This window comes from Microcaecilia unicolor, chromosome 8, assembly GCF_901765095.1.
Source record: "Microcaecilia unicolor chromosome 8, aMicUni1.1, whole genome shotgun sequence".
Lineage (NCBI taxonomy): Eukaryota > Metazoa > Chordata > Amphibia > Gymnophiona > Siphonopidae > Microcaecilia > Microcaecilia unicolor.
In genome coordinates, this window is record NC_044038.1 from 197,562,765 (window position 1) to 197,831,742 (window position 268,978).

A 268,978-nucleotide genomic window follows, 5' to 3' on the forward strand; every position below is an offset into this window, starting at 1 on the left:
GGGTCATCTGGTCATTTAGGGCACTTTTTGGGGCCTTATTCGTGAAAAAACAGGGTCCAGGAAAAGTGCCCTAAATTCTAGCTACAAACGCATCCATTATCGGCGAAAGGCGCCCATCTCTGTTCGGGTGATAACCACGCCCCAGTTCCGCCTTCACCACGCCTCCGACACGCCCCCGTCCACTTTGTCCGCATCCGCGACGGAGTGCAGTTGAAAGCGTCCAAAGTTCGGCTTTCGATTATACCGCTTTATTTGTTTTTGTGAGAAAAACGCCCATCTCCCGATTTAGGTCGGAACTTGGGCGTTTTTCTCGTTCGATTATAAGCTGGATAGTAACATACATAGTAGATGACGGCAGAAAAAGACCTGCACGGTCCATCCAGTCTGCCCAACAAGACAACTCATGTGTGCTACTTTTGTGTATACCCTACTTTGATTTGTACCTGTGCTCTTCAGGGCACAGACCGTATTAGTCTGCCCAGCACTAGCCCCGCCTCCCACCACCGGCTCTGGCACAGACCGTATAAGTCTGCCCAGCGCTATCCCTGCCTCCCAACCTCCAGTCCCGCCTCCCACCACTGACTCTGGCACAGACCGTATAAGTCTGCCCCGCACTATCCCCGCCTCCCAACCTCCAGCCCCGCCTCCCACTACCGGCTCTGCTATCCAATCTCGGTTAAGCTCCTGAGGATCCTTTCCTTCTGAACAGGATTCCTTTATGTTTATCCCACGCATGTTTGAATTCCGTTACCGTTTTCCTCTCCACCACCTCCCGCAGGAGGGCATTCCAAGCATCCACCACTCTCTCCGTGAAGAAATACTTCCTGACATTTTTCTTGAGTCTGCCCCCCTTCAATCTCATTTCATGTCCTCTCGTTCTACCGCCTTCGTATCTCCTGAAAAGGTTCGTTTGCGGATTAATACCTTTCAAATATTTGAACGTCTGTATCATATCACCCCTGTTTCTCCTTTCCTCCAGGGTATACATGTTCAGGTCAGCAAGTCTCTCCTCATACGTCTTGTTATGCAAATCCCATACCATTCTCGTAGCTTTTCTTTGCACCGCTTCGATTCTTTTTACATCCTTAGCAAGATACGGCCTCCAAAACTGAACACAATACTCTAGATGGGGCCTCACCAACGACTTATACAGAGGCATCAACACCCCCTTTCTTCTGCTGGTCACACCTCTCTCTATACAGCCCAACAACCTTCTAGATACAGCCACCACCTTGTCACACTGTTTCGTCACCTTCAAATCCTCAGATACTATCACCCCAAGGTCCCTCTCCCCGTCTGAACCTATCAGACTCTCGCCACCTAACACATTCTTTGAGAGGAAGCCAGTGTAGCTTTTCTCTTAGGGGTTTGGCACTTTTGTATTTTGTTTTTCCATATATAAGTCTGGCTGCAGTGTTTTGGGCTGTTTGAAGTTTTTTGATGATTTGTTCTTTACAGCTAGCAAGAAGTCCATTGTAGTAGTCTAATAGAGGCATATTTTCAAAGCAATTTGGGAGGCTAAGTTTCATAGGTTTCTATGGAACTTTGGGAGGCTAAGTGCTTTGAAAATGAGCCTCATAATGACTTAGTACTATTGATTGTACTAGATTACGAAAGATTCCCCTAGGGAAGAAAGATTTTATTCTTTTGAGTTTCCACATTGAGTGGAACATCTTCCTTGTTGTATTCTTCACATGGCTTTTAAGCGTGAGATTCCGATCAATGGTTACTCCAAGAATTTTCAGGGTGTTTGAAATGGGAAGGGTAAAGTTTGGTGTGGATAAAGTGGTGAAGTTATTTGCATTATATTGTGATGTAAGTACAAGACATTGATTAACTTGTAAATTGATTTTAAATAATAAAAGCTGTGGTCAATTAGGGAGGCTAACAAACTGGACAACACAATAATAATGGGTGATTTCAATTACCCTGATATTGACTGGGTAAATGTAACATCAGTGCATGCTAGTGTCACCTAATAAAGTGAGAGTGATATCCTGGAATGTTTCTGGGGTCACTTCACCCATTAAGCGCAGTAAGATATTAGCCCAATTGAACTGCCATAGTGCGGATATCACATGCTTGCAGGAGACTAAGTTGACAGACTCAGAGCACCAGAAGTTGAGATGGGGATGGGTGGGAGACGTATCTTGTTTTTCTTCTTCCCATAGTTGAGCAGGAGTAGCAATACTGATAAGAAAATCTTTACTGTGCAGCATAAAGCAGATTCTTAAAGATGACAATGGTCGATATCTTATGCATAAAATTACTCTTCTGACTACGGTTTTTTACTTACTTGTGATATATGCCCCTAATTGATATGAGCATCATTTAAAAAAAAAACAAAAAACAATTGTTCAGTTGGTGATGCGAGATCCTTCAGTACCATTACTCTTGGTGGGAGATTACAACCAAGTCATGGACCTGCTGATGGACCGGTCTGTGAAGTCTGGACGAGCTACACCCCGGTTGGACCGGGGAGTACCCTATTTGTGTGCAGCATTAGACTTAATTGATGCTTGGAGGCTCTTGCACCCCACGGAGCGGGACTACATGTATGTATCTAAGGCCCATGGGACACTTTCACGCATTGATCACATATGACCTAGAGATGGGAATAACTAGTGAGGTAATTAAATGCGCCGATGACACAAAATTATTCAGGGTCGTCAAGTCGCAGGAGGAATGTGAACGATTACAGGAGGACCTTGCGAGACTGGGAGAATGGGCGTGCAAGTGGCAGATGAAGTTCAATGTTGACAAGTGCAAAGTGATGCATGTGGGTAAGAGGAACCCGAATTATAGCTGACGTCTTGCAAGGTTCCGCGTTAGGAGTTACGGATCAAGAAAGGGATCTGGGTGTCGTCGTCAGATGATACGCTGAACCTTCTGCTCAGTGTGCTGCTGCGGCTAGGAAAGCGAATAGAATGTTGGGTGTTATTAGGAAGGTATGGAGTCCAGGTGTGCGGATGTTATAATGCCGTTGTATCGCTCCATGGTGCGACCGCACCTGGAGTATTGTGTTCAGTACTGGTCTCCGTATCTCAAAAAGATATAGTAGAATTGGAAAAGGTACAGCGAAGGGCGACGAAAATGATAGTGGGAATGGGATGACTTTCCTATGAAGAGAGGCTGAGAAGGCTAGGGCTTTTCAGCTTGGAGAAGAGATGACTGAGGGGAGATTATGATAGAAGTGTATAAATAATGAGTGGAATGGATCGGGTGGATGTGAAGCGGACTGTTCACAGCTATCCAAAAATACTAGGACTAGAGGGCATGAGTTGAAGCTACAGTGTGGTAAATTTAAAACGAATCGGAGAAAAATTTTTCTTCACCCAACGTGTAATTAGACTCTGGAATTTGTTGCCGGAGAACGTGGTACGGGCGGTTAGCTTGACGGAGTTTAAAAAGGGGTTAGATAGATTCCTAAAGGACAAGTCCATAGACCGCTATTAAATGGACTTGGAAAAATTCCGCAGTTTTAGGTATAACTTGTCTGGAATGTTTTTACGTTTGGGGAGCGTGCCAGGTGCCCTTGACCTGGATTGGCCACTGTCGGTGACAGGATGCTGGGCTAGATGGACCTTTGGTCTTTCCCAGTATGGCACTACTTATGTACTTATGTACTTATTACTCTCTTCCTCAGTTTTTTCTTCTGTTTGTAATACGGAGATCGATCCTATAATGGTTAGGGACCATGCTATGCTCTGGGTAGAAATGGAGGTGCGGATGAGAGGTCGAGGGGGAGCCTATTGGTGATTTCCTGCTTACTTGTATGAGGATAAGCATTTTTGTCAGTATTTGCAACAAAAGTGGGAAGTGTATTTGAGCTTTAACTCACAACATGTTTATACCCCGATTCTTTTCTGGAAGACTGCCAAATCAGTTCTCCGGGGAGATATCATCACTTATGTGGCAGCTCGCACTCAAAGAATCGCACAGGGAATCAAGCACTTAGAAAGAAAACATGCAATAGCGAGACATGCCTATGCTAAAAATCCAACTTCTTCGTAGAAAGAAGCTTTGTTAGTTACACAAGTGGCTCTGAATGCATTTATTCATGAGCAGACAAAGCAAATGTTATTTTATAAGAAGTTTCGGTATTATAAATTTGGGAACAGGTCAGGTAAACTGTTGGCTCAAATCACTAAGCAATGGATGGGTTCTCATTACATTTCTGCTCTGTGAGACCAACAGGGAAAATTGCACATATCCGCAGGCTCAATTGTCAGTATCTTTGAGAGTTATTTTCAGAAATTTTATATGAGTGGAGAGCGATCTGAGGGCCCAGATGTCCTTGACTATCTAGTCGATTCGGGTATACTGCAGTTGACAGTAGAATCTCAGGGGGAACTGAATGCTCCTATAACATCTAAGAGCATCAACGGCAATTAAAGCCACTAAAAATCATACTGCCCCAGGTTCGGATGAGTATACCCCAGAAGTTTACAAAATTTTACAGGTGGAATTGTGTGGTCCTCTTCTTGACTATTATTCTGAAGTGGTAGACCAGGGCTTTCTACCTCCTTATGCTAATGAGACTCTAAAACTGGGCAAACCCAGAGATAGCCCGGATTTGTATCTACCCATTTCCCTTCTTAATGTCGATGTAAAACCTCTTGCTCAGATAATGGAGGATAGGTTATCAGTACATCTGCCTTATATAATTTGTACTGCTCAAACAGGATTTGTTTGAGGCTGCCAGTCAGTGTTGAACGTACGGAAAGTCTTACTGGCTATGGCGCAAGCCCAGTATGCCCAACTGCCCAGTATGCTTGTTAACTTAGAAACTGAAAAAGCGCTTGACAAGGTAGACTGGAGGTATATATGTAGCACTCTTACATATGTTGGTATTGATGGTTGGTATTTAAAGGCACCCTGTACTTTATATACTTCTCCTAAGGCTTCTGTCATGGTGAATGGTCTAAAGTCATCTAGTTTCCCGATCGAAAGGGGCATGAGACAGGGTTGTCCCCTGTCCCCACTTCTCTTCTTATTATACTTAGAGCCTTTTCTACACATGATCGTAAGAGAGCCAGATATATGGAGGGTGACTATAGGTGACCATGAAGTGCGTGTTTTGGCCTTTACAGATGATCTTCGTTTGGTGCTCTCTAATCCACGAGACTCCTTGTGCTGTCTACATAGTTTAGTAAATGAATTATCCTATTATTCAGGATTCAAGCTGAATTTACATAAATCTATTGCTTTACTGGTGCAAGCTTCAGTACGGGACACATGGGATGGGGAATTTCCTCTGAGTTGGGCAGATAAACACTTAAATATTTAGGTATTATGATTCCTAGTGACCTATTTACACTATTTGAGTTAAATTTTCTTTTTTTTTTTTATTATTTTATTTATTCATTTTATATTACATTTATGTCCAATACATAAATGGGAAAGAAAAGAGAAAATATCAATTAAAACAAACATTAAGGAAAAATATCATCTTTGTTAGTCCACATTATTGGCCACAATTGGGGGATCCAAGATCAGGAAAACAATCTCAAAGAAAATAAGAAAAACACAGAATGGTTAATCTTACAATTAATATTTTCTGAGGGAGGAAGGTTAAGTTACAGTGGTAACTTAAAGGAAGTTGCTGCAGAGGGTTCTTCATCTGTTCTTTTAACTCCACAAACTCTTAGAATTTCCTGGGTTCAACAAATAAGTAATCAGGAAATAAAACACTTACAAGGGAATCGCTCTAGGAAGGTCCCACCTAGGGCAATGATTCTTGGCTTAAAAGCCAAGAGTTCACACCTCCTAGTCTGTGATTCCCTTGATATGTCAGGAAATATATTTATCTTTGAACCCAAAAAAACTATCAGCCATATGTCGGAAATACAATTTCAAAACATTGTTCCTATCTAAATCAAAGGCATAAGTCACTAATAATATAACTCTATATACAGGGTATTTTAGGAAAATTTGTCTTTCTCAAGTTATTTTTCCTTAATTGGTTCTCCAGAAGTTCCAATTCTTTACAAGAAACATAATTGTCCTTTATTGCCATATTAACTGATTTTCGTAGAGAAACCATTTCTGAAATCAAAGTCTTTATTTTTTTATTAATTTATTTATTTATAATTTCACATAATTACAAGATACACTTGTTAAAGAAAACTCGGAATTGAAATATCAAACAAAAGAAATTACAATAATATTTCTCATATCAATAGAAACAATATTTTCCTATCTTAGACCACAAAGACTTTAGGGGGAAGTCAAAGAAATTGAGGAGAACAAAAACAAATTATTTTTCTTATTTAGGCAATAGGACCTAGACCGCCCCACAGGTAGTCAATACTTCATTATTTCCCTTAGTCCAAGAGGTCATTTGACAATCTTCTTTGATCCAATAAAGCTTTTCAATTGTTCAGGTTCATAGAAAATGTACTTATTATCCAAGTATTTGATTAGACATTTACATGGATAGGCTAGCAAAAAGCTAGCTCCCAAAGCTTTAACTTCATCTCTCAATAATAGAAACTCTCTTCTTTTTTCCTGAGTAAATCTAGTGACATCTGGGTAGATCCACAAGCGAGATCCCAAAAAAGTTTTTTGAGCATTTTTGAAATATAGTTTCATAATAGAATTAAGGTCTTGCTCAAAGACCAGAGAAACTATCAAAGTTGAACGAGTATAAATTTCAGGCAATGAATTTTCAAGAAAAGCTGTTAAATTTTGTAATCCATCCTCTTGCATTCCCTGTGCTTCTGATTTTCTCCTTTGTTCCTCCATTTTCATCTGTGGAATTGGAAGATAATATATTTTATTTATAGGAGGAATCATCTCGGGGGAACAATTGAGAACCTCAGTAAGATATTTCTTAAATAGTTCTAAACCACTCAGTTCAACCATTTTTGGGAAATTTAATACTCTCAGGTTAAGTCTCCTATTATAATTCTCCAGCTGATTTATTTACTATGAATAAAGGTTTTATCCTTTATCAAGGAGACAGTTGTATTTTTTATAGAAGAAATCTCTTGTTGAAAAATATCATTCTGTTTAATAGTATCTTGTTTAATTTTTTCAAGAGAGTCTTGCAAAGAATCTACTTTAGTCACTAGAGAAGCTGTATCAGCTGCTGCCTTTAGAACTGTTTGATTCAAAGTTTTTAGCATTGCCCATATGGCCTCGAGGGTTACCTCCGTGCGAGCTTCCTGCTCTTGTTGTTGAAAACCTCTCCCGCTCGCTGCCTCCGCAGTGCCAACCACCGAATAATCCTCAACGTCAACTTCGGACGTTGTTGGAGATTCCACCGCGTCTCGGTAGTTCGCGGGACACGGAGGTGGGGAAATATCCGGTGAGGATAGAGTGATGGTATCCTGTTCCAGGGAAGCCGTCGCTCCTCCGACCCCTTCCACCGCGGAACTCCTCACCGCTGTCACCCGTGGCGTGCTTGTGGTGAAAGCGTCGAGGGTCGACTGGACCGATCGAGTGGTCGTCGCTGCGGGTGGTAAGCTCTTGACCACCCCTTTCCTTTTAGTATGGGGCATTTTAGTTGAAGAAATCTTGTTTTAAATCAGAAAATGGAGAAAGGTCCAGGGAGACTCGACGAACGCTCTCAAGCTGCGTCCGCCATCTTGAAACTCCCCCCCTCAGAGACCCAAAGTTTTTATTTTTTATCTTGGACTTCCACTTTGTTAGATAAGTATTGATATAATCACATATTTATTTCTAAAAAATTTTTGACATCTGAAGAAAAGAGTTATTCACACTCTGCAGCACTTCCCATAGTGCGTCCATTGTGACATTGTTTGGCTTCACCAGGTCCAATTTCTCCACAGAAACTGCTCCAGATATCTTCGGGGGGAAGAGCTCACTCTCCAATCCCCCAGTTGGTTTATTATCCGGAGTCAATGCTGCGCCAGGACCTCCTCGGATCGCGTGAAAATCCTAACCCACTTCGGGCGTTTCCACTGTCGACCTCCATAGCGAAGCGTTACGGTTTCCGGGTCTTGGAGAGGTCATGCCAACAGGGGGACTCAAAGTCACTCCCTCTCCACTGAGATTCGGCAATAAAGCCTTTCTGTACCCCTAAGCAGGAACCGATATCCCCGACGTTATGACCCCGAATCTCTCCAAAGTAGACTGAGAAGTGGTGGGAACCCCAGCCGTGTTCGAGGAGGATAACACCACGGCTTTGCCTTTCTTCTTCCCCATTCTCTGGGGAGCGCGCCTACTTCTTCAGGTATTCTGGTGTAAAACGGGAACTCAACTAACTTACATCCTCCCTCGATGCCATCTTGGATCCTCCAGTTTGGGACACTCTTTGTCTGGTTTCTCCTCAGAGGCCTGTCTGATATGGGTAACCCTTCAGCATAGCCCTCTGAGTCATTGAAACACAGAAGCCCCTCCACCACTTACAAGGTGGTGTCCCTTCGGAGGGGTATTTGAGTTAAATTTTCAACCCCTTTATGTAATGTATCTCCACGGAGAGGTGAGCCCTTGAACACGATGAAGGAAACCCTCACCGGGCTGTCGGCCAAAACCCTGAGTCCTCTCTGTGCCTCCCGCCGTTCCCCAGGAGTTGAGCCCCTGAGTTTGGGCGGCCAGCAACAGAGAGAACAAAGTCCAGCACAAAGTCCACAGGGTTAGACCAAACAGCAGGTCACAGCAAACCAGGGCTAGGCAACAGGTCAACACCAGGCAGCGGTCACTAGAAGGTCCAGGAACAGGCAGGGGTCAGTACCAGGCAGCGGTCAAAAGCAGGTCCAGAAACAGGCAGAGGACAGTACCTGGCAGCGGTCAAAAGCAGGTCCAGGAACAGGCAAAGGTCAGAACCAGGTATCCGTCAGAAGTAGATCCAAAGCACTGCTACTAGTCAGCGAAACGAGTAGAAGCCGAAGCATTGATAGACTGAGGGCAGAGCCTTAAATAGGAAGGAATCAGGCTCAACCAGGCACAGCTGAAAACAAGATGGCAGCCCCCATCAGGAACACCTGTGACCAAATAAGGGCTTCCTTCCTGCAGCTGCCACCTCCAAGATGGCTGCCCTGGCCTAACAGCCCTCTCCAAGATGGCCGCCAAACCCTGGAATAACCTGAATCCAAGATGGCCACCAGTGCCCAGCTCAGAATAGCCAGGAAACGTGACAGTATCCTCCCCTAAAGGCCTCCCTCTCTACTCCGGGCCTGGTTTAGAAGGATAGCGGGCATGGAAATCACGGAGCAGCTTGGGAGCGTGAATCTGACTAGCAGGTTCCCAGGAATTATCCTCAGGTCCGTAGTTTTTCCATGCCAAGAGATAGTAGAGACGTCCCTTCCTCACCTTGGAATCCAGGATGTCTTGAACTTCGAACTCTGGCTCTGAGGACACGTCCAGTACAGGGCCCACCTTGGGCCGAGGATGCCACCTAGACGAGACAAAAGGTTTGAGTAAAGAAACATGAAATGCATTGTGTATCTTGAAACGAGATGGCAGCCGGAGTCTATAGATAACTGCCCCCAGATGCTCCGCAACGGCAAAAGGCCCAATGAATCTGGGTGCGAATTTGAAGGATGGCAGTCGGAGCTTGAGATTCTGAGTATTGAGCCAAACCCGTTGACCTGGTGCCAGCTGAGGAGCGGATCGCCTCTTGCGATCGGCGAACCTCCGATAAGTCTCCGCGGCCCGATGAAGGTGGAATTGGACGTCCTTCCATACTGTGCGGAGATCGGTCAAGGTTCTGTAGAGCTGAGGTGGAGCAGATGCCCCTGGTGCTGGTGGCATAGGAAGGGGCAACCGTGGATGCCATCCATATGCTGCGAAGAACGGAGAGGTGTGCGCTGCTGAATGGAGACTATTGTTATACGCAAACTCTGCCCAGGGTAATATGGAAACCCAATCGTCCTGTCGCGCATTAACATGCATCCGGAGGTATAGCTTCAGTGTTTGATTTGTACGTTCTACCATTTCATTGGTCTCCGGATGATAGGCTGAGGAGAAATGGGTGATGATACCGAAGCTGGAACACAGGGCCTTCCAGAATCGAGATGCAAATTGAGGACCTCGGTCGCTGATGATGCGGATAGGCAGCCCATGCAGGCGAAAGATATGGAGAATGAACTGCTGGGCAAGAGCTGCCGCTGATGGAAGTCCCTTCAGGGTAACGAAGTGGGCCATGCGAGAAAAACGGTCGATCACCACCCAGATGACGGTACACCCCTGGGAAGGTGGTAACTCTGTAATAAAATCCATTGACAGTTCCTGCCAGGGAGCTTGAGGCACTGGCAATGGTTGAAGCAACCCCCAGGGCTTCCCCATAGGTCTCTTGTATTGAGCGCAAGTGGGACAGGTGGTGACATACTGCCGGACATCCTGGGCCATGCGGGGCCAGCGATAATAGCGAGATATAAGATGCAAAGTCTATGATATCCTTGATGTCCAGCGATTATAGAAGCATGTCCCCATTTCAGTATCTTCTTGCGGAACCGAGGGGCCATTGAGATCCTGGATTTCCCCGGAGTCGTGAGCGTAGTCGCAACAATGCAAGCTGGGTCAAGCATGGGCTGACACTCCTCGGTTTCTTCTGGTGTGTCAAAGGCTCGAGACAAGGCATCCGCCTGGACGTTTTTCTCTGTAGGGCGAAAGCTGAGGCGGAAATTGAAGCGAGTGAAAAACAAGGACCATCGGGCTTGTCGAGGATTAAGTCTCTTAGCATCCTGCAGGTAAAGTAGGTTCTTATGGTCCGTGATGACGGAAATCGGATGCACTGCTCCCTCCAAGAGGTATCGCCATTCCTCCAAGGCCAACTTGAGGGCTAACAGTTCCCGATCTCCCACAGTATAATTCCGTTCGGCCGCTGTGAATTTCCTAGAAAAGAAGAAGCAGGGATGCCGCTTCCCCGCCTCCGAGGTCTGTGACAGGATGGCCCCCGCTCCTACCGCCGAGGCGTCCACCTCTAAAACAAAGGGTCGCTGGGGATCAGGACCATGAAGAACCGGCGCGGAAAGGAAAGCCTTCTTGAGAAGTTCGAAAGCTTCGATGGCTTGCGGAGACCAATCCCGAACATTAGCGCCTTTCTTGGTTAAGGCGGTAAGGGGAGCGGCTATTACAGAGTATCGGTGTATAAACTGTCTGTAGTAGTTAGCGAACCCTAGGAACCGTTGGAGCGCTCGCAATCCCTGTGGTTGTGGCCAATCTTGAATAGCTTGCACCTTTCCAGGGTCCATCTGTAATCCAGTTGCTGAAAGGATATAGCCCAGAAAAGGGAGGCTGCGTTGATGGAATGCGCATTTCTCGAGCTTCACAAAGAGGTGATGGTCCCGCAGTCATTGAAGCACCGTGCGGACATGCTTCACATGTTCCGGAAATGAGGAAGAAAAAACGAGAATATCATCCAGGTATACGATGACCGATGAGTATAGAAGATCCTGGAAAATGGAGTTCAAAAAATCTTGGAAGACGGCTGGGGCGTTACAAAGGCCGAATGGCATGACCAAATATTCAAAATGCCCTTCATAAGTATTGAAGGCCATCTTCCATTCGTCCCCCGGCCTAATCCGCATTAGATTGTAAGCACCCCGTAAATCCAATTTAGAAAAAATGGTGGCCCCTTGGATTCGGTCAAAAAGCTCCGGGATGAGAGGCAAGGGGTATCTATTCTTGACGGTGATGGCATTCAACCCCCTATAATCGATGCATGGCCATAATGACCCATCTTTCTTGGCCACAAAAAAGAACCCCACGCCAGCTGGCGAGGAAGAGGGTCGGATGAAGCCCTTCGCCAGGTTATCCCGGACATACTGCCGCATAGCATCTGACTCTCCGCGAGAGAGTGTGTATAATTGTCCCCGAGGTGGGATCTGTCCCGACACTAAGTTGATGGCGCAATCAAATGGTCGATGAGGCGGAAGGATATCTGCTTCCTGGGCATCGAAGATGTCCTAGAACATTTGATGCTCAGTAGGAAGCCCAGGGCACTGGGCCCTTACCTTCCCGGTGGCCGCCTCCACTTTAGAACTGGGTGGAACCACGATCTCCATGTGACTCGCCCCTAATCTCATCTGTAGGGGTTTTGTGATTTGGGTAATGGCATAGGGCAATGCCATGCCTTGGACTGAAGTCACCTGCAACGGTGATACACAGGTCATACAGGAACTCCCCAACCCAGGCAGGAGGTCCGCAGCGATGAAGTTGCCCCCTGCCCCAGAATCAATCAAGGCAGACGTGGATACTACCGCATCCTGAAATTGCAGGGTCAGGGGAACCACCACCAGCTTCTCCGCTGGCGGGGACTCTGATTCTGGCTTAGAAGATACATGACCCAGGGCCACCTGCCTCAGTGGTCCTGGGCCTGGTCATTTCCTGACTTGTTAGGACAGTGGCCTACCATATGGCCGGACTCTCCACAGTAGAAACAGAGTCGGTTTCTATGCCGAAACATTTGCTCCCTTTCGGTCAGCCGAGACTGGCCCAATACCATGGGTTCCTCCGATCTCTCTGCTGGAACTTCCGGGGCTGGTCTCGGAGTTTGACAGTCCTGCGGGGTGGAGGAGTGTCTGAGTCCAGGGCGCTGTTCCGCCCACTCCCGAGCTCGCTCTTGGAACCGGACGTCTACCCTAGTGCACAAGGAGATTACGGCATCTAGGGACGTGGGTACTTCTCGTCCGGCTAGTTCGTCCTTGATGCGGCTATTCAATCCTTGCCAAAATATGGTGGTCAGCGCCTCCTGGTTCCAGCCCAGCTCGGCTGCAAGGAATCGGATGGCGTACACTCCCACGGAGTCTGTACCCTGCTGCACGCACAGCAGCTCTCCGGCTACAGAGGAAGGTCTTCCGGGCACATCAAATACCATTCGGAATTGGCGTAAAAACTCACTGAAATTAAACAAAACTGGATCCCTCTGTTCCCACAGGGGGGTAGCCCAGGCTAAGGCTGGTCCAGACAAAAGAGTCATCATGTACGTAACTTTGGCTTGATCTGAAGGGAAGGCTCGTGGCTGCAGGTCAAACAACATCTGGCATTGGTTAATGAATCCGCGACAGGCGGCGGGAGTACCATCAAAACATGGCAGGTCCGGAAGGCAGAACCCGGCGGACGGGCCCGCCGGATCTGGAGGAGCAGAAGCGTTGGACCGGGTGGTCTGGATTGTCTGAACCTGAGCACAGACGCTCTGTAGGGCGGTGGTCAACTGATTCAGCTGACCCTGGTGCTGCTGTACAATCCGAGCTAGTTCGGTAAGGTCGGGTTTGTCCGATGAGCTCATGGCTTCGGCTTTCTGTAATGTATCTCCACGGAGAGGTGAGCCCTTGAACACGATGAAGGAAACCCTCACCGGGCTGTCGGCCAAAACCCTGAGTCCTCTCTGTGCCTCCCGCCGTTCCCCAGGAGTTGAGCCCCTGAGTTTGGGCGGCCAGCAACAGAGAGAACAAAGTCCAGCACAAAGTCCACAGGGTTAGACCAAACAGCAGGTCACAGCAAACCAGGGCTAGGCAACAGGTCAACACCAGGCAGCGGTCACTAGAAGGTCCAGGAACAGGCAGGGGTCAGTACCAGGCAGCGGTCAAAAGCAGGTCCAGAAACAGGCAGAGGACAGTACCAGGCAGCGGTCAAAAGCAGGTCCAGGAACAGGCAAAGGTCAGAACCAGGTATCCGTCAGAAGTAGATCCAAAGCACTGCTACTAGTCAGCGAACCGAGTAGAAGCCGAAGCATTGATAGACTGAGGGCAGAGCCTTAAATAGGAAGGAATCAGGCTCAACCAGGCACAGCTGAAAACAAGATGGCAGCCCCCATCAGGAACACCTGCGACCAAATAAGGGCTTCCTTCCTGCAGCTGCCACCTCCAAGATGGCTGCCCTGGCCTAACAGCCCTCTCCAAGATGGCCGCCGAACCCTGGAATAACCTGAATCCAAGATGGCCACCAGTGCCCAGCTCAGAACAGCCAGGAAACGTGACACTTTATGACTCCACCAAGAGCACACTACGTGTCTGGCAAACTTATCCTCTCTCACTGATGGGAAAAGTAACTCTGTACAATATGATCATCCTTCCCCGCTGGATGTATGTCTGCCAGATGTTGTCTATACTAGTCACTAAAGTTCAGGAAAAAGCTTTGCCAGACATCTTAACCTTTATTTATGGAATGGTAAGAGGGCTTGAATGTCGCTCAATAGAGCATATTTACCTAAGGATCAGGGAGGTTTGCACCTGTTGTCGATTAGACTGTTCTCCCTAGCGTGTAATATGAGACACAGCAAAGATTTGTATTGTGGAGTGTCTCATTTCTCATTTATTCCTGTGGCGACCAGTCTCTCATGCCCCTATCATTTCAGCTTTGTTTTGCACTCCAGCCCGCAGCAATTAGGCCCTTTTGTACACATTTACCCCATCTTTCTGCCTTTAATGGCGACATGGCAGTGGGTATTACGTACCCCTGGCTAGTCTCATATAGCATCTCCTTTTTTGGCTATACGGGGTAATAGTAACTTCATCCCCGGCATGTCTGGCACACAGTTTTGACTGTGGTGCCAAAAGAGGGTGAACTATTTGTTCCATGTGGTGGAGGAGTCTGGCAGGATGCAACCATATAAGGTATTGTGCAAGGAATATCATTTGGGTTCTCTAGATGTTTTTTTATACCTACAGTTGCAACATTATATTAATTCTTTGCCAAGATTCTTCCTGACAGTGGAAACACATGAAACATTAGCAGAGGCTTTTAGTCTTGAGGCCCAGCAACATATGCCTCTTTGAGTTCATCACAAATACCTTCTGGAACTTCTTCCTGCATATGATATGACTGGTCTGGCACACCATTGGACAGAGGACCTACAGGTCATGTTTATGCCCTCTCATCTTCTCAAGAGCCTGAACCTTTATCGTTCTTTAACCAAGAATGTTTTACACTGGGAGCAATATTATAAATTGGTGATGCGACTGTACATTCCCCCTCTTTGGGCATATATGGCCTAGCTAGCATTGTCTGATTGCTACCCAAAATGTCATCAACAAAGAGCTATGCTGGGTCACATGTTCTGGGGGAGCCCAGTAATTCAATCATTTTGGCGTGTTATAGGGATGCATGTTAGCATGCTATAGGGATGCATGTTAGCATGCTTTGGAAGTCTCACTGGAAACCTCGACCATTGTCTATTTTTGCAGTGTTTGTTGTTGTCAGACCACTACCAAAAGGATATACAGGATTTTTGTATCAAACAGTTCTTTTGGGCCTCAAAGCAGACCCACCGTCCCACTCTCAATGGTGTTCTTTGATGACTATACAACTTTCTATGGAGTGCTGTGATGTTTCAGACATGTACTCTACTTTGGGTCACACATTCTATGGCATATGGGAGCATTTTTGGCCATCATTGACTCCCACAGCTCGCAGTCGAATTATGAACTACTGATCTTATGCATTTACGGTAAATTGAGGGTCATTGGGCCTGGGGAGGGTGTGGGATTGGGTTTTTTTTTTAGGGATATGAAGGAGGTGAGTTCTATCTTATTGGTTCTGAGGGTTGACACTAAAAATTGTAATTCAGACTTTGTTGTATATTGTTTATGCCTCTAATAAACAGAGTTTAAAAAAAAGATGTGAAAGAGAGAGTAGGGTTAAATGGTCAGTATTCTCAATGGATAAGGGTAGATAGTGGGGTTCCCCAGGGGTCTGTGCTGGGACCACTGTTTTTAAACATATTTATAAATGATCTGGAGATGGGAATAACTAGTGAAGTAATTAAATTTGCTGATGACACAAAGTTATTCAATGTTCTTAAATCGCAAGAGGATTGTGAAAATTGCAGATGACATTTAATGTGAGCAAGTGCAATATGATGCATGTGAGAAAGAGGAACCCAAACTATAGTTATGTTATGCAAGGTTCCACATTAGGAGTCACTACCCAGGAAAAGGATCTAGGTGTCATCATTGACGATCCTTTGGAACCTGCTGCTCAATGTACAGTGGCATCTAAGAAAGCAAATAGAATGTTAGGAATCATTAGGAAAGGAATGGAAAACAAAACTGAGAATGTTATAATGCCTTTATATTGCTCCATGGTGTGACCACACCTAGAATACTGTGTGCAGTTCTGGTCGCTGCATCTCAAAAAATATACAGTGGAATTAGAAAAGGTACAGAGAAGGGTGACGAAAATAATAAAGGGGATGGGACGACTTCCTTATGAGGAAAGGCTAAAGCAGCTAGGTCTCTTCTCTAAACTGGAAAAGAGACAGCTGAGGGGAGATATGATAGAGGTTTATAAAATACCAAGATCCCCTTTAACTAAGGTGCTTTCACATTTTTAGTATGCGCTAAAATTGGGCGCGCACTAAACGTTAGAGACGCCAATGCATTCCTATGGGCATCTCTAACGTTTAGTGTGCCCCAAGTTTAGTGCGCGCTAAAAACATGAGCGCACCTTAGTAAAAGACCCCCTGAGCTGAGGTAGATGTGAATTGATGTTTACACTTTCCAAAAATACTAGGACTAGGGGCACACAAAGAAGCTACTAAATATTACATTTAAAATGAATTGGAGAAAATATTTCTTCACTCAATAAGTAATTAAACTCTGGAATTCATTGCCAGAGAATGTGGTAAAAGCAGGTAGCTTAGCAGGGTTTAAAAAAGGTTTGGCTAATTTCCTAAAAGAAAAGTCCATTAGCCATTGTTAAGATGGACTTGGGAAAATCCACTGCATATTCTAGGATAGCTAGCATAAAATCTGTTTTGCTGTTCTGGAATCTTGCCAGGTACTTGTGACCTGGTTTGGCCAGTGTTGGAAACAGGATACTGGGCTTGATGGACCTTCAGTCTGTCCCAGTATGGCAACGCTTTTGTTCTTATGATCTTAAAATGTTGCCAATTTGGATTGAACTGTGTAGTGTGTATTCTTGGAATGGATAGTGAGTTGGCAAATGGGAATTGCGAATGCAAATGTTAATTTTAATTATCAATCCAGTTCCACTACCCTGCAACTGTCAAGTTCCTAGATTGATTTTAAATAGTTTAGACCAGTGGTTCCCAAACCTGGTCCTGGAGGCACCCCAGCTGGTCAGGTTTTCAGGATACCCACAATGAGTATTCATGAGAGAGATTTGCATGCACTGCCTCCACTGCATGCAAATCTATCTCATGAATATTCATTGTGGATATCCTGGAAACCTGACCAGCTGGGGTGCCTCCAGGACCAGGTTTGGGAACCACTGGTTTAGACACAGGGGGTCAGGTTTTTTTTTTTTTTTTGCAAAAGGTCAAAGGTAAATTCTGCAGCAATTGTGGAACACATTTGCACAGATTTCCATATATATTTGTATATTAAATAATGCCAATTTGTATTTACTTATTCAGGTACAAAAATGTCAAAATGACTTAATTTTGATACTGTATTTTGTATATATGTGTGTGGGGGTGGGGTTTTAGTGACTGGTACTGGAAAGGTAGGAGAGGGAATCTGGGTTTGGGACAGGAAAAGGATGGGGAGATTCAGAAGAGGAAGGTGAAAGAAGGCCCTCAGGAGGAGTGATACGGGCATAACAGTGGAATGGTGGGAGGATCTGAACCATTTTATGCCCTGCACAGTACTGCCAACTAGGGAGTTTGGAGGGGGTGGGAGCAGAGCCCAAGGCTGGTTTGTTTCTCTTCTCAACCAAAAAGATGTTTCCATGCCTCAAAAGAAGGAATGAGGAGCAGTGGGAAAGGAACGCTTTGAATTAGAAAGGGGGATTTAGGATCCGGAGAAGGAGGGTGGCTCCACTTTCCCACAATCATCCTCATGATGCCTATCCTCTCACTTTCACCTGAATCCACTCTAACCCAAATTTCCAAGTTTATTTAGCACTTAATATCCCACATATTGTATACTACATCTGAGTGACTTACAAATCTAATGCATTAGAGAGATTGGTAAAGGGGAGGTGCAAATAGTAGAGGGGGGATATATTATTATTATTAACATTTGTATAGCGCTACCAGACGCACGCAGCGCTGAACATCCAACATAGAGAGACAGTCCCTGCTCAGAAGAGCTTACAATCTAAAAAATAATACAGACAGACAAGACAATTAAGGACAAGGGACGTACTGGGTGAGAAGGAACAAGGGGAGGGCAAAATGAGTAGTGGCTAGGAGCCAAAAGCAGTTGTGAAAAGGTGGGTTTTTAGCATATATGAACTACTATAAATGATAGGAAAGAAGGGGTAGCAGATGGCTGTAGATAAGTTACAGGAGGGTGGGGTACCCCAAATACAGTGGGATTAACAATTTGTGGAAAAGGCATCTTTAAAGAGAAAAGTTTTAAAGTCAGTTTTAAATTTCTTTAGAGAGATTTGTGATCTGAGTTGGAGGGGTAAAGCATTCCACAGGGTAGGGCCGACATCATATCTGATTTGTTGAAAGGAGGGAATGGCTAGAAGATGTTGTTGAGATGAGTGAAGAACCTGCAATGAAGAATATGGTGTCAGAAGATATGCCAAGAAAAAGGGGGACCCAGTAATAGTTGTTTTGAACATCAGCAGTAGAATCTTGTAGGTTATTTTTAATTGGAATTGATAACCAGTGGGCAGCTTTATGTAGGGGTGTGACATGATCAAATTTTTTTGTTCCAATGATCACTTTAATGGAAGTATTTTTTGATCAGTTGAATATGATGTATATCCTTCTGTCGTAAGCCTTTGTATAGCGAGTTACAGTAATCTCTTTGTGACAGGACAAGAGAATGTACTAGAATCTGAAGAGCAGTAAGGTGTAGAAGTGCCTGAATCAAGTGGATCAGGTGCAGCTTATAAAAGCAGCACTGAATCAGTGTCAAAATTTGAAGTTGGAAATTAAGAACATGCGCATTGTCTCTCTCTCTCTCTCTCTCTCTCACACACACACACACATACACACACATTGAAAGAGATAACAATTTGAGAATTAAACATTTTCTGACAAGAACAACATTTTTAAATAAAAGATATAAATTACAATTCTGAATTTAAATTGGAAGAGAGTTTCAGACAGAGAGCCCTATAAGAAAATAATAGTTTCCATGATCCTTTTGAAATGAGTTGCTTTAAAAAAATGAAAGATTAACATGTAATTTCAACAATGCCATTGGACCATCAAACTTGATTGAAAGTACACCGAGGACAAAAGCTTATCAGAGCTTATCCATTGAAAATGTTAAAAACAAAGCAAGAAATTTTAAAACCAACCTTTGCCTGTAAGGGGAGCCAATGGAGTTTCCTGAGGAGTGTTGTAACTTTGTCCATTTAAAAATCTAGAAAGAGCAACAGGAGCCATCACATTTGAGCTGTGTTCTCTTCTCCTGAAGTTCAGGTCCAGAGTACCATGATGACATGGTTAAAAGCTCAACTCTCTAACCAGGGTGCAAGGGAGCAGTACTGCTGGACTGGGATTGTCAGCCAGTGGGGAGGAAGAGAGATGGGTGGGTGGATGTTGGTGCTGCTTGACCAGGCTCCCTGTCTCCTTCAGTAGGTCTGCAGCATGAATCCAAAAGTGCAGCTGCGGACTCTTGAGTACAGAGGCGCTAAGCTGTGGGTTGGCATATGTAGATAGAGATGGCCTAGCTGACTATTTAAACCCTGTGTAACCATACTATCTTTTTACTGGCCTAATGAAGGGAGTCTATTTAAAATGTTCAGTGTCAGAGGCCACCAAGTACTCAGGGAAACTTTATGTGATGAAGGAGTTAGTCACAGATGTGTTAAGCTGTGCAATAAAAAAGCCTCACATACAGTGGGTTTGGTGAGCCTTATTTTTACATAAGTAAGCTTAGAACCTGGTTTATCTGGGGTTGGCCTCACTGGTCCCTTCTTCCTGGCTGAACTTTTCCATTGTCAGGGGAAGATAGCAGTCCAGTAACTGTGAACAGGATCACTAGCAGCACTCAGTCCTTGTAGTAATGTGATCTGCTTCATAGTTCTGATGCTCATTAAAGTCTGTAAATCATGGAGTACTAAAGCATTTGCCCTAGAAGTTCGCTAACCAGTCAAGTTCACTCCTGTAATGGTATTAAGTACAGACTTTTGTTTGAAGGATCCTGTAAATAACCTCCCTCCTTCCTGGCCCTTCTGGGGGTTAGTGAAAGTGATTATCACATGCTCTGGTTACTTTTCCCAGCTGTGATCAGCACTCTGTACTTTTACCATCTGTCCTGTCAAAAGACAGAATTACCCTTTATATTCCAAATTAAAGCCAGGGTGCAATTCGGTAGTTAGGAGCTTGTAGAGGACATGCACAGACAGACTGTATTCTGTGTATTCCCCACAGCATGAACACACAGCCACTTTCCGCAGCTGGGCCTCCTTTGTCTGGATGTTTCTGGTCTGCCCTTTACTGTAGTTCTCCAGGATTCGATTTCAGTACAACTTTAGACTCCTTTCCTATTTAATAGGTCGCTGCAAAGTAGCTTTTCCATGCAAATGTATTTTCTAAGAAATATTGGTATTTTGAAATACTCTCCATTGTTTCAGAGTTAAGGCCCCCTTTTACAAAGCTGCACTAGCCACTGTCGGTACAATAATGCTGACACAGCCCATTCACTTTGAATGGGCTGTGTCAGCATTGCCACGCGGCATCCACTAGCGCAGCTTTGTTAAAAGGGGGGGGGGGGGGGGCTAAGTTTCTTCCATAAAAAGACATCATAAAAATGCCACCCAGCAGCAATTTGTGTTCTTGGGCAACTCACTTAACCCTCTACTGCCTCAGGTACAAACTTAGGGCTCCTTTTACAAAGCCACTCTAGTGATTCTTGCACCGCAAATGCAAGGAAGCCCTTAGGAATTGGATGGGCTTTGTTGCATTTGCAGCACCAGAATCACTAGTGTGGGCTTTGTAAAAGGAACCCTGTTAGACTGTAAGAACTCCAGGGTCAGAGAAATATCTACTGTGACTGAATGTAACTCACCTTGAACTACTATTGAAAAAAAAAATCCCTTCCCCTATCTATTCCTCTCCCCCCCCCCCCCCCCCCCCCAAAAAAAAAGAACATCTTATGGAAAATGATAAAAAGGTAGAGACTAGGATGGTGGAAATAGTTCAGCAGCTCATTCCAAATCAGATGTTGTATGAATAACCAAATGGCTGTATGCTAAGTGCTTTCACTTTCCTGTGCTCGCTTTCAGGGGCTGCTCTCTTCATTTACCCAGGGCACTACAATGCTTTCCCATAGACGCAGTCCTCAGCCTGGGAGGCGGTAGTTGCCCATTGTCTGCCCCCTCAATAGCAAATGCTAGAATGTACACACAAGCTGCGGGTCCTGATTGGTTGCTGGGCTGGCTGCATTGATTTGCAATGATCTGCTCTGCAGGCCGTGATTGGACCAGCCGGACACTGTTGCAGGACTCCGGGCTGCATAAGTTTGTGCTGTAGCCTGTAACTTTGTCAGGAATGCAGTAACTTCTACGGGAGCTCTTTTAAGGGGAGCTGCGCGCATACACACAGTAGCAAGAATGAAGCTGTGCGGGACTTTTCTTGGTTGGTAAAATCTTTATCGAATTAAAATGTTATCACTGTTTATTTTTCTGTAGCACTTTCTGAGCTTTGGTACAAGTTGTGCTTTTAACTGATCTTCAGCCTAAATTTATCAGAAGTATCTAAACTCAAAGGGTTTTCCCTACTCAGTATCTATGGGGGAAAATTAAGTGAATCATAAAATTAATCACCAATTTTCTGTTACTGAGGTACTGGATTTCTGCGTTATAAACGAGGTGCATTTTAGTGCCGATGGAGGAGAGATTGAAAGGCCACCTTCTGTAGCCTTAATAATAGTAGGGACATATCTACCTTTAAAATACTTATCAAACTTTCACGCTGTGGGATGTGTGTAATTTAAGCTATTAAGCAACTCAGTGATGTTCTCGTATGATAAATGTTCATAAAATTACAGGCAGAAAAAGATGAAGAATATATTTGGGGATATAGATATTTAAAAATGGATGTGCAGAGCAAGGGTTGGTTTATTCAAGCTTCTTGATTCTAAATGGTGTTAGAAGTAGAGTTTGCTGTTACAGCATTTCCAGGAAATGAGGATTTCTGGCCAAGGGAAATAATTGAATTCATATATACTGTGTGTGCTCCTTAAAATCTACGCTGCTCACTGTTACTCCCTAAATAGCCCGTTCTTCAATGTCCATAAACAAACAGAGGAGCAGTTCAACCTATTTAAACTCGGTTATATTCTATCGATAACTCAAACCAATTGGCTAAGTGATGTAAAAAACAAAGTTGCAATACTTTACAATGGCACGTTTTAAAACATTTTTAGCCAAAAGACAGATGCATGCCAGTTTGAAAGTTTGATATAACTTTGATAAGGATGCTAGAATCTATTTATGTAGTCTATGGTTCACAGTTTTAAAGGAGAACTTTTTCTGATGTTCAGACAAAGAAGTTTTGTCTCTTCAGGGAGTGGGAGCTGCTCCAGAGACAGTAAGAGAACATTAAGACAATGTTAGCCTGAAGGCTTATTAAAAGTTTTTTTTTTGTTTGCTCCATCTGCCAGGGGTCTGTATTAGGCCGGTTTACCCTTGCCCTTCAGCTGTTCCATATACAATATTAATGCTAGCTATTTCCATTCAGTATATACAACGGCACTAATTGTAGTCTCCAGCATTAAGGCAGCCCATCTGCATAGGACCTTTCAGATCCAAACAAGACAAATTTCACCCCCAGCTGGTTATCGGAGAAATGCTGCCCAATTAGGAATGCAAAAAGTTGAGTCCTCCTTATGCAGTTTGAGGGAGTTTCTCCTCAACCCCTAAACTGACTGAGCCCAGTCATTAACAGAATTATAGCATTTTTTAGTCACTGTAATGATTTTCTCAGCCTTACATTTAATTAATTTTATGGTACAAAAAGAACTCTTGGCATAAATATTTAGTTTCAAGGCCTAATCTTCAGTTTTACAGTCATATTCGTAAGACAAAAATCTACTGAATAGACAATTAGTCAAACTTTAATGTTATTTATCAAGTTTATTTTCAATCTTTTTGTGCTATTCAAGGCGTTTCCTCCAGATCTATATATACTTTTCCAATAGCTTTACATACTGTAGATAACTGTCAACCAATGATTGGGCATTTTAATTATAAAATATTTTGTTAATAACATTATAAAACACTGTACATGGGTCATATGATAGAGCATACCCCTATATTTTATACGTTATATGGAAATAGTCTTTAAAATATAGACAGAATTAAGTAACTTATATTTAAAATTTAAGGTACACAACAAATATATATTTTGGAAAGTAACTTTCTATCGTTAAATCTAATTTTTTCCGTCCCACAGCAAACACTGAAATTGAATTATTTCTTGCTATATTGCATCTTGCAGGGAAAGGTTAATTATGAAGCAGTAAGATGTATTTAGTATATTGTGCAAATGACTTTAAACAGAGTGCAACAATCTTTATTTTAAGTTCAGTAAAGAATTCATAAAGTGTGCGTGAGTTGGATAAGTGTAGGAAGCCTGTCTGTCAGTGGAGGCATTTTAGTATTTCAGGGAGAGAACAGACCGGAGATCTGGTTGAGGACAGAAGGAGCTGTCCGCTGCTGTGGTGCTGACCCCATCACTTGCCTCTTTTCTACATCTGTGCAGAGAAGTAAAAGCACAAAACAAACACATGAATTTTCTTTTATTACAGCAGGAACTATATAGAATGAAATGCATGTTTATAATATTGTGATGTAATAAATTCTAATGTTTATCTCTCTTAACAGTTCAATATAAACTATGAATGAGGATAATTCTTGGTTAAGTCTTCTGTTGTCTTTTTGGACACCTTAGGCTATTTGGGCTTGAGTATATAATGGTAAAAAGATTGCAGGACACCGCTTGCTGTTAAAAACAGGCAGCAGAGAACAAAAAAAAAGAAAGAAAAGAACTCAAGTGGAGTAGACACAGTGATAAGTTTCTCTGTTCTGTCGTTATTTCCTCCCTACTACTATTACCTATGTGAATTAAACAGCTTCCCAGTATATGTGCAGTGTATTGTGAAGAGAAAAAAAAAGCTGAATCAGCATACACTACAACTGATTCTATCTTGAATAGAGGACAATGGAGGTGCATGGTAGAACTGTGCCTGCTGCCCAGCGATAAGCGTTTAATAGAATTTCTGAAAGCAAAAGGTTTAGGGTGTAAAATATCCCTGTACACACAGGGTGACCAAAGAAGATAGAAAATGGCTTTTCATGGGTATTCTCAGATGAGTATGTCCTCTTTTACTGATGGTTACAAGCTAACAAAAGAAGCAAAGCCTTCAGGCATACATTAAAAAGGCTACAGTAAAATGTTAAATGTTTAGCCATAATGATTCTTTTAGAAAAAAAAAATATTAATCGAACTCGAAATGGCTGCAACATATTTTACAAAATATATCCTGCTTGAATTATATTTTCGAAGTTTTTTCCACGTTACCACATCTGGTATACAGAGTATATTTGCAGTAGATACAAAAAAAAAATAAATAAAGAATCTTACAGAAATAGCAAAGTACATTATAAACTGTTTACATCAACTTTCTGCAGGTTTCTTGAAATTACCACACAAAAGGGAAACATTTAAGACAGCTGATATTATTATTCATGCAAAATGTGGATAGCAAGAAACCATTATATAGAACCGACATATCTAAACTTTTTCTACTAGAATATAATTCTGAAGTTTATTTGGTTTGTTCCTCCACTTTACAACGATTCAACTGCTAGGGCCTGATAACTCTGTATAATAACACAAAAAGTTGCTAATCTCTTTGAGGCTATAGAAAAGCTCTTCTAGATATATTTCCTATTTTTAGAGCTTTTGTGCTAAACACGTGTGAGGTGTGAAATATTTAATAGAATACTTAAATTCAGTTGTGAGCAGTGGCTTGCCAGAACCAATTAACGTAGGCAGGCAATAGATCAGACCATAAATCTCAGTGAATATGCACTTCTCCAAGAAAATGTTTACTTGGCAAAAATACTCCAACTGTGAAATATTTATAAGGAAGGCTAAAGATTTTTTTGTGGACAAAAGAAAATATGTCTCTTAGTAGAACACAAATATGGTAATACACTTTTGTGGGGGATAAAAATCATTATTCTATTTTTTTTTGTCTGTACAACTTGCCTATACCCTTGTTCTTCTGAATTAGTAACGTTTTCTGAATTTCTTTTCTGTTTTATAGACTCTCTAATGACAGGCACCTGAATATGTAGATCATTTAATATACAATGCCTCCAGTTTCATGCGGGTAGTAAATCTCCTGCCCGTTCTTTACAATGATAGGTCATCTTCCCAACCACCAATAAATATTGTAAAGTACTTTCGCTGTAGCTATGCTAACCCAGGGCATCTGTCATTCCCCTGTTGTTGCCATTAGAAATTATTGGACTGTACCATAAGAAAAAAAGGCATGGGGGGATTAGAATGACAGTTGTTACAGTCATAGCCCTTTGTGTCCTTCCCATGAAAAAAAACCCTTCAAGATCCTGCATATTAATTATTAAGCAGCTTGGCCACATCAAGCGCTCTTCTGTTGGCTGAGGCAGGAGCAGGAGGGTGAATAGGCTCGAAGAGCCTTCCCACTCTTTTACACAGGAAGTAAGCAGTCCCATCTTTTTTTTTGATGCTATACTGTAAATTTATTTCACCTCAGAGAGTAAACAGATATATTGCAACCCCAAGGGTTCATGGGTAGTGTATTTACAAAAGGGTAGGAGCATCAAGGCCCCCTCAGTGCCATTTCTATTAATGAGAGCAGTCATTAAGTAAATGAGACATTGCCTTCAGCAGGCTGAAGAGTTCACACGCTGTAAGGAGAAGAAGATATTTAATTGCAACCAAGCACACGGCTTTCTATGCTAGTGACTAGAGTGAGGGAAGGGAGCTGCCCTTCTCTTGCTCTTCTTTCCATCCGCCACCCCTATGTAAATTTCACGATTGCTTTCCGTGATGTCATTTTGAAAAGGGGCAGACAAACGCTGTGGAGAAAGGTAAGGCAGTATTGTGTTGTTTCGCTGACAAAGGCAGATAATGTCTGTTCCCCCCCCCCCCCCCCCCCCGGATCAGTAAAGATGGGAAAGGTTCATGGAACAGATGAAAGCTTTCTGCTCTGGAAGGCAGGGGGTTTTGAACTGGGCATCTGACGTATTTTTGAAATTCTTCCTGGTTCATCTTTCTTCTTGTGCCTGCAGTTGTGGGCATTTTATGCATCTAAGAGAAAAAGCTACTTAGTGATAATGCATTGTTTTCAGCCGGGAAACTTTCTGAATATTGCCGCAAGTGGAGGATTGGTATAGCAGATATTGTGCTGTTTGGACACTCACGTTCGGTGGATATTAGTCATTGGCATCCCTGTTTGTTGTCATTGTTTTTTTTTATTAGAAGGAAGCAAGACTGACAGCTCATTTCCTTGGATTATCTGTTCTATATTTCTCAGCCAAAGGTACAGGACTGGGATGTGATGGGCAACATTGAAGGCTTGGATATCTCTTTAATATTTTTCTTCTAGTGGCGTTGAAGAAGTTAAGGCATGCTAAGCGTTGTGTCTTGTTGTGATGCTGTATGTCACACTGGGCGCCCATATTTGTAAGTGAGGACATTTTTTGAAAATGGAAAACGTATATGAAAAACAAAATCAAATACAAATTGAGGTTTATTTCATAGTTACTATACAGACTAAGGAAACAAATCTCGGGAAGTATTATTTTCACTGTTTAACAGAACAAGAAAACATGAGAAAACAAACCTCAGTTAAGTATATATTTACCAAAATAACTTGCTAAAGTAAAATCCTTTCAGACTTAACTGCTTACCGTTCTTTTCACCGACCATTTTGTCCAAATCACTTTGTAGAATAATGAGACTTACTGTAGAATGAAACCCATTCACTGAATGTACAGTCAGCAGAAAAAAGTTAAATGTGTCCGACTGTCCTGGCCTTTGAATCATCGCTGTGTGTGTTCAATCAAATTCATTCTTACCCCAAAAAAATATTAGAGGAAAGAGGTTTCCACTGACACACATGAAGGGAGATCTACCTGGACTAAATCTTTTTATTCAAGTGACTTTGTTGAGGCAAGTAAAGTTACTGTAAATATATTTAGAGAGTATGCTGGTCACAAACACTTTTTAAAGTTCTGGGGTATATTTTAAAAAGTGAATGTTGTTTTTTTTTTTATCATGTTGATGTCATGAATGCTTTCCCAGTTTGGGCAGTTTTTTTTTACTTTATTTTAAGCTAGTGTGAACGGCTGAAGGTTTTTCTGTTTGGCACTACAGTGGTGGATGACTTGAGAATGATATAATCTAAGGGTGGTAGTCCCATCACAGCCATTTTTGAGTCCATTCCTCACTATGTTCATCTGTGTACCCATAGAAAGCCTCTTTAGGGAAGGCTTCCACCCTGCTTCCAGCGGCTCATCTGCTCCCATTATCAGCTTCTTCCATATGGTCACTTTAATTAATGGCAAACAAAGCGGGGGCTGGGAGAAATTAAAGCTTATGGATGGTTTGTCTATTACGCTGTCATAGAAACCAGAAGTAGAGGTTAGCCTTCTCTAGACCCTTGTACAATGCTTGTTGTTGGTGAGATTGGTGTAGTACAGGAAGGACGCCGGGCCCAAGTGAGATACTTATCTGTTTTGTCTCTGGTTTTTACAGAGTTTGAGTTTTCGGTACAATGCAATGTCTTCCTGAGGCCATTTAAACTTTTTTTTAAGTTGGTTGATGTAAAACGTGACAAGGGTGAAAGTAATTACTCATTTGAGAGCTTTTTCTGAGTTTTCCTGTTACCAGCTGTAAGCAGAACTGAAGCACGGAAAGATTTTCGGAAAAGATTCAAATGCTTTTGGTGTGGTTTTAAGCACTGGCTCACAAGTTTTCAGGACCTGAACACTTTGCATAAAACAATACAAGCCCGACCCAAGAGTGCAGTGTTTCCCAAGTCCGGTATTGTATCCCCTTGCCAGTCAGGTTTTCAGAATCTCCACAATGAATATGCCTGATAGAGATTTACAAATAATGAAAGCAGTGTATGCAAATCTCTTTCAGGCATATTCATTGTGAATATCCTGAAAACTGACTAGCAAGGGGGGGGGGGGGGTACTCCAGGGCCGGATTTGGAAAACACTACGGGAGTGGAGGAGTAGCCTGTTAGTGTTGTGGGCTGAGAACCTGGGTAACTGGGCTGGATTCCCATTGTAACTCCCTGTGACCCTGGGCATGTCAGTTAACCCTCCATTGCATTAGGTAAAAAGCTTAGATTATGAGCCCACTAAGGACAGAAAAAGTACCTGCGTAAAGAAAGGCAGTATATCAAATCCATGACCCAAGGGTCTTAATTATGAAACAGTTTGTAAACAAGCAAGGAAAGTTGTTGTAAAAGTCCTTAAAAAGTAGAAAGATAAGTTGCTTCCTTTAACTTTTTCCATTTCTAAGGCATGCTATCTTCAATATTTTGATATGCTTTTTCTGTCTGGAGAAATGTTGCAAAAACAAGGAGCTATAAAAAAGGATTTTAAATATTCTTTTTTATTGTTATCTGTCGAATGCTCAACAGACTGTCTTTTTGTGTATGGTGTACAGCGCTGCGTATGCCTTGTAGCGCTATAGAAATGATAAATAGTAGTAATAGTAGTAGTAGAATAGATTTTAGAGTATCCACTGGCTGTTTATGCTGCTGGAAATTCTGCCTGAGTTTTCTCACAGAACATTTTTCGATTATTACTCTTAAGGTCTATTAAGGTGCCTTTCAAATGTAGTCACCCTGCTCCATTAACCTTAATAATAACTGCAGAGCAGACCTGGTAGGGATAGGAGTGGAGTCTGTGTGCGGTCTGACAAGTGCATCATTTCCGTTGCAGCTGGTACTACGGTGGCCTTGAGCCCAAGGGGAGAAGAATCATCAGGACAAAGCAGCTTCCCTTTCTTCTGTGATTGTTAGAGATTTTTGCCATTGCTAGCAATTTTCTATAAGGTTCTGATTTTTTTTTCTATAGCAGCACCAAAATGCAACAAATTAATCTAAATCCTTACAGGGACAGTGACGAGGAAAACATTCATTTCTTGTACTGAGAAGCGACTGACTTGTACAGTTTCTTGGAAAGTCTCTACACAGTAGTTCCTCTGAGCTCTTCCCTATTGGCTGAGTAGCAGAAATCGGAATGACATGAGGTTTGGACCAGTTTAATCTTTAAAGGGAGAAAAGGTACTGGCGAGGAGAGAGAAGCAGGACAGCAAAGCTTACAATAAGCAAAGAGAAATAAACATGAATACAAACAAAGCGCTGATTTTAAACATTGGAAAGTGAAAACGGGCTCTCCCAGGAAAAAAAACCCACAAGGGCCCTGAAAAACGCTAAGCTAGTCCCCTTCTCTCTCAGCTGCAGAGTGGAAAGTGAACCGTTTCACCATACTCAGAATAGAAAGTGACCCGGTTCTATTTTTCTTCCTCCATTTCCCCCTATCTCACGTCCATCGAGTTTTCTGTTTACTGTCAGGTTGCTAATGTCTCTGCTTTCTCCCCTTCTGCTGGTGCTAGACCATGCCACATGCACAACTTTGTAAAAAATGTTTAGGGAGGAAGAGTGCTCCTCCTGTGCTAAAGTACAAATCCAGCCAGAAAACATCCTGCTCTGGAAATCAAGAGACTTCCCTCTGTCACTGAACCTGTTATGAGAGACAAGTGATCTTAGCTGTCAGTGCCTCAGCCACTTCTAATTTATTAATTTAAAAGACTTCTATTCCACACAATATACTCATAAATATAGTAACATAGTAACATAGTAGATGACGGCAGAAAAAGACCTGCACGGTCCATCCAGTCTGCCCAACAAGATAAACTCATATGTGTATACCTTACCTTGATTTGTACCTGCCTTTTTCAGGGCACAGACCGTACAAGTCTGCCCAGCAGTATTTCCCGCCTCCCAACCACCAGTCCCACCTCCCATCTCCGGCAAAATAATAACATGCAGAGAATAAAGACCATCATAATAAAATAGAATGTAAAACAAGTAATCATTCCTGGAGATCATCACATACCACAACAATGCCTTTTGTCACTGACTCTGAGTTATCTTGCACTGGTCCTATTGGGAGTAATGATATATATTTTTTTCCCTGTGAAAGCCCTCCACATACCATTGTTGTGGTATGTGGAGGAGTAGCCTAGTGGTTAGTGCAGTGGACTTTGATCCTGGAAACTGAGTTTGATTCCCACTACAGCTCCTTGTGACTCTGGGCAAGTCACTTAACCCTCCATTGCCCCTGGTACAAAATAAGTACCTGAATATATGTAAACTGCTTTGAATGTAGTTGCAAAAAACCTCAGAAAGGCAGTATATCAAGTCCCATTTCCCTTTCCTTATTTGAAATTCTTCATGGAATGTTGCTATTATTTGAGATTCTACATGGGATGTTGCTATTCCACTAGCAACTTTCCATGTAGAAGCCTGTCCTTGCAGATCAGCAATCCGGCTGCGCAGGCTTCTGTTTCTGTGAGTCTGACGTCCTGCAGAAACAGAAGCCTGCGCGGCCGCATTGCTGATCTGCAAGGGCAGGCTTCTATATGGAATGTTGCTAGTGGAGTAGTCTAGTGGTTAGTGCAGTGGACTTTGATCCTGGGAAACATTTTTTGTTTCCCACTGCATCTCCTTGTGACTCTGGGCAAGTCACTTAACCCTCCATTGTCTCTGGTACAAAATAAGTACCTGAATATATGTAAACCGCTTTGAATGTAGTTGCAAAAACCTCAGAAAGGCTGTATATCAAGTCCCATTTCCCCTTCCCCTCCCCTATACCCTATGGGTTACACTTGTAAAAGTACCTATGGTGCCATGAGGGTGCATTTTCATATGCAACCTGTGTGTTGCATATTCTGGAGCAGAGTTTGTACACAACATGCAGAGTCATGGTTTACATGACTAATTTCTAAAATATGTGCATATATGCACTTTATGTACTAACATTAATGCCTACTACTGTATGGGGATTCAATCAAACCATAATTACTGCCATAGATGCCTCGTGTGTCTTCATAAAAGAGCCTAAAAGTAGGCACCTTCTTGACCTTTAGACCTAGGTGACCTATTTTAAAATCATCACTCCCATGTCTTTGCCTCGTCTGAGAAAATACTTTGGTTTGAACTAGACCCAGACTTCTTTCTTGGTCAACAAAAGCAATTAGGTCAAAATTTAGTGAAGCCTAAGCAGGCCGGAGAGGCCATTCCTCTCCTTGTGCAGCCAAACACCCTTCTAGCTTTTGCTATTGCCTTTTCTACCTGTTTGGCTACCTTAAGATCATCACTCAAATACTGTTTCTCTTTTGTGCACAAAAGTACTTCTCCCATGTTTTTGCATGTTTCTACAGCCCAAATGCTTTATCCTGCATTTTTTTAAACATTAAATCTTAGCTGCCAAATTCTGGACCATTCTTCAATTTTTGCTAGGTTCCTCTTTGATACCTATTGGTATCATCTGCAAAGAGGCAAACCTTACCAGACAACCCTTCAGCAATATTGCTTACAAAAGTGTTAAAAAGAACCAAATCTTGCAGCACACCACTAACAGCATCCCCTTCCTCAGAGTGAGCTTCATTTATCCACTACCCACTCAGCCAGTTTCTATCTTGGCTTTCCATGCTTGCTTTGGATATTCCTGGTTTTCTTATTTTTCTACATGGAGTAGCTGACACTGGTTTCCTAATGAGTTTGAAAGGTGTTAATTTTCATGGCTGCTGTAATGAGGGTGAGGTTATGGGGGAGGGGAGTGTTGGTTTGTACTAGCAGGACCAGGTGACTTTAGATCAGATTGCTGAAAGGATCTATTATGATAGAGAATGAGACAGCTGGGACAGGAGCCCAGAGAGCAAACTGAATGATGACATGAGAACTGTAAACTCTGGGTCAGGACATCAGGGTTGCAATGCATATTTCAGCTGCCAGGTCATTAGCAGTTTGTGCTGGAGTGATAGCAGATTATCACATAGATCTCTGGCACAGCTTCATGGTTCTATTTCACTCTATTGTTAAATATTATTATTATTATTATTATTATTTATGGTGCACCTGCTGTTGCCAGGTGAGTTATAAAAAGCAAGACAGCATTTGATGGTGGAATTTATCTCAGGCAAATCCCACTTCTACAAGTTAAAATCAAGTGACTTGAGTTTCACTTACCCAGCGTATTTAAACTGCATTTGCTTTAGGGTAAATTTTGGCTCAAAATAAAGTGTAGGTACACTATGCTGGAAATCAGATTTTACACTGACTGCTAAGTGTTATTCTTATACAGTGACTTTTTATAGATTGTTCAAGGATATTGTCCAAGCTGTTTAAACCTCGTTTGCTTTCACAGTGTCCCTGAGGGTCTGCTAGTGTTCTTTGAATTTGCCAGGAAACTCCATATGTCACTGTTTGTATTTACCAGCAGAGCAAGCACCAGGCTGGTCTGGCATTAGAGATACCTTAACCTGTATCTGTATCAGGGTGTTTGTAAATGTCTCCTGCTCTTTCACAAATTCTGCTGCATAGTTGTAGGGAGCTGAAGTGCTATTCAACCCCATTGTAGGCAGATGCAAGCTTGCTGGAACTTTCTGGAGGTCATGTGTCTTGATAATGTTATACTTCATAGGCATAAGTGTCTCAATCAGACATGGAGATGTTTGTTTTGCTGCTTCTGGTTCACATTGTGTGATATTTTATTTTATAAAAGAAAAACATCCTGGCAACATTCATAAATGTGTGAGTTAGAAAACCAGTTCACAGGTCATTGTCCTAGATTTAAGAAAGTGGAAGCTAGCCACTATATATTTTTGCTCCTGAGAAGCATGACGAGCCATAATACTTTCTGAGGAGAATTTCTGTTTTATTTATTTATTAGGATTTATTTATCGCCTTTTCGAAGGAATTCACTCAAGGCGGTGTACAGTAGGAATAGATCAAGCATGAGCAATAGGCATTTACAGCAGTTAAAATATTCAAATAACAATACAAAGTATAGCATAGTATACTACTTACAATGTCAGCACAATATGTAATACAACATTATAATTGATAGTGAAGGGTAAAGCAAAGATGGAACATATAGATAGGTAAGAGAGTTGGAAGAGTTAGAAAGTAAGATGACCGATTTAAAGAAAGTTGCACACGAGGTCAGAGAGATGGTTAAGTATTATCTCAGGTAGGGTAGGAGTGTGCAGCTCGAGTCACTCCTTGTGAATGAGACTAACACTTTAGTTACTTCTTCTATTAAAAGCCTGGTTGAACAGCCAAGCATCACCTGCTTCCTGAAATAGAGATAGTCTTGTGTTAAGCGGATCCTTTCAGGCAGCACATTCCAGAGTGTGTGGGCTACTCCGGAGAAGGCACGCTTGCGGGTATCACTTCGTGTAATTAAATATATATATATATATATATATATATATATATATATACAGAGAGAGACTCATTTGAGCCAGTTCATGAACTGGTGACATATAATTAACCATGTGAAAAACATGGGTTTTGTACGTTGACACCTGTGACTTTTAACGTGTGACCCTGAGTCTTATTTATGGTGCCATCTTTTTCTACTCTAAAAACTGCTTGATCTGAACCTTTGTTTATATACTTAATGATATACTTGATGGCTTTTACTGAGTTGCAGAAGTCTACGTTCAGATGGGCCTTGAATATCCGAGAAAGCTGTGGACAATATGGTACAACCCCATCAATTTCTACATCGTGTACTATTCCATTAACTTTCATATGTATTTTAGCAGAATAGCCACCATCAACTATGCCTCATTGTTGGTAGAAAGGATAGCTATCTTGTGCCATTTGAGTTTCAAGATAAAAGTTCTTTGGATACTTTTTTGAACATGTTCCTTCTTGCATGCATATGGATTGCGGATTGAGATAGCCACATGGGCCATGTATCATGCTTTTCATTATTATATCAAACAGGACAGGGTCTTTATCTTTATCAGGTTTTTCAGCACTGATGATGTCATCAATTTCATTTGGATGTATTTTCTCTTTTAGCCAAAGGAGGATATGAACATAGTTTTGCCATTCAATGAAGTATATCCAGCATCTACTGGCTTCAAATATATTTTGCTTTGTAAGGAGATGCAACAACTTAATTACTTTTTGTCTGAAAACTCATGCAATTATGTCATTCCAGTGTGCAGATGTTTGCCCAGGCAGAAGCTTCTGTTGAATTTTGGTCCATTTGGGATTGCACGTAAATGTAAGAAATAGGTCAGGTCATCCATAATACCAAACATATACCATAGTATCTTGTGTATATTCATGCATATAATGGGGACTACCAGTAAACATTGAAGGTAAAATTACCATTCTTCCATGGGAATTTGCATTAATGTTTCCATCATGAGTTATGGAATCACGTAAGTGAATGTATTCATCATCTCAAAGTTTCTTCCGGTTGAGTCAAATAAAAAGTACTCATTCATTTTCAATTTTTGCATACATGTCAACCAGAAACTGATGAATCAACTGTCAGCACTTTAAAATATAGTTTTCTTGTCCCTCTCTAATCATTAGATGATAAGCATAGAATTCTAGTGCCATTACCTTTTTTATATTATCAGGCTGACCAGTCTGTGTATTTACTTTTGATATTCCAAAATGATACCCACTAAATGATTTTAGTGGTTCTGGAAGAGCATTTAGTAAAGGGAGCCTTACTTTTACCTCCTGAGCAACACACATCAGTGGGTTCTGCCTTCAATTTTAGTACACAACATAATCTTCAGACAATGCTCATTTTGCCAATGCTCAATTGAGAAGACTGGATTACTGCAATGCATTGTACATTGGCATGTCTGCATCAAGTATAAGAGCATTGCAAGTAATCCAGAATGCGGCTGCTCGAAGTTTAGTGGGACTATCAAAGTTCTCTCATATTTCTCCAGTGCTTAAGCAGTTGTACTGGTTACCAGTGCAACAAAGAATACACTTTAAGATACTGATGATTGTATACCAGACGTTGTATGCTGCTGCACCATATTATTTGAAATGAGCTTTGTCCATCTACCAGCCAAGACGGGTATTAAGATCAGAAATTGCCATGCGTCTGTCAACAGATGAGGTAGTGCATTTACAATATGCTGACAGAAGGGTTCTGCATTTGTGTCAGCGGGAATTTCATTATGGAACGCTCTCCCTGTACAGTTTCGCCTTTGTTGAAGACAAAGCTTTTTTGTGGCTGCGTTTTTGAACTGTTTTTCTGATGTTGTAGGGACTTTGTTGTAGTGTGTTCTGCTATGTATTGTTTTGTGCTATAATGTGCAATGGATTATGAATGTTTTATAGGAAACCACCTAGTTTTAGGTGGTCTATAAAGTTTTAAAATAAATAAATAAATTTGTTCATTGAGTTGTAAGAAAAAGCTGCTCCTTGTAAATTGGACTTCGTTAATAGTTTTTTAGTGGCTTCTCTTTTATAATTACTTTCTAAACGTTGAGCATTTTGCTGTCCGGTCTCTTGGGCTCTGATAGCAGCTTGTGCTTGTCTTTGGTACTGAAGTCGTATTTCATTTTCTTGTTGGTTTTCAATACTCCTTATTTGAACTTGCCTTTCCCATTAGTGCACGAGTTACCTTTGATTTTCAACTGGCGTTTCATCAACTCTTAGTTTAGCCTGCCTTATTCGCTGATCTGCAAGCCATATTTCATTTTCCATTGTAGTTTAAACCGCCCTGGATAGAAAACAAACTATTTAGTATCTGGATCCATGACTGGCTTTAAATATATTCTACTTTAAGTGAGTCTTAAATATTGACAGTGTTGAGGGGTATGTGAAAATGGCTGAGTGGGGGTGTACTGCTGAGAGTGAGTGTGAATGGGTATGTTAGAATGGATGAGTGTGAGTGAGGGTGAGGTGTGCTACTGAGGAGTTATGCTGTTGAGGGGAAGTGTGAGAATGGCTATGTGTGAATGGGGGTGTGGTACTGAGAGGGGTGAGAATGTGCGAGTGAGGTGTGCTACTAAGGGGGTGTGAGAATGGGTGAGTGGGGGTGTACTGCTGAGGGATGAGTGTGAGAATGAATGAGTATGAATAGGGGTGTACTGGTGAAGAGTGGGGGTTTCTGCTGAGAGGTGTGTGAGAAGGGTGAGTGTGAGTGGGGGTGTTTTGCTGAGGGGTATGTGAGAATGGATGAATGTGAGTGGGATGTGCTATTCTGTGGTGTGTGAGTGGGGGTGTACTGCTGATGGGGTGAGTGTGCATGGAGGTGTGCTACTCTGGAGTGTGTGAGAATGGTGTCAGTGGAGGTGTGGTACTGAGGGGTGAGTGTGTCAGGTGTGTGATTGGGGTTGTTTTGCTGAGAGGTGTGTGAGAATAATTGAGTGTGAGTGGGGGTGTGTGAGAATGGATACGTGTGACTGGGGTGTTTTGCTGAGGGGTGTGTGAGAAAGAGTGACATTGAGTTTAACACTCCCTTAAATCAGAAAATGTGGCGACTCGATCTCTACCTAGCAGTAACTTTTCTTTTCCGATCAATTTTTTTTGGTTGATTTTTTTTGATTAGTTGTTTCTTTCAATCTAGCAAGTGCCTGTGGTTTGGCTTTCACTATTTTCCTGTCAAAACTCAGCCTTCTTTTCAAGGGCATATTGAAATTCAGTTTCCCGCCCTTTTTGAGGAGTGTTCCCCTGGCGAGGTAGTGAATTCATGCACACACACACTTCCCAGTCTGACCCCAATACTTTCTCCCTACCCTGTTCCCATCAGTCTCTGAACCTCCCTTGTACTGAAATTGGTAGAGAAGAGGGTATTAGAGAATGAGAGAGGGATAACTGCACAGCTGCTGTCCGTGTTTCTCCCCAGCAGTCTCTGAGCCCTCACCCTGTCCCAAGTAGTTTGTCGCTTAGCAACAGCAAGAAAGAACTTTCCGACCTGCAGCCTATTAATTTAATGGATAGAGGTATTGCTCCCCCTCCTCTAAGTGCCCCCATGATCCGAATCACTTCAAACTACACAATAACCTTGGCAACAATGAGTAGAGTCTACATGATGGGTTTAGTGGCAGTAGCTCTTTGGGGGCCGGAGGAGTTTGGTCATGGTCCATGGACAAACAAACAAACACATGCGTGTGCTTTATATATATAGATAGATAGATAGATAGATAGATAGATAGTAGTGCTGGGGAAGGGGAGATGAACTGTCTATTTCAGATGCAGCAAAATGACCTAGAGAGAATGATGTTTGCTGCAGAATAATGTTAAAGCGTCAATACTGCTGCTTCTGCTCTTGTCCTGAGTACTCAGTAATAGAAGATAGGTCAATACTTAGCTATGCATGTAGCTTGGGTTACGATTTTATGCAAAAGCAATGTAAGACTTTTTTTTTTAAGGATCTTTCATTTAACTAGAGTTAAAAGTACACACTGTTATGGTCAGCCTCTGACTACCATGCTGGATTTATATTTATTAGATATTTTTATATACTACCTTTCTGTGGTACAGCCAAAGTGATTTACATATGACATGCATGCCGCTGAATTCCACTGCAGTGGTTTTACTTAATATTTTCCCTTCAGTGATTTATTTTGAATTTGATTGCATTACAGTTATTATTGGTACTTTCTCTGTCCTTAGTGGGCTCACAATCTAAGTTTTGTAGCTGGGGTAAGTGGAGGATTAAGTGACTTGTTCAGGATCACAAGGAGCTGCAGTGGGAAATGAACCCAGTTCTTATCCTTCTGTATTGACCATTTGGCTACTCCTCCAGACTAGTAACATAGTAAATGATGGCAGATAAAGACCTGCATGGTCCATCCAGTTTGCCCAACAGTCACATTCATTATCAAATTGTTATTGAATCGACAATCCAATAGTATTATTACATTTTATTTGCTAAGTTCCACTTTATGATGTCTTTCCCCTCCCCACTGAGATATACAGGACCCGCACTCATAGCATACAATATGAATATGGTATAATAAATACACATACTTGATTCTGATCCATCCTTGCCATTTTCAGGGCTCAGACCAGAAAAAAGTCTGCCCTGCACCAGAGGCGTAGCAAGGTGGGGCCACGGGAGCATGGGCCCCTGCAGATTTAGCCCTGGCCCCCTGCTTTCACCCCCCCCCCGCCGTCAACCTTCCCCCACCACATTCGCCCCCCTCTTGCCATCGTCAACCATCCCCTGCCACCGCCGTCAGGTACCTTTGCTGGTGGGGATCCCCAACCCCCTCCAGCCGAAGTCCTCTTTAGCGCCGGTCTCCTGCGCATTGCTGATCTGGATTCTATTTCTGTGAGTCCTGACTTCCGATGTCAGGACTCACAAAAACAGAATCCAGATCAGCGAACACGCCAGACTTGGAGACCGGTGCTGAAGGGGACTTCAGCTGGTGGGGGTTGGGGACCCCCGCCAGCAAAGGTAACTGGCGGTGGTGGGGGAGAATTGGCGGCGGTGGGAGGGGGGTTGAAAGGGATGGGGGTGGGGCAGTGGTGCCGGGGGGGGGGGGAGGGTGGTGGTCAATAGTGGCAGGGGGCGGCTAAAATGTGCTCCCTCACTCGGGCTCTGGACCCCACTCCCACCGAAGTCTGGCTATGCCCCTGCCCTGTACTGGCCCTACTTCTCAACTTGCCCTCGAAGCATTCTCCAGCCCATCCTGATCTGTCTTTGCCATCTACAGCACACAGACTGTAGAAGCATATGTGACATTGAATTCAGTACTGGACCTGCCATCTATGCACCACTTCTGCCTATCATAACTCTTAGCTGTTGATCTGTTAAGTTTTGTTTTGATATTATCCTCTTTCTATTTAAGGGCCTTTTGGGTGTATCCCACACATTTTTGAATTCCATCACTGTTTTTGTCTCCACCACCTCCACTGGGAGGGCATTCCAGGCATCCACTATCCTCTCCATGAAAAAGGATTTCCTAAGTGCTCCATGGAGTCCAGTATCCTGTCTCCCACAGTGGCCAGTTTGAGTCACAAGTTTTCATCAGATCACACTTTCATACCACACACTCCCAGAAGTAAGTGGGAACAACTCACTGGTTGATATTCCAAATGATTTAATGGGCTGCTGACCAGTTAAATTGTTTGTTTGGGGTTATCCACTAATTTTCTATGGCACTTAACCGGTTATCCCCGCTGAAAATTAGCAGTGAGTACCTACACGAAAACCGACTGTTTTGTGGAGGTTCCAGGGGTGGTCAGCAGTTGGCCGGTTAAGTGCTGATACCCAACAGACAGGACTTAACAAGGATCTGGGTTTTCTAGCCCATTATAAACCATAAAGTTGTATTTCTCTGTTTATCACTCTCCTCTCACTTACCCACACCCATCCTGTTAGACTATCAATGAAATGAAATGCTTTGATGTACCCATGTATACCTCCTACCCACCCCCACCTTGCTAGACTGTCATTAAAATGCTTTGATGCTTCACTTATATATACTACCAACTAACACATTTGCTTATTTCCGATCTGACGAAGAAGGGCAACCTTCGAAAGCTAATCAAGAAATGTATTGGGTTAAGAGTTAAAAGCAGCCTCAAAAAAGTGGCCAGAGATGGAGCTTGATGTACTGGCTTAGGAAGTCTATTCCAGATATATGATGCAGTAAGATGAAATGAACAGAGTCTGGAGTTGGCAGTGAACAAAGTTCCTGGGGAGAAGTGTAGGGAGAGATAAGAGTGGAGAGGTAAAGAGGAGTTGCAGAGTGAATACACTTGTAAGTCAGTAAGAGGAGTTTGAACTGTATGCAGAAATCGATAGGGAGCCAATGAAGTGACTTGAGGAGAGGACTTATGTGAGCGTAGTGACACTGGTGGAATATAAGTCATGCAGCAGAGTTTTGAACAGATTGAAGGGGAGAGAGATGGTTTAGTGGGAGACCTGTGAGAAGCAAGTTGCAGTAATCTAAATGTGAGGTGATAAGAGTGTAGATATGGGTTTTGGTATGTGCTCAGAAAGGAAGGAACTATGTCTATCCATATACGTGAGGGGCATAATCGAACGAAAACATCTATCTCCATGGGCGTTTATCTCCGAGAACGGGTCCATGAAGGGGCGGACCGAACCGTATTTTCGCAAAAAATAGACGTCCATGTTTTATTCAACAATTTGTGAGCTGGGCGTTTTTGTTTTTCAGCGATAATGGAAAATGAAAGCACCCAGCTCAAAAACGAATAAATCCAAGGCATTTGTTTGTGGGAGGGGCCAGGATTCGTAGTGCACTGGTCCCCCTCACATGCCAGGACACCAACTGGGCACCCTAGAGGGCACTTTTACAAAACAAAAAAAAAGGTAAAAGACCTCCCAGGTGCACAGCACCCTTCCCTTGTGTGCTGAGCCCCCCAAATCCCCCTCAAAACCCACTGCCCACAAGTCTACACCATTACCATAGCCCTAAGGGGTGAAGGGGGGCACCTACATGTGGGTACAGTGGGTTTGGGGGGGGGGGGTTGGACGACTAAGCATTAAGCAGCACAATTGTAACAGGTAGGGGGGATGGGCCTTGGTCCACCTGCCTGAAGTCCACTGCACCCCCTAACAACTGCTCCAGGGACCTGCATACTGCTGCCAGGGAGGTGGGTATGACATTTGAGGGTGAAAATAAAAAGTTGTGAAACATCATTTTTTGTGGTGGGAGGGGGTTAGTGACCACTGGGGGAGTCAGGGGAGGTCATCCCCGATTTCCTCTAGGGGTAATCTGGTCATTTAGGGCACTTTTTGGGGCCTTATTCTTGAAAAAACAGGGTCCAGGAAAAGTGCCCTAAATTCTAGCTACAAACGCATACTTTTTTTCTATTATCGGCGAAAGGCGCCCATCTCTGTTCGGGTGATAACCATGACCCAGTCCCGCCTTCACCATGCCTCCGACACGCCCCTGTCAACTTTGTACGTTTCCGCGATGGAGTGCAGTTGAAAACGTCCAAGTTCGGCTTTCGATTATACCGCATTATTCGTTTTTGTGAGATAAACGTCCATCTCCCGATTTAGGTCGGAACTTGGGCGTTTTTCTCGTTCGATTATAAGCAGGATAGTAATTCTGTTCTTAAGTATCCTTATATCATTTTTCTGGCATCATTGTCAGGTTCACTAGTCTGTTCGTTCATAGATCAGCCCTGGAGCCCTTCTTAAAAACTGGTGTTACACTGGCTATCTTCCAGTCCTCACTCACGTACAGACACAGAATGTAATGATAGGTTTACAGATTACCAGTAGTATGTCATATTTGTGTTCTTTGAACTTCTTTCAGAACTCTGGGTGAATACCATTTGGTCTTGGTTATTTGTTGCTGCTTAGCCTGTCAATTTGCGTAATTGAGTTTTACATTGATTTGTTTCAATTCCTCCAACTCATCACTTGAAAGAACAGTTCCATTATGGAATTTCCCCATGCCATTAGTTAAGATTGAGGTAAAGAATTACAATTTTCTGTAATGCTCATGTTCTCTCTGAGTGCCCCACTTTGTTATTTTCCTCTAGTCCAGATGACTACCTCTCATACTTCTTTCTTTTGATGTATTGACCTGCTTTATTAAAGTTGTATACCTACCTTTCCAGTGTTTATGCTGTTTCCTATTTTCCTCATCTGGAGCTTTCCAAGTTTAAAAGATGCCATATCATCATTTAATCCTGCTGGAAATCTTTGGTCTCCTTCTACCTTTCTTAGTGTATGGAATACATTTTATCTGGGTTTCCAAGACAATATTTTAAATATATGCCTTATGCAAATTTTTTAGGTGGTTAGCCTGGTTGGAAAGTTAATGAGTTAAGATGAATATTGTATTTTATTATTGTATGGATGATTGTATGGGATGGATGAATATTTCTGGTTGATTGTGCTTTACTATTTTTAATGGAGTTCTCTTCATATTTTTCTTATTAAATTTATTTTTATTGTAAACCTCTTAGGTCACTGTAGTGGAGAAGCGATATATCAAGTTTGAATAAACTGTTACCTGTAGACTATTTTAACCTTTGGAACTTTTCAATCTATTCTTAAGTCCCCTTGCTGCCCTTGTTCAGACTTTTGGTATCTCTTGTCACTTCTGTGCAAATGGTATTTTGTTGATCTTTCCTGTAAATCCTTTTTCGCCAGATATCCATCCTCTATGAGATTGTTTTCGTCAGTTTCTCAGTGGCTTGCCTCTCATCAGCTAGTGTTGAACACCCAAAAAACAACATCATGTTGGTTTACTGGGGGATGCCCAGTAGAAGACCTCCCATTAAATTTATTCAGGACTACAATCCAGTCTTCTGGATCCTTTCATTACTTAGGTGTTATTTTAGATTCTCAACTTTCTTTTTTACAACAAATCTCAGCTGTATGCAAATCCTGTTATACCATTTTAAGGCAATTACGTTCCATTAGACATTATTTTGACCACCACACTCTCCACTCTCTTATTGTTTCTCTACTTACCTCTAGGATGGATTATTGCAATATTAATTATTGATGGGCCCTTTTACAAAGGTGTGGGAGGGGGGCTAACGTGTGGGTAGTGAACAACCAATCAGCACTAACACTGGGGTAGCATGTGCGCCCAGCAGTTATTCTGATTTTTTTCTATTTTCTACAGCAGGGGACGTTCCCAGCAGTGTGCCCATGTTGGCGCATGCTGCATGGTTACCATGTGGATTGACCTACCTTTATACCCTTTTCCCTGTCCTCTGACCATCTTTTCTGTGTCAAAGTCCTTCCCTCATTCTTCCTCCATTTTTAAGAATGTTCTGTGTGTTTGAATTTTCTTTCATTTTAACCATTGTAGTTCTTTTCATTACTGTTAATTAATTGTAAAATTTTTTAGATTGTACATTCCTTGGTCTGCCAGTTTGTGAAGGCGGTATGAAATGAAATTTTCTAACACTGACATTTACATACACAGCCAGTCACCCAACCGTACTTTCAACTTTAAAATTTTATGAATAAGACCATATCACTCATCTCAGATTGGAATTAAATTTGGCTGCAATTTTATGAAACATTTAAACTCATTTACATTAATAAAATTATTGAACAATATGATACTGGAATCCAGAGCAGCTTACAATTTGGAGCCATTTGGTAGCAAAACTAGATCCCTTCATTTGCCAAATTTCCCCCCCCCCCCTCTTCTGTCCATGTGACTTACGGTACCGTACAGCCACAATTCACTCATGGTGGTGCTGCCCACAAGTTAGCCTTATCCATCAAACATCGCCCATCACTCATGGCCGTGCCACCCATGAGTTATCCTTATGCATCACACTTTATTCCCACAAAACCTTATATTAGCTGCAACTGGTACCTTCTTAGCCTCATATACCAGGCCAGCCACAAAAGCTGTGACTGACCCCGGACCCAGCACCCTCAAGCCCCAAACCAGTATAGCCACCACCCAAACTATCTATCAAAACACAAAACACAAGCCAACAAACCAGCAAAATTAAAAAAAACACCAGGTACAAAAGCACAATGAAGAATAAAAAAAGGGGGGGGGGACAAAGGAGGGACAAAAAAAATTCACATGCTACCACAACTACCCTCACCTGCTCCTACCCACCCACTAATGATCTAAGCCTGCCAAAAATTCCCATATCCAAGCCAATCCCTTCACTAGTCCTCCAACCACAAGTCTCATATTTCTACCAATCACTCTCCTCACAGTGGCTAACATAACAACTTTCTCCTTAGCTCCTTAACCTTTCCATGCTCCCTCATCCTCACTCTCTTTATCTCCCATCCCCACCTTTACATTGCCCAGAACCCGCCCCCCCCCCCCCCCCCCCGCCCACACACACACACACACACACACACACTCCCATAATTTCCTAAACAACCTTGCCTGGCTGTCTCATTCAGTATTATTAACCCCCCAGTCTAACTTGGGAGGTCTCCTTATTTTATAATAGTTCTTCTTTTTAAAGTTGAATTCTACTGCAGTGGTTTTACTTGAATATGTTCACGTTACAATCACTATTTCCAAGCAGCTATTAATATTATACTAGCAACATACATTACAAACTATTCAAACAATCTAAACATAAGACTAGAACATACAACTTCAGCTCTATATTTCTGTTTTAATGTTATTAAATTAGAAGATCTAGCAGCAGTAATTGAAAAGGCAACGTATGCCACTCACTGATATTCATAGAAAAGTGGCCTTTTCAAGATACCTATTGGTTAGAAATGGTACAGTTAAAGAGTCATAAACCCTTACCTTTTCATTAAGTTTTGTGTCTGCCTAGGCTCATATTTACAAAGTCAGAAAGGAGGTTGGCATTAAAATGTTTTATTAAAATTCTATTAACTTTGTATTTCAAATTACTATGTAAGTCGCATTGAGCCTGCATTATGTGGGAAAGCGTGGGGTACAAATGTAATAATAATAATAATCTTCCGATTTGTGTCAAAAGATGGGCGTCCTTCTCTTTCGAAAATAAGCCTGCAAGTGGCATTTGATGCGTGTAGGTCATTACCGCGTGGTTACCATGTAAGACTGTACCGCTAGGTCAATGGCTAGTGGTATGGTCTCAGACCCAAAATGGACACACAGCAATTTTCATTTAGCCGCACGTCCATTTTTGGCAAAAATTTTAAAGAAGCATTTTTTACAGGTGCGCTAAAAATGATTCTGCGTGTGCCCATAACACACATCTACACTACCGCAGGCCATTTTGCAGCGTGCCTTTGTAAAAGGGTCCCTAAGTTTGCTAGAACAAGATCCAACCATTTCCTAATTATTGGGGGGGGGGGGGGGGGAGGGAACGAACACAAAAATTGACACAAAGCATAGACATTTCATAACCCTCTTCCTTACAGAACTGGTGCTATAATCAGGCATCAATTTTCTTTTCCTAATTTCCCTGAAGTAGATTCACACATTCATGAGTTCTTATTTTTTTGCAGCTGACACCCACTAGTAACTTTTGACAATATATTAGTTTATGCCTTCTAGACAGGACACCAGTGGGGTAATCCTACAAGAAGGTCACCAGAATTTAGGTGCCAAGAATGCACAAAAATAACCTGAATACTGACATTTACATGCATAAGACCTAACATTCCAGCTACATGCTTTTGTGTACAATAGTGTCTGAATATGATTCTGCATACTTTCTAGTTGAGGTTCATTTGGGTGGAGCATGGGCAAGGCATGCATTTATTATTGATGTGTTCTAGGCATGATCATTTATATCAGCTTTATTGCATTCTTGGCCTGTTAGGCTGGTATAAAAGTAGGTGGCTACTTTTCTTTTAGAATAGGCCCCAAGCAGGTGCATTATAGTTGCCCGTGTAGATGCCTCTTCAAAGACTTGCCCTCCAAATGTCTTATAGATATATTACCTTATGCAAAGCAGGGGGAGGGGGGGATGAGGGATCTGGCTGGTTAGAGTATCTTCAGGAACAGATTAAACTTGGGGAGCAAGAAACAGAGAGGTCTGAGACCTTGAAAAAAACTAGCCCACATGCTATAACTTTTCTTTTTAGCCAGCCCTGGATATATTGTCTAGGCTAGTGATTTTGTGGGATGGGCAGAGACTTGATAAAAAGTATAAGGTTGTCTGAGAAGGGAAAGTCAGTTGTCACAGAGATGTCAGGAATCTATACTTTATCCCTGGGGGTAGGTAGCACTAAATCTTACTATTGTTTGGGACGCACAAAGAAAACAAGGAAAAAGCTATCACTCCAAAATGGGAAATTGAGACAATAAAGAGGCGTGTCCTAACTGAGCAAAAGTGGTGGAAAACATGTAAGACTACTCAAACAATTTACCAGAAAAACTCTCTAAGGTAAATCTAGCTTGGAGGCATCATATAGCAGACGTATCGGCTATGCAATCTCCTATAGCCCAAAGCTATTCCAGATCTTCAGCACTTCATACTGTGATAAGTAAGAGGGTGTCCTATACGGTGTAGGCCACTAGAGGGCGCTAGAAGAAATTGGAGGTCGCTAGGACCGGGGAGAGCCCTGGGAGGTCCACAGGTGCAGGTGGTTATGGGCTGGGTCCTGTGTAGCTAATTAACCACTTTATACCCCACCTGAGTGTGAAAGGAGGGGAAGTGAGCTAGCAGCAGAAGAAGAGAGAGCCCCTGAAAGATACTGGCTAACCTTATGGATTTGGGGTGGACTGGGTGTCCAAAGGAGATCAGCAGGCTGAAAGTCCTGGGGTAAGAAGTCCCTAAAGCATTAGTGTTTGACTGGGTGTCCTCAGTACTTATAGGAACTGTGTGTTCAGTGGAGGGACTGTGTGTCCAAAGAAGAAAAGACTGTGTGTCTGGGACTGTGTGTCCAAAGTACTGAGAGAAGCAGGCTGCAAAGCCTGGGGTTGAGAGTCCCCAAAGTACTGGTGTAGTACTGAGCACATGTATCTGTGTGGGGAGGCTCAGTGTGAAGATCTATGAAAGCATAAAGTATTAAGCTAGAAGAAGTGGGCCCAGGGGCTGGAATAAAGAGTTGCCTGAGAACTATGCAGTTGGTGAGACCTGTTTAATGTGCTGAGTGGGAACCAGGTCACCCTGAGTGAGAAGGGGTAGCACACTAATTTGCATATGATCTGCATATTGAGAACCAGGTCACCCTGAGTGAGAAGGGGGATATCACAATACGTACTAATCATCTGTTTCCAATGCTGTAATGACTTTCATTTGTTTTTATTTTTATTATAAACAATTTTTTGGCACTCATTTAAAAACCAAAATCAGCAATCCCGGTCCTTAACTGACACCAAACTGGCACAGCGCTGAAGGTAAGCAGAGCTCCTGACACCCACTTCAAAAACAGCATGGCGTTTCGGTTCCACATAACCTGCTTCTGGGGTGATTTCAAACCAGGTCACTGAATAATATTCAAGCCGCATCACTCAAGCAGCAACTGTCAAAAAGACGCTGAGGCTTTGGGATCCAGGCAGGTACTTGTGACCTGGATTGGCCACTGTTGGAAACAGAATGCTGGGCTTGATGGATCTTTGGTCTGTCCCAGGATGGAAGTCAGGGCTTCATTTGTAGACAAAAAGGAAGTGGAACCAGGAGAAGGGGAGATAGGCCTTTGGCAGGAGCATTTTCTAACTGCAAAGCATTACTGTAACTTCACCCAACTGTAACTTGTAAGCCATTGTAAACTGTAAGCCACGTTTTAACTGTAAAACATTACTGTAACTTCACCTAATTGTAAATGTAAGCCACTTTGTTTGTTTGTTTATTTCTGTATTCTTGTATCCCACTATTTCCCAAAAACGAGTTTCAGTTCAAACAGGAGAAGAGAAGATAAATTAAGGAGCAGAATGACTGTTCTCTGCTCTGCTTCAGGTTCACCGCATCCCCTCCACTTCCCCATGGAAGGGAGAAGGGAGAAGCTGGGGCAGAATGCCCCTGTTTCTCTGCGGTCTGAAAAGAGAGAACTGTATTCCAGACTATTTTACCCCCCCCCCCCCCCAAAAAAAAAAAAAAAATTAAGTCCTGATGTCAGTTCTTATATTCTTAGAAAATAAGGATCTGCATTAATTTGAAAGTGGCATAAAATAGAGATTTTCTTTTGTATGTTTTCATCCACTGCATCTGAATTTGTTATGGGTTCTGTGTCTTTTGAAGCCTTCTGAACAACAAAAAACCTCATTGGGCCACCTGCCTCCATTCCTCTTCCCCCCAGACTCCAGGCCTTTATGTCAGCCAGAGTAGCTAGTCTAGGTTCTTGGATCAAAGCCAATATCAGCTAGAAGTCAGAAAAAGAGGAATCTGGCTACTGGACCTAGCTGGGGAATTTGTAATAAAGAAACACTTGATCACTTCTCTGACCCTCCAGAAATCTCCAGTTAAGTGAAGATATGGATAGCCCAGCCTAACCCACCCAGGTATTTTTGCTACAGGAATGAGTAGTAGGGTAATAATGAAACAAATAGGAGAAAACCATTGGACAAAGGCACCAAGGAACCTACAGAAAATGACTCAAAATGTTTTCATAAAATCAGGTCCAAGTTTTTCATACATTACAATCAGTGGTAGATTTAACCCACTGGTCACCCATGGGCATTGGAATGGCTGGCTGCTCTCCCCCTGCAGGGGATCTCCCTCTAAAATTGCAAGTTGGGGTGGCCCAGAAGAGTACAACCCTTGATATTATGTCAGCAGGTTGGCCAAAGTAAGGATATGGCCCTGCAGGACAACCTCATCCAGTGGTGGAGCTGCTGCTTCTCTCTACTTGCCTTCATTGCCTATGGGAAATCCTCTTTGATCACAAGGTAGCAGGGAAGTTCCCCAACTTAACTCTTCTGGTATACACATATATACACCTAAGTCCTTCAACACAGCCAAGTATTCTAAATAGAGAATGAAAGTAGAAGAGCTTTCAGCATTTCACTAAATCATGGACGTTAGCATAAATAGAAACCTACCCTTTGTGTTCCAGATTACATTATGAGAATTGATTTCTATTGCCAGAAAAAGCCGCAGTGAGAGGGGAAAAACACAGAAGATTTAAAGGAACAAGTACACCCGAGAGTAAACTGGGGCAGCGCAACAGCATCACTTGGGTGTGTTGGTTTTCCTGCGTCACCCAAAAATCTGCCACAGTCTTTTATTAAACATGAATTAACTGAGGGCTGGCCGTTGTTTTCCACTGAACATTTGGGCTTCAGAGTGATCGCATTAATAAATGCTTTCAAATTAAAAGCTTCTTTGAAATGCTCTGCACTATCTTTTTCTAAAACGTTATATAGTTAGTCTGCGTTTGTACTGAACATATTATGCAAATAAAGAAAAATGTTTTATTTGGCGCCTGCTGGTCAAATTTGGTTGTTATATTTAGATATGCTTTTAAAAAAATAATTATTGAGTGCATGCAAAACTGCCAAAGCAACAACAACAAAACTAATTATAAAAGCAGATAAAGGGGAAGGGGAAGAGAATTTGAATCTGCCCCGAGCAAAACTGTTCAGTGCATCTGTCACGTCTGGGATGAATTCAAGTTTTTAAAGGCAGAGAGGAGTATTGAAAGAAGGTGGAATGGGAGGGTATGTGTGTGTGTTGTGGGGTGGGGGATTGCTTGGATTCAAGTTTTTCTGGAGTTTTTACTGATCTTATGAATAATAGGAAAGTGGAAAATAGCTACCAAATGTCCTGGAGGATCAGCTGTATGTTTTTGGTTGAGTTGCCACAATCTAGGACACACATATCTGTTTATTTACAAATGAACCTGCTAAGGTCTCCACTCTGTTTTCATGTTTCAGAACAGCATTGTGATGTGTTTTTCGGTGAGTTCACATTCATTATTTGATGCCTAGGGAATACAATTCATTGGTAGCTTAAAGGACTGTCTTTCATGTATTCAAGGCCTACTCAGGATCTTTTACTGAAATTTTTAATTTCTTCTTCTAGAACTACTATGTGAGGTTCATACTAGGTATTCAGTCAGTAGCAAACTGTGAAGCACTGTGTGTTATGGTACTAGATCCCTCTGATCTACATCTTCTGTGGCAATAAACAGCGGATCTGCTTTCTTCTGCCTGAGTGAACGATTGATGAAGGCCTCTGAATTTAAAGAACGCTTGTAATGACAGTCTCCATGTTGATTCCGTCCTATTCCCCAGAGCATTTTCCTTCTGCTGAGATTGTCCCATAGAGTCGGTATTATGTCATTCATCTCTTTATGTCCTTTTGTGCAAGGTGGGAGGCTGCTTAGAGGGGGAGTAGGGAACCTTCTGCTGGTCAGAGCTCACACAGATGCTTTGCAAATGTCTGATGTAATGAGTAGAGCAGAACAGCATTAGAGAGGTGGAGGGGAGAAGACGCAGAAACAATTTGACCCCAACAAGTGAACCGTCAGTTGTTTTATTGTCAAATGCACCCTATCAGTGTAAGAAATCCCTTCTAATCTGTGTGGCCAATCTATACTGTCTTAATATGAAATGGGGGAAAACCACAAGCATCTGCCCACTTTTATTGTATACAAGATCATGTTCAAATCAAACAGGACAGGTTTGAACTACTTTGAATAATTTAGAGCCCCCCCCCCCCCCCTCCACCAGGAAGATTTGATGCTTAAGTGAGGTTTTGGCTCTTAAGGGCCCTTTTACTAACATATAGTAAGGAGTTACCATGTAAATTAGCACATGTTAACTGTCAGCACATACCCACCGGTAAGCATTACCACACTGGTATGAGAGTTACCATGTGCTAATTCACCTGCTAATGCATATTCTGATATGAGGTTGAAAATGGACAAGTTACTGGCAGGGAAGGGGCATGGACTGCACATACATTTGGAGGGGCATAATCAAAAGGGGCACCCAGGTTTTCCTGAGGATGTCCTGGCGAAGGAGCGGGGAAACCTGTATTATCGAAACAAGATGGGCGTTCATCTTTCATTTCGATAATACGATCAGAGACACCCAAATCTTGACATTTAGGTCATCCCTAGAGATGGGCGTCCTTAGACTTGGTCGTTTCTGATTTTCGGCGATAATGGAAACAAAGGACGCCCATCTCAGAAACTACCAAATGCAAGCCTTTTGGTCGAGGGAGAAGCCAGCATTCTTAGTGCACTGGTCCCCCTGACATGCCAGGACACCAACCGGGCACCCTAGGGGGTACTGCAGTGGACTTCAGAAAAAGCTCCCAGGTACATAGCTCCCTTTCCTTGTGTGCTGAGCCCCCTCAAAACCCACTATCCACAACTGTACACCACTACCATAGCCCTTACGGGTGAAGGAGGGCACCTAGATGTGGGTACAGTGGGTTTCTGGTGGCTTTTGGAGGGCTCACATTTACCACCACAAGTGTAACAGGTGGGGGGGGGGGGGGATGGGCCTGGGTCCGCCTGCCTGAAGTGCACTGCACCTACTAAAACTGCTCCAGGGACCTGCATACTGCTGCGATGTACCCGAGTATGACATTTGAGACTGGCATAGAGGCTGGCACAAAATATTTTTTAAGTTGTTTTTTGAGGGTGGGAGGGGGTTAGTGACCACTGGGGGAGTAAGGGGCAGTCATCCCCGATTCCCTCCGGTGGTCATCTGGTCAGTTCGGGCACCTTTTTGTGCCTTGGTCGTAAGAAAAACTGGACCAGGTAAAGTCATCCAAGTGCTTGTCAGGGACGCCCTTTTTTTTCCTTTATCCCGCCTTCGCTATGCCTCTGACACCCCCCGGGAACTTTGGTCATCCCCACGATGGAAAGCAGTTGGGGACGCCCAAAATCGGCTTTTGATTCTGCCGATTTGGGTGACCCTGTGAGAAGGACGCCCATCTTCCGATTTATGTTGAAAGATGGGCATCCTTCTCTTTCGAAAATAAGCTTGTTGGTGTCTTTGCAGATTGTGCTGATACACTTACTGCTTCCTGTACATCCATGCTGTCTTTTCACTTATGGTATGGTAGAGGTTTTTCCTTTGAGCTAAGGGTATGAGAAGATGTTTGGAACACCCTCAATACATACCACTTAGGCTTTGTATTTCCTGCATTGTAATTTGGTCACGTACTGCCAGGGGCATAGCCAAGTTTTGACATCAGGGGGAGCGGACGTTTGTAAAATAGATGCGTTTTTTAAAATCTATAACATTTCTAAAATCCAAATTGACACCGTTTTCGTTCAAAATCCATTTGGGGGAGCGGCCGCTCCATAGCTATGCCTCAGCTTACTACAGAGGAACTATAACCTGTACCAAGACTCAGTGAAAGGGCTCCATGTACTGTGCTAACATGTATCAGTGGAGGAGCAGCCTAATTTTTAGTGCAGCGGCCTGAGAACCAGGGGAACTGGGTTTGATTTCTACTGCAGTTCCTTGTGACTCTGGGCAAGTCACGCAATCCTCCATTGCCCCAGGTACAAAATAAATACCTGTATATAATATGTAAACTGCCTTGATTATAACCATGGAAAATTGGTGTATCAAATCCCATCCCCTTTCCCTTTTCCTTTCCATTCCTTTCATTTGGGAAGTTCTTTACTCTTGGACACAGAATGGGAAAGAAGCCGTCGCGAATTAAGAGGGCAGTTTTACTCAGGTAAAATGACTTAACTGAAGATTATCCTCCTCAGTGCTCCACTGGTTTTAGTCCTGTGGGTGTGGTGAGGTGGGGGAGGAAGTCATGCATGGATATTTGATTTTCAAATGGATGTGTAAAGTTTTGTGCCTTTTCACTGCCTCATATGGAAACAGGTGCTTTTAACACATGCATTTAGACTTACAAATGATCAAATTGTCAAAAAGAAACAAGGCAGTCTAGTTTTTGCTTGAAATTTTGTGAAATGGAGTTGCATTAAAAACAGCCATGTTGCTTGAAAATTGTCTCCAATATGCTGAAAATGAGCTGGGTGGTTCCGGGGTGAGGCCACACCTCTCAACCACCTTCTTTTTGAATGTAGAATGTCAATTATCTGATCATGCTGCAATGTTTTCACAGATTTGTATAAAATAGCTAACTCTAAAATGTTCCTCTGTCCATCTGCAATCCTACTGTAAATTTACATGTATATAATTAATGTATCTCTGTGTAATATTAACAGAATCAAGTGTTTAATACAGTGACAAGATATAATGTGTGACTAGAGAGATTTCTTAAATTATACATAGCTTTCTACAGCTGAGAGACCCATCAGTGCAAAGGCCTGTGAAGGTCCAGATTCCCACCAAGTTGCCGATCACTGAAAGGTGTTTATGTTGCACAGGTGCAGATATCACAGATGGACATAATCAGGGCCGGTCTTAGGCAGAGGCGACAGAGACGGCCGCATAGGGCCCCACGCTTAGGGGGGCCCCGCGCAGTGCACCTCAACTCTGCCTCACTCCAACTGACCCCCGCTCGGACGACCGCATCATGATCCCGCACGGTCACCGTCGCTCTGCTCCCGCCACATTGCGGCACGGTGCCCATCCCTCGCTGAGCCCGCCGTCAGCAGCCTCCCCGGACCCCAACAGTTGCACCGACAGGCCCGACAGACAGTTGAAGCGCTAGCGCGATGGCCCCGGCTCCCGACAAAGAGTTGCAGCGACTGCTCACCCCAGCATTTCACTTCCCGCTCAATGTCCCGCCTTCTGATGAGGTATTTCCTGTTTGGCGGGCGGGAGTCACTGAGTGGGAGCCTGGTCGGAGGTGAGCCGGTGTGTGAGTGAGTGCGACTTAAAAATAAATAAAGACAGTCAAGTGGAGCTCGAGCTGGAGCAAGTTTGTGCCACTGCCATTCAAAGGCAAGCCAGGTATGAAGATAGCTTTTCTTATAAGGAAGAAGGAAGTTTCAAACCCCTTTTGTGCCATTTTAAAGATAAATACTATTGCAGTAGTCTATTATTCTCCCAACAGTGATTATGTCAAAATTCAGTGTTTTATTGTTATGAGAATTGGAACTACTAATTGTAGTGGACTTGAACTGAATTTCTGGGGAGGGGGGTTATTATTTCAATCAGTTTTTTTGTACAAGTTGTACAAGTTTAGCTTCATTTGTCTTTATTTGAAATTTCATAAATAAAAAATTTTCTAAAAATGGAATAATCTTATCAATGGGGTGGAGCTAGGGTGGGGGCAGAACTATGTGGGGGCAGGGCTATGGTGGGGAGGGGCTAAGATGGGGCCCCACCAAATTGGTCTGCACAGGGCCCCGCACTTGCTAAGACCGGCCCTGGACATAATGGGCCCGATGTTCAAAAGATTTATGCTCCTAACTTTGAGAGTTATGGGCTAGATTCTGTATACTGTATGGTGCCATAAAAATTGGCGTTGAAAGAAATACAATACATTGTAAAAAAGAAACCTGTTATATCGCATACATTGATTCAATCCGCGTATTAAGTAAGTTACTATATGTCACTAAAAGGTATGACATGCCAATTAAAATTATTTAATTATTAAATAGTGCTCAGAAACTGGTGTTAGAGTTGAGCTATGAGCAGCTGTTTGATCATAACACCATCACCTCCATCACAGCACTGCCCTGCCTTTCTACCAATATATCTGTTGATGGTTTATTTAATACTATATTAGAATGATACTTAGCTTTGGAGTGCTGTCCAGATGGAATACGCTGCATACATAGATTCCAACTCAAATGGTGATATAAATTTTCTTTCAATTTTTCAATCTTGCTAATAAACTAGTGTCCAAAAACAAAAGTGATGTCCACAAAACTTTTCCAACGTTCTCTACATGTGGTCACATGTTTCGCCCTTAGGCGTCATCAGGAGAACGAAACCTATAAAATAAAAAGATAAAAAAAAGGAAAGAACATGGCATCCCATATCATCTTAGTTGCGTATACCTTCCCAATTTAAACTTTCAGTACTTTTAAATATATCTTACTGGAGCTTCTGGGCTAACGAGTGAAACTTCAGCATAGCTGGCAACAGGTCAGCTCAAGAACGCCAGCACATGCGCAAAACTGCTTATATCGATTATAAATGAGTAACAGTCCACCAATCAATGAGCCCAGAAGCTCCAGTAAGATATATTTAAAAGTACTGAAAGTTTAAATTGGGAAGGTATATGCAACTAAGATGATATGGGATGCCATGTTCTTTCCTTTTTTTATCTTTTTATTTTATAGGTTTCGTTCTCCTGATGACGCCTAAGGGCGAAACATGTGACCACATGTAGAGAACGTTGGAAAAGTTTTGTGGACATCACTTTTGTTTTTGGACACTAGTTTATTAGCAAGATTGAAAAATTGAAAGAAAATTTATATCACCATTTGAGTTGGAATCTATGTATGCAGCGTATTCCATCTGGACAGCACTCCAAAGCTACAGTAAGTACCATTCTAATATAGTATTAAATAAACCATCAACAGATATATTGGTAGGAAGGCAGGGCAGTGCTGTGATGGAGGTGATGGTGTTATGATCAAACAGCTGCTCATAGCTCAACTCTAACACCAGTTTCTGAGCACTATTTAATAATTAAATAATTTTAATTGGCATGTCATACCTTTTATTGGCATATAGTAAGTTACTTAATACGCGGATTGAATCAATGTATGCGATATAACAGGTTTCTTTTTTACAATGTATTGTATGACGCTCTAAGAAACCACTCATATATAAATCCCTAGATTACTTACATTACGTGTTGAAAGAAATACGCCTAGGCATATTCTATAAACCACACCAAACTTTAGGTGTAGTTTATACAATATGCTTAGGGGCCCATCTATGCGACTAAATCTAGTTGTGGGAATTGCTGGCCATGGCCGCCGAGAGACCGGGCCAGGCCCAGGGCAAGGCCGCCCCCGGGGGCCCCGCCCCTGCTGCCCTTGCCGCTCCGCTCCCCCCCCGTGGTCGCCGCCGCTCCCCCTTCCATCCCCCTCCTAGGTCGCCACCGCTACCTCCGTGGTCACTGCAGCCACTGCTGCCCCCTCCACCCCCCTGAGGTCACTGCCGCCGCTCCCCCTCCACCCCCCCGAGGTCGCCACCGCCACTCCCCCCTCTGTCCGCCACCGGGCCGGGCCCCCTGTATTGAAATCGCAGTCTCACCTCCGTGAAAGCAGCGCTGCAGGCAGCAGAAAGCCTCCCTTCAGCCCTCTTTCCCTCCTTGTGTCCCGCTCTCATGGAAGTTATGTCAGACGAGAGCGGGACACAGGGAGGGAAGGAGGGCCGAAGGGAGGCATTCTGCTGCCTGCAGCGCTGCTTTCATGGAGGTGAGACTACGATTTCAATGCAGGGGCAGACGGTCGACGACGGAGGGCTGGTGGGACTGTGGCGCTGGGCCTCCCTTGGAGGCCCGGGGAATTTTGTCCCCCTGCCCCCCCTCTCGGCAGCTATGTTGCTGGCAACTAAGATAGGTGTGGAGGGGGTATATTCTATAACAGCATGCAGAACTTTTAGTACTGCCATAATCTGCCCATTCCATGCCCATGGCCATGCTCCCTTTTTGGCAGTGCGCATTAGAATTTACATGCATCACTTTATAGAATACGCTTAGCAAGTTGTGCGTGTAAATTCTAATTAAAGCCAATTAGTGTCAATAATTGTCTGTTAATTGGCAATTATCGGCACTGATTGGCTTGTTAAGATAATTAAGTTCCTAAATTTAAGAACATAAAAAAGAGGGTGTCAACAGGGGAGGATTTACGGCAGGGCAGGAAAAATATTCTGAGTTTAGCACTGATTTTTCAGTACTAGGCTCGTAAATGTAGGCAAAGGAATTGCAGGCCTAAATTTATGAGTATAACTTTTAAGCTCCTAAATTAAGATGAATTTTCAGCTAAAAAGTTGTGCTGCTAAGTCTGGCTTAAAACAGGGCATAAATTTAGGAGGCTAACTTAGGAACATAAATTTAGGAGCTCAGTTTTTTTTGATTATCGGACCTATTAACTCTAATGGTGAAATACTTTGTGGCCATACGGTGATTACAGTGGAAGCTACTGTGGAACACAATTGAGATTTTGTGCCCTGGATAGGTTATTTTAGATTTTAGATTCTTGGTTATAATACCAGCTCTGAGGCACTTGTAGTGTTGTTCAGTAGAAAAGGAAATGACTAATGACTTACAGTGACTTGCTACTTTAATTCCCGATCCTGCATTTAAATGTTCCCTTTGGGGGGAAATGTATCAAAAACATTTAGTGCATGCAAATTATGTTTCACATGCAGAAAGTGGATATTAGAAAGCTGTACTTGGGTATAGACATGAAGAGCAGGAGCACTGCAGGATTATTTTTACTTTTATTCAACCTGCACGTTGGCATTTCTGGGATGTAGTTTGAGTGGAACTGAGGTGGTGTTGTGATGTATGCTTTTACTTTATAAAATACACAGATAAACCTGTAGGGGGCAATTCTACAAAAGGATTCCTTCATTTAGGCGTTCCGGTAATGCGGTAATTCCGGACACTTAGATACCAGAGAGTCATTATTGAATACTAGTGTACATTTGAGTACCCAATATTAATGTACATTAGGTACCCACATTTACACCTGCCACAGACCTGGCATTAATGGAAATGCTTAAATGTAGCAGGCATATGGGCAACCTACAGTATTCAGTAAGTTGCCTGCCTTATGTCTGCCCCACCCATGCTCTGCCCATGTGAATGCCCCCTTACAAACATGCATTATGGGGTCAAATTGTTTCTGCGTCTTCTCCCCTCCACCTCTCTAATGCTGTTCTGCTCTACTCATTACAAAGATAGGATTTTAGATAGTGCTGGGGAGGAGCCTGCTGTCTTGGTACATGTGGGTACCAATGACATAAGAAAATGTGGGAGGGAGGGAGGTTCTGGAAGCCAAATTTAGGCTCTTAGGTAGAAAGCTGAAATCCAGATCCTCCAGAGTAGCATTTTTGGAAATGCTCCCCTTTCCATGCACAGTATACAAGAGGCAAGCAGAGCCCCAAAGTCTCAATGTGTGGTTGAGATGATGGCACAGGGATGAGGGATATAGATTTGTTAGGAACTGAGTAACATCCACCTCAGACAACTTACCTCCTTGACCCAATTTAAAGTTGAAGTCAAGACTTTCCTATTCAGGGACACTTACTCTTAAGACTTGGCAGTGCTAGTTGTAGAAACTTGGGATTCAGGTTTACTACTCTTTTGTACTCCCCCTCCCCACACTTTCCTATCTTCAACTGTAGTTTCACCCTTTCTACCTTTTTGTGTGTTATCTGTGTAATTTAGTTGATCTCTGTTTCTCCCCTATTTTAGATTGCAAGTCATCTAGGTGGTCTGTACTGTTGAGTGGGATAGAAAATCTTCATTAAACTTGAAACTTAAAACTTGGGAAAGAGGGAGCCTATTCCAAAAGGATGGACTCCACCTTAACAGGGATGGAACTAGGCTGCTGGCACTAACATTTAAAAAGGAGATAGAACAGCTTTTAAAATATAATGGGAGGGAGGAGCCAATAGTTGCCCAGGAGCACATGGTTCAGTGTGGTGTATCCTTGAATTATACTATTGAAACAAGACATTTAGGGAATCCCAATAGAGAGGTTTCAACAATGGTGAAAGAAAGTCAAGAGCGTTTAAGGGGAGAGCAGAGTAAAGAATGCACATTACCTCCCTCAATTTCTAAGCAACTTGTAGATGCAAGAAAAAAAAAACTACAATTTGAAGTGTCTGTATACAAATGTTAGAAGCCTAAAAAATAAGATGGGAGAGTTAGAAAATATATCACAAAATGAAGAGGTAGATATAATAATGGTCTTCATTATTTGTTTCAATGCTTATCAAAGGAAGGCTGCCTGAAATCTTTGTCTCCCTGCAAGAGGAATTTATCTCCCTGCTGGGGGATGTCTATGCTTATTTGTAGCTCCAGCATTATGTAGCCTTGCTGCCTGCCTGCTGTTTGCCTTACAGAGGAGGTGTATGAACACCTATCTACTGCTTACACTTTGAACTCTCAACATAAAAGTGCTTTTGTAGTTTTATCATCACCATCTCCAGGACAATACACCTAAGTGGGATTATTCATCCCTTCTTCCGGACTGGTCTCAGGACTTGGGTACTTCACTGGAAGAAAAGTGACTGTTGCAGGGACTCCAAAGTTTGCAGTCATATACTGTTAATCAATAGAAATCAAACAAAATAAAACATGGAAAAGAAAATAAGATGATACCTTTTATATTGGACATAACTTAATACATTTCTTGATTAGCTTTCGAAGCTCGAAAGCTAATCAAGAAATGTATTAAGTTATGTCCAATAAAAAAAGGTATCATCTTATTTTCTTTTTCATGTTTTATTTTGTTTGATTTCTATTGATTACCTTTAAAAGTGGACTAATACGGCTACCACACCACTCAGTCACATACTGAAAATCTTTCTCTCTGGGAGATGCAATATAAAATAGTCATATGTCTTTATATTTCCCCCAAGAAGGCACATGAGTTGCATTTACACCCGAATACAAACTGCCTAAAATGTGGGACTGCTGAGACTTCCCTTGGTCACATGTTTTGAACCTGTTCAATTATATCTTCCTTTTAGTGCACAATTTCCCATTTTGTACTTTCATCCTGGAAAACTGCAGTGCCTGTTTCTCCTCATTTGCTTTTTGGGACAATACCTCAACCCATACCTGGCGGAAAGGTTTTCTTCGATTTTATCACTGGACTGTGTTGCTTACCTTATGTGTTATTTTGAACAATTGGCTCTCTTCGATGGCAATTTCCTTTGCAATGTGGTATACCCAGATGATTTGTATTCTCTCCTTGGAAGTGGCGCTCTATATGAGACTTTGCATTCCTAGCAGGGCTCCACTTCCAGGTCACTTGAGAGCCTTTTTGGAATACCTTGACTTCTGTGGTTCAGAGCCATATTTTTAATAACCTCTGTCCCAACCTTGTGTTTACATTGGGGGGGGGGGGGAGTGGGATGTGGGAGGGAGGAGTGGAGGGGGAGTTCTCTGGAGGGGGGATTGTTATTTTTGTTATGTCATGTTTGCGTTTATATGTAGTGTTGCTTTTCACTCTTGTTGTACTGGATTTTTGCCGTCACTCAATAAAAATTGATTTAATCATAATAGGCATCTCAGAGACCTGGTGGAAGGAGGACAATCAATGGGACACTGTGTTAACAGGGTACAAATCATATCACAATGATAGAGTGGATCAAATAGGAAGGGAGGAATTATGCTATATATTAAAGAAGGAATTGAATCAAATAAAATTATCATTCTACATGAAACAGATAGAAGCATGAAATCCTTGTAGACAGAAATTCCAAGTGTGAAGGGAAGGAGTATTCTTGCAGGACGGAATGAACCGATAGATGAAGAAATGTTTATAGAAATTATGAAAGCTGGCAAATTGGGCATCAGTATAATAATGGATGATTTCAATTACCCCAATATTGACTGTATAAATGTTACATCAGGGAGCACTAGGGAGGTCAAATTCCTAGACATAGTAAATGACTGCTTCTTGGAGCTCCTGGTCCAGGAACCGACAAGAGGGGAAACTATTTTAGATCTAGTTCTTAGTGGAATGCAGGGTACAGATGAGACGTAATGGTGTTGGGTCCACTGGGAAACAGTGGATCATAACATGATCAAATTTGAGCTAATATCTGGAGTGAAGTCACAAAGGAAATCTACTGTAGCAGCATTCAATTTTCAAAAGGGCAACTATGATAAAATGAGGAAAATGGTTAAAAAGAAGCTAAAAGGATCAGCTGCAAAGGTTAGGATTTTAAATCAAGCATGAACGTTGTTTTAAAAATACCATCTTGGAAACCCAGATCAGATGCATTTTATGTATTTACAAAGGTGGAAAGAAGAGCAAACAACAGCCAACATGGTTAAAAGGCATAGGCGGTTGGTGACTCAGATGTTTGGGGAGACTAAAGAAGGCGGGGCTGGGGTGGGTCTAGGATGAAATGGACAGGGCTAGGATGGAGTGGATGGGACATGGCGAGGCAAGCTAAAATCTTTGGAGTAGGGAGATGACACCTATGTCAGCAGTAAATGAACAGCAGGTCATAAGAACATAAGAATTTAAGAATAGCATACTGGGTCAGACCAATGGTCCATCTAGTCCAGTATCCTGTTTCCAACAGTGACCATTCCAGGTCACAAGTACCTGGCAGAAACACAGCAAGGAAGAACCCATCCACTGTGTTGCTGTGGTGCAGCTGCATCAGTAGCCTCCTCTCTCCCCACCCCCGTAACTCTGTTACTGATAGTAATATTCATACTTAATACACTCCAGAGAATTATGTGCCAAAAAATCAGAACAATGCACCAAAATAATACAACATATTAAACAGAACAGTATTTGAAATATTATGTGCAGTTTGACTCCCAGACAGCCCTAATCTCCACTCCCCCCCCCCCCCTGCAACCCACCAGACCAGCATCTTCCTGTTGGCCATGTAAACACTGGTATTCAGCAGCACTATAACAGAAATCCTATGGCTACCGGCAACCACTTACCTATCAATGTTTTCTGGTAGGTTGTCAAATGACCACCAGGCTTTAGATCTGCCGGCCTTTAGTCTATTATTGCGCTAATAAACATATTTAGAATATGCGTGATCTGTATTAGCTGTACCTAATGGTTACAGCAGCAGAGTGAGAACCAGGGAAACCTTGTTCAAATCCTACTGCCACTTGGGCAAGTCGCTTAAATCTCCATTGCCTCGGGTACAAACATAAACTGTAGACTTTCTGGGGGGCAGGAAAATCCTTACTGTACCTAAATATAACTCACCTTGAGCTAAATCCAAACTCAAAATCCAGTACCAGGACCTTTAGAGTGACTACTGTACTATAATAGCACTAACTTCCAGAAGGGCTAACCTAGGAAATCATTAAATAGTAAAGGGAAAGGGAAATGGGACTTAATATACCGCCATTTTGAGGTTTTTGCAGCTACATTTAAAGCAGTTTACATATATTCAGGTACTTATTTTGTATCAGGGGCAATGGAGGGTTAAGTGACTTGCCCAGACTCACAAGAACATTGCAGTGGGCAGTAAAACATCAGTATACTTATTGGGGAAACTAAACAGACAGATTAGTAAAGATCATTCAATCCCTTTTCCACACATGTAGAATATAGACAGTCCCTCAGCAAATACAGAATAAATAACCACAAACTAAAAATAGAAATAAGTAGACAAAATTTAAACTGAACTTCCAGGAAGCTGGACTCTGCATATATTGCAACGCCAGAGAAAAAGAAACAGTGATGCATGTCCCCTTGTATTGTGCAAACTATAAAGGCAACAGAAGTAACTTTCAAAAACTGATACATTCCCATCACTACATTACAAATCAACAAACAAAAGCAAAAACTGGAAAATAAGGCAATACCTTCGAGTTCCAGGCCCCCCTCCCTCCCTCCCTCCGAGTTCCAGGGTTCCCCCTCCCCCTCCCTCCCTCCCAGTTCCAGGGTCGTCCTCCCTCCCTCCGGGTTCCAGGCCCCTCCCTCCGAATTTTAAAAGTAATCTTGATTTACCTCATCGGGGTTATGGCGGCCAGCAGCAGCGGTAAAAAGCGTGCAGGCTCGGCCCTTAGTTTAGTTTTCCCTTCTCTCTCTCTCTCAGCTCTGGTCCCGCCCTCATTTCCTGTTTCCTCTAAGGATGCCTTTTGACCCTGACACTTTTTAACATCTTTATATCTCCTCTTCTTACACTTATCCACTCTCTTGGTCTGCTCCTATTTGTCTATGCTGACAATATTCAAATTCTTGCTAGCATTAGCTCTGAGGATCTGGAAGACATTACAGCCCTTAATCAGAACCTGTCCAGCGTTATCAACTGGCTCCAAACTCATCAATTCAAGCTGAATATGTCTAAATCACAAAGTATGTTTTTTGGTCTTAGGGAACACTCCCATTTGCTAGCCCTAGTTCTACTAGTGGGGACACCCATAACCCTCATTACTTCTATGAGAATCCTGGGCATTCTCCTTGATGATGCCATGATCATCCAGAAGCACTTTAGAAATATCATCAGAACCTCCTTTTTTAGATTCAGACAGATCTGTTATGTTCGACACCTCTTTGATAAATTGAACCTTCGTACTGTGATCCATTCATTTGTGATGACTCAGTTAAATTACTATAACTCCTTGCTTTATGGATCTCATAAACAAGATATTTATTGCATGCAACTTGTCCAACTCTCTGAAGTGAAGCTTATAACGGGCTCGAAATGCTTTGACCATGCTACACCACTCCTGAAAGAAGAACATTGGTTACCCATTGCTTGTAGGATGACTTTTAAACTACTTATTCTGGTTCATAAAGCATTTTACGCCAGTATTTTTAGTGTGGTAGGCCCTACTTTGTGGAATGCTCTCCCCTCTGCTTTATGGCGTGAGGAGCCCCTTGCAAGGTTTAAATCTGGCTTAAAAACTTTTTTATTTCAGGGTGCATATCCTTCATAGCCTATTGCCTTTGAGTTCCTGCAGCTACTGTTTCAATCTTTGCTATTGTTTCTTCCCTACTTGCCAAGCTTATTGTAATTTTTTTAATACTCCCTTCATTTGAATATTGTAAACGGCTTAGAAATATATATTTTATGGGTGGTATATCAAATATCATTAAAACCTCAAACTTGAAAAATGAATTAGCAGAATCATTGTTAGTATTATGTAATTTATCTTTAAAATCAAGCATGGTACCAGAAGATTTGAGGATGGCCAGAGTAATGCGAATTTTTAAAAAGGATTTGGAAGATGACCCGGGAAATTATAGACCAGTGAGCCTTACATCAGTGCTGGGCAAAATGGTAGAAACTATTACATAGAACAAAAGTACTAAACATATACATAGGCATGGTTTAATGAGACAATGCCAAAATTAATTTAGTCAGGGGAAATTTGCCTCAGCAATCTGCTACATTTCTTCAAAGGGGTGAATAAACATCTGGATAAAGGTGAACCAGTTGATATTGAGGGGCATAATCGAACGAAAACGTCTATCTCCATGGGCGTTTATCTCCGAGAACGGGTCCGTGAAGTGGCGGACCGAACCGTATTTACGAAAAAAATAGACGTCCATGTTTTATTCGACAATTTGTGAGCTGGGCGTTTTTGTTTTTCAGCGATAATGGAAAATGAAAGTGCCCAGCTCAAAAACAAATAAATCCAAGGCATTTGTTTGTGGGAGGGGCCAGGATTCGTAGTGCACTGGTCCCCCTCACATGCCAGGACACCAACCGGGCACCCTAGGGGGCACTTTTACAAAAACAAAAAAAAAGGTAAAAGAGCTCCCAGGTGCATAGCACCCTTCCCTTGTGTGTTGAGCCCCCCAAATCCCCCTCAAAACCCACTGCCCACAAGTCTACACCATTACTATAGCCCTAAGGGGTGAAGGGGGGCACCTACATGTGGGTACAGTGGGTTTGGGGGGTTGGAACGACTAAGCATTAAGCAGCACAATTGTAACAGGTAGGGGGGGGTGGGCCTGAGTCCCACCTGCCTGAAGTCCACTGCACCCCCTAACAACTGCTCCAGGGACCTGCATACTGCTGCCAGGGAGGTGGGTATGACATTTGAGGGTGAAAATAAAAAGTTGTGAAACATCATTTTTTGTGGTGGGAGGGGGTTAGTGACCACTGGAGGAGTCAGGGGAGGTCATCCCCGATTCCCTCTGGTGGTAATCTGGTCATTAGGGCACTTTTTGAGGCCTTATTCGTGAAAAAAACAGGGGTCCAGGAAAAGTGCCCTAAATTCTAGCTAAAAACACATACTTTTTTTTCCATTATCGGCGAAAGGCGCCCATCTCTGTTCGGGTGATAACCATGCCCCAGTCCCGCCTTCACCACGCCTCCGACATGACCCCATCAACTTTGTACGCTTCTGCGATGGAGTGCAGTTGAAAACATCCAAGTTCGGCTTTCGATTATACCGCGTTATTCGTTTTTGTGAGATAAACGTCCATCTCCCGATTTAGGTCGGAACTTGGGCGTTTTTTTCGTTCGATTATAAGCAGGATTGTCTATCTGGATTTCAGAAGGCATTTGACAAAGTAACTCATGAATGACTCCTGAGGAAATTAGAAAATCATGGATAGGAGGAAGTGTCCTCTTGTGGATTAAGAACTGGTTAAAAGATAGAAAACAGAGTGAGGTTAAATAGTCAGTGTTCTCAATGGAGAAAGGCAAATAGTGGGTTCCCGGGGTCTGTGCTGGGACTGCTGTTGTTTAACATATTTAGAAATGATTTAGAAATGGGAATAACAAATGAAGTGATTGAATAACTTTGTATCATCAGCAAATTTAAAGTTGTTAAATGACAAGAGGATTGTGAAAAATTGCAAGAGGATCTCACGACACTGGGAGACTGGGCATTCAAATAGCTGATTAAATTGATGTCAGCAAGTGCAAAGTGATGCATGTAGGAAAGGGAAACCCAAACTATAGCTACATGATGCAAGGTTCAATATTAGGGGTCACCACCCAGGAAAAGGTTCTAGGTGTCATCGTTGATGATACATTGAAACCCTCTGCTCACTGCAGCAGTGGCTAAGAAAGGAAATAGAATGTTAGGAATTATTAGGTTATTTATTTATTTATTTATTTATTTATTTATTTAGTTGTTGCATTTGTATCCCACATTTTCCCACCTCTTTGCAGGCTCAAAGTGGCTTACAATACATCATGAATAGTGGAGATAGGACAGTTTAGACATTTGGCATTACAGAAGGATTTTGGGTTACATGATAATGATAAAGCATAGTAGCGATATAACAAGATAAACATTATAAGACAGTTCTAGGTGCATGTGGGAAATTTCACGTCTTGATCTTTGTTATATGTCTTGTTGAAGACATAATGAACAGAGAACAGAAATAAGAATATTATAACGCCTTTTTTGTGACTGTATCTCGAATATTGTGTGCAATTCTGGCCACCACATCTCAAAAAAAGATATAGCAGAATTAGAAAGGTACAAACAAAGGAGACAAAAATGATAAAGAGGATGGGATGACTTTTCTATGAGGAAAAGCTAAAAAGGATAGGGCTCTTCAGCTTGGAGAAGAGATGGCTGAGGGGAGATATGATAGAGGTCTATAAAATACCTGAGTGGCGTGGAAACAGGTAGACATAAATCACTTGTTTACTCCTTCCAAATATGCTAGGACTAGGGGGCACGCAATGAAGCTACTAAGTAGTAAATTTAAAACAAATCAGAGAAAATATTTCTTCACTCAATGTGTAATTAAACTCAGGAATTTATTGCCAGAGAATGTGGTAAAAGCAGTTAGCTTAGCAAGGTTTAAAAATGGTTTGGACATTTCCTAGAGAAAAAGTCCATAAGCATTCTTAAGATGTACTTGGGAAAATCACTGCTTATTTCTAGGATGTGCAGCATATAAACCCTGTTTTTTAATTGGGATATTGTTAGGTAGAAACAGCTACTGGACTTGATGGGACCTTTAATCTGTTCCCCGTATGACAATAACTTATGTTCTTATGGCTTTCTTTGGAGTGAGGCTGTTGTGGCAGGTCTGTGTGCTGATTTTATGTACTGGTTCCCAATCTGGATTGGAGGATGTTTAAACAAAGACCATTGATTTTTCCCATCTTGATTGGAAATCAATTTAAACTCTTTAAGGCAGAAAAGTAATTGGCCTCTGTCCAATCAATTTAAACTTTTAAAGGCAGGAAAAGTCAGGAATCAGTGCCACTTTTTTGGGTGCTAAATTTACCTTGTATGAATGGTTGCTAAGGTTTGTTTACATTGAGACCTTTGTCTTTGTTGAGGTTGTAAGGGTGTAATGCTATTTCTACTACTGCCTTTATCTTTCTGGGCCACCAATGGTCTTTTTTCTCCAGGATCCTTGTGCCATTGAATCTGATAGTATAAACAGTTTTCAACACATGGAGGGCTATAGCTGATTTGTCTATGTTGATGTGTTTATAGTTTCTTATATGTAAGGCCACAGTTACAAGGGATTTCCTAGACCCCCAACAGCTTGGAGAGTGGGGAAGGCAATCCTTCTTCATTTGTGCCAGTATATGTGATATTTTCTGGAGTGCACTGTATGCTTTTTTGATATTGTTCTTATTTAGAGCTTCCCTAGGCGGCCAGTTCCCCTCGCCCCGGATGTAAGGTAGAATAATGAGCTTCCATTCTGTTGTCGGGTTGCTGTTTTGTGATTCAACAATATTGTTGTTCTCAGGGAATTATATCACAAGGACACATTTTTGGGGTTCACTGAATTTTACGCTGTATGCTTATTTTACTATCCTGTGCTCCCCCCCCCCCCCTCATTTTGCTCCACTGTTGGTTAATCTTGGCACCAACAAAATCAGAATGAAGTATCTCTAAAGCTAAGTACCTCTGCTGTTGAGGGATTTTTATGAGCAGGTTTTTGTACTGCCACTGTGTGAATACATAGCATCATGGTGGACTTGAGATCTAGGATAGAAAATAATTATTGTCACTGTGCACTGGAGTGCTCGCTTTTACTTGCGCTGGTAGGTTACCCGAAAAAAAAAAATAAACAAAAGAGGCAAGCAGCAGTGGAATGTCTGCAACACACCGTTTGCATTTTTTTTTTTTACAAAACATTCATAAGCCAACCTGGGTGAAAGGTCAATATTTGCATATAAATGGAAAAAGAGAGTGTAGGATGTTAGAAGTTCCAGCTGCGTTGTTTGGGAAGCACTAAGCTCCTTTCTCCCTTTGCCTCTCTGGCAAGGAAAAAAAAAAGAAAAAGAAAAACCAAAGATGTTAGAAGCTATAAAATACATTGATTAGCAGGAATGAGAAGAGAATGCAACCAGAGGCTGTTTCTACACACTCAGGATTTTATTTTTAAAACGTAAGAGGTTTCATTTACCTTTTCCATAAGGTATGATGATGGTGATGCACTGCTTCTTACACATGCATGAACCTGAATAGCATATGAATTCAGGCACATCTAAAATCCCTGCATGGCACAAACATTCATCATATCTCAAGCTGACCACAGATTATAGTGTCTTCACATAATGGGGTTGACTAACTGTTGGCTGTTTAGCACACAAATGCCCACTTTCCACCCCCACTCTCTGAAAAATATTTTTTTAGTGTGTGGTTAGTGTACACACATTTAGCATTTATTGCAGGATGCCTGAGTTCATCCTGCAGTACGACACTGTAAGCTGTGCTAGGCATGTGTTAGCACCTAACACAGTTTAGTAAAAGAGCCCCTATATTACCTTACTCATTATTCCTATTTCCAGGTCATTTACTCTTCTCCATGAAGAATATTGACCATTTAATCCTACTCTCTGTTTTCTATTTTTTAATCAGTTCTTTATTCACATTTCCGGGGTTTTGTTTGGCTGCTATGCACACAGCCGGTTAAGCCGATATTCGTCGGCTTAGCAGCTAAGTTATAACGGCCAAAGATAGACCTGCTATTTATGTGAGTCTATCTGGCTGCTAAACTTAGCCAATCAGCCAATAAATATACTAGGCTAGCCACTAAGCACTAATATTCAGCTGAGATAGCCGGCTATCTCGTGCTGAATATTATCACTTAGCCAGCTTAAGGCTATTTAACTGGCCAGGAAAAAACGATCCTGGCTGGTTAAATAGCACTGAATACTGTGTGGCATGTTATTATCTTGATATTTATGTTTGATGCACTGACACGTGTGGATGGTATTTTTGCAGTTTGAACACCACTGCCCAAAACATGAACTTCTCAGTCTACTCATCATTTACTTGATTCTATGACCTTGTACTTCATTGTAGTGTGGGAAGCAAGTGTCTTATACGCTTGAAGAGCACCATGGACAGAGACATGCCACTTGAGCAACGGGGTCACTTGAAGGTCTTCTAAAGTAGTGGTTCTCAAACTAGTCCTGTGCAGGTTTTCAGGATATCCCTAATGAATATGTATGAGTAACCTGTCACCTGCATTATATGCAAATTTCTTTCATGCATATTCATTAGAGATACCTTGAAAACCCAACTGGCTGGTGGTCCTGTAGGACAGGTACGAGAACCACTATTCTAAAGTATTCTGCACTGTTTTAACTTCTCTAAAAGAATCAAGAGTGTTGTTAAAGTGCATTTTAAACACACCACTGAAATGAAACTTACAGTCTTAGTCACAACCCTTTCTCCCTTTTCTTTTTGGAAGTTCTGGCAGTATTGGCCTGTGTTATACAAGGTTGGTGGTATCCTATCATCTTCAATGAGGTTTGATAGTCTAACAAATGCACAGAACTCATCTTTCCATGGCTTGTACAGCATCACCTGCACAGTCAATATATCTTAAAATTGGTCTGCAGATGAATTGGAATTTGGTTTGCATAATAAGGTTCTGGGCCATTAAAGCAGTTTCTCCACTTGGGATATCTATGGGAAGTAAAGTATATCAGGAATATAAATGTAACTCTTCAGAGTTATTCTAAAGATATTCATCGCTTTGACCTTGCTTATGTAAAGGCGGCATATCAAGTGAATGAATAAACATAAACATAAATATTCACTCACTGATGCCAAAGAACTAATCCATCATATTTACACAGACTTTTGTGGTATACTCCCCTACTAAATGTAGTGAGTGAATCATAGAAAGGACCAACTTAGCAAGACTTTTCACATTTAACAACATTCTCTGTATGTAATGCAGTCATACAAACTGGACTATAAATCTCATTAATGCCCAACCCACTGGTCAACTTCTTTAAAATAAGCTCTCTTACTGGTTACCTTGTCTTGTTGAAGTCAATGAAATGTTTCCCAACAACATATTTTCTCTATATATACTGTATACTGTAAGCAACAATTTTAATAATTTGTGTCATTCAGTATAGTGGAAGAGAGAAGGCAGTTTTTCTTCCTTGTGGCATTCCACAGGGATCATCAGTTTAAGACCAAGTTTTACTTGCAAACTTTCTGTAACTAAGTTTAGTCGCGCAGATGGGTGCTCAGTGTATTCTATAATCTGCTTGGAAATTAGGCTTATTCTAAAAAGAACACTTACATTTAGGCATACTTTCTAGAATATGCCTAGACTTATTTTTTTTCAGTGCTGATTTTTCAGGCACCCACACACATAACTGGGCAAAGTTAGGGCTGCTTTTTACGTAGTCCTATATGCCCAGTTAGCTATGCAGGCACTGGCAATGAATATTGCTGGTACCCACATAACTCCTGGCTACTCCCCAGCTCAGCCCCCTGTACTGCCCCTCACTTGCCCACTTCCAAAATGCCAGTGAGTGCTAATATTCAGTGGCACTGATTGGCTAAGTAGGCTAGGCAGGCACAAGTGATTTAAATGGGCAGGAGGCTCTGTTCAGAGGTCATTTTAGATATCGCTCAGTAAGACCATTCATTCAACAACCGATGTTGATGTCTTCCTTTTAGATTAGGTTATGTAGAAGGTTAAAGGTGATTCTTGACCCAGCTAATTTTAAAAAGAGTTCTCCAGGCATTTGTTTTAACTAAATAAGGTTAATTTAATTCTTTATTTCTGGGATTCCTAGCAAATATTATAAAAGCTTACAAGTGATGCAAAATTCAGCTGCAAGGATTTTAAGTGGAACAAAGCAGTTTGGACATATTACACCGATCTTGTCTTCCTTACACTGGTTAGCAGTGACTTGGGGGTCCTCTTACCAAGCTGTGGTAAAAAGACCCCTGCAGTGACATCAGCGTGCGGGTTTGCCACGTATCGAAGCCCCCTTTTATGCAGTGGGTAAAAGGATTCTGTTTTAAAAAAAGGAAATGGCCACATGGTAAGGTGAACACTTGCCACACGGCCATTTCCTGGGGATCCATCTGCCACATATTTAGGAGGTGGTAAGGGTTCCTGCGCTAACCTGGTGGTAACCAGGTAGTGCACAGGGCTGCCCGTTACCGCTGGGTAAGTCCCCAGCACTAATAATCTAAAAAATATTTTTAAGTGCCAAAAGTGGCACGTCGTGGATAGCAGGAACCACCACCTGGCTGCTGCAGTAGTGGGAAACTGGCGGACAGCAAGCCCTTGGTAGGCTTTCCACGCCTTTGTAAAAGGGCCCCTTGGCGAGTTAAGTTTGTTACTTTGTGTAGATTCTGGAAAATTGTATAAATAAAGGATACAAAAATAAGTTACTTTACCACATTTGTCTTCAGCTCTGTGATTGTATGAACTGATGGGCACTAAGATTTTACAATTACCTTGTGTATGAGTCCATCATCTGGCTGAGACATGCAAAAGGACCTTATCTTTTTGTTGGGCTTTTGGAGTGGCCCACTGTAGTGCATTTATTGGAAAATTAACAGGTGGAAAAATGATTTTTTAGAAAGCTTTTCATATTTAGTTGTGAATTTGATATGTTTATTTTAAGTTTTACTCTTGTACTGATTCATGATGTGAGCATGGTTTTAGGTTTAGTTTCAGGTCTATTTCTTATTGTATTGTCTGTTGTTGATTTTATATTTTTAATGTTTATTGTCATGTGTTCGTATGGTTAAATTTAATTGTACCATATGTTGTGTTATTTTGTAATTATCATTATATGTTGATTTATTATGTATATTATTTGTACCCCACTTAAAACTGTGAATAGGTGGGTTATAAATATTTTTAAATAAAACGTTTTGTATTTCCTCTAAGCCACCAGTCAGCGATCTATTTCTTTCTTTCTAAATCAGTCAGTCTCCCTTCCCCACCTAAAGTAATATACTGTAGCTAGGGAAATTCTTAAATTGTATGTTAGTGGCATGTTAGAGAGCATTCTGGGAAATCCATTACAGTGACACCATGGAATAGAACATGGGAAGCAGACAGGGAATTCTTTCTTCTTTTTTTTTCAGTTTTTCTATTGAAGGTGGAAAAAAAAATCTCCATATGGTTAGGATGAGAAGCAAAGGGAATTGCTAATGCTATTTTGTTACAGTGATGACCCAAAGGTTCTTTTTATTAAAGTTTAATCCGTCCCCTTTATAAATTATTAACTGCATGTTTACAGAAGAGTTGTGTTTCTAGAAAATCTCAGACTAACTGCTCTGGGGCTCTGGCTGTAGGTTCCAGCAGTAAAGCTGCTGTTACACCTTTGGAAGTAGAACACCAAAGCAAGCCCTGGCCCCTCTGCCATCTGCCTTTTGTGTACACAGTCTGTGACGTTTTGAAAATGGAGCGAGAACTCTGAATGCACAGTGCAAGGCTGATGTCTTCAAAGCTGCAGCACTATCTTGTTTCCTAGCAGACCTTATTTTGAAAAATTAAGAGTTTTTTTTTAATTATCTTGTCATTAATGTAATAGGTTTAGATGCAGTTTCATAGATTTATTCAGTTCTCCCCAAATAGTGCGAAAGGTTATGATAGGGAGAGTGTTGCTTATTAAACAGTGCTAAGAGTGAAACCCCGTTTTGAGGAGAGGACACAATGATGAGATCTCATTCTCACAGAGAGAATCAATGGCAATAGCAGTACTGCAACCTTTTACAGCATCTCAGACTTTCAATGAGGGCCAAAGATATGAAGGAGAAAAGTAGAAGTCTCATGAATAACAAGGCCTTTTTTATAAACCAGCTGTCATCCAATATCAAAAGCTTCAGGATATGAACCGAAATCCTCTTTAGAATGGCACTGGCATAGCAATGTTGAGATGAATATATACAATTAGTCATAAAGTCCTGTGGTCACTGGAACATTAAATAATGTTTCAAAGTGCTGAACCAGCTAGAGCAGCTGTTAGTGCATCAGCAAGCAAGAACCGTGTTTGGCAGTGAACATGTGCACAAAAAGGAGATAGTTCATAGCTTAGACTAGAACGTAGACAAAATTCACATTTAATAGCACTATAAAACAATCATACAACAGAAAGTCTTAATAGTTTTTGTTTTTTGATTTGATGATTTCCCTGTGTGTCTATTTTGTAACCCACTTAGATTTTATAAACAAAGTAGGCTAGAAGTTCCTTTAAATAAATAAATAAATAAAAATGAAAAAATAAACTTTTTTTCAAAATTGCTCTTCGGCATTTGTGGCAAAATCCATTTGAGACATCAAACTTTCTCTAAAAAACAAAAAAGAAGCCACATTTGAAACTAGTTTACAGACTCCCTTGTGGCAAGCTGCAAATAATGCCTAGAATCTTTGGTGCTGTTGTAATGCTCATATTGATCCTGGAGAAAACAAGATTCTCCCTACATTGTGATATTTCTTATCAACCCAACATTCATATTATTAATCATTTATATACGGGCACAAGGCATATGCAGTGCTTTATAGACATACCAAGAGTAATTTCAAAACAGCACACTCTGTGAAATCTCCAAAACAGCACCTAAGTTCTATAAAGGTAACATAGATGCCTTATAAAATGGGCTCCTACAATGATCCTTAGTGGTGTACAAATCCCACTGCACTGAAGAAGGTGTAACTATGTGCAGGGCTGCTGAGAGGGGAGGGGGCAAGATTTCCCTAGGCCTGGCCTTCAAGATTCTGAGCAGACGATGTCCCCCCCCCCCCCTTTACTGATACCCCAGATACTGCCCTTGAGAAGGTGTTTAAGTTTGGATGCCAATAAAATGAATAGCAATAAATTTAGCTAAAACAGACATTATGCTATGTTGTAAATTACATTTACCAGACCTTGCAAAGGTTCCTTTGATCATGGCCACCGAGAGACAAGGCCGGGCCCGGGGCAGAACTAGACCACCGTGCACTGCCCCCTTCCCCCACTCGTGCCACCTGCCCCTTACCTTTCTGTCTCTGTCTTTCAAAGGGGGTCTGGGCCCAGCACCGACAAGCCTCTTTCTGACTGCCTGCTCCCACAGTCTGTGCTCTCCTGCTCCTGCCTGTACCAGGATCAGGACGCGGATGACTGCATTAATGCGATATCGAGCTAATGCAATTATCCAGGTCCTGGGTGGTACACAGAAGCAGGGGAGGACAGACCCGGAAGCAGGCAGACAGGAAGAAGCTTGCCGGCACTCCCCCCTTGGAGGAGCCTGCCAGGTCATCGGGGGGTGCTGCAAAAGCAGCGAAGAAAAGTCTGGAACCCGGGAACGGTGTATGTTCCCGGGTGAGGGGAAGTGCTTAGTTGCTGGCGTTGGCGGACCCATATTGGGCCGAAATCAGGAAGCAGCAGTGAGTCTGGTGAGCTTTGGGACCGAGAGACGCTGCAGAAGGCAGCGTGGAAGTTTTTTTTTTACTCCTGCGAGGAGCGAGTCCACGGGAGTGAAGAAACGGGGTGATATCTGGAATGTGGTGTGAGAAGTGCTGAAAGAGAAAGACAGTCCAACACTCTTTAATTTTAGGGAAAATAAAAGTTCAATTAGAGGTAGGTCTAATAGATAAGGGAATTTTTTATTTTTTTTTTATTTTAATAGTTTACTTGGGCCACAGTCTTTATTAAAAATCTTCCCCAGTGTAGAAACTGTTCCAGCCAGTCAGGAAGATAGGGTTTTGCCTATATTTGGGTTTATTAAGAATAGGTTTAGGAGGAAGAGTTACGGAGAGAAGATCTGCGGTTCATCGGAATCATCAAGGGCCCCACCGCAAGAAAGCCTGCATTACATTTGGAGGAAAAGAAGCACTTCTGAAGCTAAGTGACTGTGTTGAGACACAAAAGATATTTTAAATTAGGAAAAGACAAAGGGGATAGTGAAGAAGGGACAGAAACTTTATACTTACCTGAAAGTTCCGATGAGAAAGGGGGGTGGAAGAGACCTGTAAGAGAAAATTTGACACAAAGTATCCATTCCTTGTGATATACATGTGTATATTCCTTGTGTAACTACATGTTAACCTAATTAGAATTTGGAATAATACTTATCTGATAGATCCTCTAGTGGAGGGAGAAGTATCTGAAAAAGAAAAAAGAACATTGAATTATTTTTTTTGTTTGAGTTGATTGTTACAAAGCTTGGGTTCTTGTTATATGAAAAGTGAATTGTTTTCTTGCATACATTAATTGGTAATTCAGTAAAATCATTATAATAAAACAGTCATCATTTTTTAAAGAAAATCTTGAAGTGTTGTATTCCTCAACAAGAACAAATTGGGAAGAAAGTCCAAAATTAGCTTATTTTTTCCTCTTCCGCTCTTTGAGAGCGGAAGACGTGGTTAGTTTTTTCCTGCATCACTCCCGGAGTTCTGAAGTGCAACTCAGAGACTGGCCTGACTACCAACATCTGTCCTGAGACACTTTAATTTCATCTGGAATTTCGGGGGTGCATTAAAGAAAAAGCCACCCCCCCCCCCCAAAAATATGATTTAAAAACATTACTTGCCAGCCTCAGATGTTATACTTAGGTCCATTAGAGCAGCATACAGGTCCCTGTAGGTGGACCCAGGCCCACCCATAAGGGATATGGTAGTGGTGTACAGTTGGGGGATGGGAATTTTTTTGGGGGGGGACTCAGCAGACAAGATAAGGGAGCAATGGTGAGATGTGTACCTGGGAACATTTTATGAAGTCCACTGCAGTGCCCCCTAGGGTGCCCTATTGTTTTCCTGGGATGTCTGGGGGGATCAGGCTACTAAAAATGCTGGCTCCTCTTACATCCCAATGGCTTGATTTTGTGTGTTTTGCACTTAGATGTTTTTTTGTTTTTGAAAATGGACCAAAAAACCCCAAAACATCCAAATCACAAAACCTTGTTCAAAACAGTATTTTGGGAAAAAAAAGATAGATGTTTTTTTTTTTTTTTTGAAAATGACTTTCTTTCCTATTCAGATTTTGGACAAAGTCAGACATTGTATCAAAAATGCCCCTCTATGTATAATGTAAGTGACTATGAAGGGCATTTTCGAATGAAACGTCCAAGTTGGGATTTGGACGTCTTTGTAAAACATTCAAATCCGGGGGTGGGGGAAAACCGTATTTTCGAAAAAAGATGGACGTCCATCTTTCGTTTCGAAAATACCAAGAAAGTCCTTGGATTTGGATGTCCTTGGACATGGACATCTTTGACTTTCAGCGATTTTCAAAACCAAAAACGTCCATGTCTAAAATGTCCAAATGCAAGGCATTTGGATGTGGGAGGAGCCAACATTTGTAGTGCACTGGTCCCCCTGACATGCCAGGACACCAACCGGGCACCCTAGGGGGCACTGCAGTGGACTTCATAAAGTGCTCACAGGTACATAGCTCCCTTACCGTGTGTGCTGAGCCCCCCAAACTCCACGGCCCCCAACTGTACACCATTACCATAGCACTTACGGGTGAAGGGGGCCACCTAGATGTGGTTTTGTGGTGAGTTTTGGAGGGCTCGCTGTTTCCTCCACAAACATAACAGGTAGGGGGGTTATGGGCTTGGGTCCACCTGTCTGAAGTGCACTGCACCCACTAAAACTGCTCCAGGGACCTGCATGCGCTGTCATGGACCCAAGTATGACATCTGAGGCTGGCATAGAAGCTGGCATGAAATATTTTTAATCATGTTTTTTGAAGGTGGGAGGGGGTTCGTGACCACTGGGGGAGTAACGGGAGGTCATCCCCGATTCCCTCCTGTGGTCATCTGGTCATTTCGGGCACCTTTTTTTCCTTATTCATTAGGAAAACACATCCAGGTGAAAACGTCCAAGTGTTAGGCATGGACGTCTCTGCTTGTTTCGATTATGGCTCAAGGACGTCCAAGTCTTAGGCACGCCCAAGTCTCGCCTTCACCACATCTCCGACATGCCCCCTTGAAATTTGGATGTCCTCGCAATGGACTGCAGTTAGAGACGTCCAAAATCGGGTTTCGATTATACCGATTTGGACGTCTCTGGGAGATGGACATCCATGTTCTGATTTATGTCAGAAGATGGACGTCCATCTCTTTCGAAAATGAGCCTGTATAAGTATGAGTTATTGTTGAAGGATCAAGACCTCTTAGAAGTCTATTAAAGAACAGCCAGTAGGGTGGATAGGACTCTAGATAAACAGGAACCACTTAATCAGGACTGTCCTACAAACTATAAATGAAAAGCAGAAATAGGGGTTGGTTGGTGAGTGGGAGGGTAAGCAGAAAGTAGGTAGAATAAATAACTGGATCAAAAACAATTGGTAGCAACAACAAGGTGGGCTACATCTAAAAAAGACCTCAAATTCTAAGCAGTACCATTATTAAAGACAAAAAAAATATTTTCTTTCTCATCTGAAAAGCAGGTAGCCAGCACCACTCTGGCAGCTAAAGTGGTCCAAATTAACTTAAATTGTCTAACATCTAAGAATAACTGTAGCTGCCATAAACAAATTAGTCACATCTAATGCAGATTATTTTTTCAGACTGCATCAACAGTATTTTAGTAACTGAAGAGAATGACATATCGTGAAACCTCTACATGAGTGTTTGTGTTGGGTGGGGGGGGGGGGGGGGGGGGGGAGATCTCAGTGTTGGAATAGCAGGTGATGGCTGCAGTGCACTCTTGATATTGGAACAGTGGAAGAGATGTATATATTTCTTAATACTGGAATTTAACAGGAAGCACCATTTATACTCTGGGGGAAAAAGTCTCTCATGGGGTAATTTTACAACTATGTACATGTGTTAATCATATGCTCATACTTTTCCCTGTGTGACTACTGACACATTTTCCAAACAAAGGTATACTTTGAAAATTACCCCATAGAATTTATGTGCTTAGGCTTGTGAATGCCAAACAGCAGGAATAAATTTGTTGGGTTAATTTACATGCATATTTTTTCAGGTAACATTGTACATAGAAATCCTTTCCCCATTCTCATCTCCAGCTGAACTTGTGTCTCTGAGCTGCACATGTATAAGTTTACCTGCATATCACCAATGAGATAAAATCCAATTTCCATGCATAAAACTGTGCTTTACTGGTTGACATTAATGCCATAGCTTCCATTAAGTGGATTCAGCATCTTGTGTATGTTCTTTAGGAAAGAATATGAATCATTGCCCATATGTATAAAAGAGCCAGTACTAGCCTTTCTTATGTTGTCTCATTACATTCCTTCATTATAATCAGTATCTGCTTATAATTTAGAACAGGCCTGCAGGTGTCAGAATCATTTGGGCTTAGATGTTCAACAAGTTACAGGGCTGACCACCTTGTTTGGATTATCAGGAAGGACCTGGTAAACCCTATCCATCTGTAGAAATGAACTGATTGAAGCAGGTTGAATTCTAATGGATAGAGAAAGCTGAGCCCTAACTATTGGTTTAATAATACCACATTATTAAACCACATTTTATAAATTTGCCCTGGCCTGATCGCATGACTTGGAATCAGCTGATGGAGGGAGTGAAATCCAGCCAATAGAATGTGCCTTCTGGTATCAGCTGATCATGGGCCCAACTATCCTATCACAGACACATCAGTGCTAGTATTCTGAACACTTATGCACACATAATGGGGTATGTAAATACAGGTACCCAGTTGTAGAACTGCTCTTCTTTTTGATGAGTTATTTTGTTTTGTTTTTTTAAACATTGTAAATGGATATTAACTGTGTTTATGTAGAATTCACTTTGACCAGTGGAACTGATAATCTAAAATATAAATACTACTACTAATAATTAATTCAAGTTAGGAGAATCATAATAAAGCAAACATTTATTTTCAGCCAAAAAGTTAGGTTCCTAAATTAGGCACATAACTATCAGGCTTATTTTTGAAAGTGATCACCGGCCATTTTCCGACATAAATCAGGAGATGGCCGGCGATCTCTCAAAAGCGGCAAAATCGGTATAATCGAAAGGTGCTTTTTTGACACCTTTGCCACTTTCCCGTCGCCGAGCTGGCGAAAGTTCAAGGAGGCGTGTCGGCAGCATAGTGAAGGCAGGATATGGGCAGGCATGGGTGTGGCTACCAGATGGCCGGCTTTCACGGATAATGAAAAGAAAAGCGGCGTTAATCAGTATTTCGCCGTGTTTACTTGGTCCTTTTATTTTCACGACCAAGCCTCAAAAAGGTGCCCCAACTCAACAGATGACCACCAGAGGGAATGGGGGATGACCTCCCCGTACTCCCCCAGTGGTCACCAACCCCCTCCCACACTAAAAAAAATAAAAATAAAAACCTTTTTTGCCAGCCTGTATGCCAGCCTCAAATGTCATACCCAGCTCCCTGACAGCAGTATGCAGGTCCCTGGAACAGTTATTGGTGGTTGCAGTGGACTTCAGGCAGGTGGACCCAGGCCCATCCCCCCTACCTGTTACACTTGTGGTGGTAAGTGTTGAGCCCTCCAACCCCCCCCCCAAAACCCACTGTACCCACATGTAGGTGCCCCCCTTCACCCATAATGGCTATGGTAATGGTGTAGAGTTGTGGGGAGTGGGTTTGGGAGGGGGGATTTGGGGGCTCAGCACCCAAGGTAAGGGAGCTATGCACCTGGGAAGTATTTGTATATTTAAAAAAAAATTTTTAAACTGCCCCCTAGGGTGCCCGGTTGGTGTCCTGGCATGTCAGGGGGACCAGTGCACTACAAATGCTGGCTCCTCCCACGACCAAATGCCTTGAATTTCACCGGGTTTGAAATCGCTGGCATTTTTTTCCATTATCGCAGAAAAACAAAACCAGCCATCTCAAACCCAGCGAACTCTGGCATTTGGCCGGGCCAAATCGTATTATCGAAAGAAAAGATGGCCGGCCATCTTTTTCGATAATACGGTTTGGCCAGCTGTTTGCGGCACCGCCAAAATAGATCGCCGGCAATCTATTTCACCGGCACCGTTCGATTATGCCCCTCTACGGCACCTAAGCTGGAATGGGGAGTATCCATTGAAAGTCAAGTTATACGATGGTTCCTATATTATCTTTTCCCTTGCTTTCTATTATTTTCCTTTTTGGCTTTAATAGTCTCCTTGACTGAGAATTTGGTTCTCATTCAACCTTATTAATTTGTGAAATACATGGTGGTCATTATTTTAGAAGTCTTATTCATGATTTACACCTGGCACTTACACCTGTAAACCACATCCACATGTAGATGGAAATTTTAGAAAAGACACAACTTGCATGTGGATACCTATAATACCTAAAAATTGCAAGCGGACATACTGGGAATGCTTTGGGCATGTGCTAGGTTGGTCAAAAATCTACCTATGTATTCCCCATTTCAGAAAGGGTCTTGCATGTGTATGACCTTCTATTTCAACATTGGAATTAACAGCTGCTCCCTGACATGTATAAGGTATGTAAAAAATGGAAACCACATAGAGCAGATCGAATAAACAAACTTTATTGGTAAGATAGACACCTCAGGCTGTGTTTCACATAAAATGGCTGCATCAGGGGCTCTACAACAATAAATAATATAACAATTATAATCATATACATGGAAATATAAATAAAACCATAAAAAATAATACTTGCAAGATAATAAAATATATATACATCAAGACACCATGACAAATATAGATCAAAACATATGGTAAGTATTTTAAAATAATACAAAACAGAAATATAATTAGTACTGTTAATAACTAATTCAAAATATGAAGAATATATATATAATATATATTGAAGCAGAAAATGTCCTGTAAGAACAGCAAATCCTGAATATAGTTTTAACATACAGAATGGAAACTGTGTAAGTTGGACACATTCCTATATGAGTGTGTACATACACAACAAAAGGGAAATTATGTATCTTAGTTGCCACCAAATGTAACTGCAAAACAGAAAACACAAGAACACTAAATATGTGTATGTAAAAATAAATAAACAAAAGTAGACAAGTAGAAGGAAAAATAAAGAGAAATGGCACTTACTGAATGGGCAAAAAACTAAGACACAGTTGCAGGCAAAAAACCAGCATACAGTCAACATCAAGAACAAAACCTGGAAGGCAAAATAAAAGAAGAAAAAATAAAAAGGAAAAAAAAAAAAAAAACACAGAGCACCGTGCATCAAGTATTGAAACAGTCAGCTTCTCAACCCCCCCCCCCCCAAAAAAAAAAAAATAATTAAATTAAAGTAGAATCCTTGTAGCAAGGAACTTACCGCCTTCCAGTAAATGATAGCGTGTAGCCACACCATTCAATATTGCTGGAAAAATACGAGCAATGATGCTACTGTTATTTAAAGCAGTGCGGGCGTCAAAGGTCAAAAGGTAGACGCCAAAGGTAAAAGTGAATAATGTATTATTTACCCACTGTAGACATTTCTTATCAAAAGTCCATAATAGTTGAAGATTATTCTGCAATAACTACTGAAGAGATTAAAATAAAAGATAAAAAATAGTATATCACTGGATCACTGTAAAACAAGATAGTAATAATGATGACTTAAAGCTAAAAAACAAAATGCAAATGGACCCACATTACTACTATAAAGGGACCATGGAAACTGGTGCTAGTAGATTTAGTGAAAGTTATATTGGTATCCAATGTGTTAAGCCATTTTATGAATTCATTCAGTGATTGCTCTGTCCAAAGAAAAAATACGTCATCCAAAAAAACGTTTCCACAAGAGGACAGCTGTGAATTTTTCTGAGGGATAAATCAGCATAGATTCAATGCGGACAATGTATAATGTTGCTACCGATGGGGCTACTGTGGCCCCCATCGCCACTCCCTGGGTCTGTAAATAAAAGTGATCTTGAAACCAAAAATAATTATTAAAAATAACCAATCAGCACCAATGAGTGCCACTTCACAGGCATTAAATAGAATTTATGCATAGAATTTGCTAAGAGTATTCTGTAAAGTTCTGCATATAAATTTTAAGACGCAAAAACAGAAAGGGGGTGTGGTCATGGGTATGGAATGGGCAGGTCATGGTCATTTCTAAAATCTATAATCGCTGATATAGAATTCACCCGCTGCACGCCTAACTTAGTCGCTGGCATTTACACCAACTTTTACTTGGTGTAAATACCTGCAACTAAATTTAGTCACATGGACAGGCACTAGGTGTATTCTATAAACCGTGCTTAACTTTAGGTGTAGTTTATAGAATACACCAAGGTGTATTTCTGATTTTTACGGCACCATATATAGAACCGAGTCCTATATGCAGGTACTTTCTTAGTCCCTAGAAGACTCACAATCTAAGTTTTTGTACCTGGGGCAATGAAGGGTTAAGTGACTTGCCAAAGGTCACAAGGCGCTGCAGTGCGAATTGAACCCAGGTCGACAGGATCAAAGCCCACTAAACATTAGGCTACTTCTCCACTCCAGTTTTCATTAGCTGAGGTCCATGTGTGCAGAGGCTATTTTGTTTGGAGGTAAAATATGGTCTTTCATTATTTAAATTATTACATATATTTTAGTTTGGATGCTGATTGGGTGATTCTGAAGAATTTCCAAGCTCTGTTGGGTATGTTGAAGATGCAGGGTTTTAATCAAACTTGCAGCATGCAGAAGCTGGATTCTATTAACTGGATTCTATGAGAAAGGAACATGCAATGATTGTTTTCAAGTACAGGTCAGCTTATAGTGTTATTAGGGTAATGATATTATAATGAAATGACGTTTATAAGAAAATAATTTGAGAAATATATTGATCTTGATTGTAATTTTTCAGAGCATATAGTCCTCACATTCAGTGATATCAATGTGCTTTTTTATTCTGGATTGTGCATCAGGCTGGTATAATGTCCACAGTATAGACCAGTGTCTGGACTCCTTTACCCTATTTTAGTAAGAATCTATATCCTTTAACTAAATACAAAACTGGAAACATCTCAATGCTACGTTCTCTTGTTACTTGTGCACTGTATGGGTAAGCATAAAAGCTAGTAATCATGATTTATTTTTTTTACAAGTTCTTACAAAGGTCCTGTCTCAGAAGTTATTTAACTACATCTGCACTAACTTGGGAACCTAAATGTGCCAGACTTGAGAAGTCTTTGTTAAAATGGCTCTCCCAGTTGTCAACACCACAACAAGGAAGGAATCCCTACAGTGAAATACTCTGTCCAACGAAATAGGGAAGGGATGTACTGTAGGTCAACCAAAAAACACGTAGGACACCAGAGGTAGGTACATCAAAGTCTTTATTCTCAGAAAACAGATACAATGGGTCCATTGTATCTGTTTTCTGAGAATAAAGGCTTTGATTTACCTACCTCTGGTGTCCTACGTGTTTTCTGTCTCCCAGTTGTTAGCCTATGTTTACATTTCCTGAAACTGGAGGGTAATAATCTTCTGTGGGTTTTGCAGAGGGCTTCCGACTGCAAGCTCTGACAATCCCCAGTGTATCTCATTGGTTCACATTCACACAACCAAACTTTAGTTTTCGGTTTCGGCTTTGGCCGAAACCAGGTGATAAGTTTTGACCGTAGTTTCGGTTTTGGCTGAAAATGATCATTAGACAGTTTTGGTAGCAGGTTCAGTTTTTGTTGGCCTCTAGTCAAACAGAAGTAGGATGGTCTGTCGACTCAAGCTCAATTGCCTCTTAATATGAGAAGTATTGTATACAGGATCACGGAGGGGACTAAGGGTGGAGGGAAGGGATAGCTGTATAGAGGTGGAATGGGTATAGGCAAGAAGAGAGAAGGCAGGAGTAGTATGGACAGAATTTAAGTGATTTGGGTATATGGTAGGGTCAGAGCATGTACCAACAATGGTAAATATCACCAGAAGCACATTAGAGCACTCCAGCATAATCTCTGAGTTTCAAAAGACAAACGCGGCTGGACTTGAGCACTGTTTCCAGTTGGTGCAGTAATCACTGTGAAAGTTTGGCATCATCACTATATATGGTTTCTGTGCTTAAATCCAAGGCACGCCCCACTTCGCCCTCTCTCTGCCACATCCACGCCTCCTTTTGGATATTAAAAAATGGGTTTGATGGGCAACTTATGGGAGGAGATCCGCCGGCAAGCGGAGAACTCAAACACCCCACGGTAAAAACAAAAGAATGCAAAGAGTGGGAGAGCGACCAAGGATTGCAAAGAGTGGGAGAGCGACCAAGGATTGCACGGCAGACTCCTGATGTAGGCCTGACGGCCGAAACACGACATTGTGTCGAGTCTTCAAAACTTTTAATAAAATTCTTTATTAACGAACATCCTCCAGTTTCTGGCATCCTTGGTCGCTCTCCCACTCTTTGCATTCTTTTGATGGGCAACTTGCAAGCCTGACTAACGGCTTTATAGAATCCTGCTTAGTGTGTATCTGCCTTTTCAGAACCTAAATTGTAAAATGGCATGAATCTGATATTCAGAAAAACATATATGATGATAACAGGTAAAATTCCAGCCGCACAAATATCAGGTTTACGATCTGAGTGAGTAAATTTGCCAGATTTCAACAACATAATTAGGCTGGCAAGTACAGATGAAAATTTGTTCAGTGATAATTAAGTATTTATATGTGGCTATCTTATCTGCTCTGCAGATTTTTGAAAATAGACCTCTGAATGATTTTTCATCTCATGAAGAATCCAGTTACCTACATCAAATTGCCGATAACCATGGCAAGCCCTGCCCTTATCCTCCAGAGCACATCTTTAGTGCAGGTCCTAGCTACAGGATCACTTCCTGCCAAGGAGATAGTCTCTTAGGAGCAGTGTGTCTTGAAATGGGTTAGATTTGTGCATATTCATATAGCAATAAATGATATCCCCATGTGATTCTGATGCATTTAAGTAATTTTAAGTGATTTTAAAGTGGAGGAAAAACCTCAAATATTAAAGGAGCACTCCGTCGTTGATAAAACCAACATAAGGGAGGTCCCTTAAATCATCACGGGCAAAAACCTCCTTCTTTTCTTACAAAAGTATGGCTATTCTGCTCTAATACTCTTGAACGAATAATAACTGTGTAAATTTTATTAAGCGGTTCAAAATGCACTTATCTTTTAGCTTTACAGTCACTTAGATACCCTCCACGGCCCGACTTCGGCCCAAGTTTCGAATTCTGCCTCAGGGTCTGTGGTGTCTGACTGATAAGATAATATGCACCATTATCTGTCCGATAACGGTGCATATTATAACGGTGCATATTATCTTATCAGTCAGACAGAATTCGAAACTTGGGCCGAAGTCGGGCCATGGAGGGTGTCTAAGTGACTGTAAAGCTAAAAGATAGGTGCATTTTGAACCGTTTAGTAAAAGTTACACGGTTATTATTCGTTCAAGAGTATTAGAGCAGAATAGCCATATTTTTGTAAGAAAAGAAGGAGATTTTTGCCCGTGATTTAAGGGACCTCCCGTATGTTGGTTTTATCAACGACAGAGTGCTCCCTTAATATTTGAGGTTTTTCCTCCACTTTAAAATCACTTTAAATTACTTAAATGCATCAGAATTACATGGGGATATCATTTATTTGCTATATGAATATTTGATTATTGGATATCCTAGATAGCTCTTTTTGTTATTTAGGTTAGATTTGTGCATACCATGAGAGTAATGAACCTCATTCCAAAACTAGGGTATGTGGAGTATAATCTCAATTGTTCAGATTTACTGCTAATTCTACACTCCTTTTTAGAGAACTTGGTGCCCCTACAGCACAAAGGCTGCAATGAATTTAGGACTGCTTGGTTACCTTATTGCTCTGCAGGTTTTTGAAAATTAACACAATTAATATGCAAATAACTTTGAAAAGCAAAGTGTGCAAGAAGGTTTGTTTAATGATTAGAAATTCTTCTCATAGTAGTTATTTGTTTGTTCTCTTTTTAAGAAAAAAGCAAAAGTATTAAAGATGTCCACTTTTTGGTATGAAGTGAATCGTTTTAAGGAAAGGAATGCTCAGTAGTCTCATATACAGAGAATTACAAGGATTGAATGGAATGTGGAAGGGGAGAAGCTGAGAGGCAGATCAAATACAGCTGACCTCTGGCAATGTCTATAATTAACATGAAAAATGTGGATGTTAACAAATATGAAAGAAGATGTAAAGTGTCATGTTACATGATGGTGTCAATCCATTTGAAGATTTTATAATGCTGCCTCCCTTGCACAGATTTCTTTTATTTTCATGACAAGTTACTAGTTTGGGGGTGATCTTGGAGTCCAGATGTGATCTATTATACAGGCTACTTTCTAACGTCTGCAGCTGCTTAGTAAGTTGAACCTCATGTTAAGTGTCTGATTTTTCATGTACAGGCTGTAATTTTAATGATACTTGATTACTGTAATACCATGCACATTATCTAGGACTCTCTCAAAAGCAGTATTGAGCATTGCAACTGGTCCAAAACACTTCCGCCAGACTTATTGCTGGTATCCTGAAGAATCTCCATATTTCTCCAATACTGAGGGAGCTTCAGTGGCTACCTGTTCTCCCCCCCCCCCCCCCCCCCAAATAAACTCCAAACTGCTTCATCTGACATACAAGACCATGCAGAATGAGATCCAGTTTCATCTATTGTAGGTTTTACAAATTTATTGGCCCACCAGAGCCCTTTGAGCTGAAGGAACTCTACACTTATCAATTTTGGTATCACATAAAATATATTTAGTTGAGAGGGTGGGGATGAAAGGGGCAAGGGTCATGTATTTGATATACTGCATTTCTGTGGTACAACCAAAGCGGTTTACATATTATATACAGGTACTTTCTCTGTCACTAGTGACCTTACAATCTATTTTTTTAGACTAGTATGGGTGCCTTTTCTCTAGTAGGTCCACAAGAATAAAATAAGTTCCTAGCTGAGTTCAGACTGATCCCTACAACTGAGGCATATAAGAAATGACCACTATTAAGAGAGAAATTTTCACCCTGCCCTGTTGTGTGTAAAAGTTCCTAATGTACCCACAGATATGTGTGCCCACTGTTTTGACTAAACCAATGGATGTGGTTTTGTGCACCTTGTGCAGTGCTCACCTTATCCAAGTGGATGTGAATGCCTCCTGAAAGGCAGGGAGAGAAGGATGGCCAGGTATTCCAGTCTGCTATTCTAATGTGCCTATGTTTGAAATCCCTCATATGCAGGGTGTTTTCTCCCCCAACCTAAAGACACATCCAAGAGTGCCTCTTTATAACCCACCTAAAAGTAGAACTGCTGTAGAAGGTGGTGTGTAGTTTTATATAAGCAGAACAGAGCCATTTTCAGACAGTTAAATTTACCCAGGTAAGTGGCCTGTGACAGGACAATTTTCAATATTTGTGGGTAAATTGACCTAAGAAGTTTTCTCCTGAAATGTGCTTAAAAGTGCACCTATAGGGGTGGTGGGGGAGGGGAAATAAGGGTGCTCCTGGTGTGCAATTCTGGAGAACGCACCTTTAAAAAGATATATACAGGATGGAGTCAATCCAGACTGTGGCTTCAAAATTGGTTGTGATATTTGTCATAAAGCGTATGGGGACAGACTTATTGACTTCAATATGTATACTCTGGAAAAAAGGTGGAAAAGAGGAGATATGACAGAGACATTTAAATATCTCCATGACATTAATGTACTGGAGGTGAGTCTATTTCAATTGAAAGAAGACTCCAGAATGAGAGGGAATAGGATGAAGTTACTTTTAACAGAAAGGGTGGTGAATGCATGGAACAGCCTCCCAATGGAGGTGGCGGACACATAGACTATATCTGAATTCAAGAAAGCTTAGGGCAAGAATGTGGGACCTTTCAGGTAGAGGAGGATATCGTGGATGGTGTGGATGGGCAGACTGGATGGGCCATTTGGCCTTTATTTGCCATCATGTTTCTGTGTTTCTATAAGATTTCCAAATGGACAACCTGCAGGTGCAAAGTACATGGACACTTTTTACATTTATTTTGTGCCAGTAGTGTCTCCTTTCTCCTAGCTCAATCAGAACTAGTGCTCTCATGAACCTTCATTAACAACTTTCAAGGGGCTTTTTCCTGTTTAATATACTTTCTCTTTCACTGTTCTATTGCAGTAATAGCCCTGTGGTGAGGCTCCTTCCCTGTATCATGGGCTCTAAATCAAGGCAATGGGTGTCACTGGGGCTATGGGTACTGGTTCCATAGCATTCCCCCACCAATCCAGGATAAAGATCCGATCTGGGAATTAAAGCAGGGACCTTCCATATGGATATGCACAGTGCTGGTTACCAGGGTGTGCAAGCCAAAAATGTTTGTTCTGTTTAGTTTCCTGTGTCCTTTATGTGATTTTTCATTTTGCTTTTGTCTTTTTTAGAAAAAATTTCTTTGTTTCAGGGCAATATCTTCAATAGTGCAGCTGCTGATAAATAGTGCTCATTATTGAGTAATAATGTGCACTATAGAGCAATAGGGCTCATTATTAAGTTTTGTTCCTGTCATTTTCAGTCATTGATATTTCTCATGCTGTTTCAAATGAATATACATTCCTACTGGCTACCAAATGCTGCTCCCTCCCTTCCCCCTCCTCCCTCCTCTTCCCTGCTCTCCAGTTCCCATTCTGCTCTTTCCTATCATTAACTGTAGTTCTTTTCATTTTTTTTTCTTCCCTATGATATTAAATTACTGTAAACTGCTCAGATAGTGCATTCTAGGGCGTTATATCAAGCCTAAATGAAACTTAAAACTTGAATCAGTGGCTAGCCCATGTGGACACTGTTAACATGAATGCTTTACAGTTTCTCATTTTCTTAAATAGGAAGAAATGGATTATCGATAATTTGTCTTGAAAAATTCAAATACAATTTAATTGCTTTTTCTAGAACATTTTTATTTGTATCCATTTGAGATGTGGGCTATTGGGTTGTAGTTATTGGGGGCATATTGCTTTTGGAAGAGTGGGGTATGTTTGATGTTGAGTGAGGGAGATTTTTCTTTCCACCCATATTTCCTTTGTAATTGAATTCTGTGTATTCTCTTAGGGCTCCTTTTACAAAGCTCCACTACTATTAGTGGCATGCTGAATGCAAAAAAGTCCTTGGGAATAGAATGGGCTTCTTCGCATTTAGTGTGCCGCTAATTGGTAGCGCAGCTTTGTAAAAGGAGCCCTTAGAGAGTTACCCTCTTGTGCTGTGGCTGGGAACATTTCTTTTGGAATGTATTGCTTTAAAATACATAAAAAATGAAAAATTAATATAATTAAACCTGCCTATGCAGTGTGTAACTTTGCAGACGGTTTGAAAATTGTTGTCTAATGCTCAGCATTGACTTCAGCTGTCATCAGTTTAAAATCCATGCACAGTTTTCCAAACTGAGTGTGAACTATCTTCTATTATTCACTGTTATGAGATTGTTGTGTTATTCTCATACTGTTTGCATTTTTGTAGCCCTGTGTTCTGTTTTCTGCTGAGGGTAAATTGTAAATTGGATTAAATAGGTAGCAGCTATAGATTTATCTGTCATGGAGTATGGGCATAGGAAAAGGTCATTAAGTTTCCACTAACTTTAATCAGGTCTCCTAGACCTCCAAGATTCCCCAGCCATGGTAAAGACTGCGTAAATGGGCTCTCATCAAGGAATCATGGGAATTAGGGACCCCCTCTTCCTCATCTACCTGACTGCCACTGATAACTCTTTTGCTGAGCCAGACTGCAGTAGCAGGAGGAAAGTGATGGTACATCAAGTCACTTCTGCTTCCTCTGCCAGTGGGACTCAACTTACACTTTGAACTGTGCACAGCATGACAGTGCCCTGTGTGTCTCAGGCCACCAGACTGAGCTTAATGGCAAGGGAGGAGGTAGAAGTGACCAGATCCACTATCTCTCTCTTCCTCTTGAAAAGAAGGGATCAGAGGGGAGATTGGTAGAGAGAGGGGGGCTAGAAGGATGAATTGAGATTTGAGGGGTACACGAGCAAGTGCAATGGTGAGGAAAGAGAGGTTGGGAATGTGTGGAGACACTGGAGCATGTGAGAGAGGTTGGAAGTCAACTTCAGAATAGAAAAGCTCAAAGGGAAAAGTGGTACAAAGAGAGGAGCTGGAGGGAGAAGAGAGATTGTGGACATGTCCAGTACTGACCCTAATAGTAAGTAAGGGGATGGGTGAGGGTCTGTATGGGAAAGAGAATGGGGACCAGGAATAATAGGGAAAAGGAGAGAATTCAATATTGTGGGAACTGGATTTAGTGACAAGGGTTGCTTCTATGACTCTAGTCCTGTTCCACCTTAAATCCAGCCCCTTCCTTACTCCTTTCTCCCCTTTTTCTTCCCCCTCTGTGTTTCACCTTCACTAGTCCTGGACCCTCCTGCTCTCCTCTTTTCTTCTCTCCCTTCCTGATCCAGAGGCTGTGGACTTAGGGTTTGCTTTTTTTTTTTTTTTTAAATGTGAGGAAGTATAAAACAGAAATATTATGGATAGATGATATATGCTAGTCAGGAGACAGACATAGCCTCAAAAATGTTCATCTTTCAACATTTTCAATGCTTCTTTAGCATGGGACAAGTACAAAGGATCTCTGAGGGAGAGGAAGGAATTGTAGAGCTTAGTGGTTGGTGTAGATGGGCAGACTGGATAGGTTGCTTGGTCTTTATCTGCTGTCATTTTCTGTGTTTCTATGAAGACCTGTCTTGGCGTTCTCACTATCCTTGAAGATGTTCAGCTATCAGTACCCATACATGGAATGGAGGAGTGGCTGAGGAGTGGCCTAGTGGTTAGGGTGGTGGACTTTGGTCCTGAGGAACTGAGTTCAATTCCCAGCACAGGCAGCTCCTTGTGACTCTGGGCAAGTCACTTAACCCTCTATTGCCTGCCACATTGAGCCTGCCATGAGTGGGAAAGCGTGGGGTACAAATGTAACAAAAAAAAATACCTGTAACACTATTCATTTTTCTAAAGGATGCTATGTGTTCGTCAAGTCTTTTCTGCGGCACAGCCCAAGGCTCTACTTCTAGAAAGGTTTTGTTGACCGACTGACTGAAAGGGTTGATAACACAGCACTTGCACTTTAATTATGTATTTATTATAACTTATATTTTTTAAAAATTAGGACTCAGTTAATGCCATGGGTTCACAACTGCTCTGCATTATTTTCTTTGACAAACATTTTTCTTTTCCTGAATCCTCAGAAAATGAGTTTCGGGGTGAACTACTGAGTCAGAGGTGGACCCGTGGAGAAAAGATCTGCAGTTGTGTGAAAGCAAAGAGACTCCAGAGCAGACACATCAAGGTGAGGCAGTCAAGCCCTGAGTGAAGACTGGTATTGCCTAAGTTTGTGAATGAGGCCTTGGGCAGAGACAGTGGCCCTATTTATACTCAGGATTAGTTTCCAATCTTATATATACATATCATGTGATGTAGTGAATGTGTACACTCTTTTCCAGTGTGTGAGGAAGTGTTACAGAGCTGCTCTTGTTGACCTCATTTCAAAAGCAATTTCTATAGTTTTCTAGAGGCTTCTGCTTCAGAGATACATATGCTGTTTCAGAGGAGGGGTAAGCCGTAACAGGCTATTGTGTTGGTCACATGGTGAAATTGTCATTTCTATTTGATTTTCCTTCTATGGAAAATCATGGAAGAGGGTTCATGACACATTATTTCCTTTTAATTTACCTATGTGTCTTTCCATATTATGCAACAGAAGGCTACACTCAAAGCTCAGAAAGGAATCAACATCACATCTACATAAACAGGCACAACACAGAGGGACACATGTTGAGAGCTTGTACATTGGTAAAGTTAAGCCAAAGGATATATCCAAACTAGGCAGGTATCATATGAGCATGCCAAATAAGGACAGATCCCACATGAGAAGACACTTGCAGAGATAAGCTCACTAGGATCCATGATACACAATAACAGATATCCTCACAAGGTTTACCACTTTCACCAGTCAGAACTGATCCTCCTGACCCTTGTGTGCCTGAGAGTCCTCCAGCCACTGGGATATCCTTCCCCATCTTTGCTTAGAACTTGTTTAATCTAAGCTTGTGAATTAGCAATTTTTAATGCCAAAAGACATTCAGCCAGTTTGACAAATAAAAATAATCACTTTGAAAATTAGTTAAAAAAAAATTAAGCACATACACTTATACTTGCTGATTTGTATGAGTAGGTTTCCAGAGAAAAATATATGCTAACTGTTGAAAATTCAAAAGTATGTGTATAAGTACCATCCTCTCCCCGGCCCCACTGCTATGAATCCCTCTTCTCACTGTAGGGATTGTTGTGCTGTCTAGCAGGAGGACATTTTCTAAAAAGCCCATTTCTGCAGCTAAACCCAGTTTTACCCCTAGAAAAGTCTTAGAGAATTACCTTTCCCTATAATTGAAGCATATAAGTCAGGCAGAAACCCCAACCCCAACCTCTGCCTTAGAAGGAGAGGTCACAATATGAAGCCTTGGGGGAGGAGACTGAGGAGCAACATCAAGAAATATTTCTTCATTGAAAGGGTGGTGGAAGCATGAAACAGGCTTTTCTTACTAGGGATCCTCAGTGCTTGTTATTATTCTGTGCATGGTGCTGGGAGTATTTGCAGCTTTATGGCTGGCAGCTGGGATGTATCCTTAGCAGAGTGGACAGAGATGGGGCAACCTGGATGGGTGCTTGGTCTTTTTTTCTGTCATCTACTATGTTCCTCTACAATGGGAGTTGTATGCGTGTGGCAATTTTGGGTAAGAGGTAATCAATTTGTGGATGAGTGAGAAGTTGAAATATGGTTGTGTGTGTTTTGGATGAATGGGTGAAGCGGAGAGTGTTATGAAGCATCTTAGCTGACTTCCTCTCTTATGCTGCCTGGGTGTCTTTTCCAGGCCATGATAATACTCACATATCTTTTTCTTATAACTGTTACTATTTAAAAGTTTTCATCAATGATCCATAACGATTTTGTGTGAAACTAGAAGAAATTGTCTAAGAATGTTTCAATTATTCCCATAATAAATGAAACTCCCTAAGTTCTTATTTGTCCTGTTGTCTGTCTGAACAGATTGTAAGCTCTGTTTAGCAGGGACTGTCTCATGTGTTTGTCCACACTGCATACGTCTAGTACTGCTATAGAAATGATTAGTACTGTAGTAGTAGCGGTTGATGAGAAATTGTCTCTTATGTGCTTGTGTACAGCACTGCACACATCTAGTAGCATTATAGAGACAATAAATAGTAGTAGCAATTGAGCAGAGACTGTCTCTTATGAGTTTGTGTACTGCACTGTATATATCTAGTAGCACTATGGAAATGATAAGTAGTAGCTATTGTTGTAGTAGTAGTATTCAAGCAAGGACTGTCTCTTATGTGTTTCTGTACAGCATTGCATATATCTAGTAGCACTATAGAAATAAGTAGTAATACTAGTAATAGTAGTTGAGCAAAGACTGTCTCTTATGTGTTTGTGTACAGCACTGCACACATCTAGTAGCATTATAGAGACACTAAATAGTAGTAGCAATTGAGCAGAGACTGTCTCTTATGAGTTTGTGTACTGCACTGTATATATCTAGTAGCACTATGGAAATGATAAGTAGTAGCTATTGTTGTAGTAGTAGTATTCAAGCAAGGACTGTCTCTTATGTGCTTCTGAACAGCACTGCATACATCTAGAAGCATTAGAGAGATGATAAATAGTAGTAGTAGTGAGTAGGGACTGTCTCTTATGTGTTTGTGTAAAGCACTGCATACTTCTAGTAGCATTACAGAGATGATAAATAGTAGTAGTAGTAATAGTTGAATGAGTACTGACACTTATGTGTTTCTGTACTGTACTGTGTACATCTAATGGCATTATAGAGTAGCTACAGTTGAATAGGGAATGTTTCTTATGTGTTTGTGTGCAGCACTGCATACATCTAGTAGTGCTATAGAGACTATAAATAGTAGTAGTAGTAGTAGTTGAACAGGGACTGTTTCTGTACTGCACTGTATACACCTATTAGCACTACAAAGGTGATAAATAGTAGTAGTAGTCGGGTAGGTATGGTATCATGTGTTTCTGTACAGCACTGCATAAATCTAGTAGTGCTACAGAGATAATAAATAGTAGTAGTAAGCAGACCATAGAATGAAAAAATGAAAGATGAAATGGAGGTTGAAAAGGAACTATAAGATCCAAAATTTTTCCTGTTGTTGCTAGCAGATTTTTTGATAAATTCCATTTCTTTACAGATTTGTACCCCACCTTCTGTCCTTGTTCTCTTTACAGGAAGAGTCTCTATAGCACTACAGGCACTGCTCCATGTAAACACTGATTACCTTCTGCGGCTTTTGGTCAAGTACAGCACAGATACCTTGTAATATCAATATATCCATTTATTTACTGCATAAAAATCTCACCATAGCAACAGAGAATGTTGCCTATTCTGGGCATATGTTTCACTTTGTGCTATTGATCATTCAAGAAAACTACTGGTTCTCCGTGCTCTGTGGTGTTTCAATCCTGCACTTAGAGAGCCATAACAGTTATTAGCAAACAGAAACTGTACTTGTACTAGTCAATATTTTTAATATTTTATAAGTAGCTGTTATAGGATACTAGTAAAAAAAGGCCCGTTTCTGAAGGCAAGAAAACAGGCCCTAGGCAGGCAATTTCTCCCCCCACCCCCGTGCTACGGCCCCCTCGACCCCCCCTCCCGTGCCGGCGAAAACCGCCCCCCGCTGCGGCGCCGCCATTCTGGACTACCTGTGCTGACGGGGGACCCAACCCCCCGACAGCCGAAGTGCTGTTGTGCCCTTCGCGTTGTTCATCTTCTTTGGAAGTTCCTCTGCGTGCGTCTGATGTCAGACGCACGCAGAGAAACTTGCAGAGAAGATGAACAACGCGAAGGGCATAACAGCACTTCGGCTGTCGGGGGTTTGGGTCCCCCGTCAGCACAGGTAGTCCACAACAGCGGCGGGGGGCGGTTTTCGGCGGGCCAGGGGGGTCGAGGGGGCCGTAGCACGGGGGGTGACAGATGATTCCGAGGCAGGGGGAGGAGTAGGGAAACACACTGCATGTGTTTCCCTACTCCTCTCCTTGCCTTGGAATCAGCTGTCCTGAAATCAGTGACGTCAGTGCGTGTCTGCCTAGCAGACCACCACCTCCAGGGAGCCACGGTCCCAAGCACAGAACGTTGGAGGTGAGAATTATTATATAGGATTTCATAAGTAGCTGTCCTAGGAGTTCTTTGAGTCTCAGAGAAGTCACAAATGACTTCACATTGCATGGAATCTTATTGATTCTTATTGCAGCATGTGTGATGTCAGCTGCAGTGACTATGACATCTCTGAGACACAGGTATAGGGAAATCACAGGTGTTGCTTAAGAAATATAAATCTATTTAGTCAAATTAAAATTAAGGATCCAGTGCTCAGTGGAATGCAAGGTCATTTGTAAGGGATAATGATGGTGAGGCTATGAAGATTATTTTCAAAGTATATAGTTATGTCAAAATGCCCAAATAGACATCCATATGCTTGAAAGGTCCAAATCCCAATTGTGCAAAGGCAGAAAAGGGACATCCTACACTGCAGTACATCCAAATGGCAAGGGGGCCTGTTGTGGGTGTGTTTTAGGCGGGACTAGGGAGGGCCCAAAATCAGGATGTCCAACAGCAATTACCATATGGGAAGAAACATCAAAGCCTAAAAAAAAGGGCATCCTAAATTAGACTGGTTTCAGTCACATCCAGGGTGCAAAAAGGTACTCTGATTTAGCAGCTGACCAATGGAGGGATTAAGGCATGACACCTCCTTAATCCCCCAGTGGTTGCTGACCCCTCCCTCTTCCCTGAAAGGGGATACCAGGCTCTATGACAGCTTCAGGTATTATAGACATGCTTAGTAAAGTAGAAAGGAAATCTTAGAAGTAGCCTGGTGGTTAGTTCACTGGACTTTAAACCAAAGGACCCTGGTTTGCTTCCCACTTAAACTCTTTTTTTTTAAATGATTATTGTGAGCCCTCCAGAAACAGAAAAATACCTAATGCAATATATAAGCCACCTACAAGCCTTAAGGCTATTGAAGTGGTGTACATTCAGGTACAGTCGGTTATTTTTCTGTTCATGGAGGACTCACAATTATAAAATAAAAGAGTGGGATTTGAACCTGGATCTCTTGTTTTAAAGTCCACTGCACTAATCACTAGGCTGCTCCTCCACTCTGCAAGGATGCCTGGGTGGCCATTCTTTTAAGAATGCTGCCAGACAGACACCCTTGTCCCTACTTTTTTGATGTTCATATGTTAGATGTTCCAGTTTTTGAAATGACTGTTCTTGCTGGACATCCTCAGCACATGAACATCCATCTCACATATTTTTGGACAGGAAATCCTGACATATTTCCTATTGAAAAATACATGTAAGATGAATGTCCATTTTGGACATTATGAGTTGGATGTCTCTATTCTGACTTGATTCTATATGACTCTTCAACTAAAATTGATCTCTATATCATACTGTCTGTTGTGGTGCTGTCTCTTCTGAAGGAAGAAAAGCCTCAAGCAATGATGGGGTGCTCCTTTGTTGATCAGATGTTCAACCTTAGGGAGCCTCCTTCATTCATCACTGGCTAAAAAACCTCCTATTCTTCATTTGTTTTAAACGGTTCTCTCAACTAATTCTTAATTCAGCTGTATGCTAATAATTGAAAGAACACTTATCTCTCCAGCTGCTCAGTCTATTTTCATTGTGCACGGCCCAACTTCGGCCAAGGTTTTGGTTCCGTTCAAAAATGCCCCTCTATATGGCCATAGTGATCATGATGCAATCAATTTTGACATATTCACTGGAGGGGGGCATTAAGAGAAACTACCGCAGTAGCATGTACTTTTCGAAAGTGCACACAGTGATGATGAGGGTATCGCTGCCTCTTGAATTGATTTTTTTGTCAAAAGAGTGCAAACAGTTGTGAGAGATCTGACCCTTCTGTGCTAACTAGTGGAGAGCCACAGAGATCTCCATCATTTTCAATAGTTTGCTTAGGGATTTAGGGTTAAGAAGATATGCAGATTTTAATTTCTTGGACTTGAGATCATGTTGGCTTATTGCATTTCAAAGAGCTATATACACAAGTTGAATATTGATTGATTTGAAATTCCTCTGAATGGGTTGAGGAGTGCATTCATCTACCCCCACCACCACCAGTAATTCAGGGCTCTGTCCTCCAATTAAAAGAAGAGGTCAGAATTCTCAGGGTTATCCTGGACTCTAAAGTATCCTTGGATCTACAAGTGAAGACCATAGTGAGAAAGATCTTGAGGAATTTGAGGTGAAACGATCCAGTTCATTGTAGCCTGAGGCCCTGGGTCTTTACAAAGGTAGGGCAGGATTTTACACTTTCATACTATGAATAGTGTAGGGTTGTCCATTAAACTAATGAGATGTTGGCACTTAGCTTAAAACACCACTATTAATCAATTACTAGCAGTACACGATGGAATAGCTCCTTTCTTTTCATACCACTGTTTTCAGATAGAGAAGAAAGTCCATTTTAAAATTCTCTGTTTTGTTTTTAAAGTGATTAATGGGTTTAACCTCCCTTTATCTTGGGAATCATTTCAATCTCTGTTTACATATTAGGTCTCTGCCTAAGAATATAATTTTAGCCTGTCATCTTCAGAAGAATTCTGGCTTGTTACTCTCCAGTCATGTGTTTTTGAGCAATCTAGACTTTAGCATTTACACCAGCTCTATGTCTGGTGTAAGTGCTCATGCCTAAAATATAGGTGTATAGTTGACCAGTTATGCTAGTATTCTATAAAGAAACATACTTTCCTTTATAGAATAGCCTTGTATGTAAATTATAGTATTTAGATTATGGTGTATTCAGACAAAAACCAGTGCTTAATATCCTATACTTGTGGATTTCCTTCTTATTTTATTATCTGAGTCAACCTTTTTGTTGGTTAGTGTAGGAATTTTGTTGACTAATATAAATTATTGATTCTTCTTGTTACTTTTCATTTTATCATTATGTTCTGAATAGAGAATGACACGGGAACGGGGAACCACAGTAACCGTGGGGATGGGGATGGGGATGGGGACGGGGACAGAGCTTGCGGGGACGGGGCGGGGACAGATCCCACGGGGATGGGGTGGGGATGGGGACAGATCCCACGGGGATGGGGTAGGGATGGGGACAGAGCCCACAGGGACGGGGACAGGGGACAAACTTTGTCCCTGTGTCATTTTCTACTTTGAAGCCTGTTAATGAACTGGACTGTTATTTATGTTTAAGTGATGCCTACAAAGATATTTTGATTTTTTGGAAAAACAAGCAAACATACTGGCCACAACTAGCAAAATTTGCATGGGAGATCCTGTACATCCTGCTACCAGCACATCTTCTAAGAAGACAACTTCTGCTCCAGGAAGGACTGTGGAAGACAGGAGAGCTAGATTGAATCCTGAGATTGTTGATGATTTCTTATTTATCCACAGATTAAAAAAACATAACAGTGCTTTATAGGGCATATTTTTCCCCTATAGGGCATATAGAATGGGTTGTATTTTATACCCCTGGACATTTTAACAGTGTGAATTAGGATTCCTTGGTGTAGTAGAAATCACCTATTGTTGAGGTTGGAAGGGTAGAGGGTGGTGGTGGGAAGGAGGGTTATTATAACTGCTCATTGTTATTATTGTTCTCTATTTGTAATTTATACACAACAGTTGCACAGCATATTGTTCCTTTTTATATTTTAATAAAAAGATTTAAATATAAAATCATAAGTGTTCAAGGCTTCTGCAGAAGAGGACAGAGCCCATGGGGACGGGGTGGGGATGGAGACAGAACCTGCGGGAATGGGGTGGGGACGGAGACAGAACCAATGGGGACGGGGCGGGGATGGAGACAAACTTTGTCCCCATGTCATTCTCTAGTTCTGATATTATTTTGGGGTTGTTTTATTATTTTATTCTAATTTATTTCTTAGATGCATTGCTTTTTCATTTGCTGCATGTTGTAGTTTTTCTTTTAAATTTTTTATAATTATTATTGACTTAGAGAGTCTTTTACAAAGGCGCAGTAGTGTTTTTATCATGCACTAATGATCAGTGTGTGCTAAATGCTAGAGGCGCCGATAGGAATATATGGGCATCTCTAGCATTTAGCACACGCTTATTTTTAGTGTGCACTAAAAACACTAGCGCACCTTTGTAAAAGGAAACCTTAGCTTGTTTTTACTAATGGTTGCACACAATTTGTAATTCAAGGAAGGTCAGCTCTGTAATGGCAGTTCTGCATAAGTCTGTATTTATGTACCTAACTTTATACACAAGCATTTACAAATCTAACGTCTGCCTGGGTGCACGCTGCTGGAAGGTGCAGAGAGCAGCCGCGTGCCTGTCGGCTCCGCTGGTTCCCTGCTTCCTCTGTCCCAGAACAGGTTACTTCCTGTTCCGGGGCAGAGGGAGCAGGGAACCAGTGGAGCCGACAGGCGCGCGGCTGCTTTCTGCACCCTCCAGCAGCCAAGAATGCACCGGGGGGGGGGGGCTTGATGCACTGGGGAGGGGGGTCTCATTGCACCAGGGGGGTGTCATGCTGCACCCTGGGGAGACGGGCGCCGCTGGACCGGGGGGTGGGGTGCCCAGCGACGATCCGTCCCCGGGTGGCAGCCGACCTAGGATCGCCACTGCTGCTAACAGTTAAGGGCGAACACTTAGACCAGCCTTTGAGCTGGCATAACTGTATGTATCTGTAACATGTGTGCGCAAGTCCTGAGCACACCCTTGACATGCTTATGCTCATCCTCGGTCCACACCCTTTTGCAATTAAGCACTATGGACTAAGTGCAGTTGCACACATAATTGGTGCTGATTATAGCTAGTTAGCATCAATTATCTGCTCATTATTATATTAAGTAATATGTGGAACTGATCTTATTAACTTGCACATGCAACTTTGAGCACTAACCTCTAAATTCTATAAAGGGTGAAATCCTGAGATGTATGCACAACTAAATTGGGTAACGAGCCAATTAATGTCAATAATTGGGTGCAAACAAGTTTTTTCTGGCACCCAGATTTGGGCGCTATTTAATGAATGTAGTCCTAATTATAAAGCTGGGTGCCCAACTTTATACAATTAGGGGCTTTGAGGGTAATTCTATAAAGAGGCATCTAGACTTAGAAACTAGAAAAGTGTCTGTTTGAAGCCTATTCTATAAAGAAAAGTAGGAATCTACTTTTCCTTTATCAAATACTACTGAAAATACACCCATATTTAAGGTGCAAACACACCAGCCACAGAGCAGGTGTAAATGCTCATACCTAGACTGCAAAAGACCACACATAGATAATATAATCTATGCATATAATTGTGCGCCCTGCCCACACACTGCCCAAGCTCTGCCAGTGTGTACACACACCTGCAAACTATACAGCATTTCAACCAGAATATTGCTTAGCCGTTCATTTTTACATGTGTGTGTGTGTACACATACATGCATTAATGACTAATGTCCTGGCATTTCCACATGTATGTGCCATCTAAACCTAGGTAGCTCCTTATGGAATGACCTCCTTTGAGTTTGCTATTTGTAAAGGCAATTCAGAAATAAGAAATTACATTGAATAACAAATTTACTGGCCATATGGATAGACAGCACTTAATGGAGAAGAGCCAAAATGAATTTGGCAAAGGGAAGTCTTGCTTTACTAATCTGTTATATTTTTTGGAAGGTGTTAATAAATAGGGCTAAATATTCTGTGGGATAAGCTATTAGGATATGTTTATGCAGATTTTCCCCAGCCTATCTGTATAAGTTGGACATCTGAATAGGTGGTCAGATAAGCTATCTGATAAAACCTAGAGGCCCTTTTACAAAGCGGTGGTAAGCCCAACACAGGCATACTGCATGCTATGCCGGAACTACCGCTGGCCCAGCGCAGCCACTGGTGGTAGTTCTGGCTTGAGCGCATGCCATTTCTGGTGCTCCAGGAATTGTTTGTAGTGCTGTGCTAACCCAGAGGTAATCAGTCATTGCGTGTGCTGCCCGGTTACTGCCGGGTTACCGCAGGAGCCCTTACCGCCACCTCAATGGGTGGCAGTAAGTGTTCTCCACAGCATAGCCGTGCGGTAAGAGTTATCTTACCACGTGGTCAATTTTTTTTCGGGGGGGGGGGGGGCATTTTACCCATTTCCTGGCGTGCAGGAAAAATGGCCCCTGCCTGTTCCGCAGGGTCCTTTTTCCCACAACTTAGTAAAAGGACTCCCTAGTGTGGCCATTTACACCATGCACTTATTCAGATAAAGCTGTCCAGGTAGCAGCTGAGTGCTGCCCCATCCCCAGAATACCCTGCCCCCTTCTCAACTTAAGCAGATAAATTTTAATCAGAATTTGACTTACATGGACAAAATGTATCCATTTGTCAGTAACAAATTTGAAAAACAAAACCTTTATGCAGCCAGTGTCTGAAGCTGACTATACAAGTACTTCTCAAATATTGAGTGGATGAGCCATATAGGATGAACCTATATGAATTTTCAGAAGGCATTTGATAAAGTCTCATATGAGATACCCCTCAGAAAATTAAAAAGTCATGGGATAAGGAGCCAATGTCCAGTTCTGGATTAGTAACCAGTTAAAAGACTGGAAACAGAACAGGACTGTATATTTTCCCAGTGGGGAAGGATGAATAGTGGAGTGTTCCAGGGATCTGAACAGGGACTGGTTCTGTTTAGCAATTACTTTAAATGATCTGCAAAAGGGAGCAATGAGTGACGGGATCTAATTTGCTGACAATACAAAATCTTCCAAAATTGTTAAAATATGACTGGATTATGATGAGATCCAGGAAGAACTGATGAAACTGAGTGTCTGGGCAACTAAATGGTAGAAGAAACTTAATGTGGACAAGTGCAAAGTAATAAATAATCTCAAGTGCAGGTACTCATATGATGTTCCAACCGGGAAAAGGATCTTAGCACTTGATATCGCAGATATTTAATGGCATTAACTAGGTAGTGCCGGAGTGGTCCATCAGTAGAGCTGGAGCAGAGCTATCAGTTATCTGGCTAGTATAAGATTCACTCTGGGGCCCTTTTACTAAGGCACAGGAGGGCTAACATGCAGGTAGTATGTGCCAGGTCGACACTACTGCCAGGCTAGCGCATGCACCTGGCAGTAATTTTGAGTTTGGCGTGCACCAAATCCTGCGGTAGAAAAGCGGTAATCAGCAGTTGGTGTGTGCTGCATGGTTACCGTGTGGGTAGCGAGTGAGCCCTTACTGTTAAGTCAATGGGTGGTGGTAAGGGCTCAGGCCATAAATAGGTGAGCGCTAGCTTTAATTTCAGCACATGCCCATTTCCTGGCCCATTAAAAAAAAAGACCTTTTTCCCAGCCGTGGTAAAAAAAAATGGCCCAACACATGCCCAAAATACGCACTCACACTACCACAGGCCACTTTTTACCGTGGCTTAGTAAAAGGATCCCTCTGATAACTTCTGGATAAATCTAGGATAGCAGAAAATTGGTTCTAGCTTTAGACAGCTACCCAGATAGCAAACTAAGGGTGGAAAGTTATCAACATAGGCTCCTGTTAAGATGGGTTATTTTATAAGTACCTTGTTCTATTTTAGCACAGGTCCCGTTTTATGCAATAAGACTTAATAATAACTGGGGGTTAGCATTAAAATAGCACACCTTACTAGCTCACTAGTAGCTTTCCCCCTTAATGAAGAAAAAAGAAATCAAAATCACTGCTATATGTAGTAAAAATAAGCCAAATACAGTGCAATCATGCTATTGTGACATCACTGATGAGGTTGGCTCTTAGGCATTGATGGAATGATGCATTATGACATCACAATATCAGCTCTGGTTATCAAAGACTGAAACTCTTCATACTAAGGGGGGAAGTTATCAATGTGGGCTACCCTTAAGATGTGTTATTTTGCCACTAACTCATGCTATTTTAGCACAGGTCCAATTTTTCCCTGGATTATATATAGTGCAACTTAAGTTACTTGTGCAAATCCTGTCATATTCTGGATTTATACGTTCAACTTAATTAGTTAACAAGTCAATCAGCACCAATAATTGCCAATTATCAAGCAATTATTTACCATGGCATTAATTAGAATTTACGTGCACAACTGTCTAAGTGTATTCTGCAACATGATGCACATAAATTCTAAGTCGCATAGTTGAAAAGGGGGCCTGGCCATGGGCGTGGAATGGGTGGATCACAGGCATTTCTAAAATGTATACGTGTGGTTATAGAATACACCTGGTCCACACCTAATTTAGGTGTCGGCGTTTATATCAATTTTTACCTTGTGTAACTGCCTGCGACTAAACTTAGTCACGTGGACGGGCACTAGGTGTATTCTATAAAGTACACCTAAATGTAGGCATATTTTATAGAATACATCTAGGCATATTTTTTGGTGCTAATTTTTTAGGTGTGATAAATAGAATCAACCCCCCATGCACTAAGACCTAGTTACTAATAACTGGGGTTAATAGTAAAATAACACATCTTAATGGTAATCCACATTGATGACTCCCCCCTCCCCTTTAATTAAAGAACAAAGAAATGTCTCTAGAAATTGAAATCACTGCTATACTGTATGAAAAAAAAGTGAGCCAAGTATAGGGCAATCATAACATTGTGACAAAAGAATGACACGGGGATTGGGACCTGCGGTAAATCTGTAGTAACAAAAAAAAATTACCATGGTTGAAGGAGCAAAACATTTTACGCCCCATGGGAGCAATGAAAAGCCTTGTTCTCACGGTAAAAAAAGACCAAACCTGCCATCGGCCACTGTTGGAGATGGGATGCAGGGTCTGATGATTCTTTGGTCTGCCCAGTATGGCAGTCCTGATTTCTTATGGGAGCATTATTAACTTTGCATATATAACTTTGAGGTTTGGAGGCACATCTTCCTTTTCAGTACTTTAAAGGCTGCTTTGCCACTGGTTAATGCTTTGATGATCGTATGTTTCACATGATTCATCTAATCTCTTTTGTATCTGGAAACATCACAGTAGTGGAAGAACAAATTGTAAGTAATGCAAAAGACGTCACTTTAGAAATATTCAGCATAAAAAAGCAACATTAGTCATACTCTGTCAAAAGATAGAATGAGGAGCTTTCTCTAAATGCCTTCCACCACGTCCACAGAGGTGCCCAAAAACACTGATTCATACAAGCCTTCCATTTGCTTCTCAGTGCCTCAGACACAAACACATTTTGAGTCCCATTTTTACACAGAATGTAGAGGTTGGAACTGAGATGTTCAGCTTGGCATGTGCTCAGTTCTAGTGGTATTTTAGAAAAGACAGTGGGGCAGCAGAGCCTCTTCTAAAATACCTCCACGAGTGCACGTGTACAGGCAGGAGGAGCAGCCATTTTACAAACACAGGGTAAAAATGAACGGACGAACCCAACTCCTTCTACGCTGAGGTGAAAGCATGTGCATGTGATGGTTTCACAGCTTCCACATGAATGTGGCACTAGAGGTGTCAATATTTTGAAATGTTTGGGGGTGCCAACACAATACAGATTGCCCCTCTAAGGATACAATGAAAGGGCTTGTTCAGTACTGGGGATGCTCACTGGCACCCATAGAGCTGGCTCATGTGATGCCACTTCCGTGTGTAGCTGCCCCTTTTTATAAACCTTTACATGCAGGTGTCACCAATTTAAGTAATTTTAATTTGGTTTCATTTTGGAAGTGGAAATAAGCAATGGGTGGGGGTGGGATTATCTATATTTTCCATCTTTGCTTACACCCTATGCTATTAAAATGTTTTATTGTATATTGTGTTGACATTGTAAATAATATACTGTGCCATATTTTGTATTGTTATTTGAATATTTTTACTGCTGTGTCTATTGCTTATGTTTGATTTACTCTTGCTGTACACTGCCTTGAGTGAATTTCATCAAAAAGGTGGTAAATAAATCCTAATCCTAAAGAGAATGCCTTTAAAGCACTGGCTGAAATAAGCACTTTAAAAAATCTGTTTATGCCTCTGATATGGAAAAATTTCCCTATACATGGGTATTTCCTCTGTAAAAGGGGAATCCACATATTGATTTTACTTCTGTGCAAGCCATGCCCCCTTGAAATATCTGCATGGGTGCTCTATGTGTAAAGAGTGGCTTTCTGAAATCAGTGTTTTCATGTTCCAGAGGTACTAGGTTCAGGGGAAGTTTGGTATCCTTCTCCATGACAATTGGTGCAGAATTGTTTGTAAGCCCACCAGACATTCTGGACTGGCTCTGCTCCCTCTGTCATTGAGCCATGGGGTCTCATTCTTAATCTTAGTGTAAAACCTAGTGAACAAATTTCAGTCAGTCTCCCCCTTCATCCCACAAGCTATAACACACCTCCAATTAAAAGTCTTCATAAATAACTAACATTAGTACATAATATAAATAGTATTAAATGTTTATTTACAGAATGCATAAATTAAATATAAGCCAGATCCTTTCTTGCAGGCTGAAGGAAAAGTGTGACTTTTAGGGTATATATAGGCCTTTCTCTTCTCTCCTGTTACTGTTGATGATTCAAAGACTGGATGACTTTTGACTTAGAGGTTGATTCTCCCAAATTATGAAAACTTTCACTTACACTCGAAAAACACGTTAACTCCACCACAAAGAAGATGTTCTTCTCGCTGTGGAAACTAAAAAGAATTAACCCATATTTCCCATGAGAGGTCTTTCGCAACTTCATATAGTCCGTCGTTCTCTGCCATCTGGATTACTGTAACGGAGTCTATGCTGGATGTAGCAGCAACTACTTAAGAAACTGCAGATGGCCCAAAATACAGCTGCCAGATTGATTTGTGGAAAGTCAAGGTTTGAAAGTGCCACGCCCCTCCAAGAGAAACTACATTGGCTACCTGTCAAAGATCGAATCACCTTTAAACTCTGCTCTCTGGTTCACAAAATCCTATATGGTGAGGTACCTGGCTACATGATTGATCTCATCACCCTACCTCTCCGGAATGCATTAGACTCTCCCGTTCATATCTTACCCTTCATTATCCAGAATGCAACGGCATCAAGTACAAATCCACGTATGCTACCTCCTTCTCTTTCATCAGCACTCAGCTTTGGAACTCTTTGCCAAAGACCATTAAAACCATCTAACGTTCAGGAAATCTCTAAAGACCATGTTATTTGGAAGTGCTTATCCCACTGCCTCTGCATGTGTCTCCACTGTTGGAAGCGCATCGATATAGAGACATTTTGGACACATTCCCCTTCCCTCCAGGTTTCCCTAATCCTTCCATCCATTCCTACTCTTCCCCAATATCTCTTGTAGGTTTTTTTGCTGTATTAGCTTCATTTTACTGCATTGGCGTCTGCCTCTCTGGTCCGTTGTAAGCCACATTGAGCCTGACACTGTTGGGAAATTGTGGGGTACAAATGAGATAAATAAATAAATAACAGGAACAGCAACTAAGTAAACAGTTTTGTAAATGACTGTGTGAGAACATGTCAGTGTTTCCTTAATCCTGTTCCTTTACTAAGGGGTTCTTTTACAAAGGTGCGCTAGTTAGCACTAAATTTTAGAGATGCCCATATATTCCTAAGGGCGTCTGTAGCACTCAGCATGCGCTAAAAATGCTAGCGTGCCTTTGTAAAGACCCCTAAATGATTTGACACTTTAACTTTGATGTGGTGCACTTGTATTCACCAACATCTAATTTTGTTTAGTACTAATCATATTAGCTGCACGTACATGCGTGTGTGTGCGTGTGAGTATATGCGTGCATGCTTACGATGTGATGGCGTAACAGAACATGATTGTCGTCTCTTTGCATATAGAAGAATAAAGATACTGTTTCGCTGCACAAGTTTGTAATTACATCTGGGAAGGGCAGTAAAAATGAGTGTCTCGTAAACAGATCAAGCTAAAGGCTTATGCGTCACAATGCCTTTGCCTAGGATATTCAGGTGCACCTTGGACAGTCTGTGTCAGGAAAAGCAGCCAGTTGCTATATTTAGCAGGGTCTATTTGTTGCTTAGCACTGGTGAAGGTATCACATAGAAATGTGTATTGTACAAGGGAATGGAGGATGGGAGGGGTATGGAGTGCACTTTTCTTCCAAAGTTAAGCTGCAAGGATGAGACCTTTGAAGTGCAGCTACTCTGATTTCTGTGAAAAGAATTATATGAAAATGTTTTTATTCTTGAACTAATCTCATTTGTAGAACTTTGACCACAATTGTGTGTGTAAAGGCATTATTGGCCTTCCTTCCTCAGCTGAAATGGCCAGGAAGTTGGCTCACATCATCTGAGAGATGCTTCATTTGCATAGTTTATTATCCAGCAAAAGGAAATGTGGCTTAGTGGTGAACACAAAGTGATTTCACTGGGACTGCGACCAATGTACAGTTAAAATCAAAACATGAGCATCTCAGCATGGTTCATCTTTAGATTTCAATCAGGTGCACCAACTGACATCTGAAATTTCATGAGTGTCCTCTTAGTGTTTCAGATGATCCAAAGGCTGATCTGACTAAATCCACCTTTGACGTTGTCAGATTTTCTTTGAAAAGGTTCCAACAGACAAGTCAAGCATCAGATTTGTGGGATAATTCAGCAAACCCAGAAGAATTCTATTTTGAAGAACGTTTCCCTGTAACCAGAGGAATGTCAGATGTTGTTCTTCACATACCTCCCATAACTCGTTAACAGTAAAAGGACTGATAATACCTACATGAGAGACTCTTACTAAGCAGATGGAAAGAAATATGCTGCCCACTCCAGCCACTAGTTAGCTACGTAAATGATTAGTAATAGTTTGGCTCTGCAGTAATGCACAGATGCAGTGATACTTGAGGGCATAATTTGATTTCTTGTTTCATATGATCTAGTGTTCTCTCCTTGACAATTCACATGCAGAAGGGACCAGTCACAGCACAGAGGATCCCTAAATAGAAAGAGGATGGAATCAAAGCAATGGTTAAATGACCTTTGCACATGTAACCTGCTCGGAGTGGTAGGTAAAGGGCCATAGACTGTGAGTGTACTAGGGATGGAGCAAGTACCTGCATATTACATCACAGAAGGTGGTATATCAAGTCCAAGTTTTTGTACCTAGTGCAGTGGAGGGTTAAGTGACTTGCCCAGGGTCACAAATAGCTGCAGTGGGAACTGAACCAGGTTCCTCATGTTCTTAGCTCACTGCACTAACTATTCAGTTACTCCTCCACTCCATGCTGGCTTGCCTTGTTGGACAGACTGGATAGAGCATACAAGTCTTTATCTGCCATCATTTATTATGGGACCTCTTAAAGATTTATTTAATAGATCTTTAGAGACTGGAGAGGTTCCATGAGATTGGAGAACAGTGGATGTGGTCCCTCAACACAAAAGTGGAGGCAGGGAAGAAGTGGGAAACTACAGACTGGTAAGTCTGACGTCGATGGTAGGAAAAATAACGGAGTCGCTGCTGAAAGAAAGGATAGTTAACTTTCTAGTAGCCAATGAGCTACAGGACCCGAGGCAACATGGCTTTATCAAAGGAAAATCCTGCCAAATGAATCTCATTGACTTCTTTGACTGGGTGACAAAAAAAATGGTTGAAGGCCATGTGCTACATGTAATCTACTTGGATTTCAGCAAAGCCTTTGATACGGTCCCCCACAGAAGACTCGTGAATAAGCTGAAAGGGCTGAACTTAGGATCAAAAGTGGTGAACTGGATAGAAAACTGGTTGACCAACAGGTGGCAGAGTGACGTCCCCAACTGCTTTCCGTCTTGAGGACGGCCAAAGTTCAAGGGGGCGTATCGGAGGCGTAGCGAAAGCAGGACTTGGGTGTGCGAAACACATGGATGTCCTTGACCCATAATGGAAAAAAGAGGCGTCCCTGACGAGCATTTGGATGACTTTACCTGGTCCTGTTTTTCTATGACCACTGGAGAGAATCGGGGATGACTTCCCCTTACTCCCCCAGTGGTCACTAACCCCCTCCCACCCTCAAAAACATCTTTAAAAATATTTTTTTGCCAGCCTCAGATATTATACTCAGGTCCATGACAGCAGTATGCAGGTCCCTGGAGCAGTTTTAGTGGGTGCAGTGCACTTCAGGCAGGCGGACCAAGCCCCATCCCCCCCCCCCCCCCCACCTGTTACATTTGTGGAGGAAACAGCGAGCCCTCCAAAACCCACCACAAGCCCACTGTACCCACATCTAGGTACCCCCCTTCACCCATAAGGGCTATGGTAGTGGTGTACAGTTGAAGGGTAGTGGGATTTAGGGGGGGGGTTGGAGGCTCAGCACACAAGGTAAGGGAGCTATGTTCCTGGGAGCATTTTATGAAGTCCACTGCAGTGCCCCCTAGGGTAGGGTTGCCATATGGCAAGGGGAGCCCTTGACACAGCCTTTTAGGGCGAAACATGCATGTCGGGCATTGTTGAACCCCTGGTCTGACCGTTCAGTGCAAGTTAAGTATTGCTTATAAGTAACTTAGAGATTAAAAAGTAAAATGAACAGTTAAATAAGTAAATGAAGAAACAGTTTAATAAAATATTATCGCCAGTGAGGATTTGGGTGCTGTTGAATGTCCAATAAAAGAGTGAAGTTGGTCATGTGCACTGCTGAGGCGATAAAAAACATAAAAAACATATGAATGATCTCTATATGATATATGGTTAAGGTGGAGGTTAAAATCATATATGAGCCTTGTTAGGGGAGTAGTTACAGTTGAAGGGCTCTTAAAGAGAGAGTTAGTAGTGCCAAGTACGTGCGGTTTCAAACTCCAGAAAAAGGAGGACAGATTAAGCCAGTCTGGGTTTTACTTCCATTGCTTTCAATGAAAGTAAAACCCGGACTGGAGCAATGTGTCTTCCTTTTTCTGGACAAACAAAAAAAACAGCACCACGGGCCTTTAAAAATGGAACACAGTTCTTTAATGAATGAGCCTTGACAAAAAGACCCGACACGGGCCGTGTTTCGGTGACTAGCACCTGCGTCGGGGGTCACAGTGATGACGTGGAAAACTTGGGGAATAACTCGAATATATTCCTCTACAATATATTATTCCTTACCCCACGTCTCATGTAGTAAAAGCTACAAAGCACCAAGGCACTTTCACTTTCTGTATCAAAGTGCCTTGGTGCTTTGTAGCTTTTACTACATGAGACGTGGGGTAAGGAATAATATATTGTAGAGGAATATATTCGAGTTATTCCCCAAGTTTTCCACGTCATCACTGTGACCCCTGACGCAGGTGCTAGTCACCGAAACACGGCCCGTGTCGAGTCTTTTTGTCAAGGCTCATTCATTAAAGAACTGTGTTCCATTTTTAAAGGCCCGTGGTGCTGTTTTTTTTGTTTGGACTTTAATTTGTACTTCGTTCCCTCTCTTTTGTTATATTCCTTTTTCTGGAGCCATATGGTAACCCTACCCTAGGGTGCCTGGTTGGTGTCCTGGCATGTCAGGGGGACCAGTGCACTACAAATGATGGCTCCTCCCACGACCAAAGGGCTTGCATTGGTCATTTCTGAGATGGGCGTCCTTGGTTTCCATTATCGCCGAAAATCAGAAACGACCAAGTATAGGGACGACCATCTCTAAGGACGACATAAATTTCAAGATTTGGGCATCCCCGACCGCATTATCGAAACAAAATATGAACGTCCATCTTGTTTTGATAATACAGGTTTCCCCGCCCCTCCATCGGGATGTTTTGCGAGGACGTCCTCAACAAAACGTGGGCGTCCCTTTCAATTATGCCCCTCTATATGGTTCACATGGAACTGGGTAACATACAACAAGCAAACAAAAAAGAAAAAAAAAGATTTTATGACTTGAACCACAGCCCACCAACTGGCACCACACGGAGATTACCCGAGATAGCACGCCCCTGCAAGATAAGTGGACTTTTGAAAACATTATGAGACTTTTGTAAATTACAAGTTTAATATAGAGGTCCCTGACTGGGATATGTATATACAGATAAAATCAAACATTGGTATAAATATAAAGTATTATATACCATGTAAAATGAGTTTATCTTGTTGGGCAGACCGGATGGACTGTTCAGGCCTTTATCTGCCATCATTTACTATGTTACTATGTGTTGCCTTGCTGCTTTTCAGGTATTTTTCAAAGGTGCATCTCAGAAGGAATATCGCATTCCTTTGGTCAGGGAAGGAAAACAGTGTGCATACATTTAATGTAAAGACTTCGTATTCCACCTTTGCAATCTAACTAACCATGCAGATTACAAACCTAAAACATAAAAATAATATGAACATAGTATAAAAGACACAGAAATCCCACCTCCATATAAACAAGCCTTGTAGTCCACTCATCAAACACTCCCTTCCCAGCCCGAGATTGATGTCCTTACTCTCCTTCTGTCTTTTGTAGAACCTTGATTTTAGCAAGCTCCAGAACTGCAGATTTACCATTACTATTTTCAGCCCTTTTGGCAACTTATTCCACAGATCTAGAATCATTCCTGTAAATCTCCTAACCTTAGATCTGAGCAACATCCAGTCTTCTACTCCTCATATCAACAAATTATGGGGCCCTTTTACTAAGCCGCGTAAGCATCTACATGCGCCCAATGCATGCCAAAATGGAGTTACCTCCCAACTACCACGTGGCTCTTGCGGTAATTTCATTTTAGGTGTGCGTCTGATACGCGCATCTGAAAAATATTTTTATTTTCAGACACGCATAATGGACGTGCGCCAAGTGGCATTTGACGTGCGTAGGTCATTACCATCTGGATTCTTTACCGCTAGGTCAATGGCTGGTGGTAAGGTCTCAGACCCAAAATGGATGCCCGGCAATTTTGATTTTGCCACATGTCCATTTTCGGCCAAAAAAAGGCCTTTTTCACAGGTGCACTGAAAAATTGATTAGTGAGCGCCCAAAACCCGCACCAACTCTATCGCAAGCCATTTTTCACTGCACCTTTGTAAAAGGACCCCTTAATGCGTGATTGGACCACAGTATCCTACTTGGTTCATCCTCCTCCATTTTATCCATTAAATATTGTGCATCCAAACCAAGGTAGACCTTAAAGAATAAGCGGAGTACTTCAAACTTGACCTGGCCTGCAATAGGAAGCCAATGAAATGACCTCAAAAGGGGAGTAACCCTATCCTGAACTGATGTGAATTATTCTCTTTGCTACTAAATTTTGGATTTTTTGCAAACACCTGATCTTTTCTTTGGTAGACTTATATAAATTATATTACAATAATCCAGCTGACTTAACACAATTGACTGCTTGATCATTCTAAAATCCTGCGGACAGAAGAAACTGTGCAACTGTCCCCTCATGCACAGCTTACCATAAGCTTTTTTAACCACCATCTGGACCTGGGGCTTCACTGATAATATTGAGTCCAGTAACACCGCAGGAAGCTTATGTCCTAGCAGCAGGACTGAAGACAGCTCTGAGGGCCGCAGATCATAACTGACCTGCAATATCATGATCTTCCCAACATTTAATGCCAGTCTCGTTCCTGATAACCATTCTTAACAGCTTGAGCACATTCCATCAATTCTTGACACATTTGTGTGTAATCAGTATTAATTAAGGTAAATGATTCACGTCATCAGGGTACATGTAACGTTGTAAGCCTAACCTTCAATTGCATATACTTTCTGTGTCTCCCTCTCTGCTGCCACACAAAGAACAGGGACACTTTTAACATGCTAATTCTGAACAAGAAGCAACTGTGCTACATCCTCTGGGACAAATGAGAGAAAGCAGGTGATTAAAATTATTCTCTTTGTTTGTAACTACAGAAGCTGTTTGATAATTACCCCACTTTATTTGGCCTTGAAATATGTATTTGACTAAAAGAAGAGATTCTGCTTCTGACTTAGCTGATAATGTAACATTCAGGGTTTAAAATAATGGATTATTGCAGTGCTGTTCAGCCCAGCCCTCAGGGCACAATCGGCCAGTCAGGTTTTCAGGATATCCACAATTAATATGCAGGAGATAGATTTGAATGCACCGCCTCCTTGGTATGTGAATCTAGCTCCTGCACATTCTTTGTGGATATCCTGAAAACCTGACTGACTGGGTGTGCCCCAAGGACTGGGTTGAGAAGCACTGGATTATCATAATATAATTTGACTATTGATTAGCAAAATGGAATGAAAGAAATGCTGAGGAGGAATTCTAACTGAACCTAGTGACTCTAACCACTACACGGGTTTAGACAGCGGAACTTTGGAAAAGAGCAGAATTTGGTGGCATTTGAACAAGCCTCCTACTGTGACTTCTACAGATTCTCCCTTTATCCATTCCTGAATTATCACTTTGAAGTTCTACTATGGCAGTGCATATCAAATGTAGCATGATTGCCAAATGAAAAACTAAAAACACCAGTCCCAGCACAATCATTTTTAGGCACCAATTGAATCAACAGAAATGCTTACATTGCGCCTTATCATTTTAATTTGTATTTCATTCTTGAAGAGATAGGTTCTTTCTATTAGTCATCGCTTCTTGGGCACAGATAGATAATCAGCAGCTGAAGAGAGGACACTGGGTAGGGATGTAGGTAGAAGGAAAAAAAAATGCAAAAAACCAGAATTTCAAATATATAACCAGTCAATGATATAAGAAGGAAACTAGGACAGTTTAAAAAGATTCATGACCAAAATCCCAAATTGTTTAAGCAAGTGTCTTTTGTGCTACAGATTTTATTGACTGTTCCTGTTTCGCCATTTTTTTGCTGGTGATCCTGCTCTAGCACAGAGGCTCGGGATCATAATAGAAAACACAAGTGCATGGTAAATGTTTAATTTGCACAGTTAAGATTTAACAAATTTAAACCACCAGTAAATCTTCATTAAAGTGTTTATTGCAAACCTCTAGCTTTAAAGTGGGGGTAGGTGAAAGCTGTGTTCTCATGTCAGATTAAGCTCTCCAATGACATTACTTCCAAGGAAGAGTACAGAAGCCAGAAAGCAACTGCTGTTTTATTTGCCTTTAAATAGAATTCACAATAGGCAAAATGTCAAGAATATTCAAATCAAGCAGCAGGGAGGACCCCCAAAGGGAAAAATCAACCCTTTACAAAACAGCAGAATTCACACACAGTTCAAATCATGTGATTTGCTTTTCTTTGAACCTCAGTGAAAAATAGCACTGGAGCCACAAGCTATGACGAGTGTGTGTGTGTATATGTACAGTATGTATCATTTATATATATATATATATATATATATATATATATATATATATATATATATATATATATGAAAATGATATAGGGCTTGTGTCGCAAGATGTATGAGGATAGACTTGAGGACCTGAATATGTATACCCTGGAGGAAAGGAGAAACAGAGGTGACATGATACAGACATTCAAATATTTAAAAGGTAATCTATAAACAACCCTTTTTCAGAGATGGAAAGGTGGTACAAGTAGATGACATGAACTGAAGTTGCATGGGACTGACTCTGGAATAATGTCAGGAAGTACTTTTCACAGATAGGATGGTAGATATCTGGAATGCTCTCTCGCGGGAGGTGGTGGAGGTGAAATCTGTAACAGAATTCAAAAATGCATGGAATAAACACAAAGGAATCCTGTATAGAAGGGATGGAACAAAAGAAACAGTGGTGATTAGATGGCAACACCAGTAATTGGGAAGCAAAGTCAGTGTTGGGCAGACTTCTATGGTCTGTGCCCTGATCATGGCTGGAGAAATTTAGCTTCAGTAGCTGGAGAACAAGGCCAGTGCGAGGCAAACTTCTACGGTCTGTGCTCTGATTATAGCTGGACAGATAGGCCAGTGCCAGGCAGACTTCTTCAGTTTGTGCCCTGATTGTGGCTGGACAGATTTGGATGGACTGGAGTAGGGCTTTGATGAGAATTTGCACAGGATGAGAAGTTTTTTTTTTGTTACATTTGTACCCCGCGCTTTCCCACTCATGGCAGGCTCAATGCGGCTTACATATTGTATACAGGTACTTATTTGTACCTGGGGCAATGGAGGGTTAAGTGACTTGCCCAGAGTCACAAGAAGCTGCCTGTGCCTGAAGTGGGAATCAAACTCAGTTCCTCAGTTCCCCAGGACCAAAGTCTAAAGTCCACCACCCTAACCACTAGGCCACTCCTCCCTTGGTGGAGAACAAGGACAGTGCTGGGCAAACTTCTATGGTCTGTGCCCTGAAAATGACAAGGACAAATCAAGATCAAGTATACATATGTAGTATCACATTATACCTTATACTATGAGTTTATCTTGTTGGGCAGACTGAATGAACAGTACAGGTCTTTATCTTGTGTCATCTACTATGTTACGATGGTGCTCATTTTGAAAGCACGTAGACTTACAAAGTTCCATAGGTTACTATGAGGCTCATTTTCAAAAGAGAAAAATGTCCAAAAAGTGGCATAAATCTGCATTTGGACGTTTTTTTCACAAAAACATCCAAATTGGTGTTGACAAAACCAATTTTTAGACGTTTATCTGTAAAGTCCATTAGAAGTGCATTCAAATCACAAGGTGATAAAGGTGAGATCTGGGCATTCCTAACACTTGGACATTTTTCTGCCATAATAGAACAAAACAAAAGCATCCAGGGCTATAAGTTGGATGTTTTGGTCTAGACCTGTTTTATTAAGGAATAATCCACAAAAAAGTGCCCTAAATGACCAACTGACCATTGGAGGGAATCAGGGATGACCTTACTCCCCTAGTGGTCACTAACTCCCACCCACCTACCCCCAAAATGTGATTAAAACCAGCCTCTATGCCAGCCTCAGATGTTATACTCAGGTCCACTAGAGCAGCATGCAGGTCCCTGGAGTAGTCTAGTGGTCCCAGTAATCATAACATGATCAAATTTGAGCTGATATCTGGAGTGAAGTCACTAAGGAAATCTACTGTTGCAGCATTTAATTTTTGAAAGTGCGACTACGGCAAAATGAGGAACATGGTTAAAAAAGAATCTAAAAGGATCAGCCACAAAGGTTGAACTTAAAATCAAGGTATGGATGTTGTTTAAAAATACCTTTGTGGAAGCCCAGACTAGATGTATTCCACATATTATCAAAGGTGGAAAGAAGAGCAAACGACAGTCAGTATGGTTAAAAGGTGAAGTGAAAGAAGCTATTAGAGCCAAAAGAACATCCTTCAAAGAATGGAAAAAGGATCTGAATGAAGAAAATAAGAAGCAACATAAACACTGTCAAGAAAACATTGATAAAGAAGGCTAAAAGAGAATATGAAGAAAAATTTGCTGCGAAGACAAAAACTCATAAAACACCTTTTTCAGGTACATCAGAAGCAGAAAACCTGTAAGGGAATCTGTGGGACCATTAGATCATGAAGGAGCAAAAGGGGCACTCAGGGAGGACAAGGCCATAGTGAAGAAATTGAATTAGTTCTTTGCTTCGGTCTTAACGGAAGAAGATGTAAAAGATCTACCTGTACCAGAAACAGTTTCAAGAGTGACGATGCGGAGGAATTGAAAGAAATCTCGGTAAGCCTGGAAGATGTATTGAGCCAAACTGACAAGTTAAAAAGTGATAAATCACCTGGACTGGATGGCATACATCCTAGGGTACTGAAAGAACTCAAACATGAAATTGCTGATCTGCTGTTAAAATGGTCTGTAGTACCTAAAGATTGGATGGTGGCCAGTGTAACACTGATTTTTAAAAAGAGTTCCAGGGTGATCCGGGAAATTACATACCAGTAAGCCTGACTTCAGTGCCAGGCAAAATAGTGGAAACTATTATAAAGAATAAAATTACGGAACATATAGACAAACATGGTTTAGTAGTGAACAATTTTTATTGGTAAGCCAACAGGCAAATACAATGCTGTACAAACAAACTGAACAGAGAAAGATACAGAAAAAATATCAGCATCCAGTACTGACAACAATAAATTTTAACTCAAACAGGTCTCACCAATTTTATTTTATATATCCCCACTCCCAACTTTGGCCCCGAAAAGAAAAACAAAGTCACTGGCAGCCTTGGGGCCCTATTTACTAAGGTGTGTTAGTGTTTTTAGCGTTCCTACACGTGAGTGCGCGTGCTAACCATATAGGCAGCACATAGGGATATTGTAGGCAAATACATGGTTAATGCTCGTATGTTGTTAACGCGTGTTAAAAACATTAGCGCATCTATAACGCTGCTTAGTAAACAGGGCCCTTGGTTCTTATGGCATCCAGTGATAAAATTAAGAAAGACAGAGGACCAGATTTCATTGAAAGTGAATACCATTGCATCTTTCAGTGATGAAAATGGTTTAATATTACAGTCATCATGGGTTCAGCCAAATGAAGTCTTGCCTCACCAATTTGCTTCATTTCTTTGAAAGTGTTGCTTCATTTCTTTGAAAGTGTGAATAAGCATGTGGATAAAGGTGAGTCGGTTGATGTAGTGTATCTAAATTTTTCAGAAAGCTTTTGACATAGTTCCTTATGAGAGACCCCTGGACATTTTAACAGGGTGGATTAGGGTTCCTTGGGGTAGTAGAAGTCTATTGTTGGGGTTAGAAGGGTAGAGGGTGGGTTGGTGGTGGAGGAGGGATATTATGGTTGCTCGTTGTTATCATTGTTTTCTATTTGTGATTTATAAACAACAGTTGCACAGTATATTGTTCCTTTTTATACTTTAATAAAAAATTTTTAATATAAAATCATAAGTGTTCAAGGCTTCTTCAGATGAGGACAGAGCCTATGGTGACGGGGACAGAATCTGCGGGGATGGGGCGGAGATGGAGATAGAACCTGTGGGGTTGGGGACAAAACCTGCAGGGACAGGACAAGATGGGGATGGAAACAGAACCCACGGGGATGGGGTGGGGACAGGGACAAACTTTGTCCCTGTGTCATTCTCTACTACAGATACCATCCGGCTATGGTTGTAAGTTCAAAACCAGGACTAGTGAAAAAGCCTCTCTCTTGGAGCTGGGTAACTTGGCAGCTCTGCATACTGTATGGAAAGGCTGAAATGTGTGGTAAGACAAGGCAAGCTGACAGTGGAGGTTAGAGAGGAACTGGGGTCTCACCTCCATCAAGCTCTAAACTATTCATTCATCCTGCTTGTCTTGTATATTTAACCCCAAAAATGGCACATTAGGTTGTTTTTACATCTAGTGAAAATGTGTATCACCTATGAAATGGAGTGATTGTAGTAATCTTGTCCATTGCACCCCTTTTCTCTGCCCCCGCCCCCCCCCCCCCCCCCCACACACACACAAGAGCTCTGACTGTCAGCACAGGTTGGGTCTGATTAACTAACCCACCTAGCACTGCTGCTCTCTGACTAGTGTGTTTTGCGCACCTGAACAATCTGATTTAGTATTCCCTTTTATCTTTAAACTTTGCCACACAAGAGAACAGTTATAGGATTTGTATGTTTCTCCGACAGAGACATTTTTTTTTTCAGCTACACATTTGTAGTTACAGAAGAAAGAAAAAGAGTTACCTTTCTAGTTCTGACTTTCTACTGATTACATCAAACCTGGATCTCACAAATGCATGAAAAAAAGGAAAGGTTGCTGGAGTGACTAAATGAGATCGTCTGCAGTCCCTTTTTGTCTGCATTAATGTTTTATAGATGTATTTATTTTGCTACAGTTTTGTGAAGCTCTTGAATATACATGGCATATTAATACTGACCTTGGAGATTTATGATATGACCTCTAATGATATATTTGCATGGAACTGCCAGAGCATCGGCTTTGTCTCCACCCTCTGGGTTGACAGACAGTGCAGGAGCACTCTCACTATGTACACCAGAGCATTCGATATAATGTTTTTTTCACAGGACCCTTCTCTGCTAAGCTTGCATAGGTGGCTCTTTAGCGTTTGCTAAGCAAAAATGGGGCCTTCAAAATTCCATCCAGTTTTAGCTGCAAAGGGGGTTAATAATGTTAACCCGGAGGCACTATTCAGATTGTGTTTGGAAATGACTGATTGACGTACAGCTTTTTGTTTTTCTGCTAAAAAACTCAGGAACCAGAGAAAGAAATAATGGGGTCAATATTAAAAGCAGTTTAAATGGGCAGGAGAGCCTCCTGCCCATTTAAATCACTTGTGGTCGTCCAGCTGCTGTTATTCGGTGGAATTTAACTGGGCAGTGCCACTGAATATCAGCACTCTTCAGCTGTAACCCAAATGGGCAGCTCGAGGGCAGCTCGAGGGTGTTACAGGGAGAGGAACCAGGAGTCATGTGAGTGCTGGCGCCCACATAGCTAAACAGTGCTAACTTTGCCTAGTTTGCTATGTAGGTGCTGGCATTGAAAAACCAGCCAGCACATAGTTTGATGCTCTTCCCTCTCTCCCCAGCAAGGTCTGAGTGCCCCCTCCCCCACCTTCCCTTATAAGTAAAGACCCTCCTTTTACCACCACCCAGTCAGAATAGGCCCCCTTGGACCTACCTAAACTCTCTGGTGGGCCAGTGGGGTGATGGAGGCAGGAGTAACTCCCACTTGCTCATGGCCTGTAAGCTTCCATCTGCCATGTCCCGCCCTCGCTGACATCATTGCCTGTTTCCTGTCTGGCGGAACGCAGCAGATGGAAGCCTGCGGGGCTGGCTCAAACAAGAATGAATCGCTGCAGGCGCCAAGAACGCCTGTATGAACACCAGGGAGAGAAGGGGTTCAGAGACCGGAGTGCAGATGCCAGGATGCCGTGGAGGGTTCGCCTGTGCCCACGCAGGCCCACCCATAGGTATGCCACTGCAGAGGTTACCTACTACTTCACCTCCCAACTGCAAAAACTCATCGTGTAATTAAACTCTGTAATTCATTGCTAAAAATGTGATAAAAGCAGTTAGCTTAGCGGAATTTTAAAAAGGTTTGGATAACTTCCTGAAAGAAAAGTCCATAAGCCATTATTAAAATGGACTTGGGGAAAATCCACCGCTTAGTTCTAGGTTAAGCAGCATAAAAAGTATTGTGCTGTTTGGGATCTTGCCAGGTAATTTTAACCTGAATTGGCCACTGTTGGAAACAGGATGCTGGGCTTGATGGACCTCCGGTCTGTCCCAGTATGGCAATGCTTATGTTCTTATGTTCCTATGTAGGGGTTAATATTCAGCCTATGGTGGCCAGTGTTTTTTTAGATGTTGATCATCGCTGGCTGAATTTTGCCTGAATATCTGGGCAGTCGATGGCCTGCCACAAGTTAACTGGCCACCACTAATACTCAGCAGTAGTACCCAGACAGCTAACTGGTTAATTCAGGAGAGCCTTTTCTCTGTTTTCAATAACTGGATAGCTACTCAGGTACCACCGCTGAATATCAGAGATGACCGGGTAACTCCCTGCTCTACCTTGAGAGTAACTGGTTTCTTTGGATTTTCAGTGGTACAATATGGTTGTGCTGCTGAAAATTCAGAGGTAGCCGGTCAGAAGGAGATATCGAGGTAGAATCACTCCTACTTGATTATTTCCTACTGAATATCAGCCCCAGACTTGTTAAAAAAATTCTTGATTTAATTTCTTATGTTTTATTTTAATTTTGTTGTAATATGTCTTTTATTAATGTATTGTAGCATGAATCTGTATTCCGCCTTGATCTTAATGGTTAAATGCAGAATATAACTGATATAATTGGGTTGTCTGCAATCTGTCTAAGGACCACTCATGTGGAGAGTATTGCAGTAGTCTGAATGGAACACCACTGTAAATTTAAAGATAGACTGCAAAGAGAGGATTAGAGTACCCTGCTGACTGCTTTACTTTGTCTCCCCTTTAGGGGTTCTTAAAGGAATAGCACTGCCATACTGATCTACTGAAGCTCAGATATCACCCTTAGTGAGCACTGCGTTCCAGGTTAGAATATGTTCAGCACAAAAGCTGAAATTAGCTGCAACCTGTAACAGGACATTGATAGTCAGAATGGGGATGATTTGCGAGGACGTCCAAATCGAAATGAGGACGTCCCTTTCAATTATGCCCCTCCACGAGGCCTTGCTGTTAGGGCTGTGGCCACCCTGCCAGACTGCTGGTAGCATGGCAGCCCTTACCACCTCCTCTTCAGATGGTGGTATGTGAAATCACGCTATCAGCAGTAGTGATAGGTAGAGCGTGGTGCTGCACTATAAACTAGCTGCCGCCGGTGGCTACTCCTTTGCTCTGCTCCTGTTTCACCCAATCACTGCCCCTATCTGCATTAAGCATCTAGTGTGGGATTTTTACTGGATCCACACTAATTGGTAGGTAAAACCCACTCTAGATGCTTACGGCAGCTTAGTAAAAGGTCCCCTTAAACCCAGTGAGTGCACACACAAAAAGGACGTCTATTAACATATATAATCAAGGTGTTCATGTGCTAACTGTATGTTCAAACCAGTTTAAACATAAATGTATTTATTTAAAAAATTCTATTTTGCTGGTCCATTAACCATATTCTCTACAGATCACAAAATAAAACCTCCGGCAGCACATTACATAAAGAGCTTGTCAAGATAATTAAATGTTCCATCAATCAATACATTATTGAACACCAATAGATTGACCCCTGAAGAAGGCTGTTTTAGCCGAAACACGGACCGTGTTGGGTCTGAATAAAGGGTTCTTTTGGAGCACCCTGTGTGGTGACTGATCATTTGATATTGGGTCTTTTCCACCCCATTATTGTTGTTTGGTAATATTCAGCACAGTTTAGGCCTTTGACCATCATGTGGAAATTCTAAATTTGAACTCATGTGTCTTTTAAGGGGTAATATACTAAACATTTTCCCCAGTGACACCAATTTGGCTGCTCATTTTCAAAACACTTAGACTTATAAAGTTCCATAGGTTACTCTTGTAACTTTGTAAGTCTAAGGCCTCCAAATATTTGTTGCTCTCTCTTAAGTCAGGCACTGCAGGAAGTTTTGATGTTTTTAATAAATTGCATACACCCAAAGGAATCCCAAAACTGCACATTTTTACAGTATTCAATCATACCCCTGCAAGGATTCCCCATGCTGTACAAACAGATAGATCTCTGCTCTTTATTTGGGCTGGGTCTACCTCTTTGGCTGTTCTATGACATTATTTGGTTCCTAGGCTTTTCTGTGAAAAAAGTTTCAGCAGTTTTCTGCAGAAGAGAAGACTAAGAAAAATCTGTCCCTTTCCCTTCAGCGTGCAGTTTCATGGGAAACTTCAAACAAGGAATATGGATCATCTGGAAGAATAAATTGAAAAGGTGGTTTTGTGCTTTGCAAACAAAGCAAAACTATGTTGTTTTAGAAATTGCACTCAATTTTCATCAAACAGCTGGTGGTTATCTAATGTGTTTTGTTTTCTTTTTGGACTGAAGATGGATGTAGCAGGCAGCACAAGTCCTTGATTGGTGACCTTTTCTTATGTATATAAATTACAAATGGGAAAGGTGCTCTGAAAAACAAATGAATGTCACAGCTGCCGGCTCAATCAGTGGCAGCTCGCAGGAAACAAGCAGCGCCCATTACGCTGCACCACAGCACCCTGCCTTTCTTTGCTCCCTGAATTATTTATCTGCAGCAAATCCAAATTGCCAAGGCACACTCTTCAGAGCAGACAGATGCTTGCCAATTTCCTTGGGAAAATGGATACACACACACAAAAAAGGACGTGGAGCCTGCATTTCAGCGATCGGCCATATTGGTCGCGCACATTGAAAGGCATTAGCTGGCCAGCTCCGAGAGTGACACTCCTGAAAAAGCTCTGAACTCAAATGCAATTCTGCATGACACCTGCTCCTGTCCACATTCTGAATAAGACTTCCGGATCTACAGGGATCCGGGGGCGAGAGACTCTGCACCCCCTCTTAAGTGGGAAGGTTGCAATCAAAGCGTCAGTTTGCTCAGGCTCGGATTGCAAGGCTCTGGTTTGACGGGCTGCATAAATTAGAGCCACGGCTTGCTATGCGTTTACTTTAGGATTCACATAAATCATGGCACTCCCAGGCTGCACTTTGCAAATTTCCCGTCTGATTGCAGCAATTCCCTGTTTACACAATAAAAGATTATGGAAGGTGGAGCCAGTCCCACACTGAGCCCTTTGATTTGATTCTGTAAATCTGCCTCTGCTTATTTGATGGGATCCATTGTGAGAGACAGGTAGAAAGAATGATGGTGTAGCAGACGTATGCTTGCTTCCTGGCGTAATATAATGACAGAAAGCAATCTCTTTCCCCATAAAATGACGAGTCACATGGCCCAAGGCCGGCTTTGACATGGGCTTTATTCAAAGTAATCAGCGCAGGCTCCCTCGTCACCTGCTCTTGTCTTCTGTCAGCAGAGCGGTGGTACAGGATTAATTCTTCCAGCCCAGCCCTGCCTGTAATCCGTCCCTCCCTCTCCTCTTTCATTTGGCAATGTATTAGCTCATTACAGTTATGACATAGGATGTTTCCTGGTCGCCTTTTCCCATTTAAAAAAATGTATATAGTCTCTAAAAACAATGTAATATTCTATTTTACCATGTATCTGTGTACATCCGTTTCTACAAACTGGGTGAAAATTAACAGTGGAGCTCTGTACAAAAATGTTCCATTTCTCAAAATTAATCTGTGTCTCATCTGTGTGTTAGCTACTTAGTGATTGTGTAGTTTGCTGAATAGAGCTTAACTGTGGGATATGGGACCTGCTTGCCAGAGCATACCCTAGCCCAAATCCCCCCCCCCCTTTCTTTGCCTTCCATTGCCACTTTAGGCTCATTGCTCCCATACCCATGCTTCCCCTTAACAAGATAACCCCCATATATGTCAATTAATTCATACTCCTACTTGGAATAACAGTAGGCCACAGCTTAATTTATTAAACAAACTTTAAAACATTGCAACATCTTTAAATAACATAACACCCCAAGCTACAGCTATCAAATGTAGAAATATCCCCCAAAAGAAAAAAAAAAAATCCCAGCCACTGCTCACCATGACAGCAAAGCAGGAAATTCACTTCCAGTCATTCGCCTCCAATCTCCTTCTTCCGCCTCTGCCTTGTGGACCTCCTAACCCTTATACCAGATCTCCCAACCTGCCCTATTAATGACTTGGTTTATCCCCCATGAACCATCACTCCTGTAGTTTGGGATTTCCGCCACGGGGGCCTTTTGACACCTGTGGTGGTGCCGGAGACCAGCACTGGATGAAGGCTTCATCTGGCGGGGGTTGGGGACCCCCACCAGCGAAGGTATGTGCGGCAGTGGTACTTCAGCTGGTAGGGGTTGGGGACTGTACGGTGGCGACAGTGGATGGGGAGCAGTAGGGTGGTGGAGGGGGGACGGCGGCAGACCAAAATGTGTCCCCCCCCCACACACTTTGGGCTCTGGCCCCCTCCTGCCTCGAAGTCTGGCTATGCCCCTGGAATGGCCCATGATTCTCCCCCATGCTAGTCAAACATTTGTGCAAGATGGCCGGAAACTGGTACTTTGTCAATGTCGCCCCATCCACATGAAGCAGCAAGTGGGCACATTCAGAAAAGCCCTGGTTAAGGTCTCCAGACAAGAGAGAATGCCAGGGACCCATTTCAAAACTATGGTGCTTCCAATACCCTCCTGGACATTCTTAGAATGCAGCAACCAAATCTGCAGAACATCTCCCTGGATGATTACATGCTCCATCAGAGTCCCACCAGAAACGGCGACTGCCTTCGTCCCAAGGTAGACCAAGGAACCATGTGTATTAACCACAGGTTAATATCCTGTGTTCCCCATGACATGTGGAGGTTCTCCTCCATCTTGTCACGGAATGCCTCATCATAATTTAGCCATGACAACCCGCCATACATCTGGAAAGCATCAAGTACCATATCCGCATAGGCTAACAGGAGGCCATATTGCCTCGGGTCCCTGTGCCTCCCACATACTGGTCAAGCACATGAAGGATCACATCCAGTTGACTATGTTCCTAGCCACCCTCCCCTCTTTCACAGCCTCATCATACTTTTGTCCTTCTTACCCTTCCTGCGCACCCGCCCTTCTATAATACACTTCCTCTTCCTAATCTTCCTAGCAAAGCATGCTCCCACAATTCAGAAAGGGCCACCAATGCAGGCAGACTTCTAGCCTGATTCCCCCCTGCCGCAACTGTCCCAGAAGGCATGGATAAGACCACAGAAGGAGAGGAGGAAGAAAAATCAGAAGAAGACAATATGCCCTTTTCCCTTCCCTTTCTTCTTCCCTGCTCCTGCTTAGAAGAATGAAGATCATTTACTGGATCCTGATGCAGCAGCTCCTGCCATTGAAGTCCCTGAGACCACAGCAGAGCCTTCTCGTTGAGCTCCCTGGAAGATCAGCCATCAAAGCCACAGTAGAAGCCGCAACCTGAGCAAGACCCAGACTGGCAGAGCCACTTGTATGTGCCACCAGTGGCCCAGGGTCTGCCTCCGTAGACCATGATTCCAACCGCCCCCTTCCAAGGAGACACCCCCACCCCAGAGAACCCAGGGAGAGGCAGACCTACCACAGGCTGAGGAGGGAAACCTGCCCAAGGGCCATAGGGGGACATGGAGGCAGGACCCAACCAAGGGGGCCAATAATAGGGCTGCCAAGCCCCCAACATGAGGGGATCTAGACTAGAAAAGAACCACTCAGTGGGGGCCTAGAAGGGACACCCATAGGAGGGCCTAAAGGTAAAGTACTGCAGGCCAAGGTACTGGCAGAGGAAGAAGGCAAATTGGAAATTCCCTCTCCCAGTCCACTAGCAGTAATTGATCCTATAGTGGGAGGGAGACCAGCCCCAACACCAGTATAGGGGAAACCTGGGCCTGCTGCAAAGGAAATGATGCAGCAGAAGAAACAGGAGGAGGAAGGGAGGCCAGAGACACAGCATAGGAGTTCCCTGCCGAGGAACTCCCATCCAACACTAGCAGAAAGGGAGACCCCAACCGCCCAGAAGAAGTAGGCTGCCTAGGGATCCCCCTCCCACTGACCCAAAACCCAAGGGACCTGAGACCTGCTGAGCAGGCCCCGTTTTTAACTTCTTTGCCCGAACAGAGGAAGGCCCTTTATTTGGGCGATTCCTGCCCGCTTTTAAGGCTGCATCCACAGCTATCACTGTTCAGGTGCTATCCTTAGAACTGTGGGTCAACTGGAGAGCTGCCAATGGTGCAAGGGTACCCACCTGCTCAGGACTCCCCCAATCATCGAGGGAATCACTGCACAGGGAAGACTTCCTCTTGCACGCTATCCTCCACTGAAGCATCAGTACTGGACTCCATGCTGCAAAGTCGCCTCTGTGGAGCAGAAATGCCCTGATCCTCGGAGGGGGCAAGCCTTTAAGAGGCACCTAAGACCCGCCACTACCTCACCACCTACACAGTACACTAGTCAGCAGATTCGTGGTCAAACTATTTTCATTCAAATGCACCCTATTACAGTTGCCTGGGACCTGTGGCACCACCCCCACACTGGCCACCAGCCAACTGCGCAAGCCCTGGGTGACCAGGCCCAGCCCGCGGTTAACCAGCGACTGTCGAGACAAGCTCTTGGGCTTGTCTTTTATAATCACTGCAGTTTCTACATTTTACTTCCAGTTTTTTTTTTATTTGCAAACTGACTAGAAGAATCCCAAAGCCTGGATGTTTATTTTTTTTTTCAGTGACACTATGATGTCATTTCCTAAGGGACAGAGACATCCTTTGGGCGTAGCACTAGATATTTAATACTACTAGAGGCATATGTGTCCAGTGACTATCCCAACAATGGAGTATGAGAAGGAGGGAAACTGGTGTGTCCATGATTCCACTTTCTATAAGGACAAGAATGTCAATTAATTAACCAGCTCTGAAAGTCATTTTCTTGTGGCCTATTGTCCCCTTTCTTGTAACTGCCCATTGCCTAGGATACCGTTTCGTAAGCACTTCGTTTGTTATTATTATTTATTGCATTTGTATCCCACATTCCCCCACCTATTTGCAGGCCCCAATGTGGCTTACATAGAATTGTTAACATTGTCATTTCCTCATGAACAGTTGGATTACTGTGATTGGTTTTCTGAAAACAGGACAATAAAAGTAGGGACTGCTCACTAGCGGGCCATTGCTGAGAACTCCCATGGTAAAGCCAATAGCGCAGAACCCATACCACTGGAACAGCGCAGAAAACTAGCTCGCCAATGCTCAAAGGAAGTGGTTTTCAAATTGTATGGATGCTGTAAAAGTGAAAGCAAGGTGGAATGTGTTTGGTGTATGTACAGAAGAGTTTCACAGTAAGTTTAGCTCTTGTGCGCATACACAAGGCAAACCCCAAAAGTGAAACACACTTTGGTGCCTGTTTTCTGTGCCTTTAAATATAAGGTTTTCGTTTTGTTTTTTAACTTGGAAGGCTTATACTTAAGTGGAGGAGATAGGCGCCAATGTGTGCTTTCACTTTTGGGTTTGCTCTGACTTGTACACATTCATCTCTCACTGCCAGCACTTAGGAACTTGCATGGGCTTCCTTCTGCTTCCAAAATAAGTAAAAACTGGCAGATTTTAAAGAAAGAATCGTGAGAAATCCTGTCTTCAAACACCCTAATGCCTGCCCCGAGCTGTTGTTAGGTTTTCAGCGGTAAGGACAGCTTTGTTTTGTATGCTGTTCTCTGAGCATTGAGAGGGAATAGGAAATGACATCATTAATATCCTTTTGATTATATTTGCATGCTATTTGCATTAATCTTTGGTGTGCATATTATCTCCCGCATTAGAGCCTTCTGAGCACTCTGTGCTCACTAACACTGACACTAATTGCTTCTAGTGCTGGCATTACGTTTTAAGCATCGGCCCACAGGTTAGTTCATAAGAAGGAAATGAGACAGAATATAGTGCTTCAGTAAATATGCAAAAACCCAGTGGCATAGCTAGGACTGAATGGGCTAGAAAAATTGATATGGGTCCCCTATAGCACCATTGCTCCCATGGTAGTGGGGATGGTGGGATGGGGGACACAAAGATGCACACTTCCTAACGCTGACATATTACAATTTATAAATTCAGAAAAAATTATTTTCCACCTTTGTTGTCTGAGCATTGCTTTGGTCCTGGTGTCTCTCTTCTGCTTTTCTCTGGGGGGGGGGGGGGGGGGGGGTTCTTTCCAACGTCTCCTGTTCTTTTGATGTTTCTTCTCTATGTCCAGCATTCATCTTTTCTGAGTCCCTATCTGTGTTGTCTAGCATCTCCCTTCTGTGTCCCTATCCCCAAACTTCCCCATGTTCAGCATCTCTCCTCTGTGTCCCTTTCCCTCATTTTGTGTCCAGTTTTGCCACTCTGTGTCCCTTTCCCTGTTCCCTCCACAGCCACATCTCTTCTGTGTCCCTATTCCTCCCCATATCCAGCCTTTCTCTTCCCTTCCTCCTGCATCCCAACCCTGACCCCTCCCTTCCTCTGTTGGTCCATCTGTTCTCCTTTCTCTTCTGGTCTATCTCTTCTCTCTGCCCCCCACCCCCCCAGTCCAGCATCTGTCCCCTTTCTTCCCCCTCCTTTTGCTCCAGGTCTCTCTCTCTCTCTCTCTCTCTCTCTCTCTCTCTTCCCTCTGCTCCCCTCCCAGCCAGTTTGGCATCTCTCCATTCCCATCTGCACCCAGGTCCATCATCACACACCTCTTTGCCAGGCCTCCACACACTGATTGCAGCAGAGACAGCCTGAAAGCTGCTTCATTTGCTGGTGGGGCCTTTTCTCTGCTGCATCCTATCTCTCTCTGCTGCAGCTTCCTGTGGGCGGGACATGGCAGAGGAAAGGCCCCACCAGCCAGTGTGGCAGCTTTCAGGCTGTCTCTGCTGCGGTCCCCACTGCAGCGTCTGGAGGGCGGTGGGGGGGGGGGGGGGGGGGGGTAAGCTGGAACGATGCCAGACCCGGATGCATACAGGTGGAGGATCAGGTTTGTTCAGCTTCAGGTGGCCTCTACCATTGGGCATCCCTGGGCACTTTGTCAGGCTCACTCAATGGTAGCTATACCTTTGCTAAAAACCCTTTCTCCTTTTGGCTATTAATGTAAACAGATAAAAGACAGAGGCTCATTTTCAAAGCAATAGACTTACAAAGTACTATAGATTACTATATAACTTTATAAATCTAAACTTTTTAAGTCTATGTGCTTTGAAAATGAGCACAAAAGTATCTCTTTTTCTTATAAAGGATGACGTAAGGAGCTTTCTGTATTTTCTGATCATAATGATGGAGAATCCATCAATCCTGGTAGATGAGCTTCAGCAACTCCCTTTGACTAAGTTTATTTATGCATCTAATGATAAAATGATTCTTCTTAGTATTGTTATTGGACTGATATTGAAAAGGACAGCATATGTTTTTATATGTATTAGATTTCCAGTTGTAATACAGATACCATCCATTTACTACCATGTGGCAAGTTATGTAGTTAAATGTTACCTGAGTATGTAAGGACAGGCTAGAGGCTTCCAAAACTTTATCTGGAGGGTGTTGAAATTCAGTTGTCTCTAGATAACTTACCGTTTAAGTTAGGCTGCATAAACACACACAGCATTTAGTACTGCTGAATATGCAAATAAAGGGGTATGTTTACTAAGTTGCCTTAGCGTTTTTAATGTGCCTGTAAATTTAAGGCGCATTAAACGCTAACGTGGCTATACATTTCTATGGGCACATTAAAAACGCTAATGTGCCCATAGCGCCGCTTAGTAAACCTAGCCCAAAGTGAAGCATGGTAGGGTTTATCTGGCAGCTCCCACTGCTGAATATCTGGCCTATTACTTAGAGAACACTAGCAGGGGTATACTGCATCGTACAGACACATACACCTTAATGCTATAAATTTGGGCAGACAATTTTATGCTTATCCTACAAAGTTATGTGTGTAACTTACTATAATTTGCTATTAATTGACATTAATGACCAATTATTGGCTATAATCTTAATTGGTGCTAATTAAGACTTATTAGCAGATAGGCTTATAGCTGCTTTAGTTGGAATTCTGCAAATTGTACATACAAAGTCATAGCATACAACTGCAAGGGGAGGGGCCTGGGAGGGGCATGCCTAGCAATTACACTCGCTGGTTATAGAATACTAATAATTATGTACATAGGAGCCAACTTTTCAAAATTATTGGGGGTGCTAAGCCCAGTGGAAATAACCCCTTCCTGGATACATACAAAGAATTTTCTCAATATTGGGGGTGCTCAAGCACCCACAGCACCCACAGAGTCGGCTCCTATGATTATGTGTCTAACTGCCTCCAGTTAGGCGTGAGCATTTATTACAGTCATTGAGCTGGCATAGGTTCTTTCGCCTAAAGTTAGATATGTAACTGTTGACTTACACTGTTACTCAATAATGGCAGATATGCACATAACTGCTGTTATAGAATTGGTGTTTAGCATGCATCATCACGGTGCCTAATTTAGGTGACCCTTTGAGAATTACCTCCATATCGTAAATGAGACAGGCAATCCTTGTTTCTTGAAGCTCACAATCTAAAAAAGACAGACAAATATCATGTGTTATAAGAACAATCCTTGGCCCACCATTGAGATCACAGGTGAAAGAGGTGAAACTGACAGCTAATGAACTTGCACTGTTGATCTCTTTCTTTTGTGGTCATGTGTGCTTGATTTTTAAGTTTCGGACAGCAAAATGATAGAACTGACTCCCTATGCCTCCACTTAACAAACATCCCCCACCCAACAGAAGAGAGTAAACTTTCTCAAAGTAGAACGATGAATGAGAAGATGATTGCTATGTTTGTGTATCTAGGTCTTTCCTATCAATATGATGGAGTTCTTAAAAATTTTTTTTTTTTTGCTTTGACCCTTTACATTTAAGTTTTTTCCTGGAATCTAAGAGGGCAGTAACCCCATCTCCAAATCCAGAAATGGTATTGACATCTACACCATAAACTGAATTAGAAATGCTCTTGAAACTCTCCTTTCAGGTCTCTAATTTTGAATTAGTGATTGATATTATTTTCCCCTGAGTATAGTGCCTTGTTCCCACTCTAGAATTGTGAACTAAGATAGGATGACTATATACTTATTTTCCTTGTAATAATTTATAAATGTAAAAATATTGTGATTATATTCTTCCTTTTTTTTCTGTACAAGAGCTATTCTTGGAATTGTAATATTAAACCTTAAAAATAAAATTAAAAAAATATTATTATTGTTATCTTATTTTATATTTATTGTGTATGTTTGCAAACCACTTTGGTCTTTTAAGTTGAGCGGTATATTACGTTTTAATAAATATAAACAGAGAAAGAGATAGCACTTATTCACTATACCATTCTTTTGTAGTTAACTTGCTGAAATGTAATATATCATTTATATTGTGTCAACTCCCAATAAGGTCCAAAGCAGATTACCTAGTCATGCAACAGAAAAACAAAACTTCATATAAAATGACAAAACAAAAATTACATAAGATATCCATTGATTTCGTATTTGTTCAGAAAAGGTTTCCAACTGGTGCAGTTGCAGGTTAGGGTGCAAAGTACCAGATCAGCGCCTAACATGTGCTGAATTGGTCTCCTCGGTTGATGCAATTTAATGAGAAGAAAGCAACAAGCCACAACAGGTGAATGATTTGCTTAAAAATGAACTTTTGTATTCTCCATGTTTGGTTGCAGATGAACTTAGAGAATGAAGATAAAAGAACACGGACACGGTCAAAAGCAATCCGAGGTGAGCTTCTTCCTCTTCTCCTCTCAACCATTTCAACCATTTTAAAGTCCTTGGGACAAGTCTGTCAAATGAACAAGCTCAGGTTCTTATGTTTTGTCTCAAAATTGTAAACATTATCATCTCAAGAAATTCAGAAAATCAACCTCTATGCCACTGAATAGTGGATATTTCATTCAATAATGAGAGTCTGAATGGCACAGGATCCATCCTATGTGGACAGCTGAAGTTCTGTAGTGCTCTGTTTCTCCAGCCAAATTATCCACAATGAATATCCATGAGGCACTGCATTCCAGTGTATTTCATATACAATTTTAATTCACCTCATGCAGATTCTGGTTTCCCAAATTTCATGCTCCACAATTCACACATTATTGGGGGGAATTCTGCAAGTTGCTGCCTCTTTTTAGGTGCTACAATGCCACATGGTGAAAGGCTATTCTATAACAGCATCTGGGTGCTGAGATTCCATTATTAAATCCCAGCATGACCCAGCATCAGTGCTTTACATTTAGGCATTGCAACCATAGCCTTGGTATAACTGGGTGCAGCTAAGTGCAGTGACGTGTAATTGGGAGGCATGCCTCTGTCAGGTCCATGCCCCACCCATGAGTACGCCCCCTTTTGTATTTGCACACAATACCACTTATTCGCATCCTTACAGAATAGCACTTATGGTGCTTATGCATATAAGTGCTGATTTTATGTGCATGTACATATGAAAAGGGGTGCACACCCTTGAACATCTTGTTATAGCATTACCTTTCACATGTTTTTAGGTGAATCTGTTTGTTGATTGGCCCTTGTTTTTGAAGTTTTTATAGGCAACCTGATAAAATTACCTCAAAGTATATGGAGTATATCAGATGAGTGATGAGAGTACCGACGATTTAACGATGTTTGATTTCCTATAGGTACAAAATGGAGAGAAAAAATCTTTGTGAGTCAGCGTTTAAAAGGATCAGCAATCAATCACTGTAATGTAATTTTCTTTAAATGCCAGCTACAGTGGTCAAAACATATCTGGATGTTCAGTGCAATTATCTGGATAACATTGACTATCCAGCGCCGGAACTGAAATTCAGATAGTGACAATTTTCATTCTGCTATCTGAATAACATATCTGGTTAACTTAGGACAGCTTTGTTATCCAGATAGCAGACTCAATACTGATAGTATTCAGTAAGTTCTGGACCCCTTGCGGTTCCGTGCTCTGCTCTTGCATAATCTGCATAGTATAAGGGTGGTCTGTGAGGGTATTCAGCGGTACTATTCTGACAATATCTCTGAATATCCCAGTCAGCCACAGTTATTCGGATAGCAGGTGCTGTTATCTGGAAAAGTACGTTTGCAGATTGACCTATAAATCTCTACTCATTGTTTCTACAGTAATCAGAGTTATTTGAGTGGTAAAATAATAAATTGTTTTATTGTCATTAATGAATTATAAAGAATGGCATATATTTATTATACCTTGCAGTTGTGTTTATTAGATTGATTAACTCCTTTCTTTCATGTGTCTTTCCTCAGTGGTGCCCCTGGAACTCATAGGTCAGGAAGTGAGGTAAGGGAAATGCAATAATATTTGCCCATCGTACTTAAAGTTCTTGTAATTTCTCCTCACCATCAGAACAGGATTTCATGGTAGACCTGTACAGTAATCCTGTTCAATGGCAATCAAGACTGAGGGGCCCTGGTAGAGGTGTGTGCAGACCTTCAGCATGAGAATAAAAGTAGTAGAATAGAAAAGACTAAGGTTTCCAGTGGATTTTCTGTATTTATTTTCTACTTAAAAACTCTGTATTCACTAAAAATTGAAATGGGGGAATTTACATATTTTCCTGTATTTTTCTCAGCCCTTGTTCCTGATGTTTTCCTCAGTATTTTTGGGACAGTAAATTCATTTTGATTTTTGAACAAACACATCCTGGTGTGGACTATTTTTGGGAGATATGAGAGAGTGTAATCCCCCGAGCCTCACAGCTATTGTTGTTCTTACACCCAAGAACCTGATTCCAGACAAAGCAGTCAGAGAAGCACTTTTACACAGCAGTGTTTGAAGGTCTCTAATTAAGGAGGTCACAAGTGATTAATGAGATGGGGCCTTTTTACTAAACAGCAGTAACTTTTATACTTGCAGCAAATTTAAAGCAAAGATGAAATTGCATTATGTGCAAAGCCTATGCAGTAAATTTTGGAAGCATGCCCTGCATCTGCCCTACATTTACCACGCAGGGCAGACATTTACGGCCACATTCTATATAAGGTGCCTAAAATATTCACGCAGTAAACATTTCTGCCTAAGCTTATTCTATAAGCAGCATCCAGATTTAGGTGCAGTATATAGAATATGCTTAGTTGATATCCGAGCGCCTAAAACTATGCACCTCCATTTACAGCAGCGAAACTGTGGAATGAATCCCCACACACAGATTTACGCACATTGGGTCATATTCTATTACTACGCACGTAAATTTTGGAACACCCACGAAATGCCCATTTCCCCGCTCATAGTCACACTTAGCGAGTTGTGTGCATAAATTCTAATTATTGCCAATTAGTGCTCATTATTGCTTTTTAAGTACTGTTATCAATGCTGATTAGCTTGTTAAGCCAATTAAGTTACGCATGTTATTATAGAATATGCCTGAATTTTGGTGCGGATCTCTAGGCTCGCTATATAGAATCCGGCAGTTAGCGTACAGGCATTGTATTACACGCTTGGGCCAATAGTGAGGAGGATCTATTCTAACTGTCACAGTGATAGCTGGCTGGAGTGGTGCAACCAGTTCTTTGCTCCCCCTGATGACAACTCCAAAACACCACCACCATCTCTATGTACAGACCTCGCCCCTTGCAAGAAACCCAGCACCCCCTCCCCCCCAATCAGATCTGATTCCTACAATCAGGGCCAGTACCCTTGTGACCAGGCTTGACAACATATCCCCAATTAGGGCTGGCACCCCTCTGATCAGACCTGGCAGCCCACCCCCTATTAGGGCTAGTACCCCTCAGGGCTGGCACTCCGCACCCCAGAGCAGACTCTGCACCCCTCTGCACAGACTCTGCACCCCACCTCTGATCCAACAACCCTGTCCCTTCACTAAACCCTGCACCCCCTGACAAACCCTGCTCCCTCCAGATTCCTACCCTCCCCCTGCCTCTGACACCCATGGGACTCACCTGGAGTCAGCATTGGTGGGATAGTGGTTCCAGGTGGCAGTAATCCTCCTCCATTGCACCCAGGTTAGTGCCTGAATTCAAAATGGAGTCAATGATCCCTAGAAGTAGTTTTGTGGTACTACAGCTAAGGGGCATTCTTCCTTATAATGAGGTAAGTAGTGAAGCTGCTAAACATATTTTTCCTCGTAGAAGGTAGAAATTAAAAAAATGGGAGATTATCAGCATTAACCCCCTGGCCAAAACAAGCCTTTTCTTAGCAGTCATGCTGACTTTGGAAAGGTACAAAAGCCAAGAGGGAAATCTTTTTGATTATATGCCCCTTTGAATCTTTGTGTCCCGGGCATATGGACATGAAAATAGTGGCTTTCTGAAATAGTTATATGTATCTGTCCAATCTACACTATTTACTTGTGTAGGTGCTTTTAGAAGAACCTCTGCAATGTTAGAATAATGTAGAACTAACAGGATGTCTTGGAAATGTCTCAAAATCAGAGACAATGAGTCACCAAAGAGTGCAAAGAAAACAAAATACCAATATGGTAAAAAGCAACTTTATTGGAAATGGCCATGTTTTTGGCATCTGCCTGCATCAGGGGTATGACAATGTCAACATCGGGTCTTGTGCCTAAGAATTATTTTGTCAATAAAGGTGCCTTATACCATGCTGGTGTTTTGTTTTCTTCTCCTCTCCTGTGCTGCTGTTTGGGTTTCTGCCAGGTATTTAAGACCTGAATTGGACACTGTTGGAAACAGGATACTGGGCTAGATCGACCATCGGTCTGACCCAGTATGGCTATTTTTATGTTCTTATGTTCCTATGACTTGTCTCTGACTTCTTTGATCACCTTCAGTGTAGCCAACCTCTTTTGCTTCTCTATCTTGGAAATGTCTTCCTAAATGTTTGTGCTAAGTCATCTCCTTTCAATGTTTAGGTCTAAAGGCATTTCATGTACTTTCAGACTCAGCTGATGTTTTCCAATCTCTATGACTCATATTTTCCTGACAACCAGCAAAAACGATAATCTAAAAAGTAGTGAACTGGGTGTGAATCATAAGCAAAGCATCAAGCATGTTGTGGGATCAATTCAAGAAAGGCCACCTAAAGTTAGGCTCCTAAATTTTATAATGACAATTAAGCACATAATTGCTGATATAGAATACTAGTGTAAATAGGCACTTACCCACCAACATTTAAGCAAGACCACTTATTCCATGTCTATGGTAGGTGCAAATGTGTGTGCATTGCAACCATAACTGATAGTATTCTATAAAATGCACTAGAATAGTTGGAATGCCCATAACCTGCCCATACCCCACCCATGTTAATGCTCCTTATGCAGTTATACATTAAACAATTTAAACACACACTTTATAAAATAGGGTCATTGCCCACATGCATAACTACTAATTAGTGCCAATAAGTGCTAGTTAAGGCCAATTATTGATAAACATCAATGAGCCAATTAAGTAATTAAGTTTCGTACATACGTGGTTATATTCTATAACTGAATGTGCAATTGTGCACATGCCATTTATAGAATTAGAGGATTTATCTGGATGATATTCAAGACCATTTAACCGGCCAGGAATGGCACCTAGCCAGTTCAATGGTACATAGCCGGCTATCTGCCGATATTCAGCGTGTCGCCGGCCAAGTTTGCCAGCCAAATATGGATGTGTCAATACCTGGAATATCTTTGGCAAATTCAAATTAACCAGCCAGTGCTGAATATCAGCTTGGCTGGTTAAGTTGGAACCAACAAAAATAAACCAATTTTATTCAATTCTGGTCACCGGAAATACCTCAGCATTGAATATTGAGCCTCAGCACTGACTGTGGGAGGCAGCCAGGCTACTTCCTGCAGTCTGAATATCAGCCCTATGTATTTTTAACTTTAAATAGAGCATCAGTTTCATACCTCACTTGCTAGATGTTTTCTTGCAGCTCAGATGTTCTAGTCAGTGTTAGAAATGCACTAAGGAAGTTCACCATTCAACATTTGCTCACAGGCCATGGTTAAACCCAGCTACTGTACATAAATCTCAGCAGTAGACTCACGGAGGGTAATTTTATAAAGAATACATTGATTTGGAGTCCACTCTGTAAAGAAAAGTAGGCTTAAGAGGTCAAAAACCTGTCTATATTTTAGATGTGGTCACCATCTAATGAACTGCTGTAAATGATTGTGCCTAGATTAGTAAAGACTATTTAAGAACATAAGAATAGCCATACTAGGTCAGACCAATGGTCCATTTAGCCCAGTATCCTATTTTTAACAGTGGCCAATCCAGGTCACAAGTATATGGCAGAAACCCAAATAGTGGCAACATCCATGCTACCAATCCCAGGGCAAGCAGGGCAAGCAGTGGCTTCCCTATGTCTGTCTCAATAGCAGACTATGGACTTTTCCTCCAGGAACTTGTCCAAACCTTTTTTTAAACCCAGATACACTAACCGTTGTTACTACATCCTCCGGCAAAGAGTTCCAGAGCTTAACTATTCTTTGAGTGAAAAAATATCTCCTATTTGTTTTTAAAGTATTTCCATGTAACTTCATTGAGTGTCCTCTAGTCTTTGTTCTTTTTAAAAGAGTAAAAAATTGATTCACTTGTACTCGTTCTACACCAGTCAGGATTTTGTAGACCTCAGTCATATCTCCCCTCAGCTTTTTTTTTTTCAAACTGTGTAAATGTGTGCCCCACCCACACTCTGCCCAAACTCCATCCATGTGAATGCCCATCTGCAAAATACACACCATTGCAAATTGGATCATACTTACAGAATAGGGTGTATGTGTCATTTATATGCGTATGAGTCAACATACACATGCATGTGACTTGAATACCGGCAAGTTGATATAGGGGCTCATTTCAAAGCACTTAGACTTACAAAGTTCTATAGGTTACTGTGAGGGGCATTTTCGAAAGAAACGTCTAAGTTGGAATTTGGACGTCTTTGTAAAACGTCCAGATTCGGAGGCGGGGAAAAGGTCATTTTCGAAAGAAGATGGACATCCATCTTTCATTTGGACGTCCCTGGATTTGGACATCCTTGGATTTTGGCGATTTTCGAAACCAAAGAAGTCCAAGTCTGAAACGTCCAAATGCAAACCATTTGGATGTGGGAGGAGCCAGCTTTTGTAGTACACTGGTCCCCCTGACATGCCAGGACATCAACCGGGCACCCTAGGGGGCACTGCAGTGGACTTCATAAAATGCTCCCAGGTACACAGCTCCTTACCTTATGTGCTGAGCCCCCCAAAACCCATTACCCTCAACTGTACACCACTACCATAGAACTTATGGGTGAAGGGGGGCACCTAGATGTGGGTACAGAGGGTTTCTGGTGGGTTTTGGAGGGCTCACTGTTTCCTCTACAAATGTAACAGGTAGGGGGGTATGGGCCTGGGTCCATCTGTCTGAAGTGCACTGCACCCGCTAAAACTACTCCAGGGACCTGCATGCACTGTCATAGACCTGAGTATGACATCTGAGGCTGGCAAGTAATATTTTTAATGATGTTTTTTGAAGGTGGGAGGGGGTTAGTGACCACTGGGGGAGTACGGGGAGGTTATCCCTGATTCCCTCCAGTGGTCATCTGGTCATTCCGGGCACCTTTTTGTGCCTTATTCATAATAAAAACAGGTCCAGGTGAAAATGTCCTAGTCATGGGCGTCTCTGTTTTTTCCATTATGGCTCAAAGACGTTCAAGTCCCGTCTCGACCACGCCTCCGATATGCCCCCTTGAGATTTGGACGTCCTTGTGACAGACTTCCGCTAGAGACTTCCAAAATTGGGTTTCGATTATACCGATTTGGATGTCTCTGAGAGATGGGCGTCCACGTGCTGATTTATGTCACTTTTTGGACGTCCATCTCTTTCGAAAATGAGCCTCTCCTGCTTATAATCGAACGAGAAACATGCCCAAGTTCTGACCTAAATCGGGAGATGGCCGTTTATCTCACAAAAACGAATAACGCAGTATAATCGAAAGCCGAACTTGGACGTTTTCAACTGCACTCCATCGCGGAAGCATACAAAGTTGACGGGGGCGTGTCAGAGGCATGGTGAAGGCGGGACTGGGGCATGGTTATCACCCGAATAGAGATGGGCGCCTTTCGCCGATAATGGAAAAAAAGTATGCGTTTGTAGCTAGAATTTAGGGCACTTTTCCTGGACCCTGTTTTTTCACGAATAAGGCCCCAAAAAGTGCCCTTAATGACCAGATTACCACCAGAGGGAATCGGGGATGACCTCCCCTGACTCCCCCAGTGGTCACTAACCCCCTCCCACCACAAAAAATGATGTTTCACAACTTTTTATTTTCACCCTCAAATGTCATACCCACCTCCCTGGCAGCAGTATGCAGGTCCCTGGAGCAGTTGTTAGGGGGTGCAGTGGACTTCAGGCAGGTGGACCCAGGCCCATCCCCCCCTACCTGTTACAATTGTGCTGCTTAATTCTTAGTCATCCAACCCCCCCAAACCCACTGTACCCACATGTAGGTGCCCCCCCCCCTTCACCCCTTAGGGCTATAGTAATGGTGTAGACTTGTGGGCAGTGGGTTTTGAGGGGGATTTGGGGGGCTCAACACACAAGGGAAGGGTGCTATGCACCTGGGAGCTCTTTTACCTTTTTTTTGTTTTTGTAAAATGCCCCCTAGGGTGCCCGGTTGGTGTCCTGGCATGTGAGGGGGACCAGTGCACTACGAATCCTGGCTCCCACGAACAAATGCCTTGGATTTATTCGTTTTTGAGCTGGGCGCTTTCATTTTCCATTATCGCTGAAAAAGAAAAACGCCCAGCTCACAAATTGTCGAATAAAACATGGATGTCTATTTTTTTCTAAAATACGGTTCGGTCTGCCCCTTCACGGACCCGTTCTCAGAGATAAACGCCCATGGAGATAGACGTTTTTGTTCAATTATGCCCCTCCACGTGTAACTTTGTAAGTCTAAGTGCTTTGAAAATGAGCCCCATTGTGTACTTAGATTTTCAGAAGGCTTTTGACAAAGTCCTTCATGAGAGACTCACAAGGACAAGCCATGGGAAAGGAGGCAATGCCCTGTTGTGGATTGGGAACTAGTTAAAGGACAGAAAACAGAATAGGATTAAAAGGGACAATTTTGTCAATAGAGGAAGGTGAATATTGGAGAACCACAGGGCTCTGTACTTGGATTGGTGCTTTTTAAGGTATTTATAAATGACCTGGTAATGCAGTAGGATCTTGGGAGGCTGGAAGACTGGGGGCATCAAAATTTAAGATGGATAACTGAAAAGGGATGCATATTGGGAAGAATAACCGAAATTATATCTGTATTATGCTAGGTTCCAGATTAGGAGTCACTACCTGGGAAAAAGATTTAGGTGACATCATGACTGCGCATTGAAATATTCTGTTCAGTGTGTGGCATTGATGGCTAAAAAACAGCAAACAGAATGTTAGTAGTTATTAGAAAAGGAATAGAGAATAAAACAAAGAGTAGCATACATGCCTCTGTATCACCCCATAGTGCAATCTCACCTTGAGTAGTGTGTACAATTCAGGTTGGTGCATCTCAAATGATATAGTGGAAGTGGAAAAAGTACAGAAAAGGGTGACCAGAATGATTAAGGGGAAGGAAAAACCAGGGCTTTTTTTGAGGGGGTACTTGGGGGTACCGAGTACTGGCACCTTTTCCCTTGTCTGCTATAATTGACCCATGATCCCCAACTTTTAATGAAAGAGCTCAGGCTCTACACACCAATTCTGCCTTGTCATAGATTCTGTGACTAGTTGCAGGGGGCTTGGCTATTGTGGGGTGGGTCCCTCAGTGATCACCTCACCCCGAAGGGAGGCCTGGCATTGGAGTACCGGCACCTTTTTCGCTAGAAAAAACGCACTGGGAAAAACTCTTATATGAGGAAAGGCTAAAGAAGTTGCAACTATTCAGCGCAGAGAAGAGATGTCTGAAGGGGGAAATGACAAAGGTCTACAAAATCCTCAGTGGAGTGGAACAAATAAAACATGAATGAATAGTTTACTCTTTCAAGGGACAATCCACATCCATGTGGATTTTAGTACACACCAGGATTATAGGGGACACAAAAATTGCTCCCCGTCCGTTGTTTTCCCTGTGCTGGCTGTGGCACAGTGGGAAGAGTGAGGGTGCTAGAGGGTCATTGCATTGTCAGTGCCTAAGACTAGGTGGATTCTTTTAAAATGACCCCCTAAGTGTGTACATGTGTATTTTTAAAGTACACATGAATATTGCAGCTCTGCCCAAATGTTACATATATTAAAACTTATATGTTTAAATAAATAAATATTTTTACACATGTATATAGCTGCACAGTTTTATCATAGAAATTCTGCACATGCTTTATATGAGCAAAAAACTTTATAAAAGTATTCCTATTCAATCTGTACATGCTAAACAAGTCTACAAGTGTTTAGACTCCAGTATCTTCAGCAGTGCTTCCCTGTTTCCTTCTGAATAGGCCTTATTCAGAGAAACACTTGCTGGAGTGCATGAAATGAGGAACATTTCTTCCTGGGCATACAGTCACTGAAAAGCTTAAACAGAGCCCCTTTCAGTTAGTAGGATGGAAGCCAGTTAAAATTAAATAGACCTTAGGATCAGCAACACTGAACAAACAGGACCAAACTCCTTCCAATTATAGATAGCAGAGAGGGAAGAGACCTACCTCTGTTTCTCTGTAAAGAATTCCCTAGAGAATTCTCCTTCAAATAAAGCAGACCCAACACAAGGACTTTACAAACTCCCAATAAAATCTATACTATGAGGAGTAGCTCAGACCCATCACATTCTAGGACTGATTTACAGAGCACTGTTAAACTCTACTGGATTTTACAGCACTGAGTCAAACGTGTGCAGAAAGAGTGGACTTTATTATTAGGGCACTTCTATCCAATACCTCTGTTCCTAAGGATCTTCAGTGTAGGTAGTGGTCAAGCTTAACCTTGTCAAACTTCTAAAGTCAAATAGAATGAGATCCCAAAGAAACATCAGAAGCTGGATATTTAATACATGAGGCTGAGTTTTTAAAATGGGTTTATTATTTTGGATATGTAAAGTTACCATGATTTATTGTCTACAAAACTAGATTGTAGCCAAATTTATTGGAAACCCAATAGAGCCTGTGTTTTGGTGGACTGCTGCGTCAGGGGTTGTCAAATTGTCTCCTGGTTCAACTACTAATATGTATGCCCAGTATGGAGAACCGTAAAGATCACAGAATCTTGCCATGACTATTGATTCACTATGATCTTTATGGTTCTCCATATTGGAATACACGTTAGTAGTGGAAGCAGGAGACAATTTGAAAACCCCTAAACAAGCAACCCACCAAAACATAGGCCATGACGGATTTCCAGTTAATTCTATCTCCTCCTTCTTCCTGTGGCTGCTGACACACAAATGCATTTTAGTAACATTCTTCTAAGGGAAAATCACTCTCATTCAGGATTTATTATTATAAGAATAAGGTCATTTTTAATTAGTCTTTCCAGTGACTTCCATGATCTTGTTACCACTACTGTCCTTGAGTGAGGGTAAGTATTCTGGTCCGAGAATCAGGCCTGATGTTGAATCTTAATAACTGTTGATTATGAATTTGTTATTGGGCATGACAAGATTAGCTGATGTCAGGATCCACTTTTGTACATTTCTAATTGTGACCAAACCAAAATTTTGTCCAAGGGCATCTGGAGGTGAGCAGCACATCTTCTTTTATTGTGACTAGGACTCCTCAATCCTCTTCAAATTCTTCATCCAAAGAGGCAAGCAAGACAAAACGGAGGCTAAGCTTCAAATTGCCTTAGTGCTAGCTTCCTAGTTTTGGCTAACAATTTCACATGACTTTGAGTAGCTACGTTTTTTAGATTGAAAATTCATTAAATCTGAGGTACCTAACTTTAGACCTGCTGCTCACTCATCTAAACATAGATGTGTACACTTGTTTCATTCTTTGTGCTTTTTTCTGGACTGCATGTGCTGTGTACTTTGACCCACTCGGTCATATATTTTCTTTACTATTACAATTTGATTACCAGCCCGTCATTGACAAACATTGAAATGGAATCCAATAAAATATCAAACCAAACATAGCAAATGCACATAATAAAATTCCCCTTAACAATATATCCTAGCAAGATACAATCTTCAACTCAAAACTTAAGAGGTTATCTCAAACAACCATGATTGTTGTGGTTGTCTGGGTCTTGCCCTGTCCAAATAAGTGAAACTGATGTTTCAGCCATCATGCTTATCTTTCTTCAATGTGTGCTATGGGGTCTGCAGTTTGTCTTTATAATGTGGGTTTACAAACTTGATTAGTTTTGGGAAATTGAGGTGGAAAAGTCCGTTGGTCACAAATTTTGGCATGAAAGTTTATTGGTCACTATATAAAGACAAAATACAGACCTCACAGCATACTCTGAAGAAAGTCACAGGACAACAGCTAAAATGTTAGTTCCACTTACTAGGATACAGCAAGACCTGGACAACTGCAACAATCATGATGCCAGCCACAGAAGCTTAAGAGAACATCAAACAACCATGTTTTCACAGCATTAAATCTCAAACACTCTTTTTACAAATTTCTACAGAAATGGGTATATAATCGCTACAGGCCACCTGCTTAGTACTCATAAAATGCACTCTCCCAGCTGTCAGGCACACCAAGAGCTTTTGTTGTGATGATCTCAAGGTTGTACCCAGGACACAATATTCAAGTAATTCTGTACTCAGAACATAATACTCCAGTAACTCTTTACTAAGGACAGAATACTCCAGTAACTCTTTACTCAGGATACAATGCTCCAGTAACTCTTTACCCAGGATACAATACTCTAATAACTCTTTGTCCAGAACATGATGCTCCGGTAACTCTATATCCAAAATAGAATACTCCAGTAATGCTTTACCCAGGACACCATGCACCAGTAACTCTATACTGTCAAATGTTGTCCTCCGGGCCTTGGTCAGTCTTGACATTGATCCCCAATATTCTGCAGCAGTCCAGCAATATGTCACTCCATGATAATCCTCCGCAGTCTAGCAAAAGGTCCACCCACAAAATAATCCAACAAAAGGTTAGTCTGTGGTAATCCTCAGCAGTCCAGCAAAAGGTCTATCCACAAAAATAATCCAACAAAGGCCCTTTCACCTCCAGAAGGGATGAGATCAGTCTCCATCCCTCTGGTCTCCTCTGGGGTCAGGTCTTGATCTGAGTCCCTTCCTACAATTAGGTGAGATGAAAACCCTCAACAATCCAATCACCTTCGGTCTGTACAGTCCAGAAGTACACCACTATTCCCTCCCTTACCCCTCTCAGGCTTAGCAGGTCCTTTCCTTCCTTTTCTCTGGTATTTGTCAAGTCAAGTGCTCAGTTCTTCTGCCTATGCAAATTATATGTTGTTGTCGATCTGTGTCCTGTTGTTTAGTATTGGTCTGTTACTTTCAACACTCAGGGAAATATAAGAATAAATTCTGGAAGGGTTAGTCACCTCTGCCACCTCACATGTAGCCTTCCCTGACTAGCTACAACTGCCCCAAGCAGGGTCCCAATATTCTCACCCTAACTGTGTGAGTGGGCCATGGGACTTACCTCATACACAAGTTGTTCTTGCACAAGGTTTGGTTTTAGTATACCGTCTGGGTCGTGGGTCCCCTCTATTCCATGATGGGACATACATCACATCACATATACCAGAACACAATGCTCCAGTAACTCTTTACTCAAATAGGAAGAACTTCTGTCACGTTGACATGTAGATTTGCTTCTCCACTTTGGCCCCACCAATATTCCCTCTATGCTGTGGTAAGGAATAGTGCAACAATCTCATAGCTTGAATTACGTGGAATAGGGAGGTCCCTTATGAGTCCTGCTTGAATCAACTTTGAGATTGTTGTGCCATGACATCCCTGACATAAAAATGTAGGCAGTGGAATCCCATGTACCTTAGAGGGAATGCCATTTCCAAGTCACTTTTTAGGCACCTAAACTTACAAGCTTAGCCCTAGTCCATTTTCAAAGGGAAAATATTAGGCAACCAATTTTGACTTTAGGTACCTTAAAACCATTTAAAAATTGACCATTCAGTATTTTGTTCCCAAAACAGGAGATTTGTGCTAGATTCTGACTGGACTCCTACTGTTGCATATGCCATCAATTCAACTCAACCAACAAAAGCAACTGTTGTAGAACATTTGTATCTCTCCCCATGAATCATTGAGATTCCAGAAACATGAGGTTCATTAAGTAGTCTGATGATAGGCTGTTCATTCTTACTCTTATGAATTATATTTGAGTAGCAAACATTATTCTACTTTTATATTACATAAAAAGAGCAGAATAGATACACATGCCAATCTGTAATTAAACATACTCATAAAACTATAATGAGCCATTCAGTTAATTAAATGGGGTCAGTCCTCTCATTAAGTTTTAGTAAGCTGAGCAGCATTTTACTGCCCTTCCCAGTCTCCATTTGAAGAACAAAGTGAAACTATTTTCCAAACCCTAGTCTTTATTTTCCTGATTCAAATTCCTTCATGTTTTGGTGAGAAATGAAAAATCAATGTGCTTGCCTCTTTTTCTCTTTCATTTCATAAGCTGCCCTACCCCAGGATGTGATGGCTCAGGGCATAGCAGTGGAAAGTATGCGAGACACAGAAGGTAAGACATTCTCACCAGTGGTAAAAACTAGGGATATGCATTCATTTGAAACATTTCCCATGTCATTTCATTTCAAAACTTTTTGTTCATTTTTCCTGTTTTGTTGTTAGTGTGCATTCTTCAGAAAGAGTGTGCACTTTTTGCAATGAGTGTTCACTATTGGTGAAGAGAGTGCATACTTTTGGAAAGAGCACAGATTTTTTTGCAATTGTGCATACATTTACGAACCAATGCACATGTGTATATGGGGCTAGATTCAGTATATAGTGCCACAATATTGACACTAAATGGAATTCTATAAAGGATGCCTATGGACGCACCTATGGAAATGACTGGAAGAACGATTTTCCCTGAGGCCCAGTTGCACTAAAACTAATGAGCTAGCAACGTGGTTTTTATACCAGTTCTAGCCGGTTTAGTGAGCAAGGAGTAAAACGAGACATGCACAAAAGGGTTCTCTGAGCTCTTTTCCTACCATGTTAGAAGCTAACGTAAAAGGGAAAGCAAAGCTCTTATAATGAGCTAATTACTATACAAATGTGCATGCAAAGTGATGCACAGCCATTTTACAACCCAATGCACAGAAGCAACCCCTTCCTTTACCTTTGAAAATTTAACGGGAGGTCTGGAGCTGTCGGTCCTGACTGTTCTTGCTAGTACTCCACAGCCACAGGGTCCTCTTGTGCAGAAGACATGAGAGCAAAGTGCTTTTATCAGCAAAGTCTGCAACACATTATCTTTGCAGAGGATGTGGTAACTACGGTTAGCTTATCTGGGTTTAAAAAAGGTTTAGACAAATTCCTAGAGGAAAAGTCCATAGTCTGTTATTGAGACAGACATGGGAAGCAACTGCTTGCCCTGGGATTTGTTGCATGGAGTGTTGCCATGATTGGGTTTCTGCCAGGTACTTGTGACCTGGCTTGGCCACTGTTTGGAAAACAGGATACAGGGCTAGATGGACCATTGTTCTGACCCAGTATGACTACTCTTATGTTCTTATGTAAGAGCCCAGCGATCCATGCCTACAGCACACCTCGAGAGAAAAGCAAGGGGAGGAGGGAGAGAGGAAGCAGAAAAGTCTTTGCCCTACAGCCGGCTGCCCTTCCTGTAGGCTATGCTTGAACAGTCTCAGCAGCCCTGAGCACAAAAAACCCCCCCAAAAACTACACTGTTTGCTAGCCTTCTCCAGCTGGGCATTGCTGCAGCTGAGCTTGCCTTGTAATGGAGACAGGGAGGTTTTGAGATCTACCCCCCCCCCCCCCAGGAGAGAGTGCAGCTCCCGGCATCAGCAAACAGCGGGCCCCCCCCCCCCCCCCCCCCCGCCTCCCCCCACCCACAGGCAGGAGAGTGCAGGTTCCCGGCATCAGCAGACCATGGCAGTTTTTTAAAAAAAGAAAAGCTATGCAGGCTTTCATAGCGATTAGCTGTTCTGCGCATGCTCAGCTCGTGAACTGGCTTCCCCCATATCGCATGCAAAAGCAACGAGCAGCTCATCTGCATGTGATTCTCTTTGGGAATCCCAATGTATTTCCAAATTGGTAATGTTTACCGGTTTGGAAATGCAGACGGATTCTTAACAAGGACCTTTGTGCATCTGGGCCTGAGACTCTGCATTTTTTTTCACTTAAAGTAATTCAGGTGTGCTAATGCATCAGCTACTTTGGTGTAAGAGAATTGACATTCAGTAACATGGAGCCACAGAGGGTTTCCTGCAGGTTATGTTCTTGTGTGTAGAGTACAAGGAAAAGATGGATTACAGGTGGTGGCTACAAGAGTCTCTTCTTTACTCTGGGATTCCCCAGTACTGCCTATTCTCCTTCAAGGATTTGAGCTTTAGAGCTTAACAAAAGAGCCCAGCACTAAGGCCATGATGTTTTCACTCCTGTCATTGACATAGTAGGAGGTCTCAAAGCCTGGTTCTTTCTTTCCTTCCCTGGGATTTCTACCCACCATCTGTGCAGCACCATCACTTCTTCCTGACACACCCACTGCCATTTCCATCACAAAGGAAGAGAGTACACGCCCAGCATATAGTTACCAGAATTCATGTCTACAAATTACTAGAGAATTATACATCTCCTAGGGGTTGAGAAGTCCCAAAACGGGCAGCAGTTCACGTCAGTAGGCAGGACCATTTTTTAAGTGAGGCAGCTATATATTTCAAAATTGCCATTAAGTGTGCATATCCATCTTTATATATACACATCAAGTTTAAAATGTAATAATCATTACTAAATTCCAGCAGTGTGATTTTCTCTGAAACCTGGGCTGAGAATTGACTTGAAACATGGTCTCTACTTCTGATCACTAACTGCACCCTGTCTTCCAGTTTACAGAGCTGCCCGCTGGCAAAAAAGCGAAAACTTCAAGATGCTGAGGCTGATCACCTGTCAAAGAGGAAATCGCACCCTCTCAAACTGGCTCTAGATGAAGGCTACAACGTCGACAGCGATGGCAGTGATGAGACAGATGTAAAGGAGGAATCTGTAACTGATGAATCAGAAGGAACTCTGGAGGAAGAGGAGGAGGTGAACACGACAGAACGGGAGAAATCTCCCTGCTCTGTTTTGGAAGAAGGTAACATATGGACAAAGGTCAAAGGGCTTTATTGGTGAAGTACAGGCTGCTTTGCAAATAATGGATTTAATCAGTTATAAAACTCTAATAAGAAGATAAAGTAAAACGTCTACATTACTTTGAGACATGCAGAGGAGTGACATGTACTGTATACAGGAGAGCAATTTTCAAAGGAATTTACCCAAGTAAAATGGTTTGACTGAAAATTGCGTTCATGAAATGCAACAAATGTGCACATATTTTATTGCTATATTCATATCCCTAGGGACATTTAGGTTCAAAGAATAAAACAGTATATATACCCTGGTTTATCTCTTTCCAAGTACCCACATAAATAGGGTACTCAGGCATGTTAAATGTTCATACTTTGACCTGTTGATTTTCAGAAAAACATGTACATTCTGTAAATTGGCTTCTTCTTTTTGGCAACTCAATGCAGCCTGGAGAGAGCCAGTTCTATAATGGCATCAGGGCACCCTGATGCTATCACAGAAGATTTGTACAAACCCACATTGGTGCACCAGAAAAGAAGACACACCCACTTATGCCAAGTCAATGGCAGGCACAGGAGGGCGCACCTAGATCAGTCAATCAATGCATGCATCTGATAGTATTCTTTCCGCACACCCCACATCTTGCTCATGCTCCTCCCACATGCACGCCCCCTTTTCAGTTGTGCACTGTGCCACTTATATGGGAGCTTACAGAATAGTTCTTTGAGCAAACATATGCATAAATGGTACCTATTCTGCATTTATGTGCATTGGGCACACCTAAATGCACGGGAGTCCTTACTGCCACCTCAGTGGGTGGCGGTAAGAGTAATCTTACCACATGGCCATGTCTTTTTTAGGGGCTTTTTACCCACTGCAGTAAGAAGGGCCCTGACACATGGCAAAAATGGTCCCAGCCTCTATGTAATGGTCCGTCTGGTTTCTGAGGAGTTTGAGCTTGTGAATTCTGCTTCATTTCAGGCACACATAATAAGAAAGGACAATAATTAATCTGTCCACATTGGTGCAAAGACTGTGGGTCCTTTTCACTGGTAGGATTTGCACCGTAATAAAAGGAAAAGGCTTGGGGGACATAGGATTTCGTAGACATATCTTAATCCTTGGTTAATAATTCTACATATATGACACAAGTATACAGGTATACTAAAGATGGCTGTCCTGCTTATAATCGAATGAGAAAAACGCCCAAGTTCCGACCTAAATCGGGAGATGGACGTTTATCTCACAAAACCGAATAAAGCGGTATAATCGAAAGCCGATTTTTGGACGTTTTCAACTGCAATCCGTCGCGGATGCGGACAAAGTTGATGGGGGCGTGTCAGAGGTGTGGCGAAGGCGGAACTGGGGCGTGGTTATCTGCCGAACAGAGTACATAAGTACATAAGTACATAAGTAGTGCCATACTGGGAAAGACCAAAGGTCCATCTAGCCCAGCATCCTGTCACCGACAGTGGCCAATCCAGGTCAAGGGCACCTGGCACGCTCCCCAAACGTAAAAACATTCCAGACAAGTTATACCTAAAAATGCGGAATTTTTCCAAGTCCATTTAATAGCGGTCTATGGACTTGTCCTTTAGGAATCTATCTAACCCCTTTTTAAACTCCGTCAAGCTAACCGCCCGTACCACGTTCTCCGGCAACGAATTCCAGAGTCTAATTACACGTTGGGTGAAGAAAAATTTTCTCCGATTCATTTTAAATTTACCACACTGTAGCTTCAACTCATGCCCTCTAGTCCTAGTATTTTTGGATAGCGTGAACAGTCGCTTCACATCCACCCGATCCATTCCACTCATTATTTTATACACTTCTATCATATCTCCCCTCAGCCGTCTCTTCTCCAAGCTAAAAAGCCCTAGCCTTCTCAGCCTCTCTTCATAGGAAAGTCGTCCCATCCCCACTATCATTTTCGTCGCCCTTCGCTGTACCTTTTCCAATTCTACTATATCTTTTTTGAGATACGGAGACCAGTACTGAACACAATACTCCAGGTGCGGTCGCACCATGGAGCGATACAACGGCATTATAACATCCGCACACCTGGACTCCATACCCTTCCTAATAACACCCAACATTCTATTCGCTTTCCTAGCCGCAGCAGCACACTGAGCAGAAGGTTTCAGCGTATCATCGACGACGACACCCAGATCCCTTTCTTGATCCGTAACTCCATTTCACCGATAATGGGAAAAAAGTATGCGTTTTTAGCTAGAATTTAGGACACTTTTCCTGGACCCTGTTTTTTCACGAATAAAGCCCCAAAAAGTGCCCTAAATGACCAGATGACCACTGGAGGGAATCGGGGATGACCTCCCCTGACTCCCCCAGTGGTCACTAACCCCCTCCCAGCACAAAAAATGAAGTTTCTCAACTTTTTATTTTCACCCTCAAATGTCATACCCAGCTCCCTGGCAGCAGTATGCAGGTCACTGGAGGAGTTGTTAGGGGGTGCAGTGGACTTCAGGCAGGTGGACCCAGGCCCATCCCCCCTACCTGTTACAATTGTGCTGCTTAATGCTTATTAGTCGTCCAACCCCCCCAAACCCACTGTACCCACATGTAGGTGCCCCCCTTCACCCCTTAGGGCTATAGTAATGGTGTAGACTTGTGGGCAGTGGGTTTTGAGGGGGATTTGGGGGGCTCAACACCCAAGGGAAGGGTGCTATGCACCTGGGAGCTCTTTTACCTTTTTGTTTGGTTTTGTAAACGTGCCCCCTAGGGTGCCCGGTTGATGTCCTGGCATGTGAGGGGGACCAGTGCACTACGAATCCTGGCCCCTCCCACGAACAAATGCCTTGGATTTATTCGTTTTTGAGCTGGGCGCTTTCATTTTCCATTATCGCTGAAAAACAAAAACGCCCAGCTCACACATTGTTGAATAAAACATGGGCGTCTATTTTTTCCCAAAATACGGTTCGGTCTGCCCCTTCACGGACCCGTTCTTGGAGATAAACGCCCATGGAGATAGGCGTTTTCGTTCAATTATGCCCCTCCATGAATACTAAGCCCTGGGAATATTGAGACAGCAGAGGGGCTGTCCGTCAGGAGAGAGGTGCATTGGCAGAACTATATGGGGGAAGAGGGTTCTCTACTGGAACTGCTGAGGATGCTGCAGGGAAGGAGTGAGGTGCATTGTTAGAGCTACAGGAGAAAGGTCATTAATGTGCCTGTTCCAGGCATCCTATTACTGAATCATTGTGTATATACAACAAAGTGCAATGTTCATGCAATGAGTCACAGGGAAAATAATTTTACAACACATTACTTTGGCTGCCAAGGCAGGTAGGTGTATATGTACCTTTCCAAAAGCTGAAACACAAATTTATTCCAGTTCTATGAATGTGGGGTGGTAAGGATTAGTGCTTATTTGTTCTGTAGAAAGGAGCATTTATTCATTTTGTATTTTATAGACAGATATATAAGTACTGATCCCATCTCTGCTCTGCCCATCCTCCAGTCCCTGGTACAGCTATGGGGCTCATTGTCAAAGCAAAAATAAAAATAAAAAGTGATCCACGGGAAAAGTTATGAAATCAAACAAAAGTGCATGCAAATTGGAAGGAAAAGCCTCAAAGTCACTCAAACCTTGGTAGGTAATACAGAGCGACATAGATCTAAACAGATCTCAACTTCATCACAGGCAAAAACCTTCCAGCTCCACCAGTCAGGTGCTATGCAAAATCCAAATATGTAGTTCTTTAAAGTGTATAATATAACATCAAAAAGCAACTTATCTTAAATGCAACTTCAGTTGGGCAGATACCGATGTGAACTGGCCTGGGGGGGAAGGTTTTTGCCTATGATGAAGTTGAGATCTGTTTAGATCTATGTCGCTCTGTATTACCTACCAAGGTTTGAGTGACTTTGAGGCTTTTCCTTCCAGTTTGCATGCACTTTTGTTTGATTTCATAAATTTCCTGTGGTTACGTTTTGTTTTTGCTTGTTGCGTTGGGTATTCCACAACTCCTCTATTTTCTTGCTCATTGTCAAAGCCCATGGACATTTCAAACTGGCAAAAAAAAAAAAGTCCATCTGCCAAAAACATTCAAATTGCGATTTTGGAACGGCAGAATTTCGATGTCCTACATGCATGTTGGGGGCGTGTTTTGGACGGGACTAGGAAAGGCCCAAAATTAGAACGTCCGACAGCAGTAATCGAACGGGAAGAAGCGCCCAAGTCTAAAAAGAAGGATGTTTTTATTTAGATCTGTTTTAGTCATGTCCAGGGTACAAAAAGGTGCTCTGACTGAGCAGCTGACCACCAGAGAAATTAAGGCATGACCCTTCATGAATTCTCCAGTGGTTGCCGTCCTCCTCCCTCTTCCCTAAACGTGAAACTGGAAAGGAATACCAGCATCAGTATTACAGGCATTCTGAACAAAGCAGAAAGCAGGACTGAGGAGAAGCCTAATGGTCAGTGCAGTAGACTGTAAACCAGGGGACCCAGGATCAATTCCCACTTCAGCTCTTCTTTTTTTCCCTTTAAATTGTGAGCCCTCCAGAAACAGACATATACCTACTGTACCTAAATATTTATGACCAGGGGCGTATCTGCGTGGGGCCACGGGGGCCTGGGCCCCCGCAGATTTCGCCCTGGACCCCCCTACCACCGTCAACCCTCCCCCGCTGTTGTTGCTTACCTTTGCTGGCGGGGGACCCCAACCCCCGCCAACCGAGGTCCGCTTTCACCTGCCGCTGCCTTTAAAAATATTTCTTCAGCTGGCGGGGGACCCCAACCCCCGCCAGCCGACCTGAGGTCTTTAAAGTTCTTCTCTTCTTCATCCTCCATGGCCATGCTGCTGTTGAAAGCTGTTGAATCCAGTTCGGAGTCTGACGTCGCAGCACGTTCCTGGATTCAACAGCTTTCAACAGCAGCACGGCCACGGAGGACGAAGAAGAGAAGAACTTTAAAGACCTCAGGTCGGCTGGCGGGGGTTGGGGTCCCCCGCCAGCTGAAGAAATATTTTTAAAGGCAGCGGCAGGTGGAAGTGGACCTCGGCTGGCAGGGGTTGGGGTCCCCCGCCAGCAAAGGTAAGCAGCGGGGGGGGGGGGGGGGTGGAGAGAGTCGTTGGTGGCGGGGGGGGGGGGTTGGCAATGACGGGGGGGGGGCTAAAATGTGCCCCCTCCCTCTGGCTTTGGCCCCTCCCCACCGCCGGAGTCCAGATACGCCCCTGTTTATGACACCTGCAAGCCTGAAAGCTATTCAAGTGGTATACAGTCAGGTACAGTAGGTATTTCCCTGTTCCTGGAGGGCTCAGCATTTAAAATACAGAAGTTTTAGGGGGATATAAACCTGGGTACTTTGGTTTACAGCAGGGGCATAGCCAGACTTTGGCGGGAGGGGGGGCAAGAGCCCGAGGTGAGGGGGCACATTTTAGCCCCCTCCCGAGCGCTGCGGACCCCCCGCCACCTTTCACCCCCAGGGCGCTCCTCCCCTTTCAACCCCCCTTCCCGCTGCCGCCAACCCTCCCCCGAGTCCCCTGCCGCCACCGCCGTCAGCTACCTGTGCTGGCGGGGGTCCCCAACCCCCGGCAGCCGAAGTCCTCCTCAGCCGGTCTCCAGGCCGGCGCTTTGCTGCAGCTGATGTGAAAGCCTAGGATTCTGTTTCTTCTGTGTGAGTCATCCTGATGTCCTGCATAGGTACTCGATGGCAGGGTTAGCGGCGGTGGGTAGGGGGGGATCGAAAGGGTCAGCGGGGGCCAGGGCCAAATCTTGGGGTCCAGGCCCCCATGGCCCCACGTAGCTACGCCCCTGATTTACAGTCCACTGCAATGACCACTAGGCTACCCTCTGCTGACTGTAAGGATGTCTATGTGACCACATCTGTAAAATATTGCTGGAGGTTCTTGTCCCTGGATTTTTCGCATTCATAATTTGACCACTTCAGTTTGTAAAATGGCTGTTCATTTTAGATGTTCTCAAATATTTTCAAACAGGAAACCTCAACGTATTTCCTGTTTGAATATGGCTGTGAGATGGACTCTTGTTTTGGACATTATGATCAGGATGGCCTAATTCTGACTTGCATGTCCTTTTGAAAATGCCCCTCCATGTGTACATCACATAACAGCAAGCGCTATAGTTTCCCAATGTCTACCTTTCTGTATGGGTACAACAGGGGACTTTTATAAACAGTAACTTGAGCGTAAGTCACTTAGGGGTACTTTTTCAAAGGTGTGCTGAAAAATGGCTTGCGGTAGTGTAGATGCTGGTTTTGGATGCGCGCCAATCCATTTTTTAGCACGCCTGAAAAAAGTCCTTTTTTTTCCAAAAATGGACGTACACCAAAATCAAAATTGCCGTGCATCCATTTTGGGTCTGAGACCTTACTGCCAATCATTGACCTAGTGGTAAAGAATTCAGGTGGTAATGATCTACGCGCATCCCGTTACGCGCTCCCGAAAATAAAAAAAATATTTTTCAGACATGTGTATTTGACGCGTGCCAAAAATGAAATTACCACAAGAGCCACGCAGTAGTCGGGCGGTAACTGCATTTTGGCATGCGTTGGGCGTGCGTAGATGCTTACGTGGCTTAGTAAAAGGGCCCCCTACAAAATTATCACCTAAAACGTTTTGTCAAGAAAATATCTGTGAAGCTCCTGTACAAAACTGAACAGTGGTGTATTTATACCAGATGCATGTGTTGTGTATGCACCCCCTGTTAGACCTGGCCCCCTACCTGTACCCTAAAATCCTCTCTGCTGCAGTCTTTGCCCAGACAGTGGAAACGACACTCATAGGCTGCCTGTAGCCTGCACCAGGACTTCTTCCTTAAACCATCCCACCCCTTGTGATGCAACTTCCTGTTTTATGAAAGGTGGGATAGTTCAGGGAGGAAGTCCTGGTGCAGGCCACAGGCAGCCTATGAGTACTGCTGTTGCTGCTGCCTGGGCAAAGACAGCAGGAGAGAGGATTTTAAGGTTCTAGGGGGCAGGGGGCAGTGCAGGGAGACGCACCCCCTTTAAAAATATTCTTGGCTATGCCACTGAAACTGAAAATCCAATATACAGGAATTTGTTAAAATTATTTGCATGGTGACAGTCTGAGTGCAGAGCTATTGATTATATGACTCCATCTTTTGCCTGAAATATTTGTAGCAACAGTATCGTATTCCCTGGTAACTTGCCTTCTAGTTGGTATTTATTTATCCCGTTGTCTTTCAGGGAGAAGTTCAATAAAAGCTCAGTATGGACAGAATCCATCAACTCCTGCTGCCAATTATACTCGTTATCAAGAAATTATTGCCAACTCGCTCTTAAACTTAGCAAAAGAAACTCTTGCAACAGAGGGGCAGCTGTCTGCAAATGAACCTCAGACTTCCAAACCTAATGTTAATTTAGTACAGCTGGTCCATGAGGAGGCAGGACAAGTAGCTGAGGATGACTGTGACAAAGAAATTATCATTCAGACAGAAGATGCAGAGGAAGTCATTGAGGTGACCAGTGAGCCAGGCAGTGACTCTGGACTTGAGCCCAGGGATGACACAAACTGTGAGAAATCTGGCAAAGTGGAAAAGATCACGGAAGAAGAAGAAGAAGAAGATGAGGATGAAGAGGATGAAGAGGAAGAGGAGGAGGAAGAGGAGGAGGAGGAGGAAGAGGAAGAAGAATCAACAGCAGAGGCTGTCTGTGGAGAAACACCCCGTGCTTCTCAGGATTCTCAGAACATTCACTGTGAACAACAACTCAGTCCAAAACCTGAATACTCTGTCATCGTGGAGGTCCGATCAGATGATGACAAGGATGATGACACTCACTCCCAAAAATCTGCAGTGACCGATGAGTCAGAAATGTATGATATGATGACCAGGGGAAATTTGGGGCTTTTGGAACAGGCGATTGCTATGAAGGCAGAGCAGGTAAAACATGTGAGGGAGCCCAGCAGACAGCCTGGGGAGCATGCCAAGCAGTATCCAACAGAAGAAAAGCAAATCAGAGCTGTGGAGACCATCAGGAAAAACTTCTACAGTAAAGGTATTTGTACATATCTTTCAGCGGGGGCTTTCTGTCAGATACATTTTAAAGTGCTGAAGAGTCTGAGTTTGACTATTCATTGGTGCCCACGAAAAATAGGTTGTAATATTAATTTATTGGGATGTATTAACCACCTTTATGAAGATTTCTAACAGAACAGTCTTTTGCTCTGATGTGTGGTGTATTCCTTAACATAAGTGTGCACTTGATGATTATTTTATGGATTTGAAATTACTGTATGTATGCTTATATAATCCACATAGATTTTAGATATGCAGACTGTGTATTTAGGCAATCCGCAAGCCTTCCAGAGGCTCAGTCTGCATCCAAGGCACTAGAATTTAAAAGGTTTATTTTCTACATTTCACATTTCAACTTATTTGAAATACCACTAATCCAGTAACAGATCTAAGCGGTTTACAACAGAAATGATGAAGAAGGGACAAAAATCAAGAGACACAAAAGGAGGCCTAGGTTACAATATTTTCCTCATTAAAGGCCTTTCAGTTGTTTTCTTTCCTTTCCTTAATGATAAGACAAAAATGTCTGCCTGCTTCACTTCTAATATACACATCGTTCTCATTCTGATTGCCAGCCTTGCCAAAGAGCTCAAAAGCAGGAAGTAGCTAGAACGATATTGGACACTTAGCCATGAGACTAGATCCATTTCTGCAGGTTTTTGAAAACATAAGATGAATTTTATAATATGTTTTCTACTAGAATGTGCTTCTCTCAATGGTATTTGTGAGCAGGTAGAAGCAGAATTCCTAAGGAAGAACTTCATTCTAGCCTTTTTATTTCCAGAATATAGCCTTAACAAACCAGTGCAAGCTCCACTTAACACAATAAAATACTGAAACCCTAAATAGTGAGACAAGCAGAGAGGATCCTTAGTTATAGGAGGTGCACACTTTCTAAAGGACCCCTAGAAATAGAAAGAAAGCTTCGTACGTTTCTTTCCTAGCTTTTGGGATGCTTAATTGTTAAAGAAATTCCTTACATGGCATTTCTATGAGTGAAGTAGGTGAACAGAATTATTTCCACTCTATTTTTGACTCTTTCACTTTCTGTGTTCTCTTTCCATTCAGAGGTCTAGTCTGATGTAGCATTCCAAGAGCAAAGAAAAGTGGACCAGTTGATTTTCATAATGCGTCTGACTTCATTCTGTTTCTCCCCATCTGCTGTGTTTCCCAGATCCTTCCAGACCTGAAAAGCGAGAGATCAAATGCCCAACGCCAGGGTGTGATGGCACTGGGCATGTTACAGGATTGTACCCTCACCATCGTAGTCTGTCTGGCTGTCCACACAAAGACAGAATCCCTCCGGAGAGTAAGTTTCCACTGGGTGTTCTTATATTCAAGGAACAAACAATTAATTCAGAAGTAAATTGGAAATTTTTGAGGGAAAATATCTTGATGAATGTAAGGGTACTACAGTCATCCGCATGGCAGAGGCACTGATCCAGCTATTCAGGGCCAGTCACTAGACTTGCAGTGAGTAAGGAGCTTTTTTCCTTGATACAGAAGTAGCTACAGGTGCTCTGGAGTAGGAACCACTACTATGGTCTGAACACTCATTTAATAGATCATTAGTGCACTAAATGTTGTAGTGATTTCTCTGTCCTTGAGGATCAGTATAGCTGCCAGAGCTACTTAGTACAGATGCTCAAGGTTATAGTAGCAGAAATTTGGAACTAAAGGACCCCTGGCCTGTAACTCTGAACCTAGTGTGGCAATAATACTCCTTAGAAGAAACAATTGCTAGATAACTCATAGCCAAAGTTTGGTTTGGGTGAGCTGAATGAGAAGCTGACAGTACCGAATCCTACTAGGAAAGTATTCTCATAATTTGGGAGAGTGGAGTTGTTGCCTAATGGTTAGTGCAGTGGGCAGAGAACCAAGGAAACCTGCTTTGATTCCCACTATCAGTCTTATTTTCGAAAGTGATGGGCGCCCAGATTTCGACCCAAATTGGGAGATAGGTGCCCATCTCGCAAAGGCGCCCAAATCGGTATAATCGAAAGCCGATTTTGGGCGTCTTCAACTGCAATCTGTCACGGAAACGGGCAAAGTTGACGGGGGCATGTTGGGGGCGTGGTGAAGGCGGGACTGGGGTGTGTCTATCAGTCGAGGAGAGATGGGCACCTTCAGCTGATAATCGAAAAAAGAAAGGCGTTTTTAGCACGAATTTGGATCATTTTTTGGACCCTTTTTTTCATGAACAAGTCCCAAAAAAGTGCCCTAAAGGACCAGATGACCACCGGAGGGAATTGGGGATGACCACCCCTCACTCCCCCAGTGGTCACTAACCTCTTCCCACCATAAAAAAAAAAACTTTAACAACTTTTTTTTCCAGCCTGTTTGCCAGCCTCAAATGCCATACCCAGCTCCATCACAGCAGTATGCAGGTCCCTGGAGCAGTTGTTAGTGGGTGCAGTGGACTTCACACAGGTGGACCCAGGCCCATCCCCCCCTACCTGTTACACTTGTGGTGGTAAATGGGAGCCCTCCAAACCGCCCACAAAACCCACTGTACCCACATGTAGGTGCCCCCCTTCAGCCATAAGGGCTATGGTAATGGTGTAGAGTTGTGGGCAGTTGGTTTTGGGGGGGGGGATTTGAGGGGCTCAGCACCCAAGCGATGGGAGCTATGGACTTGGGAGGTATTTAACTTTTTTTTTTAATTGTTACAAGTGCCCCCTAGGGTGCCCGGTTGGTGTCCTGGCATGTGAGGGGGACCAGTGCACTACGAATCCTGGCCCCTCCCACGACCCAATGCCTTGAATTTGTTCGTTTTTGAGCTCAAATCCGCACAAATCTGATGCATTTTCCGGGCACCAACAGTATTATCGAAAAAAAAGATGGGCACCCATTTTTTTTGAAAATACGGTCTGTCCCGCCCCTTCACGTACCTGTTCACGGTCATAGACGCCCATGGAGATGGGCATTCATGTTTGATTATGCCCCTCCAAGGCTCCTTGTGACCCTGAGCCAAGTCACTTATCCCTTCATTACCCCTGGTACAAAACAATCCGTGAGCCTACCAGGGACAGAGAAACTACCTGCATATAATAAATGGTTGTACCGCAGAAAGGCAGTATAACAAATACATGACTCTTACCCCTTAGTTCAATTTGTCTTTCTTTCTATGTCAAGGAGACAAAGAGGGACAGAGCAAATGAAGACACTGCTTCCTGTCTGTATAATGAGGCTTGAGTGCAGTATGGAGTTTCCTAGTTTCAGAATAGTTTCAAGGTGACATAACAAAACAGCCAGCTGTAGGATGCTAGATCTGAGAGAGGCACAAGATAGTTTGCCCCAAAAGTATGATCTGTATAAGAAAATAATTGCCATACTGGGTCAGATCAATGGTCCATCTAACCCAGTATCCTACTTCCAATAGTGGTCTGTCCAAGTCACAAATACCTGGCAGAGTCCAAAGAAGTAGCAAGATTCCATGTTACCAATCCCAGGGTTAAGTAGTGGCTTTTCCAGGTCTACATTAATGGTTTATGGATTTTTCCTCCAGGAACCTGACCAAATGTTTTTAAACCTAGTTGTGGTTTTTTTTAACCAGACCCTCCAGCAACAAGATCCCACTTTTTGGGAGGGCTGTTCATGCCCAAAATAAAGAAAGTCTTCCCGCTCAGCCATAACTTCAGTCTTCATTAAAAAACAGTCTCAAACTATAAAACAAGTTCTATTTTCTCTCAGTAGTCACTAGAAGCTGAAGTAAAAGTAAGAATATGAGGATGATCCATTCCACAGGAGAACACAAAGGCTAAATTCTGTTCAGGGTTCTAAGAAAACTGTGATGAGTATTCACAGAACTCAATACTTCCTGGGCTTATGAAAATGTGATAACGGCAAAACTGTGTTATCTGTAATTTTAAAAAATACAGTCCAGGAAATACATGCAGAACTGCAGGAAAGGCAAGAAAGGGCAGATATCCCCATCCCCCAACCCTCTTCTCTCTCTCTCTCTCTCTCTCTCTCACACACACACACACACATGCACGCAAACGCACATGCACACACATGTGTGCATGCATACACATGTGCAAACACAGAGAATGTATGCATAAGCATACACATATACACGTATGCATACAGAGATATGTGCACAGTCACATGTGCACAAATACATATTAAATGCATGCACAGACATGTGCATGCACTCACAGATACCACATACATATATGCATGCACAAACACGTGTACACATACATATGCATGCAGAGATGTGCACACACACATGCATAGACATATGTACACACATACCTATGCACATGCATGCAGAGACGTGCACATACATATGAATGCAGAAACACATGTGCATGTATACATATACACATGCATGCAGACATGTGCACACACACATGTATGCACAAACACGTGTGCACTATACACATATGCATGCACAGACTATATATTGCACATATAACACATGTGCACACACATATACACATGCACACAGATGCAAAAAGTATGTACACACACATGCTCACATTGTTTGTGTGTGTGTATGGGAGAATGTGTTTGTTTGCCTTCAGAAGGCATTGCGGTATACATTATTTCCTTTAGTTTTAAGGTCAACACTGAAGGAAGCATTAATCCGGAGGATTGAAATGCAAAAAGAAGAATGGCTAGTCCTTAAGATATAAGCACAGACAGAATTCTTGTCACTTACTAAAGAAGCCACCCCAGGACTAAAACTTCAGAATTCTGATTTGTATGCAGACAAATCCTATTTATACGACCTGAAAAGATTGTGTTGATATAAAGACTTGATTGCCTGCTGCTTATTCTGCCTCACTATTCAAATAAAGCATTATTAATTTTTTTTGTCTGTGTTTTTTCCTTGCACCTAGTTTTGGCTATGCACGAGAACGTGTTGAAATGCCCAACACCTGGCTGTACGGGGCAAGGCCACGTGAACAGTAATCGAAACACACACAGAAGGTACGACATGCTTTGGTCTACATTCAACATACAAGTCCCAACAGTAAGGCAAGTTCAGACTGAGGCAGCACATGGGCTTGGAAGGGGATCTGTTCTAAGATGATCATCCTCTTCTAGCTGAGGTCTTGTGCCTCTGAGAAAGGGCAACTGACCTATCCAGTCTTTCCAGCTATTCCTGTAGGGCTGCTAAGGATACATCCTGACTGCCAGATGTACAATGTGGTTGCACAGAATATATCTCTCTTTATCTAGGACACTGTTCGATTTGTCCTTTATACACCTTCATTTTGGATAGATGACATATAGGGTCCCTGCTTAGTGCACAGCATGCCTCACTTTCCATGTCTAATCAAAATACTTTGTAATAATCAAAAGAGCTTCCACTATCAGAATGGTTTTTACCCAACTTGCTGGCCTAATAACTACCTTGAGTACCCTGTCAGACAGACTCGGCCACCAGAGCATCTGCATTTTCACTAGAACCTCTAGTATTACTGTCCTTACATCTGCTGGGATTTCAAACATTATTTATTACCCTATTTTCCATTAATATTGGGAGCTCCAACTGCTTTGAGCTGTAATTGGAAAGGCTGTCAATAAATCTGATAATGAATGAAACCATTAGTTATAGCATCATTCACTTGCAACGTTTTAAAAACTTAAATACATGCTGCTAGTCCCTGCTGCTGTTTCTTTTCTTTCTGGAAGATAGCCTCAGGAGGTTGTCAGGAAATCTTTATTATGGAATGAACACTAGCTACAAGGATTACTTGGATGACTGAGCTGGTTAGTGGCCTGCCAAGGCTGTAGAAGATCTTAACATGTAGACAAAGCTTTAACTTTCTCCATCTTCCCCACAGCTTATCTGGGTGCCCAATTGCTGCTGCTGAAAAGCTTGCAAAATCTCATGAGAAGCAGCAGCAGCCACTGCCTGCAGGGGATCTGGCTAAGAGCAGCTCAAGCTCAGACCGAATTCTCAGGTAGGTGAGCTCCTCAACCTTTCTGCTTTATTCCTCTTGCAGAATTTAGAACTGCAGCTCGTATTTGAAAAATCACTAGAAGGTAATTATTCTGTTTATGTTTTATGTTTTTGTTCATTATCAGTCTTAATATATTGCCATTCATAGAACATCAAAACAGTTTACAAATAGAATACTCAAAGAAACAAAACCAGGGAAAGTCAGGAAAATAGAAAAGAAGATAAGCATTGATGCTCCAAAGTTCACCAGCCTCATTGCTGACAAAGAAGATCCTGAGGCCTGTCTTAAATCTGGTTAATGATGTTTTAAGACAAGTATTTTGGGTTGGTATTCCAGAGGAGAGAGTCTAGGATATAAAAGGCAGAATTCCGTGTGGATTGGAATCATGCACGAGAGGAAGTGGAGTTGCTAAAAGTATATCTTCACAAAAACACAAATGACGAGGAAAGGTCTTCGGAGAGGTCTTCAGTATAAGAATGTTAAATAGAACAGCAGGCTGGCCAACTCGTATTATCTTAACTATTATCATTGACACTTTAATGTCACCCTATAATGATGGGCAATCAATGGTGTTCAATGAATAATAGAGAAATATGGTCATTGGGTTTAGCATTATATGAAGACGTCTGAGAGCGGTGTTTTGCACCAGTTGCAGTCTTGTAAATTGTAACTTGATGCACTTCATTGTACAAAGAATTACAATAATCTAGTCAGCTAATAATAAGTACATGAAGTGAAGTCAGCATGGCATCACAGTGCATAAAAGCCCAAAGGAATCTAATGAGGTTATATGCAATCTTTGTAAATAAAACATAAATATTCGAGTTTTCACGTTATTTTCAAAGAAATTAGACAGCTCTAGAAGCCTATACGAACTTTGAACTCTGGGCCTTTTTGAAATGTATTTAAAGAATGGCAGGTAATGAGTCCAGTGAGGTGAGCTATCTCTTTCCAGTACTGCAGGTTCTTGTTAGTGCTGAGGTTTCTTCCTGTGTCCGTAGCCAGTTTCTGCAAGATTGACCGAGGACTGCTGAAAGAGCTTCTAGAATATCCATTAATGTTTAAGGCCCAGGCCAAAGGCAACAGAAGATATTGATGCTTGTTGCAGTATAATTTGAAACTGAGCTAAATTGTTGTATGGGAATGATATGTGGACATGCTTCGCTCAAGGATATGTTGAAAAAAAAGATCAATAAGAACAAAAAGTGATGCCTTCTTATTGGACTATGTTCAAACATTTCTTGAGTAGCTTTCAGAACCTGATAATATTTTTTAAACACTTTTTATTTAACAACAGCTATCCTGGCACAAATTAAAGCTGAGAAGATTTTGTGAATTTTAATTCTTAAGGGAACCTCTTACATTCAGTTGTTATTAATGAAATAGTTGGATAGAATTATTTCTATTCTATTTTTGGCTCTTGATCTTATTCTGTTTCCAGCAAATTGACCTGGGCCAAGAGACATACAAGTGAGGGCTTTTCTTTGCCCAATTACACAATGACTTAGAGAGTCCATTGTTGGTGTTCACTAATTGGACAAAGGGATGTGGTCCAGTGGGGGTGTGGAACTTCACTTAGGTACTTGGATATAAGGTGGTGCCAAAAAAACTGGGTGCTAAGTTAGTATTCTACAATGGCAGAGTTGGGCACCAAATCTCTTATAGAATGCTAGTATAAGTCTGCAGTTATATGCCAGACTTTAGGCGTGAGCATGAACCAAACAGAGAGGGTAAACAGCATACATAGAAGTTACACAAACAAAAAAAAGCAACACTGGGCCTTCAAGACTGAGACAACAGGAGTATTTTATTGATAAATGACCCGACACGGGCCATGTTTCGGTGTTGAAAAACATCTGCCTCAGGGGTCAGGGTTTGAGTGTGAATTATGTAAAATGTGTATATGTCCAATGCCTCCGAAATCGGATAGGGAAAATCTTTGAAACCAAGCGTGCGTGTCGGAAAAGACAGCCGCGATATACGGAGAAAAACTCCTGTGTTAGCCTTGTCTTCTGCAAATGCAAGTTATAAAATCCCTAGGCTTGACCACTTATGCCATGTTTATGGATGGTGTGAATGGTGGTGCCTAAAATCAGCAGTTGAACGCATAACTGCAACTATTCTATAAAGTGCATCCTGAAATAATTGTTATAATGCTCATGACCCACCCATGCCCCTCCCATGGGTAATAAGAATACTTAGGCACCAAGTTAGAGAATAGCACTTAAGTGCACTGTGGTGCCTAACTACTATTTCAGCCCAATTTTTGCACCTAACATCCGTTAACTTCTATTGTTGTGCCAAACATTTGGTGCCTAATTCATACCTAACTTTTGGTGTACTATAGAATTACACCCTAATGACTAGATTCTGTAAATGGCGCCAAAAAGTAAGTGCCGAAAAAGGCAATGTTCAGGGGCCGATTCTACAGTATATATGGTGCCTACAACTTTGGCGCAGAAATCAATGCCAACTAAGCATATCCTATAAGTGGTGCCTAGATTTAGGCACGGTATGTAGAATACACTTAGTTGATATCCCAGCACCTAAACCTATGTGCCTCCATTTACACCAACTAACACGTGACACCAAGCTAAAATCATTCAAATTCATTCAACATATGATGCGTGTAATAATCCATAAGGTTGTCAGGCTTATTTTCAAAAGAGAAGGGCGCCCATCTTTCGACACAAATCGGGAGATGGGCGTCCTTCTCTCAGGGTCACCCAAATCGGCATAATCGAAAGCCGATTTTGGGCGTTCCCAACTGCTTCCCGTCGTGGGGACGACCAAAATTCCTGGGGTGTGTCGAAGGCACAGCAAAGGCGGGACTGGGGCGTGTCTAACAGATGGGCGTCCTCGAGCGATAATGGAAAAAAGAAGGGCGTCCCTGAGGAGCACTTGGGTGACTTTACTTGGTCCATTTTTTCTTACGACCAAGCCTCAAAAAGGTGCCCGAACTGACCAGATGACCACCTGAGGGAATCGGGGATGATCTCCCTGGACTCCCCCAGTGGTCACTAACTCCCTCCCACCCTGAAAAAAGCAACTTTAAAAACTTTTTTTGCCAGCCTGAAATGTCATACTCAGGTCCAAAGCAGCAGTATGCAGGTCCCTGAAGGGGGGGGGGGGGGGGGAGGTATGTGTGTGTCAGCGGAGGCATAGCGAAGGCTTGGACGTCCTTCTTTCAAACATTTTGGACATCCTGAACTGCCCCCCCCCCCCCACAGGGATGGCCAGATTTCAAGGGAGTGGAGTGGAGGAGTGGCCTAGTGGTTAGAGCACTGGTCTTGCAATTTAGAGGTGGCCAGCAAATCCCATTGCTGCTACTTGTGATCCAAAATCCAAATAAATAAAGGGGATGTTAGAGGCATAGCAAAGGCATGGGCGTCCTTCTCACAGAAACATCCATATTTTGGACGTTCTCAACTGCTGTCGCAGGGATGGAAGCAGCGAAGGACGTCCTTCACCCATACTCATAAAAAAAAAAGACGTCCCTGACGAGTACTTGGACATTTTCACCTGGACTTGTGTCTTTCTAAGGTTGTAGACTGCAATTATACACGCAGCTTGTCTGCATGTATGAAGCCGTCTTTGGCATGCGCAGAGCAGCCACGCATAATGTTTGGCTTCTCTGCACTGGCTTCCCCTCCTTAGGAAGGAAATCGTGTGCAAATGAGCTAACAGTGAGCAGCTCATTTGCATGTGATTTCCTTCATGCATGCCCGTTCCTTTCCGAATCAATAAGGGATCGATCGGTAAGGGAAGGGCTTTTTCCGTTCAGTTAGTGCATCTGGCTGAAGGTAAGGGAGCTATGTACCTGGGAGCAATTTGTGAAGTCCACTGCAGTGCCCCCTAGGGTGCCTGGTTGGTGTCCTGGCATGTGAGGAGGACCAGTGCACTACGAATGCTGGCTCCTCCCACAACCAAATAGCTTGGATTTGGTCATTTCTGAGATGGGCGTCCTCGCTTTCCATTATCGCCGAAAATCAGAAACGACGAAGTCCTGGGGACGACCATCTCTGCTGGGGACGACCATCTCTAAGGTTGACCTAAATTTGCTGATTTGGGCGTCCTCGACCGTATTATCAAAACGAAAGATGGACGCCCATCTTTTTTCGATAATACGGGTTTCCCCACCTCTTGCTGGAGCCATCCTGCGAGGACGTCCCCAGGAAAACTTGGGCGTCCCTTTCGATTATGCCCCTCCACGTGTCACTGTCTGAGGTCTTAGTCCATTCACATGTGAAGACTGGCATTTAATTTTTGTGTTTCTCGCCTCATAAAGAAAGCCCAGGTGGTAAAGGAAGGGTCATGAAACTAAAAAAGAGAATGAGGGGGCTTCACTGTGTTAATGAACAGTCCAGATTGAGGTCACACATTGCAAGAGGGACAGCTGCTGGTGCAAGTAGATCCTAAAGGAGTCCATTGCAAAGGTGGATTTTCCTCCAGCCCCCCCCCCCCCCCTCAATTTTGATGCCACTGAGCATTAAATACATTTGGGAAAAGGCTAGAAAGACCTAATGGAAAAGCATAAAGATAGTTGTTTTTGTAAGTCTGAATGTCACATCCCAAGTGTATAGTTCCAGAATGTACTTTTGTGCACAGTAGATTAATGGCCTTTTGATTCTTGTTTCTCTCTTTAGACCTATGTGTTTCGTGAAGCAGCTGGAGATTCCTCAGTATGGTAACTACAGGCCCAATATGGTTCCAGCAACGCCCAGGGCCAACTTGGCCAAGGAGCTGGAGAAGTACTCCAAGGTCACCTTTGATTATGCAAGTTTTGATGCTCAGGTTTTTGGCAAACGCTTACTTGCCCCAAAGATTCAGACTAGCGAAACCTCACCTAAAGCCTTTAAATGTAAGTCAAAGCACCATGTGTAATTTCTTCGCTTCCTCAAGGTTGGCTGAGAAAACATCCAACCCTTTGTAAGGTCACCCATCACCTTGCTGCTTCAATAAATACTGGATTACACTGGTAGTAAAATATGCTAAAAAAATGTTATTTACACCACACAAAATACTTTTCTAGTTGTTGCATTACTTGCAGTTCAGCAGAAAAGAGACTCAGCTCAGTATCAGTGCTCAGTATTTCACTCAGTGGCAGTGCTGAGTATTTGGCTGAATACTGGGCTCACTAGCAGTGGTTGTACTCTGCTCAGTGGCAGTGCTGATTACTTAGCTCAGTGGCAGTGCTGAGTAGTGGCAGTGGAGAAGGCCTGGCTTGGATGGCATTGAGCTGGAAGCTGTCTGCATGATAGTGCACAACCCCTGCTGCTGAACCACAGCTCTATGTTAATTTCCATTTGCCCTTTAATATATGATATATAATGTAATATATGCTATGTGGAGGCTCATTTTCAAAGCACATAGACTTACAAAGTTACAAAAGGCTACTATCGGACTTATTTTCGAAAGAGAAGGACGCCCATCTTTCGATACAAATCGGAAGATGGACGTCCTCACAGGGTCGTCCAAATCGGTATAATCGAAAGCCGATTTTGGATGTCCCCAACTGGGGGGCGTGTCAGAGGCGTACTGAAGGCGGGATTTGGGTGTGCCTCCTAACACTAGGACGTCTTCGACCCATAATCGAAAGAAACAAGGATGTCCCTGATGAACACTTGGACGACTTTACCTGGTCGTGTTTTTCTTATGACCAAGGCACAAAACGGTGCAGAACTGACCAGATGACTACCGGAGAGAATTGGGGATGACCTCCCCTTACTCCCCCAGTGGTCACTAACCCCCTCCCACCCTCAAAAAACATCTTTAAAAATATTTTGTGCCAGTCTCAGATGTCATAATCAGGTCCATGACAGCAGTATGCAGGTCCCTGGAGCAGTTTTAGTGGGTGCAGTGCACTTCAGGCAGGTGGACCCAGGCCCATCCCCCCCTACCTGTTACGTTTGAGGAAGAAACAGTGAGCCCTCCAAAGCCCACCAGAAACCCACTGTACCCACATCTAGGTGCCCCCGTTCACCCATAAGGGCTATGGTAGTGGTGTACAGTTGGGGGTAGTGGGGTTTGGGGGGCTCAGCACACACGGTAAGGGAGCTATGTACCCGGGAGCAATTTATGAAGTCCACTGCAGTTCCCCCTAGGGTGCCTGGTTGGTGTCCTGGCATGTCAAGGGGACCAGTGCACTAGAAATGCTGGCTCCTCCCACAACCAAATGGCTTGCATTTGGTCGTTTCTGAGATGGATTCCTTGGTTTCCATTATCGCCAAAAATCAGAAACGACCACGTCTAGGGACGACCAAATTTATTATCAAAACAAAGGATGGCTGTCCATTTTGTTTCTAAAATACGGGTTTCCCCGCCCCTGGATCAGGACGTTCTGCAAGGACGTCCAAATCGAAACGAGATCCCTTTCGATTATGCCCCTCTATGTAACTCTGTAAGTCTATGTACTTTGAAAATGAGCACCTATAATATAATAAAACAAATACATAAACAATTCCACCTAAACAAAAGAATTATAAAAATGAAATAAAAATAAACAAAAAAAAAATCATAAAATAGTAGGGCTCAAAACATCTAGAGACTACTATTGTTCTTTTAATCTCAAACATTTGCCTTTATTGGACTGCCATTGCCTGAGCCGCATAATTGATAGCTTAAGCTACAGATTGCTTTTTAAAGATAAGTTTGGATTCTGTAATTTTGAAAGAGCTTTGTTTTTTCTTTGATTATTTTTTCATTGTTGAGACTATAAGACCAAAGTAGTCTTTGGATTTTTTGAGCCCTCCTATTTTATAATGTCATTGTTTTCTTCATGTGGATTTGTTTATGTATTTTTCCTAAAATCAATAAAATAACCATATCATCAAAATGTGACATTCTACAAACACAAGAATAAGATTCAGCCATTGACTGACACCAGTAGTTGTAGCCCAGCAGTACGAGCCTGAGTTTGTGAACAGGTAATCCTGGAGTTCAGTCCCTCCATATTTACACAATGACAATAAGTTATCCAGTAAGGGTAATTTAGAAACCTTTATGTCTGTAAAGTGCTGCCTATTATGAAATGAGGTCCTGCCTTAAAGTCCATATGGTAGTTGTAGAGCAGGTGTGCTCAGGGGAGGGTTTGGGTGGAGTCACACATTATATGTGCGCATTATAGCCAGCAGATAAATGTCAGTACCCAAAATCTAAGCACTATTTCTACAGGATCTGTGCTAATATTTTATAAAGGCATCTATATTTCTTTGTAAAATAGGCAAAAATCAGGTGCCCTGTTCTGAGAGTAGCCGTAGAACAGGGTGCCAACTTTGAGGCGCATATGTTAACACCGGTTTTATAAAAGGGAAATGGGACTTGATATACTGCCTTTCTGAGGTTTTTGCAACTACATTCAAAGTGGTTTACATATATTCAGGTACTTATTTTGTACCAGGGGTAATGGAGGGTTAAGTGACTTGCCCAGAGTCACAAGGAGCTGCAGTGAGAACTGAACTCAGTTCCTCAGGATCAAAGTCTACTGCACTAACCACTAGGCTATTCCTCTATGAGCACATCTGCCTTTATAGAATAAGTCCCCTCCTCCCCACTAGATGTACACCTGCTCTCAGGCTTATGCAAATACACTAGTTTATTTTACGTGCACCTGTGAGTATTTTATAACATAAGTATGTAAACCTTAACTCCTCCCAGACCCTACTCTTGGGAGCAGTTACATTTATTCTGGGTGAAAACCATGGGCGTAGACTGGGAGGGGGGCGGGGGGGCAGTGCCCCCCCAAACGACGAGCGACTTACCCGACGTCGCTTCGGCGAACTGGCGGGCGGGGCACCACTGAGTAAAAGCAACAAGCAGGCATGCTCGTCTCTGTCCGCTTCCTTGCCCTCTCAGCGTCCCGCCCGAAAGGAAATGACCTCAGAGGAAGGCGGGACACAGACTCAGAGAGGGCAGGGAAGCGGACGGAGACGAGCATGCCTGCTTGCGGCTTTTACAACCTCCGCTTGCTCGCTCGCTGACCCGCCTGTTCGCCGCTGGGAAATGCTGGCTCCTCGCTCCTGTCTAGTCCACTGGAAGGTAGGAAGCCATTTGGTAAATCTCTGCTTCCACTCCCCTGCGTAGCCATCGCCGTTCACTCAAACCTGTGAGCTACTGCATCCACGTGTTCTTTATGGGAGACAGATGCTGGGAAGGGGGAGGGGGAGAGACGCTGGATAGAATGGGGAAGGGTCTGTGCAGATTTAAGCGTATTCTATAAGATTAGGCACGGTTTATAGAATACAATTAGTTGATACCATAGCGCCTAAATCTACACGCACCCATTTATGCCAATAAAAACCTGGTGTAAATCCATGCACATATATTTAGGTGCAATGACCAATATTCTGTAATTATGCGTAGAAATGTTGGCATGCCCACAAAACGCCCACAAAACACCCATAAACATGCCCCTTTTAAACTATGTGCATTTATTTTGAACTCTGCGCAGTTCTTTATAGCATACGCTTAGCGATTTCTGTGCATAAATTCTGATAATTGCCAATTAGAGCTTCTTATTGTTTGTTAAGTGCTGTTATTAGCGTTCATTAGCTTGTTAAGCCAATTAAGTTACAAGCAGTGTTATAGAATATGCTCCTAATTCAGCACCTAAATCTAAGCACACTATCTAGAATCCGGGGGACAGTGTGAGCAATTTGATTAATGTCTACATATGTTTCATGTGCAGAAATAGCTTATAAAAAGACAATCATAGAGTAAAGGAAGAAACCTTACAGGTAAAATTAAACTGCTTTAGAGAAAAACCTGCATTGAATGAGACCTGCTCTGTGTTGTGGAGGTTAGCTACCCTAGAATCATATGGAGGTTAACTGCTCCACCTTCTGATCTGCTGTACTCCTGCAGAAAGAACTCGTTTAGACTCCAGCAGGAGAAATGGTTTTAGGAAAGTGTTTTACAGGACTGAGCGGTCTATAAACATTTCCACTAACCACTTTGAGAAGTCCCTGTCTATGCTAGTCCTGGCTAGTGTAGGCTAGTGCTTGTGTCACCTCTTACACTGTGTGGAAGCTCTCCTGTACTGCTAATAGTCAGATCAGACAATGAAACGGGACGAAGACCCAGTAGCATAAGTGCCACTGTCATCCTGGATTAGAACTGATGGAAAAGTCATTTCCTTCACAGCACAAGTGATTTGGAGGCTGACTACATGGCTGTGCTTCCAGAATTAGCAGTGACAGAACTAATTCCAGCAAAGCACAATCCTTTCCATCTTTCCTTCTCACCAATTTTACTAATTTGCTGATTGCAACTCAATCAGTGCTAAAGATATTTACAAAATGAAATAGCTTCAGTGACCAGAGATTTGGAACTGACCGTAATTGAAATGTTGGACGTCTTTCTGGATCAATCTCTCTTGCTGAAACCACAGTTAATTCTTTGGTTAAAAGCTCCTTTTTTCTGCTGAGAAAATTAAGAAGAATTAGAAAGTTGTTTGAGGTTAAGCAGTTTAAGTTGCTTGTTCAATCTTTAATTTTATCAAAACTAGATTACTGTAATTTAATATATCTAGGTGTTTCTAGATATAGTCTTCAAAGATTGCAGACAATCCGGACTACTGCGCTCAGATTGATTTTCTCTGCATAACACGATAAAATTTCTAAATTCTATATAGAGCTTCAGTGGCTCCTGATTGAGGCTAGGATTCTGTTTAAATTTTCTTGTGTTTTATATCAAGTTCTTAATGGGAATTGGCCTGAATATGAATATCTATTGTCCCATTTCAAATTTTCAGCCCCTTCTAGGAGTAGAAGGTTAGTAACCAACTCTCCTTTTATGTTCCCTTCAGTCATTAAACGATTTAAGATCTGTGATAGACTTTCTTGCTTATCTAGCTCCAATGGCATGAGTATGTCTCCTGTTTGTTAACAATCCTCAATATACTCTTTTTAGGAAGATGTTGAAAATATCACTTTTTAGAAAATTTCTTGATAAGTCCGATTGAGCATGTTTAGGCTTGTTGATGACTCTTGATATATTATTTAGAAAGTCTTGGTTTTTCTTATTGTAACCACTTCAAACTTTTGGTGTTCGCGTATATAAGTATAAATCATTTGTAAATTGAAAACTACACTTTGAATATTCAGAGAAAGTTTTTTAATTTTGCTAAATAAAATGAGATGATCACTCAGAAGACTAAGATTGATAATCAACAATATACCCTTGTCTTAATTTTACTATAAGCTACACTGTTTCACATTCATAAACTTCTCCTTAAAATTGAGTCTGTACAAAGAGTGTCCAAAATGTTAGCTATATTGGCTAAAGGTTTATATTTGCTGTGAAATTGATGGCTTGAAATCCATATAAGAATCCAGGTAATGGTGGTGTAAAATTAGACCAGGTTCTAACAAAATTGTTCAAAAATTCATTTCAACTCTTGTAGTTTGTGTAACTGGCAGTTCTATAAAGGTTGCTTAAATTTAGGTGCCAATTGGACACAATACTAAGCTGTGGTAGGTGCTAGCATTTGCCTACCAAGTGCCAAAAGCACTGCCACGAGACACACTGAGGCATCCCGCGGTAGTGTGCCAATCACCATGTGCTAATCCCGTGCTAAAAAATAGGTTTTACTTTTTAGCATGAGAGGCATGTTTATGGGTAGCTAATTGGGTGGCGTAGGTACATTGTCATGCACTGCCCGATTAGCGCAGGATTAGTACAGAAGCCCTTACCACCTTTTAAATAGGTAGCGGTAAGGGCTCACATGCTAATGGCCATGCACTAATTGGGAAATTAGCACATGGCCATTACAGGAAAAAGACAAATGTGGCCATTTTATCACTGCACTAAAAGTGGCCTCAGCGTCTGGGAAACCCAATTGTGAATGACATCACAAATTGCCATTTACATACACATGTGCTGGCACTATACTATAGAACTGCATGCTATTCACATGACATGTAACAGCACATGGGCTGTACCAGTAGGCGGACCATGGGCATGTCATGGGCATTCTGCTTAGCAATGCACACACCTTATATATTATCATCAGATACATGCCGAAACCCAGGCCTGACAGCTTGTGCCAGATCAATAGCAGGCATAATTTGGCGTGCTTAAGTGGCTTTAAGCTACTATTCTATTGCGGGTTAAGAGTGCCTGAACGTCGTTATAGAATTGGTACTAAGCACACTTTTTTCTCGTGCCTACATTTAGGTTCCACTTCATAGACTTGCCTCTTACCCTTTTCTTTCTGATGCTGAAGAAGTAACATAGTAGTAACATAGTAGATGACGGCAGAGAAAGACCTGCACGGTCCAGCCAGTCTGCCCAACAAGATAAACTCATATGTGCTACTTTTTGTGTAAACCTGACCTTGATTTGTATCTGCCATTTTCAGGGCACAGACCGTAGAAGTCTGTCTAGCATTAGTCCGGATCTATCTAAGCCCATTCAGAGAACTTCGACATTCTGGTGGATCTGCTGAAAGACCCATTCAGTCGATTTTTGCAGATGGGGGAGGGAGGGGGGGGGGGTCTGCAGGATAGGACATTTTAAAATTAAATTGGCATGTTATGCTGTTTAGCCAATTACCCAGAAGAAGGTGGTTTACAACATAAAGCAAATTTATATGGCATCTACACATAATAGATACCAAAAACCAAATGATCATAAAAGAAACTATATTAAAATAGAATAACATAATACCACATAGTATAGTTCATTGTATGTAGTCTTTATTGTTTGATATTGCAGCACCTTCATTAATGTCAGTCCATTAGAAATGTCTCATAATGGCAAGTTCTTAATTTCTAAACAAACTTAATGTAAATGCTTTAAAATATATATATATAATTTTATTTGGATTTGTTCACACCTTTTTAGTAGTAGCTCAAGGTGAGTTATGTTCATATACACTGTATTTCCCTGTACAATCTAAGGGATCCTTTTACCAAGCTGCAGGAAAAAGGGTCCTGTGCTGGCCATTTTTCCCACGTGCCAGGGCCCTTTTTACTGCAGTGGGTAAAAAGACCCCAGACACACATGGCTATGCGGTAAGAGAACTCTTACCACATGGCCATGCAATGGGGAGCCATTACCACCACCCATTGAGGTTGTGATAAGCAGGGGCGTAGCTACGTGGGGCCATGGGGGCTTGGGCCCCCTCCCCCGATTTGGCCCTGGCCCCTGTCGACCCTTTCAACCCCCTTTCCCGCTGCTGCCATCGGGTACCTGTGCTGGCGGGGGTCCCCAAACCCTGCCAGCCGAAGTCCTCTTCATACGGACTCCGGGCCGGTGCATTGCTGCAGCTGATGTGGAAGTCTAGGATTCTGTTTCTGTGTGAGTCATCCTGACATCGTGCACGTTCAACGTGCAGGAAGTCAGGATGACTCACACAGAAAAAACAGGTAGGGGTTATATTTGGTGTTAGCTAGCCTGCATTCAGTAGCATTGGAGGAAAATATTACTCAGTATTTATTTATTTATTTCACAGATTTATATCTTGCATTATCTAAAACCTAAGGTTTTTACCAAGTGGCCTTTATACACAGTACACAATTTAGCATTAACACTAAGTTTTAGTTTCTAAGCCTCTCAATGGCATCATGTGTCCGGTGCTTGAAATAAACAGGATTATATCTACGAGATTCTTTTTAAGTTGTTTCTGTTTCTTCCTTTTCAGCCAAACCATTTCCAAAGGCCTCTTCTCCCAGTCACAGCCCCTCCAGTAGCTATGTAAAGAGCACATCCTCTTCCTCTACCAGCTTTGATTACTCCCATGATGCAGAAGCTGCACACATGGCTGCCACTGCCATCTTAAACCTCTCTACCCGCTGCTGGGAGATGCCAGAGAACCTCAGCATAAAGCAGCAGGATCTTTCCAGTAAGGTGAGCTTGAAATACTTGGAAGAGGGGAACTTTGGACGGGATTCTACTCTAGAGCTTTAAAAGCCAGTTGCAGGTTGTACATATGTATCTTATTATTTCATATGCTTGCCATGTTTTCTTGTTGGTGGCTGGTTTTATTGGTAAAACTAAAAAAAAAATAATATATATATATATACAGAGAGAGAGAGAGAGAGAGAGAGAGAGAGAGCGCTGCAGGTTAGAAACATAAGATGTGCCACGAGGAGTAAGACACAATGGTCCATTGATTCCAACCAATCTGGGTCTCAGAAGTATGCAGCAGATGTGAAATGGGAGATCCATTGCACATTGTTAATGGACCTGTCCTTCAGAAACTTGTCCAAACATAGTAATGTGGAAGGGCATTTTCATAAAGTCATCTAAGTTCAAATTAGGAAGTTTTGCTGATAACGTCCACAAGTCCATCTGACAGTCATTTCTGAACAAGAAAAATGTCCAATTTTCCTGTTTGAAAATGGGCTATAAGAGAGATGCCTTAGCCTACAAACATCTAAAAAGAGGAGCCATTTTCAAAAGTGAAACATCCAACTTTTAGATGTCAAGAAACAAGCACAAAAGCATCTCTCTAGCATCATTTTGGAGGGGCAGCCTTGTTGTCAGTGCAGTGGACTTTAAACAATTGAACCCAGGTACACAACTAAAATCACCTTCCAGCCAGCAGGTGTCTTCTATATTTGGGTACAGTAGGTATTTGGTTGGTTCTGGTGGGCTCACAATTTCCACCACAAATTAAATACATAGCGTGGGATATGGACTTTCCACGCAGGATTTCTTTGTGTTTATCCCATGCATTTTTGAATTCTGTTACTATTTTCATCTCTACCACCTCCTGTGGAGGGCATTCCAGGTATCTACCACCCTGTCCATTAAAAAGTACTTCCTCCTGAGTCAGCCCTCCTGCAACCTCAATTCAAGTCATCTAGTTCTACTGCCTTCCTGTTTCTGGAAAAAGTTTGTATACTAATACCTTTCAAATATTTGAATGTCTACATCATATCACCCCTGTTTCTCCTTTCCTCCAGGGTATACATCTTCAGTCTCTCCTCATATGTCTTGTGGTACAACAAACAAATCCCATACCATTTTCATCACTTTTCTCTGAACTGCTTTAAGTCTTTCAACATCCATAGCAAGATAAGGCCTCCAAAACTGAACACAATACTACAAGTGGGGCCTCACCAACAACTTGTACAGGGGCAAAAACACTTCCTTTCTTCTGCTGGTTATACCCCTATCTATGCAGCCTAGCATCTTTCTGGCTGTGGCCACCACCTTGTCACATTGTTTCATCACCTTGAGATCCTCAGACACCATCGCCCCAAGGTCCTTCTTCTGAGCTGTGATTATTAATCTCTTGCCTCCTACCTCCTATTTCCTTTAGATTTCTGCACCCCCAAGTGCATCACTTCTGATCTTCTTTGCGTTAAATTTTAACTCTTGCTTATACTGGAAAATCTCGTTTTAAACCAGAGTACACTATACACAAATTACAACAAAACTCAGTACTCTCTGTTGTTTTTATATATTACTTTATATCGTTTATTCAAATGCCCCTATATACCCATAAAACCCTACATACCATTGGAACCCAGGAACACACTCACACAAGCCATGCATCCCACAATCTCTCAACTGCTGTCAACGGTCAGCTAACGATTGTTTTATACAGTACAACAATACTTTCACCATATATACATATGTATAAATATTATTGATTCAGTGAACTGTAGTGAAATATATCTCTGCTGCGCTCCAGTTTAATGTCAAATCACACCCCAGCTGTTCCGCATGTCACGTAACGTTGTTACTTCAAAAATGTGCTGAACCAGTTTCTTAATCATAAGTCAATGGTGAGGGCTCAACATGCCCACCGTCTTACATGCACAGTATGAAGGATTTTATGCAGCAAAACAAACTTGCTCAATGGCACTTCATGGCTTGCCACTCTGTTGGCAATCTTCTTGTCATCCACAAAATAGCAAACTTTTCCTTCTAACCCTTCAGTAATGTCTCTCACAAATATATGAAACAGAATCGGCCCCAGTATCGACCCCTGAGGCACTACACTACTTACCTTCTTTTCCTCCAAGCGAAATCCATTTACCACCACCCTCTGTTACCTGTCGGTCAAACAGTTTCCAATCCAGTTCACCACTTTGGGTCCTAAGTTTAGCGCTTTGTTAAACTCAACTGTACTGTTAGGCTTGACCACACCACATTTGAGAAAGACTGTACAGCTCATCTGGTCTGCCCATTGGCAACATGCTTTCATTTGAAATGCTCATAATTTCCTGTTTCATTCCAATGTGAAAATAAAAAAAAAGAAAAAGAGGTACTGACCATTTTTTTGCATGTTTGGTTTTAAAGCTTCTCCACCCCTTACTCAAGCCTGTGAGTGGTCGTTGAGTCCCCCAGGGTGGGAAGGTTTGGAGGACATCATTAGGGAAATAGATCCATGGAAGCCTCACAAATTGCAGGGGGGAGGGAGGGCAGAGTCCTGGATCAGACCCTATTTCATGTTTTTATTTTAAATTGTGTTTTTATTGAGACAAAACAAAAGAAAATGTTCCCAGTGTGCACCCCTACAGCATTTTTGGGATGTACAGTTTCATTTTATTGTGTTTTGTATTTCATTTAGTATGCACAAAACAACCTATTAAAATAAGATAGCAAAGAATGTAAATTTACCCCTATGTATACCTAGGGCCGTATTTAGTAAACATTACCGAAATTTAGGCACTGGGAAAAATTCATACTCAGGGCTATACTATAAAGGACACTGAAAGCTGGTGCACAGCCCCCAAATTCTACAACATTGTGCGGAATTCTTTGGAACACCTCTGACCTGCCCATGTCCCTCCCATAGCCACGCCCCCTTTTGGGTTACGCACAAGAGAATTTGGGTGTTCAGTGTTAAAGAATGGCTTACAGCCAGATCCAGGCACAAATCCAAATTAGAGCCAATTAGCATAACACAACAAAACACTTCAGTTCTTATAGACTGCAAATAACCTATTCAGTTCCATACAATTAACAGTTAAGAAGACTGTGACAATCCAGGAATTACAACAAAAGACCTATATTAAAAATGTTAACATAATACGAATATAAGTTAATCAAAATTTGGATAACAAATATTCTCAAATAGAGTGGTTTTCACTGCCTTTCTGAATAACTGATATTTATTGATCATTTATGGCTCGTTAACTAATTTAGGGGTCATTTTACTAAGGTGCGCTGAGAAATGGGCTGTGCTAGTGTAGGTGTGTGTTTTGGGCGCGCGCAGATCTATTTTTCAGCATGCCTGTAAAAAAGGCCTTTTAAAAATTTTTGCCAAAAATGGACATGCAGCAAAATAAAAATTGTCGTGTGTCCATTTTGGGTCTAAGACCTTACCACCAGCCATTGACTTAGTGGTAAGGTCTCACACGTGAACCGTGCAGTAACTGTCTACATGCATAGAATGACAATTACCACCCGGTTTCTGCCGCGCACCAGAAACAAATATATATTTTCTGGCGCACATAGCAAACACGAAATGAAAATGAAATTACAGCAAGAGCCACACGGTAGATGGGTGGTAACTCCAAATTGACGCACATTGGGCGCACGTGGAGGGGCATAATCGAACGCAAATGCCCATCTCCATGGGCGTCTATGTCCGAGAACAGGTACGTGAAGGGGCAGGACAGACTGTATTTTTGAAAAAAATGGCCGCCCATCTTTTTTTCGATAATACGGTTTGTGCCAGGCAAATGCATTGGATATGTGCAGATTTGAGCTGGGCGGTTTCGTTTTTCAGCGATAATGGAAAACGAAGCCGGCCATCTCAAAAACAAACAAATCCAAGGCATTGGGTCGTGGGATGGGCCAGGATTTATAGTGCACTGGTCCCCCTCACATGCCAGGACACCAACCGGGCACCGTAGGGGGCACTTGTAACAATTTAAAAAAAAAGTAAAATACCTCCCAAGTCCATAGCTCCCTTCCCTTGGGTGCCCAAACCCACTGCCCACAACTCTACACCATTACCATAGCCCTTATGGCTGAAGTGGGGCAGCTAGATGTGGGTACAGTGGGTTTTGGGGCGGTTTGAAGGGCGCCCATTTACCACCACAAGTGTAATAGGTAGGGGGGATGTGCCTGGGTCCACCTGGCTGACGTCCACTGCACCCACTAACAACTGCTCCAGGGACCTGCATACTGCTGTGATGGAGCTGGGTATGGAATTAAAGGCTGGCATACAGGCTGGCAAAAAAGTTTTTAAAGTTGTTTTTTTTTGGGTGGGAGGGGGTTAGTGACCACTGGGGGAGTCAGGGGTGGTCATCCCCGATTCCTTCCAGTGGTCATCTGGTCATTTAGGGCACTTTTTTGGGACTTGTTCGTGAAAAAAAAGGGTCCAAAAAAAGTGACCTAAATTCTCGCTAAAAACGGCCATTATTTTCGATTATCGGCCGAAGGTGCCCATCTCTGCTCAGCCGATAAACACACCCAAGTCCCACCTTCACCACGCCTCTAACACGCCCTCATCAACTTTGTTCGTTTCCGCAACAGATTGCAGTTGCAGGCGCCTAAAATCGGCTTTCAATTATACCGATTTGGGCGCCTTTGCGAAATGGCTGCCCATCTCCCGATTTGGGTCAAAATATAGGCGCCCATCACTTTCAACAATAAGGCTGATAGGCACCTATGTGGCTTAGTAAAAAGACCCCTTATTTGTGAATAGATCTCAGGATCGTGATCAATTTATTTGGGCACCATTTGTAGAATCCAGGGGCTACTGTTCACCCACACCCTCTGCAGAACTTTACAACGTTTTCTCTCCTCCAAAATCCTCACTGCTTGTCCCCTGCTTTCTTGAATTCAGATATTGCTCTTGCCTCCACCAACTTCCCTGGGAGATTTCTACACATGAAGAAATATTTAATTAGCTTTCTTCTGAGTCAATCCCCTTTCACCTCATTCCATTGAAAGAGGCCCACCTCCTACGAGTTTAATCCTAAGGTATTTGAGGACAGAAAGAGATCAAGACATTTATATTTTGGAGGTATTTGTACATCATATCTTCACTTTCTAACCAGATTTTAAAGGGTCTTTTTACTAAAGTGCATCGAGCAGTTAAAAACGTGGTTAACTGTGAACTGGCCGGGTTCTTTGATTGCATTTATTACAAATTTATATGACACATTGAGGGGCATAATCGAATGCAAACGCCCATCTCCATGGGCGTCTATCTCTGAGAACGGGTACGTGAAGGGGCGGGACAAACCGTATTTTCGAAAAAAATGGGCGTCCATCTTTTTTCCGATAATACGGTTTGTGCCAGCCAAATGCATCGGATTTGTGCGAATTTGAGCTGGGCGGTATCGTTTTTCTGCGATAATGGAAATCAAAGGCGCCCAGCTCAAAAACAAACAAATCCAGGGCATTGGGTCATGGGATGGTCCAGGATTCGTAGTGCACTGGTCCCCCTCACATGCCAGGACACCAACCAGGCACCCTAGGGGCACTTGTAACAATTAAAAAAAAAAGGTAACTACCTCTGAAGTCCATAGCTCCCTTCCCTTGGGTGCTGAGCCCCCCAAATCCCCCCCAAAACCCACAACTCTACACCATTACCATAGCCCTTATGGCTGAAGGGGGGAACCTAGATGTGGGTACAGTAGGTTTTGGGGGCGGTTTGGAGGGCACCCATTTACCACCACAAGTGTAACAGGTGGGGGGGGGGGGGGAGATGGGCCTGGGTCCACCTGGCTGAAGTCCACTGCACCCACTAACAACTGCTCCAGGGACCTGCATACTGCTGTGATGGAGCTGGGTATGACATTTGAGGCTGCCATTCAGGCTGGAAAAAAAAGTTTTTAAAGTTGTTGTTTTTTGGGTGGGAGGAGGTTAGTGACCACTGGGGGAGTTAGGAGTGGTCATCCCCGATTCCCTCCGGTGGTCATCTGGTAATTTAGGGCACTTTTTTGGGACTTGTTCGTGAAAAAAAAGGGTCAAAAAAGTGACCCAAATTCGTGCTAAAAGCGCCTTTCTTTTTTCGATTATCGGCCAAGGACACCCATCTCTCCTCGGCCAATAAACATACCCCAGTCCCGCCTTCACCACACCTCTGACATGCCCCCATCAACGTTGACTGTTTCCGCGACAGATTGCAGTTGAAGACGCCCAAAAACGGCTTTCGATTATACCGATTTGGGCACCCATGGGAGAAAGACGCCTATCTCCTGATTTGGGTCGAAATATGGGCGTCTTTCTCTTTCAAAAATACGGCGGATTATCTCACAATTCTGTACTAAGTGACATATAATAAAATATACATAACTGAAACATACTACTACTACTACTTATCATTTCTATAGCGCTACTAGACGTACGCTGATTACTATACATTCTCTGGCAACAAATTCCAGAATTTAATTACATGCTGAGTGATGAAACTTTTTCTCTGGTTTGTTTTAAATTTACTACTTAGTAGCTTCATTGTGTGCCCCCTAGTCCTAGTATTTTTGGAAAGATAAACAATTTACACAACAAACAGTATACAAACAAAACAACAAAGAATATACTATGTATTAAATATTTGTCACTCACCAACTGCAAAAAAAACATCTGGGAGCACTATTTATCGCATCTCAACCTGTCCCAAATGCACTCTCAAACAAAAATCCCTTAAACACTTCTGAAATCTAAGATAATCAGTTTCACATCACAAAACAACAGGCAGTTTATTTCAGTAAGGGCCCAGCCACCACAAATGCTGCTGCCCTCATCATAGCTGATCACATTACTTATCCTTGTAAAGGAGCACCTGTAAACCAAGGCACTGAAATACTGGCGTTTACGTGCGCATTTTGATTTTGTGCGCCTCCTTCTCCTAGTATTTTTGGAACGAGTAAACAAATGATTCATGTCTAGCCATTCCACTTCACTCAGTATTTTATAAATCTCTATCATATTTCCCCTCCGCTGTCTCTTCTTCAAGCTAAAGAGCTCTAGCACCATTGGCCACCTAATTCAGGGCCTTAGGTGGCACTCTTCCTGGAGCAGCATCTCCCCCTTCCTTCCTCCATCCCCATTTCCAAGTTTACCTTCTTTTCCCATTTTCCAAAAGGCGGCAGTCGCAGCAATTGCCATACGCTGCCCTGCCACCAGCACTGGCCTCTTCTCTTTACTGTGGCCCATTTCTCTGATATAACTTCCTCTTTCCACAGAGGCGGACCGTAGTAGAGAAGAAGGCAGTGCCAGTGGCAGGGCTGCATATGGGAATCGCTGCCACCGTCTTTTGCAAAACGGGAAAAGATAAACTCAGGGAAGGGAGTGGAAGAATGAAGGAGGAGATACCAGACCATGGGGGGGGGGGGGGGGAGCACCTCAGCCCTGTCTCAGGCGGCATCTTGCCTTGGTTTGCCCCTGCTAGCTGCCTCAGCCTTTCCTCATACGGAAGTTGTCCCATCTCCTTTATCATTTTCGTCACCCTTCTCTGTACCTTTTGTAATTCCACTTTATCTTTTTTGAGATGCAGTGACCAAAATTGCACACAGTATTCGAGGTCAGGTCGCACCATGGAGAGATACAAAGGCATTACAACATTCTCATTTTTGTTTTCCATTCCTTTCCTAATAATTCCTAACATTCTATTTGCTTTCTTAGCCGCCGCTGCACACTGAGCAGAGGGTTTCAATGTATCATCAACAATGATACCTAGATCCTTTTCCTGTGTGGTAACTCCTAATGTGGAACCTTGCATCAAGTAACTATAGTTTGGGTTCCTCTTTCCCACATGCATCACTTTCAACTTGCTCACATTAAATGTCCTCTGCCATTTGGATGCTCAGTCTCCCAATCTTGTAAGGTTCTCTTGTAATTTTTCACAATCCTCTTGTGACTTAACAGCTTTGAATAACTTTGTGTCATCGGCAAATTTAATTACCTGATTAGTTATGTGCATCTCTGGATCAGTGGCGTAGCTACTTGGGGCCTGGGCCCCCGTAGATTTGGCCCTGGGCCCCCCTGCCGACGACCCTCTCGACCCCCCTCCCGCCGTCGCCTGCCTTTGCTGGTGGGGGACCCCAACCCCCGCCAGCCAAGATCCTCTTCTTTCCGCAAAAGGCTTCCTTCTGTTTCTGAAATCCTGCATGTACAATGTGCAGGACATCAGACTCACAGAACGAAGCCTTGCAGATCAACTGATCTGCAAGGCTTCGTTCTGTGAGTCTGACTCCTGCAACGTCAGAAACAGAAGGAAGCCTTTTGCAGAAAGAAGAGGACCTCGGCTGGCGGGGGGTGGGGTCCTCCGCCAGCAAAGGTAGGTGACGGCGGGTTGGCGGCGAGAAGGTCATCGGCAGGAGGGGGGCAAGTTGGTGGTGGCGGCGGTGGCGGGGTCGGCAATGACGGGGGGTTTGGCGGTGCCGGGGGTGGGCTAAAATATGCCCCCTCACCTCGGGCTCTGGACCCCCCTCCCGCCGAAGTTTGGCTACGCCCCTGCTCTAGATCATTTAGAAATATGTTAAAAAGCAATGGTTCCAGCACACACTCCTAGGGAACCCCATTATATACCCGTCTTCACTGAGAATACTGATCATTTAACCCTACTCTCTTAACTGGCTATATGTTAGCCAGCTCTACAATCCAGGAAATTCAATGCCAGTGCCTGGACATGGCCTGGCTTTGGATATCCAGGTTTAGCACTGGCGGCGGTCAGCAAAATGCTGCTGATTGCTGCTGTCTATTGCTGCAGGCCCATAATCTTCTGCTATGTCCTGGAATATATTTATTTACCTGTTAAGATATTATTCTCGTTCTGTTCACGTATTTGTTTTAAGAACCAAATATATTTTATTTTACAAAGTCTAAAAGTTGGGGGGGAAAACCCCAAACTGGAAATGAACCAAAACACTTTGCTCTGTGTACATACCTAAACATAGCTGGCACAGAGTCACCAAGACCAGCTCAGAAAGGAGAAATGTCTGTCCTGTGTCACTGATGCCTTCATGATATAACTGTTATCAGCATGGGTCTATTTCTGGCTGTATTAAGAGCTTATATCTTTTAACATATCAGTCTATGGACATTGAAGTGGATGAAAACGGGACCCTGGACTTGAGCATGAACAAACACCGCAAAAGGGAGACTCCATTTCCAAACACCAGCAGCTGCAGCAGCAGTCCCAGCATAAAGTCTCCAGATGTGTCCCAGCGCCTGAACAGCAGTAGTGCCACCAACAGCAGCATGACATCCCCACAGTCCAGCCAAGCTTCTCGGCAAGATGAGTGGGATGGCCCCATCGACTACACCAAGCCCAATCGCCAGCGAGAGGAGGAGCCAGAAGAGGTACAGGATGGTGTGGGGAGGAGCAGGCTTTTTTTTCGCGTTGTTAGTGAGGGGGGCGGGGGGCACTGGAGCGTTATGTTTTTTCGTTAAGCTTTTGTTTTGTTTTTCAAAGTGTAGCCATCATATCCTCCCACCAGTTATAGTTACCCTTGATGCCTTAAAAAAGGAAACCTGGTCTTCCCACATCCTTCTCCTTAAGGCCCACTCAACCTCACCCAACCATATTCCTCATATTCTTCCATCATGTGGAATATGGCTAGGGTTACCATATTTTGTCCTCTCAAAAAGAGGACACATGTCCCGCCCCTTTCCACGCCCACATCTCGCCCCTGTCACATATTCCCCTCATTCCAGGTCACATATTCCCCTCCCCTGCCCCCCATCACCTCCCCTCCCCTTACTTACTATCTACTGCCCTGGTGGTCTAGTGACCTCTTCAGGGCAGGAAAGAGCCCCCTCTTTCCTGCCTGGAGCTCTGTCCTTGCCCTGCCTCCTGTTGCTGTGATGGTCTCAGGATTCAAAATGGCCGCCGAGAGTTGAAGTCTCGCGAGGCCGCTTCAACTCTCGGCGGCCATTTTGAATCCCGAGATCGTCACAGCAACAGGATGCAGGGCAAGGGCAGCCCTCCGAGCAGGAAAGAGGGGGCTCTTTTCTGCCCCGAAGAGGTCACTAGACCACTAGGGCAGTAGATAGTAAGTAAGGGAAGGGGAGGCTAGGATAGGCCCGCCGCCCGCCCGCCCATTTGTCCAGAAATCCGGCAAAACCGGAATCCCTGAACATGTCCTCCAAAAAGAGGACATGTCCGGGTAAATCCGGACATATGGTAACCCTAAATATGGCACCGGTATGGCAGGAACAGTTGAGGTCTGCTGTTGTCTCCTTGCAGCCACAAAGAGAGTAAAACATGGGTAGGGGAACTTTTTTCTTTAGTTTGGTGTAGGATCCTTTTTATAAATGAAATGTAAAAGAAAACATTGCCATGTGCATTTCCTATTTCATTTGAAACAAAAGCACATTCCAAGAGCGTGGTGGAGATTGCTTGAGTCACATCTCAAAATAACATGTTAAAAAACACTTTTCATTGCAGAGGTGATAACAAATAAGAAATGCAATATAAACAGCGGTGTGCTGTGTATTTTTATCATACCTGTACAGCTCCATGCTGATAGAAGTTTTGCACCAGCCTTCTGAGCACACATTCTGACAGATTGTCTCAGCAGGTTGTGCAGAAACTGAGAAACAACACTGTCAATGTTTCTTTCAATAGTAACAGGGGAAAATCACAAGGCAGGCAGGTGCTGCTCCATTTCTAAAGTTTTTCATTACTATGTATCACAGCTTGTCTAAATAACTGCCAGAGTTACCCAGAAAAATCTTGATTGTAAGCCTCAAATTTTACATTTTGAATGTTGCCCCTTGACAGCTGGTTAACTAGTGACCAGACAAAAGTTAACTAGTTAATGTAGGAGGTGTGCTAAGGGCACAGATGGCATTTAACCAGATAACCAGCGCTATCCTGTTAATTAGCTGTTGTAAAGTTAACCAGATAAGCTTTTCGGTTAACATTTACACCAAATTCTGTAAATGGTGCCCAAAGTTGGCCATAGAATACGGTTAGTTATGCAGTTAGCTAATTGGAGATAAATAGGCACTTAAGTGTCGATAACAGTAATTGACCTTAACAAACACCAATTGGCAATAATTTGTAGCTGTGCTCTTAACTGACACACCTCTATTCTTTAAATTGAGGGGCCCTCATTTAATGTGCGCCAAATTGGAACTACTCCCTGGCTACCACATTCCCCAGGCAGTAATTCCATTTTTTGATGTGTGCCCAAAACACACGGTAGTGTGGCACTTATCCAGTGGTAATCGGCAGTTTATGCGCGCTGGCCGCTTACTGCCCGGTTAGTGCATAAGACCTTACTGCTAAGTCAATGGGTGGCAGTAAGTTCTCAGGCTGAAAATGGACACGCACTGGTTTTAATTTTGCCCCACCTCCATCTTCGGCCACAAAAAAAAATGCCTTTTTTCCAGGTGCACTGAAAAATTGGCCTGCGCGCATCTGAAACATGCGCCTACACCAGTGCAGGCCACTTTTTGGTGCGCCTTAGTAAAAAGGCCCCTCAGTGCCTAATTCTGATAGCATTCAATTCCAAGGGGGACAAGGACCTAGGAGGGGTGTTGCCAAGGAATTAGGCGTGATGTTATAGAATACTGTCATTTACGCGCCTAATTGCCTTTGAGCTGGCATAAGTGCTTGCGCCCAAAGCTGGATGTGAAAATGTGGACTTATGCTAGTATTCTATAAGGCAAACCCACACAGAAATCGCATTATAGAATTGCTGCATAGCATCCACACTTTAGCCGACCTTTCTTGAATATACCCCAGCAAGGGTGGCAACTTCAATGAATAATTGTTTGTTAAGGTAATCCGTTAACTGATTCAATGAACTATAATCAAATATACCATGACTGAATATCGGCCTCAACATAATTAAAGTAACAGAAAGAGCAACTGTATTCTACCAGCCCACATAGAAGAGTAATATTCCTCCAAAATCTGAGCATACAAAGCATTTTCCATATTCCTAAGTTTTGTGGCTGTTGCAGGTTGTCAGGAAAATCCAGCTGCCATAAAGTTCACAGTTCAGCTTTATTTAATATACTGCAATTAATAAAAAGATATCTAAGCAGTATACAAATTAAAATTTATTATGGTTGAAGCAATGGGTAGAAACAAAAGGTGAGATTAGATTACATGGGTGAATGGCTAGCTTGTGTTATTTATTTATTTATTTTTTCTCATTTGGTTTTAGATAACACCTTTTTAGTAGTAGCTCAGGGCAAGTTATATCCAGGTACATTTATTTTTCCCTGTCACTAGAGGGCTTATAACCTAAGGCGACAATAACTGAACTGCAATAAAATATGGCATTTTACCACTTAATTTACCACAGGAGTCACTAACGTGTGCAACCCAGGAAGCTCAGTAAGCATAGCAAGGGGTGCTGATCTTTGGGGTGCCAAAAGCTGGCGTCACAGTAGTTAGAAAAGGTGTCAGATCACAGGACCCGGGCAAATGCCCCTTCCCTTCTGCTGTGGACTGGGAACCTGCTGACCAATGCACAACACAACTTCAATAAGTGCCAAAGAGCCTTTGAATCCATGTGCTCATGAAAGCCCTGCTGTTCCCACCCCTCTCTGATGCATTCTGTATACATCAGATGAGGTGGGACCAGCAGAGCCTTCACGAGCACGTGGGTTCAAAGACTCCCCATTTCTTATAGCAGTTGCTTTTGTTGCTGCTGGAGGGCTGGAGACATAGCAGCAGTATCAGAAGGGAAGGAGGTAGATTTCAGGGGAAATGCTGGACTGGGGGGATAAAGAGAGAAGAGGTGATACTGGCCCAGGGAGAGGGGAGGGGAAATAGAGGGGTGATGCTGAATGGGTAGGTGGGAGGGAGGAAAATAGGGGCAATGCTGGAATGGGGAGAGGGGAGAGAGTGGGGGGTGATTCTGGACAGTTGGTTTGGAGAGAGGGGGGAGAGATGATAAAAGAGACTTTGGTGGCTGGGGCAGTGGAGGGAAGGAAGATGCTTTATGAGGAAAAGAAAGGAAAAAGAAAAGATATGCTTGAATGGGGAAGAAGAGAAAAGAAAAGAGAGATTCTGGACTGCAAGGGGAGAGATGAGAAGAGAAAATGGAGATGCTAGAACAGGGGAGAGGAGGAGAGGGAAGAGAAAGGGAGGCGCTGGAACAGAAGAGAGGAGGGGTGGAAAAAGAAAAGGGAGATGATGAGATTGGGAGGATGGCTGAGAAGAGAAAGTGGAGATGCTGGACCAGAGGGAAGAGTGTGAAGATAAGAGAAAAGGGAGATGCTGGATGAGGAGAAGGGCGAGAGAAGGGCAGAGAATGAGAGAGGAGAGCATTGATTTATAGCTTGCAGGAAAGCACCAGAAACCCTACCACCAGCCCTGGGTTCATAACCCCAACTGTAAATGAATAATGCATCTTCCAATCAACCTCACATCCCATGTTTTGCTGCTAACATGTAGTACAGTGCTCCTAGGGGCCATTTTAAAGGGGCTGAAAGTACAGTAAGTGTTATGCAGACCCCTTCCCTTCAGCAATAATCTTCTATCCCTCACAGGGAGCCCCAAACCCCCAGAATAGCCCGCTCCTGACCCCTCAAAGGCACCCCTGTATCCCTAGATCAGCTCGCCTAGGCCACTGTCCTATGCCTGGTGTTTAGCTGGGGAGGGACACAGGAATAAGAACATAAGAATAGCCATACTGGGACAGACCAATGGTCCATCTAGCTCAGAATCCTATTTTCAACAGTGGCCAATCCAGGTCACATGTACCTGGAAGAAACCCAGGCTTCCAGGTTCAAAATGGTATTAGTGAAGTCCTAGCAACTGTCTTTGCGGCATTACCGCTAAGGGTCAAGCTGCCAAATGAGGTGCGTAATTCTTTATTTGACATTTGACTCCTAGCAGAAGTACATGAGACTACATTAGGGGTCAACCTGTACCACTGTGAACCCAGCAACCTAGGTGGCAGGAGTGGCTGGGGATAGCTCCTGTGTCTCCCTCCCACTAAAAACCAAGGATAGAGTTTGAAGGGGTGTTCTGTGAGGTAGGGAGCTGTTCTGGAAGTCTGGGGGTTCTTGGGGGGCACATGACAAATCTTTACTGGGAAGGGGTTCACACAGCACTTTTTATATTTCTAGCCCTTTAAGATGGTCCCTAGGAGCATTGCACCTCTTTTTAAGAGCCCAGTGGTCTCAGGGAGGAGAAATAACACTAACTCAAAGGGTAAAGAGTCATGAATTTCATATACTGTGTTCATATTTATTATATACAGATATGTTCCCTCTCCCTAGTGAGCTCACAATCTAAGTTTTTGCACCTGAGGCAATGGAGGGTTATGTGACTTGCCCAGTGTCACAAGGAACCACAGGGGAAACTGAACTCAGTTCTCCAGGTTCTCAGGCCACTGCTCTAACCATTAGGTTGCTACTCTACTCCACTCAAGGCTGGTGTCATTTTTCCAGAATAACTCATCTTATCAAATTAAGCACAAGTGCGTTATTTGATTTGCATAACGATGAGATGCTTTGTATGCTGATGAAATGCTTTGCATGCATTTGTATGTTTTGCATTTCAGTATTATATAACATGTGCCATGGTAAACTAACATGTATTAAGTGGTAAAATTCTTTTATTGTCCCCTTAGTATTTTCCCTTCTAAATTTGTACCCAAGAGTGGAGGGTTAACTGACTTGCCTAAGATGATAAGGAGAGTAACTGGGATTTAAAGCTTAATGCTGATGCTTTTCTGTGGTTATCAAAATCTAATTACTTGTGTTATTATTCTGTTTTTATATTCTAACTATAGAAATATGATGTGGGAAATGTTTATTTAGAGTGTTTCCTATGACCTAAAAGAAATATGAGCTTTTAATGGGGCTCTTTGCTTTGCAATGCTTACCTTATTAAGAAGAAAATAATGGAAGCCATTTCCCTGGGTATGGTGCTGTTTTATCCATGGAAACAGTCTTTTACCCTCTATGTGAGTGAAAGTTCACATGTATGTCATGAGCAAGTGAATTCTTACTCACATACTTTTCAGACATTCCACGGAGTGGGGGGAGGGGTAATTATATGTGGTGGTTTGCTTTTAAAAAGTAGTAACATAATGAACGGGTACAAATTGACAGGGAAACTTTTCGGAGACCAATTTTCCTTTCCCTGTTGCAGTAAAGGCCTTGGGTAGTTTGATGTTGCCTACCCCTGAGGTAATCAGTCTTGAATGTCTCAAACTAGTCAGATTTTCAGGATCTGCACAATGAATATACATGAGATACATTTGCATACAATGGAGACTTCATTCAAATGTATCTCATGCATATCAATGTGGAAATCTTGGTAATCCAACCAGTGCTTGGCTCTTGAGGACCAGTTCACAATTCACATTTCAAATTTATTTACTATACCACAAGTAAATGAATTATCTAAGCAGTGTAATAGGACTAGCATTCTTTATACCAATCAGTCGCATAAATACCCTTGAGAATTTATCTTTATGGGGTAAAGTGATTTACATAAAATGCCCTGACTAACCCCCTCCCCCCCCCCCCCCCCCCCCACACACACACATATACACATGCACACCCCAAATACAGCTAAAAATAGGTCTGGGTTAGCAACCTTAGAGAGGCTTTTCTTTGGACATATTTATTTCAGGGAGTTAGTTCATGTACAAGAAGGTGTAGGCCTTCTGATTTGTCTCTACTCCACCACTAACTCAAAAATCAGGTATGTGCAAAAATTATTTCTATGGATAATTTCAGATTAGAAATCTGCATAACATATTTGCCTTAAAAAGCTGATACATAGCTTGTAACTAGGCCTGGTCCTTGAAAACTGCCCCTTAAAATTTCCAGTTCTGTTGCTGCCTTTGGATTTTGGATATATATCTCACCTTCTCCAAATCTGAGCTGAGGGCTAGTTACATTTAAGTACCCAAGTTATTTCCCTGTCCCACACTTGAAGTTCTGTCTAAGGCAATGGAAAATGAAGTGAGTTTTGAGTTGTTGCTTCATTGATTGGCTTCTCTTAAAATTCCTGATTAGCTAATTAACTAACAGAAGCATGCTGTATGTTTAGAGTTATTGAAAATCTCTGCCTAGATAGTAGCAGTTCTTCTGGTAGCATGTGCGTGTGTGTATGTATGTACATGTACCTTGCCTATTTCTTACAGTCGGAACCTGCTGCCCCTTCTTTTGCCTCTTCTGAAGATGATGAACCCGACGTTCAGGAAGAGAATTTTGAGGACCGAAAGTACCCGGGTGATGTCACCTTAACCAACTTCAAACTTAAATTTCTATCAAAGGACAGCAAGAAGGAGCTGCTCACGTTAGTTATATTCTTACAATTATATAAAATGAAAAAAATGTAAACAAAAGGTTTTAGCTCTGTTTCTGACTTTGACTTACCATCTAAGCAGTTCAATGACAACCAAAAGGAAAGTGTTACTATGCAGCTCTTTGTCAGCTTCACAGATCACTAGGTGCTACATTAAGTGAAAGGTCAATCTGGGTTCAAAGTTCATGGAGCATATGACTATATCTTACTATGCATCATTGTTCTATCAATAGCTGTAGAGATAAATCATTTTGCAAGACAGCAAGGGAAAACCTTTTCTCCCCATCCCCACCCTCACACCTGCTCTCGCACCTTCTTTTCTTGCTTTTTCATGCCTGCCCCCCAACTTTCTTTAGTTTGGAGGGCAAGTGAATGTGTGTTTTTGCAGCAACATACTTACCATTCCCAAGCTAGCTAATGGACGTTCACTTGCATGAAATGAAGACTGAGGATAGCCAAACCTGTGATAAATCTGCAATGTCCCTTTGTCAGCAGTCAGCTTGTGATGAACCCCATTTTGCACAGACGTACACCCTGCGTTAGCTCTGATCGGCAGAAAACGGCTCTCCCGTTTAACTTACATGAAATCGATATTCTCCCACCTAGATATTTTGCTGCACAACGGGATATTCAGCCGGTCTGCGATGGGGGGTGCGCAAGTCCAAAAGGGGGTGAAGGAGGAAAAAAGGGACGATCCCTTCTGAATGAGTAAGTTATCAAGTTCACAAGTGCAACATAGAAAAGTTTTGGGATAAAATCAGGCACTCAGCTTTAGAGCTGTCTTCAGATGGCCTTAGCCTGTATATGTTCAGCAGGTGAAAGAAATCTCATGCACAGAACCTTTATGAACTTATATTCTTCTCCATTTCATTTGCAATGACAGTATGAGGTCGGAACGTTTTCTGATCTACCTATTTTCTTCTCACATCAACAATTTCACTGGAGGAAAGTTATTTACTTGTGTTTTTTCTAGACATGCCCCAATGGTATAGTGTGGTAGTACATATCTATGAATTCTGCCCTAAGTTTCTATACCATGGGAATGAAACTGAAAATCTGATATCGGACAATCAGCAGCTTGGCAAAGTTATTTGCCATCCTTCTGACCTCCCGTATTTTCCCTTGAAAGGTTACTGGTTGAACTTCCTCCATGGGGTACCCTTGTTGTCTCACAGTCACAGGGAAAGTGGCCACATTTTACACAGTTGATTTCACAGGCTACATAGAACATTGGCCTATCACCCTGAGTCAGCTAGAAGGCAAACTCTGTAAGGAGGATGGCAACATTTAGGTGCCAAAAACACCTAAATGACCAGAATACCAGCATGTATACATGTATGTGCACAAAACATGTATAAATGACTAGAGTATGGCATATACACACATATGAGGACATACACATATATATTGGCTGAAATTTAGCCTGTTGGAGGCAGGCCAGCTAAGTGCTGTGATCTGCGATGAGCCCGGATATTCAATGCCAGGCCATTCCCGTTCACTGACATTGAATATCCATGGTTTTTTTGGCCGGTTTAAATTTAACCAGCCAAGTCAATATTCAGCGTATAGTGACCAAAGATAGGACTGTTAGTTGTGTGGCTCTATTTGACCGCCAAGCTTAGCTGGCAAAGCGCTAAATATTTGTGGCTAGCCAGTTATATCACACGCTGAATATAGCACTTAGCTGGATTAGCGCTATTTAACTGTTCCTGGTTGGTTAAATAGTACTCAATATCATCTGAATAAATGCCAATAATCGGGCTACGCACTATTCTATAACATGTTGCCTACATACAATGGTGTGTACTTTGAAGGTGGATGTAAACATGGACAGAATCTGGGCGGAGCATAGGTGGGGCATACATTTATGCTCATAAAGCATAGCATACTATAATTTACATGTGTTTTTGAGCAATCTAGACTTTAGCATTTACACCAGCTCTATGTCTAGTGTAAATGCTCATGCCTAAAATATAGGTGTATATATGACCAGTTATGCTAGTATTCTATAAAGAAACATACTTTCCTTTATAGAATAGCCTTCAAATAGGTACCTTTAGAGATTAATCCCTTAGGAGTGCTCGTCTATACACATCATTATGCTGAATGCTTCATTTGCTGATTTCTTCTTTATGTATATAGTTCCCAATGAAAAACACAGTGTTCAGAGAGTGTTCCAAGATAATTGGAAATCTTTCCTAAACTGTCTACTTCTGAACCAGACGTAAGGCCATTTTACTAAAATGTGATGCCTGCTAATGTGCACAGTAAGCTGCACAGGATCCATTTACTAATAGCACTCATGAAATAATTCTGACAACCTATCCCTAACACATGAGTGTTTCTCATCACTCACTGCCTATTGTGAAGGCCTTTCTGAGCTCAGGGTGCCCCCAGTGAGGTATGGTGTCTTCTGGCATGCACCAGTGTCCAGGCAGGTTATGAATAGCTGAGGATCATTTCATAAACAAGAGGAAGTTTATTTGAATTCTTCACTAATTTAGCAATAAATGACACAAGAAGCCAAAAGAATATTTTTTTTTCTGATTTCTAAGGGTGAAAGTGAGCAGAGGAATTTGAAGCTCTGCTTAAAACCCCACAGAATACAGAAGAGTGCTATGAATGCTTCAGTAATCTAAAAGAAAAACAATCTGGTACATAAAGAAAATAGCCCACTGGATTTCCCATGGGTTGGCGTTGTCTTCTCCACTCAAGTTTGCTACAGATGCAAACAAGCTCCATAGCAAACCCATGTTAGAAACATTTCTCTAGAGCTCACTATTTAGATTATCCTTTTTTGCAAAAACCAGCATGTGAAGACATCTTTATGCACTGGTTTTTGATTTGTTCTGTGTTATTGGGATGCTTTCATGATATTGCATTGCAGTAGCTTATTAATTCAGAACTTTAGCAAAATTTGGCTTGTAGCAGACTATGGGCTAGATTTAGTAAAAGGCAGAACCACACTAATATGCTCTCATATGTCAAAGTGGATTATTTTCTGAAGGTTCCATCGTATGCAGTGGGGCCTATTTACTAATTATGCATATTATCATGATGAGTGTGCATTAACACAGTAGTGCATTTTAGTAAATGAGCGAAATTTTAGTATTTGCAAAGCAGGCATTCCGCCCTTTTTCTGAAAAGGGCAAATGCATGAAAAGTACTGAAATGCTGGCCTCTTATGCAAAAGATTTGCATTGTAGTATATTGGCGCTTAGTGGAGTTCTGTTTCTATTTAGAAGTGTCTCCCCTGTTCCCTGTTCCCACGTGTGCCAGTTTTTGGCACTCTTTGCCTTGCTGGTGATTACACTTTGCCATTTTATGTTTATTTAGCTGTCCTACCCCAGGCTGTGACGGCAGTGGACACATCACAGGAAACTATGCTTCCCATCGCAGGTTGGTTCTCAATAGAATGGTCAAAGTGTGGTTCTCAGATTTCCCCCCTTTTATGGCTTATCCAGGTATTCCCTCTCTTCTCTTTCAGCCTTTCTGGTTGCCCTCTTGCTGACAAGAGTCTCAGAAACCTCATGGCTGCGCACTCTGCTGACCTCAAGTATGTCTCCACTGAACTCAGTTCTCCTTTCCTGTGTGCAGCACTTCTGCCTTTCCTCCTTTTCTGCACTATTAAGATCAATCAAAAGCAGTAAAAACTACAGAACACATTTTCTGAAAGAATGAAAAGAGGCAATTCTATAAAGTGGCCCTTAAATGTGTGCTTAATGCCAATTCTATAATGGCATTAAGGCATACCTAATCCATCGTAGAATAGTAGTGCAAAGCTGCTTTGGTGCACCAACATATAGGTGTAACAGCTTATGCCAGATCAATGGCAGCCATAAGCTGGCATGCCTACGTGTACCTTGCAATGCACACACCTGATACTGTTCTATAAGGGTGTGCATTGCTAGGTGGAACTCCCATGACATGCCCATGCTTCACCCACTGGTACAGCCCATTTGCTGTTACATATCATGTGACTAGCATGCAGTTCTATAGAATAGTGCCAGCACATATGCATGTAAATGCCAATTTGTGACGACATCATTCACAGTTGTAAGTGTGCCTAGTCTATAAATTAGTGTGTGCAATCGGTGCCTAGCTTTAGGTGCCCTTTCTAGAATTGTCCTTAAAGTGATTCTGATCTGTTAACAAGGAGCACTCTATAAGTTCACAGTATGAATAGTTATATGCTGTTATTATGTGAACTTATTGGCATGATATTAATATGGATTTTTGTTATTATATGAACTTGGTGTGGATTATTTTCATTAAGTTATGCCATGTCCCAAGCACCTATAGTGATACATTTTATAATCCCAGATTTTTTTATCAGCTGAAGTACAAAACTTTTATTAGCCTCTGTAGGATGTGTCATGTTGCTGTTTGCTGAATCCTAACTTGTGACATAGTAGAAAAGGAAATTACTCATGCACATACATAAATCAGAGCTAATATAAGACATTGGCATAAAGATGAACAACCTTAGCGAGGCTGGGGGGGGAAGGTGCCACATCACCCTTCTGAGTAAGTGTATGAACCTGTGAGCACCTGAATTCAAAATAAGAAGGGGTGTCAAAATCAACCCTTGTCCAGGGAACTGTTTTGTCTAACAAATTCCCTAAGTAAAACACTGTACCTGTTTCTATAGGCTGTCCCCCCCCCTCCCCCGCAAAAAAAACTGCTGCTTGCAGGTCAAAGTAATCTGTGGTTTATAGAAACCTTGTGTTTGGTGATAACATAGAGAAAATGAGGCTTTGAAATTATAGAAGTGCTATATAGATTGGGTATTCCATTAAAGACCACATATGCAGGAGGGAGGGGGAATATGGTGGTGTGAGTGAGTCTTTCTACTATGCCACATACCAAGTGCAAGGGTGTGGTGAGGATTGATTCTCTTCTGACCAGAACCTCCTCTCCTGCATGGCAAAGCATTAAATAGTACGCCACCAGGGCTTCCTAGGAAACCAGAGTTTGGAGTCCCATTCTGCGCATGATTGAAGGAGAAGCCATGGCTCTGGGAATTGAAACATCATTATTTCCTTCGGAACCAGTTGCACAGCCTTGTCTGGCATGTCCTTGATGGAAGGGCAGAAGTCTTCTGTTACCGAAGTGGTTACAGGAAGTGTGTTTGTTGGGAGGGGGGACCAAACTAGAAATGACTGCTGTTGTGAGAGAGAATGCCGTGGGAGCTGGAGATATTGGGAAGGCTCCCACTGTGGTGATTCTGGAAGGTGCTTCAAAGACTGGAAGGCAGTGTTTCTAAATCCACTTTTGAAATTTCTGCACTTGTGAGTAAAATGGATTCATTATTCAAATCAGTTTCTGATATTAAACAGGAAAGTTTAAGCTAAATATCTGAAGTTCGAGAAGAAATTGTGTCATTGAAATCGTGTCATTGAAATCAGTGACTGCTTCAATTGTAAAAGATAATGTTTTGATCTATAGAAAGCTTGAACAAATGGAGAACTATAGTAGAAGACTTTATCTGCGTTAACTGAATTTCCCAAGGCCGCTTGGTATGACCCTAGCTGATGTGTTTCACAAATATTTAATAGAGATTTTGAAATGTTCCTCAGAAGCTGTTTCCCCTCTGAATAAGGTGTATTTTTTACCTTCTAAGCATTCACCTTTGGAATCACCAACAGCTCAAATAAATGAGAAGATTGACATCAATCTGTTAGAGCTACTGTCTGATAGAGCTACTTCGTTGGCATCATTTGTATTTGAACAAGGTTTGAACACTGTTCTTAGACTTTACTTTTGAAGTTCTGTGGTCAATGTATCCAGGTGTATCCTGATGTAAATACAAACACTCAAGGAAAAAGGAAGGTCTTTTTATCCTTGAGGCAGGATACTAGGAATGTTGGGGCTACCTTCCTGTTAGTATATCCTTCTAAATGTTTAGTCCATTTTGCAGGAGTGAATTATGAATTCGTTATGCCAGAACAGCTAAAGGGTTTCATAGACTTAAAGAAGATCTTCATCGGGACTACTGGTGTTAATGGATAACAGGGGGCTGAGTACTCACATTAAGTCTTAATATTTGTAATAAATTTTTCTTTGTATTCCCCATTTATTCAAACTCCACCCCCTGTAGTCCCTTTATTGTGGTCCTAGGAGAACAGTAGATATTTCTTGAAAGTGATTTAGTTCACTATTTTCCTCTTAAGTTGTTTCAATTTGTGTTTCTTAACAAGTGTATACTTGTGATTGTGTTTTCAAAGTTATACATTAATAATGAAAAAAATATACCGCATATTCATTGTCGGCAGTGGCCACTCAGTCTTTCTATTATGTAGGCAATTGGGCTTTGAGGATCCCTTCAAAGGTTGCAAAATTGACTGTTAGTGACTCTAATAGATATTGGTCTTGTGGGTCTTCTGTGGGCAGTACCGTACCAAGGACAGGGCGGTGGGGGCAGTTCACCCCAGGTGCACTCTGCAAGGGGGTGCAGAGAGCAGCCACGTGGCTGTTGGCTCCACCAGTTCCCTGCTCCCACTGGCGTTACTTCCTGTTCTGGGGCAGGGAACCGGTGGAGCCAACAGCTGCATGACTGCTCCCTTCACTCCCAGGAGGTAAGAGCGATGTGCTTGGGGGGGGGGTGGAGGTGATGCACCAGGGGGAGTATCATGATTCACAAGGGGGGGGGGGGGATTCGCTGGGGGAGGGCATAGCAGTGATCCACCATGAGTGGCAGCCGACATAGGAACACCACTGTCTGTGGGTACTTTGTTTCACGTTGTAATCTACTCCCACAATGAACCCAAAACGGCTTCAAATTCACATAAGCATACTAGTGTGGTAATATTTGGTCTGATTTATGTTATAAAATAGTTATTTGGAGATCATCTGCTTTATCTCATCTAATAAGTAAAGAGAGGTCTAGATTGTCTGATGTACTTATGGCTATGGCAATACAGTCCGTATTGTCGGAATGGAAGGATAATACTGCTTTGTCCATGAATGCTTGGTGGAATGTTGTATGTCTCACTAGAAAGTATGAGGTGGCTGTTGCGATTAAAAGGCAGAGCTTCTCAATTTTTAAAAAAGTTTGTTCTCCTTTATATTAGTAGTAGTAGTAGTAGTAGTAGTTGAGCAGGGACTGTCTCTTAAGTGTCACTATACATTGCTGCGAACATCTAGTAATACAACAGAAGTGATAAGTAGTAGTAATAGTTCAGTAGGGACTGTCTTACATTATGCTTTGTTATACAAATCTTCTATTCCACAAATACCAGCATTGGTTCAGTGCGGCAGTCAATACTTGAGTACCTCAAGGATCAGTGCTGGGGCCAGTTCTGTTCAGTATATATTTGTGAGCGACATTGCCAAAGGGTTAAAATGTAAGGTTACCTTTTTGGGAATGATACCAAGATTGTAATAGAGTGGACACCCAGGAGGGCGTGGAAAACATGAAAAGGGATCTGCAAAAGTTAGAATGGTTGCAAGATGGTAGACTTAAGAGTAATTTCAGAGGTAATCAATAAAAATCAAACAAAATAAAACATGGAAAAGAAAATAAGATGATACCTTTTTATTGGACATAACTTAATACATTTCTTGATTAGCTTTCGAAGGTTGCCCTTCTTCATCAGATCGGAAATAAGCAAATGTGGAAGATGACAGAATAGTGGACTAAGACGGCTACCACACCTCTCTACGTAAGAGTAATTTCAGGAAATTCTTCTTCACGGAGAGGGTTTTTGATGCTTGGAATGCCCTCCCGAGAGAAGTGGTAGAGACAAAAATAGTGACAGAATTCAAAAAGGTATGGGATGAACACCGAGGATCCCTATTTAGAAAATAGTACAAAAAAAAAAAACCTTAAATGGCTGCATGTGTATGGATGTTTAAGTGACGCTTGGATGGCGACTCCGGCTGTGAAGAACTAAGGCCAGTACTGGGCAGGCTTTGTAGGTCTGTGTTCTGTATAAGGTAATCCAGTTTAGGATGGGCTGGAAAGGGCATCAACGGCAACTTCAGAAGCCGAAACCGAGGACAGTGCTCGGCAGACTTTTACAGTCTGGGACCCCAAATGTCAAGATGGATTCGGATAGGCTGGAGTGGGCTTCGATGGCAACTCCAGTAGTTGGAACATAAGGACAGAGCTGGGCAGATTTCTAAGGACTATGTCCCAGAAACACCAAAGAATGGCCATGATCAAATATATAAAAACAATGTATAATATTTCATAACATAACAATCTACCAGTCTTTTTCTATCTTGTGCTTAAGTCATACATGTTCATTAAATAAAAAAGCTTTAAGAGCCTTTCAAAAGACCAAATAGTTTGTCAATGCATGAATCTGTGGAGGCAATGAATTCCACACTGAGGCAACTTGATAAGAGAAGAGTCAAACATTCTTCACCTTGCGATCTACCTAACTGAAGGAAAACATAGCAGCATCTGATTTTGAGTTCTTCCCACAGAGCCTCCGTAAAGAAATGTGAGTCAGTCACATAAATACAATGAGACATCACCATACATGATGTTAAAATGTAATGGTACAAATTTTAAACTGTGCCCTAGTGTCCACAGAGATCCAATGCAATTCTCTGAGTAACGGAGTAGCAGAATCAAACGTACTGGCCGAATGTACTAGCCGTGCTGACGTGTTCTAAATAAGTTGTAAATGTTTGATCATGTCTAGCACTGCATATGTCTAGTAGTGCTATAGAAATGATAAGTAGTAGTACTAGTAGTAGTTATTGAGCAGGGACTGTCTCTTATGTTTTTGTACAGCACTGCCAGTGCATAGCTCCTACTGAGTGAACCTGGCAAACTCCCCAGCACCGCCCAATGGTAGGTGCCACCTGAAGTTGGTTCTCCCATGCTCCCACATGGGTCCAGTCTCGCTCCAGCTCCCCTGCTTTGAAAGTTGCCTCTTTGGGTGGCAGGACCTTTCCTCTGCCACATCCTGCTTCTGTAATGCAACTTCCTGTGGGCAGGATGCCACAGAGAAAAGGCCCTGCCACCCAAAAAGGCAGCTTTTAGTGCTGCCTCTGCCATCACCGCAGCAGTGTGTGGAGGACTGGTGGCAGACGGGTGAAGCTGAAGCGAAGTTGGATCCTGTGGGCATTGGGGGGGAGGACAGGAAGGGAGAGCTGCAAGACCTGGGCACAGGGGAAGGTGATGGAGAGATGCCTAAATGTCCAGTGCAGTGGCATAGCCATACCCAGTATTTGGGATGGGCATGGCGGAAGGTGATGGAGAGATACCTAAATATCTGGTGTAGTGGCGTAGCCAGACCCAGTATTTTGGATGGGCCCAGATCTAACTTAGATGGGCCCTTCCATGTCATGGTACTCCACAGCCCACCCCTCCCCCCCCCCCCCCGAGATATTTAAAAAATTATAGATTTTTTTTCACCTACCCCACATCAACATCTCACCTCCTCCACAGCGCCCCAGCATCTGCCCGCCCGTTGCTGAACCCCGTCCCTCCCTTGTGTACCTTATAGGCATCCCCGGCGCCTGCAGTGATTCAATTATTGGTGCCTGCGACTGCCCTGCAGGCTTCCATTGGCCAGGTCCTGCCAGATGGGAAATGATGAAAGCTAGGGCGGGACCTGGTCAATGGAAGCCTGCAGGGCTGGCACAGGCAGCAATAATTAAAACACTGCAGGTGCTGGGGATGCCTGTAAGGTACATCAGGGAGGGACGAGGTTCAGCAACTGGTGGGCAGATGCCAGGAGACTACGGAGTAGAGATGTTGATGTGGGGTGCCACCACTGGATGGGCCTGAGCCAAGAATGGGTGGCCCTGTGCCCACCCAGGCCCACCTGTATCTACACCACTGGTCCGGGGGAAGCAGAGGGGGAAGCTGAATTGGCGGGGGGGGGGGGGGAGAGCAGAGAGAAAAGAGAGAGAGAGACCTGGAGCAAAGAGGAGGGGGCAGATGCTAGCCTGGGGGGGGGGGGGGGAAAGCAAAGCGAAGATATAGAAAGACTGGACCAGGGGATAGAGGGGGAATGATTCCAGACCATGAGGGTGGGGTGCAGGAGGAAGGAAGTGCTGGCTGTGGAGAGAACATAGGAATACGGACACAGAGGGGGGGGGGTGCTGGACAGAGTTAGATAGGAACACAGAAGAGATACTGAACATAGGAGGGAAGATATGGAGAGGGACATAGAGGGAGATGCTGGACAAGAAGGTGAATGTTGGACATAGAGAGAGAAGAAATGTCAAGAAGACAGAAAACTCTGGATATTAAACAGTATCGGCCCCAGCATAGACCATTGAGGCACTCCTCTACTCACCTTCCTTTCCTCCAAGTGGATTCCATTTACCACCACCCTCTGTTGCCTGTCAGTCAACCAGTTTCCTATCCAGTTCACCAATCTGGTTCTTAAGTTCAGTCCTCTCAGCTTATTCACAAGTCTACTGAGAGATATTGCTGAAGGGTTAGAAGGAAAGATTTGCCTTTTTGCGGATGACATGAAGATAGCCAATAGAGTGGATACCTGGAGGGACTAGAAATCATGAGAAGGGGGTCTGGCAGTTAAAATGTAATTGCTAATACAGGGAATTTAATCAATATAATTCTGTGCTCTCAAACACTACTCTATACTAAGCACAGTGAATAACTTTAAATCAACAAAAACAAAATAATAATAATATCTTCATATATTATTCAACTTCAATGTCTGGAGTATTGTGTTCAGTTATTGCTAAGGATGTAAAAAGACTTGAAGCGGTGCAAAGAAAAGCTACAAAAATGGTATGGAATTTGCGTTGCAAGACGTACGAGGAGAGACTTACTTATCTGAACATACATACCCTGGAGGAAAAGAGAAACTGGAGATATGATACAGACATTCAAATATTTTAAAGGTATTAATCCACAATCAAACCTTTTCCAGAGACAGGAAGGCGGTAGGACATGAATTGAGTTGAAGAGGGGCAGACTCAGGAATAATGTCAGGAAGTATTTTTTCACTGAGAGGCTGATACCTGGAATGCCTTCCCGCGGGAGATGGTGGAAATGAAAACGGTAACAGAATTCAAAATTTTGTGGGCTAAACACAAAGGAATCTTTGTTTAGAATGAATGGATCCACAGTAGCTTAGTAGAGATTGGGTGGCAACACCGGTAATTGGGAAGCAAAGCCAGTGCTGGGCAGACTTCCACGATATGTGCCCTGAAAATGGCAAGGACAAATCAAGGTCTGGTGTACATATAAAGTATCACATACAATCAGTTTATTTTGTTGGGCAGACTAGATGGATCATACAGGTCTTTATCTGCTGTCATCCACTATGTTACTATGAGAGAGTTAACAAAAAAAACAGAGAAAAGCAGAAGAGAGACATTAGAACCAAAGCAATGCTTGCTTGCTTATTTATTTATTTATTTATTTATTGCATTTGTATCCCACATTTTCCCACCGTATGGCAGGCTCAATGTGGCTTACATATTGCTAAAAAAGCGGTTACAAAATTTAGATTTGTAGAATCTTAGATAACAAAGGTAGAAAAAATATGTTTTTTTCTGAATTTATCAATTGTAATAAGTCAGCTTTGGGGAATGTGCATCCTCCCCCTCCCCCCATCCCCACTATCATGAGAGCAATGGTGTTAGGGAGCCCATCTCAGTTTTCCCACCTGGGGCTATATAAATGATAAGTAGTATTAGTTGAGCAGGGACAGTCTCTACTCAACTACAAACACATATGAGACAGTATCTTACATGTTTTTGTGCAGTTCTGAGTATGTCTAGTAATGCTATAGAAACGATAAGTAAAAGTAGGTAGTAGTTATTTACTCTCCCGAAAGGATGAGCTCCACCTTAACCATCCTTTCGGGAGAGTAAATAACTACTACCTACTTCTACTTATCGTTTCTATAGCATTACTAGACATACTCAGAACTTCACAAAAACATGTAAGATACTGTCTCATATGTGTTTGTAGTTGAGTAGAGACTGTCCCTGCTGGCATCGGCATTTAAAAAGGAGATAGAACTGGTTTAAAACTAGAGACTGGGGGAAGGCCGTCAGTCGCTCAAAAGTGCATGGTTCGGAATAAGGTATCTTTTAAAGATATCACCAAAACAGGGAAGATAGGGTATCCCGATAGTGAGGTTGCAAAAGAGACCATAATAGATCAGGTGTCCTTAAATAAAAATACAAATCAGGCAAAATATTGCAAATTAATACTGTCAAGTACTGAGCATGATATAAATAGGAACAACAAACATAGTTTGAAATGTCTATATGCAAATGCCAGAAGCCTAAGAAATAAGATGGGAGAGTTAGAATATATTGCACTAAATGATAAATTAGATATAATAGGCATCTCTGAGTCCTGGTGGAAGGAGGATAACCAGTGGGATACTGTCATACCGGGGTACAAATTATATCGTAGTGATAGGGTGGATCGAATTGGTGGAGGGGTAGCATTGTATGTTAAGGAGGGCCTTGAATCAAATAGATTGAAAATTCTGCAGGAAACAAAACACATCTTGGAATCCCTATGGATTGAAATTTCATGTGTAAAGGGGAAAAGGATAGTGAAAGGAGTGTACTACCGTCCGCCTGGCCAGGATGAACAGACGGATGCAGAAATGTTATCAGAAATTAGGGAAGCTAACAAACTGGGCAACATGATAATAATGGGTAATTTCAATTACCCCAATATTGACTGGGTAAATGTAACATCAGGGCATGCTAAGGAGGTAAAATTCCTTGATGAAATCAAAGACTGCTTTATGGAGCAGCTGGTACAGGAGCCGACAAGAGAAGAAAAAATTCTAGACCTAGTCCTTAGTGGAGTTCATGATCTGGTGTGGGATGTAATGGTGATGGGGCCGCTTGATAACTGATCATAATATGATTAGCTTTGGAGTAAGTACAAACAGGAAATCCAATACGTTAGTGTTTAACTTTCAAAAAGGAGACTATGATAAAATGAGAAAAATGGTGAAAAAAAAACTTAGAGGAGCAGCTGCGAGGGTCAAAAATTTACATCAGGCATGGATGCTGTTTAAAAATACCATCCTGGACGTCGGTGCCAGGCAAAATGGTAGAGACTATTATAAAGAACAAAATTACAGAGCATATTCAAAAGCATGGAGTAATGAGACAAAGCCAACATGGATTTAGTGAAGGGAAATCTTGCCTCACCAATCTATTACATTTCTTTGAAGGGGTGAACAAACATGTGGATAAAGACTACCTCATGAAAGACTCCAGAAGAAATTGGAGAGTCATGGGATAGAAGGTAGTGTCCTATGTGGATCAAAAACTGGTTAAAGGATAGAAAACAGAGAGTAGGGTTAAATGGTCAGTATTCTCAATGGAGAAGGGTAGTTAGTGGGGTTCCCCAGGGGTCTGTGCTGGGACTGCTGCTTTTTAACATATTTATAAATGATCTAGAGATGGGAGTAACTAGTGAGGTAATTAAATTTGCTGATGACATAAAGTTATTCAAAGTTGTTAAATCGCGAGAGGATTGTGCAAAATTACAAGAGGACCTTATGAGACTGGGAGACTGGGCATCTAAATGGCAGATGATGTTTAATGTGAACAAGTGCAAAGTGATGCATGTGGGAAAGAGGAACCCGAACTATAGCTACGTAATGCAAGGTTCCACGTTAGGAGTCACCGACCAAGAAAGAGATCTGGGCTTCGTTGATGATACGTTGAAACCCTCTGTTCAGTGTGCTGCGGCGGCTAAGAAAGCAAATAGAATGTTAGATATTATTAGTAAAGAAATGGAAAACGAAAGTGAGGACATTATAATGCCTTTGTATCAGTCCATGGTGCGACTGCACCTCGAATATTGTGTTCAATTCTGGTCACTGCATCTCAAAAAAGATATAGTGGAATTAGAAAAAGTGCAGAGAAGGGCGACGAAAATGATAAAGGAAATGGGACGACTTCCCTATGAGGAAATACTGAAGCATCTAGGGCTCTTCAGCTTGGAGAAAAGACAGCTGAGGGGAGATATGATAGAGGTCTATAAAATAATGAGTGAAGTGGAACAGGTAGACGTGAATCATTTGTTTACTCTTTCCAAAAATACTAGGACTAGGGGGCATGTGATGAAGCTACAAAGCAGTAAATTTAATACGAATTGGAGAACATTTTTCTTTACTCAACATGTAATTGAACTCTGGAATTCGTTGCCAGAGAATGTGGTAAAGGCGGTTAGCTTAGTGGGGTTTAAAAAAGGTCTGGACGGCTTCCTAAAGTCCATAGACCGTTATTAAATTGACTTGGGGAAAATCCACTGCTATTTCTGGGATAAGCAGCATAAAATGTATTGAACTTTTTCGGGATCTTGCCAGGTATTTGTGACCTGGATTGGCCACTGTTGGAACTAGGATGCTGGGCTTGATGGACCTTTGGTCTGTCCCAGTATGGCAATACTTATGTATTTATGATTGTGTCTTTTGGTTAATACATTTCAAGCAGCTCTGTCTTTTTAATACTACTTCAGTATCTCAAGGGCCACACTTTTTTTATAGGAAAGTTTTTTTTAAGTGATGATATGGAAGGGACAGGATGACCAGGTTAGGTGCAGATAATGGATAGTGTGAAATGTTTAGTTTAATGTAACTTTATTTCTGGGAGAAGATGGTGCTAAACGTTTTGCAGATTTAAAAAAGAAGTGCATAATCTAAACAGTCTGACTTAGAAAAAAAAGGTTTTATATGCCTATGATAAGGCAATAGATTAGTATTTCTCCGAGTTCAGATGTATCCTGGGCTGCTTCCACCTGATGCCATTCATTAGTCTACAGCAAACCCACTGTGGTCTCCATGGCTTGCCTGTTGAGAACATAATTATTAGTTTGCACCTGGTGACTTCTGGTTTCATAATCCAAGCACAGAAGTCTGGGACTGAGCCCCTCTGATCCCAAGGAGCAGCCTTTCACTCAGCGATTCTGAACATTAGTGACTTCAGACCAGACCAAAGAACATATACCAGCCACAACTGCTCTGCGAAGAAAAAGATCCCAGGACTCTTAACCAGACACCTTTTCCCAGTTCTAAAATCATTCAAACAGAAAGCAAATAAAATCATAACACTTCTTAAGTGTTCTTCAGTTTAAGGAGTTCAGTGTACTGGGAGAGAGAAGTTTAATGTTTCTCAGTTTTACTGTTTCATCCATCTTTGGTGTGTTGCAAATAAACTGTGAATCACTCTTTCATGTCTCTCTTCAGGTGCCCAACTCCTGGCTGTGATGGCTCTGGACACATAACTGGAAATTATGCATCACACAGGAGGTAGGGTTTTTGTTTTGTTTTGTTTTTTGCAGAATATTTGTTTTTAATGTGTAGCTTCACAGAGTGTTCAATAAAGCACTGATTTCTCTGGCAACAGAAGTCTATTTTTGTCTCTTTGATCTGACTTTTGTGATGTTCCCAGAATCTGATGACAAGTTATATTCACTCACATAAAAGACACAGGGTCAGATGATACTTGCTACAATAGTCCTGGGGATTGTGCTGCCTGTGTTTATAACTTCTATTTCAGCTTTGACCCGCTATGTGAGGAGAACTAAGGATTTTCGTTAAATGATTCCTTAACATATGGTTTACTTTTATTGGAATTTCTTATCTTGAATTCATGAAAAAAATATTTTTGAATTATTTTTATGCCCTTAAAGCTGAATTCTGAGATAGTGAGATGGAAAGTGAATGAAAGATGATGAAGGTAGAGGAATTATTCACTGTACGTCAGAAAACAGAACACTCACTTATGCCTTTGGACTTCTTTCTTTAATAGTTTGTCAGGTTGCCCTCGTGCCAAGAAAAGTGGCATGAAGATAACCCCCACAAAAGATGACAAAGAGGACCCAGAGCTAATGAAGTGAGTTTTGTAGAGATATTATTTTTCATTTTATTAATGTATTTATTTTTGTAGAAAGAATTGTCTCTGTTTGAAATAAGGTCTCAGGGGAAACTGGAAAATCATGTTCCATGGATCACAATCCAGATATCAGAAGCACACCTAAATATGTTCTGGAAAGAAGGGCTTTGGGATACCGACTTCCAATCCCAATAAAGCAGCCTTGTAAAATCAGAATGTACTGTAAACCTGTCTATACCCTGGTTTATCAGATTACATTTCCTGCAGTTGGGGAGCTGCCATCCTAAAAAGCCTGTGCCAGGACAAGGCTCAGATGGATCATCATGCCAAATATCAGACTCTATAACGTATCTTTAACGTCAATATTGCTGACTCCAAGATCAAATCTTCAGGGTTCATATGGTCATAGGGGCACCAAACCCTGGAAAACAATAACAAGAAATATCAATGTTTTTGAAAAAAGTTCAAAGAGCAGTGCTGTAACTTGCCGGCTAATGTTAGGTAAATGGCACAGAAAAATCATCACTGAAAAATGTATACACTGAGCTATTCTATAAAGGATCCACATCCTTCATAGAATGGCACCAAGCACATAATGGAAATGGAAATGCTGGCTTGTAAGTTAGGCGCAGATCGAGTCTGTTCTGTAACAATGTGCATACATTTTGGGAATGTCCATGGAATGCCCTCCAAAACACCCCTGTCTATACCCCCTTGAAATTACATGCTACAGGACTTCTGCACATATTGTTATATTATAGGATGTGCATCTAACTCCCAATTAAGGCCAACTGATGCCAATAATTGGTTGTCAGCAGCTAATTATTGTCGCTGATTGGCTCCTTACTCAATTAAGTTGAACACGCAAATCGGCAATGCACACTGATTTGCGCATGCAACTTTAGTCACCACATATAGAATCCCAGGCCAAGTGCATGCATATGTTATAGAATAATAGCTCTTGCACTCATCAGGGTCACCAATAATTGGCAGAAACATGTGGAAGTGGTAGATGCTATTCTTTAACATATACTCCAAAGAAACCTAGCACATACTTGCGAGGGGGTATATATGTGGACACACCCATGGGTGGGCCATGGATGTGCCACCAATTGACGCATGCCATTTGTAGAATACTATCAGTTGAGCACTATTGGGGATAATGTGATGGCTGAGACATGAGCGGATGCCTAGCATCTCTTTTCCTCTCCCCCATTTTGCTAAATCGGCTTTATTTCTTGCTATTCTGTCTGTGAGGGACGCCAGTGTATTTAATTGATTCATCCCATGGCACACTTTCAGCAGGTGCTTTTTGGGAGCACTAGCAGTTGGCTGTGAAGGGCATGCCCACCAAGACCCCATGGCCTACTCGATAACACGGAGGCAGCAGCGCAGTTAAGATGGTGATGGAAAGCAGAACATCTATGGAGTCTCAGGACCTGCCAATTGTAGCACTAAAGGAGGCAGCAATAAAGGAAATTACGAAAAACTTGGCTGACATCTTAGATGATAAATTGTCTAAATTGCATGCCTTGATAGATGAGGTCAAGGAGGGAATGGCAGCACATGCGGCACATATTCAGCAGGCGGAGGATCGAGTCTCATGGCAGGAGGAGCTGACATCTGAGATCGCTGCCAAGGTCTCCACCTTAGAGGGACGATGTAAACTGTTTGAAGGGTGGATGATCAAGGGAACTGGAACCACTGGAACCACATCCGCATTGTGGGTGTACCTGAAAGGGTGAAGGAGCAAGAGCTTTGGAACCTTGTGGAAACCTAGCTGCCACAAGAGCTTGGCCTGGAGGTGGAAGGTCAATGGCTGCAGGTGGAATGGGTCTATCACTTGGGACCACTCCACGATCAAAATGCCAGACCTTGCTCGGTTGTTGCACCCATCCTTAACTATGCTGAAAAAGCTCTGATTTTGGTTAGATATCGCCAGCATAAAGAGATGTTGTTCCAGGGCTTGAGGTTCCTCTTATTTCAGGATTTTTCTGACTTGCACAAGAGGTTATCTCTTTATTGCTCTCAGCTGTTTGAAAAAAGGATTACGTTCTTCCTGCAGTATCCGCGAGGGTGCACATTGTGTAGTATGGTAAGCATCTATTCCTGGAGATGCCAGAGGCATTGAAAGCCTTCCAGGACCGAAAGCCTTGAGAGGCTCAGGAAGGGATGGCTAGTTTGTCTGGATGAATGCACTGGATGTACTTGCCTCCTCTTCGCGAAGGGTGTTGGATTCTGTGGCCCTTTGGATCTGGTGCTTTTGCAGTTGTGGGTGTCCTGCTTTTCATGTCGGACTAATAAGGTACTGTGTGCTGGCGGAACTGCCCTGTTTCACCTTGGATCTGCAGCGCAGTGCTGAAGTTTGCTGCTGACAGGGAGACGTGGAGGGGCATTTTTGAAACAAATATCTAAGTCAGAATTTGGACGTTTTACAAAGACGGCCAAATTCCAAGGCAGGGAGAAGGTCATTTTCGGAAAAGATGGATGTCCATCTTTGTGTTCGATAATACCATGGACGTCCTTGGATTTGGACGTTTTGCGATTTGGACGTCTTTGATTGTTGGCCATTTTTGAAACAAAGACGTCCAAGTCTAAAATATCCAAAGTCAATCCATTTGGATGTGGGAGGAGCCAGCATTTTTAGTAGACTGGTCCCCCTGACATGCCAGGACAGCAATCGGGCACCCTAGGGGGCACTGCATTGAACTTCATAAAATGCTCCCAGGTACACAGCTCCCTTACCTTGTGTGCTGAGTCCCCCAAAACCCACTATCCCCAACTGTACACCACTACCATAGCCCTTATGGGTGAAGGGGGCACCTATATGTGGGTACAGTGGGTTTTGGAGGGCTCACAGTTTCCAGTACAAGTGTAACAGGTAGTGGGGGGATGGGCCTGGGTCCACCTGTCTGAAGTGCACTAAACTACTCCAGGGACCTGCGTACTGCTGTCATGGACCTGAATATGACATCTGAGGCTGGCATAGAGGCTGGCAAGTAATGTTCTTCACCAAACATTTTGGGGGTGGGAGGGGGTTCGTGACCACTGGGGGAGTAAGGGGAGGTCATCCCTGATTCCCTCCAGTAGTCATCTGGTCATTTGGAGCACCTTTTTGTGCCTTATTCGTAAGAAAAATAGGTCCAGCTCAAAGCGTCCAAGTTTTAGTGCTGGATGTTTTTGCTTTGTTCCATTATGGCTCAAAGACATCCAAGTCTTAGGAACGCCCAAGTCCCGCCTTAAACACGCTTCCAATATGCCCCCTTGAGATTTGGACGTCCTTCCAAGTAAGTTGTCCAAAATGCGGTTTCGATTCTGGACGTTTCTGTGAGATGGATGTCCAAGTGCCGATTTATGTCACTTTTTGGATGTCCATCTCTTTCAAAAATGAGCCTGATGCTGAACTTGGATTCTTTTGCCTGCTTGGTTGCTGTTCATATCTTGTTTTTGTTTTTTCTCTTTTTTTTTTTTGTTGCTGTTGTTTTCTTTTTTACTCACTGGTGGTTCTTCCTCTTTTGGGGGGAGGGAAGGGGAGAGGGAGGATATGTGAGGTGGGTGGGTAGCATCCAGAGTTGTTGGGGTGTTTCTTGAGGAGTTCTTTGGGGAAGAGTGTGGGTTTCTGGTAGTTGTGCGTGCAGTAGGATGGGGAGCTGTGGTTGTGTGTATGGATTTCTGTGAGTGAATGGTTCTGTGGAATGGAAAGGACTCAGGATAGTAGGGTGGAGGGGATAGGGAGGGGGATGGGAAGGGGGCAGTGGAGTGTTTTTTGGGATATCTGGGAATTAGCACTGTGCATACTTATGTATCTGACTGGCTACAGAGGTTGGTGGGGGTGGCGAGGCTGCCCTCACAGGTTTTGTTCCTATCCTTGCTGCTGAAGAGTGGAATAGCCTGAAGTGTTGCCTGATGGGTAATATGAGGTATGCATCATTGAATGTAGATGGCATCCATTCCCCCCATCAAGCACACAAAAATTCTATCCTACTGTTCTAAACTGAAAGTGGATGTGTTATTTCTCCAGGAGAGCCATCTAACCAATATGGAGCATTTGAAGTTACGCTATAATTGGGTGGGAGAATTAGCTTATTCCTCCTTTAATGGGAGGCAGAGGGGTGTGGCAATTTTGATCCATATAAAACATTACATGGAAATTCACAAGATTTTGCAAGATCCTGAGGGTCGCTATGTGATATGGGTGGGAGAGCTTGCAAGAGCTTGGGTGGCCTTATGTTCGGTATATGATTCCAGTGTTTATTCTCACCATTTTTTCTCTCGTTTATTATCACAGCTGGCATCGGTAGGCGGGTATCAACTCATTGTGTGTGTGGGGGGGGGGGGGGGTACTGCAATATCAGGTCTGACTCTTCGGTGGATTGCCAACTCCAAAAGCTGCGACCTCCAGACTGGGAGGGGAAGGGAGTTAACTTCATTCTGCAGGAGCTTGACCTATTAGATATATGGCATGTCCTTCACCCTGATGACCACGACTATACTTTTCTTTTCTCATGTGCATGAGGTACATGCTCAGTTAGATTATGTCCTTTTGAGTTCTTCCTTCCTTTCTAGGATAACAGCTGCTGGCATTAAGGATGGAGCAGTTTCCGATCACTGTTTAGTATGGGCAATGTTTGTTGGCATCCGGGAGAGCGAGCTGCAGTGTGGCGTATGAATCCCACATTTTATCTAGTCCCTCAGTTCAGGGCTTTCTTGCATCACGCTTGGAACCACAATTTTCTTGACAATGATCCGGGCGATGTTGACCCCCTAACTTACTGGGAGGCGAGTAAGGCAGTGCTGAGAAGGAAATTTTTGGCTTACACCATGGGTGTGCAGAGAGAGAGAGAGGGACCATCATCTGGTGTCATTAACGGTGTAATTGCAGAAGCTACGAGGCGTGCATATTTTGACTAGGGATGCTGCTGTGCGATAATAGGCCATAAAGGTGCTCTGTCACCAGTGGCAGGATTTGCCATTATCACTGCTGGGGATGGTGGCTTTGGTTAAAATGGTGCTGCTCCTCAAGGTGCTATATTTTTTGCAGATGTTGCCCCTTTTGATATCCCGGAAGGAGGAAGCTGTCTATAAAGGAGTAGAAAGTTCTTTTATTTGGAGGGGGCACAGATTGAGGATTGGCTACCCCAAGCTCACTCATGATCAAGTATGGGGAGGGTTAAATTTACCTGATCTGCCCCTCTACAATGTGGCGGCTCTGCTTAGGAGGCTCCACGAACTCCATACCAGGGTTTATAAATATGCACCTAGATACATAGGAGAGGATTTCTCTCACCCTTATTCAGTTTTTAACCTCCTCCAGTTACCTCCGCATAGGGGGGGTGCTCCCTTTGCTTCATCCCCTATGTCAAATGTGGATATGGTGGTGGACGTGCCTTGGGGGGGCTTGTGGTCCTTCCCCCTTTTTGGAAATATTGGATAACCCAAAATTTGTGGTAGGCCAGGGCCGATCGTGTTTTTGTGTTTGGGCAGAACGAGAGTGCCGCTATGTAGGGCAGTTTCTTAGCACCAGGGACAATGATTTCCCCCCTTTGAGCAGATATGGACTCAGTTGTGGCATCCTATTTCTGTTTTTCTGGCCTTTTTGCAGCTGCACCATTACTGTGCTTCCTTTGTAACCTCAGATAGGTCCTTCTTTTACCTTAATGGACAGCTTTTTTGTCAAGTCCCTGCCACTGTGAATAAATTAACTAATTGGTATGATCTAGAGTGGGACCAGAGTGACACCAGTGACAGCTAAACGTGCTGTGATTGGCTGAGAGAGACCTGGAGGGGCATAATCGAAAGGGACGTCCAAATAGTTTTCATTTGGACGTCCTCGCACGTCCCAATCCCCGATTCGCTCCGACGGTGGTCATTTCAGTTTGGGCACCTTAGTCGTAAGAAAAATGCGTCCAAGAGAAGGACGCCCATCACAAAATGTGAAGAAAAAAAACGTTCAAGTGTTCGTCAGGGACGTCCTTTTTTTTTGAGTGAGGGATGTCCAAGAGGCATATTTTCAAAGCACTTTGGGAGGCTAAGTTCCATAGGTTTCTATGGAACTTTGGGAGGCTAAGTGCTTTGAAAATGAGCCCGTATGTGTAAGGCACTTGAAAGGACATCCCTGACGAGCACTTGAATGTTTTTTTTTCTTCCAATTTTTGCGATGGGCATCCTCCTCTGCATGGGTCCTGCTCACAGCAGCCCCAACGAGAGGTGCAGACCTCCCGATAGGTTTTCCATGGTGCATGAGATTGGAAACGGTAGTGCATTGCATCGCATTCACATTACAATAGTAATTAGCTCATTTGCATTCCGTTTTCGTTAGCTGCTATCGTGACAGGAAAATGGCTCGGAGAACCCTTTTGTGCATGTCTTGGTTTACTACTTGCGCGCTAAACTGGCTAGAACCAGTTTAAAAACCACGTTGCTGGCTCGTTAAGTTTAGGGCATCTAGCCCTAAGTTCTTGTTATTTTTTTACTCATCCTTTAAGTAATTTACTTCAGATTTGCTTGAACAAATCTCCTCAACCTTGAGCCTCACCCTGGAGGGGTAAAATACAACAGAGAATGGCTGTCTAATTGATCAGCCACTTCTAACACTTCAGTTAAGTAATGATGAGGAGGGAAAACCAGACAAAAGCAGCTGTTTGGTGCAATAAGGTGCTAGTTTATTTTTTTACAATCAAACTATAATGGAATTTAAATTAACACTATGAAATATGGAACAGTTGTACCATAAGGGTTGCTTTCTAAATGCTGGAAGTTAATTTTTTTTCAATCCTCCAGAGAATTCAGTAATTTGCTTGTGATCATATAAAAGCAATGCTCTTCTGAATTTAGCAAGTTTCCTGCTGGTAAGGATATTATACGTGAATTGTGCTGCATTGGCAAATGATTAAAATCAAGATCAGCATTTTCCAAATTAACTCAGAAAAACAGTTGCAGAGCTGCACTCTGCTGCCATTCAAAGAAAATGTCACAGCGGTGAAGGGGAGAGTTGTGAATTTTAGGCAGACTCACTAGAAAGTGGGCCCTCTCTCCTGGCATATTATACCGCTCCTTGCTTAGGAGATTCTGCTCCTAGTATGGAGAATTCTTTGGTATCTCCAGGTACATGCAGACTGTTACAAGAAAAGTAACAGAATGGGGTTATTTGATTTACATTTAGAAGAATTCAATTCAATTCACCACTCTCAGCTAATGAGTTTTAAAACATGAGGTCGATATTCAAAGCAATTTAACTGACCAGAAATGGCTCCTGGCTAATTAAGGATGGAGCAAGGGTGGAAGGGAAAAGAGGTTCCAAAAGACCAAGGCAAACTATAAATAAAAGCTTCTAAAATGTTTATTTGCCAAAAATAGTTCCACAAACTGCGATGTTTTTCTTCAGTGACCCCTGAGGAAGGCTTTATACCGAAACACGACCTGTGTAGGGTCGCTTGGGTTACCTCTGTATCATGTTGTGGTGAACTATTTTTGGCAAATAAACATTTTAAAAGCTTTTATTTCTAGTTTGCCTGGATCTATTGGAACCTCTTTCCCCTTCCACCCTTGTTTCATCCTTTGGTTTTATGTGTAAGCTCTGTGGACCCTCTTTTGCTGACATTTGTGTCCTGGCTAATTAAATCACTTCTTTGGGGCTAACTGCTCATTTTCAGAGGCACTTCATCGGTTAGTACCACTGAAAATATCCAGTTAGGAGGAGATTCTCTATATATGGTGCCTAAAAAATTGGTGCTGAAATCAGTGCCAACTAAGCGTATTCTATAATCGGTGCCTAGATTTAGGTGCCGATTATAGAATATGCTTAGTTGGTATCTCAGCGCCTAAAACTATGCGCATCCATTTATACAAACAAAAACATGGCATAAATCCCAGTGTGCAGATTTACACGCACTTGGCCATATTCTATACATGTGTAAATTTCAAAATGTCCACAAAACGCCCATTTCCCCGTCCATAACCATGCCCCTTTTTGCCTGCGCACATTAGAAGTTTGGCTCGCTTCGTTACAGAATACACTTATCAAGTTGTGCGCGTAAATTCTATTCAGTGCCAATTAGTGCTCATTATTGCTTGTTAAGAGCTGATGTCAACACTGATTAACTTGTTAAGATAATTAAGTTGTGCATGTTTTTATAAAATCACGGATCTCTAGGTGAGCTGTATAGAATCTGGGGGTTAGCATCTAACTCAAAACTGGCTATTTTGGGGGTACTCTGAGGGTGGGGTCAGCACTTGGCCAATTAAGTACTGATATTCAGCACTTAACTGGCCAAGGTAACCACATAAATAGGACCACATAAAATTCAATCCTATTCAGTTAAATGCCGAATATTGCATTTAACTGGCTAAGGTTTCACTGGCTCCGTAAACTCGAAAATTCAGTGCCGGAGCTCAGACATGGCCTGACATTGAATTTCTGGGCATAACACCAGCAGCAGTCAGCAAAACACTGAGCACCACCGGCTGAATATTGACCCCATGGTTTTCTGTTATTACTACTCCAGGCTTAGGGCTTTACCCCAGTGTTATAGGGACAGAAAAATATGGCAGGGACATCAGGAGGAATGTCACTAGTTCTGCAGTCAGAGAGATAAAGGAGTGCAGGAGCTTGACATCCAGGAGAAACTAATTCAAATCCCACCACTGCTCTTTGTAACCTTCGACAAGTTACTTAACCCAAAAAATCACATAGGCTGAATGTATTAAATAATCACAACTACCAAAGATAATTGCAAACTGGAAGTGGGGGAAAAATTGGAGAAAAGACCTCAGTCAACCTTGAAAAATGAGCCCCAAAGTGATAACAGAAGGCTCACTCAAGAAAACACATCAGTGGTCAGAAAAACTCCAATAGCATCCCCATATCCAAAAAAATTCCCAAAATGACCTATACTTTCATTTTTCATATTTAGTGTCCTTTTTTTAAACCGTTTTTCAAAATTTTCAGACAGTTTATCAAAGCTTGAATCAAACACATACTTAGCTGCTGTAGAAGCAATTCAGAGAGTGCTCCAGATAAAGTCATCTCAATCAACAACTTTCTCTCCGTCCAGATATCCAGCAATCAACAAAGGACTCTCTCAACATGCTGGCAGACAGACAAACATCCTCCATGTGCTGTTGGCAGTATTTTTGTTTGGGAGAAGTTCAATTCAATTCAATTTTTATATACTGTTAATATCCCCTTTCCAGGGTTCAGTGCAGTTTACATTCTAGGGGGTCCTTTTGCTAAGGTGCACTGAAAAATGGCCTGCGGTAGTGTAGATGCATATTTTGGGTACACGCAGAATTATGTTTTAGCGCACCTACAAAAATGCCTTTTCTTTGCCGAAAAATGGACGTGTGGCAAAATGAAAATTGCCATGCGTCCATTTTGGGTCTGAGACCTTACCGCAAGCCATTGACCTAGCGGTAAGGTCTCACATGATAAACAGGTGGTAATGGTCTACGTGTGTCAAATGCCACTTGACGCGCGTAACTGCAGTGCACCAGAAATTAAAATATAATTTTCAGACACGCGTAGCGAAAACACACCAAAATTGAAATTACCACAAGGACCACGTGGTAACCGGGCAGTAACTCCAATTTGGCGCATGGGCACACGTAGGCATCTAAGCGGCTTAGTAAAAGGGCCCCTAGGTGAGACAAAAGCAGATAGTGTTAATGTGAGGTATGAGACACATTACAGACCATTGGTGTAATGCATGAGACTAAAAACATTAAAGGAAAGGATAATGGATGCTACTAGGAAGTAGAAGTCACGATGGATTATTATGAAGCAGTCTTTGGGAAGAGAAAGGTTTTTAGCCTCTTCCTGAAGTTAAGGTAGCTGTTTTCTGTTCTGATGGGAATAGGCAGATAGTTCCATATTTTGACTCCAAGTACAGGGAATAGAGAGCTGAAAATCTTCTGATTTCAAATTGTCTTTTGAAATGGTGATGCTAACATTAGTTGTTGTTTCAGTCTGTTAGACTGGACCAGATATAGCGAAGCGGTCATAGTCAGCAGTTCAGAGGTGCAGCCCTGTAAGATTTGAAAGACTAAACAAGCAGCTTTGAACCTGAGTCTTTCTGCTATGGGAAGCCAGTGCAGTTTGTGTAGATGAGTTGTGGAGTGTGGTAGCCATGTTAAGGTTATCAATAGAAATCAAACAAAATAAAACATGGAAAAGAAAATAAGATGATACCTTTTTTATTGGACATAACTTAATACATTTCTTGATTAGCTTTCGAAGGTTGCCCTTCTTCCTCAGATCGGAAATAAGCAAATGTGCTAGCTGACAGTGTATATAAGTGAAAACATTCAAGCATTACTATGACAGTCTGACAGGGTGGGAGGAGGAGGGTGGGTAGGAAGTATGCATGGGGACATCAAAGCATATCATTGATATTCTAACAGGGTGGGTGTGGATAGGTGAGGGGAGGGTGATCAACAGAGATCCCTCCCCTCACCTATCCACACCCACCCTGTTAGAATATCAATGATATGCTTTGATGTCCCCATGTAGATGAGTTGAAACACTAGAATATCTAGTCAATTTGTATATTAGTCTTGCAGCTATATTCTGTATGATTTGCAGTTTTTTCTGATATTGACACTTAATACCAAGAAATAGAACGTTACAGTAATCCATGTGAGGCAGGACTAACATTTGGACTAGTAGTGCGAAGGCTTTTTGGTCAAAGAATGGTCTGACTAGATGTAGCTGTCTTATTTTGAATATTGTTTTCTTCCATAGCTGATTAATATGGGAAGAGAAGGTGAGTGAAGAATCAAGCAAGACCCCTAATACTCTGGTTTCAGATTTGTCTGTAAAGCTTTGACCATTGGACAAAGATATCGATGATGGTACCTCAAGTCCCTGATTTTGGAACCACAGGACCTTGGTTTTTTGTGCATTCAGTTTCAGTTTATTGGTCAAGGCCCAACAGCAGTCATACCATTCATTACGGACTGAGTTGGATCTATGTTTGATGCTGTTACTGGTAAGAGAAGCAGGATGTCGTCTGCATAGGATAATAGTAGTTCATTTAATCCCAGATGTATTGAAGCAAGGGATGGCATAAAGAGGTTGAACAGGATTAGTGAGAGGGGAGATCCCTGTGTGACTCCGCAGTTAGTAAATCAGTAGTTGGAAAGTTGGTTGTTTTGCTTGACAGAATAGCTTCGATTTGAAAGGAATTCACTGAACCATTTGAGCACAGTCCCTGTTATTCCTATCTGATGCAGGCGTTCGAGTAGCAATGTGTGGTCAACCGCATTGAAAGCCACCAATATATCAAATTGGATAAGAATTACTTGGTCACCTTTGCATAGGTGGTGTTTGACAAATGTAGTTAAAACTAGAAGTAATATTTCCGTACTATGTCATGATCTCAAGCCAAATTGTGACCAGTGTAAAATAGAAAAATTTTCCAGATAAAAAGAGAGATGTTTACTAATGTAGGTTTCTAATGTTTTAGTAATAAAGAGTATGCTTGCCACTGGACGGTAGTTTGCAGGTGATGTTACATCTAGCCCAGATCCCTGCAGCAGTTGAGTGAGAATAATTTTGCCCAGATCAAGAGGAAGAGAGCCAGTTTTTATTAGCTCATTGAGATCATTGAGTAACCAGTTTACTGCTTCCAGAGGGATGGATTGGTGTTTTGGGCATTCATCCAGGGAGCAGTTGGCTGGAGAGCATTTTAACACTTGATGATACTTAGTGCTGATCAGCTGGGGATGGTCAACTAGGCCACCTGTATATGTCAGAGGTAAGGGTTCTCTCTTATATGCAAATGTAATGAGCAGGCCTATCTCTCAAACAGAACTAGGCAACAGAGTGGCCATTATATCTGTGTGGTGGGACACCTCAGTGGAATAAGCTTAAGCAAGCCAGGAAAAATCCACTATAACAAACTGTTTTGTCTCAGTAGTGAAATCATCACCCTCTAAAGCATGTGCTGCATATATCATGTGGCACAATAAGGTAGAACAGGCAACACAAAGAGCAGGATAGGTAGGCTCATCCAAAAGATGCTGAGATTCCCATATGTGAAGTCCACCAAAGGAACACACCAATACGACTCGACACAGTGGCCATGCCCCAGTGCAGAAGTGCCCACCCCAGGAGTCCAAAGACAAACACATGAACAAAAACACCACAAACAGAAAAACAGATGCCACCGTCTCAAAAAACAACAATAAACACAATCACCACACACATTAAAAAAGGATACAAAAGCACCACAAATAATAATTCTTTGAAAAATCCTCCAAAAAGGTGGACGATGAAGAAAAAGGAAAAAAGGACACAGATGAACCACACAAGAATCTACATATACATGTCCATCTGATCCGCAATATGGCCGAAAGATCCACAAACATGAGAATAAGCATGAAAATCCAAACTAATGAGAACGTCCATGTCCAAAAGCAATATCCAAAAAACATACACCTGCCAAATGGACTCCACCCAATTCACGAAACAGGGTCTCTGTCGGAATCTACTGAAATTCATTGAGAGCGTATTGGAGCAACACGGCAGGATATTTGTCTGTCTGCCAGCACTTTGAGAGAGTCCTTTGTTGATTGTTGGATATCTGGAAGGAGAGGAAGTTGTCGATTGAGATGACTTTATCTGGAGCACCCCCTGAATTGCTTCTATAGCAGATAAGTACCTTTTTGCTTTGAACTTTGAGAAACAACATTTTGAAAAACTGTTTTATTTTTCTTTTAATTATTTATTTATCACATTTTACATTATCATTCAAGTACTGAAAAACTGTTTTATAAAAAAGGACACTGAAAAATTAAAGATTAGGTCATTTTGGAAAATGTTTTGGATATCTGGATGCTATTGGAGGTTTTCTGATCACTGATGTGTTTCCTTGAGCGAGCCTTCTTTCACTTTTGGGCACATTTTTCAAGGCTCACTGAGGTCTTTTCTCCATTTTTTCCCCCACTTTCAGTTTGTTATTTTTTTGGTATTCCTGAAAGTCACTTAATCCTCCATTACCTCAGGTACAAACTCAGATTGTGAGCCCTCACAGGGAAAGACCTAATGCACCTGAATGTAACTCACCTTGGAGCTACTGCTGAAAAAGGTGTAAACAAAATCCAAATAAATAAATGCCTGCTTGGGTTGGGCAGCCAGAGTTGATTTTGATAAGAGGTGACCCTCAAGGAAGTCAGAACAGGAGATTTACAAAAGCACAGAGTTGCTTTCCTTCAATACTGTGGGGAGTGGGGCTTTCTTCAGGTGTTAGGTGCCAGGGATCTTCTCTCCCTGTTACATGGGTAGTGCCCTCTGTCCCACTGCTTCTCATCCTGCCTCACCTCTATGATACCAGTCCTGCTCATATCAACTTGGCCATCTCTTCTACCATCTGTTAATACATCAGTCCTACACCCAGATTCAATTGTCAATGCAGCGGTAGCACAGGCTTGCATACATTAGTAGATTTTGGGGCTCATTTTCAAAGCATTTAGACTGACAAAGTTCCATAGGTTACCACATAATTTTGTAAGTCTAAGGGCCCCTTTTACGAAGCTGCAGCAAAAGGGGGTCTGCGCTGGCATTGGTGAGTGTTTATGACGCACGCCAAGGCCCCCTTTTACTGCAGTAGGTAAAAGGCGGGTCTTTGTTTTTTTTCAGGCAGGTGGCAGTAAGGGCTCCCGCGCTAACCCGGCAGTAACAGGGCAGCATGCGGCACTGCCTGATTACTGCTGGGTACACACCGGCGCTACAAAAATAAAAATATTTTTGTAGTGCCGGATATGATGCGTGCCGGAGGTGGGAACTTCTGCCGGGCTGCTGTGGTAGCTGGTGGTACTTCCCTTTTAGCAAGCAGTAAGTCCGTGTTGGGCTTACTTCCACTTTCTAAATAGACCCCTAAGTGCTTTGAAAATATGCCTCTGTATGTTAATTTGCACACCTTACAGAACCTAATTTGCATTGTTTCTCATTAACATACATGGGTGCAAAGCATCTTTACACAGGGAGATCAACTCCAGTTTATACTATGAAAGGACTGCCTAATTCTCTTAGGAGTGGCCAGTTATACATGGCTGTAAGAGCTATTTACTCCCCAGGGAAGTGGCTGCAAACTTTAGTGACTTGACCCCTTTGTAATAACTTTCTGGGGATTTTTGGAAAAAGCACTGCCAGCACTGCCAAGATCTGTAACTAAGTTGACATCTGTAACTTCTTTTCATTTTTCCTAGGTGCCCCGTGCCTGGCTGCGATGGACTTGGGCATATTAGTGGGAAGTACGCCTCCCATCGAAGTGCATCAGGATGTCCGCTTGCAGCACGCAGGCAGAAGGAAGGTTCTCTCAATGGAGCCTCATTTTCCTGGAAATCTCTAAAGAATGAGGGGCCCAGTTGTCCAACTCCTGGATGTGATGGTTCAGGCCACGCCAACGGCAGCTTCCTCACACACAGAAGGTGCAACTTACAGTCATTGTGGATAACACTTCTACTAGTTTCATTTTAAAATAATTGAATAGATTGAAACCATCTGAATTCTTGGGCTATCCATCCTTTGAAAGATTTTGTCTTAGCCTCTGTAACGTTTGGTAATTTGTCTTGCTTTTTTGATAATACTGGTTTAATTTTATACAGAAATCTTGCAGACTCATGCACGTCCAGATTGTAATTTTGTTTCATTCTGTATCTTGTGGGAAAATGAGTGACTTAGGGTTATAGTGCTGTAAGAAAAACTGACAGAACATAACTCTCTTTAGGACAGACAGAATAGACAGCGTCACATTAGAGTTATGGTGGTGCCAGCAAACTTGAAAGGAAATGAGGCTCATTGCTGGCAGATCCAAGAGAAAATGTCAGCGCAAAGCACGAAAACATATTAACAAGCACACTATTGAGGATTTTTTGAGTTAATGCTCCAGGGGGTACAAAATCACCTTCCTAAGTTTTAGCACATTTTCAAAGTTAAAGCATCTGAGAATAGGAGCCGACTCTGTGGGTGCTGTGGGTGCTTGAGCACCCCCAATATTGAGAAAATTCCTTGTATGTGTCCAGGGAGGGGTTATTTCCACTGGGCTTAGCACCCCCAATAATTTTGAAAAGTTGGCTCCTATGGGGGTGTGCTGGTAAATTTTTAACAACAGGCTCTTTCTCCGGACGTGGCCAGCTCTGCAGTTGGAAGGGCCAGGGGTGGCCGGGGGGGGGGGGGGGAGCAACACTTGCCTCTCTCTCCTCCCTCCCTTCGTGCGGGCATGCTAGGCATACCTTTGCTGGCAGCCAATAAATGGACTGCCACCTCTCCCAAGGTCTTGCTCTGAGCAGCATGCTGGAACTTCTCTCACATTCTCGAGAAGTCCCAGCCTGCTGCCCAGAGCTGGAAACAAGGAGTGGGGAGCAGCAGTAGTCTATTTACTTGGCTGGCAGCGCTCAGCATCCCCACCAGCAAAGTAAAAGAGAATTCAGCAGGGGGCCCAAGCCCACATTTTGGGAGCCAGTTGTTAAAGTAGCCATGGAGGGCCCTACTTTAACAACCGGCTCCCAAAATTCTTAAAAACTTAACAACCAGCTCTTGCGAGCCTGTGAGAGCCTGCTCCAGCACACCACTGCTCCTATGCGACCTGAGTAGTGTCTTTCTAAAAATGTACTAAAACTTACATGGATATAAAGTTCTCTGCAAACCTTGCAGCTTGTATATCTGCAGATGCACAATTTGCTGGAACATGCTTGTGTGTGTGTATTTACTTTCCACACCGAACCCTACCAACTCTTCGTGAAATGCCAATTTCTTGAGTGGCTAAATGCACCTACCTAGTGAAACTTGGCAGCTATATATGAGTGCTGATTAGTGGTAAATTTCCAGATCTATGATCTACTTGCCTGACTCTTCTTTGTGCTTAGTTTGTCAGGTTGTCCCAGAGCTACCTTTGCGGGGAAGAAAGGAAAACTCTCAGGGGATGACCTTCTCAGCACTAAATTCAAGACCAGCGATGGTGAGGACAGTCAGTGGTGATGACCTTATGACTATTTCTAGATTACAGCTGGATGCAGCCTCTTGGGGGCCTATTTACTGAGCTGAGCTCGCTGTTTAACGTGGGAATTAGCACATGTTAATTCCCACGCTGACATAGTAATGTGGAGGGGCATAATCAAACAGGGGCGCCCATCTCTAGGGATGACCCCGTAAAGAAGCGTACACAACCGAATTATCAAAACAAGATGGGCGGCCATCTTTCGTTTCGATAATACGGTCGGGGATGGCCAAATCTCAACATTTGGGCCGCCCTTAGAGATGGCTAACATTGGTTTTCTCCTATAAACGGAAACTAAGGGCGGCCATCTCAAAACCGGCCAAATCCAAGCCATTTGATCGTGGGAGGAGCCAGCATTTGTAGTGCATTGGTCCCCCTCACATGCCAGGACATCAATCGGGCACCCTAGGCATGATTATTATAACATTTTCTCCACATTTACTGCATAGCAAAATGCTGGGAACAGTAATGCAGAGGTTTTGAAGTTACCACATATTAATTTTTATTTATTTAAATATTTATAATCCACACTGTACCATGTTTTAACGGCTCATCATGTGGTAACAGTGCAGCTTAGTAAATGACTCTCTTGCTGTCTTATCTAGTGCTATTGGATGCCTTTTCATTAGCTGGAACATTTTCATTTTGTGTCATTTCCTGTGTCATTTGTGGGAATTAGGTTTTTGAGACCATTTTGTTTTTACAAGAGCATTGTTGTTAAAACTGCGTACTCTTGGCAAAGAGATCATGCTCTTTTCTAAAGAGTACATACTCATTTCTGATAGTTCATGCATGTGCAAACCATCGTGCATTTGGGCACTGTTATCGTCAAACAAAAAATAACCCCACTGTGACCCACAGGGCCTTCACAGGTTTGTAATCCACAGGCCACTGCAATTCCTCAAACTTCCAGCTGAGCAGGCCTTTTACCAGGAGACAAACACAGACACAGCCCTCCCGTGCCTGTCCCTCCTCAGGATCCCCTTGCCTAGGATTTACCAACTCCAGACTAACAGTCTTTCTTTTCTCCTTTATTTACTTTCTCCAACACAGTCTTTGATACACACAGTTAGCAGCATAGGCGTAGTTTGACTGTTTCATTTGGGGGGGGGGGGGGGGGCAAAGGATGGGGCGGAGCATATTAGCATATTCATTTGCATATATACATATGCAAATGAATATGCTAATATGGAGGCAGGAATTGAAATTTACAGGCAAAATATCACAGATGCACATTTCAAAAAGCTGACATATTTCAATTAATATATTCTGAATAAAATACTTTTTTACCTTTGTTGATCATTTAGTTTTTCTATTCGCTTTGGTCCCAGTGTCTTCTGTTTTATGCAGTGTCTTCTTTCCAGTAGGCTTCCCTCTGCTCCCCACCCCTCCCAGTCCCATCCATCTCCTGCTCCTTCCCTCTGCTCATCTCATTTCCCAGTCCAATCCAATTCCTGGTCCTTCCCTCTGCTCCCCACCCACCCCTCCCAGTCCCATCCATCTCTTGTTCCTTCCCTCTGCTTCCCACCCCTCCCAGTCCCATCCATCTGTTTCTCCTTCCCTCTGCTCCCCACCCCTCGCAGTCCCATCCATCTCTTGCTCCTTCCCTCTGCTTCCCACCCCTCCCAGTCCCATTCATCTCCTGCTCCTTCCCTCTGCTCCCCACCCCTCCCAGTCCCATCCATCTCCTGCTCCTTCCCTCTGCTCCCCACCCCTCGCAGTCCCATCCATCTCTTGCTCCTTCCTTCTTCTCCCCACCCCTCGCAGTCCCATCCATCTCTTGCTCCTTCCCTCTGCTTCCCACCCCTCCCAGTCCCATTCATCTCCTGCTCCTTCCCTCTGCTCCCCACCCCTCCCAGTCCCATCCATCTCCTGCTCCTTCCCTCTGCTTCCCACCCTCCCAGTCCCATCCATCTCCTGCTCCTTCCCTCTGCTCCCCACCCCTCCCAGTCCCATCCATCTCCTGCTCCTTCCCACTGCTTCCCACCCTCCCAGTCCCATCCATCTCCTGCTCCTTCCCTCTGCTTCCCACCCCTCCCAGTCCCATCCATCTCCTGCTCCTTCCCACTGCTTCCCACCCTCCCAGTCCCATCCATCTCCTGCTCCTTCCCTCTGCTTCCCACCCCTCCCAGTCCCATCCATCTCCTGCTCCTTCCCACTGCTTCCCACCCTCCCAGTCCCATCCATCTCCTGCTCCTTCCCTCTGCTCACCACCCCTCCCAGTCCCATCCATCTCCTGCTCCTTCCCTCTGACCTCCTTTCCCAATCCAGTCCAATCCAATTCCTGGTCCTTCCCTCTGCTCCCCACCCACCCCTCCCGGTCCCATCCATCTCTTACTCCTTCCCTCTGCTCTCCACCCTCCCAGTCCCATTCATCTTCCCTCTGCTGCCCCCCCCCGCGAGGTCCAGGATCGTGACTCCGTTTACCCCCTCTCTTCCTCCCTCCCTCCGGTGCAGGCAGCAGTCTTCTTCAGCCTTTCTGTGTTCCTGGCAGCGGTAGCGACGTACACGCTGCCTTCGGTCTGCCCCGGAAGCCTTCTCTTCAAGTTCCTGTTCCCACCTATGCGGGAACAGGAACTTGAAGAGAAGGCTTCGGGGCAGAGCTGAAGGCAGCGTGTACGTCGCTACCGCTGCCAGGAACAAGAAAGACTTAGAGAAGATTGGTGCTGCCTGCGCCGAGGGTAGGAAGAGAGGGGGTAGATAGACACGCTCGTCTCCGTCCGCTTCGCTGCTTCCCTGCCCTCTCTGTCTGCACTGCGTCCCGCCTTCCTCTGATGTCATTTCCTTTCGGGCGGGACGCAGACAGAGAGGGCAGGGAAGCAGCGAAGCGGATGGAGACGAGCGCGTGCCTGCTTGTTTTTTTTTTTTTTTTCACTTCTAGCGCCAGTCCACGTCATCGTCGTTTGGGGGGGCATTGCCCCCCCTCGCCCCCCCCAGTCTACGCCTATGGTTAGCAGGTTTTGCTTCAACTCTCCCTTCACTCCCTTCTCATTACCCCTGGGAGATGAAAGGGGTCACACCCAACCAATGTCAGTCTCTAGCACCTGACAGCCCCCCTCTCCCTCCTGACCCCAGTTGAAAACCCTCACCCCCGGTTGGAGTTCTTCTGCAGCCACTTCTTTCCCTCTTTCATTGTCATCAAACCATATGGCCAGGAGCCCTCTTACTTGCCTTCCTTTAGCTTGAGCTAAGACAGAAATGTCCATGGGCTCTCCTGAAGTCTCCTCTCTCTCCAATCCTCCTCCTCCCTCTCCAGACTGCCAGTCCATGGGCTCCTCTATAGCTCTGTTTACCAGCTGCCTCCCATCATCATTATTATCCCCCTCTCCCAGCTGTTTCCTATTCTCTTCATCCAGCCCTTCCAGATCCTCCTCCTTTCCCCTAGGATTCTGGGACTCGTAGTGGGGGTAACACTTCCTCATCCTACTAGGCCTCTCTCTCAAGGGCTGCTGGGATTTGTAGTTCTTCAGCTTCATTGTCCTCAATGGTGAAGGAGACAGGCTGCTTTCCTGCACTGGCCCTGCACTTTTGATTCGGGCCCTTTCGGCTCTGTCCTCCCGGGGTGGTCTAGGATACCCATGCGACTTCCTCCTTCCCACTTCCTTCGCTCCGCGACCCTCGCTCCCTGCCTCATCACACCCACAAACTGTTGTGGTTTTCTATCCATTTTCATTTGTTAATGACATACAGCGACATGAGATATATTGTTGACATGTCTTATGTCGTTGCAGGCGACAGCCTGTCCCTACTTTATATATTCTTGGAATTTGTCTCCTACGAAGCATTTAAAAATAGTAGCGCACCTCTGCACAATTTATTAGCAAATTCTCAAAGGGAATAAAGTTCCTCAGGATTGTGAACTATGACACTGTGAAAAGATTTAGGGGGAAGTTAAAATATGGCATTTTGTCACAGCTGTTTCACTGTCTGTGGTAACACAGCACCGCAAATTAGTGACTCCCATACTAAAGGAGTAACACAACTTGCAATCAACCTTGTAAGCTGCATTATTCTGCTTCCAAGGATCATTGAGCTACTAACGTGTAGCCCAATGCTCCCAAGGAGCCCTTCTTTGAGGGGTTGGCACAGAAAAATAGAACTGTGGTCTGCGGATCCTGGGTCACACTTTCCTTCCAGCAAAGACTTCCCTTCCCTGAAGACATATTATATACCTTCAATTCAAGCCCCACCCCACCTCTGTAGGCCCCCCTGGATCCCTTGACATAGACCTCCTAGCCTCTGGATCTACCTCAAGCAATCTCTGGTGGCCTAGGGGTATGGAGCAGGAGCTAATCCCAGTCACTTCTCTCCTGCCAGCGCTGGGTTCAAAATGGCACCTGCAACACCTAGTGGTAGCCTTTTAGAAAGCCCTTATACCACAGCCTGACCTCTAGTGGTAGTTCCTCAAGATTACTACTAAGGGTTATGGGCACCATTTGGACACAGCGCTAGCAAGGGGAGGATCAACTGGGAATCACTCCTGCCCCATACCTCTAAACCACCAGGGATTCCTTGAGGTAGGCCTGGGAGGGTGGAGAATCTTTGTCAGGAGTCTGGGAGGACCTACAGGGAGTGAGGCTTGAACTAAGGATACATAATCCCCCAGATTCTGTATAGGTCGCCCAAATTTGGGTGCCCTACTTTGGGCTTGGATCCCAGAAGTATGTGGAAACTAATTAGTCAATTAGGCACTAACAATTATTGGAGTTAATTGGCACTACATACATCTGCCCTATGCCCTACTCTATAACATGGGTGCTTAAATTTCACAACATGGAACTCATAAGGGGGTGTGGCCATGGGAGGGGCATGAGCAGGTCAGGGGCATTCCCAGAACTAGACATGATGTTTTAGATTACTTTGAACTGCACACCCAACTGCCAACTTCCCACCCCCTCCTCTCCATAGAACAGTCCCTATCATACCTACAGATCCATAAAGTAACCTGCCACCTTCTCATGACCCACAAGTGACTCCCACAGAAGCCACTGTTCTTCCATGAAAGTACTTCAACTCAAGTCCAATCTACTGACTACCTGATTATCTTCCTACAACCACTGGCTCGATGTCTTACTAAATACATGGTTCACTGACTGATTAAATGCTCCTAATGACCATTGTCAACCCAAACATCTACAGCCCTATTGACCTAGTCACTAGATAAGGCCATCATCCTCTGCACACCCCCTCTTTAATATTTAGGCAAATCACATTGAAACGAATCATCCTATGTTTTTTCACTCTCTCATCCTCTGTACCTGTTCTATTAGCACTATGTAAGCCACACAGTAGTGATTCATTTTTTGTATAATTTGCTTAATACTATGTAAGCCACATTGAAATGACATGGTTGTAAAATGTGAGATATAAGTAGTAATAAATTGAAAAATTGAAATTGAAATCAGTTGGGTGCCAGAATTTACACCAGTTTTTGGCAGGCCTAAGTCCTTGCACCCGAAGTTAGGCATGGAAAGTGCACTACACTTGTATTCTGTAAAGGGCGCTCTGTTCAGAGTGTGTTATACAGAATACTAGCTTACTAATTTTGGGCATCATTTACTGAATCTGGCTCAATATGTCTTTGGGAGATGGGGAGGGTGGGATAATTTCAGAGGGAGGGAGTTTTTGCTGGGGGGGAAGGGAGGAGAGGGAGTCTTTGCTGAGGGGAAGGGAGGAGAGGACACCTAGGAACCCTAGACTACACTGTAATTTACCACACTAGCCCCTTTAAGAAGAGCTCCCTGGAAGCATTAGACTACACATTAGTGGCCCGATGAACCTAGACAGGAAAAATAATGCCAGCTCAAAGCTGCCATTATTTTTCCTGCAATAACACAGCTTGCAAAATTTAACGCAAACTGTGCTATTTGATTTATATAATGATGAGGTGTTTTGCATGCATTATCATGCTATGAATATCATTATTATTTATTTATTTATTTATTAGGATTTATTTACCGCCTTTTTGAAAGAGTTCACTCAAGGCGGTGTACAGTAAGAATAAATCAAACATAAGTAATAGACAATTACAGCAGTAAAAATATTCAAATAACAATACAAAGTATTATGTAGCTTGCAGTTGCTGATTAATGTGTGTTATGAGGCAAATATCATGCATTATTCTCCTTAACGCACAGTAGTAACTACCATGCTAATTGAACAATGGATCTGTGATAGAGCTTCTGCACCCAGTGGTAAATTAGTTATTAATATACTACTACTACTTATCATTTGTAAAGCACTACTAGACGTATGCAGCGCTGTACACTTGAACATGAAGAGACAGTCCCTGCTCGACAGAGCTTACAATCTAATTAGGACAGACAAACAGAACAAGAGATAAGGGAATATTAAAGTGAGGATGATAAAATAAGGGTTCTGAACAAGTGAATAAGGGTTAGGAGTTAAAAGCAGCATCAAAAAGGTGAGCTTTTAGCTTAGATTTGAAGACGGCCAGAGAAGGAGATTGACTTACCGGCTAAGGAAGTCTATTCCAGGCATATGGGGCAGCAAGATAAAAGGAACGGAGTCTGGAGTTAGCAGTGGAGGAGAAGGGTGCAGATAAGAGAGATTTACCCAGTGAATGGAGGCAGAAAGTGGGTGAGAGAGCTACTAAGATAAAGAATTGTGGCACAACAAAAACGTGGGTTATCCTTTAGCTAAGTCATTGTTAGCCATCCAGGACCAGATACCATACGAATTAGAATACAATTTGATCATATATAAAAATTGGAAATCTCTATCTTTGTCTTTGTGGATAACACCCTCATCCTCCCTGTCTCATCAGCTCATAACCTTGGGGTCATCTTTGACTCCTCTATCTCTTTCTCCGCACATAACCAACAGACTGCTAAAACCTGTCATTTCTTTCTCTATAATATCACCAAGATTTGTCCCTTCCTTTCTGAGCACACTGCCAAAATCCTTATCCACACACTCATCACCTCAGCCTACTTCAACTTGCTTCTCTCAGGTTACCCCCTAAGCCATCTCTGTCCCCTTCAATTTTTTCAAAATTCTGCTGCACGACTTATATTCTGCCAGAGTCGCTACACTTATATTAGCCCTCAAGTCACTTAATTGGCTCCCTATCCATTTCTGCACACAGTTCAAACTCCTTTTATTGACTTACAAGGGACCTAGGCGTCATCACTGATAATACGTTGAAACCCTCTGCTCAGTGTGCAGCGGCTGCTAAGAAAGCAAATAGAATGTTAGGTATTATTAGGAAAGGAATGGAAATCAAAAATGAGCACGTTATAATGCTTTTGTATCTCTCCATGGTGCGATCGCATCTCGAATATTGTGTTCAATTCTGGTCACCACATTTCAAAAAAGATAAAGTGAAATTAGAAAAGGTACAGAGAAGGATGACTTCCCTATGAGGAAAGGCTAAAGTGGCTAGGGCTCTTCAGCTTGTAGAAAAGATGGCTGATCAGAGATATAATAGAGATCTATAAAATAATGAGTGGAGTGGAACGGGTAGACGTGAATCACTTGTTTACTCTTTCCAAAAATACTAGGACTAGGGAGCACGCAATGAAGCTATAAAGTAGTAAATTTAAAATGAATCAGAGAAAATATTTCTTCACTCAATATGTAATTAAGCTCTGGAATTTGTTGCCAGAGAATGTAGTAAAAGTGGTTAGCTTGGCAGGGTTTAAAAATAGTTTTTTTGGATGGCTTCTTAAATGAAAAGTCAATAGACCATTATTAAAATGGACTTGGGGAAAATCCACTGCTTGTTTCTAGAATAAGCAGCATAAAATGTACTGTTTTGGGATCTTGCCAGGTACTTGAGACCTGCAATGGCCACTGTTGGAAACAGGATGCTGGACTTGATGGACCTTCGGTCTGTCCCAGTATCAGGGCCGTGCCAACACGGTAAGCGAGGTAAGCATGGCAGGAGGGCGCTATCCTCTGGGGGCACCCCGCCGCACCATGCTTACCTCGCCCTCTTCCCCCCAGATCCTTTTCCTTTTTTTTTTGTTTAAATTTACCTCTGTCTAGCGGCGTAGCGTCAGTGGGAAGGAGGCAGCGCTCCCCCACCCCGACGTGTCTACTAGTCTTCCCTTCGCTGTGTTCCGCCTTCTTCTGATGTCAGAAATGACATCAGAAGAAGGCGGGACACAGCGAAGGAAAGAAGACTAGTAGACACATCCCACCCAAACCCACTTCCCCTCTACCTCCACTCTCTATTTCGGTTGATAACACCCTCATCGTCCCCTTCTCATCTGCCTGCAACCTCGGTGTCATCTTCGACTCCTCCCTCTCCTTCTCTGCGCATATCCAACAGATAGCCAAGACCTGTCGCTTCTTCCTTTATAACATTAGCAAAATCCGCCCTTTCCTCTCTGAGCACACCACCCGAATTCTCATCCACGCTCTCGTTACCTCTCGCCTTGACTACTGCAACCTACTCCTCACTGGTCTCCCACTTAGCCACCTATCCCCCCTTCAGTCCGTTCAGAACTCTGCTGCACGTCTTATCTTCCGCCTGAACCGATACACTCATATCACCCCTCTCCTCAAGTCACTTCATTGGCTTCCGATCAGGTACCGCATTCAATTCAAGCTTCTGCTACTAACCTACAAATGTAGGTTAGTAGCAGAAGCTTGAATTGAATGCGGTACCTGATCGGAAGCCAATGAAGTGACTTGAGGAGAGGGGTGATATGAGTGTATCGGTTCAGGCGGAAGATAAGACGTGCAGCAGAGTTCTGAACGGACTGAAGGGGGGATAGGTGGCTAAGTGGGAGACCAGTGAGGAGTAGGTTGCAGTAGTCAAGGCGAGAGGTAACGAGAGCGTGGATGAGAATTCGGGTGGTGTGCTCAGAGAGGAAAGGGCGGATTTTGCTAATGTTATAAAGGAAGAAGCGACAGGTCTTGGCTATCTGTTGGATATGCGCAGAGAAGGAGAGGGAGGAGTCGAAGATGACACCGAGGTTGCAGGCAGATGAGAAGGGGACGATGAGGGTGTTATCAACCGAAATAGAGAGTGGAGGTAGAGGGGAAGTGGGTTTGGGTGGGATGTGTCTACTAGTCTTCTTTCCTTCGCTGTGTCCCGCCTTCTTCTGATGTCATTTCTGACATCAGAAGAAGGCGGAACACAGCGAAGGGAAGACTAGTAGACACGTCGGGGTGGGGGAGCGCTGCCTCCTTCCCACTGACGCTACGCCGCTAGACAGAGGTAAATTTAAACAAAAAAAAAAGGAAAAGGATCTGGGGGGAAGAGGGCGAGGTAAGCATGGTGCGGCGGGGTGCCCCCAGAGGATAGCGCCCTCCTGCCATGCTTACCTCGCTTACCGTGTTGGCACGGCCCTGATACTGGGACAGACCGAAGGTCCATCAAGTCCAGCATCCTGTTTCCAACAGTGGCCATTGCAGGTCTCAAGTACCTGGCAAGATCCCAAAACAGTACATTTTATGCTGCTTATTCTAGAAACAAGCAGTGGATTTTCCCCAAGTCCATTTTAATAATGGTCTATTGACTTTTCATTTAAGAAGCCATCCAAAAAAACTATTTTTAAACCCTGCCAAGCTAACCACTTTTACTACATTCTCTGGCAACAAATTCCAGAGCTTAATTACATATTGAGTGAAGAAATATTTTCTCTGATTCATTTTAAATTTACTACTTTATAGCTTCATTGCGTGCTCCCTAGTCCTAGTATTTTTGGAAAGAGTAAACAAGTGATTCATGTCTACCCGTTCCACTCCACTCATTATTTTATAGATCTCTATTATATCTCTGATCAGCCATCTTTTCTACAAGCTGAAGAGCCCTAGCCCCTAGATCTGCAGCCCCTCCTTACCTCTCAACCCTCATCTCCCCTTACGTTCCTACCCGTAACCTCTGCTCTCAAGACAAATCCCTCCTTTCAGTACCCTTCTCCACCACCGCCAACTCCAGGCTCCGCCCTTTCTGTCTCGCCTCACCCAACGCGTGGAACAAACTCCCCGAGGCCATATGCCAGGCCCCCTCCCTGCCCATCTTCAAATCTCTGCTTAAAGCCCACCTCTTCAACGTCGCCTTCGGCACCTAACCTCTACACCTCTACCCAGGAAATCTAGATTGCCCAACTTGACATTTCATTCTTTAGATTGTAAGCTCCTTTGAGCAGGGACCGTCCTTCTTTGTTTATTTTGTACAGCGCTGCGTAACCCTAGTAGCGCTCTAGAAATGTTTAGTAGTAGTAGTTTAGTAGTAGACACATCGGGGTGGGGGAGCGCCGCCTCCTTCTCACTGACGCTACGCTGCCGCCGGACAGAGGTAAATTTAAACAAAAAAAAAAAGGAAAAGGATCTGGGGAGAAGAGGGTGGGCAGTGTAGCAATCGTTTTCGGGGGGGAGCGGAGCGGTGCGGTGCCAACGGGGGGGGGGGGGGGGCGGCGGCACGGTGCCAACGGGGGGGGGGGGGGTGCTGGAGGTGCCAACTGCAGGGGGGTGCTGGAGACCCTAGGCACGGCCCTGCCCAGTATGGCAATACTTATGTACTTATGCCTTCAGTCTGCAGCTCCTCAATACCTCTCCACTCTTATCTCCCTACACTCCTCCCTGGGAGCTCCGTTCATCGGGTAAATCTTTTTTATCTGTACCCTTCTCCTCTATTGTCAACTCCAGACTCCATTCCTTTTATCTTGCTGCACTGTACACCAGGAATAGACTTCCTGTGTCAATACGTGAAGCTCCATCTCTGGCCATCTTTAAATCTAGGCGAAAAGTCCACCTTTTTGAGTCTGATTTTACTCCTAACTCCTAGTCACTTGTTCAGTATCCATGTTTGTTTTATCATTCTACCTTAAGTAATTCCTTTATTCCTTATTTGTCCTTTTTGTCTGTCTTGATTAGATTGTAAGCTCTGTCAAGCAAGGACTGTCTCTTAAATGTTTAGGGCTCTGTTTACTAAGGTACATTAGTGTTTTTAGCACACCTACACTCAGCGCATGCACTAAACATGTAGGCATCGATAGGGATATTGTAGGCACATACATGGTTAACACGTGTACATGGTTAATGTGCGTTAAAAATATTAGCATGCCTATAACACTGCTTAGTAAACAGGGCCCTTAGTGTACAGCGCTACATATGTCTAGTAGCGATATAGAAATGATAAGTAGTAGTAGTAGAATCATGTCTTCTACAAAAAAGAAAGACTTTATTGTTTTAGTCTTCAGGAGAATCCAATCAATGTTAACTAGCTTTGTAATTTTTTTGGTAGTTCTAGAGAATGATGAAGAAATTAAACAGTTAAACAAAGAAATTAGTGAGCTGACTGAGTCCAATATGGAGGTGGAGTCCGACATGGTAAAGTTGCAGTCCCAGGTAAGTGTCTTCACTCCTGACTCAGCACTCGATCACATGTTACAGAATAATGCATTTATGTCCCAGATGCAGACAGACGGAGAAAAGCTGTAGTCCCAGATGTATCTCCTTTGCCTCAGCTGCTGCTTAACCACTCTCAAGTTAGGGCAGTTTTATGCAAAACCTTCAGTGATGTATTGCTATTCTTAAGAAGGTTCATGTCTTGCTTCCCCCCCCCCCCCCCCCCCATTCAAAAGGCAGTTTTCAAAGCTATTCCCTAGGTTAACCTCCCACCTCTACCCAGCTAAAGGTATAAATGGGTAGGTTTCCATTTAGGGACCATTTTACAAAGGTACGGTAGAGCTACCATGTAGGTAATGTGTGCCAAATCGGCCCTAGCGCCAGGGTAGTGCAGGAGCCTGGTGGTAGTTCCAAAGTTTTCTGCGGTAGAAAATCATTTTCTATTTTCGACCATGGGGGCATTCCGACGATAATCGGCAGTGTAGCCACATTGCCACTCGCTGCCTGATTACCATGGAGTTAGCGCGTGAGCCCTTTCTGCCGACTAACTCAGGCAGTAAATAGCTGTGCACTAATTTTAATATTAGCGTACAGACATTAACTGCCCCATTTTTAAAAAGGCCTTTTTCCCGCCGTGGTAAAAAGTGGCCCAGCGCGTGCCAATTTCACACACTAAAAGTAGCTCAGGACACTTTTTACCTCGGCTTAGTAAAAGGTCCCCTTCGTGTTAATTTAGGGTAGCTATGTCAAAATTTAAAACCAAAAGAACCTCTTTTATAAAGGATGATAAAAAACAACATCCAAAAAATATGCTCTTCAAATAATACCATCATCAAACACCACGTTCCAGCTGATATTTAAAACCATTTAACTGGCCAGGAACAGCACCTGGCTGCTTAAATAGTACTTAACCAGCTATCCGGTAATATTCAGCGGGAGACAGCCGGCTATCCACCAGTATTCAGCACATCACAGGCTATGTTTGGCGGCCAAAATAGCAAGTATATCTTTGGCCAGTTTAAACTTAATCAGCCAGCGCTGAATATTGCCTTGGTCAGTTAAACTTAATCCAGCCAAACTACACCCAGATGTTCAATGCTGGTCACCGGAAATGACCTAATATTGAATATCCGGGCTGAGCGCCAACCGCAGGAGGTAGCCCTGTCTGAATATCAGGCCCTTTATCTTTAAAACGGACTGTCATATCAGAGAAATCCCCATTGTTTACACTAACGGAGGATTTAGAATAATCATAGGTCCAAGTTATATACCCTTTCAATAGTATCAAAGTATAAAAATGTTGTATGTATTATTCATAAATCATGCAACTTATCTTCCTAGTAGAGCTTCAATAGAGTTTTTGTATTTATTCAAAATGCATTTACACGGAGTGGAGGAGTAGCCTAGTGGTTAGTGCAGCGGACTTTGGTCCTGGGGAACTGGGATCAATTCCTGTTGCAGCTCCTTGTGACTCTGGGTAAAGTCACTTAACCCTCCATTGCCCCAGATAAATCACATTGAATGTGGTTGCAAAAACTGTAGAAAAAGCAGTATATATTCTTCCCCAATAATAGCACCAATGCAATTGTGTTTCGAGTGTCAGCTCACTCTGTTTCAGAGTTAATCATCTTCGTATGGTCCACAATTCAATAAACGTCCAATTTTGTTGTATTTTAGGAATACCACTTACATAACTTAATTCATTCACTTCAGTGCATATAATCAACGGGACCATCAGGACAGAAGCAGAAGTTCACAATGCTTACTCTGTATTTCAGCAGCTTTCTGTGAATATAATCATCAGTCACAGAATTTTTTTTAAGTTATATTCATTATTTCTTCAATTATATGTATGTAAACTTACCTTGTAACTGAACCCTACATCAGCCACACCAACACAATCAGGGTACGAACATTGGCTCTGCATCAAGGTGACTCTGTTTCCAAAACAAAAGAATTTTCTCAGTCGATTTCAAACAAAGCACACTTCTACCACACTACCGGCAGTCATGAGAACCAGCACATGGTACCAACCAGTGTGCTAGATGTTCACGGATGCCCCGGCCTCTGCTCTGCACTTGTCACACCACTAAGGGTGTCTTTTACGAAGCGGCGGTAAGCTCAATGCGGGCTTACTGCTCGCTAATCCAGAACTGCTGCCAGGCTACCACAGCAGCCCGGTGGTAGATCCCACCCCCAGCGTTCGCCACTTCCGATGCTACAAAAATATTTTAATTTTTTGTAGCACCGGTGTTTACCCAGTGGGCAGTGCCATGCTCTGCCCGGTTACCACCGGGTTGGCCCGGGAGCCCCTACTGCCACCTCAATGGGTGGCGATGCGCCAAGTGGTTCATTTGCCATACTGCCATTTCTTTCATTTAAAAATGCAGCCTTTTATCCACTGCAGTAAAAGGGGGCCTCAGCACACATGAAAAACACTTGGTAAAAGGACCCCTAATTGCAGTAAACAGCTAGCACAGGTGTCTTTTACTAAAGCTTAGCTCGCATTATCAGCAGCAGCACCTATTTTATTTCTATGGGCCCTGCTGCAGATAACTCAAGTTAAGCTTTAGTAAAAGACCCCCCACAGATGTTTGCAGTGCTGGCTATCTTACTGTACATTAGATGTTAGCGTGGATACATGCTAATGTCTAATACACAGTAAAACCCATGCTAGCTGCTTACTGCAGCTTTATAAACATGCCTCTATGTGTGTAGCATCATTTCATACATATATTACTTCCTGAGGGTGGATATGGAACTAATGACAAACTTTTATTCAGAAAAAATATCCACAGAAATTAACAGGTGTAAATGTGTGCCAGTATTTTTCCATGGATAATTTACTTTGAAAATCTTGCACATTCCATGAACTGAAAAATATGTATGTACTTTTCACCAGTGGGGACATTATAAAATTATTCCCTGATGCCCCTCCTCCCCCCCCCCTCGAAAAAAAATTTAAATTTGGGAATAATGTGCGTTCAGATTTGAGATGACCAATATGACAGCATGTGCAGTACATAGACTTTTGTTGAATGATGTAAGGCTTATATTAGAAAGCCAAAGAAGGTAGTAACACATTTTATATTATAAAATATACTTAAAAGATAGAACCCTATTTTGCTATCTGTCTTCACTGGAACAGAATTACCATCACTGTCTTGATTGCAGAAAGTTACTGACAAAAGTAAAACAGTTCTGTGAATATCCTGCCACTCTAACTAATAGAGAATTTTATATGATCTCTCTTCTTTCCCAGAAAGAGAGAGTTTAATAATTCTGTGCTGCCCTTGCTATTCAGATATCATCAATGGAAAAGAACTTGAAGAACATTGAAGAAGAGAATAAGCTGATTGAGGAGCAGAACGAAGCCCTCTTTCTGGAACTTTCTGGATTGAGTCAGGCACTGATCCGAAGTCTCGCCAACATCCGCCTCCCGCACATGGTGAGAAACCATTTTCAAAGTTCAGAATGGCACTCTGCTATACCGAAACCAGTTCTATGAAAATATCTTCTATATATATAAAAGGCAATTTGAAGCCTCAAGCCGGAAACTTGAGGCGCCCGAGATATCCGGTTTGGCCTGCAGGCTCCAGTCACTGTAGCTCCGCCCTCGCGTCAAAACGCGATGACGTTGAGGGCGGGGCGGCCCTCGCAACCACGTCACTGAGGGACGAAAGGACGAAGAGGAGAGGTGTGCAACTCGGAACGGAGGCACGGAGGGGGTGTCTGCAACTCGGGAGGGAGGGAGGGAGGGAGGATGGGGGGGGATTACCCTGCTAGCGCCCGTTTCATTTTTGCCAGAAACGGGCATTTCTTACTAGTTATTCCATAAAAAGCAAATGTCTTGTTTATAAATCAAGTTTGAGCATGGGAGTTTCTCTGGCGTACTGTAAAGAAGTGTGATTGCCTTGAGACTTTTTAGTAAAAGGGCCCCTAATTACCAAACCTCGACTTGACTCTAGGAGTGGTAGAATCATCAGGACTCTGCACTTTAAACCCCCCCCCCCCCCCGGTTTACTAAGCCGTGCTAGTGGCTGCAGTGCGCTAATGCTGACACAGCCCATTCACTTTGAATGGGCTGTGTCGGCATTGCCATGCGACTTAGTAAACGGGGGGGGGGGGGGGGGGGGTAAGTGTGCTACGCACTTTACAAGCAGTTAATGCACCGAAACAGGCTACCATGCAACCACGTTAAGGTGTTTTGCAGTAATTTGCTTTTCTGCGCATTACACCTGCGTTACTGAAAGTTTCTGAATTTTTTGGTCAGGGGTGTGGCATAGGCAGAGAGTGAGTATAGAAGCATTAGCCAGTTAGTGTGCTGCCACCTCATACATTAACTGTGCATTGGCCAGATGTTCGTTAGCCATTTAGCAAGTGTAAGTGCTCCCATGTTAACTGTGGACAAGTACTGCACACTAATTGCCACTTTAACTTGGGACCAGCATTAGAAAATGCTGGTGTCATCCTCACTGGTTGCTGTGTAAAATTTGCAACTAATGCATAGTATATTCCCTGTTGCGCTGCAGTGAAGGAGTGGCCTAGTGGTTAGGGTGGTGGACTTTGGTCCTGGGGAGCTGAGGAACTGAGTTTGATTCCCGGCACAGGCAGCTCCTTGCGACTCTGGGCAAGTCACTTAACCCTCCATTGCCTGCCGCATTGAGCCTGCCATGAGTGGGAAAGCGCGGGGTACAAATGTAACAAATAAAAAAAAATAACTATACATTTTACCGTGGTTTAATAAAAGGGCCCCTTAGGCAGGTACCTCTGACGCCCAATTTTCAAATGCCCTAGAGCTCTAGCACTGTTGCTATGCGACCTTTGGGGTTTGTAGACATGCTGCTGGCTTTTGTAGCAGCAGGAGCTCCTGAAATAAAATTCAGCCTAGTGCCACCAGCCCTTCTAGAACTTCTAGAATTTCTGGTGCAGTAGGGTGGCATTGCTGACTCTGAAATGAGCAGGGAATGAGGATCCTACAGGGGTGATCTGGGGGACCCTTCCCCCTACCACATGGAAATCTCATAAGGTACTTTCCTGATGAGCATTGTGTTTGGCACATTACTGAACTGTGGCAAAAGGGGGCCTGCGTGGGCGTTGGCGTATTTTCCACGCGTGCCGAGGCCCCCTTTTACTGCAGCAGGTAAAAGGGAAGTCTCTGTTTCCTGCAGGAAATGGGCATGCGGCAAGTAAAGCACTTGCCGTGCAGCCATTCCGGGGGGGGGGTGAGGTGGCAGCAGGGGCGTATCTGCATGGGGCCACAGGGGCCTGGGCCCCCGCAGATTTCGCCCTGGACCCCCCTACCGCCGTCAACCCTCCCCCGCCTACCGCCATCACCTACCCTCGCCGAGGTCCGCTTCCTCCGGTCCGGTGCCTTTAAAAATGTTACTTCAGCTGGCGGGGGACCCCCAACCCCCGCTAGCCCAGCCGAGGTCTTGTTTTAAATTCTTCTTCCATCCTCGTGCTATTGAAAACTGCCTGCCTGCATCCCTTCCAATTTTGGACTGAGTCTGACGTCGCAGCATGTTGTACGTGCAGGACGTCAACGTGCTGCGACGTCAGACTCAGTCCGAAATTGGAAGGGATGCAGGCAGGCAGTTTTCATTAGCACGAGGATGGAAGAAGAACTTAAAACAAGACCTCGGCTGGGCTGGCAGGGGTTGGGGGTCCCCCGCCAGCTGAAGTAACATTTTTAAAGGCACCGGACCAGAGGAAGCGGACCTTGGCGGGGGTAGGTGATGGCGGTAGGCGGGGGAGGGTTGACGGCGATAGGAGGGGTTGATGGCGGTAGGGGGGTGGCGGCCAGGGGGGGCTATAATGTGCCCCCTCACTCTAGCCCCGGCCCCCCCCTACCGCCGAACCTCAGATACGCCCCTGGGTGGCAGTGAGGGCTTCCTTGCTAACCAAGCAGTAACCAGGCAGCATGCGGCACTGCCTGATTACCGCTGGGTACACAGCGGTGCTACAAAAAGAAATATATTTCTGTAGCACCAGATATGACGGTGTGCTAGAGGCAGGAAGTACCGCCCAGCAATACTTCCTGTTTAGAGTGCAGTAAGCTCGCGTTGGGCTTACCGACACTTAGTAATCAAAACAGAAGCCATAAGCATGACTCCAGTTCCACTTTGCATCTTTTCTTCTGAAGAAAATGTCTTGGAAGCTTGTGAAAGCTTTTTCTGCAGAAACACTAGGGGCTCTTTTACTACAGGGCGTTAAATCATAATGTGTGTGTAATGCACGGGAAAATACTTAGTGTAAAATGCGTTAAAGCATTTTCCAGTAATAATCCTAGCTGCATATTATTTTTTTCTAAATGTTTTTTGAAGAAGGATGAGAATGGGTGTGGAGGCATTATCCAGCTAGCACTTTCGCACTGGTACACACTAACGGGCTAACACTAAGGGCCCCTTTTACAAAGCAGCGATAAGACCAACGCAGGCTTACTACTCGCTAAGAAGGAAGTACCGCCGGGCTACCACAGCAGTCTGGCGATAGTTCCCATCCCCAGCGCAGTGTGTACCCAGCAGTACTGTGCGCAGGCCCGGTTACCGCTGGGTTAGCATAGAAGACCTCCAAAATGGCCGCTCAGCAAGTGCTCACTTGCCACATGGCTATTTCCTCAAAAAAAGAAAGACCTACCTTTTACCCGCTGTGGTAAAAGGGGGCTTCAGTGTGCGTCAAAAACGTGCCGACGCCAGCGCAGGCCCCCATTTGCTGCAGCTTGGTAAAAGGGGTCCTGAGTTAACATGGGAATACTTAGCACCTCCTAAATAGGAGGTGGTAAGTGATCCCATATTAATTTTTTGCAAATCCTATATGATAATGGACAAATTAACATGGGACCTGCAAAAATTTTAAAAAAGAAGATGCCTTATTTTACTGCCATGTTAAAAATGGGAAAGCCCCATGTTAAAATGTGGTAAGCCCATTTTTAATGCATTTTAGTAAAAGGGAAACAAAGGGTACAGGAAATGAGTAAAGTTTTTTACTTTGAGAATTGGTAAACATATTCTGAGAAAATGGAGAATTTATCTACGCATGTAACCAATGGCAGGGAGCATACAAAGCCAGGAAGAGAAGTCCATATTTAGTTTAGAATAGGAGAGGAACATTTTATAGAGACAGTGATGAAAGGAACTTAATGTTTTCATCTCTTCTACTGTAAATGACATCTTCTGGCTTTACTCCTTCTTTGTTATTATGTATGCAGGACCCGATCAGTGAGGAGAACTTTGATGCCTATGTGAACACTCTGACGGACATGTACACCAAGCAGGAGTGTTACCAGAACCCCGAGAACAAGGCGCTACTGGAGAGCATCAAACAGGCCGTGAAGGGAATTCAGGTCTAGGGTGGCATGAATACCACAGAAAAAGTACTGTAAGAAGACAACTCTCCGTTCAAGTATTCAGGTCGACAAGCATAAAACTTGTTTATTGAATAAATACAAAAGGACCAAAATTTAACCAAGAGGCCATTTAAATGTAGTAAAACAGAGCAAAACCCAATGTTTTATTTCACTTGAACCACCCAGAAAATGGTGGTAATTCTGCTCATTGTGAAGCAAAAAAGTTTGAAGGGGACAATGCCAGAAGAAGCCACAAGCCCTTCTAGTTTCTGGATATCTGGTATCTTTGCGAGTGGCCAGGTGTCCTGCTATAGGAAGACGATCACTGGGTGGTAAATAGAACAGGGTTTTGACGTTTCATCTCTAGGTTTACTGTAGTGTATCTAGATGACGTATTTCTGTACTGTATAAAGCAGTCGCCTGTAAATCCGAGCCCTATAAGGCCTCCGCCCTCAGGTTTTCAAGGGATGTGCTTTGGGGATGGGGAAAACATTTAAGTAATATAAAAAAAGTAGGGTCTTTATTTTTTATTTTCTGAGAGATTATTCTGAAAAGCAGTTTTAAAAATTCCAGTGGAAGCGCAAGGGATAAAAGGTTCTCAGGGAAGCTTTTGGAATTTGCAACTGCAGAGTACATCTTTGTCTGTCTTAAAATAAGGGAATCACTATTACGAAATAGACCAGTACTGGGGGTGGAGGGAACTCTCAGTGTGTAATGGTCCAGTATCTGTGATGTGATTTTGCAATTCTGTTTACTGATAGTTTTAATTCTTTTAATACTACAGTTATTGTCAAGACAGTGAATTAGTAATGGGGGCATGTGTTGGTTCACAGAATTGCTCCTGAGATTGCTAGTAGCCAGAAAAATTGTTATCCACCTTCTATACTGGCCTCATTTGGTAGATTTTATTTTTGGCGGGGTTAAGGGGATAGAAGACGTGTGGGCCCTATAAAAGCATGGGGGATAGATCTCCCAAAGAGTTGACGTGTAGCTCACTGCTAGATCTACTGAAGTGCAGCATTGCCTTGGTGCATGCCAACATTGTGAAAACTGCATGAAATGGAATATACGAGAATGGACATTATTTAAAAATCACTCAGCCTATTCAGTCTGCAGTAACAGCATAACACACTTTAGTAAATTTTAGTAAGTTGAGCCCCAAGGAATTACGATTCTCTAAGCACATCAATGAACAGATCTTTCATTTCTATAACAGGAAACTGTCCAGGTGTGCTTGAGAGGAGGGGCCCGAGGGAATTTCTTGTAAGGGAACTAAGACCACAGTGAGAGAAAACAAAAAAGGGGTAGTGGTCTAGTGTGGAACATATACTGAAGGTTGGCTAAAGAAGCCAAGAGAAAGCTCAGAATTAGGAGTGAAATGAACTTCAGAACATTACTTGGCACTTATATTTCCCACCACTGAGCATTATAAAAGGAATAGGAGAGATGGGGGAAAAGGAAGGGAAATTTCATTCATTCAAAAAAGGCCAGGATGACGTATTAGTTTGGCATCGCTGCCTTTCAGGAACCATTTCAAAATGCAACAACAACAACAAAAACTTTTTATAAAAATGAATATGTTAAAAACCACAAAATGTTCTTTATATGTATATAGAGTCCAAACGGAAGGTGACTGCAAGTCAGTTAGATCTAAGTGCAGAAAAACCGCATTTCCTTAAGGAAAGCAACTAGTTTGTTTTATTAGTCTGTAAATGATTTAATTTTGAGACGATCTAATGTAATTTATTGACAATATCTTATGTTAACTTTGGTTATTTATTTAACTTATTAATTAATTTTATACTTATTTTAAACTGGACAATACACCAGGACCTCTGGGGGGAAAGAAACAAAGCAAAAAGAAAAAAAAAATAAAAGAGAGACAGCAAGAGAGAGAGAGAGAAATCACCTTCTCACAATAAAAGATACTCTACAAAACCGAAACCATTCCTAGCTACAACTTATGCCTGTGATTTTAATGCAGCCAACTTATTTTTATATATTTTGTTATTTATTCTTTTAACAATGAGAATTTTTTTAAAGATATTTTATAACTGAGAAGTTTTGATAATTTTTGGTTTGGTTTGGTTTGGATTTTTGTGGAAAGGGGAAAGAAGTGCTGGGGGATTATTATTATTTTGCTTTGGTTAAATTTATTTCAGGCACTGATAACAGTAAGTGAACACAGTGTATTTATTATTTATTTAATATTTAAGTCAAATTAACTGTGCTCTTGTTGTATATTTATTTTGTCCTGTTTGTGTGTCTGTTGTGTAATGACTGTGAAGGAATAATGTTAAGATTTAAATAATACAGAGTCACAGTGAAAATGATGGTGAGCTACCTATTATTTGGCGATGAATAATTACTGTGATCCTCTTCCCTCAGGAACTGTATGAACAGACAGGAATTCATTCTGTATTTGCAGGCTGTTTTCAAAATAAACCCAGCTCTGCTTGTGAATTTAATCCTGTGGCCTTATTTTTAAATATCAGTTCCTCTATGTCTTTTCCTATGAGAGTTTCCTATTTTCTCCTTGCATCTTTAGCTTTAACAAGTGTTTTTCCTCTACAATGTCAAAGGGCAGTTCCTTCCTCCTTTTAGGACTCTGAGAACAGAAATACACCCAAGAGGGCTTGCAGTCAAGATGCTTTCTGCAGCTCAGAACATGTTGCTAATATCTCTTTCCTTTTCAGAAAAGATAGCTTTTAGTACCAATAAAGTGCTCAGACTTTAAAAGCTGAAAACAGAAGGAGTCACTGTTTTTAATTCAATCATCAGATTATGAAATTTGAAATTGTAGATCTCTCCTCCTTACAGTCTGCACTGAAGATTTGAGGATTAAATTCTTCTTTTAGGTTTCTTTAATTCTGGTTAACTGTGAATTTAGACATACTGGTTTGAATGTGGGATCGAATTATTTGTCTTTCCAAATCGGCAGCCCAGGAGGTCCCAAAATTCAGCCACAAGATACTTGGGTAAAAATAACTAATAATTTATTAGAGATGTGCATTTATTGTTATTATTATTAGCATTTGTATAGCGCTACCAGACGCATGCAGCGCTAAACACCTGATACAAAGAGACAGTCCCTGCTCAAAAGAGCTTACGATTCCACGTCATTTCAGAGCCCTTTTACTAAACTGCCTTAAGCACTTAACGTGTGGGTTACCGCCAGTGAGTTTTTTCTAGTGTAAAAGGTGCCGGTACTCAAATGCCAGACCAGCCTTCAGGGGTGGGATGACCACTGAGGGACCCACCCCACAATGGCCAGGCCCCCTGCAACCAGTCACAGAATCTATGACAAGGCAGAATTGGTGTATAGGGCCTGAACTCTTTCATTAAAACTTGGGGACCATGGGTCAATTTTAGCAGACAATGGAAAAGGTGCCGGTACTCAGTACCCCCAAGTACCCCCTCAAAAAAAAGCCCTGGTTACCGCAAAGTAACCACTAGCGTGCAACTGCATTAAACCATGTGTCAAGTGCTTTTTGTGTTAGGGGAGTGGCGTGGGCAGAGACTGAGCACAGAAGGCATTTGGTAGTTAGTGCACTGCCCATACCATGTGCTAACTGATTAAGGTGAAGTTAACGTGGGATCACTTACTGCCTCCTAAATACTACTACTACAAATCATTTCTATAGCGTTACCAGTCATACACAGCGCTTCACCTAAAAGCAGATACCTCAATAGAATGCACTAAGTGCAAATTCTAAAATGGCAATTATGTAAGTATTCTATAACAGTATCTATATGCATGTGTCCATTTCAGGGATTGGATTTGATATACTGCCTTTCTAAGGTTGCAATCGAAGCAGTTTACATATTATATACAGGTGCTTAGTTTGTACCTGGGCAATGGAAGTTTAGGTGACTTGCTCAGAGTCTCAAGGAGCTGCAGCAGGGATCAAGCCTGGCTCCCCTGGTTCTCAGGCTGCTGTCATAACCATTAGGCTACTCCTTTATTCGTTTACATGTGTAGCTTTACATGTGAGCACTTATTCTAGCTCAATAGCTGGCATAAATGTGTGCCCCTAACTAATATCAGTTATGTACATAAATGATAGTATTTTATAAACTGCGTGTGCTAATCCTGATCATGCCCTGACCCGCCCATGTCCATACCTCATAGAAGTTGCATGCCATAGATTTTGTGCATGCAATTTCTAGAACAACTAAGAGCAGTTGTGTGTCATTAATGCCAGTTAAGGCCAAATTGCTCATTAACCCCAATTAGCTCCTTATTATTAATTCATGCACACAACTGACCTTCTTCTATAACTTGCATACTATGTGCAAATTTGGGTGCACAACTTTATAGAACTAGGGAGTATGTGTCTCTGCAGTAACTGTGCACTCATTTTTATGCACTAGTGGACAGTTTTGCTTTGGACCTGTATATGGCATATTAGCTGCCACGTTAAGTTTGCAACTATGCACAGTACAGTCCCGTGTTAAGCCAGTGTAACTGCACATTTTATTACGGCTTAGTAAAGAGGCTCTTTATGTCATTTTTTAGAAAATTTGGTGTGTTTTTTTCCTGTGTTGTAAATAGTGTGAACTTTCCAAAGAGTATATACCATTTATGGTATTGACTCTAAAACATAAAAAAAGAACAACATGAAAACTCTTTCTTGTAAATGACATGGGAAACTAAACTGCACACCCTTATAATTAATCAGGTTTACTTTAGAAGAGCCATTTTCCCAACCGGATATAACGTAGGAACAGAAAAACAGAGAAAATGAAGACAGGTAAAGGCCATATGGCCTATCTGGTCTGGCCATCTATACCATCTACTATCCCTTCCTCTGCACTATAGATCCCACATGCGTTTCCCATGATTTCTTGAATTCAGAGAGGAAAAACAAAAGCCATCGAAGAAACAGCTATGAAACTCTGAGACAAACACATACTTCCAGTATCAACACAATAACTTGTAAGTTGTTATGAAAACTTTATTATAAATTCACCGCAAGGACAACATGGATCCATGTTTTGGCGTTGCCCCCTGCTTCAGGAATCTATAAAGAAATGTATACATATACAAGATATACTTCATGTACTGATACAGAGAAACTATCAAATGTATATGAATACAAGATATATATATACAAAATATACTCCATGAACTAATACAGAGGACTATCAAATGTACATGAATAGAAGCCAAAATTGACTAACCAATATATCTATTATGATATCTTGTAATATATATTTAAGATAGATAGATAGATAGATAGATAGATAGATAGATAGATAGATAGATAGGAATGCTTCCATAAAACAACTTTATAGAAATAGAGCAAAGTTACTTACCTGTAGCAGGTGTTCTCCGAGGACAGCAGGCCAAGTATTCTCACATGTGGGTGACATCATCTGATCGAGCCCAGTGCGGACACTGACTATTGAGTTGTAGAAAATTCTAGCAGTGTTCCACCGTGCATGCATTGGTGCCTTCCTGCGCCACATATGAGCTCGGGTCCCTCAGTCATTGTAAAAAGCTACAGAATGCAACTCCAAGGGGAGGTGGGAGGGTATGTAAGAATACTTGGCTTGCTGTCGTTGGAGAACACCTGCTACAGGTGAGTAATTTTACTTTCCCCTGTTACTGGGAAGTATCAAAATTTAGGTCCAGAGACCATAATCAGTCATTTGTCTGAATCATGGGGAGAAGGGTGCCCAGGGAAATCATCCTGAACTTTTCTTTGACCATGAATTTGTTCAGGTCCCTTACATAAGTACATAAGTATTGCCATACTAGGAAAGACCAAAGGTCCATCAAGCCCAGCATCCTGTTTCCAACAGTGGCCAATCCAGGTCACAAATGCCTGGCAAGATCCCAAAAAAGTACAAAACATTTTATACTGCTTATCCCAAAAATAGTGGATTTCTCTTGAGTTTCACGTTTCCATTTCAGAAGCTGATAAGAAAGGAATACACATACTAAGGAAAATTATTCAGAGATTATTCATTAGAATTAAAACATAGGAAAGGAAGAGTGTTTTCCCTTCTTCCCAGTGGCGTAGCTAGGGGGGGGGGGGGCACCAGGGGAGTGGCCGCTTCCCCAAACGGAGTTCTGCTAGTGCTGGCGCCTATTTTTTTCTCAATGTGTTGCATTGAAAATGTGCACTGGCGGAAGTCAGCTTTCGTGCCACTTTCGCTCCCCCCGTGCTGTCAACCTGGTTCCGCTTCTGCTTCTTCCTTTTCTTGGCTCACAATGAAATCCACTCTACGGTTTTATGTTATATAAAGGAGACTAAAATGCTCATTTTCCAAGCACATAGATATACAAAGTTACATAGAGGTATGCTTGTCAAAACTGTAATGCTTTCAGTTATGGGCCCTTTTACTAAGCTGTGTAAGTATCTACAAGTGCCCAACCCGCGACAAAATGGAGTTACCGCCCAGCTCCCGCATGGCTCTTGTGGTAACTTCATTTTTGCTGTGAATCTGGTACGTGCGGCCGAAAAATATTTTTTCAGGCGCTTTTATTGGATGCGCCACAGGTGACATTTGTCGTGCATGGGTCATTACTTCCCGGTTACCGCATGAGAATTTTGATTTTGCCACATGTCCATTTTCAGCAAAAATTTTAAAAAGGCCTTTTTTACAGGCATGCTGAAAAATGGATCAGCGCATGCCCAAAACCTGTGCCTACACTACCGCAAGTCATTTTTCAGTGCACCCTTAATGCTTAAACTGGTCTACATAGAAACCTATGGGACTTTGTAATTCTAAGTGCTTTGAAAATGATCCCCATAGTCTATGTAAATTTGTAAGTCTATGTGCTTTGAAAATGAGCTTCCACATGTCATTTGCTTCAAATGATAAACTGTTAAGTTTCAAACAATACAGGCTCATCTGTTCTGAGACAATAGCAGCAAGTACTGATGTAGGCCATCCCTAGCCAGAACATCACTGTTCTTTCACACTCCTGCATCATGTTCCATTCCTCCTCCTACTAGTTGCCTCTGTAGTGTATTAGCTAAGGTTCCTGTGTGCTTGAAGGTAGCTTGTATCTCTAAAGTGAGGGATTAGGTATGGGCAATGTAAGGCACTGCTCTGATGCCAAATTTTGACCAGCACCAGTGTGTTACTACAGATCTGGGCTCACTTACCTCCACTGCGGTACTTTAAATCAGCTGCAGAAGCCAACAGCACTTCTCCATTAAGTAACTATCCAACCAGGGATCTTCCAGCTGACAGGCGCTGCAATGCCCCACATTCTACTCCACACACAAAAACCCCTCTCTCACTGGTTATTAAAACAACCCTACATACAAAAAATAAAAACAGTGTTGTAGCCAACCTCTAAAGGAACACACTTTTATTATTATAGTTATTATTACTGTGCCAATATTATCATTCATTTACAAAGCATCTTAATAATAAAAATAATTTGAATGGAGGAAGCCCTCAGACCAAACCATCACCAACAAACTATCCACTAGATTAATGGATCAATGCCAGATGACAGCAGTGATTCCTTTCATTGCGCTGACTCCGTGTAAAGACAGTGTCAAACTCAATATGCTCAAATTTAAACTGTCCATATATTAAATAAACATGTCCCCCAAGTAACATCAACTTTCTCAAAATAAGAACATGTATACAGTTATCTGAGCTGTGCGTCAGCTTTTCTTTTGCTCCCTGCAGCCACTCACTCATATGTCCTGAAAAACTCCCCTATTCTGGTATGGGCTTCCTGTCACCATAGAGACCCATGCAAAGGCTTCAAAGTGATGAAAGGCTCCTGCATTTAAAGTACCACAGTGGAGGTAATAGGGAATCATAAAAAAGAGAGGCTACAGGCAAGTGCACCCTCCCCTCTTCACCTATGCATACTCATAACTTAAATCTGTCCTTGCCTTCATCCTCTGGCATTTATTTTACTTTATTTGTATCCCACCTTTTCCCAAAGCGGGTGACAAAATCAACACACATAATCAATAAAAACATAATTAACAATAAAGAAAACAAACATCAATAAAATTCTTTCAGAAAGAAAAAAAAACACTTCTTACAATACTCTTCATTCCTCCAAGAAGGCCTTTACAAAAATATTCATCTTCAAAAAACGTTTAAACTGGGATCTGGGTGCTAAAGAAGGGCACAGTATGTGACACAACTAAAGGGAAGTGCTGCAGTGATGTAACCCTAGTAAGGAGGGGATAAGGGTCTCCTTTTCTTCCTCCATCATACCAAGAGGTAGCCAGGATTCAGGGACCCTATAGCAAGGGGTCATTAGGCCAGGGTGTGCCTGAGACAGGAGAGAGAAATCCTGTGAATTAGTGCCTGAATGAGCACATGCTGTTAGCGCATGAGTGCAGTAACCATTACCACTCCGGCATGACAGTGCACAATTCATGCTCTGGGTTGGAAAGAATAAAAATGTCCTGTAAAGAGGCAAGGTCTAGTGTTCTCCAAAACACATTGATTTCCTTTGTCTTTGTACTGATTTCTTTATCCAAATCCAAGGTGGTAATACTACAAGTACTGTGTAACTTACTTGTCTAACACTTTCTAGATCAGATAAAGCTTGTCACTTACGAATCTTCACTTTATACACACATCATCTAGAAAAGAGAGATTACAAAGAGATGAGCTTTCTAGGCGCGAGAAAATGCCTCTGTACGTCAGCAGTCTGAATAATTTTCACTTCCCAGGCTCGCTGAACTGACTCTTCATAGTCAAAAAAACTCACGTTTTCTTAATAACTCAATTCTCTTTACAATTTCTCATCTCTATTTTTACTTTTTAATGTATATTTTAATTTTAAGTGCTATTGGAAGCAATATGGTTGAAAGCGAATAAACCTAAGTATTCACTTGTCTTCAGGTATTTGCCTTTCACACAATTAGAAGCAGTGTGACTGAAAGCAAAAAGACATAAGCCTTGGATTTGGATAAAGATTGTATTTTAGAGCGGTGAAGTTCTACGATTTTGAAAGGAGTTTCTTTGCACTGATTTCACCATGATCTGAACCTTCTTCAGTCTTCCATATTGGTATTTATGTTTTATGTACAGGATGAAATAAAAAGAAGTAGATTGTGAAAGTGAACTCCAAATACACTTTTCTTTTTGGACTGACTGTTGATAATTGACTACAGTTATCGGACATATAAAAGATTCAGTGCATTGAACTGAAATTTATGTTTAATACATTTTTAACTGTACCCCAAATTGTATAATTCATTAACTAGAACAGATTACAATACAATAATTCTTTCCATGAGACAAAATGGGCTAAAGACAACTTTCATCATAAAATTGTACTAAAATATCATTTGTGATTTAAGACATTTGTTTCCTGGCATGTAAAGAGTTCCCTCAGAAACTGTCCAATATTCTTGACATTTCTTTGTGGTCTCTGACTCTGGAGTCCTGATTCAGACAAGCAGTCCACATTAATAGACTCCACAGCAAAACACATCTGTTCTGTGACATGCAAAAGCCCAGACCTGGCCTTGTTTGGATCCTGAATAGAAGAGCAAAATGAAAGCATACAGAGAACAGAATTTTCTTTCTCTTTTCTTGTTTGGTGAAGGGGAGGGATCAAGGTGCCAGATGGGAAATGAGCCTTGGATTTCATGGGAACAGAACAGCTCAACTGGGATATAATATATTTACCCATCTCCTTCTCTACAGCTCTTACATTGTGGGGTGCTGCTTGTATTTATTGCTGATTTGGGGTGAAGTTCTTATTTAGATTGTATGCAGATGATATTCAGTTTCTGTAGCTGAAACTTTTAAGATTCTGCCTGAATGAAAAAAAAAAAACCAGTTGTTGTGAGATAATTATTTACAACATGGCAAAAAACATGGATTTTGGTTCTATCTATTTTTTCTCTTGGGGATATTCCCCCCATTTTTGTTATTACTAACAATGTGTTGATTCTGATTGTTAACACTATCTGTAATTTGGGTCTCATGTTGGACCACTACTACTACTAATAGCATTTATATAGCGCTACCAGACGCACACAGCGCTGAACACCTGACATAGAGAGACAGTCCCTTCTCAAAGAGCTTACAATCTAGATAAAACAGACGGACAAGACATTACAGGCAAGGGAATTACAGGGTAAAGAGGAACAGGGGAGGAGGAGGGCAAATGATTCCGACCTTACTACAAAACCTCAAGCAAGTGTTTTTTTTAGATTGAAAGTAAATTAGAAGATTATGGGATCTTCTTACCTTTTCTAATTATAGAACATGCTTGTCTATTGAAATGGTCTTTTTAGTGGGTTTGTGTGGAGGTCTATTAAAGGCACCACAAATTGCTCCTGCTTAGGTCCTCTCTGGTTACCCTCGACAAGCACACATTTCACCAATTTTGAAAACGTTTATTTTTGTTACATTTGTACCCCACGCTTTCCCACTCATGGCAGGCTCAATGCAGCTTACATATTGTATACCTGGGGTAATGAAGAGTTAAGTGACTTGCCTAGAGTCACAAGGAGGTGCCTGTGCCTGAAGTGGGAATCAAACTCAGTTTCTCAGGACCACAGTCCACCACAGTAACCACTAGGCCACTCCATTGTTAGTGTTTAAGATACACAATAATCTAGACTCTCCCCTTATTGCATCAACTTTAAGGATCTATCAACCTGCAAGAGCCTTGAGATCCTCTAACGCAAATCTTTTAGATATGCTGTCATTTTAAAGATTATTAGATTAGAGGAGTATCACATGTCAATTTTCAAAGTTTGGGGACCTAAACTATGGAATGAGTTGCCTTTGGTCATGAGATTCATAACATCTGTACACCAGTTTATGCATGAACTGAAAACATTATGCTTTCGACAAGATTGAGTCAACGATGGATGGTTATCAGATCAATTACTTTGGAGCACACTTTGATGACTATTTTCATGGAAGAGTTAAATATGAATGATAGTTTGGATTGAGGAGATAACACTATTTGTATTTGTTTTATTGTTTATTTTGTCTGTCATTGTTTTTTTTTTTTTGTAATGAATTCTTTATTTGTAAGCTGCCTAGAACAATTTGGATTGAGTGGCTTATAAATATTTCAAAATAAATAAATAAATATTTGATATATATATTCTTTTAAGTACAAGTTTAGGGACTCTGGATTTTATTATCATGTCTGTAAGCTCTACTTGTTTTAAATGATTTGTTGCATTACTGGTTATATATAAGAAACACATTCACTAACATTCTACCTAGATTTGAACAGGGTAAGACACTTCCTTGTGTTTTGTATAACAAAGAGTGTTAGACAGATATGGGGAAAACCACTGCTTGTTCCCGGGATCAACAGCATGAATCTTGCTACTATTTGGGATTCTGTCATGTACTTGTGATATGAATTGGTCACTGCTAGAAACAGAATACTGGGCTAGATGGACCATTGGTCTGACCCAGTATGGCAATTCTTAGGTTCTTATGAGTGTCATGTCCTGGGACAGACTGCATCACCCAAACCATTGCCCTGAGCACCCTGAAGTCAGGCAGGTTTTCAGGATATGCACTAAACACTCAGCATATGCAAATTGATCTCATGCATATTCATTACAGATATTCCCAAACCCCTACTGGTTGTGGGATCCCCAGGGCAGCTTTAGGAAGCCCTGGCATAGATCTATATATCAATAATAATAATAAAGTGAGAAAGATAACCGGACATTCAGCCAGTCTCCATGCACTCTCAATGTACCTGAAAAATGTTTGCCAGAGAACTTTAGTCTTGGTTTATGCCTGTTTAGATTTTGCTAGCTAACTCTCATCAGAGCTGAATCTGTACCCATGAATGATCCAGCAGCACCTCATTTTATCTGGGTACATGTTGTGCATACTGTGGTGATTTTATAACATGTTTCCCATGTACAAGACATGTGCATCTCCTCCTCTGTCTTCCCTCCCCTCCATCCATGTCCAGCATGTCTCCTCTTCCCCTCCACTCCATCCATGTGCATTTCCTCCTCTGTCTTCCCTCCCCTCCATCCATGTCCAGCATGTCTCCTCTTCCCCTCCACTCCATCCATGTGCATTTCCTCCTCTGTCTTCCCTCCCCTCCATCCATGTCCAGCATGTCTCCTCTTCCCTTCCCTTCCATCCATGTGCATCTCCTTCCTGTCTTCCCTCTCCTCAATCCATGTCTAGCATTTCTCCTGCCCTTCCCTCCATCCATCCATGTCCAGCAACTCTGCTCTCTCCCCTGCCCTCTCTTCCCATCCATGTCCATCTATTATCCTCTGCCCTCCCCTCCCATCTATGTCTAACAATTCTCCTTTGCCCCTATCCTCCCCTCCCAACCATGTCCAGCGAATCTCCTCTCTCCCCTGCCCTCCCCTCCATGTCCAGTGATTCTCCTTTGCCCCCTATCCTACCCTCCATATCCAGTAACTTGCCCCAGTCTCCACCTGCCCCCCCTTTTCAGCCTCTGATGAGTTCCAGTACCAACCCCAGCCCCACCTGCCTGCCCTTAGCTCCCCGACAGCCCTGCTTTTATTTTCATGGGCGCAGTTGGATGACACTACCCACATACAAGACTGTTTTATCTTGCTTGTCCTCAGAGAATGCCAGGTCTATGGTGGGTGTAACTGTTGGCATGTAAATGTTAGGCACACCGATACTCGGTTATGCTAGTATATTATAACAGATCCTGGGTGATCAGATGCTGTTATAAAAAGACTCCCACCACGTATCCTTGATGTGCCTAAATGGAGGCTCAATTGTAACCCTCGCAGAAAATATGCACACATTTACACATAGCTAGGAGCAGGTACAACCTTTTGTGAGAGAATTTGTGTACCACTGAGAGTTATTATATGAGTCACATAGGTATAAACATATTGAAAATATTGGGGGGGGGGGGGGGGGAGGATATTGGAAAGGTACTGAATGTTTGGAAGATTTCTGGGCCTGAGCCACAGTTGCCCTACAACCTCAGAGCTGTGGGTACCCAACTTGAAGATCCCGTGCTGAATGTTCAACTTCCCACTGACGTCCACTGAAGTCAATGGGAATTTGCAACTATACATCATCCTGCAGAGTTCACAAGCTTCACTTCTAATTGATTTGCTGCATCAGAAGTGATTCCAATGCAGCTCATTAAACTGGATTCCTAGAGTCTGCCTTAAGAGTGGCAGTGGAGAGCAGTTGACTTCTCTGAATGAAACTTAAAGCACTACTACACATACAATGTAAAATTCTTTCTAATGTAGAGCAATTGCACCTCTGTAGTGACAAGGATCATGAACTTTAAATACATAGCACCATCTACTGGATGACAAGGTATTGCACTTAAAAAAATGGAAGTTTACATAATGTCATACTACTATAGTAACACAGAGAGGCATATTTTCAAAGCACTTAGCCTTCCAAAGAGTGGCATAATCGAACGGGAGCGGCCATCTCTAAGGCCGGCCCCGTAAAGCGGCATACCTGACCGTATTATCAAAACAAGGTGGCTGGCCATCTTTCGTTTCGATAATACGGTCGGGGCCAGCCAAATCTCAACATTTGGGCCGTCGTTAGAGATAGCTGGCGTTAGAGATCGCCGCCATTGGTTTCCCACCATCTCAAACCCGGCCAAATCCAAGCCATTTGGTCATGGGAGGAGCCAGCATTTATAGTGCAGTGGACCCCCTCACATGCCAGGACACCAACCGAGCACCCTAGGGGGCACTGCAGTGGACTTCACAAATTGCTCCCAGGTGCATAGCTCCATTACCTTGTGTGCTGAGCCCCCCAAAAAACCCCAAACCCACTCCCCACAATTGTACAACACTACCATAGCTCTTATGGGTGAAGGGGGGCACCTACATGTGGGTACAGTGGGTTTCGGGTGGGTTTTGGAGGGCTCACATTTATCACCACGTGTAACAGGTAGGAGGGGATGGACCTGGGTCTGCCTGCCTGAAGTCCATTGCAGTATCCACTAAAAACTGCTCCAGGGACCTGCATAGTGCTGTGATGGAGCTGGGTATGACATTTCAGGCTGGAATAGAGGCTGGTACAAAAATGTTTATAATTTTGTTTTGGGTGGGAGGGGGTTGGTGACCACTGGGAGAGTAAGGGGAGGTCATCCCCAATTCCCTCTGGTGGTCATCTACTCAGTTGGGGCACTTTTTTGAGGCTTGGTCCTAAAAATAAATGGACCAAGTAAAGCCGGCCAAGTGCTCGTCAGAGCCGGCCTTCTTTTTTCCATTATCGGCCGAAGCCGACCATCTGGTAACCACGCCCCCGCCTTTGGTATACTGCCGACACACCCCCTTGTACTTTTGCCAGCTCCGCGACGGAAAGCGGCTGAAGCCGGCCAAAATCAGCTTTCAATTATACCGATTTGGCCGGGTTTATGAGATGGCTGACCATCAGCGGCGTAGCGAGGCCGGCTGACACCCGGGGCGGGCCGCCGCTGCGCACCCTCCCCGGGTGCAGCACGGTGCACCCTCCCCCCTTGGTGCGCACGCCCCCCTCGGCGCGCGCAACCCTCCCCCGGAGTGCATCTTTACCGCTAGCACTCCGCCCCACCGAGTGCACCTCGTTTCTGGGAGCTGCGTCGGCTCCGTTGGTTCCCTGCTTTCTGTACCCCGGAACAACCTGTTCCGGGGCAGAGAGAGCAGGTAACCAGCGGCGCTGACACCCCCCCCAGCGCGTGCACCCAGGGCGGACCGCCCCACCGCCCCCCTTCCTACCCCACTGCCGACCATCTCCCGATTTGTGTCGGAAGATGGCCGGCCTTCTCATTCGAAAATAAGCAGGATAGTAACATATTAAATGACGGCAGATAAAGACCTGTATAGTCCATCCAGTCTACCCAACAAGATAAACTCATTTTACATGGTATGTGATACTTTATATGTATACCTGAGTTTGATTTGTCCTTGCCTTTCTCAGGCACAGACCATAGAAGTCTGCCCAGTACTGTTCTTGTACTAGTTCTGAAGCTAACATCGAAGCCCCTTAAAATTTACACTCAAGCCCATCCCTATCTATTCAGTCACTATCAGGGCATAGACCGTAGAAGTCTACCCAGCTCCCGTTTTGTTTCCAATTAGCGGCATCGCCACCCAATCTCTGCTAAGATTCCACAGAACCATTCCTTCTAAACAGGATTCCTTTGTGTTTATCCCATGCATGTTTGAATTCCATTACAGTTTTCATCTCCACCACCTCCCGCGGGAGGGCTTTCCACATATCCACCACCCTCTCCGTGAAAAAATACTTCCTGACATTAGTCCTGAGTCTGCCCCCCTTCAACCTCAATTCATGTCCTCTAGTTCTACCACCTTCCCATCTCCGTAAACGATTCGTTTGCGGATTAATACCTTTCAAATATTTGAACGTCTGTATCATATCATCCCTGTTTCTCCTTTCCTCCAAGGTATACATGTTCAGGTCAGCAAGTCTCTCCTCGAACGGTTTGCAACGCAAATCCCATACCATTTCCGTATCTTTTCTTTGCACCGGTTCCAGTCTTTTTATATCTTTAGCAAGATACGGCCTCCAAAACTGAACACAATACTCCAAGTGGGGCCTCACCAATGACTTGTAGAGGGGCATCAACACCTCCTTTCTTCTGTTGGTTATGCCCCTTTCTACGCAGCCTAGCATCCTTCTGGCCACGGCCTTGTCGCATTGTATCTTCACCTTCAGGTCCTCTGACACCAACACCCCAAGGTCTCTCTCTTGAGTCGAGCTTACTAATCTCTCCCCTCCTAACTGGTATCTGTCTTTTGGGTTTCCGCACCCCAAATGCATCATTCTACACTTCTTGACATTAAATTTTAACTAGTATGTACTCTTCTGGGGTATGAGTAATATACTAGTTTTACTGTTTTAAATAAATCATACCCCCAAAAACCACAGCTAGTAAGAAAAATATATAATAAAATGATGAAAAAAATTAAAAAAAAGTGAAAAAATGTGCACACACAATTTTTTACTTTTTTTTTTAATGCTAATAGTGCTCAGAATCTGGGTATCCCATACTGTTCCGGCTGACCATTCAATTTAAGGGTGTTACCCTTATTTGCATCATCGCACTCCCTACCGCCTACCCATGGTGCCCAGTTATGGTATTTCTCACTAAATATACTTAGATGACTCTTAGCATATGTCTAGTTGTCATACTATAGTTCCACCAACCACGGAGCGTGGGATACTTATCGCTCTCCTAAATGGATGATTCAGCTCGTTACAGGGTCGGCCCCAGTTTCTGTGTCCTCGTGCTGTAAATTCCTCATGAACTCAAGGTGTTCCTAGTCCTTGGTGTTATATCGTCATGCTGGTAGTTCCCGACATGCGTGCATGTTTCGCCCTAAGCGTCTTCAGGGGAACGATGGACTAAAAATAATAGGACATAAAAATAAAAATCAAAAAATGGTGAAAAATATGAAAGTCAGAACTGATAAATATATCACCTTGAGTTCATGCCAGGTATTTGTGACTTGCATTGGTCACTGTTGGAAGCAGGATACTGGGCTAAATGGACCATTGGTCTGACCCAGTATAGCGATTCTTATGTTCTTATCCTCCAAAAATTTAAATACTAAACAAAGTGTCTTAAAAATGACCCAAGTCCTTACAGGCAACCAATGCAATGTTTCCAACAAAGGACTTATATGATCCAACCGAGTTTTCTGAAAGATAAGCCTAACGGCTGAATTCTAAATCATTTGAATTCTAGAAAGTTGCTTGGGGGCCAGACCCAACTATAATGTTTCCATAATGTAAAAGTGATAGAATAGTTAGTTGTACAATGATCTTAAAGTAATCTTCTAAAAAGTAAGGTCTTGGCAAACATAGCTGTTTTAACTTGAAATAGGTTTTTTTTTAATTCAACCATTAATCTGTGGTTCCATTGCTAATGTTGCAACAACATGTTCTGAAATCACTTGGGTGCTGCAAATCTGCTTGCAGGTGGTGTGCTCTGCTGTTGCTTGCTGCTGTAGCCATTCACACTTCACTGATGCTTGTCTGTTGCATTAACACTGTCAATCCTGTTCTATAGTTCTCAGTTGTAAGTCAGTGAGTTATGCAGTGTTACATGTTTCAATGGCTATATTCAGAGCTAAGTCATGTTCTCTTAAGAGATGGTGACATATGCACTTATTGGTAATGCCAAGAACCGTTCTATCCCGAATAAGTTCATTATTATTAGCCATATTCAAGTCACTTTTTTCTCTCTCAAACGCATGGCAAAATTGTCAATGGATTTATCCTCTGCTTGTTTACAGATGCCAAACATGTATCTTTCGTATATTATATTTGTAGGGGTTAATTCTCTATAGAATGCCAAAAGTTAGATGCTGGGATGATGCACACTTATGGGCTCAATTTCGAAAAAGAAGAATGTCCAAAAAGTGACATAAAAGGCACATGCATGTCTTTGTAAAAGAAAGACGTCCAAAGCCAATAATCAAAACAGAGACGAAAAGACTTCTAACCACAAGGACATCCAAGTATAGACGACTCCATAAGGGGCACCTTAGAGGCGTGTTTTTGGCAGCATTACGAAATGGACATCTCCAGCGTACAATGGATAGCTAAATGCTTTCGCCTTGGTGGGAACGTGGACGTCCACAGTTAGATCTGATATAAAAGCGTCTAGGGTAAGAAGTAAGTTGTCTTTAGACCCATTAGTGATTTTGTGGATTTGGAGAGTGGAGGAATAGTTATTTTGAGAGAAAGTTGAGAGTTGTTCAGTGCCCTGTTACCTTTGTCTGTGTGCCCTAGTATGAACGTTTTCACCCTCACTTGCCTCTTTTGTGTTTGACCTTTTCAGCTTTCCCTACCACTTCTAGCCCCCAACCCAAGCCACTACTACTCCTTCCTCTATCTCCCCCATCCCTCTCCATTCACTGTCCCCAAGTTCACATTTCATTCATTACATCCCCTTACCTGTTTGTTGCCTGTGTTTCTCTCTTTGCCTGTGTGCTGCTGCTGTGTGTGTGTTTGTGAAGACTGTCGGTTGCTGCTTGGAGAGTGAGTGGCTAGAGGGTGTGGCAGGAGAGTGTGCAGTGGGTGAGAGAGTGATTGCTGTTTGGCTGTGCTATGTGTGACTGCATTGTTTGTCAGTGGTGGGAGAGTGAGTGTCAGCTTGTGTTTGTTGGTGGTGGGTTTCACCAGGTTCGTAGGGAGAGTTGAGCACTGGTGTCATTGTGTTACACCTGTAGTTTGGGGAAATGGAGGCACTGAATGCACAGGTGGCTCACATGTTGGAGGAAGAGGAGAGGCGCCGCAGGAGATATTCACACCCCAGAGTTTTCAGGCCCCGTACCAGTTTCCTAGACCTTACTGACCTGCAGGGTCTCACTAGATACCGCTTTGACAGGGCTGCCATTCAGCACCTTTGTGAGCAGCTTCAACCCCTCCTGCAGGCCAGGACCCGTAAGAACAATCCCATCCCTGTGCACCTCAAGATCACCACTTCTCTCTCTTTTTTGGCCACTGGGAGCTTCCAGTCTGTGCTAGCTATGAACATGGGCCTCACCCACCCTTCCATTTCTAACTGCCTCAACCAGTTCCTTGATGCCTTTCTTACCTACACCTCAGAGTACATCACCTTCCCCACCCCCCCCCCACCCCCAGGCCCTGCAGAACAACATGGCTCACTTCTACGTCGTAGCTCGCTTCCCCTCGGTCACAGGCATCATTGACTGCACACGTCACACTCAGGTGGCTAAGATCTTTATGGCTTGCTTCATGCTACATAATTTGGCCCTGTGCAGAGGACATGCCCTCTCAGAGGAGCCACAGCAACCACAGTAGCAGGCCCCAGATCAAGATGATGAGGAAACCCCTCCACCTCCCGGCCACAGAACAGAGCAGAGTGCCCATTAGCTGGGGGTCCGAGCCAGGCAAAGACTCATCGAGACAAGTTTTTTGTGACAGTAAGTAAACATTTATTGCAATCACATACTAGTTACACACCACCACCAGCACATCCTCCCACCACCATCACCTGCTCTGTGCATATTCCCCTCCCTCCAACCCTCACACTCCTTCCTCCCACCTCCCAGCACACCCCCACCCCTACTACATCCATACTCCACCACCCACAGCATGTCCCATCAAATACACTCTTGTCTACTTTCCCCACCCCCTCGCTTGGCCCCTTCGCCTCCTACCCCTTCTACCGTGTTCCTGAGCAGCTGGTGGCAGTCCAGCTGTTGATGCTGCTGGGGAACTCTGTTGAGAGTCTTCCCCTGATGAGGTCCCACTGTCCTCTATGTCAACAAGGCAGCCTGCTGCCATGGCTGCCCTCTGGAAGTCCGGCCACCTTGTGGTCTGTGTTTTGCTCTGCAACTTGGGCACAGGACTCAGAAGGGGAGCTGGAGTGGTGGCTGCTGGTCTCTTGTGTGCTGATGAACCAGTGGCTGGGGGGGCTGAGGATCTCAACCTCCTCTGCTTTGCCGGTGGTTGTTGTGCACTGGTGGAAGGAGACGGCACTTGTTGCTGCAACAGGGCTCTAGTGTGCACTTGGAGGTCATGACGTAGACCCTCGATGCTCTGCTCCAGTCGTTGGAGCTGCTATACTGCTTCCAGTTGGGCCTGTACCCCTTTCCTTTGCAGTTCAAATTTCTGGTGCCGGTAATCCTCGAGCTGCACATTGTGTCCCTGCAATTGGGTTGCATGGCGCAGCAACTGCCTCCTCTGGCTGGATGGTCTCTGCTCATGATGTGCCCCCCCTTCTGCCTCCTCTTCCTCTGTGGCAACATCAGCAAAGGCTGTGGGTGGGGGAGGGAGATCCACTCCTGCTGCTGTGGCCTGTGGTTCCACCCCATGTGACTGTTCCTGCATTCACACCTCCAGGCCCACTGGTTTGCTGCTCTATCTGCCCATCAGTGTGTTGGGGCTGGTGGCCACTAGGGCCAACTTCTGCATCTGTCTCACTGCCATCACCTGCATAACAAAAGGGGAGGAAGTGTGTTGGTAAAAATAACCCACCTTTGTTTTGCAGCATTCATATATATAGCCCCACATATGAAGACCCAGCAAACAGATGGTGAGGAATGGCATTGGCAGGCAACCCACAGATGTCATTGTATATGGTACAGAGCAGTGGTGTACCAAGGGGGGGGGGGGGGCGGTGGTTGCGGTCTGCCACGGGTGCACGCCGCTGGGGGGGGTGCTGCGCGCCTGTCCGCTACGTTTGTTCTGTGCTCCCTCTGCCCCGGAACAGGTTACTTCTTGTTCCAGGGCAGAGGGAGCATGGAAACGAATGAAGCGGACAGGCGTGCGGCACCCCCCCCCCCCAGCGGCGTGCACCCGGGGGGTTCTTTCGCCGGGGGGGGGGTCGCGCTGCACCCAGGGAGGGTGGGGTGCATCGGCGATCCGCCCCGAGTGTCAGCCCCCTTAGGAACGCCACTGGTACAGAGCTAGAGACAGGAGCGCAGTGTACTTCAAAGACTGATGTGCAAGAGAGTCACACAGGCAGGTGGGTAGACATAGAACTGTGAAAGGAGTGCAGAGGACACAGTGGCTACAGCATGGAGGTGTGGAAAGCAGATATGGTGATGGGAAAAGAGGAGGGAGTGGGGAAGGCCCAAAAGCTGTGAAACAGTGGTAACCTACACACACATAGGTGGAAATTCTCCCCCCTCCACCAGCCTACTTCCTGTGTCATGGTCTCTAATGAATAGTTATTATTATATGTGGTGTTCTCACCCCTCCCCTACTTAGGAGCACAACACTGTCCCCCACTTGTGGAAAACAGAGTGCAGCACAACAGACACCACAGCTTCCTAATCTTAAACCTACCTGAGCCCTCAGGCTGTGCTGATGTGTCCTGGGACCCAATGCCGTGGATCCCCTCCTGGGGTAAGAGCCCACGAACAATGTGCTTGGGGGGGGGGGGGGGTCAAGGTAGCAGTGTCATCTGCTGGGGGGTTGACACTAGCCTTATGTCTCACATTGTGCTTCAGCTGGCGCCACTTCCACTTGCAGTCTTCTATATTCTTGCCACAGTGGAAGACTGCATTGACCTAGTCCCTCACTGCCTCCCATTCTCTCCCCTTTGTTGAAGCAGCCAGCCTCTGCCCCCCAAGGAGCAAACAGATTGGTGTTCCTTTTTGCAATTTCTTGTACCAGGAGTTCTATTTCAGGTTCACTGAAATTACCCTTGCGGGGTGGGTGCTTGTTTTGGTGCCATTCTGACAATGGTATCCAAAAATTTGAAAATACTGAGGACGTTTAAATAGTGCCAGAAAGACATCCAAGTGAGGGCAGAGTAGATGTCCCCAAGATGGACGTCCTAATTCTGATTATGGGTGGAATCTATAAACGTCCACAGCTGCTCTGCCGGTTTGGAAGTTTGCAATCCCATTATGGGTACCTCTTTAAAACATCTTTCTCTGTGCTCGCACTTTAGATGTTTTTCTTTAGATTATGGGGTGGAATTTATAAGCATTTTAGGTTCAGTTATAGTAAACCTTTTTGCCACTGTATGCTTATGTGTACACCTTTGGGGAATTCTTGAAAGATAACTGGTGTGTGGGCTGTGTACCTTTCCTTTGAAAAAGTTTCAGACTGGGTGTTAGCTGGCAGCTTATCATATACTCTGCATTTTCTACATCTGACCAACCCTCCATTCTCTACCCTCCAGGAGCTGCTTGCTGTGTTTGATATGGTCCCTCACTGCCCTCCGTTCTCTCTTAGTAGAAGCAGCCAGCCTCCAGCCCCTTGGAGCAAACAGATTGGTTTGTTGTCTGTCAATATTTTGCACCAGAAGTTCAAGGTAAGCTCACACCTCTCAGCCACCTCTTCCCCTTCTGCTATGTAGGTGCTAAACAAACACTTCTTGTATCTTGCAGGACAGGTTACAGCACTGCAGCTGGTCAACAGGATTGCAAGGGACAGCAGTGGACTCTAATACACTGGACTCTGATAGTGATGATTGTTTCTACCCACATCATTGTACAGATGTTTTTTTCTCTATTGGACACACTCAGTTGTGGTTGCCTGTGGGGTGGGGAGGGGGGTGGAGGGGAAGAGGCCCTGAGAATGGATGTGTGTATCCCTCATGGTCAAGGGATCCCCATTCTGTGCATGTTCTCTGGATTCAAATGTTGTCTCTATTTTCACTAGGTTCACGGGTATCCAAATCTGGAAGCTTTTCTCCTGCTTTGCACCTCATGTGTCTCCCCAGTAGGTTCCATCCTTCTTTATGTGGTGAACCCCAGTCCCCTTTTATGAAGTTCCCATCCATTCTCAAGGTTGGTGGGTGTGGGGAAGCATATATGCACTGAATGTCTTTTCCACATTATTGAACACAGTCCTACAATCCTCCATAGTTAGGGAACAACAACATTTGTAAATTCAATCCTGAAAACCATTTTCTAGGTGGCCACTGGTGCATGCCTACCACGGGCTTAAGCCCTTAAGTCATGGTGAGGGAGAGGGGTTCTAGTTACAGTTCCTGTTCTAAATTACCTGCAGGTGGCTACAGCTTGGTGCCTATAATTCCCCTAGCCTGTGCCCTTCAGTACCTGATTTATTATATTGCAATTGTGATGAAGTAAACATCCATCTAATGCTTTCACTGTTGTTTTCCCTTTTCTCCTCAACAGTATATACCACTGCTGATACATTCAATGTGAAAAGATGACCCAGCTGTTTGTAGGTCCTTCCTGGCCCTTAACAATGTTGGTTGGTTTTGGGTAAAGTTGTCTGCTGAACAGAGAGCAAACAATAGTCTAGGCACTGCCTAAGCTTATCTACGAGTTTGTACTTCGTAGATTTCTAGTACTAGACAACATACCTATTATTTAGACAGCTCTGTGCTGTGGGGCTGTATGGTAAGGGGGGAGAGGCTGGATGGACATTTCTGTTCATCAACATAAATGTCCATCCAGCCCCCCCCCCCCCCCTTTACCATACAGCCATGCAGCATAGAAGGAACAGGTGGCATTCTAAATGGCCACAATTAAGACACATATGTACCTAAGTTTCTGTGTCACAGTTGACCTATCATACAACCCAGATTGCTGCCTCATCTCACATCAACCCCAGCATTTGATAATACCACATAAGTAGTGCACAAAGTAGAGACACAGACCCTGGTATGGTAAAAAAGTTAAATTTTATAAACAAAACTATTTACAAACAAAGTTCATTTTGTACATTGAGGGTTCTCCCTTCTCTACATGACCCTTCTTATAAGGTCTATTAGCAGCAGCAGGAGATGGCCCTGTGTCCCCAGCTGCTGCTGTACCAAGTGCTACAGTGCTGCCACCTGCAGCAGCAACTGGTTTTGTATAGCAACCAGTTGCTGCAGGAGTTGCAGTACTTCGGCACTGTTGTCCACTGGTGCTGCTGGTGGGTGCTGCTCCTGCTTCCCTTCCCCCTCCCTAGGAGGCATATATGCCCATTCGTGGTGCCCATGTGGCACCTCCCATTCCCCACCTTCTATGAGGGCCACCTGTTCCTCTGCCTCCTCAGTGGGGGCGATCCTCTGTTCCACTTCTTCCTCCTCCTCCTCCTGCCCCACAGCCTCAGCCTCCTCTCTGCCACTGGTGCTGCCACCACTGTCTCCTCCTCCTCCTGTTGCCCTGTGTAAAAGGATTGTCCTTGAGATCAGCACATCCAACATGGCTTGCATAGTGCAGGAGCTGGCTGGCATGAGGCAGGGATGGGGAAAGGTGTGGTCAGTGGTGAGCCCTGGGGTATACACCTGGGGTGTGAGATGCATGAGATGACATGACAGGGAACCCTGGAAGCTGGTCTGACAAGTACACAGGATGTGTTGATAGGGTACACTCATTCCTCAGCAGCATCTTAGCATTTTGAGTTGCGACTATGGTTGGATGACCAGTTTTTGTGTGTGTGTGTGTGTGTGGGGGGGGGGGAAGCACTATTTCTTTAAATTACTTTAAAATCATGCTATGACATCCACTAATAGCAGGACCTCAGGCAGAAATACCATGAAACATTATCCACCCCAGAAAGGGGGATACAGAAGTGAGGCACCCTTCCCTGCCGTAGCTGTTGCAATGTCACCTATTCCTTTGCATGTCACCTATTCATCTCAGAGGAGGTTAGTTGGAAATTGCAGCCACATTCATCGGAGGGTAGCTACAACCTCAGGCCCTGATCTGGGACAGAGATGTTATGACTTACTTTTTGCCTATTAGCCACATGGAAACTGATTTTGTACATGAAATTTGCATTATTAAATACATTTACAAATGACTACAAGTGCTCTGTTTATAATACTGACACTGAGCCCTGAGGCGCTGTCGCATGCTCCTAATAATTTCAGGGCTGACCCTACGTATGCAGCAGAATCTCCGCTGTAGGGATTCCAGGTCCCTACGTATTCCAAAACGTCAGCAAGAAATAAGTTTGCACACCAGCCAGCTCATTTTCGAAAGAGAAGGGCACAAATCGGGAGATGGGCACCCTTCTCTCAGGGGCGACAGAATCGGCATAATCAAAGGCTGATTTTGGGCGTCCCCAACTGCTTTCCGTCGCCGGAACAGCCGCAGTTCCTAGGGGCGTGTCGAAAGGGTAGCGAAGGCAGGACAGGGCCGTGAAAGGGCATGGTTGAGATGGCCAGCTTCGGCTGATAATGGGAAAAAAAATGGGCGTCCCTGGCGAGAATTTGGTCCGCTTTTTTTTGTCCCTTTTTTTTAGGTCCAAGTCACAAAAAAGTGCCCGAACTGCCCAGTTGACCACTGGAGGGAATTGGGGATGACCTCCCCTGACTCCCCCAGTGGTCACTAACCCCCTCCCACCCTCAAAAAAACAACTTTAAGAACTTTTTTTGCCAGCCTCAAATGTCATACTCCGGTCCATCGCAGCAGTATGCAGGTCCCTGGAGCAGTTTTAGTGGGTGTCATATAACTCAGGCAGGCGGACCCAGGCCCACCCCTTCCTACCTATTACACTTGTGGTGAAAAATGGGAGCCCTTCAAACCCCACCAGAAACCCACTGTACCCACATGTGGGTGCCCCCCTTCACCCCTTGGGGCTATGGTAGTGGTGTATAGTTGTGGGGAGTGGGTTTTTGGGGGGCTCAGCACCCAAGGTAAGGGAGCTATGCACCTGGGAGCAATTTTTTTTTTTTTAAATTTGTATAAGTGCCCCCTAGGGTGCCCGGTTGGTGTCCTGGCATGTCAGGGGGGCCAGTGCACTACGAATCCTTGCCCCTTCCATGACAAAATGCCTTGGAGTTGTTCATTTTTGAGATGGGTGCCCTCGGTTTCCATTATGGCTGAAAACCTAAGGCGCCCATCTCTACAGCCGACAATCTCAGCATTTGAACCAAATGTTAAGATTTGGGCGCCCTCAACCGTATTTTTGAAACAAAAGATGGACGCCCATCTCGTTTTGAAAATATGATTGGCCCCGCCCACTTGCGGAGCCGGCCCTGGAGATGGCTGGCGCCATTCAAAAATGCCCCTTCAGGAGTCAGGGGATGGCCCTTCTTGGCTTCACAACACTAATTCCTTTGGAAGCCAAATTGGAGAGACACACAACACTGATGGGGGGGGGGGGGAGGGACATTACATTGGTACAGGTGATGTCATTGAGGTGGACATGAGGACAGAGAGTACCATTTCTGTGCAGTATTGTAGGGATGTGAGAATGGTTTTCTTTTCTGGTACATTGATTCTATTAATGAATGTGCATATGTACATATTACTGATTACACTTGAATGCAGACTACTGTTAGTGCTTACATTGCTGAGGGAGCTCTAATATGTGGTGCTACAGGAGGGGGACCTGATAGTCCATGCCCAGTGCTGGGAGGGTGCATTTCCAAACAGTTACCTTTCCAAAGTGTCCTTTATTAGAGTCCATGCTCTAATGGAGATGGTCCTTGGGGGCAGATGGTGGTGATGCATGGCAAAGCTGCTCTAGGCACAAGCTTTCTGCCAGACTGAAATTGGGCTTTCTTCGCAGTGCCATGTTTCTCAGTGAATAAACTTTCTAAAACGTGCATCACCTTATATGGATGTAATTACATACACAGCTCCATATATGGACGTCTAGCCCATATATGAATGGTCATCACGTGGATGGCCATCACGTGCATGGATGTCTTCACACGTGTGAAGCCTTAGATGGATGAGTATTAAGCATGCAAACATCTTCATATACACAAAGCAAAATATGAATGTTCCTTTCATTTCCAGTACCTGGATGTCCCGAAGTACATTTGTAGCTGGCAACATGTCTTATAGACGTTCTTCAGCGGTTGTACTGGAAAGACGTCCTTTTTACTTTACTTTGGATGTTTCTGATTTAGCCATTTTGTACTGCGATTTTGGAATGTCTAAGGATGCCTATACTACCTTTCCATTATACTTACCCAATTTTGGACGTTTTTGTTAAGACGTCCAAATTCAGACTTAGACGTCCTATCGAAAATGCCCCTCTTTATGCCAATTCTATAAAGGCAGTTACATGTGTAACTGCCATCATAGAATACTAGCGTTAAGTCTACAGTTACATACTTAATGGCTGGTGTAAATGCTCATGCCTGACTGTAGGCAGTTAAGTTTGTAACTGTTAGTATTACAGTTCACAGTTCATTTAAAATTTGATATACCTCCAATACAACAGAAGTTGGAAGAAGCAGTTAACAAAATTAAAATAAAATAAAATAAAAGGAAAAAGAACACCATTATCGACAGGACAGCAAAACATTCACACAGAGAAGAGACAAACTTTGGGAGGGGTCCGTGCACTATCGGACGTCATGGTTACAGAACCCAGGGCTATAGGTAGAAGAAACTGTGTATTATCCTTCACAAAGAGATGGGGCTGATGGACCAAAAGCTAATTGGAAAAAATGCATTTTAAGAAGATGTTAAATTTGGAGAAAGAAGACTCAGTTCTTATTGATGGCGGAAGATCATTTCAAGATTTGGGAACAAGACAAAAGAAAGCAGATGCATGCTTAGATTCATAACAAGCAGTACGGGGTGAAAGAAGACTCAAACGGTTGGCATCCAAAGATCTGAGAGTGTGATTAGGAGTGTATGGAATAACCAGAAATGAGAGATAAGAGGGTAAACCAAGATGAAGAGCTTTATGGGCAAGACAGAGAGTTTTGAAGATAAGGAGCCAATGAAGTTTAATCAGAAGGGGAGTGGCACGATCATACCTTCGAGCTCCACATAACAGCCATGCTGCTGAAATCTGAAGAGTTTCCAGTCTTCACAATGAGGATTTGGGCAAACCATAGTAGATCATCCAGCTTATTTTTGAAAGAGATTGCCGGCCATCTTCCGACACAAATCGGGAGATGGCCGGCGATCTCTTGAAACCGGCCAAATCAGTATAATCGAAAGCCGATTTTGGCCGGTGCCAACTGCTTTCCGTCACAGAGCTGGCCAAACTTCAAGGGGGCGTTTCAGTAGGGTAGCGAAGGCGGGACGGGGGCGTGCTTTGATATGGCCGACTTTGCCCGATAATGGAAAAAAGAAAGCCGGCCTTGACGAGCATTTCGCTGGCTTTACTTGGTCCCTTTTTTTTCACAACCAAGCTTCAAAAAGGTGCCCCAACTGACCTAATGACCACCGGAGGGAATCGGGGATGACCTCCCCTTACTCCCCCAGTGGTCACCTACCCCTTTCCACTGAAAAAAAAACTTTTTGCCAGCCTTTATGCTAGCCTCAAATGTCATACCCAGCTCCCTGACAGCAGTGTGCAGGTCCCTGGAGCAGTTTTTAATGGGTGCAGTGCACTTCAGGCAGGTGGACCCAGGCCCATCCCCCCTACCTGTTACACTTGTGGTGGTAAATGGGAGCCCTCCAACACCCCCAAAACCCACTGTACCCACATGTAGGTGCCCCCTTCACCCATAAGGGCTATGGTAGTGGTGTAGAGTTGTGGGGAGTGGGTTTTGGGGGGATTTGGGGGGGGGGGGCTCAGCACCCAAAGTAAGGGAGCTATGCACCTGGGAGCTATTTTTATTTATATTTTTTTATTAGTGCCCCCTAGGGTGCCCGGTTGGTGTCATGGCATGTCAGGGGGACCAGTGCACTACAAATGCTGGCTCCCCCCATGACCAAATGCCTTGGATTTGGCCAGGTTTGAGATCGCCGGCTTCGATTTCCATTATCGGCGAAAACCGATGCTGGCCATCTCAAACCCGGCCATCTCTGACATTTGGCTGGCCCCAACCGTATTATTGAAACAAAAGATGGCCGGCCATCTTTTTCGATAATACGGTTTGGGACTGCTCTTTGCGGCACCGGCCAAATAGATGGCCAGCCATCTATTTGGCCGGCGCCTTTCAATTATGTCCCTCCACGTTACAGTAGTCGAGCCATGATGTCAGAAAGGCACGGGTTAATATGTTAATATGTTTTAGTTTGGCAAATTGAAGAGTAGCAAATCTCCTGGACCGGATGGTATTCATCCAAGAGTACTGATAGAACTAAAAATGAGCTGGCAGAGCTACTGTTAGAGATATGTAATTTATCTTTAAAATCAAGCGTAGTACCGGAAGATTGGAGGGTGGCCTATGTAACACTGATATTTAAAAAAGGTTCCAGAGGAGATCCGGGAAATTATAGACAGGTGAGTCTGACGTCGGTGCCGGGCAAAATGGTAGGACTATTATAAAGAACAAAATTACAGAGCACA

The 268,978-nt window shown here is 42.9% G+C and overlaps 1 protein-coding gene across 1 annotated transcript; it reads left to right on the forward strand.

The window, feature by feature from the left end:
• The first annotated feature begins 88,456 nt into the window (after window positions 1–88,456).
• Window positions 88,457–240,403, forward strand: MYT1 (myelin transcription factor 1). The gene is made up of 24 exons (XM_030213449.1): window positions 88,457–88,570; window positions 89,940–90,119; window positions 130,338–130,392; window positions 131,920–131,953; window positions 144,192–144,254; window positions 146,584–146,831; window positions 154,011–154,820; window positions 156,015–156,149; window positions 159,691–159,781; window positions 160,642–160,761; window positions 165,408–165,622; window positions 173,405–173,610; window positions 182,713–182,982; window positions 189,750–189,904; window positions 190,520–190,621; window positions 193,250–193,312; window positions 193,401–193,469; window positions 205,084–205,146; window positions 205,649–205,732; window positions 219,938–220,159; window positions 221,597–221,688; window positions 232,949–233,052; window positions 236,357–236,500; window positions 240,263–240,403. The coding sequence occupies exons 1-24, from the start codon at window positions 88,457–88,459 to the stop codon at window positions 240,401–240,403; spliced, it is 3,780 nt and encodes a 1,259-aa protein (XP_030069309.1).
• The last annotated feature ends 28,575 nt before the right edge of the window (window positions 240,404–268,978 follow it).

Coding starts and splice junctions, on each gene's coding strand:
- MYT1 (XM_030213449.1), top strand. CDS start 88,457: ATGGGCTCTCATCAAGGAATCATGGGAATTAGGGACCCCCTCTTCCTC. Junction 220,160..221,596: donor AGCTTCCTCACACACAGAAG/GTGCAACTTACA, acceptor CTTTGTGCTTAG/TTTGTCAGGTTGTCCCAGAG. Junction 236,501..240,262: donor ACATCCGCCTCCCGCACATG/GTGAGAAACCAT, acceptor TTATGTATGCAG/GACCCGATCAGTGAGGAGAA.